The sequence below is a fragment of the Hemicordylus capensis genome, chromosome 4, assembly GCF_027244095.1.
Source record: "Hemicordylus capensis ecotype Gifberg chromosome 4, rHemCap1.1.pri, whole genome shotgun sequence".
Lineage (NCBI taxonomy): Eukaryota > Metazoa > Chordata > Lepidosauria > Squamata > Cordylidae > Hemicordylus > Hemicordylus capensis.
Window position 1 is genome coordinate 182552169 of NC_069660.1, and position 239930 is coordinate 182792098.

A 239930-nucleotide genomic window follows, 5' to 3' on the forward strand; every position below is an offset into this window, starting at 1 on the left:
GAGAATAAAATTTGTGGAATACCTATGGGCAGGCAAGAACAGGGTGGATTTGATTTAAATCAAACTGATTTAAATCACGATTTAAATCACGATTTAAATCACTAGCAGGGTGGATAAAAATAAAAAAAATCCGATTTAAATTTTTAAAAATCAGATTTTTTTTATTTAAATTGGATTTTTTTTATTTTTATCCACCCTGCTAGTGATTTAAATCGTGATTTAAATCAGTTTGATTTAAATCAAATCCATCCTGGGCAAGAACATAAAATAAAATTATATGCAGATAACATAACTCAGCCAAAGGATTCATTAGACTCAATAATGGAACATATATAACATTACAGTATGGTTTCCGGATACAAAATTAATAAAAACAAAAAGCAGATTACATGGAATTTAGCAGAAGCAGACTTATAATACTTGAAAGAAAAGATGGGATTCCATATAAGTACTAATCCAATTAAATACCTGGGAATAAAACTAATGACTTCTAATAAAGATCAGTTTAAAAACAATTATTTGCCGATGTGGAAGAACATACTGGCAGATTTACATCGGTGGAAAAAGTTGAATCTTTCTTGACTAGGAAGAATATTGACAATTAAAATGAACATCCTACCAAGGATAAACTTTTTATTTCAAATGATTCCAATAGGGATAGAAGAAAAGACACTGAATGAGTGGCAAAGGAACATAAACTCTTTTATTTGGGCTTCTAAAAAGCCCAGAATCATGTTTAGGATTATGCAAGATGCAAAAGAACTTGGAGGATTGGGAGTCCCAAATTTGAAATTTTACTATCAAGCTAGTTGTCTCACATGGATCACAGAACAGATTAAAGAACCGTATCAATGGATTATGTCCATGGAGGAGACAGGTCTTTCAGAAGGATTGTATAAATATTTATGGACTGACAAAAAAAGAATGGATGTGGATATTAAAAAATCATTCCATTAGAAGCAGTTTACTAAATATGTGGGACAAATATAAAAAAATTATAAGTCCGGCTTTATCTCCTTTGGCATCAATATTAAACATTTTTTCCCATGAAGAAGAATATACTGAAAAATTTGATCAATGGAGAGAGTTGGTGTATAATTTACAAAGTTTAATTACTGGGAATACAAAAATGAAATCTATTCAGATCCTTTCCTCAGAATGGAAGAGTTAACCTTCATTGTTTCAGTATCTGCAGATAAGTAGCATAGTACAGAAGGAAATACAAAAGCAAGGTGGCAAACTCAGATATTTGAAAGAATTTGAAGTATTAATAACTAAAAATGCCCAACACTTAGTGGGTATATACAAGTTGTTAGTGAAGTATGACTCAGAATCAGAACAGGTCAAAGACTGTATGATTAAATGGATGCAGACTCTGAGCAGAATAGTCAGTATGCAACAATGGGAGCACCAATGGAAAGTGAACATCAAATTTACAACAAACAGCACATTAAGAGAAAATTGGTACAAAATGTACTTTGTTGGTATATCACTCCAAAGATGATTGCAAAGATGGATAGTTAGTATCCCGGAAGTTGCTAGAAATGCATGAATCAGCCAGGAATTTTTTATCATATGTGGTGGACATGCAGCAAAGCTCAGAAATGTTGGAAGACTATCCATCATAGGTTGCAACAAATTTTAAACATAGATTTTTGTTTCCTACCAGACATTTTCATGTTAAATATCACCAAGCCTTATATACCGGTAGAATGTATAGAGCTTTCTGTTAGGATCCTTTATGCTTCTTACTGGAAAACACACTTAGTCCCAGTGTTAGGGGAATGGCAACTTAAACTTTGGGAATATGCATCAATAGAAAGAATTACCTCATACATAAAGAATAAACCAGATGATAAATTTGAACTTACTTGGCAACTATTTATATGTTACAATTTGCTACAAGGTCGGATACCCCATCTGAGATTTGGATTTTCTCTGAAAATAAATTTGTGAGCAAATCTTTTTTTAATTCTAATATTGATCATAGTTATATGATCCCTAATTATATACAGGGGCGTAGCAAGGTTGGAGTGGGCCCAGAGACAAGATTTTAAAATGCCCTCCCCCCCGCTGAAGCTCAGCTCATGAAGTAAAGAAATCTTAAATGAGGATGAACAGTGGTAACAAAAAGCATAGTAAAAAATTTGTGTGTGTGTGTGTGTATCTCCTATGTGCCACAATAGAACATCATCCTAAAAAAAATTTTTTAAGGTTATGTAAATTGTGGACGATGCAAGTCATTTAATGGTACTAGAGAAAGCCATGCTATTCTGGTAGCTCCAAGTCTTAACACTCACATCAGTTTCAGAGGATGAATACAACTGAAGGAAGCCTGGGCAGGTGCATGGCTGGGGGAGTCAGTCATGTGACTTGCTTCAGGGGGGGGCCAAGGCAGTGGGCCCCCAGACAACTATCTCCCCTTGCTCTATTATAGTTATGCCCCTGTTATATATTTAGATATCATATCAAAATATTTTACATAGACATTTCTAATTGGAGGTCAATAGACCAAACTGAAATGAGAGCAGATAGAACAGTGTGTTGATATGACAGAGTTGAAATCCGGGTTGATGTATAAGACGTATGTGAAATGTTGTTTACTGCATTTGTGTAGTTTTCTTTTTATCTTCTTTTCTATATATATTCTTTTCTTAATAATAATAATTAAATAATAATAATAATAATAATACCCCCAGTGAGGCACTACCTTGACGTGGTTGTGGGGCTTGTGTGCTCTGATGAAGGTGAGAGCTATGCCAGAGGTCCAACCATACTGGACAGGTCTCACCAGAGGAGCCAGACAAAGAGTGCCTCTCCCATCAACAATATGGTGAGATGTAACTTTAATAAATCTATACCGGATCGGTCGTCGCCCGGGTCAACAAGGACCGCGCCAGGTGCTATAGTCCCTGGACATCTGGTGGCAAGTGGGCTACAGCACTCAGAATCTTCAGTTGAGCAACCAGGCCTGGAGACAGCAAAGCTACTGGAAGAAACGTCACTTAACTGAAAAAAATATATACAAAAAATGCCAACAAGGAAATAATGATCTGCTATTACAAGTCTAGTCCAACTAGAAGAGGTTATTTTAAAAGAATGTACCAAATTTGTAAAGAGAAGCATCCAGATACAGAAATAACAGAACAAAGGCTAGCAGACCAGAGAAGATTCATAATAAGAAATAAAGTATTCACAGGAGTTGAGCTGGAAGAACTGCAAAGAACAACACAGGCTCAAGATATGGAAGAAGAATTACCACCAACTGAAGCAGTTGCTCAGGCGCAGATGGAGGAGGTGCTGGAAATAGAGGATGCCACTGTTGCTGAACTGTTTCAAAATCAAAACCAGGCAACCTCCCCTTTGCCTTCACCTCAAAAACCCAAATGCCGTTTAACAGAAAAGCAACAAGAACTAAAGCAAAAAATAACTGAGCACATGAACCAAACAATCACCAGGGTTTGACTTCCCACTCTAAAAACAGTTGCCAAAAACCAACTTGCTCAGGCATTAAAAGATGTCAATGCTGCACTTGCAGAAATAACAACCAATCATTTGCAAGAAACAAACCAACTAATGTACAGTGCAGCAACAATAACAACACAAGAGCTCGGATATAAGATCAGTGGACCTGTAAAAAAAGAAAGCAGTACATCACCTAAATGGAAGATTTGATTAGAAAATAAAATCTCCAGGCTTAGATCAGATGCTAGTAAATTGAAAGATATGAAAGACAAGAAGCTGAAGAATGAAAACACCAAACAGTATCTGATCCAAAAATACCACCTAGATTCAAGGAAAATTAGAGAAGTCCTGGAAATAATAAAGCAGCAAATAACAGCAGTGTCAAAGAAGATTAGCAGATATGAAGCCAGAATTACACAACACAGGCAGAATCTCCAATTCCAGTCAAATCGGAGACGTTTCTACCAAAGCATAGAAGGAGAAACTGCAAGAAACATAGAAACACCAAATAAAGAAGAAACAGTGCAATTCTGGGGGAAATTATGGGACAATCCAATAGATTATAATAAAAAAGCAGGCTGGATGAAAGAGGTCAAAAAATGTCACCAACAAATGCAAGATCTAATAATAACGCCAGAATTAATAAGTGAAAGAGCAAAGAAAATTAAAAATTGGACTGCACCAGGTGACGATGAACTGCAATGCTTCTGGCTTAAACACCTAACAAGCCTTCATAAACAACTATCAAAACAGTTCAATCACATGATGAAAGGTGGTGATATTGAACAATGGCTAACAACTGGGAAAACTCATCTCATCATGAAAGACCCAGCAAAAGGTGCAGTTCCAAGTAATTATAGACTGATAACCTGCCTGCCAACCATGTTCAAATTATTAACTGGAATAATAGCAGATGAAGTGATGCAACACTTATTAACTAACAAACAGCTTCCAGTTGAACAGAAAGGAAATTGCCCGAACACCAGAGGCACAAAAGACCAGCTGCTGATTGACAAAATTATTTTAGAAAACTGCAAGAGAAGAAAAACCAATCTAAGTGTTGCATGGATTGACTACAAGAAAGCCTTCGATTCATTGACTCACACATGGATACTTAAATGTTTAGAAACAACTGGTATGAGCAAAAACATTCAGATATTTATTAAAAAAGCAATGAGCATGTGGAGTACACAGTTAACAATCAATGGCGAGGCACTTGGACAGGTTAGCATTACAGGTGAAACTCGGAAAATTAGAATATCGTGCAAAAGTCCATTAATTTCAGTAATGCAAATTTAAAGGTGAAACTGATATATGAGACAGACGCATTATATGCAAAGTGAGATAAGTCAAGCCTTAATTTGTTATAAGTGTGATGAACCAAGAAGACAAGGATTGAAGAATAGAACAATATCGGACCTCTGAAAAGTATAAGCATGCATATGTATTCAGTACTTGGTTTGGGCCCCTTTTGCAGCAATTACTGCCTCAATGCGGCGTGGCATGGATGCTATCAGCCTGTGGCACTGATGAGGTATTATGGAAGACCAGGATGCTTCATTAGCGGCCTTCAGCAATTCTGCATTGTTTGGTCTCATGTCTCTCATCCTTCTCTTGGCAATGCCCCATAGATTCTCTATGGGGTCAGGTCAGGCGGGTTTGCTGGCCAATCAAGCACAGTACACTGTATACTTTTTAGAGGTCCGATATTGTTCTATTCTTCAATCCTTGTCTTATTGGTTCCATGTAATATTCTAATTTTCTGAGACTGTGGATTTGGGGTTTTCATGAGCTGTACACCATGATCATCACAATTATAACAAATTAAAGCTTGACTTATCTCGCTTTGCATGTAATGCGTCTGTCTCATATATCAGTTTCACCTTTTAATTTGCATTACTGAAATTAATGGACTTTTGCACGATATTCTAATTTTCCGAGTTTCACCTGTAGAAGAGGCATTTTCCAAGGGGACTCACTATCCCCTCTATTGTTTGTAATCGCCATGACCCCACTTTCACAAATACTAAACAAAACAGGCCTCGGATACCAAACATCTAAAACATCCAGTAAAATCAACCATCTGCTGTACATGGACGATCTGAAGTTGTATGGAAAGTCCCAGTCAGAAATTGAATCACTGCTAAACACTGTCCGTATATTCAGTTGCAATATAGCAATGGAGTTTGGACTAGACAAGTGTGCTGCATTAATAATGAACAGAGGGAAAATAACAAAAACAGAAGGAATAGAACTGCCCAATGGAAGCAACATCAAGAACCTGGAAGAGAAAGAACATTACAAATACTTGGGCATTCTCCAGGCTGATAACAACGCATACCCTGAAGTTAAAAGAAAAATTGGAAGTGAATACATCAGGAGAGTCAGAAAAATCCTCAAGTCCAAACTCAATGGCGGGAACATCATACCAGCCATAAACACCTGGGCTATACCTATTATTAGATACACTGCAGGAATAATAGACTGGACCCAGGCAGAGCTAGAGACGCTAGATCGTAAGACCAGGAAAATCATGACCATCAATAATGCTCTGCTCTGCACCCCCGCAGTGATGTAGATAGGCTCTACCTCCCTCGCAGCTCAGGTGGAAGAGGAATGCTGCAAGTCCATCAAACAGTAGAGGAGGAGAAAAGAGGCCTTGAAGAATATATAAGGGACAGTGAAGAAGATGCACTTCAAATGGTCAAGAACGCGAAACTATTCAACACCAATGAAACAAAACAGGCCTACAAGAAAGAACAAGTCAAGAACCGAGCAGAAAAATGGAGAAATAAGCCCCTGCATGGTCAATATTTACACAATATAAGTGGAAAATCAGACATCACCAAGACCTGGCAATGGCTTAAGAATGGCAAGTTGAAGAAAGAAACAGAGGGTTTAATACTGGCTGCACAAGAACAGGCACTAAGAACAAATGCAATAAGAGCAAAAGTAGAAAAATCCACAACAAACAGCAAGTGTAAAGAAGCAGATGAAACAGTGGACCACCTGATCAGCTGTTGTAAGAAGATCGCACAGACTGACTACAAACAAAGGCATGACAAGGTAGCAGGGATGATACACTGGAACATCTGCAAAAAATACAAGCTACCTGTAGCCAAGAATTGGTGGGACCATAAAATTGAAAAAGTTGAAGAAAATGAAGATGTAAAAATATTATGGGACTTCCGACTACAAACAGACAAACATCTGCCACACAATACACCAGATATCACTGTAGTCGAGAAGAAAGAAAAACAAGTCAAAATAATCGACATAGCAATACCAGGGGATAGCAGAATAGAAAAAAAAGAAATCAAAAAAATCACCAAATACAAAGATCTACAAATTGAAATTGAAAGGCTGTGGCAGAAGAAGACCAAAATAATCCCAGTGGTAATTGGCGCCCTGGGTGCAGTTCCAAAAGATCTTGAAGAGCACCTCAACACCATAGGGGCCACAGAAATCACCATCAGCCAATTACAAAAAGCAGCTTTACTGGGAACAGCCTATATTCTGCGACGATATCTATAACCATTGACAATAAAATTCTGGCATCCCAGGTCCTTGGGAAGGACTCGATGTCTGGATAAAACAAACCAGTCAATAACACCTGTCTGACTGTATAAACAAGAAATATTAATAATAATAATAATAATAATAATAAATAAAACACTCCCACTTCTAATAAGGCCTTTAGCCCCTCCTCCTTGCAGGATCACATTTCACTACAATCACAGCCTTACTGCTGTGGATTGTGGGGCAGGAGACCATGGTGGCAACATTTGATGTTCCACTTCAGGCATCAGAATATCTTGGGCTGCTACTGTGGGAGCCAGTAGATAAGCACTAGCAAGATATGTTCCTAGCATCCTTTTTCAGTGATCTAATTTTAGTATATCTGGTGGAGTAGGCTGCCTGTTGACTGCACAAGTACACACTGCAACAAAATAGTTTTCATTGAGACTGCAGTCCTATGCACACTGATCTGGGAGTAACAAATTGAATTAAAAGTGACCTTCTGCTTGAACATACACGGGATTAGGCTGCATAGTAGTTGTACTCTTTTCTTTTTGCTCATACAGACTAGGGGCTCTTTCACACATTGCATTTTTAGGCATATACCTAAGACCTTTTTCAATATACACCAAAGTGTGAATGAGACAAATATGTCCGGAAACATGTGCAGGTACATCATACAGGTACACTTATTTGGGAGCCAGGATAGGCTGTAACTCTCTATCAAATGTAAGTACAGTCACAAACCTATTTGTCGCCACATAATATGTGGAATTGCTTATTAGGTTATTCTTCAGAGAGAAGGGATTGAACTCTCATGTTTTGAGTCAGGTAAGAATGGAAGAAAAGGCTTGGAATGGGAATTTTCCATTGGTCATGCTGTTAGCCCTGAAGATCTGGCCATGATCGTTGTACACTTTGCTCTAATGCGTTGGTTTAGAGAGCTGATTTGATAGAGGTATAGAATTACACCAAAATTAATTACTTTCCCCCTAGCCATTATTGTTGTTCGAAATATAAATCTCTGAGCCAGGTTAGATATGAGCATTCTTTAAGCCAGATTTTGGCAAGTTTCCACCTTTGGGAAACTTCTTTCTGGTATTTGAACAACTCATCCTCTGGACTGGCCTGAGGTATTAGCAAAGCAGGTTTGTACAACTCTGCATGAGGGCAACAGGGTGTGTGTGTGTGCAGAATGATGGAGGAGGAATGTTATATTTGGGGGGATGGGAAACCATAACCACGGGAAGGTGAATAAGCAGCCTAGCAACAAAGAGGTCACCTTGTTAGATTATATAAACTTTGCAAACCATTATCAGGCAAGCATGGGAACAATTAGGTAAAACCTGATCATTATCTTTATACAAACACAACCATACACTTCTGCCATAAAACATTATTGAAAGAACAAATTTACAAATATTATATGGCCTTCCCCTTCCTTTCCTCCCCCAAACTAATGGAAAAGAGCAGCTGTTGTGCCAAAGACAGAACTGTTACATTAAAGGAGGGCTGTACTGCAAAAATCAAGCCCCACCCCCACTTTTGTTCAGTTTTTGTACAACACAGTACATTTCTAAAAACAAAAAACACATTTTAAACCGGGGATGGTGAGACGTGGGTTAAAGAAGAGAAATGGTGGATAGGGGGAGGTTTACATGCCACTCCTGCCACCACCACTTCTTCACTGTCGGTTGCATATACTTGAGTAGCTTTTTAAAAGGGAGAATACAGGTTATTGGGTTACAATTACACATGTATGTAGTTGGAATCTATGTTTATCCAGAGGTGCATATAGGTAATTTTGGAGCCTGGACCTAAAGGCTTTTGGAGGCCCCACCCATCCACCTACCCAAGCAGTATTTTAAACATGTTTTTAACACAACTACATCACCAGGGACAGACTACGAAGGATTTGGGCCCACCAGGGGGTGTGGAGGCCCTGGGCTTCGGCTTGGAAGTCCAGGGATAAGAGCGCCTCTGTGTGTATCCAGGGAAGGGATAGGACAGAAGATGTTTAGAGCAGAATCCAAAGAAATGCTGATTCCTAAGACTAGAACAATATCCCTTTTAGTACTTCCCAAGTGAAAATCTTGACATTTTTATGTACTTCTAACAGAAGCAGGTTCTGTTAGCAAACTGATCATAATGCTTTTTTTTCAAAAAAATAAAAACAAAAGCCCTTAAGAATGTTTGATATCATAATGGATCTGGCTGTAGTTATTACAGGATAGCTGCAGCTCAAACATATTCAGTATGCAGTTATGAAAGAGGAGGTGGAAGAGAAGCTGTGCACTGGACATCATGCACATGCATTTATATCCATGTGCACTAGAGTCAAAAAACAGCTGCCCCTGTAGAAATTTTATTTTTAAAGACCTGGGGGAATGGGGATGGAACCTGAAGGACAGCAACTTTGGCAACTCTCACTAAGGCATCCTCACAAGTTCCCCAAAGACAAAAAGGGGACAATGAATGATCTATCAGGTTGTCAAAATAGGGGTGGTCCTCAAGGCTAAAAGATCAGAATAGGAGTGTTCTGAAGATGGATGTGGCAGATATTTTCAAGATTAAAGAAAAGGCTGAAAGTTTGATGTAGTTCTGTGGATATAGGACAGATCTTGGGTAAGTGACCTATGTGGCTCTTCATACCACAGAGTAAATAATCAGACAGGTATCTTGAAGACCTGTCTTATCTCCAGGGTGGATTAAACTTTTTGCTGCCCAAAGGCAAAAAGGCTTTTGCCACCCTTTTAAACAAAAAGGGTTTACCTTTAAAAAAAAAATAAAGTAAAAGCAGGGACTGTCTCCTCACCCACTCCACCCTTGCTGCAGCCGCCGCTGCCCACAGAGAGAGGAGACAAAATTTGAGGAAGGGCAAAATTTGCTGCTCCTCACATTTTGCCGCCGTAGGCAAATGCCTACTCTGCCTCTTCATTCATCCACCACTGCCTATCTCCACAGAACTCCATCCTGTGTGAATTTTCTATGCAGGATTAGGGATTGATGATCAAGTTATACCTGCTGGCTAATAACCCTTTTTAAAGTATGATTGCTTGCTTAACCCCAAATGAAAGCTTCTATTGGTGTCCATGGAAGTTTCTCTCCCAGTGGCTAATAGGAGCTTCCTTCATGGGATTAACAGCAGTTTCAGGGTATAATTTTAGTTGGGAGCCCAGCACAGCTGGAAAAGGTTAAATGTCCCCTTCCAGCATATCATGGTCCCAATCAGACCCTCTGTGCAGTTATTTAAGTAAGAAAACAAAGAAAAAAGAATGTGCGTTTAATGTTAATACATAGTTTGGTCCTTAGGCCTGGTTCAGTAATTTGAGCCTCAAAGGATATTCTGTGGCACTGCTGCCTGGCTTGCAGCCCAGCAAGGCTGATACGAAAGGGCTAGCTATGGGGGTAGACATACAACAGCTCAAAAAGTGTCACTTACCAAATCATGGAAGCCACATATCTACCCATTCCCATAGGGAGCATCAGTCCACACAATTGGTGCTTCCATACAATGCGTCACAACAAATTGGCCAACAGCCCTGCATGCTCCTATGGGCTAATGGATGGTGGCCTGACAACTGTCTGAACCAGACATATGTTTGATAAAATTTTAAAATTTTATGTCCTGCTTTCTGGCAACATACAAAGTGCCGTGCAACAACTGAATAAAATCACAAAATATGATTTAAAAGCAATCAAAAGATAATTGAAGGCAGCATATGAAATACCAAGAGGTGTAATTTTGCACTCTTATATTAATCATAGTTATATGATTCATATAACTATGAATCATCTTTATATATAATTCGCAAAGGCATACCCGTGGCTGATCCCATGCATGGCAGCTCTCACAAGAGTGTGGAGAGCTGCTGGATAGGATATAGATGGGAACGGGCAGGGGGAAGAAAATGGTAGTGGTAGCCGGCCAGCCGGCAGGCCCGGAAGTTAACAGCGGCGGTGGCTGGCCGATGGGCAGCTGGCTTGGAAAACAAATAGACAGGCAGAGAAAACAGGGGTGGCGGGCGGGCAGGCAGGCGGGGAGGAAACTCCAGCGGTGGGAGGGAACAGCGGCAGAGGTGGGGGGGAATGAAGGAAATGGCGGCGGAGGTGGGCGGCCAGGCAGGAAAATGACAGCACTGGTGGGTACTGGCAGGCAGGAGTGGGGAGAAGGCAGGGGAAGAAGGCAGGGCAGGCGGGCAAAAATGGTGACAGCAACAGTGGTGGGCGGAGGAAGGAAATGGGGGGGGGCAGGCGGCCGGGCAGGTGGAGAACTAGAGGTGCAGATGTTCTGTGCCCAGCCCAGCTAGTAGTTATACTAAATAACAGACTGACCCACTGATATTAATTTGCAAGACACAAGGTGAGGAGCTGGATTGCCAGTAGCCCAAAACTTTGCTTTTGTCCCTGCCAGGTGTCAGTTAGATATTTTGAGTCACTCAGCAGAATCTGAGTGCAGATCTTGCTGAATTTACCCAACAATTTTTTTTAATGATGCTCCACATTTTATAACCTGGCCCACAGCTATGGGGAAGGAGGAGACTCTGGGTGCCTGGCACCTTAGGATCAGGACCCCAACATGCCTCTGTGAAGGACTATGTGCTTCTGAGCCTGTGCAGAAAACCTCTCATTAATGAATAAACACTGTCAAGCCTCTGTCATCAGTCCCCCCAAAATATTAGAGCTAAATGACTGAAGAGGACATAATGTTCAGGCAGGTTTAAACCCTGGCACCTCTCATTATAAAAGCTCTGCATTCTACAGGGCTAAAGGACTGACCGAGGTACAATAGCCAGGCAATCTTAAGAAGGTATGAAGGTTTTTCTTCACTGCAGAAAAAGAAGGTATGTGGGTGTCTAATAAATACGAGCCAAAGATAAGCCAAATTTCTGTTTTGAGTCTAGAGGCGAAGTGAGCAGTGTGGGCATGGGCAGAGTGCCTTTCCCTCACAACCCAATCACCACGCATGCTACCCTACTTGGCGTTAGGGGATGAGTTTCTAGCTCAAAGTATATTACTGTACTTGCAACCAAGTGGAACTCTGGCATCTTACATGTCTGTTAATCAGTTCTTTAATAACTGACATCTCCCCCTCACCTTTCCCCACAAACACACTTTTGAATCCTACCTCATGCCTATTTTTGCCCCGCCACCTCCCACAACATCTCTTGATATTAGAATATAGGTACTCAAGCAAAATAGACTAAGGTATAATGGTATGCTTTTAGGCAAATGATGTCTGATAACTGAACTGACATACACTCTCTATTTTAAATTAAATCAGTCACTGCTCACTCTAGAAACTAGGGCTTAGATCAGCACTTGATCACCTGGTACTTAAATTCTAATTCAATTTACATCAATATATTAAGTAACTTGAACCATATCAGGCATATTTAGGTTTTTACTGTTCAACATGGATTTACAATGCCCCACTCCCTGCATACCCTTAGGCCCCCACATCATTAACCCAAGATATTTATAGATAGGATGTGGGTAGATGTGCACACAAAACACATTTGAAGGTTTAGTGTTACCATTAATATGAGCTGGTGGTGAAGGGACATGCTGCTTAATCCCTCAGAAATCTGGGTTGTAGCTGTCGAAGGGAATGTTTGCACCGTTTCAATTATTTCTGGGAGTAGGATGGGCAACTTTTGCTCTTTGTTCCTCTTGGCTGGTATGGAGGTCACACTCACAAAGAACAACAGCAGAATACTCACAAGCAAGCAGACCAGTCTAGCAGAATAACAATGTAGCTATAATAACTGGTAAATAAATAAGCCATCTGGATCATAGTCCACATCATAGGAAATTTGTGAGTCCCATTTTTCCGCATTATAGAAGAGGCAGAAAAAGAAGTGCAAGTTGCAAGCGCTGCTTCTTTGAACATGCAAACGGACTTTAATAAAACACATTGAACAGGTGTCTCACCTACAGAAGTAGTAACAGGTTAGCAAGCTTTTGAAAGAGAAGGTTAAAGTTTCAGCCAATTAAGACTGCAATAAAATTAAGTTTCTTATTGGTGATGTACATAGTTTTGGCACCCACCTGTCAAATTTGTTCCCAGTTAATTGAGGTGCACACACTGTTAGAGTCTCATCATTTTACATAACGAAACAAAAAATCTGGCATATTAAACAAACTATGTGACATTGTAATAATCAGACATCTCATTACCCAGAATGTTGGGGGCAATATGCTAAAAATCATTGTAAACAGCTTAGAGAGCTCCAGCTATAGAGCGGTATATAAATGTAAGTGCTATTGCTATTGCTAAGTGCTATATTAATTGCATGAATTTGGCAAGATATAAATTCCATAGATGCTCTTTTAAAATGGCCAACACCCAGATTGATGAACATAAAAACAGCCCTGCTGAATCAGGGCCTATCTAGTCCAGCTTCCTGTAACACAGTGGTCCACCAGATGCCTGAAACGCTCACAGGCAAGAGGTGAGGGCATGCCCTTTCTCCTGCTGTTGCTCCCCTGCAACTGGTATTGAGAGGCATCTTGCCTCTGAGGCTGGAGTTGGCCTAAAGCCCTCAGAGTAGTAGCCATTGATAGACCTGTCCTCTATGAATTTGTCTAAGTCTCTTTTAAAGCCATCCGAGCTAGTGGACCTCAACACATCCCTTGGCAGAGAATCCCATAAATTAATTATAAGAACACTAGTGACTGTTAAGCCCGTTACATTAACGGGCGCTAGAAGAGTTGTGAACAGGGGAGCCGCCTGCGCGCCTGCGTCGGCTCAGTCCTCTCTCTGACTCGCTGGAGAGAGGACATCCGTAGCAGCTCCTAGGCCGGTCAGGAGCACGTGGCCAGGCCTAATAGGAGCGGCTGCGCTGGGGGCTGTAGCGGCGGCGGAGGGCTCTTAAGCCCCCCCACCGAGAATCAAGGGCGGCCCCCTGTTTAGAGGCCGTGGGTGCGGCCTCCCTCAGCGGCGCCGCGGATGCGGCATAATCGAGCAGCCGCTCCCAGGGTCTGTAGTGGCGGCAGAGGGCTCTTAAGCCCTGCCGCCGGGGATCCAGGATGGCGAGCGGCCTCCCCACCACCGGAGTGGCTGCTCCGGGCGGTGCCACAGTCGTGGCCCAATCCGAGCGGCTGCTTTTGGGGGCTGTAGCGGCGGCGGAGGGCTCTTAAGCCCTGCCGCTGGGGATCCGAGCAGCCTCCTCACCAGCGGAGCGGTGCGCGTGCCACGCATGCGCAGAACACATGCAAGAGACACGGATGCAGGTACCTTAGGGTTTTATTATATAGGATAAAATTAATTAGAAGAGCATGCAATGCTTGTACTCTAATGTAGCACTCATGCTGCTGACACTGTGTTGGTGCTGGTTTTGTGGTTTTTTTAGTTTTCATGGATCTCCTTAGTACTCTGAAGCCCCCAGTTCTGCTGTAAAAGTGTTTCTGAAAGTCACACAGCCCTCAGGAACATATTTTCAACAGGCAAAGTGAGCTGATATGGGGCTTAGATGGATTTTTGGTCTGATTCAGCAGAGTTATTCTTACAGTCTTATAAATACAGATTATACATTGTGATTAATAATTCCTGAAGCAGATGAGAACAACTTTGAGATAGCATTCACCTTTTATTCATATGTGTTAATTACTATTACAGTGTTCAGAAAAGATTATATAACTGGTCATCACAAATTGCTATTTCTCAGAAGTAGCTCAAGACCAGTGTTCTCTCTAAGGCGTGTGCGTGCTCTCACAGGTTTTTTTTATGTCCGCTCAGTTAATTTTAGATCCTGCTCAGGCAGGCTGAATAGAGGAAGGTCCCACTTTGAATGCATGTGTGCACACACTGCCTTGATACTGCCACCCAGAACAAACCCATTCCGCACACAGAAGAAAAAAATTAGAGCGAACGCTGCTCAAGACCCACAAGAGATAAATCCTAGTTCATCAGCCAACCAGCAAAGAGCAGAAGTACAGATAGCTTGTGTGATCAGTGCTAGTTTTCCAGATTCTTCACAGGGATTCTGATCTTCATGGTAACATCTAGATTGGTTCTGAGGGCCAAATAATATGTTAACTAGGAAAAGCACTGATGGAATATACCAACATATTTATTTTTATTTAAAAGCAGTCACGGGGGCTGTACATTTTCTCTGGCAATGATGGTGGGGAGGGATGTTGGATCCTTTTCCACTGTGCCATTTCCCCAAATTCACCTCCTCCTTTGCAACTGTTTGCTCTGCTGAGGAAATTTTTTAAAAAAAAAAAAAACTGGTGCATTTTCCCTCAAGAGTAATTTAGATCAGGATAATGGTGCAGGAGAAAAGGGTTAAGATCTCAAATGGCTGCTGCCTATGCAAATTGCAGCCCCCTGTGATTTATCAAAGAAAAAATAAAAATGTGAAATCTGGTCATCACTCTTCCATGTAAAGTGTAATTTGGATCTGTGTCAATGTATGTGAAAGGCTTTGAGCACTTGAAATGTGCTACACAAATGCTAATTAATTCATTTAGTGGTGCTTTCAGCAAGCTGGAGTTCTGTGGATTCTTCTCTTTGTCATGCCCACAGAGTCCACTGAACAAAATTCCACTTGAAAAGTTGTCATCCACATTGCTGGTATATAAAATACATACTGGGCACATTTGTAGCGTCATCTTTCTCCAAAGAGAATTGTGGTGACACATTTATGACCTACTTAGCCAAGAGAAAAAACAGGTTGCCCACCTGTAATTTATTTATTTATTTATTTGATTTATATACCGCCCTTCCAAAATGGCTCAGGGCGGTTTACAATTAATTGATGATCTGGGAGTGATCCGTTGATATCCATTCGAATGGGTTCTGCGACTGTGCGGAAGCCTGTCAGTGTGGAGTACCACAACTCCTACCACAGAACCCCACCCCCACATGACGACGTGGCTATTTAAGGCGGGAGGCAGCACATTAGCCATGCCCACTGCCTCGGACATCAGACGTGGGGAGCGTGGCTTGGCCAGCAGGGGCCAGGAGTGGGATGGACAGGGGCCGGCAGCATCCTTAACCCACTACTGGTACTGTACCACATTCAGCTAATTTAAGTAGAAGGTTCATGCAAACAGAGGTATCTGTAGGTTATTGGTAAAGGTAAAGTGTGCCGTCGAGTTGGTGTTGACACCTGGTGGCCACAGAGCCCTGTATTTGGTAGAATACAGGAGGGGTTTACCATTGCCATCTCCAGCGCAGTATGAAATGATGCCTTTCAGCATCTTCCTATATCGCTGCTGCCCGATATAGGTACCAGTGAGGATTCGAACTGGCAACCTCTGGCTTGCTAATCAAGTTATTTCCCTGCTGTGCCATTAGATGGCTTCATGTAGGTTAGAGATGTGCACAGAACCGCGGAGGCACAGTCCGGTGCCAGCGGGGGTCTCCCTTTAAGGGCGGAGGGTTTGCACTTACTCCTCCCGCCGCTTTCCCCCTGCCAGTGCTCCCTTTTTCTGAAACCATTTTGGGGTGGCAGTGTTACTCCCGATGCATACAACGTGTGATGTGCATGGTGGGCACGCACGAGCTTGTGACTGCCGGTATTTCCAGCTAACAACGGGGGCAGGGGCAGCAGGGATGAACGCTGCTGCCCTAAAATCATTTAATAAAAAGGGAACGACAGTGGGGGGGAAGTGGCAGGAGGGATAAGTGCAACCCCCCCCGCCTTTAAAGAACCACCCCTTGCCGGTAGGAGTGTGCCTGAACCGGTCCGGGGCCATGCAAGAGGCCTCCGGAACGGTTTGGACTTTGGCTGGTCTGGTGGGGGGGGGAGTGTGGCTTTAAGGGCAGGGGGGTAGTACTTACCCCTCCCACCGCTCTTCCCCCTCCGGCACTCGACTTTGCTGAAAAGTTTTTGGGGCGGCAGAGTTCCTCCCTGCCGCCCCTGCCCCCATCGTTGTCTGCAACAATTAGAAGTTGGCGCTACGCATGCGCCCATCGTGGCGTGCACGTGCCTGTCGCTGCCACTGGCACGCGCGCGCCGCAACAGGCACATGTGTAGCACCAACTTCTACTTGTTGCAGAGGATGCAGACAACAATGGGGGCAGGGGCGGCAGGGAGGAACTCTGCCACCCCAAAAACTTTTCAGCAAAGTCAAGCGCCGGAGGGGGAAGAGCGGCAGGAGCGGTAAGTACTACCCACTGCCCTTAAAGCCACACTCCCCCCAGTGCCGGACCATGCCTCCGTGGTTCCGTGCACATCCAGACCTGCTGGCACTGAAACGCTGGACCGGGCCCCGTTCGAACCAGTTCAGAGGATTCTAACATGACCTCCGGACCAGTACGTGCACACCCCTAATGTAGGTTATTGGGAAGTATGATATTCAGAATTTCTTCTAACAAACTAATACAAAGTATTTAAATTTTCACCAAGCATATTCTGGTGCAAAATGTAGTGCATTCAGCTAATTTCAATGGCTGGATTGTGTATGCAAAACTTGGTATCTGTAGGTCACTGGGAAATACGACTTTTACACAAATTCTTCAAAATATATAACAGGTACAAATGTATTTATTTTATTTCTTCTTACACTGCTTTTAAAATATAAATAGTTCTGTTTCTTGATCCAGTGCAGTGTAATGTCGCATATGGTTCAGCAGCTAATGTTGATGCCCTGGTATGATGAGGCATTGATGTGACATTCCTTCTAGTCTTGACGGTTTTGTTCAAATTTCCTCAGTTTGCTGCCCCAAAGAAGTTGGACTTTAGGGTGGGGGGGAAGGGTTGTGTGCAATCCCCCATACTGTTTCCTCTAGAAAAGATGAGCAGTTATAGTTGTTGTTACATCTCATTGAATTGCAGGGCAATGAACTGTGGGTTGGACTGAGTCCTAAGAGGAGCAGAATATTTGAACTAAAACTTAAATATAACGGAATTACAGGGTAACAATAACTGTAATATAAAAGGGCCAATACAAAAACTCAACACATCCACCACAGTAATGTTTAACTGGGAAGTGCCAGAAAACTAAAATACTAGTTGGAAGTAAATTATAAAGAACACTTCTAAACATCATATTCATGTAAACAGCATGAGATTTTTTTAAACATTATGATATAGGCAAGAATATAAGTTTATTCTTCAAAACAAAAAGCTCAGCCAGCAGCAAGCAGTTTAAATTAATGTTGGCTCAGCAAAGGAAGAGTATTAGAAAGCAAGAAACACTCTAATAATAATTGACTAGACAGATTAATCTGTCTATTTGTAAAGGAGATGTTCATGTGCATACTCGACTTAGGGTGTCAAACAAACTAAGAGAAAGCTGGAGATCCAAATAGTGGGAGGTTAAACGCCCCCCCCCCCACCTATGCTCCTGAACTCTATGGGTATGCATGCACACTTCCCTCAAGTTGCCTGGAATTCCTAGCAGTAAATGCTAACGGACCACTGGAGCAAGGAAGCAACCTCAGGGTGACCAAGAGGAGAGAGGCAGGCAGCCCCCCACTTTACCCCAAAGTATGATAGGAGGGATCTAGTCTTTTCTAAGCCAACCCCTCCATTCCCAAAATTGTAGAAGAAAGGGAATGAAAGAGAATAATCCTTCCCCTTAAAATTCCTCCCTTGTTGGTTTTTACTTGTGAAATATAGAAGAAAACTATTGTAAAGAGAAGACAGTATATCAACACTGAGTTTTTTTAGAGTGTCCAGTGCTGATCTTATACATTGTAAGCACATAAATGAAAAAATTGAACACCTCTTAATTATTATTTTGTTAAATTAGAACAGGTTGGAGAGAGGAAAACACCCTTTACTGGAATTTGCTGCTAGAAATGCCTGCTTCACATTGTTTTCTGATAAGGCTAGCTGCCGTGAGGATACTGTGCACTAATATGTTGATAAACTATTTTGATATCTGCTTCCACTTAAAAATTCTTTGAATATTATTTACTTGTCCCCTCCCCCGCCCCCAAACTCAGTAGTTCTCTGCCTTTTCCAGGTTAGCCCCTCCTCATGCCTGCTTTAGGTATACTTAGAGGGAAGGTGTGACAATAAGATAGGGATGGAAGAGAGCAGAAAGGAGACGTTAAGCTGCAAATCGATTCCTATAGAGGGGGACCTGAGTTTGCCAGAGTAAAGGATATAAAAGACCTGCCCAGCTGGCAACTGGTCACTGTATCGGAGATTTGAGTCCCTTGTTTCACAATCTAAAGCTGGAAAGGCCCCATGGGAAGACCACCTTCCTATGGATCTTATTAAAAGAAACCTGGAGTGGTGGGCCCCAGTCCTGGCCTCATTATTTACCCACATTGACTCTTAGGGCCACATTCCCAGGGACTGGGGGCTGGTGATCATCGTCCTCAGAGGTGCACCTAGGTAATTTTGGAGCCTGGACCTAAAAGCCTTTAGAGGCCCCCCTCTGCTGCAATTTAAGTATTATCATGTTCCACCGGGCGACCACACCACCCGGGATAGAGTAAAGAGGATTTGGGGGCCCCCAGCGGCTGTGGAGGCTCTGGACTTCAGCCCCAAAGTCCAGGGGTAAAAGCGCCTCTGATCATCCCCATATTCAAGAAGGGACAAGGGATGACCCTGCCAATTATAGGCCCATTAGCCTGCTCAACACCATCAGAAATCTGTATGCCAGACACATACATGGGAAATTCAAGGATTGGTTAGAGCAAGAAGACATGCTTGCAGACGAACAAGCGGGTTTTAGGGAGGGCAGATCTATAACTGAGCAGTGTCTGGTGCTCCAACATCTCACTGAAAAGTACTCCTCTAACAACTCTTCCTCCCTTTACACTGCCTTCATAGACCTCAAGGCTGCATTTGATTCTATCTCCAGAGTTAACAGGGCTGGAGCCACCATTGGGCAAACGGGATCAAAGAACCCAGGCCACCGGTGGAAACGGCCGCTGATGCCCCGTGGCTCGGGCTCCAAAGGAGCCCAGAGCGAACTCCTCCCTCCCATGCCCGGGCTGCCGAGAGTGTCATGTGCAAAGGGGGCGTGGCTTTGCCTGCCAAGAGCCCGAACGAGCTCTCAGCTCATCATTTAAAGCAGCGTCGGCTGCCTGAAAGGACGTTTTCCCCTTTCTCTTCCTACAGAGAGGGAGAGGAAGGGAAAAATGTTCTATCGGGCAGTGGCACTGCCTGAATAACTGGCAGCAGAGTTCACACGGGCTCTTGGTGGCCTGGGCGTGGGAGGGGGGAGTTAGCTCTGGTTTCCTCCGAAGCCCGAGCTACGTGCCTGATACAGGTGTACCCGATAGAAGGCGGGAGGTGTATTGGGCACATTGTGTGTGTGCCCAACGAACCCTGTAGGCCTCAGAAGGGCACTGGTGACATTGTCACAGTACTGAAAGAGTGAACAACTTGAAATAATCAACCAAAAAACTAAGGCCATGGCCTTCACCAGAAGACCTAAGACCTGCCACTGGAATATTGACGGACACAGAATTTAGCAGGTCACCTGTTTTACATATCTGGGGGTGGTTCTTCAGGCCTCTGGCTCAAGAAAGGTCCACTGTGACCAAGTAGCCCTAGCAGCACAGAGGCGCTCCACTGCCATCTTGAGGTTCCTTCAGACTAGAGGCAGCCATTACGTACCTGCAGCACTCCAACTATATGAGGCCAACCCTCTGGCACAATTAATATATGGTGCCCACCCAGGATCCCCCTCCAATCTTGTCACACTGGAATGTGTCCAAAATAAATTCCTAAGAGCCTACAAGTGCCTTGTTGTGTCTCCAATGCCGCTCTACATTTGGAAACTGGTACTAAAAAAGTTGAGGCCAAAGGTAGGGATGTGCATGAACCCATTCAGAGGCCCTTTTAAAGGCTTCTGAACTGGTTCAAACAACTGGCTGTTCAGCTGGTTCAAAGGAGGGTGAGTCGTACTATAAGGGTGGGGGGAGGTTGCACTTAGCCTTCCCTCCACTCCCCCCCCCCCACCAGCGCTCCATTATCAAAGGCTCCTTTGGGACTGCAGCATACCTCCCTGCCGCCCCGTCCCCTCTTCGCCCAGAAGTAGCAGGAAGTACCTGCTAATATTTTATACTTAGATGTGTTTACTCCTATAGATAGTTGTATCTCTATCTTATTTCATTAGCCTTCCCACAATTTTTAGAGTTGTATTTTATAAATTATAACTTTATAGTCTATAGCAGGCCTGCTCAACTTAGGCCCCCCAGCTATTTTTGGACTGCAGCTCCCATAATCCCCAGCCACAGTGGCCAATAGCCAGGGATTATGGGAGTTGAGGCCAACATCTGCAGGAGGGCCTAATTTGAGCAGCCCTGGTCTATAGCATATGCATTTTTAGTAATTTAATTGTAACTATTTCATGATTATTCAGATTATAATAATTTTAATAGAATATTATTTTATTGCCACATAATCTTCTCTCTTACTGTATCTGTATTATATCCTGTGCTGGTTTTTGACCATAATAAAGATGACTGATTGAGTGATTGGCTCCTATACTACCTCACAGAAAGAAATTCTTTTGGGCTGCCCTGATTGTTCTGGACAGAGGGGTCAAAGGCGCTCTTACCCCTGGACTTCCGAACCAAAGTTCAGGGCCTCCACTTGCCCTAGGGGCCTCCAATCCTCTTTAGTCTGTCCTGGGTGACGCTGGCCTGCCACTGTGCCGGGCGCCAAGGGTTACCTCTGCTTTAGAAACAGAGGGGTGGGTGGGGAAATAAATATGTAGGATGGGAATATGTTTAGGAACATAGGAAACTGCCATATACTGAATCAGACCATTGGTCTATCTAACTCAGTATTGTCTTCACAGACTGGCAGTGGCTTCTTCAAGGTTGCAGGCAGGAATCTCTCTCAGCCCTGTCTTGGAGAAGCCAGGGAGGGAACTTGAAACCTTCTGCTCTTCCCAGAGCGGCTTCATCCCCTGAGAGTAATATCTTGCAGTGCTCACACATCAAGTCTCCCATTCATATGCAACCAGGGCAGACCCTGCTTAGCTATGGGGACAAGTCATGCTTGCTACCACAAGACCAGCTCTCCTCTCCCTTTATTATTTAGTTGCATGTTGAAATGTTTCTGCTAATGCATATTTGCATAAATATTCCTACTTTGTATTCTTACATTCTTGTGAGTTCAGTTGCTGCCAGGGGCGTATCTAGCGTAGGGCAGGCAGGGCACATGCCTTGGGCGCCACTCAAAGGGGGGGCACCATTTTTTAAAATGAATTTTTTTTAAAGGCTGCCAAAACCAAAATGGCCACCAGACATGCTCAAATGGCCTCTGTAAGGCCCTGGATCATGCCAGGCCTCGCAGAGGCCATTTGAGCATGCATGGTAGCCATTTTGTTTTTGGCGGCCATTTTTTTTTTAAAAAAAATTTTTAATGGCCACTGCACATGCTAAAATGGTCCCTGAGAGGCCCTAGGTCTTGCCAGGCCTCACAGAGGCCATTTGAGCATGCATGGCAGCTTCCAAAATGGCCACAACATCAAACTTTGCAGGCCAAAACAGGCCCGAAAATCAGCCTGGGATGGGCTGTGGTGGTGAATTAAGAGGCCGGTGGGGGGAGGGGGAACCTTGCTGACCCCCCGGCCTTTAGGAAGCCCCCCCAGAGGGGCTATAGGTTGTGTGTGTGTGTGTGTGTGTGTGTGTCACTGTACACATATTCAGTTTGGCACTATGTACATAGAATCAGGGCTTGTGAATACAGAGCTGAAGCTTATGAGTTAGGATTGTATTCATTTTCTCTTACTTTGATTCTTGTGATAAGTGAGTTAAATGTGATGTCTTAATAATATGGCTATTAATTGTGAGTTTTTCTTTAAATCAGTGTGAAATCCTTAGTATTAAGGCCCACTGGGAGTTTTTTGCTCTCTTTCTCTCATTTTAACTGTCTTTCTGAAATACTAGAATATATTCCAAGCAGTGATACAGTTTACTCTGTATACCCTTTAATTGTTTTCAGAGTATCTGGGAAAAGTCAAATTCTCCATTTATTTTTAAAAATTATGTAATAGTGATGCTACAATGCATAGTAGAGAATTCGACATGCACTTCTGTTTTCTGTTTAGTTTTCCAAGTATACCTCCACATAGTATTTGGGTATTTCATGAGCCCCAGCATACTGAAATTTTTAGTTTTCCAGCATTTTTTGGTCTGGCTATGTCCACTGCTAAATAGTTTTTGAAATATTAAAAGATTAACGAGCTTGACTTGTACTTTTCAGCTGATATTATGGTAAAGTTATCTGAAAAATGGGTGTCAGATGTTTGGACAGGGGGCACAATTTCAGTGCTTGCCCTAGGTGCTATTTCCCCTAGATACGCCTCTGGTTGCTGCTTGTGCCCTCAAGAACCGATGTGTCATGTATGTGTCACAGTCTGTGTATATTGGGGGTCCCTCCGAAGGCCTTTAGTTCCAGGCTCCCAAATTACCTAGGTGCATCTCTGAGAGAGGGTTGAAGTGGGAGCTGAGTGTGTTGTCACCTCTTTCCCTGAGATCTTGCCTGTTCCAGGTGAGACAGGCACAGGGAGGAGGCAGTACTCACAGTCCTCTCATTGCTTGCCTGCCTCCCTAGCTCTAAGTTCTGTTCTTCTCTTTTCTCCAACCTAGCTCCCATCTCGCCTGCCTGTTTCAGTCTTCCTACTGCCATTTGTTTTCACATACCTCAGTATTTTGTTTGTTTGTTTGTTTGTTTATCAACTTTGTACACCGCTCCAAAGTTTCATCTCTGGTCGGTTAACAATAGCATAAAACAAGTTAAAAACATATACAAAAACTAAAAACAATTTAAAAATTTAAAAATAAACCAGAAATTAAAAACTAAAAATTTAGGAAGCTGAGAAAGCTTGGGCGAAAAGATGGGTTTTCAAGTGTTTTTTTTTAAATTGCCAGAGATGGGGAGGATTGTATCTCAGCAGGGAGCGCATTCAACAATCTCGGGGCAGCGACCGAGAAGGCCCGTCTCTGTATAGCCACCAAACGAGTTGGCAGTAACTGGAGACGGACCTCCTCAGATGACCTCAGTGGGTGGTGGGGCTCATAATGAAGAAGACACTCTCTTAGATACCCAGGGCCTAAGCCATTTAGGGCTTTGTAATTTATAACTAGCACTTTGTATTTTGCCCACGAACCTATTGGCAGTCAGTGTAACTCCATCAGTAAAGGAGTAACATGGTCTCTCCAAGATGACCCAGAGACCAACCTGGCTGCCGCGTTCTGAACCAACTGAAGTTTCCGGACTATGTACAAAGGCAGCCCCACGTAGAACTCATTACAAAAGTCAAGTCTGGAGGTCACCAACAGATGTACCACTGTTTTGAGGTCATTGTTCTTGAGAAATGGGCGCAGCTGGCGTATCAGCCGAAGCTGATAGAAATTACCCCTGGCCACTGCCTCAACCTGAGAAACCAGGGAGAGGTGTGAATCCAGAAGTACTCCCAGACTGCGAATCTGTTCCTTTTGGGGAAGTGTGACCCCATCTAGAACAGGGCTTTATAAGTTATAACTAGCACTTCATATTTTGTCCGGTAACCTATTGGCAGCCAGTTTTGCTCCATCAGTAAAGGAGTAACGTGGTCTCTTCGAGAGATAGCCCTATTCAGTAGGGCTATCAGTAGCCCTATTCAGACATCATTCTGAATATTCATACAGATGTCTGTACACCTATGCTTATTTTTGCGTGAATAGCTGCGCATGCATTCATTCTAAAAGTGAACCTGGGAACAAACAGGAGCCCCCACAAATGAAGGATACAGATAGGAAGTGTGATGCTGTACACGTCTTCAATGCAAGTGTGAATAATTGTAGGTGTGTACAGTATTCACATATTGAACATATGTTGAACATAACATGTTAAAAAGATTTGTTTCTCCACTGCTTCCAGCTGTCACCCTCTCTTCTCCTTCAAAACTTTCTCTTCATGCTTGAGCGCTGCACTCCCTGCGGGACCACTGATGGGGGTGAGGGTGGGGAACAGAGCCTTCCGTACTGGGCCCAGGGACAACAAGGGAGGAGCAATCCCACCTGCCTGTATAACCCCACCTCCACTGGTCTACTTACCACTGCCCTTCTTCCTCACTGTAGCCACTGCAAGGAGGCCAGTGCAGGCCTAGAGTGTCTCCGCAGAGACGCTCTAGGCCAGTGTTCTACCAGCCTCAATACATTTCCTGCACTAGCCTAGAGTGTCTCCGTGGAGACACTCAAGGCCAGCATTATACTGGTCTGAATCCCCTTATGCTCCACATTTCCTTTTCAAAGGAAGAGCAGGGGAATGGAGCGGAGGAGGAGAACGCTGCCAAATAAGATAGGCCACTGCCTGGAAGGGAGCAGGGATGGAAAGACAGAGGGAGATTCGGACAGAGGGAGAGGCAGGTAGGAAATCTGGTTTGGGAGCGTGAAAAAAGGTGCTTGGCTGTGCACAGTGAGAGGAGGTAGCAGACCACCATATAGTTCCCAGTAAATTGTAGGTGGGGAGGCCCAACCCACATACAGTGAACTGGAAACAGAAAATCTTGTTGATACCCCTGTATCTCTGCCATGGTCCTCTAATCCCCCTGCTAGAGCTGAGATGTGTGGATGTGTATTTGGGAAAGTGTTTTCTGCCACAGAAAAGTATGTATGTAGTGACTCTTGTATGAGGAGTACTAGCCATGGAAGATTATTTTAGGGTGAAAGGCAGGCCGCTGAGTCGTTCTTTATCAGGAAAATAAGAATGGACTACAGAATGCAAGAGGAAGCGGAAACTCTCACAGGAGGTTATTTGGGAGTTAAAAAGATAGTTCATTACCTACTGGAGGGATGTCAAAGATGGTTACTGAATATCTAGCTAGCTCTGTTCCCAACCTGGGAATTTTCCTGCTTAGAACATTGTTATGAGAAAAAACCGTCATAGATTCATGCTAACACTTTTTGGTCTTTGCAGTAAAACCTGAAAAAGATGCCTTTTTACAGGACTACTGTTAGGTTTGCCTTTTATCATTCCTACCATGAAATGCTCCCATAAGCAGGGGACAACTACTAGCACAACAGAAACAATTACCAGCCTCAATATAATATCCTAAATTGTGGCACTGTGCTAATATCAGAACCTTAGTGCCTGATCCCAAGCAGTGTGATGCAGTAGTGCACATGAGTGTTATTCATCTGTGGAAGAACTTGTGGATTAACTAGGAATACCTTGTGAAGTAGCTCTAGGGAATGCCTGCTCCCATATGAACCTCCCTTATGGTTAAGAACTTAACAGGAAATTCTATTGAGAATTCCAAGGTCACATTATAATCAATTTCAATATGTAAATACACTGCCATGGAGGCCTTTCTCCCTGCCTTCAGATGTTACGGTAGGTGTGTGGTGACTGGAGAGAGGGCCTTCTTTGTGGTGGTGCCCAACTATAGGACTCTCACCCCAGAAAGTTTTGCCTGGTGCCATCTTTGCTAATTTGTAGGTGCCAGGCATCAACGTTGGGCTCTTAGGTTGGGCACAAGAGGCACATGCCCCCAATGTTTGCCTGGGTGCCCTGAAACACTTGCCCAACTGCCTGCCCCATGCACCTGCCCCCAACAAACTTGCTTGGATGAAAAAGAAAACAGTGGCAAGGGGGCATGCTCTGGTCTAGATTTAAAAATTTCAGCCCAGCAGATGCTCCCCACCATTGCCTCCTCTGTAATGGGAATGGGGAGAAATGGAGTTGAGCACCTTCTTTCGATTTCCTCTTCTATTCTCTTCCTTCCCTTCCATCTGCACACAAAGGGGAAGGGAAGGCACTTGCACTGGCTCTTTCAGCGTGGGCAGCTTTGGCCTGAACGAGTAGCAGCACCCTAGCTGCCGGGCTCAATGGAAGAGGCAGTGGGCATCCATCATGCCCAGCATCAACCCAGCTGATAATGGAGTCGTCTTGTTTTTGAATGTTTTAGTAAAGGCCTTAGCGTTTTGCCAGGCTTCTTTGGTTTCAGGTCTCTCACTGGCTTTATCTTTTTATCCTTTTATTTTGTAATCTTTAATTATTTTTGATTTGAACTGGTTTTATGCTGTTTGGTGTTGATTTGTCTTTTATTTACTATCAAAGAGTATTTATATTAGAAAAATCTAGCTTTTCTATAAAGTAAAAAAGCAATATAGAAAATATTGAATTAAAAAAATCTAATAGTTAAGATTCCACCTTTTATATATTGCTTTATTTTAATAGACAGTATAGAAATTGTATAAATAAATAACTGTGATAAATAAGCTATGCCATATTTATTAATGTCAAACAAATAGGAACATGCCCATATTCATACAGAGGACTGCTGTGTAACAAGTCCTGAGCAATGTGTGCAGATTACACAGTACAAAGTCGGAATGAAAAAACTGTTGCTAGTATAATCATCTTAACTTGGAGCACTTGAAAATGCTTCACCAGCCAAGCCAGTTTTAGAAGAGATATCTTATGTTTAAAGGTTAGTTCAATGGCTCTCATTTTGTATCTCGAGGCCCACTTTTCTGTGCAATGGAAACTCCAACTCAGTTTGAGATTGTAGCTGCAATCCAATGCACACTAGCTAGACAGGAAGTACCACTGGAAATAGTGGGACTTACATCTGAGTAAATTTATATCAGATTGCACTGTAAATCTCTTTAAAATAAACTAATATAAAGTTAACAATTCTTTTAAAAGTGAAGTAATAGTACTGACGTCCTTCAGTGGCTGTAAAGATTATATTGAGTCTGAACACTTCAACCCCTTGTGCTATTTGCCCATTTCTGGGCATGTTTTAACTCCCCAGCTCCTTTGTAAGGTTATAATTTGACTCCTTATCCAGTTTCTCCCTTGCAATCTTTAAAGTAAAAGTAAAGTGTGTCATCGAGTCGGTGTCAACTCCTGGCAACCAAAGAGCCCTGTGTTTGGTAGAATACAGGAGGGGTTTGCTATTGCCTGTGCAGTACGAGATGATGCCTTTCAGCATCTTTCTATATCGCTGCTGCCTGATATAGGATTTTCCCATAGTCTGGGAAACATACCAGTGGGGATTCAATCTTTAAGTACCCCAAAAATAAGTAATTGGCAGTGTACCCTCTGTTCTGCCTCCAGGTCTCTCTCTCTCCTTCTCTCAGACTATGTGTGTTTACTTATATCACATGGGGAAGCTGGAAAAGGCTTCTGCGTTGTAGCTTTCCCACCCCACTGCCATAATATGCAATGTTTGTCATCACCAGTTTTTCCTGTCCCATCACATAGTGCTTCAAAGTCAGCACCAGCCAATGGCTTCCAGTACATGCCAACTTTTGTCGCCCACATAGAGGAATAATCACATAATGACTGGTGCTACATGTAATGGCAGTGACATGGAAAAGCCGTAAGAGGCTGTTTCCAGATTCCCTGAAGACAACATGAAGGGCTAGTTCAGACATGCAGGCTCATAACTTGGCTTTACAGTGAAGCAGAGTCAAGTGGACCCCTGTAAATTGCAGATTGTGGCCAGTTTTCCAGGGCAGCCAGCATGACAGCCTACCTAGCACCCTCCCCTGTAGAAGAAATGGCACCACACTGCTTTTCCTCTTTCCTTCCTAACGGAAAGGAAAGGAAAGGGGAGAGATCTGAAAGAAGGAAGATGTGTGTGCATGAGAGAGATTTTAATAGAAAGAGAGATAGGAGGGAGGGGCTTCTGCTTCGGGCAGCAAAAGGTAATGGGCCAGCGTGGCATCACTTGATGTAGCTCTAAGAGCGATATGCATGATAAATAATAATATTCCCAACATATCCCCAGACATGTTAGGACTAGTAAAGTGTGGCTTTTATTCGCTAATGAGAGTCATCCACTCTGCAAATGTGCAGAAGCACAGCGCATACTACTTTGCGTGTTCCAGAGCTAAACTGGGCATTCAGAACAAGGTTTGGCTGAACCCGATATCAAATGCTGTCTCAGTAAAGTTCTGAAATGGTTGTGTTTAAAAACAAAAAACCACCGTGTGTGTGTGGGGGGGGGGGCGGGGAGGACTTCCTTCTGCTACTGCCTCCCTAGATTCTGGAGAATTCAAAGAAACCAAATGAGGGGGAGTGACTCATAGCCATTGCCAGCTGCCACGATAGGAGGCAAAAGCGCTGCGCCTCTGTCTGTTCCCGCCTTTCCATTTTGAGGGAAAGGATCTCTCACGTGAGGCGAGGCTATTGCCTGACTGGTAGGGAGGCAGAGCGGCAACAAGCAAAGATTGTCACCCTCGCCGCCGCGCTCGGGGTGCAAGTGGGGGAAGATCGACAAGAGACAGAGAGGAGGAAAAGAAAGAATAAGAAAGAAAGGTCTCGGTGTTCTTCCCGCCGCCCAAAGAAGGGGAGGGTGCTGTGGTGAGTTGAGGGGAAGCGCAGAGGGACAGAGGGGTCCACCTAGCCCGGCCACTGGCTGGCGTTCCACCAAAACAAAGGGGCCACTATCATGCCCACCAACTTCACGGTGGTGCCAGTGGAGACGACTGCCAGCTGCGGCGAGGGCCCAGGCGTCCAGGGGGAGCCGCCGCCACCACCGGAACAAGCTCAGGAGCCGGGCAATGATGATCGTAGTATCCGAGGCGGTTGCGCCCGCCGACAACAACAGCAGCAGCAAACCGACAGTATCCGCGTGGAGCCTGGGAGCTGCGGTGAGTCACAGGGGCTGGGTGCGCCCTCCGGCTGCGGTCCACCTGTGTGGCCGGCCGGCCGCCGTCGTCGGGGAAGTGAGTCGCCCCGAGTTACCCGGAGACAGAGAAAGTCACGGTGGAGCGAGCGAGCCGCGTGTGTGGTTTGGTTTGGGGGAGAGGGTAGCCCCTTCGTCTCCTGGTGTTTGCGGGAGGGCAGCCTTTTGTATGTGCTGTTAACTAGTACAGGGCAAACAATACATTTCAGCGTCAGTTACCCTCCCCCCCGCCGCCCGGCTTGGAGGAACCGGGCTTTGTGAGGTGGCGCCCTGCAAGGGGAAGCACGACTTGGGTCCCTTCCAGTATTGCATGCAAGTAAGCCGGCCGTGCGACCAAGGCCTCCCCCCGCCGCCCCGCCCACCTCGCGGGGGGGGGGGCGGGCTGTGCACAGAGAGCCTGAAGTCCCATTGGTCGACTGGCGGAGGATACAGAAATTGCTGTTGGGTGGTGTTTGGGACTTTGTTCTTGCCCGCGAGTCCCACAGGTGGCCTTTCTCCTGTCGGTGAATGAAAACAAGCAGTCGCTAAGCTTAGGTGGTTCCACTATATCCAACTGCTGGTTTAAAATAGCCCAATTCTATGTGGTTTTTTCCTGGAAAGTAAAGCTGGATTGAGTTCAATGGTGCTTATTCTTAAATATGTGTAAGATTGCATCAAAAGCGAAGGGAAATCAGATTTTTTAAAGGCGTACCTTAAAAAAAGGTACCTTCCTCAACACCAGGGGAAAGTTAGAAATGACAAGGCAGGGTTACCTTTTGGGGAGGGGTTGAAAAGGTATAGGAGTCTACTGCACTTTATACAGAATAAGGTGGAAGAAGATTGTGGACTGTACCACTTCAGGTTGCAGCTGGGATAATGTGTTATATTTTTGAGTGCTCTATTTAAAAAAAATTAAAAGGCCCACCTGAGTTAGTAAATTAATGCATTGGATAGAAATGCTGAATACAGTCCCCTCCATGATGTGTTAGTTTACAACATGCAAGCAGCTTTTTATGTGCGGCTGTATTCAAAATATGCTCCCCACTTGCACTCTGAAGTGATGTAACTCAGAATCTGTATTATTTCAGTTTACCAAATTTTCCATAATGTAAGTGTCTGTGAGATGGAATGTGGTAGTAGAGTTCTTTGAGGAAATTTTTGTAATTTTGAAAAATGTTGGAATTCCTCAACTGTAGTGAACTGGCACGGTCCCTTCCTATCTTCTTTTGCTGCATGTATTAATCCAGCCTAAATGAATGATTTAAGTTCAGTGTGCAGCATGGCAGAAGAGGAACAGGTACCGTGAGTTTAGGTAAAAGTAGTTGAGTGTCAGAGACATGAAGAAAAACTATAAGGGAAGCAGGACAAGAGAGGGACAAATTTGAATGAATCACTGATGTAATTTTAAAGAATGCTTACTTGACTTTCCCCAAAAGATTAAAACTAGAGGACAGGTTTTTGGTGGGTTTTTTTAAGTGGTTGGCATCCTAATGAATCATGTGTGTTTCAAACCCCTGTGGGTACACAGCTCTAGCCCTACAGCTTACTCCCTGGGTTCTTGAGCAAGCACACTGTTTCAAAAGAGGGCTTAGAGTTAAGACTGCTCCCCATGCTCTGGATCTGCTTTGTAAGAGCAGTTCTGGAGCATGGGGACAGTTCTTACAGAGCAGTTCTGAAGCCCAGAGAGCACTCCAAACTCTCCAAACTAAGCTCTCTTCTGCAACAGTGCACATGCTAGAGAAACTGGGCAGTAGTGTGGAGGCTAGCACTGTGTGCCCACAGGAGCTCAAAGCATGTGTGCTTCATTAGGGAGCCAGTTAGTAACAGCAATAGGGGTGGATAAGATTTGTCCACCTAAACTACTGATGGGAAAGAAATAGTGGGGAAACAATATGTGTATTTGTGAAAACATAGGATAGTGGGACGCAGCATGATGTCTTATACAACTATGGTAGCATAACTCTCATCTTATTTTATGAGTGTGTAGCAGCACTTCCTGCACTTAAAGAGAAACATTAACACTGTTGTGGGTGCTAGTTGACTATTATTCCTTTGTTGGGTTAATGACCAGGATGTTTATTGATGGGATCTGATGATAGGAGATGGTCTTCTGATAACTGTTTTGAAGAATTAGCCATCCAGACCTTGGAAATGACATCCGGGAGGGTGTGTGTACTGTGGCAGATAAGACACATTGACAGTTGGGTGGGCAGGACAGAGAAAGAATTGTGAGTTGGGCTGGCTGAGAGCATCTGGTGTCTGGTAGTGGATTTGTTTCCTTGAAGGAATGTCTTTTTTACCTCTGCTTATACTGTACCAACATATTTGTAAATAAAGCAAATATTACAAAGCTTTTCAAAGGCTCCAGTGTTTTCTCACACAAAGGAAATGAAACCTGGCGCTGCTGCCCCCTGGAGCATCTCATTGTTGCAGGAAGTGTAGAGTTTGTAATGTAAGGAAGCTCTATCTATTACTTGTTTTATAAACTTGAAAAATCTTTTTAAAAATAAAACAATACTTAGCTTTTGTATTAAGCATATACATACTGTTGAAAAGAAAGTTAGTCTTACAACACTCCTGTAAAGTAGGTCAGTACTGGAATGTACTGTACAATATAGTACTGTATTGCAGATGGGGTCCAGGGCTGTTAAAGAATGGCTTGCCTCTGGCCATTTATTGAGTTCAAGGAAGGGGTGGCTTTGAATCACGGGCTTTGCAGTTCACAGCTCACTCCCTTAGCCACAACACTGTTGTGTAATTTAGAGTAATTTAAACTCTAAACAATGATAAATGATCCTTCCTGCTACAATATATTAATCAAAATTGGTAAGAGAAATGGGGCCATTGGTGTTGTTGAAGGAAACGTCCAACTAGAGAACAGCCAAAAATTATATTAATGGGAATGGGGTGGGATATTATTTGTCTACATAAACAATTTGGGTGAAAAAATATTAATGAATTGATTCAAAGTACCACAAGTGCAAAGAAGTTCATGGAATCAGACTTCCATTATCCTCCCTATTGTTGCCCCAAGCACCATTCACAAAGCTGCTCCTGAGGATCATGGGACCCTCCAGAAGGATATAGAATGGGAGCTGCAAGGGGAGCATGAAATCCCTGGAAGTCAGGTGGAGGCACCTTGTGTGAGCAGGAGCTCCTCTTACCAAGGGTGCTTCTGATTGATTTCTAGGGAAGCCCCCTGCTCCATATAACATTGTAATGTTGGGAGTCTCCTGTCCCTTGGGAAAAGCTGTTCAGGGGGTGAGGGCTGCAATATAGTGGAGGGGGTGGGAAAATCTACTTCCACGAATGTCCTTGTGCCCACTGTAGTTGGGATGCAACCAAATGGAAAGGCAACATGTAATGTTCACAATAATATGGGATGGTGGTTTACAGCAGAGTGTCTACTAGTGATAGGATCTACAGTTTGATAGCACATCCCATCCAATCCAATTCCACTGAATTTCATTAGCATTTCACTGGCACATCAACTCATCCCTGCCCCCAAGATACATGTTTGCATGGTCATATTTCCTTCTGGTAGCAGAAACCAGAATATGGTGTACATCTTTTGGGGAGAAGCTGGCCTAGGGCGTTTTCACACGGGATCTTCCTGTATTTCTTCCCATATTTTGCTAAGCTAAATGTGGGAAGAATTACTCTTAGTGTGTGGCATTGTACTCGCTGTTCCTACATGGGGAGTGTGCTTAACCACAGTGATTCTATGGTTCCTTTAGTCTGTCATTTGAATTAGTGGGGGCCAGTTTTGTAATCAACACAGTTGATAGTCAAATATTTGACTATATTGGTTCTGGGTACACTGAATTAGTTCATCTGAATTTTGATAAGACATGTATATTAACACAATCACTTCTCCATATCTTTTGTTTTCATTACTAAAAGCTTGGCTAAGTTATTTGGCTTATTTTATAACTTTTAAATGATGTAAGGCAGCCACAGGGCTCTGTGGGCACCAGGAGTCAAAATCGACTTGACGGCACACTTTACTTTTTCCCCGGTGGTAGGAGAGCCTCAGGAACGGGTTATGCAGTGAGCATGCTCGAGACAGAACTGGACATGTGACTCTTTGTGGGCGTATCAGCCTCCCAGTTCCAGTTCTGTCTCGCTCGAGATTAGACTGTTTTTGAGAGAGCTCTGTATTCGGCAAGTTTTTCTCTATATTGTTAGCCTTGTCCTATTCCGTTTCTTACCTTTCTTATCTGTATTCGTGTTGCTATTTTGTCCTGACGGTGTGCAAGGGGGGGAAGAGAGTCGTTTCTCTATTTGACTCCAAATTGGTTCTGGCCGCAAATTGATCTTTTACTTTGGATTTGTTTCTAATTGGAGCACCAAATTGTTATATTTTTTGTTTTCTGCCTTGCTGTTCATTCATTGTCCTTATGGACAGATCGCACGCAGAGGAACTCCTTCAGGGGTCCCTATCGGAGGCTTCCATGCTGCCGCAGCACCTGGGCAGCGAGCGGGAAGATCCCTCCGCGGCCGTTAGCTCCGATCTGATCAGATTGCCCAGTACGAACGCTTCCGTCTCCGCTGCCCCCCAGGAGCTCACAGCAGAGGCATCTAGTTCTAACGTTCATGTTAAGGCGAGCAGAAAGTCTAAGCACTTGGGGGAGCAAAAGTTAAAAAAGAAAAAGAAGCGCAAAGAGTCCCTGCCCAAGGCGGAGGGGCACAAGCGCCTGAGTGAGCGCTTGCTTATTCAAGCGGTTTGCCGCCGCTCCAAAACTAAAATGGCGGCAAACGGCGCGAAACAAAAGGAAGCCCTTAAGAAAAGCGACAAGCAGACATTGGTGGCTCGGAGCCCGGTGGGCACAATACCGATAAGCACCACAGAGAAAAATAATTCTATTGACCGTTGCCCGGTGGGCATTGTAACGGCTGCCAATGGAATACAGACCCCGGTTCTGCAAGGGGAAGCTACTGACATTCCCGCGATTAACGACCCAGTGGGGGAAATCACGACACCTCTCGCCCACGTGAGTACAGATCCATTTTCTCCAGCAGCCACGGAGTGGTTAAGAGAATTTTTTAGAAGAGAAATAGTCTCTTTGCAACCTCAAACACGTGCTGACCAGAATACTTCCATTCCTCCACAGAACTCTGTAGCACCAACACAAAAACAGCTGAATTGCCTACCTGGACCTAGGATAGGTCACAGGCGGCAACCCAACAGGCGAGGTTTATCGAGGTTATCCTCCTCTTCCCCAGATTCAAGCCCCAGACGCAGGGCAATCCCTCAGTCAGAAATAGGCTCTTTTCTGCCCAGATTTCTGACACAAAAACACAGAAAAAGACACAGGCACTCCCCATCCTCCTCATCAGGGTCGGGAAACTCCAAGGCACCAAAGCTCCCAAAACATCCAACCCCAGTGTCTACCGGGGTTACTCAACCCCTCCCACCTCCACCCCCGCTGGGTACTTCAGTTGCCAGTCTCCTACACACACGCCCCGGGGCCCCTCCAGACATTCACTCATCATCGGGGGAACATTCCCCCCAATTGCCAGTCGAACCAGAGTCAGATAAGGAAGAAGGGGAATTGTCAGACGAGGAGATTCCTCCTCCCATACCTAACAATGCAAGACTTTTCTCCTCAGCTGATTTTGAAGTATTATTAGCAAAAGCAAAACGCATAATCAATGATGTGGCTGCACCGGAGCAAGAGAGCACCACGCCCACACTGGACCAGCAAGTCTTCCCAACGTCGGAGGCGGTGAGTCCCACAGTTCCCTTTCCTCCATTATTCAAGAATGTGCTATGTGCTGAGTGGCAACGGCCCATGGCTTCCAAACCCATTGGCAATATCCCCAAAAAACACTATGTTCTAACTAATGACATTTCAAAGCTCCTTGCCATGCCTAAGGTAGAACCTCCGGTGGCACAACTAGTGTCAGGGGCAATTGTTCAAGCTGAGGGACAGGAGCAACTTAGGACACAGGAGGACAGGCGCTGTGAGTCATTACTTAAGAAGGTTCATGAGGCCACGGCGTCTGCCATTAAGATAGGTACCACAAATTCGATTTTCGCCAGAGCATCCCTGCTCTGGGCTAAGGAGTTGGTCAAATTGGTTCCCCCAGAATTGCCCAAGCTCCGTCAGGGAATTAATAAGATGGCCAAAGCGGCAGCCCTGATGGCAGATTCCAGTTTAGACGGAATCCAACAATCATCTAGGGCCATGGTAGCGGGTGTGGCAATCCGCAGGGCCTTGTGGCTCAAATCATGGAATGTAGACTATAAGTCAAAGTTGGCCTTGGTTTCCGCCCCCTTTGCGGGTGAAAACCTTTTTGGCCCGGCCCTCGAACCAGTTCTGGTAGAGTCCTGGGATAAAAAGAAAATATTGCCTACTGCTCGTAGATACCCTCGGGCGTTTTTTCGTGGCGCCCCGCGCAGTTTTCGCCCCTTCAGACAACACGCCAACCAACCTTCGCCAGCTCACAACCAGGGGTTCCAGAATAGAGACTACAGATACTTCCAGAACAGAGGAATGGGACGGTACCAGTGGAGACAACGCTTCAGAGGCAACAGCAGAGGCGCGCACCAGAAATCGCTCTCAGGTGCAACATCTTACAGAAAACAATGACGCTACCCCCGTAGGCGGCCGGCTTTCGGACTTTTGCACCACCTGGATGTCTACAGCCGCCGACGCTTGGGTGCTAGAGGTAGTCACGAACGGCTACAACATCGAATTGTCATCCATTCCTCATCAAAGATTCATTTCCACCGCAAGGTCTTCTGTTCCGGAGAGACATCTTCGAATGCTAAAAGCAATACAACATCTTCTTCAGATCAGGGCCATAGAACCGGTCCCTCCTTCTCAGTTTTTTCGAGGCACTTACTCTATCCTATTTCTTGTACCCAAAAAAGACGGTTCTTGGCGAGCCGTTTTGGATTTGAAGGCCTTCAATCGACACGTGACGAAGAGAAAGTTTCGCATGGAGTCCCTCCAATCAATCAAAGAAACCATACAAGCAGGGGACTTCTTGGCAGCATTCGACCTGTCGGAGGCGTACCTGCACATCCCGATCGCAGTTCAATCGCGACAGTTCCTTCGATTCTCATACAATGGGAGCCATTTCCAATATCGAGCCCTACCATTCGGCCTATCGTCCGCCCCGAGGGTCTTCACCAAGGTGATGGTGTCCCTGATCTCGCTCCTCCGCACCAGGGGCATCCATATCCACCCTTACCTGGACGACTTACTTCTGAGAGCCAGATCCCGGGCTCAGGCAGTCAGGGACATCAGAACCACACTGCAGGCCCTGGGGGACCACGGTTTTGTCGTAAACGTTCAGAAAAGTCACCTGGAACCAACACAACAGCTAGTCCACCTCGGGGCCCTATTCGACACCGCACGGGGCACAATTTCGTTGTCACAGGAGAGAAGAGAAAGATTAAAGCTACAACTGCAGCCTTTATTGACCAAACAGACGTGGGATGTCATGACATTATCCCAGGCACTAGGGAGCATGATAGCATGTTTGACCTGCACCCCCTGGGCCAGATGGCACTCCCGGCCACTACAATGGGTTCTTCTCCCATGGCAGGACCACGTGATGACGGGCAAGAAGACACTTATCAGCCTGCCACGACAAGTCCAGAGGTCAATACATTGGTGGCTTTCCCCAGCCATGACCAAAGGCCATTTACTGGAAGTTCCGCCCAGGATCGTCCTGACAACAGACGCCAGTCTCACCGGCTGGGGGGCACACTGCCAACAACTATTCATTCAAGGAGTATGGACACCAGGGGAAGCACGTCACCCCATCAATTGGCTGGAACTAAGAGCAGTTCGACTGGCTCTTATCCACTTCCAGAGCCTGATTGCGAATCAACATGTCCTTATAAGAACGGACAATGTGACAGTCAAAGCCCACATAAACCGTCAGGGGGGCACCAGATCGCGAAAGCTGATGGAGGAGTCAAACCGCCTGTTCAGATGGGCAGAGTCGAATATCCTGTCCATCTCAGCAGAGCACCTAAAAGGGGAGGAGAACAACCTGGCGGACTGGTTAAGCCGCAAGGCATTGGATCCAGGAGAATGGGCACTACACCCAGAGATCTTTGCCCAGATATCGGATCGACTAGGAAATCCAGCGGTGGACCTCTTCGCGTCCGACCACAACCATCAACTGCAGCGCTACTTCACCAGATACCAATCGCACAGAGCAGAGGGAACGGACGCTCTACTCTCTCCCTGGCCAAGGGGTCTGATGTACGCCTTCCCTCCGATCCCCATAATCATGAAGGTACTCAGGAAAGCAATTCAAGAGCAGGCGGATCTCATCTTAGTCGTACCGCACTGGCCAAGACGGCCCTGGTTCTCCACAATAGTCGAATTGGCGGTCGAAAAGCCATGGTTCCTGCCACAACGACACGACCTCCTGCAACAGGGTCCAGTCCTTCATCCAGACCCCACCTGGTTGCAACTGAGCGCTTGGAGGTTGAACGCTCAGAGTTAGAGGATCGTGGGTATACAGACTCTGTAATACACACCATTTTGGCGTCCAGAAGGGCCTCCACTCAACGCATCTACCAAGTCACCTGGTCAGCTTTCTTCAAATGGGCGTTCCAGAACGGGGTAGATCCCTTGCACGCAGGGGTTCCGGAAGTCTTGAGTTTTCTGCAAGAAGGGCTAAAATTACACCTCCGTCCATCCACATTGCGCAGACAGGTCTCGGCCCTGTCCTCTGTTCTCAATATCACCTTGAAAAACAAACACGACCTACACCCTCACATTACCAGATTCCTTAGAGGAGCCACGAATCTTGCTCCTCCTACGCTTCGGCGTTTTCCAACTTGGGACCTCAACAAGGTGCTTAATGCTCTTACCAAGCCACCCTTCGAGCCCCTCACAACGACTTCTCTTAAAAACCTCTCTTATAAAGTCCTGTTTTTAGTAGCTATCACCTCAGCTAGGAGGGTTTCCGAGTTAGGGGCACTATCCTCCAGAAAGGAATTCTGCACCTTTCAGGATGACGCGGTCATCCTGAGACTTGATGAGACATTTTTACCTAAGGTCAACTCAGTATTTCATAGGTCCCAGGTTATCGTTCTCCCTTCCTTCTGCCCCTCTCCTAGCCATAGGAGGGAGAAATTATGGCACAAATTGGATGCCCGCAGGGCATTGCGTATTTACCTTAAAAGAACCAAGGAATTCCGGAGAACAGACGCCCTATTTGTCTCCTTTCACCCCCACTCCATGGGTAGAAAGGTCTCAAGTTCTACACTGGCTGGGTGGATACGAGCTTGCATAAAAATGGCTTACTCAGCCTTACACCTGAGCCCACCGGGGGGTGTAACCGCTCATTCCACGAGAAGCGCCGCTACTTCTGCGGCTTTCTCGGCACATGTTCCCCTATCCGAGATCTGTAGAGCGGCCACTTGGTCCTCTGTTTCACCATTTATCAAACACTACAAGATATCGGAATATAATGAACGGGAGGCGGCCTTTGGCCGCACGGTATTACAACAGGTGCTTTAGTCGCATCCGTCCCACCCGGGACTATAATATGAAGCTTGGGCAAGTCCCGTTCCTGAGGCTCTCCTACCACCGGGGAAAAAGTAACATTGGTCTTACCGTGAAGGGTTCTTTTTCCTGGTGGTAGGAGAGCCTCAGCCCCGCCCGGATGCTCTTACTTATCCGACTGTGGGTGGTTAAAGAAGGGAGGTGTCGGGCGACTCTCAGGGTAACCAGACTCATACTCCAACCTTCTGCTGTGTTTTTGTCTTTTATTAATTTGTCATGGTGTTGTCTAGTTCTCTACTTGAACAGTTTACAGTTATTTAGGCCTTCGGCTGCCGACGAGCTCTCTCTTTTTACAAGACTCATATCATCTTCGCTCAACATCTCTGGAACTGGGAGGCTGATACGCCCACAAAGAGTCACATGTCCAGTTCTGTCTCGAGCATGCTCACTGCATAACCCGTTCCTGAGGCTCTCCTACCACCAGGAAAAAGAACCCTTCACGGTAAGACCAATGTTACTTTTAATGCGGTGGCAACTATTGATTTACATAATGCAAAGAGAAATACACCTTTAATTCATAATGTTGAAGTAAGAAAATGCTAAAATACTAGAAAAAAGATGTTTAGTTTGACAGAGGTCAGCTTGATCATTCATATTATCAAATGCCTCTTTCTGTTAGTACATTTCTTGTTGACAGGTTTATGTGGCATTTGACATTCTCAAGGCCATACACTGAGTCTGTGGTGATGGAGCTTCAGTCTAAGTCAAAGCACAAGACTGGACCATACTTACAAGACTGATCTGCAGAAAAACCACAGAAACACTCCTGGGACTGTATGACTTAAGAAGGCAAGTAGAGGATTTCATAATCCCCTATGCTCCCCTATGTCATAAACTCAGGGGTGTAGGGAGCTCGCTGGTGGCCAGGGGACAAGATCCTGCTGATGGTTCCACTGTAAATGTTGACCATGTGTGCAAGCATACTACCAAGCCACACTGCCCTGCGTGGTGTAGTGGTTAGAGTGCTGAACTAGGACCAGGGAGACTCGAGTTCAAATCCCTATTCAGCCATAAAACTAGCTGGGTTACTCTGGGCCAGTCACTTCTCTCTCAGCCTAACCTACTTCACAGGGTTGTTGTGAAAGAGAAACTCAAGTATGTAGTACACCTCTCAGGGCTCCTTGAAGGAAGAGTGGGATATAAATGTAGTAGTAGTAATAATAATAATAATTATTATTATTATTATAATTAATGTCAGACACACAGTGTCAGTACTGGGGGACGGGGCCACTCAGCCCCTGAAGAGTTTCCCCAGCCAGCAATTCATTGAATTGCTGACTAGGAGCTCCTTTCTCTGCCTCCTTGCGAAGTGGCAGAGAAAGGAGCTCCCTGCTAGCGATTCAGTGAACTGTTGACTGGGGAAACTCCACAGGGGCTGAGTGGCCCTATCCCCCCGGTACTGACCACAGCCTCTGTGCCTGATGTTGACATGGGGGTGTGGTCACTACCCAGAGAGGGTATGTTCAGACCCTCTCCCAATACTCACCGGTCAGCATTTCATTATGAAGCTGACTGGCTGGGCTTTCCCCCCATTTCTGCCTTGCTAGGAGTGAGGCAGGGAAAGAAGCCCCAGCCAGCGTTTCAATGAAACATCGGCTAGGGAGGAGAAGGGTGTGCCTTGAATTCCCAGTGGGCAAGCACTTCATTCACCAGCTGGGTGGAGGAGGGGGCAAGGGGGTGCCCTTGGCCCAGGGACTCTTGTCCTCCCTTGCTCCATTGTCCCCACACCCCTGCACGTGCTCCCAATTAATGTGTCGGGAAGAATGGTTCTGTTCTAGCCTTCTCCCTAATGTACTATTTTTCTACATACTGTATAGTGTTTTTTATGTGGGGAAGGGAGCATTCAGGATTGCACATCTGTATTCTGAAGTGATAAGTTCCAGGAGGGATTTGTGATTTTTCTGTGTAGATTGGCTCTTGGTTTGCCATGATACCAAACCCAGGTATCTGAAAGGTGAAAAGCAAATTGACACATCATTAATGTTGATGTAACATGCTATAACATATTTTATCCATAGTAAAGATTTTAAGTTTTATTATCTAAATACTGTGTGGAGATGAGTTCCATCTAGATTGGGATTTTCATATTTTACGTAGCAATTTTCTTTATCAAATTAAAAAAATGTTAATTTCAAAATGGAAAAGGGGCAAATTCAGCTTGTAGCATTTCCTCTCAACCCAAGTGACTGAGCAGAGAGATGAAAGGGGATAAGAACATACAAACTCGCACTGTAAGACTCAATGGGTAGGGAAACTCAACATAACAGGGGGTTCCCTACTGGTTCCTAGCACTGTGCCCATACAAAACACAAGGAGGATAGCCAAAAAGTCTGTAATGAGTAGTACTACGGTGTCTAGATCAAAGGTGAAAATCCAGTCTCGAAGATGGCTAAACATAAACTAGGAACTTCGAAATCCAGATTCACTTACAGCTGCTCTTCAAAGCATAAATCTATATGCTATTTCCTTTAGGGTCATGCTCGGCACGATAGTGGCACAACTGTTTGTCCCAGTTGTGTATTAAAAGGGTGGGGCTGGTGTGAAGGAGGTCCTATTTTTAGAACAAAAGGGTATGTAGTAGAGGGGAAACTGAACCCTCCCCGTACCTGCCACTTCTCAGTAGTTTCTTATTGTTTTCTTCTCCCAGACAAGCTTGCTTATATCAGAGTTGAGCTGAGGAGAAAAACATGGGCGCGGGTGGGGGTGGGGGAGAGACAGCTGACTATGGGATCAGACTACCACCACCACCACCTTGTATACAACTGAGGAAGAACAGATTTTAACAAATGGGGATACTGCTGCTGTATCTAGTTTGGCCCTGAATCTACTTTAGAATGCCATCACTTTTAACAGGAAATTGCCGAGATCTGGGATAGAGTCCGATCTTGCAATAACAACAATCAATGGTTGATTGTTTATTCAGTATTTTGACTCGGTATCTGTTTAGGTCAGTGCTACTTGTACCTTTTATTTCTTTTCCTTCCTTATCATATTTTCTCTGTATCTTTTTCCTGTCTTTATATATTTCCTGTCCATGCTCATGTGTTTCCTTCCTGCAGCAGTTTCCAACTCCCTGTAGGATCCAGTTGTCATCCTTTCTTCTTTTCTTCACTTTCAGAATTAGCAGTTAAATAGTTGTCACTGAAATGTTACAGTTGATACTTTTAATTAAAGTACCATGACATGAGGAGACTTGCACGTTTGAACCATTGTTTGAACTATCTTGACATCTGTGGTTTTTGCTTGTTTTATGTTTGGATATTTCCTGCTCAGGAGGACCTAGTTCTAGGTATGGTTTTGTTTTGTTTGGAACTATCCTAACTTTTCCCAATTTGAATATGTTTCCAATATTAATATTAAACAAGCTATATAAAGCAGGAGGATCTGACCTGCAAGTCCACCTTTTTAATAACTTTGCTTTTAAAAAGATATAGAAAGGAGAAGAAAACCCATCAGTAAACCGAAAAAGTTGTCTTTATTCAACTCTTTTGTCTGCCATTTCCCAACCCTACAAATTCTCTTCAAAATTCTAGTCTGATCAGTTTCAGTCTTGCTCAAATATACAAACCAATCTCACCGTGAAAATGTATATCCGATTTTGTGATAGGTTTTAGAAACCATTAGAAGATACTCTGCTGCAGGCAAAATGTTTTAATAATTCCTTTTCAGCAGAATTTACAGATATTTACAATCATCTGTGCTGGAAATGTAAAAGAGAAATAGGAATCTTATTGTTCATTTGTCAGGAAAGATTTGCAGTCTAATTGCATTGTAATTAACAACACTCAAAACATTTGCAATGTTGGGGTTTAACACATAAGTAAAATATTTTTGAGTGTTTGTGGACAACTTTCAAAAAAATCCCACTCTTACTGCATAGTAGTGGGTATGAATTGGCCAGTTTTGAGGGGGAGAGCATGCTTCTGCCTATTGTCTTCAGTCTCCCTGCAGCCTGGGAGTGGTTTTGGGTGGGGCTGACTGTGTGTGTGTGTGTCTCCAAAATTACTTGTTAGTCCTGTGGATCAGTGGGAAAATTTTGAAAGGATAACTGGAAGTAGTTAACTTACTGCTACTGAGTGAATAAACAGAAATGCTCAGGGTTTTTTGTTTTTGAAAGGCTGCTCAAAAACAAAACACTGAAGAGTTGTAATCTGTCCCCAGCTCAGGATGGAGTGGGTTAGTAATCTGCAAAATGACGCATTAAGAAGAGACCTGCTGGATCTTACCAAAGGTCCATCTAGTTCAAGAACCTGTTTCCAGCAATGACCAGCTACATGCTTGTAAGAAGGCCACAAGCACTATAGAAGCAACAGCTCTCCCACAAAACTGGTGTTCAGAGACATACTGCAACTAATTGATGTGTGGGTGGCATTGTGCCCCCTGTTCTAGATGTCTGCTCCCCTGCCTCTGAACATGGAAGTTCTGTTTAGTTATCATGTCTAGTATTCTTTGATAGACCTATCCCCTGGGAATAAGTGTAATCCTCTTTCAAAACGGCAGCATTTTCATAAATTAATTATGTGTCATTAAAAGTACTTCTGGTCTTTGTCTTGAATTTACTACCAGTCAGTTTCATTGAGTGAGTATGGGTTTGGTATTATTGGTAGTATCAGAGAAGCAGCATGCATAATTCCTCCCCACCCCAATACATTTTTTAGATTATCAAGGCCCTAATGCTTTAGCCTGGTCTCATATGGAAAGTGCTCCAGCCTCTTTCTCTGCCTTTCCCAGCTCTATTATATCTTTTGTTTAAATTCCATTGACAATTTGTTCAGCATTCAAGATCCCGCATAGACAATGTAGCTGAAGTGTCCTCAGTCGAACAGTGCCAATAACCTGATAATCTGTCTACAGAACTCTCACAGCTTATTGAAGGGACCTAACACATCATTTGTTAAACAAGAGAAATATATCTGAGGGCTAAAACAGAAAAGCAGAAGCCCCACATGATGTGTTTGTTGCTAACCATTTCAGATTACAGGTTGAAAACTGAAGATTTCATTGCTTCCTGACCCGCCCCCCATCAGATATTCCTCTGATCATATATACTGTACACACTAAATTAGCATATCAGGTGAATGCTCTGATCTAGCCTTTCTCTGCATTCTAATAGGGCAGAACTCGGGAAATCCACTTATCTACTCCATGAGGAGTGAAAAATGATGCCTGACGAGTTTTTAAAAAATCCTGACAAGTAATGTACCAACATAACTCGAACCATCTGACAAGTAAAATATTTTGTCAGACTGGTGAACTGAGCCAACATTTCTTGACCCCTGTAGCAGGAAGTTCAGAGTGCTTTTTATGAATGGGCATTCAGTTATTTCCTTTCCTTTCTGTAATCTGAAATGGTGTAGCCCAGCAACCAGTATCACATGGAATTACTGTTCATCTGTTTCAGTTCCTTACGCAGCAGTATAAATACCTGGTACATTGTACACCTTGAATAAGAAAAATACAAGTGAAGGATAACAAAGTTATCAAGAATAGAATATTTTCCACAGGGGAATTAAAGGGATTGGGAATTAAAGGGATTGGGATTTATGGAAATTTTATAACTGATGAGTGGGTGCCTGCTTCTCTAGTTGTCTGCTCCCTTTTTCATTCCTTGGAACAGATAGGTAGCATGTTGTTGCACCGTGGAAAGACAGTGCAGCACTAATATGTTTTGTTCTTGCAATACTCAGGGACTGCTTTTCCACTGTAGTTTCTTTTGGGCCTGGGTGCTCAAGAGAAGTAAGAAATGGCAGGGATTTGGTTACTGTGCTTCTCTTCTACACAGAGGGTCTCTCCTATCCCCGGTCAGGAAGTTGAATGTGGGGACCAATTTCTTGTGCTTAGCTTGGCAAGTTTGTTGGCAAACCTGAGTTCTTCCTTTTCCCACCAGTCTGATCTTATTTTCAGATTAACTGAAGAACTGTCAAGAATGACAGTTGTTGGCTTCTGTTTTCTGTGGGGGGATGGGGTGTATGTTAGGTCTGAATTTCCTAAACCCTTAAATGTCCAAGAAGGTGAGTGGAGGTATGGGTTTTGGAATGTCAAGGCTACCTGCACCACACCAACAGGACACAAGGTGAGCTAATGTCATCCAATATGCATTATTTTAAGAGTTGTTTAAGGTGCCCAGGATTCTGTGTACTGGGGCAAGTGTATATAGCTTCTGCTAAAAATAGCATGACGGGATTTGTCAAACAGGACTGAGCTAGTTTGCCCTATGGACCTTTAGATACATGCAGAACTGAAACTATTGTTGCGTGAACCAATAGCTATCTTGATTTATTATGGCCTTATAAGGATACATGCTAAGACCTTTCAACAAGCCATTTTTAGTGTACCTTGAAGACAAATAAGTCAAACATGAGTTTCTGAATACTGTTAATTCTAGAAAATACATTCTTGATGTGCACTTACAGTATTCTTTAATCTGTGTACAGTATTTGCACTGTCTGTCTAGGTAATTACTTTGTTTTGGTTTCGTTAGATGAAATGAGAGATATTTTTCACTTAGAAGTGGGAAGGGGAAATTTCCCCTTAGAGTGGGAAAAGTATTTAAAAAAAAATCAGTCGGTCAACAGTCTGAGTCATTATATTTCCTCAGCTTAAAAACAAATCTTGTACAGGTTTATGGGGACAGAATACTTATGGATCGATGGAAATGATTTATTTCAATGAAATTTGGGGGAAATAACTAGTATTGATGGGGATTATTAATCGTGGTTTAAATCAGGGTGGATTTGATTTAAATCAAACTGATTTAAATCACGATTTAAATCACGATTTAAATCACTAGCAGGGTGGATAAAAATCAAAAAAATCCGATTTAAATAAAAAAAATTGATTTTTTTGATTTAAATCGGATTTTTTTGATTTTTATCCACCCTGCTAGTGATTTAAATTGTGATTTAAATCGTGATTTAAATCAGTTTGATTAAAATCAAATCCACCCTGGTTTAAATTAAATCATTTGGAAAAAGAGGTAAACTTAATGGTGTGGAAAGATTTTCTGATCAGTAGTTTGCGATTCATGGAGAAATTGTTTAATCTTGTGTTGGAAGTCTTCTTTGCCTGGCGCACCCTGGCATGAAATACATGTAGAATATTCTTAGGGTGTCTTCCCATGTTACCAATTTTGCTGCAGGGAGATTAACAATGGGATAACATGCAAAACATCCTTTAATCCACCCTAGGGCTGCTCAACTTCGGCTCTCCTGAAGATGTTGGCCTACAACTCCCATAATCCCTGGCTATTGGCCTCTGTGGCTGGGGTTTATGGGAGTTATAGTCCAAAAATAGCTGGGGCGGGGGCAAAGTTGAGCAAGCTTGCTTTAATTGATGCAGTTCGTTGCTCAGTTCCCATGGGAATAAATGGTTACTTATTGTGTAATTTTGGAGACTGGCTGGAAGTTTAAAAAGGAGATGATGTTATAGAACCATGAATGCAACCAGTTTGGTTTTGTTAGAACATAAGAACAGCCCTGCTGGATCAGGCCCAAGGCCCATCTAGTCCAGCATCCTGTTTCACACAGTGGCCCACCAGATGCCGCTGGAAGCCTACAGGCAGGAGCTGAGGGCATGCACTCCCTCCTGCTGTTACTCCCCTGCAACTGATACTCAGTTGCCTACTTTATTGCCTTTTATTACCTTTATGATGATAAGAGCTAGTGTAGTGTACTGCCTAAGAGACTGAACTACAAATCAGGAACTCCCCAGTTTGAATCACACCTTTTCCTTAAACTCACTGCGTAGCCTAAGACAAGCCACTCCCTTTCAGCTTCAACTCCCCAACTGTAATATGGGGATATTGCTCAGCAAGATACTTCCTTACCTTACAGGGTTGTTGGAAGGATTATAACGTGTTAAGTGCTTTGAATACTTGGAAGTTCTGTACAAACTATTATTATTATTATTTATTTACACAGTCAGACAGGTGTTATTGACTGGTTTGTTTTATCCAGACATCGAGTCCTTCCCAAGGACCTGGGATGGCTGAATTTTATTGTCAGTGTTGTTGCTGTGTTATAGATATCATTGCAGAATATAGGCTGTTACCAGTAAAGTTCCTTTTTGTAATTGGCTGATGGTGATTTCTGTGGCCCCTATGGTGTTGAGGTGCTCTTCAAGGTCTTTTGGAACTGCACCCAGGGCGCCAATTACCACTGGGATGATTTTGGTTTTTTTCTGCCACAGCCTTTAAATTTCAATTTGTAGATCTTTGTATTTGGTGATTTTTTCTATTTCTTTTTCTTCTATTCTGCTGTCCCCTGGTATTGCTATGTCGATTAATTTGACTTGTTTTTTCTTCTCAACTACAGTGATATCTGGTGTATTGTGTGGCAGATGTTTGTCTGTTTGTAGTCAGTCCCATAATATTTTTACATCTTAATTTTCTTCAACTTTTTCAGTTTTATGGTCCCACCAATTTTTGGCTACAGGTAGCTTGTATTTTTTGCAGATGTTCCTGCTACCTTGTCATGCCTTTGTTTGTAGTCAGTCTGTGCGATCTTTTTACAACAGCTGATTAGGTGGTCCACTGTTTAATCTGCTTCTTTGCAAAGGCGGCACTTGTGGTTTGTTGTTGATTTTTCTACTTTTGCTCTTATTGCATTTGTTTTAATTTCAAGCTGGTTGTTGACCGAAATAAAGAGATTGATTGATGGTACCTGTTCTTGTGCAGCCATTATTAAACCCTCTGTTTCTTTCTTCAAGTTGCCATTCTTAAGCCATTGCCAGGTCTTGGTGATGTCTGATTTTCTAGTTATATTGTGCAAATATTGACCATGCAGTGGCTTCTTTTTCCATTTTTCTGCTCGGTGCTTGACTTGTTCTTTCTTGTAGGCCTGCTTTGTTTCATTGGTGTTGAATAGTTTCACGTTATTGCATCTTCCTCGCTGTCCTTTATGTATTTTTCAAGGCCTCTTTTCTCCTTCTCTACTGTTTGATGGACTTTTACTAGCATTCCTCTTCCACCTGAGCTGCGAGGGAGGTAGAGCCTATCTACATCACTGCGAGGGTGCAGAGCATGATTGATGGTCATGATTTTCCTGGTCTTATGATCTAGCGTCTCTAGCTCTGCCTGGGTCCAGTCTATTATTCCTGCAGTGTATCTGATAATAAGTATAGCCCAGGTGTTTATGGCTTGTATGGTGCTCCCGCCATTGAGTTTGGACTTGAGGATTTTTCTAACTCTCCTGATGTATTCACTTCCCATTTTTCTTTTAACTTCAGTGTGTGCAGTGTTATCCGCCTGGAGAATGCCCAAGTATTTGTAATGTTCTTTCTCTTCCAGGTTCTTGATCTTGCTTCCATTGGGCAGTTCTATTCCTTCTGTTTTTGTTATTTTCCCTCTGTTCATTATTAATGCAGCACACTTGTCTAGAACAAACTCCATTGCTATATCGCTACTGAATATACGGACAGTGTTTAGCAGTGATTCGATTGCTGACTGGGACTTTCCATACAACTTCAGATCGTCCATGTACAGCAGATGGTTGATTTGACTTGATGTTTTAGATGTTTGGTATCCAAGGCCTGTTTTGTTTAGTATTTGTGAAAGTGGGGTCATGGCGTTTACAAACAACAGAGGGTATAGTGAGTCCCCTTGGAAAATGCCTCTTCTAATGCTAACCTGTCCAAGTGTCTCGCCATTTATCGTTAACTGTGTACTCCACATGCTCATTGCTTTTTTTTATAAAGATCTGAATGTTTTTGCTCATACCAGTTGTTTCTAAACATTTTAGTATCCACGTGTGAGGCAATGTGTCGAAGGCCTTCTTGTAGTCAATCCATGCAGCACTTAGATTTGTTTTTCTTCTCTTGCAATTTTCTAAAATCATTTTGTCAATCAGCAGCTGGTCTTTTGTGCCTCTGGTGTTTGGGCAGTTTCCTTTCTGTTCAGCTGGAAGCTGCTTATTAGTTAATGAGTGTTGCATCACTTCATCCGCTATTATTCCAGTTAATAATTTGAACATGGTTGGCAGGCAGGTGATCGGTCTATAATTACTTGGAACTGCACCTTTTGCTGGGTCTTTCATGATGAGATGAGTTTTCCCAGTTGTTAGCCATTGTTCAATATCACCTCCTTGCAAAATGTGATTGAACCGTTTTGATAGTTGTTTATGAAGGCTTGTTAGGTGTTTAAGACAAAAGCCATGCAGTTCATCGTTGCCTGGCGCAGTCCAATTTTTAATTTTCTTTGCTCTTTCACTTATTAATTCTGGCGTTATTATTAGATCTTGCATTTGTTGGTTACATGTTTTCCGAGGAATGGGGAGGGCATCCTAACTTGACGGGTTGTCAGTCCCTACATGCTTTGAGACAGGACCAATCAGAATTCTTCACTGATACAACTATGCTGCCCCAGCCTCCATTAACCCAGTTCCAGTCCTGTCTCGCTTCTAGACAGTCCACGATGTGCCCAGTCTCTTCAGGCTAGAATTTTCCGTCTTTCTTCCCTTTATCCTTGTTTTCTCTGTGTGCAGGGTGGGAAGGGAGTCGCGTTTCTGTTTTCTCTCTGTCTTCATATTAAAAAAAAAAAAACAACACCCTTGCTTTTGGCTTCCCTCCCTTTTTTCCTTCATTTATGGATCCTTCTCACTGTGGGGACATGTTGAAGGGGGCACTCTCGGAAGGCCCTTTGTCTGAGCCCGTGCCGGGTCCTGCTCCTCCGTGACCCCTGAGGAGATCGAGAAGGGCGTGGCTGCTCAGAGCGGGCCTTGCGCCTAGAGCTGGCTCCGCCGCTTAAAGTGGCGAAGAAAACAAAACATCTCAAGGAGCTGTCAGAAAAGAAAAAGAAGCACAAGCTGGCCTCCGGCGGAGCTCTGCTCAGCAAGAGGCTCCAGCTCCAAGCAGTTCGCACGCAATTGCCTCCTAACAGCGACTGCCGATTCTCCCTCTCAAACCCCGGCGGCCATTTTAGGGGCTTCTCTGCCCTCGCCGGTTGACCATGCTGTGCACGAAAAGGCTTCACCGGGGGCGATTTGCGAGTCACCTGAGGGCATCCAAGGTCCAAATGGTGAACATTTATCAGCGGATGAGTTAAAATGGTTAGGGGAGTTTGTGAGGAAACAATGCATGGCTGTGGTGTCTCCTTTATTAGAGCAAGTTAGCTCTACCAGTCAGGCTGCGGCTGCGACTGCGGCTGTAGCTCCCGTTCTCTCTGAAGGTGAAGGTTCTGTTTCAAGAAGTGGGGAGACTTCTGTATTCCACACTAGACGTGCAAGACACCCCTCCTATTCTTCCTCTCCCGACTCTAGTCCACTGAGAGGGGTCATTCCTCAGGGAGAGCAGTCTCAGTTCTATTTTCCTGCTAGACGGAGGCTCTGTAAGAGAAGGAGACTTTTTCCTAGACCCACGGATGAGGGAGTTGGGACATCTAAACGTCTTCAGGTGGTTCCCCCACCTATTGGCCCTTCAACCACGGTTACTTCTGCTATTCCTCCCCAGCGTCCTCCTGGCACTTCCTCTGACACTGATTCTTCTGATAAAGAGAGGAAGGGGAATTGTCTGATGAGCAAACTCCGCTTTCAGATAAGCCTAGTACTATGCATTTGTTTGTCATTTCCGAGTTTGAAGTTTTGTTGGCCAAAACCAAAAGGGCTATTAAGGATGTGACTCCAGACTCTCGGGCTCCATCTACCTCCAGCTTAGATCAAGAGGTGTTTCCTTCCACTTCGACTGCTGCAGCCACTGTTCCCTTTCCCAACTTGTTTGAGGAGATGCTTGCCAATGGGGGGTTCCTGTTACATCTAAGCTGGTTATTACCTTTCCTAAAAAAATATACTCCTTGCCTGCTGATATCATGTCTCTGTTAGCTATTTCCATTGTAAATGCCCCAGTTGCACAATTGGTGTCTGGTGCCTTGTTGAATAAGGAAGGTGACGAGTTTTTGGGAACAACATGGATCTTAGATTTAACAAGGAAGGCAATTCTTAAGTTTTTCTTAAGGTTGTGAATTCTGACTTTTTCTGGCAGGCTTCCTGGGCCTTTAACATGAAGCTTTTCCTAGCAAAAAGCATCTGAGGCTGGATATATGGTTATCATGCAACTGTTAAAAGCATAGGAATCCTTACATAAATTGAGGTGGCAAGCCTGAAAACTAACACAAGTATTGGCAGTTGCAAATTTATATATCTATGTTTTGTCAGTGAGGAAATTAATTCTGGAGAGCGTCTAACTTTTATTCTGACAAAGGTGGCTGGAAATAACCTGTTCACAACAAAGTTAATTGGATAATGATCTCGTGTAGAAAGGATCCAGCTTTACCAACTTTCCAGGTATTACCTGGAAAGGCTACTTTTAGATCTGGTAATAATTGACATCAGATGTTCTATTAAATACAATTTCCTTCATCTTTTTCAATAAGAAAAGCTATTTGTATATATTAGAAACCCAGCAGTGAAGTTTAAATTTGTGTCAAGTAGGGTTCAGATAAAAATGCAAGCTAGGCTGCACAAGCAATTCCCCTTTTGCTGCTAGGGACTTTGAGTTGACGGTAGCCCACAACGATGAAGAGGCACATAGGGGAATGAAATTGAATACCTAATGTCAGGTAGCCCAAGATATATTTGTCACCTGAGGTGAATAATTCAAATGGTGCCCTCCCACATTTTAAAAAACTGAAAGTAAAAAAATTGTGTGAATGAAATAACTGGCATTTCCCCTCTTATCAGTGCCTTAAATCTGCTGCCTGTTCTGCCTAATAATAAGGCCTCTCCTGAACAAGGAGAGCTTCTTTTTGTTGAAAAGCAATATCAGGCTTTTTGTCACTGCTGTGGCCAAAGTTTAGTTGAAAAGTTAAAATGTGGGATATTTTAAATGAGGCCAATCTAACTTGTGCCTGCCAAGTTGAACACAGCCCATCAGCTGTGTATTATGGCCTGCCAAGTTCTTGACAACTTCTTTCTTTGCAGTCTTGGGCCGTATCAAAACCAGGAGGTTTATCAAGTCCTTGGCAGGTTGCCAGCATCATACATGGCTTATGAGCTGCTTTTGTCTTGGTGCCTCACAAATTGTGTAGGTCTGTCTTCCACAGTGTAGGAGGTCATCCATCAGAATAGGTTGTGGACCTAACAGATAGGACTAGATTCAAACTGAAATGAGGAGGTGCCAAATCCCAGTTTTGGTGCCAAAACCCCAGTTCTATTCCTGACTTGCTCTGAGTTGCAGGACTGCGAAAGAGCTCCGTCTTCTTTCACCATTCAGGCTACCTTCCTTATTTTTTCTCTCCCTCCCCCTATCTAGTTTGTTCCAGGGTGGGAAGGGAGTCAATATTCATTTCCTTTTCTAAAAAGCTAAACAGTTTCTACGTTTTCTAATTTGGTTGATTTGGCATTTGCTTTTCCTTCAGCTTCTTTTTGTTTGTTGTTCTCTTTCCTGATAGAACTGTCCCATACCGGAGACATGCTAGCTGGTACCCTCTCCGAGGCAGGAGAGAGGGAGGGCTTTGCTTAAGCAACCCCTTAAGGGACCAAGTGCCCCCGTTCTGCTTCTCCCTGTAGAGAGAGTACTGCCCCTCCTTCAGCACAGAAAGATCCTGACCGCCCAAGGAAGGTGCACACAAAAAAAGTCTCTAAGAAGGCTAAGCATTTTCAGGAGTGGCTTTCCAACTTACAAGAAAAAGTCAAAGCTGCTTGTGGTTCAGTTTAGTGAATGGCTGCTGCTGAATGCGGTTTGCAGATACTCACTGCTGCCATGCCTGGCTCTGAGGGAGGAGAAACTGGCTTTCCCCTCAAAATCCCAGCCAGCCACTCCAATCACCTTGTCAACGCCAGAGCACGTAGATCGGACCTTAGTTCCAGACCACCTGAACATACCGCCACTACACCAACCTATTCAGCGTGGTGTAGTGGTTGGAGTGCTGGACTAGGACCGGGGAGACCTGAGTCCAAATCTCTATTCAGCCATGATACTTGCTGGGTGACTCTGGGCCAGTCACTTCTCTCTCAGCCTAACCTACTTCACAGGGTTGTTGTGAGGAGAAACCTAAGCATGTAGTACACCACTCTGGGCTCCTTTGAGGAAGAGCGGGATAAAAATGTAATAGTAATAATAACAACAACACTGTTCCACTGGTGGAGGGAGCGCGTTTCATTTTCCCCCTGTACTAGAGCTCATCAGTATGAGATCAATCACTGAGCATGCTCGAGACAGGACAGAAATTGTTCACTAGTTGTTCCTCCCACCAGAGAGCATGATCCCCAGTTCCATCCTGTCTGCTCGAGGCTTTAGATGCTGAGAGTTGAGCTCTGGGCCTTGGGCCCTAAAATTGCTTATTATTTTCTTCCTTTCTGCTTCTACCTTGTGTGCAAGGGCGGGAAGGAGTCTGCCTGTAGTTCTTTGTTGTTTTTCTCTACCCAAAAAATTATCTCAAATTCATTTTTGATTTTGTATTCAGATCATTGGCTTTTTTTACTTTTGTTTTTGCTGTTTGTTCTTTTCTGGTTGGCGTTTTTTGCTCAATAGCGTGTTCTCCATGATGGAGATTGCTCACACAAAGGAATTGCTGGGAGGCTCCCTTTCTGAGGGATCAATTGCTCCCGAGCAGGCTACCAAAGCCTTGCAGCCAGAACCATCCACCTCCGCTGCTCCTGGGACTGCCTTTCCCGCTCCAGCAGCGGCCTACGTCCCAATTTCTCTCCAGTCGCCTCACAAGGTGCACAAATGGATCCGCCATGAAAAAAGGAAGGAGGGGAACGGAAGCAAGCCGAAAAAGGCTAAAATGCTTTCGGAGAGCGTGCGGTTGAGTGAACGGCTCCTGATTCAAGCCGTTTGTAGATGGTCTAAAATGCGCACGAAGGAGCAAAGATCAAAGCGGGGGAGAGATGACCTACACCTGGTGGGTGAGTCTGTGGCATCAATGAGTTCTTCCCTGGTGGTGGTTGGAGGGAAGCCAGCTGGGCCATCTAGCCCCCTTGCAAACCAGCCCAACACGATCACGAGGGGTGGAGAGCCCGTGGGGTTGAAGGAGCAGGGGGAAGTCTGGACTGCGCTAGGCAGGAGCCTCAGCTTGTCCCTCTAAGGGAACCCTTGGATGAAGTTCCCTCCCCCTCTGAAGGTGTTCTGTCTCCATCTTTTCCCTCCTGATGTAGCCTCTTGGCTTAAAGACTTCTTTACAAGGGAGTGCATGTCTTTGATTCAGCCTCAACTGCACCACCATCCAGCTCCTCTGCAGCTCCCTGTTGCTCCGTCTGGGGCCGTGTTCACTTGGGGAGACGTAATAAACCCTCTTCTTCCTCCTCACCAGACTCAAGCCCTGGGAGAGAGGCTATTCCCCTGATAGAGAGGGGACACTTCACGCCTCAGCCACCTAGGCGCAGACATAAGAGGCACCTACCTAGGTCTCTCTCTGACTCTGAGTCAAGCCTCAGACCTTCTAAATGCCCTTGGGAACCCAAGGGTCCCCCGCTGCCTGCGGCTCCTATGGGGCCTGTTTTGCCACCTGCCAGGCCTTCCTTTCCCTTGTCCTTTCAACCCCTCCCTTCCCGCCCCTTCAACTCCTCTCTCTCACCCAACTTCAGAATCAGAGGTTGAGTCTCATATACCTTGCATAAGTACTCAGAAAAGGAAGAGGCCACTCCAGTGGCTCCTATATTAGCGTGGCTTTTCTCTGCCACTGATTTTGATATACATCTGTCCAAAGCTAAGCGGGCTATTAATGATGTTGACCCGGCAGATGTGGCACCACCTACGGAATTAGATCAAAATGTTTTTTCTTCCTCCTTTAGTGCTTTTGCTTCTGTGCCCTTCCCTTCTTTATTTAAACAGGTTATGCTGGCTGAGTGTCAAGTCCCCGCTTCTTGCAAACCTATTGGCTCCAATCCCAGGCAACATTACTCCTTATCTCCGGAGGTAACTTCCCTGCTGGCCGCCCCTAAGGTGGATCTCCCGGTAGTGTAGGTGGTTTGGGGGACCCTCCTGAATATTGAGGGTCAGGAGTAACTGAGGTCTACAGAGGATAAGAAATGTGATCTTTTACTAAAGAAGGCCAATGAGGCCTCTGCCACGGTAATCAGGGAGGCCTCAGCCAACTTGATTTTTGCCAGAGCATCTATCCTATGGGCCAAGCAACTAGCTCCATTGGTCCCCGGGGAAATTCAAAATTACAGCAGGGCATTAATAAAATGGACAAAGCTGCAGCCTTTATGGCTGATTCCAGTCTTGATTGTGCACAGCAGGCTTCCAGGGCCCTAGCATCGGGCATAGTGTTACGTAGGGCCTTCTGGCTCAAGGGGTGGCAAGTAGATTCAAAATTGAAACTTGCACTTACGACATCCCCTTACATGGGCTCCAACCTTTTTTGGCCCTCTCTAGATTCCGTGCTAGTGGAGACCAAGGACAAGAAAAAGGCTATGCCAACCAACAGGAGGGAATACTGCAGGGGGTTTCACAACTCAGGCGGCTCCTTCCATAACAAAAAATCATTCTCCAGCCAACCCTCTTTTTGTTCAGGAGACCACAGACAAGCCAACTTCAAGGGTGCTGGCAGGTCCCAGTGGAGGTTCCACCAGTTCCCTGATTTCCGTAATGGAACCTTAATAAGCTTCTGAATGCGCTGACCGCACCGCCTTTGGAGCCACTGAGTTCCATTCCACTAAAATATAAGACTCTCTTCCTGGTGGCCATCACGTCGGCCCACAGGGCCTCTGAGCTGGGATCTTTATCCATCCGCAAAGAATTGTGCATTTTCCAACCGGAGGAGGCAATTCTGCGCTTGGATCCAACCTTCCTCCCCAAAGTCAATACAGTTTTTCACCGCTCCCAGGATGTCATTCTTATCTCCTTCTGCTCTAATCCCGCACATCCAAGAGAGAGATTCTGGCACAAGCTGGATGTTCGACGGGCATTGCGCTTCTACATCCGGCGCACAAGGGAAATCAGAAAGACGGAGGCTCTTTTTGTCTCGTTTTCTTCACAGTCACTGGGCCTGAAGGCTTTCAAATCCTCCCTGGCAGCTTGGATCAGGGCCTGCATTAGGATAGCTTATGAATCCCAGAACCTGACTCCTCCTCTGGCAATTACGATGCAGCAGTGTCTGCTGCATTTTCTGTGCAAGCCACCTTGGCGGATATTTGCAGGGCAGCGACTTGAAGTTTATCCACTCCCTTTATTCGTCATTATAAAATTCCATCCTTTGCTTCTTCCCAAGCAGCATTCAGCCGTAGGGTGTTGCAGCAGGTGGTCTAACATCCCTCCCTCCCCAGGTTTTTTGGCGTTACAGCTTGGGCATGTCCTATACTGATGAGCTCAAGTACAGGGGGGAAAGGAACATTGGTTCTTACCTGTGAAGCGTCCCCCCGCCCGTAACTGGAGCTCATCAGGCCCACCCGGATGTGTGTGTTTTTGCGTTCAGTTGTACATAGTTCAAGGGATAGGTCATTTTTGAGTGGAGGCAGATGATAGTTGCCTTCCACCCCCCCCCCCGCCTTCTTGGCGTATCTCTCATTTTCCACTTCTTGGTCTGTTTTATTTAGGCCTCCTTGAGAGGTTGCTAGTGCTGCTATGTTTGTGTGAGTAATATCTCTTCGCAGAGCCTCAACATGTATCAGTACTCTTTGCTCCGGTTCCAGAACTAGGGATCATGCCCTCTGGTGGGAGGAACAACTGTTGAACAATTTCCGTCCTGTCTCGAGCATGCTCAGTGATTGATCCCTTACTGATGAGCTCCAGTTACAGGGGAAAAGAACCCTTCACAGGTAAGAACCAATGTCCCTTTCCCAGGCCCACGACTCCCCAGCACAAGCGGAAGGCCATCTCATCCTCAGAAGAGGCTTTGCCTGGCCCAAGGAGGCCCTGGAGCCTCTCTTGACACAGCACCTGCACTGGTCCCAGTCCTGCCAGTGCATCCCCCACCTCATTACTCCCTTACCCTCGGCTCCTCCTGTGCCAGCTAATCCAGTTATTCCCATATTTGACTCAGATTCCAGTCATTCTGACTCTGCAGATCTTGAGCATGCACAAGGGTCAGATAAAGAAGAGGGAGAGTTATCTGACAAGGAAACTCACCTCTTTACTTTGGCGGATTTTGAGGTCCTCCTCTCAAAGACCAAGAGGGCCATTAATGATATCACCCTTGTGGACACCCCTCACTCTGTGTCTGCCCTGGATCGGCATGTGTTTCTCTACTCATCTGCTTCTTTGGCTATGGTTCCTTTCCCTTCTCTATCCTGTAATGTCATGATGGCGTGGTGGAATGCCCCGATCTCTTCCAAACCTTTGAGTTCCTACCCTAAAAAGTTGTACTCTCTTCTGGAGGATGCTATGTTTCTCAAAGCTGTCCCCCTTGTAAATGCTTCAGTGGCCCAACTGCTCTCAGGTGCAGTTATGAACAAAGATGGCAATGAACAATTAAAAATACCAGAGGGCAAGAAATGCAATTTCCTGCTTCAAAAGGCCCAAACATCTTGGCAACCCTGATCAAGGCAGCGGCTACTAGAGTTAGTAGGATTGAGGCCTAGGCTTCAATCCTCTGCACTGTTCCCTCCAAGGCATACGCGTGTGCATGTACTCACATGTTTTTTGATGTCTGCTCAGTTAATTTTAGATCCCGTTCTGGTTGAATCAGGAAGACCCCACTCTGAATGCATGCGTGCGCGCATTGCCTTGGTGCTGCTGCCCAAAACAAAATTCATTCCGCACACAGATGAAAAAAATTAGAGAGAACACTGATCCTCTGGGCAAAGGATTTAGTCCACATATCTCCGGATTTAGTCCAATACATACCTTGGGCTTTAATAAACTGCCCAAAGCCATGGCCCTTATGGCAGATCCCAGTCTGAATTGCATTCATCATGCTTCCAGAGCTATGGTTTCAGGTGCTGCGGTCCGCAGACGTCTCTGACTCAAACACTGGAATGTTGTTTCCAAGTCTAAACTGAATTTGGCCTTTACCCTCTCCAAGGGGTCTAAGCCTTTTGGGGACTCTCTGGAACCAATCCTGATTGAAAACCGATATAAGGTGGGGGGATGCCATCCAGGCACAAAGAGTTTTGTAAGCTGTTCAGATCTAACCCTCCTTCCTTTAGTTGCTCTAGGAACTTTTCAAAACTACCTGGAGCCCAGAACAGGGACAACCATACTTCCAATTACAAGCTCTCTTGGCTTAACCAGTGGCGACAGTGGAACAAGGGACCCACCAGATAACAAGCCTTGCACCAATTCTCCTCCCCCTCCCCTCAGCCTAACCGTAAGCAGTGACTATCCTGGTAGCAGGCAGGCTTCCCCACTTTGCCCCCAAGTGGATCAACACCACTCGTGACCGCAGGGTGCACTCTACAGTCTCCCAGTGCTATTTCTTCAACTTTTCCTCCATCCCTCCCCCGACCACTTTATGGTTTCTCCCAAATCCAAGAATCCAAACAAACATCTTTGAATGAGTCAGGTCATTCTACACCTTTCTCACATCAGAGCTATAGAACCTGCCCCCTTGATTTACATATGTCATGGTGCTTATTCAATCTTATTTTTGGTTCCCAAACAGGACGGCTTATGGAGGGCAGTATTTGATCAGAAGCACTTGAACCACTTCATTGGAAAGAGGAGGTTTAGCATGGAATCACTTCAAACCATCCAAGAGGAGATCAGACTCTGTGATTTCTTGATCTCCGTAGAACTCTCCAAGGCCTATCTTCCTGTCGCTTTCCTCCCTGCCCATCGGAAATTCCTCAGATTCTGTTATGACCATCACTTCCAATACAGGGCCCTTCCATTCAGCCTATCATCAAGGCTTGGGTGTTAATCAAGATCATGGTGGTATTCATTGCACACATGAGGATACTAGGCATCTACATACACCCATTTTTGGACCTGATCCGCTCCTCCTCCCTCCTATGGGCAAATCTTTAATTCTTGTAACAACCTTATGGGATAAGTTAGGACTGTTCTCATAATTCTAATTAGGGTAGTAGATGCATCCTACCCAGGTTCAGGAGCTGTGCACACTCCCACTTTCTGATTGTAAGTAAAACGCAAGGTAGGAAAAGGAGGAAGGGATCATCTGCTAAGCAGCAGCTGGGTTGGAGGGCTTTTTATCCCACCTCATTAAAGAGCTGGGTACAGCTGCTGGGTAGGAGGTAGCCCTCTGACCCAGCTGCTGCTTAGCAGATGATCACTTCCTCTCCCTCCTACCTTGCTTTTTATTCACAGATATTTGGGAAATGGGAGCACAGATAGCTCCTGAACTTGGGTGGGACACATCTCCTTCCCTAATTAGAATTGTGTGAACCAGCCTAATGACCTATTTAAGGCCCACTCTTGCTCCCAGGCCCCTCTGCTGTTGTTGGGGCTGGAAGCTGGCCCTGGTGAGCAGGGGGGCAGGAGTGGTGGCGAGGGGCACAGATGCTGCCACCACATGCCACCCGCTGCCGCTCTCCCTGACTCTCCTGGGAGTTTCCAGGGAGTAAGAGAGTGCATGTACAGTACACAGGGTGCATGTGCACACTCATTCCCAGAAGGCTCCTGGCCCGATCCCACGGACCCTCACCACCCCTCCTGCCACCCCTTACCCCACCCAATCACCAGGGCCAGCTCCCGGCCCCAGCAGCAGAGGGACTCAGAAGCAAGGGTGAGTGGAGGCAGCGCACAGCAGCAGCATCCGTGCCCCCACAACTGGTCCCAAAGCCCCTCACCACCATTCCTGCCATTTTCCCCAGCCAGCTCATCAGGACCAGCTGTTGGGGAGGGGGGTTGCAAACACAGGCCCTCCCCTCAGAAGAAAAAATTTCTCTCATTTATTTATTTATTTATTTATTTCGGTCATAGACCAGTACAATAAAATAAAATAAAATAAAATAAAATAAAAACAGATAAAAATAAAAATAGAAAAACAACAATAGAAAATTTATTACACCATGTGAGTCCGCATTTGACATATTATATAACAAAATTTAGCCACCGTATATACAACATCAGAATTTAGGTTGGTAAGCAAGTAATTTAAATAAAATTCATCTTGATGACCAGGGAAATGATTCAAGAGTGGGGCTATTAAATTACATCTTACTTCTCTATAGTGATCACAGTACAGACATGAGCGGTTGTTTCGATATGGCCAGATCCACACGGGCACACTCTAGATACACTTGATGTGCCTGCAAATCTTCCAAATAAGACCGCTGTAGGTAGAGCGTTTCGTTGGGTGAGAGTAAGAGCTCGCCTGAACTTTGGTATCAAGATACTACTTAAATATGGTGCTGGCTTAATCTCAATGTTCTGACTTCCAAGATATATACCACTCAGTAAATTTGCCTGTTCCATTTGCAGTTCTACATCCTGTATGCGCTGAATAATCAAGCGCTTAGCTCGATCAAATCCTAGTCTGGTTATCTCCACTAGGGAGAATCCATATGATGATAATTTTTCCATGATTCCTAATTCCCAATTAGATTTAAAAGGATCCTCCAGGATAAGATATGCCAACCCAACCTTTGTAAACACAAGCTTTAGCCAGAAAAGTATAATGGCTTTCCAGTAGCAGGATTCAATTGTGTTCAGTCCCACCTCTCTTCTAATGACAGAATTTGAGACACACCTTGGAAATTGGAGTATACTTCTTATAAATTTAGTTTGCAAAGATTCAATCAAAGCTAAATTAGTAAATGTACCTAACTGTGCACCAAACATTATTTGCGGAAGTACTTTGGCAGCAAATAGTTTTAATGCAACTGGTATATACCTAGCTCCATGTGAAAAGTGAAATGACTTGATTAAGTTAATTGAGGTTTGAGCACTTTGGATAATATGTTTTTGGTGTACATTCCGAGTGCCGGCTGCATGGAAAACAACTCCCAGGTATTTATAGGATTTTACTTGTTCAATTTTGTTCCATTCATATGCCAAGTATGGATCTTAGGCCTCTTGGCAAAGACTAATACCTTAGTCTTCTGGCAGTTTACCTCAATCAGCTCTCTGTTGCAGTATAAAGTTAATTGTGCCAGAGCTCTACGTAATCCAGTGGGGGTCAGAGAGAGAAGGATCATGTCATCAGCATGTAGCTCTGTGTGTGTGTGTGTGTGTGTGTGTGTGTGTGCGTGCATATGTATGTGTATTATATATATATATATATAAAAAATTTTATTTATCACATTTCTATACCACTCCACACACAAGTCTCTAGGTGGTTCACAACTAAATGTGGCTAATAAAAAATAAAAAAATTTATTTATTTAAATTATTAAATTATTGATTATTTTAAAATTTTGTTTTAAAATTGACCTTGGGCCCCCCATGCCAAGGCATGGTTGGATTCGGCCTACTGAGGCTTTTGAGTTGTATACCCCTGCTCTAGGTGCTTGATGAATGGTTTGCTTTTGCTGCTTTGCTGGGACTATACAGAACAAGTGGCATATATGTATAAGTTTATCAAGCACCTTGTGGTTCATAATATTTTGTTTGACTTGGTGGGTCACAAATTATACAGGCTGCTTTAGCCACTGCACTGAATGGTCCCAACACAGCAGATTTTTAGATATATGTATAGTTTGATTGATTGATTGATTGATTAAGTGCCGTCAAGTCAGTGTCGACTCTTAGCAACCACATAGATAGATAGATTCTCTCCAGGATGATCTGTCTTCAACTTGGCCTTTAAGGTCTCTCAGTGGTGTATTAATTGCTGTCATAATCTAGTCCATCCCCTTTGCTGCTGATCGTCCTCTTCTTCTCTTTCCTTCAACTTTCCCCAGCATTACGGACTTCTCAAGGGAGCTGGGTTTTTGCATAATGTTTCCGAAATATGATAGTTTGAGCCTGGTCATTTGTTCCTCAAGTGAAAATTCTGGATTGATTTGTTCTGTGAGCTATTTGTTTGTTTTCCTGGCTGTCCATGGTATCCTGGCTGTCCATGGTATACATCATTTATACATGAGTATAAATTGTCGTCATGCTTAAGGAGACTCTTTGGATTTGTTTTCAAGACATTTCCCCTCTCTAGATTGGTAAACTTTCTGCATGGAGATGTGTATTGTAGGATCTGATGCTTTATATAACGGTTTCATAGCTGGCAATAGATGTGACACATGCGGATTAGTTTTCAGAACATGATGCTATTTGCAGACAGCATATCTAATATTTGTAATCTCAGTGATCACAGGCTAACATTTGTACTTCGTTCGTATTGCTCGAATATATACAAACAATATGCTGCTTAGATAGCAGATGGAAAATCAAATCCCAGCTTACATACTAGTTGTGCCATCTGTGGTGTTAACTTTGGGATTTCCTTGCCTTTAAATGTTGTTTTATTTCATTATTTGAAACATATAGATGCAACAGATTATGAATTGGGCATGGAAGTTTTGCATTATTGTGTTTAATATTGTTCATTGGCATTATTCTTCTGTTTCTTTCTTTCTAAAAAAGAAAAAGAGTTGATTTCCTTGCCCTTTTAATTCCCATGCTCATTTGGTAATGGATCCATCACTTCCTTGCTCCACATTTGCTAGTTGTGCATGTGTGATTGGGGAACACTGGCCCACATGCTCCACAGCATTACACAGGCAGTTGTGAGCCACCCACACTGTTCTGGACTCCAAAGGAACTGCCGGCATTCTTGTCCAGGACTGCAAATACTTGAGGTTGCATGCCCACACTTTGAGAGTGCTACTTACATTGGAAATAATGTAAGTAGTGCTCCTGAAGTGTGGGTGTACTACTTTAAGTACTTGCACTCTTGCATAAAGCTAGTGGTGGTTCCATATCAGCTCGTAGCAGCACAGGTAGCTCAGCATATATGTATTTGTGCAGGTGGGAAAGACTGTAGCTCTGTAGAAGAGCATTTGCTTTGTATACCTAAGGTATCTAATTAAGTACCAACAGGAAAAGGGTTAAGTGCTCCCCACTGCTCCTTTGCTCAAAATGGTAGCCATGCAAAGCTACTTTTCAGGTTTGTTTGTTTGTTTTTGTTTTAAAAGACATTTTGGAGCTTTGCACACTCACATCCACACAACTATCAATAATAATAATAATAATAATAATAATAATAATTCAATTTCTATACCGCCCTTCCAATAATGGCTCAGGGGGGTTTACAAAGAGAAATAACAAACAAATAAGGACTCCCTGTCCCCAAAGGGCTCACATTCTAAAAAGAAACATAAGACACACACCAGCAACAGTCACTGGAAGTACTGTGCTGGGGGTGAATAGGGCCACTTACTCTCCCCCTGCTAAATAAAGAGAATCACCATGGTAAAAGGTTGCACTCCCTTTGAAGGAGCAAGTACGCAGCTTGGGGGTACTACTGGACCCGGCTCTGCTTTTGGAAGCTCAGGTGGAGACGGTGGCCAGGGGTGCCTTTGCACGGCTTCGGCTAGTGTGCTAGCTGCGTCCCTTTCTTGAGAAGGCAGATCTGGCCACAATTACCCATGCCTTAGTCACGTCAAGGCTGGATTACTGTAATGCACTCTACGTGGGGCTGCCCTTGAAGAATATCTGGAAACTGCAGCTAGTGCAAAACGCGGCAGCTAGGACTTTTATCTGGAGCTGCCCAATGGGAGCACATCACACCCATTCTGAAAGAGTTGCACTGGCTGCCAGTTCATTTCTGGGTCCAATTCAAGGTACTGTTTTTGACCTTTAAAGCCCTTAACGCTTTGGGCCCGGGGTATCTGAGTGACTGCCTGCTCGACGAGGTCATCTGAGGGGGCTCTGCTCCAGATGCCAACAATGAGGGAGGCTCGGCTGTCGTGCACTCGGGACAGGGCCTTCTCTGTTGCTGCCCCCAGACTCTGGAATGCTCTCCCTGTGGCCATTCGCTCCTCAGACTCCATCACAGGTTTTAGAAAGCTTGTTAAATAAATCTTGGCTTTTTTCCAGGCTTTTACATGATTGTTTTTATTGCTGCTTCTATGTTTTTTTACTTGTGTATAGTTTTTATCCTTGTATTTTATAGATTTTAAATTTGCTTTGTTTTATATTTTTAGCTTAATATTTTATTGTCATTTTATTGTATGTTTTTAACTTTTGTAAACCACCTTGAGATTGTTTTTAATGAAAGGTGGTATATAAATTCAACAATCAATCAATCAATTCAGGTGGCCAAACAAGAACTCTATATCCCGCAATTTGGTGGAACGTGCTGCTAAAGTGATAGCCACGTCAATGGCACTCAGAAGACATGCATGGTTGTTGTCATCGGGACTGCACTATAAAGCCCGATCGAGGACCTGCCTTTCGAGGGCTCTAGCCTATTTTCTGAGCAAATGGAGGATACTCTCAGGAAGGTACAGAAGTTGAGGAGCACTGCATGCTCCATGACTTACACTTTGCCTACTAGTAAACCACAGAGAACGGCCAAATGGTCTCCTTACCAGTCAAGAAAGGCTTCTTTCCAACAACAGTTGCCTTCGGAATGGTCCTTTCTTGGCTCCAAGTTCCAGCTGAGATACAAGTTGGGAGGCCAGCCCAGTAAGCTGGCCTTTCAGAAGCAGCGCCCTGGTGTCCCCCAGAAGAAACAATGACTTGGGGTGCTACAGGACTCGCCTAGTTCCATTCAGTGAGCTGGGACAAAGTGACTATGGACCAATGGTTCCTCACAGTCATACATCTGCGTACGCCCTGGAGTTTTGTGGGTCACGGCCAGTGTCTGGAGTTGTGGTAACTCCCTGTACCCCGGAGTTGGAGCAGGAGGTTGCTGCCCTACTTGAAAAGGACATGATTGAGCAAGTCGTCAACCCCGACAGCCCCCAGTTCTACTCCCGGTACTTTCTGGTGCCAAAGCCAGATGGTGGCCAGCGCCCTATACTAGACCTCAGGGCTCTAAACAGACATTTGGTATACAAACGATTCCTAATGTTGTTGGTACTGACCATTATGTACATCCTGGACAAGGGCATATGGATGGTATCACTGGACTTAAAAGATGCGCACTACCACGTTCCAATCCGCCCGCAGCATCGACGCTTCCTGCATTTTCAGATCGGGGGATCCCCTATCAATTCAAGGCCCTGCCTCACGACTGCACCGAGGGTCTTTAGGAAATGTCTGGCCCTGGTGGTGGTGTTCCTGTAGGAGCAAGGCATGCAGGTACTGCCATTCCTGAATGATTGGCTGATTGTGGCATCCACCAGGTGAGCTGTTCTGGAGGCCCTTGAGATTGTGGTGGACACTCTGCAAGAGCTGGGTTTCCAGATAAACTTCAAAAGGTCTCAACTGGAACCCACTTGTCGAATTCAGTTCATTGGGCTGATATTCAACATGACCTTAGAGAAGGTCCTCCTTCCCATGGGCCGTATAGTTACTCTTCAGAAGTTGGTGGCCTCTTTCCTGGTCGGTGGCCCACAAATCATACGCATGTAGTGCATGTTGGGTCACATGGCATTGAGCACGTACGTTCTGCTTCAAGTGTGTCTTTGGATGCGCATCATTCAAAGATGGGTTTTGGACCTGTTCAATCCCCTTCAGGATCTGGGCCATCTCGAGCGCACGCCCACTCCTTAGGTACAAGTGATGGCAGAGTGGTGGATGGAGTTTCAGCAACTGAGGTTTAGTACTTCCTTTCAGGACCACCTGGGTGGTCACGACAGACGTGTCAGAGCTCAGTTGGGGAGCACACCTGGATGGGCTTCGTCTGAGTGGACATTGGTCCCCTAAGGAGAGGACCAGACACATCAATTATCTGGAGCTGTTGGCCATTTTCAATGCTCTCAAAGGCTTTCTGCCCATGATTGGGGGCCATTCAGTGCTGATACAAACAGACAATACAATGACGAAAGGCTGCATGTTCTTGAGGAGCCTACTGTTTCTGGCCTTGAATCTATGGCATTGGTGTGTGGCACATGTGGTGTCACCGCAGGCAGTCCATATCCAGAGTATGTTGAATGTCCAGGAGGACAATCTGAGCAGGATGATGGTGGTCTCACACGAGTGGGCAGTGCCTCAGGGTGTTCTGAGGGATGTATTCATGACCTGGGATGTCCCAACTCTGGACCTGTTTGCTTCCCCGGACAATGCACAGGGTGCCTTCTACTGTTCCAGGGGCGGGTGGGGCAAGGGGTCTCTGGGCAACACCTTTGTCATGTCCTGGAAGGGCCCTCTCCTATACTTGTTCCTTCTCATTCTGAGGGTCCTGTGCAAACTGAGAGTGGTCCAGGCCAGGGCAATCCTGATAGCCCCCTGGTGGCCCAGAAGGCCTAGGTTTCCAACCCTGCTGCACTTGGCGGTGGACTGGAAACGCCTACCTGCCTTGCCGGCCCTGCTGTCTTAGGAACAGGAATGGTTGCTCCACCCAGACATTCGGTCCCTTCATCTGACTGCCTGGAGTGTCCTGCCGACTTCCTGTTGAGACTTAAGAAAGTTTTGGTTGCTGCTAGAAAGCAGTCCACAAGGAAGTCATATGATCACAAGTGGACTCATTTCACTTCCTTCGCTTCCCAACATGGGTTTGATGCATTCACTCCATCTGTACAAGTTGTATGTAACTATCTATTGTCGCTTAAGGAATCTGGTTTGAAGATTTCATCCCTTAAGGTGTATTTGGCTGCCATTGTGGCACATTCCCCCTCTGACTGGGCTTCCTGATTTAAGGACCCGGTGGTAAAGAATTTCTTGAAGGGTTTGACACATCTGTTCCCAGACGATCCAGTTATGTCAGCGGCTTGGGACCTATCAGTAGTCTTGGCTGGCATCCTACAACCACCATTCAAGCCTTTGGCTTCAATTGATCCTCGTCTCCTGACCTGGAATGTCACCTTTTTGGTGGCCATTACCTCCACCAGGAGTGTGAGTGAGTTACAGGCCCTGAGGGCTGACCATCCGTACCTCCAATTGCATAAAGACAAGGTTGTGCTTAGGACAAATGTTGAATTCCTGCCCAAAGTGGTGTCCTCAGATGCGGAAAGGAGGTTACACCATTTAGATGTCCAAAGGGCATTGTCCTTCTACGTTCAGAGGTCTGCAGAGTGGAGAAAGTCTCCCTCCCTATTTGTTCTGTATGATGGGCCACATAAAGGTCTCCAAGTCTTGGCCCAATCCATGTCCAGGTGGATAGTTTCCACAGTTGAGCTTTGTTATCAGTTGGCTCATAAGCAGTTGCCTGCTCCCGTTAAGGCTCACTCTGTTTGGTCCATGGCAGTCTCTGTAGCCTTTGATTGTGCGGTCCCGTTGGATGCTATTTGTCAGGCAGCTACTTGCACTTCGCCCCATTCATTTATCTGTCATTATGCCATTGATACCAGGGGAAGAAATGATGCTGTATTTGGCAGGAGTGTCCTGCAATCCATTTTCAGTTGATGTACTTGTTTCTGAAATAAAATGTTCTGGCAGTTTATATATTGATTCTGTTTCTTCCCTCCTCCTTGGGTGCTAGCTTGTTATCCGCCCATATGTATAGAAGACAGAGACCACGTCGAAGAACTACAGGTTACTCACCTGTAACATTGGTTCTTCTAGTGGTCATCTACTACATGCCCTCCCTGCGGCGTTCGCTGAAGCTGGACTCTGTTAATGAGGGGATGAGGAGTGGCGCAGCCGCATATAGCGGCTGTGGGCGGGGTTCCTGCCCAAAGCAGGAGAATCGAGCTTGTTAGATTCAACGAGGTCTCTGCGTAGGCGCATAGCCCATATGTATAGAAGTACAGATGACCAACGTTACAGTAACCTGTAGTTTTCTAGCAGGTAAACAATAGAGAACTGTGGCTACAGGGGCTGCCATTCATGAAGTCTGCAAAATGCACTCTATGTTCCTATGCTTGCTGTACCTTCAGAAGAGCTGGGCCCACTTCCTGCCCCTTGGTTGCCAATCAGAGGACAGCTAATGTTTTGATGGTTGCAAGTCTACTGACAGCACAAAGCATACTGGGAAGCCTGCCTTGATCCTTGGAGGACTGCCTGTTGTTCCAGCTCCCAATATCAACAATGGAGCCCTCTGCTGCCTGCCTTGTCAGTGCTCTACATTTAGTGGCCCAAACAGAGGTTCTGATTGCCTGTGGCTACTGGGGCAGAGGTTCTTTACTTCTCTGACCCATCGCTATATGGTTGTGTGAAAGGAATCTACTTTTAATTAGTGGTTTGACTCTGCATGTCTCAGTTAGTTAATAGTGCATGTATGGGAGGCCTGATGTGGATTTTCCTCCATTTCCTGTGCTATTTCATTGACACAAATAGAAGCTTTCCCCTCGAAATAAATAGTATGTGCAGAGGAGCTGCTGTTCGTTGAGTCAGACCATTGATCCTTCTAGACCAGGTGCAGCTCGTGAATGCGCCTCCTGGGGGGGCAGCAGGCGGCTTCTTTAAGGTAAATGGAGCTGGTGCTCCATGCCACCCAGCAGCCTCCATGGCGGGTAATCGCTTCCACCACTCACCTGGCTCCCGTGGAGGCGAGCCCCTGCCAGCGGCCAGGTGAGTGGCAGAGGCGATTCCTTGCTGTGGGGGCTGCTGGGCGGCACGGAGCATCGGCTCCATTTACCTTAAAGAAGCTGCCCACTGCCCCCCCCCCCAGGAGAGTTCACGAGCCGCGCCTGTTCTAGACCAGTATTGCCCACTTAGAAAGCCATCTCCAGTCATAGGAAGTATAATAAACGGAAACCATATTATTTATATTCTCACTCTAAACACCTTTCCTTGGAACTGAGTCCCCTGGTTTTCGTGGCTTATTTTCATGTACTCATAGTGTTTCAGGCAGGCTTATTTTTTTTAAAAAAATTGTTTTTTAAAAAATAAAACAGGTATTGATCAAGCAAGATTTCTCCAGCTGGGTTCCTTGTAGGCGTGTAATCCGATTCTGGGCATGGTTTTTTGTTTTTTTAAAAAATGTAAATTCTATTGAGTTCAGTGGGATTTATTCGCAAGTAACGGAGTTTAGAATTGTAGCCCTGTAGTGTAGTCATAAGCACATTTACTCAGAAACAAGTTCCACTGGATCCAATGTGCCTGTTCTCTTGTAAATATACTTAGGGCTGCAGCCTTAAATGTTTTATTCCAGAGCTGACTTTGACTTTTTAACCCAATTTGGCTAGTTGCTTTCTATGGCAGAAGTAGAAAATACCTGAAGTCTGTAGCTAAGCTGATAAGTAGAAAGGCACTGGTTAATGAGTAGAAGCTTGTGACAGTGGGCAGATATATCTCTCTCTTCCCACTCATACACCCCTGTCATTTGGGGGATAATATAGATATTTTGCAAGTTCCTTTTGGGAACACTTGTTCATTTATTAGGAAATAGAATGTGTGTGGGCTCCGTTGGATCATTTGGATTGGGACAGTATACAGTATTTTCAATATGTAACTGTAACTTGAATAGACTGGATTTTGTTAAGGCTAAATGAGCAGAAATTGGAAGAGCTGATATGTTCACTATATGTATTTAAATTGAAAATACTTATCAGTGGTCCCTCTATTTCCCCCCCACCCATCGCTGTGTGGAATGAGTTTTGTTCTGGGCGGCAGTATCAAGGCAGTGTGTACACATGTGCATTCAGAGTAGGGCCTTCCTGATTCAACCTGAGCAGGATCTAAAATGAACTGAGCAGACATACAAAACCTTGTGAGCGCATGCATGTGTGCATGCTTTAGAGGGAACAGTGATACATATATGTTTAAATGTATACATTTCTGAAGCAGTCATTCCAAGCCGTTGGGTGTAGCCATTGACAATACTTTGTCCTTTCTGTACACAGTTTTTGGCTATAGACTGTGCAAACATGGGTCCTTATCAAAGAACCATTTACTGTACTTATTTATTTAGTACATTTTAAAATGAGATTGCACAGAAAGTCCGACACCTACTTTACTGTAGACTTCTGCAAGGCATTAAACTTACATTCACTCTATTCAAATTAGCACTTTTCAATATCAGTAATGAATTGACTCATAATTGACTGACCATTAGATCTCATTTGTAGCTAAAACTGTAACATAAAATATGCATCGTAGAAGGTTTATAGCAAAAATATTTCAGAGCAGTGAGCTTGCTTGCTTTCATAAAGAATGGACAAAAATGTAGCTTTGAGAAGTCATTTTTAATTATTTTGGTTTTATTTATTTGTGCATGTGTGTTGAGGCTTGTAAGAATACTTCATATTAGATAGTACAGTATTTCCCAAACAAGTACACTGGACGTCTCCAGGTTGTAAAAATATTTTTAAGGCTCCCAAAGTAGCTTTAATGCTCAATATATGTGAAATAGCCTCAGGGTGAAAAAAATAAAGACCCCACTTCCCATGTACACTCACAAGGGCAGCTGCAGGTAGAAGCTGGCCAAAAAGTTCACATATTACAAAGAAGAGTTGAAAGTCCTTCTATCTGACTCAGTAACCTTTCTTCATAAATGATTCTCTCTGTGTGAATATAAGGTCACTTTGTAAGCACTTCAGAACAAGTGTGTGAATTGGTATGAAGAAAAACAAAGACATCTCAATAGGTAGTGTTTGCTTTTTCATATGTACAGGGGGATAGCAAGGCCAGATGAGCCAAGGTAAGCTTTACAGTCTGATTCTATGCATATTTACTTGGAAATAATTTGCTCACAGATAAGACTCCATAAGAGTGTAGCTCTGAGGACCTCTAGAGTCTGCAGAAATTTGAGCTGCCCTAGGATTCTTGACTTCATCTGTCAGATCAGGCACTATAGTGATGCAACACTTCACTATAGAGAGGAGAGCTTGTCTTGTGGCAGCAAGCATGACTTGTCCCCATAGCTAAGCAGGGTCTGCCCTGGTTGCATCTGAATGGGAGACTTGATGTGTTAGCACTGCAAGATATTCCCCTCAGGGGATGAAGCCGCTCTGGGAAGAGCAGAAGGTTCCAAGTTCCCTCCCTGGCTTCTCCAAGATAGGGCTGAGAGAGATTCCTGCCTGCAACCTTGGAGAAGCCGCTGCCAGTCTGTGTAGACAATATTGAGCTAGATAGACCAATGGTCTGACTCAGTATATGGCAGTTTCCTATGTTCCTAATGCTATGCTAGTGACTGTAGAAATGACTAGGGAAGGAGGCAGGAGGGAAAGAAGCAGCTGTGGCCAGAAGCTCTTTATAGCTTCCATGGCTAGTAGAGAAGTTTGGAGGCTGCAATGTTAAGCCTTTTGTGTTGGGAGGAAAAGTGCCTCTGGCTTTCTTTGCTACAGGATCCTCTCCTTCCCAAGAATGTCCTACTCAAATGTTCAAAAGTCTTGTACCTTCCTGGGTGGAAGACCTCCCTACGGTGGGAGCCACTGAGTTAACATAAACTAAATATTTTCTTGCTCTTTAATTCCCATGGATTTAGGATTACATGTTTTAGCTCATGAGCAAAATATTGACTTATGAAGATCTCACTGTATCCATGTGATTTGATATTCATTGCTTTTATATTGCAAGGATAGCTCCTCTGATGGAAATAGTTTTTTAAATGAGACATCTGCTGGTGTAATCAGCATGTCGATTCTAGGTGTAATTTAAGGCTTTCTATCTGGCGACACTTGATGATAGAGATGTAGGCCCTGCCCTTACTGCTTTGTGTGGGGGTTTATCACTGATGAACATCCCTCTCAGCTTAATCTGTTGGAGTGTACTGCTGCTGCACTGCAGATTGGCTTTGTGTCACATGCATACTTTAAACTGCATGAAGCCTTGATGACTTGCTTCAGGATTAATCCACTACTATCGAGAGACAGGATTTGAGGTCTTGTACAAAACGAGAGGGCAACTGTCAGCTTTGTGCTGTTTTACTTTTTAACATTTGAAGAGTTAGACTTATGATTATGAATGAACATGATTATGAGGAAGGCGGCCCAAGCCCAGGTGAGTCTGATTTTTAATAAAGGAAAAAAGAACAGCAAGTGTTTTACAAACTGTTAATTTTGCTTGTTCCTCTGAAGAAGCTAATGTGACTTCTGCTGGCTTTCCACTAAAAGCTAGGAGAAGTCACATAAGCTTCTTCAGAGGATTCTGAGATTTTCTGCTGAGTTTTTAACCACATTGCGTTACTTTGTACAATTCAATCCATTACATTGTATTGGAATTTCATAGCAATGTACTGTAAGTCAGTGCATTCAATTTTGGTGATGCAGTATCAGAATCCTCTGTTACATAAGGCAGATTAAGTACTTCTCATCCTGTTCTTTAGTATAATTTCGGTAAACAAAGTTTGTAGATATTTAGAAGTATTAACAGTGCTTTCAATTCTTATAAAAATGTACACCTGTGATAATTTTTTTTAGTAAATTCAGTCTTTGTGCCCATTTTAGTGTGTGTAAATTATTGCTTGTGCTGAGTACAGAAAAAGTTTAAATCATATTTTGAATTTTTTTGCAGCTCTGTTTTATACAATAATTGAAATGCTATTAATAGTGTTAAATCTAAATTTGTTCTTGGATGTTGGAAAGGAAATTAAAGCACCAGAGTTCAAAGATGAGTCTATCTGAACTTGATTTCTTGTGCTCCAGACCCTCAAGGCTCACTGTTACCCTGGTGATGTCTTTAGAGGGTGTGGGGAGAGGTGGGAAAAGGAAGGTACAGCTAGGACAGTGGTGGAACTTTTGGTGGTAACTTTTGATTTTGGCTTGTTCCTTCTGCGGCATGTTATGTGCATCTTGGTCTTGGGCACATTTAAAGTAAGCTCAAGTGAGAGTAGCAGAGGAGAGAAACATAAGTAATAGTAAAATTAAGAGGACAGTTCCTTGCCACAGCTGCCTTTTCCACGGGTGCTGCTCCCTTCTTCCACCTGTATCCCTTCTGTGCGCAGAAGTCTGCTGTTGTGGAACGGCTGTGCTTCCCTAATGGCATGGAGGAACTGGGTCATGCTAGAAGTTTACAAGCACTTTTTCCAGGGGAAGGTGATAGTTTTGGCTTGCTGAGAAATGGAAAGTGTTTTGAAAGGACCATATGTTAGGTATATATTTGCATGCTCTCTCTCTCCTGATTACAATTTAAATTTTCAAGAAAAGCCTTGTTGTTTCTCAAAACATTGAAGCTTAATACTAAAATTAGTAACTAAAATAAGTCCCTCAATTCTGTTATAGCATTGACTCTGCACAGTTCCTTCCCCCGAGATCTCATTTGTGTGATTTATTAGAGAACTTCTAAATTTCTTACTAACTAAAACTTAGAAATTTGTGTGTGTCGGGGGGTTCCTATTGTGATTCTGATATTGATTTGTGAACCACCACGAGGGTCCCATTGAGAATGTAAAGTGGGATATAACTTTAAAAAATAAGTAAAAGCCTAGAACTGCTGAGCAGATAATTCATCAGAAATCACTAGCCCATAACATTTCTGTCTAGTCCTTCTTTACACACATACTCATGCTTTTGCAGTGTATTGATGGTCAGAAAGTGGTTATGGATGAGGAAGAACAGACTTCTATTTTACATAAGCGTCCATGCCTAGTTGCCTGGTGGTTATTCTTCCTTACTACAGGAGTGTGAAATAGGCAACAAAATTCTGGCACATACAGGAGCCTGAAATAAAACACACCCTTTAATTCTCTCGGAGTCTAGAGCGGTGGGGGCTGCTTAAGTCATAACAATAGGAATCAAAGACACAGACACACTTACTTTCCTATCGCCTTATCCCTTAAGCCTTTGATGTGGCAAATAAGTTCAGGATCGGGCACAGCAGTTGTGCCCTCAGCATAATAGTACGATATGTGATACTGTGGTGTCGTTGCCAGCCGACATGGCAGGATGGGTCAGTGCTAAGTCTTCACAGTTACATGGGGTTTGCATCTGCATTCTGGCAGCATTTCCAGTCTTTTTCAGGAGGAAACGCTGTCAGAGGGAGGCTTGTTGCTTTTTATTATTTATTATTTATTTATTCGATTTCTATACCGCCCTTCCAAAAATGGCTCAGGGCGGTTTACACAGAGAAATAATAAACAAAACACTCAGCTGGATCTTTTAAGCAATTGCTGAAAACTTTTCCACCAAGCTTTTTGTGGCCTTGGGGATAGATATGTTTAACGTGCCGCCGCTGCTGCTGCCGCCTTCAGATATTTTGATTTTTGAACATTGTGCTGTTGTGGTTTATTTTGATTTGGTTTCATGCTACGGTTATGCTTGTCTTGTTGTAAGCCACTTTGAGCACCCATCAGGATGGAAAAGTGGGACATAAATTTAAAACTTCTTCAGCTTAATATAGACACTACTGCAGCTATTGATTTCTACAGGTTGGTATTCTGTTGCTGTCCTTTGTGTTCTGGAGTGTGTTGCAAAACCAGTGCAGATGTTGTGCTTCACACAAGATCTTCTGCTCCCAAAAATGTATACTTGTGGTACATCTTTCATGTGACTTTCAGTGCCCTATAAGAAGAAACTTTGTATATAACCAGAACATAGCTGAGGTCTTCTGTCATTATCTCTTGCACTATTCTATATATGATACTATAAGAAGGAAACCATTGGATCATGTCCTGAGAAAGGTAGCCAATAACAACATTTCTGCTAACATTTTCTTTTGATTGTTGTTAATGTGTGTTTTGACTCTATCTGTATTTCTTACAAGACAATGTTGGTAGAAATTCATTCAGAAGAATTATTTGTTGCAAGGAAAATGAATTGCTTTAAAATACAAATTGGTATGGTTTTGTTGTGATTTGACTATGATATTATTTACTTTCTAGTGTCAGGCTATTGTAAACAGCATGTAACTGGGATGACTTTTGTCATTCTGAACTTTACGGCTTCATCTTCAACACTAACATTTTATGTATCTTAGTATAGAGATGATAAAATAGGCATACAGATTTTGCACAAAACTTTTCCTGTATAGATAAAATGTCATGAATGAAGCAGACCTCAGGTATTAGGGGGGAAGGGAGCAAGCAAGAAAATAATGCAACTTAATCTGACATTCAGATGTAAAACAGAGAGCTAAAATGTTATCTCAGAAAATGTAATATAATAGAATCTAATAGCAGAAGGATCCACCACTTCATCTAGTGTGACCTTAATACATAACTTGGAAGAGACTGGAAACCTTACGCTTGTAGTAAAATGTATCTTATGTTTTCAGTACTTGTTGTTCATTAAAATATTTATGAAATATTGGTGAGAAGGGATGCAAATAATTTATACTTTTGTACACAAATCCCTTGTTTCCTCAGCATTTTAATATTGAATTGTATTTTTATGTGGCTGTAATTTTATTATAGATGGGTTCTTTGGGACCATCTGTGATCTATGGTTCTGCTTATAAAGTGTAGCTCTTTCTCTTTTGCGGTGTGTGTGTGTTTCGTGCACGTATGTGCGTGCGCACACACAAAAACACACACTTATACATATATACATAGAGAGCAGGCCTGACCAATCACAAAGAGCCTGGGCAGGTAAAAAAGCAAAAGAAACCACATCAAAATATTCTTAAATATAGCTGATTAGCAAAACATCTGCACTGGTTTATCAATATGCTTCAGAGCATCAAATGTGTGCCTAGTCCTGCAGAAACCAATAATTGCTTTGGTGTGTAGAGCATCAGTATAAAGAATGTAGAGGATTAAAGAATGGCACTGTTCAACCCTAGCTTTAAAAAGTAGTAAATTGAGAATTTTTTTAGGAATTAGCCTTTAATTTTAAAAAGTATTATTTCTACATTGTGCTTAAAATCTTATTTTTCTGATCTGGTGACAATTTATTGATCTATATGCACTGTGAAATAATTCCCCAACACAATCTAGTGAACAGAACAGGTACGGGCCATAGAGACATTCCGTAAAGTGTGTTTATGTGGCTTTTTTGTTTTCCTCCATGTATCTATATCTAAAGCAGGGAAAGGCAACATGTGCAGGAGTGATACACAATATGATTTTGAGTAGCACTCACACTGTTAGGAAGACTGTCCTCTACAATACTGGTGTTGCTGCTTGCTCTAGTCGGCAGCGGATATCTAGGTGGAGGTCTCTCTGGCTGTGCCAGTTGCCTGGCTTTCTCTCTTGAATGCGTTCTGGAAAATGAACACGTATGTGCAAGAGAGAGCCAGCTGGCACAGCCAGCGAGACCACCATTGCTGATCTTGGATGTACATTGCCTAATGCAGCAAGCAGTGATACACCAGCCAGAAGCAGGGAGCGGGCACCATAATGGCCAATGTGCATACACTCAACCCTCCCCCCCCCCGCAACTAATTTCTGTACTTTGTCTGCTCCCAAAATGGAGGATACAAAGTACAAAAGTTTGCTGAAGAATGTGAATGCCACTGGGAAGAAGAGAGGTGGTGATGAGCATAGGATTTCCAACCTGGTGGTAGGTCTGGTGACTGGGGCTGTGGCCAGGGATGTGGGGGTGGAGAAGTGTCACTGCCCAGCTGATGCAGGGGCGAGGCTAGTGAGGCAGGGATGCCAGCTTCGCTTTGAGTGGCACCCATTCTTGAGTTGCCCCTGAAGACTAGGCACACTTCTTCTGAAAGGCTGGTGAGCCATGATATAAAGGGAGGAGAGTTTGTGGAGGGTGGGGTAGAGTGTGTGTGTGTGTGTGTGTGTGTATGTGTGTATATATCTATCTATCTCAATAAAATATTAATAACAAAAAACTTATTTTTCTCTCTCATAACAATGCAAAAGAGGAAGAGAACATATGTCCTGTAAGTAGTCCAACCAAGTCCCATAGCTGAGTTAGAATTTGGTTTCCCAGATTGGTTTCCCCGATCTGTTGCACTGGTGGTGAGCTGTGGATCTTCCAAATAAAGGATCTTAATGAAATTAACAGAAAACAATGGCATTCTTATTTCTCTTAATAAAATTACCCTGATCCTTGTTCTCTTAGTCTGACTGTGCCAAATAACTACATCATTCTAACTGAATGCAGAGAGTGTGATTGTTCTTTGAAGAATCCAAGACATTTAGAACTGTTTGTATAGCAACTGTTAGTAGAGGCAAGCTGACAGCTGGTCCAGAGTGCAACTTTTGGATGGAATGTATTGTGGTAGCCCACATTGTGAAAGCAGAGGTGATGGCTGCTATGTTTGTAGTTTTAGCATAAGAAGGAAATTGAGACAGAGGGAAGTGGTTATAAACATAGTCATCAGCAATGCCTGTTTTTTTTTTAGTGAGGAAATAATCATGAAATTAGAAGTTACACTTTGCCTAAGCAGCAGATCAAGGATTTAAAGTCCAATGACTAAGCAACATCTGCAGTTTTAAGAGGGTGGAAATTCTAGACTGTTTGGAGAAGGCACAGTATTGCCAAGCTATGTGTAGCACTTCAGAGTTTTCAAAGTGTACCACAATGATCATCTCAATAACCTTCACAATAAGCCTGTGAGGTAAATCAGTAATATTATTCTCCTCAGGGGCATAACAAGGCTGGAGTGGGCCCAGGGACAAAATTTTAAAATGGGCCCCTCGCTGATACACACACACACACACTTTTCACAATATATAGTCATGTGACTTGCCTCTCGGGGGGGCCCTCAAGGCGTGGGTGCCCCCAGGCAGCCGCCTCCCCTTGACTAATTGTAGTTACGCCCCTGATTCTCCTATTACATGTGAAAGCTGGAGGCTGATGAAGAGTGACTTGCATAAGGCCATCTAGCAAATTTATGACTAAGGTGAGTTTGAATTGGAAGTTGCCTTGCTCACAATTTAAACTTTTAGGGCTAAACTAGATATAATGTGGGATGTTGTATCTCCTGGCTTTCCCCGCTTTAGTTCAAAACTGTTGTTAGTTCTTTCTCCATGCACCATTCCTCCCTCCACATGGAAATCAACCTCCCTGATGCTGCTTTTAGTTGCAGGGGTGGATGGGAGACAGACACAGATGGCCCTTGTTTGTGGGGGTTCCATTCCGGCCTACACAAGGAAACCACAAATAATGAGACTTTGAGTCTATGGGAATTGCGGGGGTCTGGATCCCAGGAAAATGATTTTTTTAAAAAAAATCACACAAAAAGCAGAAATACAGATGCAGCACAGCACTGTACCTTGGCCACCTTAACTCTCCCACTCTCCAGGTGCCCCAGCAGTGGCTCCCAGCTCCTCCAGGAATGCATAATATTGACGTTTCTCTGTCTCACAGTTAAAGTCCAGCACTTAGCAGCACAACCCCCGGCCTGACTGCTTGGTAGGTTGGCCAAAGAAGCAGCACGAAATTCAATCCACTTCAAGTAAACACACACGGGGGAGTTCCTTCACTCCACTGCTGAAGTTTGCAGCACCCCATCTCTGTCTTCTGCTTGGAATACGACCAGGTAGCAGAAACAGGCCCTGTTGCCAACATCGTCGTCATCACCTTCCTCCTCGAAGCCATGGAAAGTGCAGGTGGTGTTTTCCAATGGTGACCATGCCGCAGCTGTGGTGGTGGGTGTCGCTACCTTTCTCCCTCAGAGTAGGAGGTCATTGTTTACAAAGGGTTAACTTCCACTTCTTGCTCCTAGTAGACAGGAAATTTCCGGTAATTTTAAGATAGCAGGAAGTCCATCCCTCTCCCAGCATGCTCTGGGAGTCAGATAGGGATGTGCATGAACCAGTTCAATGTTCCCTTCCTGGAGCTCTAAACCATTTCAATCAGCTGGTGCTTGAAGAAGTTTGTAGGGTGGGGGGCATTGCTTTAAGGGAAAGGGAAGATGCTGCCTACCTGTCAGTCCCTGCCCCACCACTTTCCCTCTGCTGACACTCTCCAGAACTATTGACGCACTGGGCTGCAGCGTTCCTGCTTGCACCCTGATCAGCATCACCACGTTCATGGGTGATGCGTATGTGCAGCGTGGTGATGCTGATTGGGGCGCAAGCAGGAACGCTGCAGCCCAGTGCACCAGTAGTTTTGGAGTGCACCGATGGGGGGGGGGAAGCAGCAGGGCAGGGGCGGCTGACAGGTAGGCAGCACCTTCCCTGTCCCTTAAATCACCCCCGCCCTCCCTGGAGTGCATGAACAGTTCTTGCACATCCCTAGAGTTGGATCCCCAGTTCCTTCCTGTCTTTGCTCCTGGTAAGACAGGTTCACTGAGGCTCCTGCCCCACTTCTTGTTTTTTTTAAGAACTATTCCGACTCTTCATATTCAGGTGATCTATTATAATTCCATTTGTTCTTGGTGGGAGTCCTTTTCCCTCCCCCCCCATCTTTTTTAAAAGGTTTTTTTAATTGGAGAGATATAATTGGCATGGATCCCACACTGCCAGGGCAAACTTTAACGGGTTTCCTCTCTGAAGCCCCTGGCATGGAGGAAAGGGGCAGGGCTAAGCACAAGCCCAAGGCCCCTAAGTGGCACCACCATATTACTGCCTCCTCACCACATGTGCCAGAGCAGCGGAAGAGCAAAGAATCTACCATTAAAGGGTGCAAAGGGGCACGAACTAAGCACAAGCCCCTTACGCACTGGCAAAGTGAGATAATTTTCCTGCAGGTAGCCTGCAACGATTTGCTTTCATTGCAGCAGCAAGGGGGGCTGGGGGACCCAGAGAAGCCCAATTGCCTTCCAATACCAGCTGGGGCCCCACTTACCATTCCCTCCACCACACTCACACTTGTGGTCCTAGCAGCAATGGCTTTACTTCTCTTGGCAGCACCCTCCTTGCTACAGGCAATGCCCACCTCACAGCTGACTGCACTCCCCACCCTGCAGCAGGCTGCATCTTCAGGCCTCTTGCCACTCACCCCATCGGGATTTTTAGAGGCCATTCTTTGCAGCCCCTTAATGGCTGCACAGCCTCAGCTTGTGGCAAAAGCGATGCCCAGCCTCTCGGTGGCCACAGTGCTTGACCCCTTGGTGGCCATACCAATGAACCATGCGGCACACAGCCTCACAGCAGCCACACCACCTGGCCTCTCGGTGCCTGCAGCCAGCACAACCCCAGCAGTGCCTCCCACTACAGCAGCTGCAAGGGTGCATCCCAGCATGTCATCTGCCCTGCCAGGCATACAGACGGCCATGCCACTCATGCTTCTGCTAGGCCAGTGCATGTGCTTGCCATCATCCACTGTGCTGCTGCTCAGGCAGTTGGACAGGCTGTCTTTCGCCCAGCAGGGCACAGCCCCTGAGCCACTATCACTGCCAGTGCGCTGCAGCTTGTGCGACGTCTCCGAACCTCTCGCCCTCAATGGCAACCCTCCAGCGTGCACATTCACAAAGGGGTGGAGTATAGAGCAGCTCTGGTCCAGTGTCTACTCACTCAGCAACTGGATGTGCCACCCTGCTCCACCACAGAACCACGTGGTTCATGCCATAGCACTGCCACGTCACACTAGGAACAGCTGGAGCCGTACAATAGGTCAAATGAGGTAAAGACAGAGTGCTGTGACAATGAACCATCTGATCAGTGGCAGCAACTGACAGCAGAAACCTCCAGCCACCACCTGGTGAGTTGCTTGTGCTGGGATCAGGAACTCCCACATGATATTTCAGAGTGGCTTAGGGAAATGGTGGCAAGAGAGCTCAGAGCCCAACCACAGAACCTTTCCTAATCAATTAAGGAGATGATAGCACGGGAAGTGAGGGCACTAGCAAACCCCATCAGTTTTGCCCCAATGGCCCAGGCACACGCCACAGCAAGTGCCCACGAGCCAACCCTTAGAGAACAGGGGCTATCAGGTCATCACCCCCCGTTCAGCAGACTGAACAGAACTGTGGCGCCTAGGCCCAGGTGAGGTGGAAGACGCAGCTGCTCATCTTCTGACTCCGGCTCAGAATCCCTGGAGCCCAGGTGCTTCCACCATCACCGTGGGGGTGATAGTAATTTGACCAGTTCCACATCTAGGGCAGCAGCAGGGGACCCCACAGAGGCTGGGCCCCAGGACTTGGATTCTAGCACTGAGGACCCGAGCCCCTGGTGGCGCAGTGGTAAAACTGCCGCCCTGTAACCAGAAGGTTACAAGTTCGATCCTGACCAGGGGCTCAAGGTTGACTCAGCCTTCCAAGGTCGGTAAAATGAGTACCCAGAATGTTGGGGGTAATATGCTAAAATCATTGTAAACCGCTTAGAGAGCTCCGGCTATAGAGCGGTATATAAATGTAAGTGCTATTGCTATTGCTATTGCTATTGCTAATAACAATACTACAGATAGAGAGGAAGGTGAGATTTCTGAGGAAGAGTCCTCACAGCCCACAAGCTCGATTTAGCAGCTATTTTCACAGGAGGTGATATGAGGTGATTTTGGCTATTTGGCAAGAGGGCCATTAACACTGCCTCCTCGCTGACAGAGGCACCAGTTAGCATGGGACAATCATCCTTGTCACAGGATGTCTTCCCACCCACTAGTCATCAGCAACCAGTGATGCCCTTCCCCCTTCTTTTCTGCAATACTCTGCTTGCTGAATAGGGTAATCCCACATCTACAAAGCAGGGCATTTTGGTCTCCTTCCCCCCCAAATTATATGTTCTATTCTGCAAGGTTATGGCAGAGATTGCCATATCTATGCTAGATGTGCCCGTTGCATTGTTGGTCTCTGGCACAATCATGAATAAGGATGGAGATGAGCAGTTCAGGGCCCCAGAGGATAGGAGGGCTGACACTCTCCTCCATGAGGAGACAGCCATTTCCATTCTGGCCTTGGCATCCTCATATATTTTTACAAAGGCTTCTCTCTTATGGGTCAAGGACCTGCTAGCCAAAATAGACCCAGGCCAAAAGGTAATGCATTAAGGGCTGAATAAGCTGGCCAAGGCAGCCATCTTAGGGTGGGAAGAGAGCTGGTCTTGTGGTAGCAAGTGTGACTTGTCCCCTTGAGCTAAACAGGATCTGCCCTGGTTGATAGACAATAGGATCTGCCCTGCGTAGACAATACTGAGCGAGCTGGACCTATGGTCTGACTCAGTATATGGCAGCTTCCTATGTTCCATCTTCATGGCCAACACAAGTCTGGACTCCATCTAGGCGTCCTCCAGGATGATGGTAGCCAGTGTGGCTTTCTGCAGGGCCTTATGGCTCAAGATGGATGGCAGGTGGATGCTAGGTCCAAAATCAATTTGGCACCCACTGTGTTCAAAGGAGGCAAGCTATTTGAGGAATCGCTGGAACCTATCCCGGTGGAAACACAGGACAAGAAGAAGGCTGTGCCTTTGGTTCTCAGGGATACGTGTAAGTAGTTCTGCAATAACCGTCATTCCTTTTGCTTCTCCAAACAGGGTTCCAGGTTTTGGGACTGCAGAGCATTCCAGCCCCAGGGCTGCCCCCAGTGGGAGACCAGTAATAGGATGTGTTGCCTCATCCAGTAACCAGTGGGGACCCAGAAACAAGATGGGTTTCCGGCAGACACTTCAGCACCACACTTCCCTAGCTGGAGTAAGGCTCAACAGCAAGCAAAATTGACTACTTGCCAGTAGGGGGCAGCTTTCAGCACTTTGTCTGAGGGTGGGCACACTTTGTCTCAAAGTGGGCTCTATCAACACAGGATAAGTGGCTTTTCAACACCTTAAAGGCAGGCTATTGCCCCTTGAGTTTGCTGCCCTTCCACACAACCACTTCATCATCTTCCCTGGTCCAAGAACCCATCCAAACATCACCAGATAAAGCAGGTGATTTATCACCCGATTCAGATCCAGGCCGTAGAACCAGTGCCATCAACAGAATTATGTGGAGGCATTTACTCTATTCTGTTTTTGGTACTCAAGAGAAAGGGAACATGGGATGTGGTTTTGAACCTCAGGCAGCTCAACTGCTTCATTCACAAGGGGTGGTTTTGCATGGTAGCCCTCCTATCCATAATGGAGGCCATCACTCCAGGTGACTGCAGGTAGGATTGGGATGTGGAGAAAAGCCTCCATAAAGTCTATGGAGGCTTTTCTCCACATCCCAATCCTACCTGCCCATAGGAGATTCATGAGATTTTGCTATAACCAGAAACATTTTCAGTACAAAGCCCTGCCATTCAGACTCTTCTCTGTGCCATGGGTATTCACCAAAATATTGACAGCAGTTGTGGCTCACATGAGAGGAAGGGGGGCAGGTCTCCGGGTATGTGTGTACCTTAACAATATCCTGGTCTGCTCGCAGTCCCTAGGCCAGGTGGAGGTGGACATTCGCCAGGCTGTGCTAGTACGGGGACACCCGAGTTCAAATCCCCATTGTAGCCATGAAACTAGCTGGGTGACTCTGGGCCAGCCACTTCTCTCTCAGCCTAACCTACTTCACAGGGTTGTTGTGAAAGAGAAACTCAAGTATGTAGTACACCGCTCTGGGCTCCTTAGAGGACGAGCGGGATATAAATGTAATAATAATAATAATAACAATAATAATAATTTAAAAAAAAATACTCCAGTCACATGGCTTCATGGTGAACAAAACAAAGAGCCAGCTGATCCCACCCCAAATGCTACTGCATCTGGGAGCCTGGTTCAATCCCACCTCGGCGACCATCTCCCTGTCCCTGGACAGGAGAGAGAAAATCCGCCGACAGATCAAGCTGCTGCTGCAGTGATAATAGGCAGATGTCATGGTATTAGCGCAGGACCTGGGTTCCATGATTGTGTGCATAGAATGGATCCTTCTGCCATTCCAGAACAACATCACAAACCACACCAACGGGATGGTTCCTCTTCCCAAGCAGATGTATCAGTCTCTGATCAGGTGGAGTTTCCCAACAGTGATGAAGGGCAACCCCTTAAGAGAGCCCACCAGGATCATTGTTATGGTGGACGCAGTCTGTTGGGATGGGGGGGGTGCATTTCGACAGGCAGATGGCACAAGGCCAATGGTCGTCGGAGGGGAGACACCACAGCATCAAGTACCATATTTTGGAGTTTAAAAAGCAATATAAAGCATTAATAAAAAAGAAAAAGAGAGAGGCACTTAGGGTAATATGGGAAAGATTAAGGGTTGCTGCTAGAAGCAATCATAACAACACCTTTTGGCATATTGTATCGATTCATCCTGAGGGCAGGGGAAAGGGTGTGGGTTGTCCTATTTTTGCAGATGTTTGGACTTCCCATTTTCAGGCCCCTATATGAGAGGCCTTCCTTTGGAGAGACACCTATGTTGCCCCAGCTGGATCCCTTACCATCATGGCCGGCAGTCTCCATTAAGGAGACTAGTAGTTTAATAACTCAACTTAAAGCAGGCAAGGCCTCAGGGTTGGATCAGATCCCTTCTGAATTGCTGAAATCAAGCATCGAATGGTGGGCCCCTGTACTTGCTAGGCTATTGTCTTATATTGATCAGGTTGCTTGTATCCCGGAGGAGTGGAAAACTGTTATAGTCATACCTATTTATAAGAAGGGTTCTCGCTCGAACCCCTCAAATTATCGACCAATTAGTTTGCTAAGTGTTATCAGCAAGCTATATGCTAGGCATTTGTATATTAAGCTTGCTGATTGGATGGACCAGGAGTCCATACTTAGAGAAGAACAGGTGGGGTTCAGGGCTGGTAGATTGACTCTTGACCAGGCCTTGGTGTTGTAACATTTGGCTGAAAAATATTCTCCATTGTATGCTGCCTTTATTGATTTTAAGGCAGCATTTTATTCGATATCCAGAGAGAGATTATGGAATAAACTTCCTAACTCCTCTATTGACCGTAGGCTGCTCCATCATATTCGCATGTTGCATGAAAATACCTCACTGAGGGTGAGATGTAGTGCTCTGGGTCATCTGTCTTGGCCTGTTGCGACACTGAGGGGGGTGAAACAGGGATGCATTTTGGCACCATCCCTTTTCAACTTTTACATAAATTCCTTAGTGGAATGTGATTTTCATCCCCCCCAAATTAGCATGTAAATCTATAGCGGTCTTGCTTTATGCGGACGACGCTGTTATATTAACTAGAACAGTGGTAGGCATGAGAAGATTTTTGTGCAAGCTAGCTCAATATTGCAAGGAGGAGAAACTAACTAAATCTAAGGTCATGGCGTTTGCAAAAAGACCTACGTGGCACGTATGGAGGAGGTTATTGAGCAAGTTTGGCTCTATAAATATTTGGGTATAGTGTTCAGCGAGAATGGGTCTTGGACAGCGCATTTGGACTATGTTACAATTAATGCAAAAAAAAATGCTTCGGCCATTTTAAGGTTTTTCCTCTCCAGAGGTGGTCATCATATCCCTGCGGAAGTCAAGGCATATGAAGCCAAAGTTCTTGTGGAACTGTTGTATGGTATTGTCATTTGTAGTCCACAATCTTTCATTAATGGAGCTGGTTCAATCTAAGTTTGTGTGTTCCTTATTCTCTGTGCTGTGTATCAAATGTAATTTTGTGACTTGAAGCTGGCCTAATAAGAGTAAAGGCCAAGTCCTGGAGGTATGTATTTAATTTCTGGTGTAAAATTGTGTTTTTTCCTAAAGGCCTGGCCTCCCTCGTGCTGGAAGATAGTTTTAAATCTACTTGGGGAAATCGCATTCATGATATGCTAGCCAAGTATGGTCTCTCAGCGCAGCTGTTAAGATCTTTGGGTCCTGATAATGCTAAGAGGTTTATTAAGCAGTGTATAGCAGATGTTGAAAAACAGAGTGATCTTGCATAAATTTCTGCAGGTGACTTCTTAGGCAGTTTTACAAATTATCCAAAACCTGCACAATATTTATTCAATTTAGCTACCAAGTCCCAGAGAAGAGCCTTCTCCCTTGCACGATGTAATGCATTACCATCAGCTGTAATAGAGGGCAGGTATAAGAAAATTCCTATTAACAATTGGATTTGTCCTTGTGGCCAAGGTGTAGAAACAGTGATTCATATTTTGTTATATTGTTTATTCTATAAGGATATTCGTTCTGAACTGATTGCCCCTCTTTTATTGAATATCCCTGGTAGAACTGAAGATGGGTATGTTTCTTTTCTGTTAGCAGACTGTAGTGAATGTGAACATATAACACTGAATGTGGCTAAATTTTGTGCAGCAGCAGTCAAGATTAGATCTAAATTGTTTGAGTAAATGGTATTAGAATGATTGGTTCACTATTTCCCACCCCCCTTTTCTGTATTTTGTGAAATGAGTTGTATTGTCTTGCTTTTGTTATGGGTCATTGACTGTAATAAAGACTCATTCATCCATTCATTCACCACAGCATCAATTGGCTGGAACTATGAGCCTTCAAACTGGCTCTGGTTCACTTCCTACACCTAGTGCACAGGAAGCACATTCTGATTCAGACAACATAACAGCCAGATCCCATGTAAACCGTCCTGGAGGGACCAGGTCCCTATCCCTGATGGATGAATCCAACCTAATATTTCAATAGGCCAAGATGCACCTAGCCTCAATCAGGGCAGAGCACCTCAGTGGGTTCTGCAGACACTCAGGTTGACTGGCTCAGCTACCAGACAGTGATCCAGTCGGTGTGGGCTATCCACCCTGAAGTCTTCTTACAAATTCAACTTTACTTGGGTGTTGGAATTTTAACAGATTCCCCAGGTGGATCTGTTTGCATCTCTGACCAACAACAAATTGCCACATTTTTTCATGTGCTTCTAGCACCCACTGGTGGAGGGCACAGAAGCACTCATGTCCCCTTTGCCCCCAGGCCTCCTGTACACCTTCCTACCCTAAGCGCTAATTCCAAACGTGCTGTCAAAGCTCCGCGGGGAAAGGGCAGGAATAATATTGATTGCCCCTCTCTGGCCAAGGCGATTGTGGTTCACTGACCTGCTAGCACTGTCCACCACAGCCTCATGGCCACTTCTTCAATGGCCGGACCTACTATTTCAGGGACCCCTGCTCCACCTGGACCCAGACTGGCTACAACTCCACACTTGGAGGTTGAGCGCGCAGTCTTGGAGGCGGAAGGGTATTACAGAGCTGTACAAAACACCATTCTGGCCTCCCAGCACCCAAGCACCAATCCAATCTATCAGGCTGCCTGGGCTACCTTCCTTAGACGGGCAAGGAAGAGAACAGAGCCTCTCACAACTATGGTACCACAGGTACTGGCATTCCTCCAGGTGGGTCTGGACCAGGGCCTCCAGCCAAATACTCTTAGACACCAAGCTTCAGCACTGCCTTTGGTACTCAAGCTTAAAAGAGCCGATGGCTCCTCACTACACCCACACATATCTGTGTTTCTGTGGGGTTTCTGTGGGGGCTGTCAATATCGCCCCACTGACAGTCCATCGGTTCCCTTCTTGGAACCTCAGTAAAATCCTGGATGCTTTGATCCAGGCTTCATTTGAGCTGCTCCTCTCAGTACCCCTTAAATACCTTTCATACAAGGTCCTATTCCTAGTTGTGGTCACTTCAGCCCCCAGGGTATAGGAATTGGGAGTTGCTTTTGGTGTGAAAGGAGCTCTGCGTGTTTCAGCCAGATGTGGTGGTCCTGAAGACAGATCCTACCTTCATTCTGAAGGTGAACTCCATCTTCCATTGTGCCCAGGCAATTGTGCTACCTTCATTTTGCTTGAGTCCTAAGCACTTGAAGGAACTCCTGTGGCACAACCAGGGCTCTGCGCATTTACATGAGGAGAACAGAAGAGCTAAGAAGGTCTGAGTCACTCTTTGTCTCCTTCCACACTGCATCCTTGGGATCAATGGTCACCAAGGCAACTCTGGCATCCTGGATTAGGGCACGCATCACCACCGCATATCAGATGCTATCCCTTCCGGTCCCACAGGGTATTATTGCACATTCTACCCACATCACCTCCACCACAGCGGCCTTCACAGCACATGACCCCCTGACGGAGATTTGCCAGATAGTTATGTGGTCCTGTATCTCCCCTTCCCTCAAACACTATAAGAGAAGCTCCTTTGTTGTTCAGCAGGTTCCTTATCTTACAGAGTTGTTGAAATGATTATAACAGATAATAATTAAGTGCTTTGAATACTTGAATGTGCTATACAAATGCTATTAATTATTAATTATTATTATTTGTAATATAGTTTTCTGTGGTTCATTTAAGGCTGGGCACATAGGCACATACAATTTTCAAGGATTAAAGTTTTAATTACAAGAAGCCTTCCACACACACATGTGCCTCTTTAGTCATAAGACAAAGCCAGAAGTTTGGCATCACAAGGTGTCAATGATTTGGCATCATGAGAACAAGTTTTAAGGACCCTTGGGCTTACCTTCTGTCTCCTTCTTCCTCTCCTGCTCTGTAATCCTAGACTTCCAATCCTTGTTTCACAGTAAACCATAGTTTGCCTTTTCTTCTAAATGGACAAACTATGATTTACCCATTTGAACAAAAGAAAATTATAGTTCACTACTAAAGTGGGAGAGGCTCTGCATCACAGCATGTGACAGGAGGAGTGGAAGGAAAGAGACTGCACATGAGCCTATGGTTCCTCAATACTAGTTCTCATAGCACCAGTTTGGTCTTATATCTGAATAGACCCATTGACGAATAGCTTCTTAGAACTGACAGATTTGCAAAGGAAAGATGGAGCTATTTTTTAGCACCTGAGATCATAAGAGTTTCACAGAAATGTTTCTCTTCATGGTTTCATTTGTCTAATATAACTTTTTTTGATATACTGTTTTACTCGCACATGATTATTCATAGTGCTTTGCAAGGAATTAAGTACTCGATTTGATTTAATGACCTCCTCTTTTGTCAGTGTTACAGGGATAATGATAAAGAAAAAGGACAGAAGCAGAGAATAAATGCATACTGGATGATGGACATAATAGAAGACAGTGGTTAATATTCAGACTAATCTTGTGCATGCCGTGGGGGAATTGTGATTTTTGCTGATCCCCTTCTTCCTTCTGCAGTCCTCTCTGCCTCCCAAAAACATGTTCCTTAGGGTCTTGGAAACTTCGTTTTGGAGGCAGGGGGTAGTGGGGCTTGGCAAAAATTGCCCGTCCCTCATTGCATGCATGAAGCATCATTCAGCACAAGCAGTGCTAATCTGGATGTCAGCCAAGATTTTCAAGAACACTTGAGTATGCAAGAAAGATTAGTAGACTGCAGTTGTAAAATGTTCGTTAGAGTATAGTGAAACTTCAGGCCCGATCTTTTTCATTATACACCAAAATGCTCTTCCATCTCATTTTCCATATGCAGCCCATTGCACCCCATATTTCACAGTGCTTTAGAAGCTGTTCTGTATATAAAAAATAGGTTATGATGCAGCAGAGATTAAGGCTGGGTGGTTCGGGAGTTGTTATTGGGATGCTCATAAAAACCTATCAAGGTCCTGAGAATTAGCTGCCTAATCAGTCTTATACAGAAATACTTCTTAGTATTTCCATTATTAGAAATTACTTATTGAATACTTTAGAAACATGTATCTAGTTTATAATTCAGGAATTTTTTTTTTACTCAGAACTATACGTTTTACACAGTGCCTAGATTATTAGACTGTCTTGACTCCAGGAGTGAGACAGCAAGGTTGCAGCTATGGATCCTGAGAGACAATATTTTTATGTGCCATAGATTGTGTAGAAAAAAGTTACACTGAATTGTTTGAAGACCACTGGATTCCTTCCAAAATAACAGTTTAAAGCTACGTGACATGCATCTTTATAATGCCCAAAGGATCTGCATGAATTTGAGCACACTTGTTTTGCCAGCTGTGCATGGAAAACCAGCAAGTGTAGGTCCTGGATTGTTGGAGCTACTGTAGGTTGGAGCCTGAAGTCAGGACGAACAGCCCAGCAGTGGACTAAGAATGAGGCAGGCAACCAGGAACTGTGATTAGAAAGCAAGCCAGTAGTCAGTGTTGAAGCAAGGGTCAAAGCTGAGTGCACACAACAAGAAACAGGAGTGCAAGACAAACTGAAAATTGGAGCCAAAACCAGGGATAAAGTTGAGCAGGATAAGAAAACACAATGGCCTAAGACCAAAGAGACATAGAAACTGAGGCAGAGTCTGAGCTCAGACTGGAAAGCTTTATATTCTTCCTCTCCCGCAAGCATCCAATGAACAACTTGGCTGTGCAGGGTCAGACCAGGGCCCTGAGAACTCAATGCTCTGGCAAGGCTGGTGTAGTTCCGCTGGCTGCTACATGGGGCCAGTTCTCTGATTCCAAACCTTCACACAGGCGGCTCTTGACCACAGGTTATATGTTCAAACCCTTCAAGTGTTACAAAGATATATGTAGTATGTGTTTTGTTCCTTTCTGTATTAATATCTAAACTTAGGACAATGCCTTTTTAATGTTCTGTGTAAACACAGGAGTGACTAAGGATTCAAGTAGACAAGATGCAGGAGAGCCATTGTCCCACAGTGTTTTCTCTTTAATGTTTTAAAAACAGCTATGGAGGTAGATGCTGTCGCCACCCCTCCTCCTTTCCACTGTAACATTGCCTTTCCTACCTCTTCTTTTGCCTCTTTGAGCCCTTTCCGTTTTAGTATTTAGTAGGAGTAGTCTTGCAAGAAGCAGCCAGATTGTGAGAGTGATACCATCGTATTCATATTCGTTGCTGGCTGAGAGGGAGCAAGAAGGCCAGCCACATGAACAGTCAGGCTTGCTGCTGCTGTGTGAAGAAATGGAAAGTTCTGGGCTGCATATTCCTTCCCCACCAGGAAACAGCTGCTACCCCTTTTTCCTCCCCACTTACCCCTCCTGGGGCATGCTCTGACATCCACAATTGCTGCTGTTCCAGGTTTGCCCACTTTGTGATTAATTGGTGCTGCTGCTTGAGCAGCAGCAGCTGCCTTGCTAGCTTGGCTGTTGCCATCGCCATCTCCCCACCACCATACAGGGAAGACAGTGATGGGACTATAGTACAAAAAGCCAGAGCAGCAGCACTGGTGATGGTGGTAGTGGCATCGGGTGTCAGAGTGTGCCCAGGAGGGGAGGTGAAAAGGAAGACGGTGTGTGTGTGTTCTTAAGGCAATTTTTAATCTCCACTTTAAATGATAATTCTTTTGTTGAAGCTGAGACAGACAGATGTGAACACTTTCCCAATAGATAAAATGTGCCTTTCTTTCATCTTTATTATGTTGTAATGTGTTTTAGCTTTTTGAAGGTGGCATGCTTAAAAATGCACTTTCAAAATATGTTATGTATTTATAGAACTTACTGAAGTAGTTAAAAAGGTATGAGGGGTTCTGTCCTCCCCACCCTCTGCCCCTGCTTTCTTCACATGAGTGTGTTGGTTCTAGTCCTCCTGACTGATAAAATTGTTGTTTGTCCTAGGCAGCCCTGTTTCTGTTCTAAGTACAGTGGTCCCTCGACTTACAAACTACTCGACATAAGTATTTTTCGAGTTACAAACAGCAGTTTTAGATCCGGTTTTAGATCCGGTTTTTTCGACTTACAAATTTTTAGATGGGGTTTCCTCGACTTACAAATTTTACATGCGGTTTCCTTGACTTACGAATTTTACATGTGGTTTCCTTGACTTGCCTGCCTGTTTACTGCCTGTTTATTCTTGAAAAGAAATGTTCCTGTGCAGTTTGCAAGCCTTACTGGGGGTCTGGGTCTTTTTTCTAGGCTCCGGAACGCATTAATCCGTTCCCAATGCATTCCTATGGGAAACCGCTTTTCGACTTATGAACTTTTCGACTTACAAATGTGCATTCGGAACGGATTAATTTCGTAAGTAGAGGGACCACTGTATATTACTTGTAAAGGGGTTGAAGAGAAGCACATTTACACTCTCCCTGCCCCTGCCCCTGCTTTCTTCACATGAGTGTGTTGGTTCTAGTCCTCCTGACTAATAAAATCGTTGTTTGTCCTAGGCAGCCCTGTTTCTGTTCTAAGTATATTACTTGTAAAGGGGTTGAAGAGAAGCACATTTACGCTCTCTGCCTCACAGCATCCAACACAAAGTCTGGTAATTTTGCCAAGTGTCCATTGTTTCGCTCCTAAATTTTTGGGCTGGTTTCTAGATCCAAAGAAAATTTGTCATGACTTGTATGTTTAGATTAAGATATTTAGGGATTTGATTGATTAAGTGCCGTCAAGTCGGTGTCAACTCTTAGTGACCACATAGATAGATTCTCTCCAGGAAGAAAAGCAAATAAAAAGTGACTGGCTTATTTTTTTTTTCTTTGAAGAGGTGGCAGTCTGTTAAAAAAAAGAAATTATGCCACAAGGAACCAATTGTGCAAGTACATATTTGCTTATATATTTGCATACTGTAATTCAATGTATATTCCCAGAGCAGTTCACAAGATAAAATAACAAAATGATGGAAATACAATTAAATAACAATCAGTAAAACAGGATGCATTCAGGAATAAAATAGTTAAATATTAAAAGTACATCAAATGTTACAAGCTGAGAAAATAAAAGGTCTCCATCTGGTACCAGAAAGAGGTACCAGGCAATCCTCCCTGGGTAGAGAATTCCATAAATTAGACCAGTCATTGCCTATTTCACTTCAGATGGTGGGAATATCTGCAGAAGGGCTCTAAATTTTATCTCGGTACATGGGCAGGTTGATGTGAGAGCAGATGGTTCCTTCAGGTACCTAAGTCCCAAACTGTGTAGGATTTTCCGGGTAGGCACCAGCAGTTTGAAATGTGCTCAGAAATGGACCGGTAGCCAATGGAGCTGTTGAAACGTAGGCAAGTTCCTGATAACTGGGTGGTCACAGTTAGTACAGAATAAAGCTGCTAGGGTACTAACAGTTTCTGCAGTTTTCAATCAGTGTTCAAAGGCAGCCCCATGTATGGTGTACTTCAGTAAGGCTTCCAGGGCATGGGTAACTGTAGCCAGCCTATCTCTGTCCAGGGGGACCGCAGCACATGCACCAGCTTCAGCTTTCATTTCAAATGAGATACATTCATTTGAACTGACGAGTCTTAAACTTTGTACCTTTTATATCCTGTTTGAACACACAGTCCCTTGTGGGATTGCACTCAGAATTGTTACCTCCAGGCTCTGATCCAGATAGTCTGAGGCTGACTGCATACCTTATGAGGTAAATATGATTGTTGTGTGTACAAGGTACATGGCTGTTTAGACATTTGTGTCATATATCCTGTGTGTGGTGAGGGGTAATGTGGATCTGCCCTTAATAGGAACAAGAGAAGAAAAGTAGGAGGAAAGCCAAGAGTCAGTACTCATTGTCAGATATAATAATGTGTTTCATAGAAGCAGAACAGATAGTTATACACATAACTTGCTCTTTTAATTTTGTGTGAAGGGGGACTTACATATCTCATCCCCAGTGAGATCTCTGAGCCCCAGGTGTCATCTTCTGCTGATTTATCTAATACTTTTATATGATATCTGAACCAGCTGTGAAACCAGAAGTTAAGGCATAATTAGTATTGTGGGACACTTGATGAAGTCATATAGACAAGCCGCAGCTATGAGCTGGGTAAGAAAATAGTGAGGCAAGTGGACAAGAGTTGATATCCTGCGCAGACAAGCCTAGGAGACAAGGCTGAGGGAAAGTCAGACCAGAGTTTCAAGAAATAGTCCGAGTCTTGTATAGATAGAGCTACAATGACCTCTTCCCCTTTTCTGTCTGCCAGCTAGACTCCAGTACCAGAAGTGGAGAAAAGCTCTTAGAGGGACCCCCTGCCTGAGGCACTCTGACCTTTTAAGTCATACATTCCTCCCTAGAGACCTACTACTGAAGCTAGGCACCTGTTGACGTGGGCATTGCTTGGATGGAAAAAAAATCTGGAAGGGATATAAGCTGCTGTGAGCTTACCGGTGGACCAGAGTATACATTTAATATGCTACTGTATCCCAAACCAGATGCAAATGGTGAACCAATCCTTCTTGTGGAAAAGATGTACTTAATGTGCAAAATCTTCAAAGGAGTTGAAACACAGATCAACTGATGTAGCAGAAGTCTATATTGGATAAGGAACAGTGAACAAAAAAACAAAATTGCCAGTGTGGTTCTTATGATAGTAGCAAGATGCCAGAAATGGAAGAACTACTGAAAAATAAAAGCTAGGGGGAGAAGTCTTATAATCATATTTAGTTCATTCACTGAACCAAACAGCTGTGCAGGCTTCAATAAAACATGTCCTTCAGTTTGACCATATCATACAATGTTCCTGAGTTGGATTAATTATACAATTCTACAGGAGTTTGAAAGTCATTTATAGTCAACATAAGGTCATGTTTTCTCATAGAGCTTGGCGCAAAAAGCTTTGACTCTTCAGGCAGTGGTAATGGGCCATCTATTGTCAGAAGCTGAATGGCTTCCAAGCACAAATCAAGTGACTGGCTTGAACCTATGAAGCCCTTTAACTGCCTGGATCCTTCAATTTTAGGGGCTGCTCTTCACAAATAACTCTGCCTGCTCATTGAGATATTTGGAGGAGGTTCTGCTCAAGGTACCATAGTTGTGCTCTGTTAGGTCTGGCAGAGTATGGTGCTAGATTCTTCCAGAGGAAGTCTGCTTAGGCTCCATATTATTTTGTTTTCAGAAGACAGTGGAAGTACTTTTTCCTTAAGGGTGAGGGAGACACTGAGTTGTAAACATTTAAGCAACTTCCATGTGTACTTTGAAACCCATAGCTTAAATTCCACCAGCTTGGGGGAATATCAACTATTTATTTACTCAGGTCCCAACACTAGAGTGAGTGAGTGTGTGTGTGTGTGTTCTGATTCATTATTAATTACATGTTGTTTTAAAATGAGAAGTATGTGACTGTCCACTTCTTATACCATTTTAAACGTTTTTATTATTGTGTTATTTATATAGGTTACATTTAGATATGTTTCCTGTGTTCTCATTAGAAAAGGTATAAATACACTGAGTCTGATACCATTAATGTTCCTTGCTGCTGAACGTCCAAGAAGATGCCAAATATAGTAGCTGCTGACAATTTTTGTCTTTCCTTAGGATTGCTGGCAAGCAGCCAATCAATTAAATTACCTCTTCATACTTCAGGGACCATTACTATATGGGATTATAATGGCTTCTAAAGTGGCTGGTTCAGCTTTGCTATTAAAAAAATGCAGAGGTCATGCTGGAAAAGATAAAACTATGTAATAATAAACCACAGAAAGATTATATCTGGCACAAAATTTCCTTCACCTTCCTCCCTACCTATCAAGGTATTAATGGGCAGGTGGTTTCCACCCAAGTCAGCTCCTTCAATTAATGGTGCTGCTGCTTTGCCCATTCGTGCATTTCTGGGCTGGGCCCTGAAGAAGACTGGAGGCTGCAGTCTGGTTATTCTCTAAAGGGCAGTACTTAAGGTTGACACTAGGGGAGCATAAGGGGCTTTGCTGGTTTTCTGGGACTCCCTCTCAGTCTTTCAGATGGACTTCTCATTTTCTGCCTGCTGCCACTGCTGAGCCTGGGACAGCAACAGCAAATAACCAGCCCAGCAACAGCAACAGCCCAGCATAACCACTACAAATATTTATATACCACTTTTCAACAAAAGTCAAAGCAGTTTACATAGAAAAATAAATAATAAATAACACAACAAAAAATAAACATCTCTTCAGTGACTGTTGCTGGTGCCTCTTGTATCTGTTCCTTCTTTTTTAAGATTGTGAGCCCTTTTGAACAGGGAACTATTTTCTCATACCTTTTTGCTATGTAAATCACTCTGAGAACTTTTTTTTGCTGAAAAGTTATATATACATATTTTAATAAGAAATAAATAATACTATAGACATTGTGGGGGTGAGGAAATGATCATCTCCCTCCTCTTCCTAAGATAATTTCATCCACTCCATTAGTATAATGGTAGCCAACTCAGCCTGATCTCCTCATGCAACCATCTCTTCAACCTGAAGAAGTAACAGCTTTGCTCTTTATTGGGTCCACTGGGTAGGCTTCACTGTTTCTACTTTGTGGTTCTCCAGCATGGCATAGAAGGGAATGTAAAAGGCTGGTTGTGTGAATAAAGGGTTAGGCGGGCAGGGTTCTGCAGAGCAGTAGGATTAGGGGCTGTTAATCCTGGTGTACAATAGAGATGGTGGTGAGAAGGGTTAGGGTTCACTTGAGGTTCTGTTCCTTTCCAGCCTGTCTCCCAGGCTGGGTAGTGCTCCATCTCAATCTTGTTAATTGTGCATGATAAGGCAGGTTGTACACAACATATTTCCAAATCGGATTATTAATTTTGGGTTTTAAAACATTTCCCTCTTTTGAGATTCATCAGAGCTCACAAATTTTAAGCTTTGGCAATTTTGTGATTGAAGGGACAATTCTGTGCCAGTGTGGAAAATTCCTTGAATGGAGAAGGATCACTGATCCTTTTGTGTTTCACACAAGCTGCTGTGTGATGCATATATGTTGAGACATGGGAGCACCTATCCTTGTGCTCTGTTGCATAGAACTTTATTGGTATTACAAAGGCTTGTTGATTTAATAAAACCTTGCCCATCAAACTAAATCACTTTGAACAGCTGGAAATTTTTGCAACCTTCTGGAAAGTTTGCACTGCCTCGTTTCTGTAATGCTCAGTTGAATATGTTCAGCTGCAGCGGATGAGAGTGCACAAAAAGTCACATACAAAATAGTAGTTACAAATATTTGGTGTATCTTGCATACATTTTTAATTTCTCTTTTACCTGCAAGTGTATCTTTTTATTATTATTTGTACTTTTATTTTCCTAGTTCTCAATGTAGCAACCTTTAAACCATTTATCAGCCCCATCCTCTGCTGGTTGATGACCATAATAAAGAATTGCTTGATATCAGTCCCATTGATTTTGATTGTAAATTAATGGAGGTGGGGCAGAATTTTTTATTTTTAAAGTCAAAGCTTTGATTTAATGTATGCATTAGAACAGTGGTTCTTAATCTGGGGCCACGGACTCCCTGGGTATTTGTGGGGTAGGTAAAATGTTTGCTGCACTGAATGTAATTTGCTTCTTGGTGAGCCAGAATAATGTTTCTGAAAATAACTATCATGAATATCCCCCCCCCCCAAGACTGGAGTCTTAAGAAAATTTATAAATTGAATGGGAGTCCATGGGTAATACTTGAGGATCTGGGTGGTCAGTATGTGCAAAACCCTGCATTAGAAGTTGAAGTGAACTGGAAAACAACCAGTGGCAAGATTAAATGTTCCTGAATAACCTTTCTTTTATCCTCTGAATAGTAATCATATAAACAGCAGCTGGTTATTTTCTCTAATGGGTAGAGTTAATGGACAATACAGTAATAGATAAATAACCCAAGATTAAATTAAAAATAAAAATTGAAGTTCAGAGGCTGTTGTAATACTTTGTGTGGACCAGAGTCATTATTTAAGTCTCTATATTTCTTAACATACTTTGATGTAACTTCAAAGGAGCACAAAGGGGAACATATAGAAGAAATAATTTCCTTTGTTGCACGGCAGCCTTTAATAGTTGTTTACTATTCACAGACTCTTAATGGATCAAAGACAGAACAAACATTCTTTTTTGCACTAATTGAAACCTATAGTCAACAAGATGGTACAAGGATTCCTTCTTATAATAGATTTTAATTTGAGACATGGTTTGCTAGAATTCAGGCCAGTTTCTGCCAAGGCTTAGCCAAAGAATGTGTGGATCTTTAGTAAAGTGCCTTTTTTACTCTCTGAGTTGCCATAAGCATCTTGTATTGCCTGAATGCCATAATTTCTATGCTATTTTCTCTTAAAGCAGCTGCAGTTTCTGCAGCAAATGCAAATACCTAATTAGAATTCACTTTACATCTTTTTCTATGACTCAGCCTCAAGGCAAGAAAAAGGTAAATAGAAGGAGCTGAGCTCTTTCCAAAGATAGGGACCACTCTCACAGACAGTGATAATGACTGAGTCATTATCTTAATATTCTGGGTATTCATCAACACAAAAGGATACAAACAGCTTTTCAAAATATAGCAGGACATTTCTGGCAGGAAAGTACAGGTTCAGTAATTCAATCAATACTGGGCTGAGCATACTGTATTCAGTGGATTAAAAAAAAACTTTTTAAACAGACTTGCTGGGGATTGTGTAGCAAATTAATGAATCACCATCTGGTCACCTGGGAGCAATTTCTAGTCACCAATGGCAAGACTGCTTTTCCATTGAGGTATTCTGTTTACTGTGCTGGTGTATAAATTAATCCAATTTACTACAGGGAATTTTGTTCAAATTTCCATTTGCTACTGTTGCACTCACAACAGATGTGTGCACATAATAATCAGTGAGGCATGGACTAGATCAGATAGCTTACATAATTTAAAAAAAACCAAAACCTGTCTCTGGTATAAAGAGCATTGGCCTTCTTATACTTTGCTTGAGGGGCAGAATGGTTCAGATACCAGTAGACAATGTCACTGCCAAATATTATGTGAATCAACAAGGGGTGGTGATGTTCAGAACCCTGTGTGTACAATCAGTACCTCTCTAGGCGTGTTACATAGACCATATTATTGCAGTTACAATCCACATGGCTAATACATAAATCCATTGCCAGGTGTTTATAAGCAGGATCAAGAGAGCACCAGATGAGTTAACAGAATACCTAGATAATCTTTTGGACATCTTGGATATCTCAACAACTCCCCTGAACAAAGAAGGCAAAAAAAAAAAAATTGCTCAAGAATGAGCAGGAGACAAAGATCTTTGGAAAACACATCCATGAAGAAAATAGATGGGGCTTCTTATGCTTGTGTGTATGTGTTCTCTCTCTCTCTCACTCTCTCTCTCTCTCACACACATACTCTCTCTCTCTCTCTCTCACACACACACACTCACACTACCTTTTAGTTCCTTGTGTGGTTCATTGAAGCAACCTGCATTCTGATAGCTCCTTATTAATTTTGAAAATCGTGGTTCAAAAAACAATTTCACCTGTGTAAAGGCTGTTTCTTTTGTCTTCCCTTTGGATCTCAAGATCAGGGAAAGATTATTACTTCCAACAAATTAAACTTTACATTCTGCTCAGTATCTCAGATTCTGGAATAGATGCTGCATCTCCATTTGGAATGCATCTTCTCTCTCATGGAATTTATAATATAAATTTAATTTATATACTCATATATGACTCCTACATAGCAAAGAGACATCTTTTGAAGGGGCACCTCTCTTTTAGGAACAGCATATTAGTAAATATTTTTGTAGCTGAGCAGAAGGAACTGAGCAGAAACACACTTCCAATCCATGAAGCATGCTCAGAGGAGCCAGATCTCTCTGCTTGTGGAATGGGGAGGAGCACTAGTGCCTCAGCTAAAGATGTGGAAGGTTCCAGAGATTATCTGTATAGGTAGGAAACCCAACTATATGTGATTTCTCAAAGAACATTGCTTACAGGTGAGCTTCATTTATTTAGTTTGAGTCCTTCATGCAGATAGCACATTTACTAATCTGATTTTTCTTTCTCACTCCATTTACTGCCTATCCTTCTGTATCTTGTAAGCTCTAATTAAGCGACAGAATCTAAAAATGTGGCAATGTTTGAAGCTAATTAAAATATATAGTCTATAAATGTGTTTTACATAGTAATCAGCTCTTTGCTACAATATCAATATCATGTCAATCAGCAAAATTATCTGATTCTGGTAGATAAAAGGAAAACTGATTGATATGAGAACAGATCATTATCAGCTGTTCTAATCCAGTTCCTGTGATCTCAGCTATTTTTTGCATAGCACTTGCATTACTGTTTCAACAGCATGTGTAAAGGAAGCTCACAATTTTATATTTCCAGTAGACATTGACATAACTTTGTCTTAGTTGCCATCAAGCACACCTTAAGCACCAAATCCGTTGAGTACGGCAAATTACTCCTTTGTGAAGGGATGCTTCAGAAGGCAAAATCTGCTATTTGGTTGTTGAATTGTTTCCCTGCTAATAAAGCTATTGAGACTTTGATTTCATGAAGAAATCCTGTTTCCAGGGTGGCTTCATTTTGCGCATAAAAGTGCTGTGTTTTGAAAATGAGATATCCTATACCTTGTTGCAACACTAATACAAATGGGCTAATGAGGAATAATCCTTCCTTTTCTGAGAGTGTGTAATGCTAAGGATTTTTTAAATAAGATTTATAGGCTTCCTAAGGATAAGATTTATTAGTCTCAGAGGTCAACAGAGCAGCCATGCTCTTTTTGTTTTGGAGCATTTATCCCAGCTGCTAGTAGAGCAGAAGGCTGAGGAAAAGTGGTTCGCAAGGCAGAGGGGTTGCATTTATCTAAAAATGGTTTTCCAGAAATAAATCTGACTGTTACTAATTTGAATTAAACTTTCAAATTTCTCTTCCCGTGTTTCAGTGTACAAAGCTAAATTCATGAAAACTTATTTAGCACCTCTATTGTACGGAGACGCTGACACAATTGAAATTCAGTGATTTGTGGAACTGCAAAATTTTGCCTCACTCAGCTGAGTGTGTTTCTGGAGTCCTTTGGCAAAGTGCTCTCATGGATCCCTCCTACCTGGGTGTGCAGGGAGAAAGTCACAAGAAGATTTTGACCACAGAGGTGGTCTCTCAGAGGTGGACCTTCTGAGAGCCCTGGAACTTTGGTAGTTTCCCTGCAGTCTGCCTCGGTCTGCACTGATTCTTGTGTCCTGGCTCACTTGATAGGCATAGTATTTTCAGGGGGCAGGGTGAGAAGGTGGGAAAGGGGATGAGTTGGCATTATGCCTTCTGAAAGGTATAATGGTAGCAAAATTTGATTAAGGCAAGGGATGGGGGATGCAAAAGTTATCATAGCTGTAAATCAATGTTTTGAGATTGTTTTTGACATAGTCTAGGATGCAAAGAAAGGGTATGCGCACATAGAAGAGATCCTTGCATGCAGCCGAAGTTTATCTTCCTGTTTTTGCCATGGTGGTTCAGGCTGACAAAAGGGACAAAAGGTAAAGTGCCATCGAGTTGGTGTTGACTCCTGGTGACCACAGAGCCCAGTGGTTGTCTTTAGTAGAATACAGGAGGGACAAGCAGTATTTTAAAGTGAATAATAGTGAATTGCCTTTTCTATAATGAGAACTACTATAACAAACTGCTGGCAAGGCTTCAGCTGCATGCACTCTTTCCCCCCCTTGAATGTTCATGTTCCTTCTTTGGGCCCAGCCTTAGCTGTGTTGTACTATTTGGAATTGTGGGCCAATATTGACTGGCATGTCCTGCAGCATAATGAGGGCAGTTCTGAACTGCTTGCACTGCTGCGTGTGTCTAAAACATACACCCACATTAATGTACAACAGGGCTGTTCCACTACTACTTACTATTGTGCGACCATACATGTTATGATGTGGCTTGAAATGGGAATAATGCAAGTCACATCATAATGTGTGATCACACAAAGGTAAGTACAGCTATGTTGTGCATTATCATGGATGTGTGTTTTAGACTCTCACAGCAACATGGATGATTCAGAGCCATATTTGTTAATGCTGTGGGACATGTCAGCCATTGAATTTTGGCCACACTTGTAAATTAATTCACATTGTGATACATTCCAGGTGTTCGACATTGTCATGTACCCCTGCTAACTGAGCAAAGAGATAACTTTTTCTCTTATATTCTGATTCTCTTACATTTAGTGGGGAGAGCAACTGGCCATATTCAACCCCAGCACAGCATCCCTCCAGTGGCTGCTGCTGGTATCTGCCTTATGTTTATTTTTTGATTGTGAGCCCTTTGGGGGCAGGGAACTGTCTTATTGATGTATTTTTCTGTGTAAACTGCTTTGAGAACTTTAGCTGAAGAGCAGTATATAAATATTCTTCGTCGTCATAGTAAACAGTCCTTGACTAACAAGTGACTCATTTTGCTAAAATGTAAATCAAAATGGTTTGGATTATTCTGAGTAAATTCACTTTGGGGGAATAAATTAATATGACCATGTAAAACTGTTTCTACCCAGCTTGTACTTCAAGAAATATTTCTGGATCCCAAGTGTGATTCCATCATATGATTTCACATACTTTGTCCTTTTAGAATTGTAACTGTTCATTATTGATTGATTGATTGATTGATTGATTGAATTTATATGCCACCTAATATAGAAATCTCTAGGCGGTTTACAGAATTAAAACATAATATAAAATATAAAACATTTAAAATTCATAAAAAGATAAAAATCATAATAGATAAAACACATTAATATTTAAAAATTTGGTTTCAGTTGAAGGCCTGGGAAAATAGGTATGTCTTCAGGGTCCTCCTAAAAGCAAATAGAGAAGGAGATGCTCTTATTTCAGCAGGGAGTGCGTTCCAAAGCCCTGGGGCTGCCACAGAGGAGGCCCGGTCCCAAGTTGCCACCAAACGAGTTGGTGGCAATTATAACCTGAACTCTCCAGATGATCTTAATAGGCGACGGGGTTCATGACAGAGAAGGTGCTCTCTTAAGAACCCTGGACCTAAGCCATTAAGGGCTATATAGGTAATAACCAGTACTTTGTATTTCATTCGGAAACATCTTGGCAGCCAGTACAGTTTTTAGAATTGGTGTTATATGTTCGCTATGGTTAAACCCAGAGACCAATCTGGCTGGCGTATTCTGAACCAATTGTAGTTTCTGAACTATGTACAAAAGCAGCCCCATGTAGAATGCATTGCCGTAGTCAAGCCTAGAGGTTACCAGCATATACACCACCGTTTTAAGGCCATTTTCCTCCAGAAATGGATGCAACTGGCATATAAGCTGAAGCTGATAAAAAGCACTCCTGGCCACAGCCTCAACCTGAGAGACCAGGGAGAGTTTGGCATCCAGGAGCACTCCCAGACTACGAACCTGATCCCTTAGGGGGAGTGTAACCCCATCTAGATCTAAATCATCTTTCGGATCTCAACCCCCTACAGACAGTACCTCCGTCTTGTTTGGATTCAACCTCAGCCTGTTATCCCTCATCCAGCTCAGTATCGCCTCCAGGAAGGCATTTGGTGGGGGTCATGCCATTTCCTGATGAAGTTGATATGGAGAAATAGATCTGGGTGTCAGCATATTGATAGCATCCCAGACAAAAATTCCTGATGATCTCTCCCAGTGGTTTCATGTAGATGTTAAAAAGCATTGGAGACAGTATGGAGCCCTGTGGAACACCACACTTTAGGAATGGTAGGAATAGAAATGTGAAGAAAAGCTAAAATAGGCAATTAAAGCCACTGCCCATTTGGTGTAGATCATGGCATTTAAGACCTTTTTATACAGGACTGCTTTTTTCTTTTTCTTTTTTTGAAAAAAATGAAGTTCCATGCTTTGAATGGAACATGGTGAAACAGACTGGTTCCAGATCAGCAAAGGAGTAAGACAAGACTGTATACTGTCTCCTTATTTATTCAACTTATATGCTGAACATATACTGAGAGAAGCTGGACTGGAAGAAGATGAGCGTGGTTTTAAAGTTGGAGGAAGAAACATCAATAACCTGTGCTACGCTGATGACACCACTCTGATAGCTGAGAATGCGGATGATGTGCAAGCTCTAGTAATGAAAATCAAGGAGCACAGTGGAAAAATGGGACTAAATGTAAAGAAGATTAAACTAATGATAATGGTTACAGCAACCAGGCTGAGAATTGATAATGAAGACATTGAAGAGGTGCATAGCTTCTGCCTTTTAGGATTGACCATCAACAGTAAAGGATCCAGCAGTCAAGAAATATACCACAGACTAGGACTTGATAGGGTTGCAATCAAGGCTTTGGAAAGGATATTTAGAAGCCCTCTAAGGCATGTGCGTGTACGCACGCTCACACGTTTTTGTTGTCCCCTCTGTTAATTTTAGATCCCACTCAGGTTTAATCAGGAAAGCTCCATACTGAATATACGTGTATTCACATTGCCTTAATACTGCCACTAAGAACAAAATTCATTCCACACATAGATGCAAAAATCAGAGAGAACACTGCTGTCCACCATGACAGTCAGTCACTTACAGTTCAGACCTCATCAATTTATATGTAAAGTTGGGGCTTTTTACTTACTTAGAGGTAAATAAGTAATCCATAACTTAGTTAACTATGGAGTTCTTATGATGTTACTCCGAAAGGAATCTGAGCCTGAAACCATAACTCTCTGTGAGCCATCCAAAAGGATAGTAATCCAGTTAAGGTCTGGCTGGAGCCCTCTTTTGTTCTCAGAGAAGCCACGTGATAGGCTGGATTCAGGAACTGTAATCTACTTTATTTTTGCTTTTCACACCTATCCCTGATACCATCTTTGCCTGTTCAATGTCAGACGTACAGAGCTGTAATAAGAGGTGAAGTTCTCTGCAGATTTCAGTGCTGCAACGACTAAGATGATGTTTCTGCCTTGTGCCAAAGACTTCTATGTACTGCAGTTTAAGTTAAATGCAATGCTCTGGTTATGCTAGTGCATACATAATGTGCTAGTTAAGTACATACTGTATTCTTTTTAATTAACAAGGCATGATTAACCTAAAGAAGAGAAGGTTGTGATTCTTACAAAATGTTTATGTAGAAGAGTGTCATAAGAAGCATGAAGTCAAATTGTACTGTGTTTGCTGAAGGTCTAACAAGATTTTACAGCCTTAAGTCAAGTTGAGAATGAATATAAACATGGACCGACAACGAGACGAAGCTCTGGTGTAGGAGCCCCCTGGTGGCCAGGGAACAAGGTCCTGCTAGTGGCTCCCCTGTAAATACTGATCGCAGGTGCAAGCGCACGCCCAAGCCACACTCCCTGAGTTGATGTTAAACAGAGTGTGGTCAGTACTGGGGGACGGGGCCACTCAGCCTTTGTGGAGTTTCCCCAGTCAGCAGTTCGTTGAATCACTGACTGGGAACTCCTTTCTCTGCCTGCTTGTGAGGAGGCAGAGAAAGGAGCTCCCTGCCATTGATTCAGTGAACTGCTGACTGGGGAAACTCCACAAGGGCTGAGTGGCCCTGTACACCAGTACTGACCACATCCCCTTTGCCTGATGTTGACACTGGGGTGTGGTCACTACCCAGAGAGGGTGTTTTCGGACCCTCTACCAATCCTCACAAGTCAGCATTTCATTGGCTGGCTTGGCTCCCCCCTCCCACTGCCTTTCTAGGAGTGAAGGAGGGAAAGAAGTCCCAGCCAGTGTTTCGATAAAATACTGGCTGAGGAGAAGAGGGGCACACCTTGAGCTCCCAGCCAGTGGGCACTTCGTTCATTCACCATCTGGGGGCAGGGGGGTCTTGGCCCAGGGACTGTTGTTCTCCCATGCTCCATTGCCCCACGCCCCTGCACTGGTGCTGTTAATGCGTTGATGCTGTGATAGAGGGGTGATTATCACCATCTCTCCTTCACTCTGAAACCCATTGTACCTCCTGAAATATATCTCTGAGGGCTGTGCAACCCTCAGGGACATATTTTGGGGAGGCATGGGGGACTTCAGAGGAAAGGGAACATCAGAGAAATTCTTCTCTCCTCTGTAGCACCATTGCAGCTTTTCTGAATGAGCTCTCGCTTTGTCTGGATGTCAGCCACAATGTTTTGTTTTCCTAGTTTGAAAGATTGTCTTTAAAGAAAAAAATGTGCAGTAAATCCAGAGGGAATTATTTAGATGGACTTATTTGAATGTTAGAAGCAGGATTAGTGATACATCATTCATGCCTCATTCCAGCCATAACATTTTATTATTCTAAATTTAAATAAAAAGTCAACCCAAAGTGCACAAATTATCATGACCAGCTTGTGGTAGGGTAAAGGTCCCTATCACTTTATCACATAAATAAGTACTGCATAAAATTTATTCAGACAAAACACTGAACATTAGGTCAGGGACTGAGAATTGGAGTGAGCTATTTTCTGAGGCTGTTGAACTGCAGTCTTCATGTTGTAAGAGACTTCTTAAATTCTTTCAAGTTTAGAAAACTTCAGTATGATCTGAGTCCTATCAGAACAGGAAAGTCAGAAAGAACAAGTTGTTCTAGCAAGAACTAATCAAACCTACTTTCCTTTCACTGTCTCTACAACTGGACTAAATTTGGTTCAAATCAAGGTCCACAAGTTAGATTTCTTGCACCTAAAATGTTCATGCACCCACCATCTTGGAGCGGGGTGGATGACATCATTACAAACTACACCATTGATGTTTCCCTGTGTGTCACTCACTACAACTATATCAAATTTGGTTCAAATTGGTTAGACAGTCCTCAAGTTAGTGCACTAGCTCCTCAAAAGTTCATACGTCCACCATCTTGGATCAGGGTAGATGACATCACCACAAACTACACCATTGGGACATCTCTATGTATTCATAGAACTGTAGGAAATTTGGTTCAAATCAGTTAGACTGTCCACAGATTAGTGCACTTGTGCCTCAAAAGTTTTCGCATCTGCCATCTTGAATTGGTATGGATGACATCATTACAAACCACGCCGGTGAGGTGTCCCTGTGTGTCACTCACTGAAACTGTACCTAATTTGGTTTAAATTGGTTAGACAGACCACAAATTAGCCCACTTGCACCTCAGATGTTCATGTGGCCACCATCTTGGAGTGGGTGACAACACCATACACCACGCCATTTGGGCATCCCTATGTGTCCCTGCAGCTGTAGCAAGTTTGGTTCAAATCGGTTAAGCGGTTCACAAGTTAGCCCACTTGTGCCTCAAAGGTTTTCGTGTCTGCCATCTTGGTAATGCTTTGAAGCATTACTCATATAACCCGTTTCAGCAAACTTGTCAAAGTCTTGTTTGATTTTATTGCTTCATAAAACTACAAAAATGTATGCAATAGTATTAACTGAGGCTGTTTTCTGTGTTAATAGGAGGCTTAAAACTGCTTTTAATCTACCCCCCCCCCGTCCTTTATCTGCAATCTGGTTGTTGAGATTGGTTCCTCTGAAAATCCTTGTATGATCTTTTATTGATCATACAATGTTTACTTATTTTTACTTTGACTGTTTAACTTGATAGTGGTAAATCTCCTTGAGCTTGTTGAAAAGGTGGGATATACATATTTTAGGTAATTTCTAAAAAATGATTGAAATATATTTATTTCATTCTTTGCCATATCTAAAGTGTTGGAAATTAAATAAAGTCTTTTACACCTTGATCAAACAAAAGCATGTTTCCCTAGGTCTCACCATACATGCTTAGTGGGTCCATTTGGTTAGTTGTGTTGCAAGTCGTGCAGGCCTGTGCTACCACATGGCCTTTTAACAAAAAGTGGGTCAGATGAGAGAGAGACCTTTTCATCACAACTTGTTTTGCGATGCTGAAATAGAAAGATTATGTTTTCCTTTGGCTGCCCTTTTTGTTCTATTCCTCTGAGCAGAATGCTGCTTCTCGCATTACTGCATCATCACAGCCAGACTCCACACAACTGGGATTGCTGGGTGGGTGAGTGCTTCTAGGGCAGAATATGTTTCATATGGACTTGAGCAGTTACATTTCCAATTTTAAAAAACTGCTCATTGCCTGAGTACCACCATATCCCTTGGTTTCTGTGAATGTTCCACTTAGTTATGACTAAGTCTCATTCAGCCATTAAGTCCAAAATATGTTTGGAGGGCCCTTGAAGGATGACCTCATGATGACCCTCAACCCTCTCTCTAAAACTTTGGAAGGGCTCACACCCTTGCTGACATTAAGCCCTAGTCCTATTGAAATTAATGGAATTTACTTGTGACAACGTTCACTTGCCTCATTGATTTCAATAATGCTTCATCATGACTAACTATCTTTGGATACAACCCTTTGAGTCTTTCCACAATTTGGTAAGGGGTCAGTGAAGACCTACAAAGTTTCTGCTGCCTTCAACAGAGGTATTCAAAAGCTAATCAGTGTTGCTGCTCTGTGGAGCATTTTGAATAGGATTGCAGCAATGATGCTGGTGGAAGTAAAGTAGAACTGTAACAGAGCTAATTCTTTCCCATTATTCCAAGGGAAATATGAAAATCTCAGTTTTACAAAGTAGCCTGTGCCTAACGTGAGATAACCAGTCCAAGCTCTGGACTCCATAGACCCTCCCTGACCTTGAACTCCTGATGGTTTATCTCAATGACTTGTAGAGCTTAAATACAGAGCATCTTGTAGAGCTTGAATGCAGAGTAGAATGAGAGTATATTAATCCCAAAAGTACTAGATGTCTATACCATATTCTATATGAACAGTTTCATATTACACACACAGTTGAGGAAAAATGTGCAATTTCTTGTGAACACTGCACTTAAAATGTGTATGAAGTAATTTGCAGAACAGTCTACACTCTTGCAGCTTGTTATTTTTGTGTACACTTAATATCTCCAGTGAACTTGCTGTATATGAATGCTAGTGTTTTTCTGCAGTGGAGTATGAGATAGCATACTGCTGAGTGTCGGAAGCAAAATTGTGGATATGTTTGGCCTTCCATGGAGAATTTTGGGTCATGAGCACAGTTTTTAGCCATCCACTCTAGGGATGTGCACGAACCAGTTTGGAGGCCATTCTAGAGGCCTCCAAACCAGTCCGGGGACGGGCGGTTCGGGTTCGGACAGATTGAGGTGGGGGGTTTACTTGCCCCTCCCGCTGCTTTCCACCTTTGGCGCCGTATTCTCTGTAACAATGGGGCGGCAGGATACCTCCCTGCCGCCCCTTTCCCTGCTTGACTGCGTGCCGGCTGCTCAGCTCCTGTAGCAATCGCAGCGGCAGGATACCTCCCTGCCGCCCCATTCCTTGCTTGGCTTGGATGGGTGCCATTTTATTCCCTCGAACTCTAAGCCTGGTACTATCTTGGGGGATGGGAGACCAGTTATGCAGCTCCCCCCTGCAGCCCAGTCAGCATCTCCAAACTCTCCGGTGCAGACAGAACAGCCAGAAATTGTTCCAGTTCTTCCTCCACCGACAGGCTCTGCACCTGCAACAGCAGTGTCTGTGAGTAATGTGGATCGGGGGAGTAATGACAGAAACAATCGCCCTTTATCAGATGTTACATTCAAGTGGCTCAGGGAGTTTATTGCTAAAGAGTTCCACACCTTCGTCCCTTCCCTTCACTCGGTACCCCTTCCTCCCCGCTCCTAGCAGGAGAGCCATCCTAAAAGACCCAGAGCCCCTTCCAAGCCCTTTTTGTCCTTCTCTCTCAACTGCTCAGCTCCTGTAGCAATCGGGGCGGCAGGATACCTCCCTGCCGCCCCTTTTCTTGCTTGACTGCAAAAGGCTTTTTGCGTGCGCGCGCATTCAAAAGGCTTCTTAAAGCCTTTTGCAGTCCAGCAAGGAAAGGGGCGGCAGGGAGGTATCCTGCCGCCCCATTGTTACAGAGAATACGGCACCAAAGGTGGAAAGCGGCGGGAGGGATAAGTAACCCCCCCCCGCCCTTAATGGAACCCCCCACCCCAGTGCCAGACCGCAGCTCCGCGGTTCCATGCACACCCCTAATCCACTCAACTCCTTCCTTCTCTAGCTGATTGGTCTTCAGGGAAAAGCAGTCAAGTAGAAATGTTGTTTGTTCACACAACTTTTTAATACCCTTCTGAGTGATATTAAAAAGTTAATACCCGTGTATGTGTGTGTGTGTGTGAGCTCGCATACACTTTAAAGTCTTGTAGATTCCCTAAACTTCATCCAGTTACCTAGAGGAGTCAGCAAACTAAGACTAGCACAGACCTATCACATATGGGAAGATGGAAATAATGACCTTTTTAATGTATTTGTAGGCATTATTAAATGCTCTAATATCTCTGCTTATACATGGTTTTGTTTATTGTTCCATGTTAGGTGATGGGATTCCAAGGGAAAGTAGCCCATTTATCAATAATGCTGGGATGGAGAGAGGAAACATCTATGAAGGGAAAAACATGGCTCTTTTTGAGGTAATTTTAATAATTGTTTCCACAAATCCTTTATTACATATAGTATTTGAAGTGGAATATTGATGTACTTTTACAGTTGTTTGCTTGAAATCTATTGTATAAGGCCAGTGGCCCCCCAAATTTTTATTGGACTTGGTAGCCAACTATTATTTTCTGTTAGCCAGCTGTGAAGTCCAATCCACGATGATACTGCAACAGTAATATATGCATGTATCAAAACAGACATCATTTTAATCAGGCTGAATCCATATTAATAACTCAGGCATTATCTAGGGTATTGAACTTATGACATGATTTTTAACTTTAAATCTGTGATTAATTCCATGATTTTTGGCAGGGGTTTTTCTTTCAAACTTTTGTGTGGTTTCCCCCCACTCTCCCTGCAAATGTGCAAGTTTTTATACAATGTTCAATTATTATACACCATTCATATTTTCTGATACAAAGTCCAAAGTGTAAGGGAACTATGGATTTTGATAAGTAAGGAGCCTATTCTATCTATCTATCTATCTATCTATCTATCTATCTATCTATCTATCTATCTATCATATTTGTACACTGCCCCAAACTTTCATCTCTGGGCGGTTAACAATAGCATAAAACAAGTTAAAAACATATACAAAAAACATAAAACAATTTAACAATTTAAAAATAAACCAGAGATTAAAACCTAAAAAAACTAGGAAGCTGAGAAAGCTTGGGCGAAAGTATGGGTTTTCAGGTGTTTTTTGAAAATTCCACAATCTCGGGGCAGCAACCGAGAAGGCCCGTCTCCGTGTAGCCACCAAACGAGTTGGCAGTAACTGGAGATGGACCTCCTCAGATGACCTCAATGGGTGGTGGGGCTCGTAGTGAAGAAGACGCTCTTTTAGATACTGAGGGCCTAAGCTGTTTAGGGCTTTATAAGTTATAACTAGCACTTTGTATTTTGTCCGGAAACCTATTGGCAGCCAGTGTAGCTCCATCAGTAAAGGAGTAACGTGGTGTCTCCGAGATGACCCAGAGACCAACCTGGTTGTTGCATTCTGAACCAACTAAAGTTTCCGGACTATGTACAAAGGCAGCCCCACATAGAGCGCATTACAGAAGTCAAGTCTGGAGGTTACCAACAGATGTACCACTGTTTTGAGGTCCTTGATCTTGAGAAACGGGCGCAGCTGGCGTATCAGCCGAAGCTGATAGAAAGCACCCCTGGCCACCACCTCAACCTGAGAAACCAGGGAGAGGTGTGAATCCAGAAGTACTCCCAGACTGCGAACCTGTTCCTTTTGGGGAAGTGCGACCCCATCTAGAACAGGTAGATCAAAATCGTCTCTAGAGTTCTGACTCTGCACAATAAGTACCTCCGTCTTATCTGGATTCAGCATCAGGAGGTTTCTCCCTCATCCCACCCATTACTGCTTCCAGGCAGGCATTTGGGGAGGATATGCCAGCTCCTGAAGAAGTTGACATGGAGTAGTAAATCTGGGTGTCATCAGTGTACTGGTAACACCCAGCTCCAAATCCCCTGATGATCTCTCCCAGTGGTTTCATGTAGATTTTAAAAAGGCATTGGAGAGAGTATGGAGCCTAGAGGGACACCATACTTAAGCTCCGATTTTGAAGAGCAATGATCTCCAATCGACACCATCTGGAATCTGTCCGAGAGGTAGGAGCAGAACCACTGTAAAACAGTGCCTCCTACCCCCAATACCCTCAGACGTTCCAGGAGGATACTATGGTCGATAGTATCGAAAGCCACCAAGAGATCCAAAAGGACCAACAGAGTCACACTTCCTCTGTCAATTCCCAATTGGAGATTTTAATTCCCTGCCCAAGACATTTTATTACAGAAGTGAAAGAAGAATAGCAGATTTTTCCAAGAACAAGGAGTCCTGTGGCACCTTTAAACAACTTTTTATGTCATTAGTTTTCATATAGAATCTACATCTCAGATGCAGTTTTTCAGGCTTGATTACTTGAAACTCTCTGTCCATTTGGAAATACTTCTCTGGGGTTCATTTTTTAATCAGAATTAATGATGAAGCCAGATTTTTGGCATGCAAGGTCCTTCATTTAGGGCATTCAAAATGGTGAGTATGGATTTGCTTCCTCTTTCAACAGCTTGCATGGCAACTGATATAATACAGCTGATATAATACATTGGCCAGTAAAAGCAGATACCATTTTGCTCTTAATGCCTGGACAGAAAATCCATAATTTGGCAAGAAGATACAGAGCTAATTTATTTGGATTGTTAACTGTTTAACACTTCCATAAATTCAAGTAGTTTTATTTTATAATAATAATGATGATGATGATGATGATGATGATGATGATGATGATGATGATGATGATGATGGTAAAATTCAGCCATCCCAGGTTTTTGGGAAGGACTCGATGTCTGGATAAAACAAACCAGTTAATAACACCTATCTGACTGTGTAAACAACAAAACAAAAACAACAATAATAAAGACCCTGTTCAAAAGAAAGAACATCTGTTGTGTTTCAGTTCTAAAACATCCCAAGTTCCAGCTGTTGTTCTCTACAAACTTTGACTCCTCACCATATTCTTTTAGATACATTGAACATTTTGCTTAACAAAGATTCCTCAGCCAATCTGCATTTATAGTAAAAAGTTAAATGATGTTAAAAGAAACCATTTTACCATTTCAAAATGCTTTCTCTATTTGCTTAAAACTTTACACTGAGCTAGCAGCCAGTTGAGACTCAAAGAAAGGGTAATCCATGATTAAACTAGGGTTTAGCATGACTAGCAGAAACCTCAAGTTTGCTCCCTCCTCCACTACTCATGAGAAAGGGAGAAATGTGCTGCTTCCTATCCTGGTTTAACCAAACCTGGATTTGTCATTATGCATGAACCTGGTAAATTCCAGCTTCTTCTCATCATAGTTTAACATGTCATTGGCTGACACCCTCACTAAATATACTTGGGGAAGTCCCATTGATGTTAGACATGCCAGTATATTAAAATATAATGCCAGCCTGTATATTAAACTGAATCCTGCTTTGGGAAGGGATTGTTTACAATTTGGGGTGGGAGAAGGGTTTCCTTAATGAGTGCATTTTTAGAACTTTGTATAATACTCAAGTAAATATGTTATGGGTCTTTAAATATAATTCAACTTCAGTCACACCAACTCGCACACACGGCCATTAGCTTAAAATAGCTTGGATTTGTTCATTTAGCAATTATTATGTAGTAAAATTGATGCGTGGGGAAATCCTGGTAAAAATAGAAATTAGAATTGAGTTTTATTTTGAAAAAACAATTAAAAAATTTGATTCCCCCCCCCCAAAAAAGGTCAAAAGAATCCTTGTTATTTTATCTAGTTTGTTCTAGCTGATTTTATCTTTAAAATACTATTATTTCTATATGCTTGTTATAAAAATATGCTCTTATGCACTGGTCTCTAATGTTTGTTAATATGTGTTTCAAAACCCCAACAGGAAGAAATGGATAGCAACCCCATGGTATCATCTCTACTTAACAAACTAGCCAACTATACCAATGTTACCCAGGGAGTGGTAGAACATGAAGAAGATGAAGATAGCAAACGCAAAGAAATTAAGGTACAAATGCAAAAACATGTTTGCAAATTAATTATTTTCGTTGTGACATTTAGATATATACCTTTGAAATGGAGAGGTTGACAGTAAACAAAAAGGTGAAAACAGGTGATAAATTTTATTGGCCCTATTTCTCATATTGTAGCATGTTACATCCAGTTCTTTTTAAGGAGAAATTTAAAATGTTGCTGGTTATCAGCACTATAGAAAGCAAGCTTACTCCTAAGAAGAATGAATTTGAAGACCAGAGTACACTCTTGACTTTCTTTTCCTTTCCACCCGCTTCCCACAGGCTGGAAAGAGTGTCACAGTGTATAGGGCTAGAAGCAGCAGCTACATTATTCAATCAGTCAGTCTTTATTATGGTCTTTGATGAGCATAAAACTACATTATTAATTCAATCCTATTTTCACCCGGGGTAAAGCATTGCCGCCAAGAGGGGAAGGAACAGGTGCTGCCGCTTAGTTGTATATCAGGGCTATTGTAGCTTGTGGTTGGCAAGTGGCTAATAGCATCTCTGATATACTCATTTGTCTGAGGGCTTGCTAGTCAAGACCACTTGAGCCACAGATGCTACTACAGACTCTTTAAATTGTTGGTCCCTGTTCAGTAAGTCTTGAAATTACCCCTTAAAGTCATAGGAAATTTAAAAGGGAATTTTTAGGTCAACAACACTTGTATTCAGTGGTATTTCTTTAACACTGGTGGCAACAGAGAAAGGACTAGACAATATCCAAAGTCAATGATCACATCCACTGTCAGAATTTCTCAGCTTTTCTGCTGGAGGATATTTTTTTTGTGGTCTCTTGCCTTTCATATACTTTGATTAGAAAAGTTTATCTTTGCCGACTCTTAAATTTTGTGTGTTTTAGGCTCCACGTATGGGCACTTTCATTGGTGTGTACTTGCCCTGCCTACAGAACATTTTAGGAGTCATCCTGTTCCTGCGATTGACGTGGATTGTGGGAACAGCAGGAGTTCTTGAATCTTTCATCATTGTATTTATGTGCTGTGCTGGTGTAAGTACAATTTACATGTTAATTGATGTTTATCCAAATCCTGTTCTGTGTTCTAGTAACTTTCCATTCCCTCCCCATAACTTTCCTTGAGTAGCTGGGAAGAAGCTATTTTTACCAAGCAAGACCAGTGGCAAGACTGGCAGCGGAACTGTCTTTATGTACCTATCTTTCCTTTGCTGCAGCATTACTGACATCCTAAAGTAACATTAATCAGCATGCAGGAAAGCCATCACCTTACTTCTTAGAGGCAAAATAATAGGATTTTCTGACCACTTTATCGGGGCAAAGGTTTAATAGGTATTTGGAGCCACTTTGTGCTTCCCCCCCCCTTTTTTTTCCTTTTTTTTTTTTGCACCTATACATTTTCTTTAAATTTGGGAGGGTTCAGTGTTCTCCCTAATTTTTTTCATCTGTGTGCAGAATGAGTTTTGTTCTTGGTAGCAGTATCAAGGCAGTGTGTGTGCACGTGCATTCAGAGTGGAATCTTCCTGATCCAACCTGAGCAGGATCTAAAAGTTACTGAGCGGACATCAGTAAATGTGTGAGCGCATACACATGGGCACGCCTTAGAGAGAACACTGGGAGGGTCACCTAATTTCTTTTCCATCCTTCCAATATAGCAAAATAGCTGTTGACCTATTATTTCCTTCATACTATATATCTTGTTTCCTAGAACAACACCTTTTTTTTAATGCTAGGTGCTTTTCTAATGAGCCCTTCCCTGAGTTCAAAAATATTGTTAAACCCAAGTATAAACTACTCTGGTCCAAAATGAAAAACTACTCTGTAGCCATTCATTTTAAAGGAAGGCTTAAAGAATCAAAAAAATGTTTTGCCCAGGGTTTCAATCAATCGTTATTATATTGCATGTCTGCTCAATGTTCTTTGTACCTTTTGTACCCATGTGTTGTTGTTATACTTAAACTGTTTGTTTAGTATTAGATTAGCATTATGTTAGTATTATTTAGTTTTTCTTCCTTTCTCTGGTCTGTGATCGAAATAAAGATTCACTCATTCATATTCTCCAAACTGAAAACATCAAAATGTAGAGCATAACGTTTTCCCAGTTAATTCTTGTTTAATATGTATGAGGCTCCTGTAATAGCCCTGGGTCTACTTGACATTAAATATATTAGGGTATGTAATCCATATTAACCCTGTTAACTGTTGTTATATTAAGATCATTAACTCTTTGATGTTTTCTGTCTTTTCATTTTTGAAGTGACACTGTGAAAGAGAAACTCTAATTCTTAGGGGAGGTAATTAATCTGGGGGTCATAAATAGGATATGAAGTCAAATGGGGCCCTTACCTAACAGCTGATTGGCATGGCCACCAATTTGGACAGTTTCCCTTGCATTTGTTTCCAACTGTTCTCACTTTAAATAGCAGCATCATTTCCTAACAACTCATCAAGTGAGATATTGTTTCCGATGGTCAGAGCCAACAGACGTGAGCTCTATTCTTTGTAGTGATTTTGGCTAAAGACTGCAAATGCTACAGCCTAGTGGCTTTGATCCACACCTGGCTTTCTTCCATCTTCCAGTATGATTCCATAGCAAGCGATACGACTAATACAGCCCACCAGTACTTCCTGACCTTGAAATGTCACCTTGGTAGAGTTGGTCAAGCATTTATGTATTTGAATATATGGGTTTGGCTTTGATTTATTGGTAGTCCAACTATAAACACACATAACCACCCAGAGATGCAACTTTTGGGTGGTACAGAAATGTTTTAAATAAATAAATAATAAATATAACTGCCCCATTTTTTTTGAGTCAGGACATGTAAAATGAAGTAGTTTGTCTTATATTCCTTACATACTGTGAGATTTTTTTTAAAAAAAGAAATACAATTTCCTTCTTACAGGCTGATTACAAAAGTTTGCTATAAGTTTTGTACAACAAACAGTGGTTTGTACTCCTGCAGCTAAATGTTCCTCGCATACGATTAAACAGTTACAGGTAGCTCTTTTATATATAAAGATAGGGGCTAGCATTCACAGCAGGACTCATGCAATGGCGCAGACGTAAGCTATTTTCCCCACCCCTCTTCCTCAGGATAGCCACAACTTCGCAAGGCCTTTAAAACACTTCTGGGAAGCAGCACAGCACTCCTTGCCATTGTTTCCAGTGAAAAGGAGTGCTGCACTGCTGTCCAGACGTAGGTTAAAGGCATTGTGCAGCAGCCCCATTACTACACCATTGGGTTGCCTTGGAAGTTGTGCAGCAATCCCAGAGCATCCTTAGTGTCAACAGGGGACCGTGCATCATGTTGCACAGTGTAAGCAGCACTGTACAAGGGAATGCCCACTGTTTTAAGTAGTTGCACAACTGTGCTCGTATGCAATATCACTGGGGCTGGCTTCCATGTGCACAGCAGTGCCAGCTGATCAGGAAGGCCAGCATTGTCTCGTGCTTCATGTGGGCCAGTGTCTCCATCAAGAACCTTGATTCGGTCCACTTGCAGAAGCATGCTTCTTGACCTATGAAGCAACGTTGAGAAGATGCTGCTGATATCACACTTGGGAGATGTTGTTTTATAGTCCTCTGTGATCTGGCCAGGTACTTTCACATGCATAAGATATCTGCTTGTTGGTAAAAATCAAACATTGGCCTTGTCATAGAATGGGCCTGGATATGTGCCAAGTTCCTTATCCAATTAGAGTGGCTGCCAATTAATCACATGTTCTTACATTTGATAGTAACATTTTTCAATATCACTTGTTTTTGCAGACCATGCTTACTGCAATATCAATGAGCGCAATAGCAACAAATGGCGTCGTTCCAGGTAATTACAAATTTTGCTTATATGCTGTATATTTAAAGCACTTTATAAATGATCACTGAATAATACTGAAATATCTGTCATTATGATGTCATTAGTTATGTATATGGTATTTGAAGGTATTAATGTTTTATGTATTTTATCTATTTTATTGTTGTTGTTTCCCTTCTTTTTCTTGTATTTATGCTGGCCTTGGGCCAAAATAAACAAAAACAAACAAAAACATTATGATGGGGTGGGGGTGAAGTAAATAGGAAGCAAGATGCAGAAATATATTGCCTTCTGCTCTGGGAGGTGACACATGCTGGATCAGACAAAAGGTTCATCTAGTCCAGCATTCTGTTTCTCACAGTGGCTGACCAGATGCTTTGAGAAGCCCAGAAGCAGGGCATGTCTCCTGCTTCTGCTTCCCAGATATTCAGAGGCATATCACCTCTAAACCTGGAGATAGCATACAGCTATTATGACTAGCACCAAGGAAGGGAAATACTATTTCCATTTATGCTGGTATATATCTTTAAGCCTTCATTGCTAAAATAAGTTGAGCATGCTGGGATAGGAAAGGCTACACAAAGGACAAGAGGATGCCACTTTCCTTAGTGCCTATAATGTCGCCCCTGCCAGACAAGTTGGAGGTATGAACATGCAAGTGTGATGGCCTTCCCTCTGCTTTTCTTGTAGTGGTGGCAGAAGCATTATAGTTAACAGAGCCCAGCTGCACCATGGGTTAAGCAAAGAGGGAGGGTTTTTCACCATCTCTTTCCATGCAACAGTGGACAGCCAGTTAGAGATATGCACCCCTTGTGTACACTGTCAGAATTAGTGTTAGCGTGTCTGTTAAAGGGCAGGTGGACTTATTCTAGAAGCCCACCATGTACAAAGAGAAGATATCAGAAAGTTCTGCTCTGTGTTTGTATACGTAATGCTTTTTCTCAAAACCAAAAAGGAAGTGGGGGTTCTATAGCATTCTACTGAAGTTTTAGAATGTTTGGCTATCTGTGAAGATCTTGTATGTATGTGTTATGCAAGAAATAAAATAAAACTGGCTGCAAGCATGTTTGTGCTTAGAAAATATTCTTAAATGTCCTTTAAAAATATATATAATCATGTTAGAATTCTAATATAACAGTTTAAAAATTTTCTGGAAAATGCATTTTTCACTTCAGATAATAAATATTTGATATTTGAGCAGGATATGACTCACATAATATAAATATATAATTATAATCTATATAACAAATACAGAAGCAATTCTAGTCATTTTCCAAGTTAATATCTTTGAAATCAGCTCTTTAAGAAATTTAGCACTATGTACTATTTTTCTTTGTATTGATATATAGCAACCAAATTGGGGACAAGAAGCATTACGAAAGCAATCCTGCCCCACTTACACAAAATCAATTGCACTTGCTTGTGTATATCTGTGAGCAGGCTTGCTGCCTAAGATAGTAAAATCAAACAATCCCATTTAAAACACTAGATAAATTCTAGACTTAAGCACAAAGGCTGACATGTTCCACAGCATAACGCAAGTGGCTCCGATCCACCAGTGCTGCTGTGAGCTCCTAAGGAAACACCAGTGGTCTTGTGCTTTTGAACAAGAGTGGACTTAATGTGGAGTGCCTTGCTTCCAATCTAAGTAGTGCTTTCAGAGTGCAGATACCCTACTTTAAGTAAGTCCATTCTCATTCAAAAGTGCGAGAGCACTGGTGTTTCCTAGGAGCTCATAGCAGCAGCGGTGGATCAGAGCTGCTCGCATTACACTGTGGAACATATCGTCTGTTGAAATTAAGGCTACACATTTTTATTGCAATACGATGTTACATTGCTCATTTCTAGAATTTCCCTCTATTCACAGAGGAGAGAATATATATAATCTTTTAATATAATATATATATATTGGTCTTTCTAATATCATTGTAAAAATTAGTCTCTCAATAATGAATTTAGGGCCAAGTCCTTCACTACACTTCGATTTATTTTCGTTGTTCTTGTGATGCAAATAACATGTAATCAAAACAAATCATCACATCTATCCAGTATTGTCTTACTCTTTTCAAGTTGTGCACTCTCTTTTATTAAGCATTAATTTAAAGATGAAAACACTGGGGAGAAATGTCTTGTCCCTGGTATCATCACAAAAATGCTTTCTACAAAAATGCTTTCTAAAGTCATTATTTTTGCATAGGTTGCATTAGGGAATCTTAGTGCCTTTACTGAATCTTTTTTTAATGATGTCACTACCAATGTATTGATAGAGAAGAGAAGGAGGTTGGACTAGATGTTCTACTGTTTGTTTCTGCCACAGTTCTGGTCGCCCTGCTCTTAGCCTGGCCCTGTCTTTCCCATCCTTCCTCTCTTTTGGAGACAGTGAGAGGGAGGGGGTTTGCGGTCTTCACTCTTCTTCTGTACTTCCTGCACAGTCTTATCTTGGGGATGGCTCCTTACCTCACAGCCGTAGCCATTTGCCCTGCCATCTGACTCCACCTTGTCCTTTCTGTCCTGACCCTTAATAGTTGCCAGCAGTCCCACATACTGTATGCATGTTAATTCCACAGGCAAGGAACTCCACCTCTCATGAGAACTTGTCCCCAAGAGGTTGGGTCACTTCAAGTTTGTTGACTGGTGTTCCTCTTTTGCCACAGTACTGCTTAACTTTGAACCCTACACACAGTCTCTGCTTCCTGTCTCTCTTAGTGCCCCTTCAGATTGCTCCTATCAGTAGAGCTTGGTATGATCCTCACTTCCAAACACCTATCAAGCCCTCTTCATGTGTGTAATTCTGTAATCTATACATAATGGTTCTCACTTTTCTATCTTAATGAATTAGATTGAATCATCTAAATCTTATACCATGAAACTGTCTCTCAATCCTGTAATTACTTCTGGCCTTAAGTTGAACCCTCTTGTTCAATATTTTTCCATCCTCTTTGCCTTATGATGAAATTGTTCCAGGAGATATTGTTGCAGTCTTGCCAATCTCCTCCTCAGTGCTACTTGATACCTATCTTATTATAATCCAAGCAGTGTGTTAGCCAATTAGTGCGAGCATAGCACAGTAGGAGACCTTTTGCTGTTGGTGGATTATCTAGGCTTTTTTAGTCTACTTTCCAGTAGGCTTATGAGATCACCCAGCATTCTGTGTCTGTCTGTGTCCGTCTGTGTTTCCCCTCTATAAACTTGGTAACACCTGAACCAATATGGACCAAACTGTGTACAGTTGTAGAGACACACAGGGACACCTCAATGGTATAGTATGTGATGATGTCATCCACCCCGATCTAAGATGTTGGACACGTTAACTTTTGAGGCGCATGTGGGCTAACTTGTGAACTGCCTAACCCATTTGAACCAAATTTGCTACAGCTGTAGGGACACATAGAGGTGCCCAAATGGTGTTGTGTGTGATGATGCTCCTCCGCTGCCCACTGCTGCACTGTCGGTATTAAATGCGCCATGCAGCTTCAGTGTTGCTTTCAGTGTTGCTCCCATTTACATGCCAACGCCACCTGCGGAGAGTGCATCCAACACTGATTCATTCTTCAACACAGGGCTGCAAACTTCAAAGGAAACCAAAGCAGGCTGTTGTGGAAGGAGTGATAAGTGATAGTCTTGAACATAACCTTGTACTTCATCATTTTGGGATATACTCCATTTTAGAACAAACAGATTATCTGCTTGTCTTCTTTCTCTAACTATTTAGTCGACACCGACTCGACAGCACACTTTACCTTTAAACTCCTAATAACCACTATGTTCCCACTTTGGGAACTTTTTGTTGACAAGCGATATATAAATATTAGTCATATTTGTATTCGTCATATTATTAACTGTATTCAGACATTATGTTGAATTTGCATGGAGTAGTTTGTATATGGATAATTTTGTGCATAATTTGATGGTACATATGTTAGTTTTAGAAGTCAACTTGGGTACAAGCCCCCTCAAATGCGTACTATTGTACATGCATTGATCATAATGTAAAAATTACTTTATGCATTCAGAACAATACAAGCACACACTGTATACAAAATGTACATTGAACATTGAACATAACATGTAAACATACATTGAACATAACATGTAAATAGTTTTTTTTATTTTTTGACTTAATTTTAATTTGGTGTGAATTCTGAAATATGTAATTTTATATTATGAAAAAGTTAAAAGTTTGTAATTTGGATGTGCCACATTTTAAGCTCTTATGTTCTAGTTCTAGAAACATGCATGGATACGTAATTCTTCATAGGCCTGTGCAATTGTTCGGTTTCAAATAACTGAAGTTGAATAATGCAACACAGCCATATTATGTGCACCCTGGCACAGGGCTCAGTGGGGAAAGTGCTGGAAAGGACTATACCTTCCAGGGTTCTCTTTGCTCCTTCCAAGATGGCATAGAAACACAGCAGGGCTTTGTGCTCTTTAAGGGCCCTTGAAACCCGTAAGCAGTTGGCTTGAGAGTCAGGTTCCACGTGGAGGTTTATGCCAGCAGGACTGTGCACATTGTTCAGCTTTGGCTATTCACAGTCGAATAATTGCACAGACCTAGTTCTGGTTGCCTGCTAAACATTTTAAAGGTTAATTTGAATAGAGTGAACAATGATGTGGATGTAATATAATCTAGTTTTCCATTGGTTCAGATCTTGCTTATTTTATTTTATTTCTATACCGCCCTTCCAAAAATGGCTCAGGGTGATTTAAATTAAAACAGAACAATTAAAATCAATCAACAAGTAAAAACAAAGACTATAAAACACCATAAAACAATTAACAATTAAAATATTCTACACAGTTAAAAAACACCTGGAAACCAAGTTACAGCAGATTAAAAGAATTTACAACCATTTAAAAACTCTGGAAGGCCAGGCCAAACAGGGCTCTTCTGAAGCCCAATAATGAATTCAGATTACGGATTTCTGCAGGGGGTGCATTCCATAGCCCAGAATCAGCTGCAGAGAAGGCCCGCCTCTCAGTCGCCACCAGACATACCAGTGGTAACTAGAGACAGACCTCCTCAGATGTTCTTAATGTGTGGTGGGGATCATGCAGAAGAAGGCGCTCTCTAAAGTTACCTGGACCTAAGCTGTCAGGGCTTTAAAAATAATAACCAACACTTTGTATTTTGCTCAGAAACATAGCAGCAGCCAATACAACTGTTTCAAAACAGGCATAATATGATCTCTCTGGGTTGCCCCAGAGACCAATCTGGCTGCTGCATTTTGAACTAACTGAAGTTCCTGAACTACATACAAAGGCAGCCCCATGAAGAGCGCATTGCAATAGTCAAGCCTAGAGATTACCAGCTGATATACCACTGTTCTGAAGTAATCCTCTTCAAGGAACAGACACAGCTGTCAAATCAGCCAAAGCTGATAGCACTCCTGGCCATAGCCTCCACCTGAGATACCAGGGTGAGGCCTGAGTCCAGCAGTACTCCCAAGCTCCATACCTGCTCCTTCCAGGGAGTGTAACCCCATCCAGCACAGAAAGAGCTAACTCATCCCTCAGATTCTGAACCCCTACAATGAGCACCTCCGTCTTGCTTGGATTCAGTTTCAGTTTATTATCCCTCATCCAGCCCATTACTGCCTATGGGTAGGCATTTAGGGAATGAATATCATTTCCTGATTATGCAGATGAAAAAGAAATTTGGGTGTCAACAGCATACTGATAACACCCAGCACAAATCTCCTGATGACCTCACCCAGCGGTTTCATATAGATATTAAAAAGCATTGGTGACAGAATGGAGCCCTGACGAACTCCATATAACAGCTCCCGTTTTGAGGAGCAACTGTCACCAAGCTCCACCTTCTGGAATCTACGTGAGATATAGGAGTGGAACCACTGCAAAGCAGTGCCCCCTATCCCCAACTCCCCCAGGCAATCCAGACGGATACCATGGTCAATGGTGTTGAACGCCACCTAGAGATCCAAAAGAACCAACAGAGTCACACTCCCTCTGGCGATTCCCCGGTAGAGGTCATCCCATCAAGCCGACCAAGGCTGTCTCAACCCCATAGCCACCTCTAAAGCCAGTCTGAAATGGGTCTAGATAATCAGTTTCCTCCAAAACCGCCTGGAGCTGGTCAGCCACAACCCTCTTAATCACCTTGCCCAACCAAGATGTATTGGAGATTGGCCTGTAACTATCCATCACTAAGGGATCCAGGGAAGACTTCTTAAGAAGCGGTCTAACCACTGCTTCTGTTACCGTCCAGGCCTGATTTATATACCAAATATGCTCATTAGCTAGCATACAAAATTAGGCCAGTCCCATAGTGTCACCAAGTGATCAAGTTCTTTTATATAGCGAACATGTAGGATCTGGGCGCAAGGAAGAAAGGAGATCAAGCCACTCCTAAAAGGATTCAATGGGCTTTATTGAGTATAAAAGAGTAACAACATCAATTCTAGCTGAGCAGAAAGCAAAACACTCTATCAATATTACTAACAGTATTTAAACAGAACATCCTAGCCAGTACCAATATTCAACCCGTGTTCCTAACTAACATATGTGTGTGTATTAAATCTTCCTAGATCCTAATACAATTCAGATACAGACGGAAAAGGGGGTGTAAGGAAGGCTGAGGGCTGGCATAGTTCAGGAATTAGTAGAGGAAAAGGGGGTGGAGGAGAAGGAGGGGAAAAGATGGAGGGATCTTGTAGGGGCAGCATATTACCAGGATCAGAGAGACTTGAGAGCGGTGGATCTCTTCAGCTGAAGGAGTGAGGCTCTTTGGCTGGAGACAGGAGCTATTGCAGTTTGCTCAGATCACGGCTGAGAGTCAGAGCACCATGGCTGGGGAAGTCTTGACTTCTCACTGCGCAGTAGAAGTCACAGACAGCTCCTGTCCATGGACAGAGTTCCTGCTTGTTGCCCCGCGGCTTAGCAGCAAACTCTGGGATTGCGTGTGAGCAGATCTTGCATGTAGGCACAAGATGCCCGTAGGCACCAGACTGCTAACTCTCTGTCCAGTAGCCTCATTCTTTATAGTGTATTTTCCTTTGATCTATTCAAATCTCATCTTTTCCTGGGTCCTCAAAAAGGGGTGGCAATGCTGTTACCTTCTGGACAATGTCTTTTAATTATTCAGGATATTGGCCAGTCCAGAGAGATCTGAATCTCATCTTCTGTAAACTTAGGAAGGGGGGGAACATTGCTCAAAGCAAATCTGCATCTCTGAGTTGCAAATGGGTCCCTTCCCAAAAGGTGTTAAAAGTCAGGAGTTAGTGAGAGAATTAGTTCTATTTGTGTGAGACAGCAATTACATTATTTCTTGTGTACCTCTATCTAGTGTGTAATTATAACAAGAGAATATTTAAAGTAACATAAAAAGGGGTACATGTGTGAGACGAGTTAATCAATACATTTGACTAAGGCAGAAGCATCCTGTCAGTGAGGTAAGAATTAAAGTCTACAGGTGTTTTCTTTGTATGCATTTACCTATGTTGAATCTCTATAGAGAGCGATTGAGTTAATCGTTGACAAGGATTAAGGCTGACTTCTTGCAACAGGAGAGGGGAGATCAGCCTCTGGCCTCTTCCACAGACATTATCTGGTAGTGAGTCACATTTTAGCATTTGGCTATAGCATTCAGCATTCAGGCCTGGCTTTTGTACTCCCTTGAGTATCCATTTCACAATACAATGCTGGATTGCTTCCTCCTTCACAGAGCAGTTGACCTGGGTGTCAGTTCACCTTGAGTCCAGGCCTTAATTGAACTCTTAATATAAAATGAAATCAGACATAGGCCTGAATTCCACATACTTCTGATTTGAATTTACTCAATTCAATTGAATTTACTCAAACATGCCATTTTAGGTAGAAATGAAACTCAGAACACGCTTCTCAATAGGATCACACTCCTTCCCGCCTTCCCTCCTTCCCCTCTCTCAGACCAGCTTGAGAAGCATGTGAGTGGCAGTGCTTGAGAGGCAGTAAACAAAAGGCAGATAGCAACGCCTGAGGGGAAGAACTAAAAGGGGAGCTAATGAGCTGAGGAAGCAACAACAGCGAGTTTAGGGGCTGTAAGCGATCGCTCCTGCAAACTGCGCGTCCCTCCCAATTCCGGCCCCAACACTTCCCAGCTGATTACAGAGTCGCCGCAATGTTCTCTCTGTGAGTTGCGGGCTTTTTGCTGCTTTGTTATACAGTACTGTATATACTCTGTTAGCTGCTGAGTTGGGGCCAGGATTGGTTTGGGGGCTGAGGGTTTTTTGTGTGTGAGAGAGGTTGAAGCTACGAGCTCCCCCCCCCCCCCACCGCTCTTGTCGTGGTGTCTGGATTTCGGAGCTCTCTGGATTTCGGGAGTCCATATAAAGGATTCCTGACCTGTAGCTGAAAGTGAATGATACAAACTTTCTACCAAAGACAACCACGGGGCTCTGTGGTCGCCAGGAGCTGACACCGACTTGACGGCACACTTTACCTTTACCGGGGGAATTTGTGGCCCCACATAGTAAAGGTGTTTTCTTTGCTGAAGAGTTGATTTGGCATTACTATGGAGCAAATAGTCGGTGAATGGAAGTGTGTCAGAATTATTTGATTGGTGTTTATTGCTTATAGCCATTTTATGTTTTAGTGAAAGTGCAGTTTGCGGGGGAAGGAGTGAGCAAGAGCAGTTAGCGAGATAAAGGAGAGAACAAGAAATAACCTGTATACCTAATATGACCAACGGGCATCGTACAAAGTATAGCATAAGTTTTGTAAAGAACCAGTGTGAACAATGTTAAGACTTGGTAGGAGTGGCAGAAGCAGTTTTCGCCTGCTAACTGAGCAAAGAGGCACCTTTTAAAAGTGGTGGTTCTCTTTATTTAGCAGGGAAAAAGCAACAGGCCCTATCCAACCCCAGCACAGTATTCCTCCAGTGGCTGTTGCTGGTGTCTGTCATGGCTTTTTTAAAAGATTGTGAACCCATTAGGGACAGGGATCCTTCTCTCTCCCTCTACCTCTCCCTCTCCCTCCCTTTGGGAACTTTTTTTGAAAAATGGTATATAAATATTCGTAATAGTAGTAGTAAATAGCAGAAAATAAAAAGTGAGGCAGCATGTATGGTGAGAGCCTCAGTGCAGGTTCACTCAAGATGAACATTTATAAGTAGAAGTCACTTCCCAGTTTATGTCTCCTTCCACAAAAGCCTACTTTGGTCTCCTTCAAAGTTCACAGCCCTACACTGAAGAATGAACCAGTGTTGGATGCACTCTCACTCTTGAAAAAGGAGAGTAAAGGAAGCCCAACTATCCCTGTGAGTGCACCCTAGGGCTGCTTAAGCAGCAGTATGGAACCCTAGACTAAAGAGGGAAGTGGGGCTGTTTGTGCTTCCTTGCCTGCCTAGATCTGAAAGTTAGAAGGGGGTTGCTTTTTCTGGTCTAACTCTCCTACACTGCTGTACCAAGTAAAGCATGTACTCTTGTTTGATATAGAATTTTCTACCCTAAGCAGAATTAACCATCTCAGCAGAGATTGGTTTGAAGGAAGCAAGCCAGAGTTGTGAATCATGCAATATGCAGCAGGCAGTCTCTTCTGGGAGTGGGTGTTTTGGGCTCATAGTAGATTTTCAGTTAGAAATTAGGATGGGGTGGACATACACTAGCCATTTTCTTAGGCACCCTAATGTGCCCCAGAACACAATTTGGAAATTACTGCTGCTGTACACCACACCTTTTAAGTTAGTATTTACATTTGTATGTTATGATGAGGACACATTAATGAGAGGATTCTTTTCCAGTCCTTTAGCTAATAGTGCATGATATATGGTTAGTTTCAGCCAATAAATGTTTATATTTAAACTGTTATAGTTTAAAAATACATTTTGTCCCCGTTTGACAGTTCTTAAAGATATTCATGTTGAGATTATTTGTTTATGCCTTTTTAATCAAGTTGACTTTCTACCATACGGAACATAATGTAAGGACGAAAATAATTTAGCCGTGTAAATATGTTTGTGTATTTTATAACATCATAACTGGTGTTCTTGTCAATGTTTATTTCACAGCTGGTGGCTCATACTATATGATATCCAGATCCTTAGGACCGGAATTTGGTGGAGCTGTGGGACTCTGTTTTTATTTGGGCACAACATTTGCAGGGGCCATGTATATTCTTGGCACAATTGAAATTCTTCTTGTGAGTGCTTAAGCTTATATCTTATATTTAATGTCAGGATTGTATGTATCAGGTATGCATCCTCTACATTGTAAGGATTTCTGTAAGGATTGACTAGAGAGTCAAGATAAATGTTTTTTTAACAAACTTATCCAGTGTGGATTTTGTTTATAGAACAAAGTGGCTGACATTTTGCACAGGCTTATGAGAATGGAGCAAGAGCATTTGGGGAGGGGGAAGAAATTTACACTTTGCCTTACCTCCCTGCAATAGCCATTTTTGCATCCAGGAATATGTCTATGAGGGCTGCGCAGCCTTCATGGACATATTCTTGGATGCAATACGGGCTTTTGCTGGGTGGGGAGAAAATTGAAAATTGCTTCTCTTTCTGCCTACCCATTGATGTGCAGCAAGCCTCATGCACAGTTCATTTCCTGGCTGCTTGTGAGGACGGAGCTTTTGCTCCACCCTTGTAAGCCTATGTGGCATGTCAGCCTCTGACTGAAATGTAGATAACAGACAGTAAAATGTAAGTAAGCTTACTCTCTGAATAGCTGTTCTCTGTATGTTGTATGTTGTCACCTAAGTCATGCCATCCTAACTGAATGATCCTGGCTTATTCTTAAAGTGTTTGAAATATTCCATTCTCTGAACCCAAAGTTTGAAGTTGGTTCAGATCATGATTTATTCCAAGCACTTTGGTTAGAATAAGCCAGGATTGATTAGTTCAGGTGTCACAACTGATCCTAGATTGTTAAGTAGAATTCTTCTGACTGACGTAGGCAGAGAGCATTCACTCATGAGCTTGGGGGATGGCACGCAAAGGTTTAATCTGAACTGGCCCACTGAAAACTTTGTAAAATGTATTTGATTATTTTGAAAACACAAAAGCTGCCAAAATTATGTGAAAATAGCTCTCAGATTTTTTTTCTTTTAGATATAATAAACTAAGAAGATATCCCAGTTTCCTGTGCCAGTAATCTTCTGATGCTCATCTTTTCCCTTTTATTAGAAAAAAAATTCTAGGTCAATGACTTTCTTCTTCAAATGAGCACTTAATCTAAAAAATCTGTAAGCAATAACCTGTGATATAAAATATAAGTGGCTTGTGATTGTGTGGCTAAAAACATCTCTCTTTTCTTTTATAGAAATACATTTCTCCCAATGCTGCTATTTTTAAAGGAGAGGATGGAGATGAGACAGCCATGTTAAACAATATGAGAGTTTATGGGACGTGCATTGTTGCACTGATGGCCATAGTTGTTTTTGTGGGAGTCAAGTATGTCAATAAGCTTGCACTCGTGTTCCTGGCTTGTGTGATACTCTCAATCATTGCTATTTATGCTGGAGTTATTAAAACTGCATTCGACCCACCTCACTTTCCGTAAGTAAAGGACAGTTTTGAAAGATCTGTGTTGTTGTTGTTGGTGGTGGTGGTGGTGGTGGTGATAGTGTATTTTAAATGTTTTGAATATAGTTGACTCAGACATTATTGAGGGTTAGCAAAAATTAAAAGATGTCCATTGCAAATATCACCAGCTTTGTTCACAATTAGCATCAATAGATAGGGATGAACTATAGACAACATAACATGATGAATTACCACTGTTCTGTTCTAAATGGTCCTTACTGTATGTTAAAGACACCACTTTATAGCATGCACTGAAGGGTTGCAAAAATCCATTCTTTTCCCCACTGTATATGACAAGGTGGTTAAAAGGTAAGGATTTCCCCAAGGAGTCAAATTGAGCCTGAATTCGAAACTGGTTTAGAAAGTTTTTCCCCCATGAACTGGAAATAAATGTGAATCTTGGTTGCCTTGAATCTGAACAGAAACCAAATCCCTAAACGCCCCCCCCCCCAAAAAAAAGGGTAACCAGTTCAAAATCAGTTCATTTATCAGATACTTGGGAAATTCTTTTGAGAATTGGTGGGTTCTCCTCTCTGCTTCAGTGTGTTTGAATAAACTAGATTTTCCAGTGAGCCATCTGAAAAGAATAATTTCAAAGGGGATAACTAGGTAGAGTCTAGGACTGATGGTCCTCATGGAGCTCAAGTAGAGGCTATTGTCCAATAAGAAGACCTCATTGTGAAGGATTCTGAAACTAAGACTTGAAGCTTCTTTTAGCTCCTTGGTGTTGCAGGTCCTCCTTGCTCCCATTCTCCCATTAATCCTAAACAGGGTATTTTTCTTTTTTTCATACTATTGTTTTTTTGGAAAAAATTTCTCTAAAAATCAAAAGTTAATGGTTGACATCCAGACTATTGATCTGGGGCGTGATCTGTTGAGCTCTATTAGAAATGGATTTTGCGCTTGCACGGAAGCCTCTCGGTATGGAGTGCCACAGCTCCTTGTGGCGTTTTTGCCCTGCACCATGTGACAACGTGACTACTATTTAAGGCAGGAAGAATGCTAGCCGATATTGACAGATGTCAATCGAGCCTACAAAGTTGAAGAGAATACTGGAGTTGGCGATCTCGGGGTCGAGATCCTCGATACCGAGGTGATGATCATATCTTGGAGATATGATGGAGATGGAGTCTTTTCTGGTCTCGGAGTCCTATGCCACTTTTTTGCAGGCTCATCGGACTCTTCCTTAGCTGCTCTTTCTCTTGATCTTTTTGTCAGAGGACGAGGGGATTTGAAGGAGGACGCCGAGAATTTGAGCAATTGTGGGTCCTCTCAGTCTTCTTGCTAAACATAGACAACCCGATGAATAAGCTACACATTCTTCCCCAGATCATTCAATCTCTGAACTGGTAGACACACCCAGAGAACCTTCTACAAGGGGTAGCTTTCTAAACACATCAACCCTCAGTATGGGTGACGACAGATGCTTCTATGACAAGCTGGGGAGGCCACTGCAATGGGAAAAAGTCAAGTGACAGTGGAATTCTCACAAAAAGGGACTCCATATCAATTTCCTGGAGCTCCTGGTGGTATTTCAAGTGATGAAGGCACTCCTGCCAATGCTCAAAGGCAGCACAGTTGCAATTCCAACTAGACAACACTACAGCAATTGCCTATCTCAACAGGCAAGGCGGGACTGTATCCAGAACTCTCTGTGCCTTAAGCATCCAGATATGGCACTGGTGCATTCGAAATCACATCCATCCCCAAGCCATACACATCAAGGGGGTGGACAATGTGCTGGTGGATGGCCTGAGTTGATCCTTTACTCAGGTGAATTAGCACAAGTGGGAAATAAACCAGGAACACATAATACCGATCTTCAGAGTCTGGGGACATTTACCCAGGATAAATCTATTTGAAACTTCATTCAACAACAACTGCAAGAAATTCTGCTTGAGAGCGGGGCGCGAGTCATAGTCTCTGGGGGGTGCATTCCAGATGGACTGGACCCAAAAGCTTGTCTACATGTGCCCCCCTCTTCAACTCATAGGGAGGGTGATTGTGAAACTACTGATTTGTCAAGCAGCATGCATTCTGATAACACCATGATGGCCAACACAGTTTGGTTTCCACTGCTTCTCAGACTGTCCAACCACACAGGTTCAAGTGTTACACATCTTCAAAGAGTTTTTGCCCACTTTAAGCATGTGTCAGACAAGTGCTATTATATCTAACTTCTCTGAAATCAGCTGGCTTGTCTAATATATCAATCAAGGTGCATTTGGCAGTATCTAAGTCAAACATCTGGGTTGGGACAGGAAGTCTGTATTCTTTCACCCCAGCTGCAAGAACTTCCTAAAAGGTCTAAACAATTTATATCCACCAATAAGAAAACCGATAGATCAGCTGAGCATTTCTTTAGTGCTCTCTGCCTTGACTAAAAACCCATTTAAACCAATGTTCTCAGAGGATCTAAAATTGGTCTCTTTAAATGTGGCATTCTTAGTGGCAATCACTATTGCTTGTAGAGTCAGTGAGCTGACAGTGTTGTGTGTGGATAAACCATACACAAGATTCTACCCTGACAAAGTATTGCTACATACAGATGAGTCCTTCCTTCCTAAGGTAGTGCTGGATTTTCACCTCAACCAAGATGTTGTGCTACCTACCTTCTTCAAGTCTCCAGCCACTCCTTGTGACAAAGCTCTCCACTTGCTAGACGTCAGAAGAGCATTCCTATTTTATTTAGCTAGGACCAAGTCTGAGGCTGGTTGCTGTACCCATTGTCATTAGTTTAGTCTTCTTTACGTTTAGTTGTAGTCCCATTTTTTCCCACTGTGCTCCTTGATTTTCATTACTAGAGCTTGCAGATCATCTGCATTCTCAGCTATCAGAGTGGTGTCATCAGCATAGCACAGGTTATTGATGTTTCTTTCTCCAACTTTAAAACCATGCTCATCTTCTTCCAGTCCAGCTTCTCTCAGTATATGTTCAGCATATAAATTGAATAAAGAAGGAGAAAGTATACAGTCTTGGCTTACTCCTTTGCCGATCTGGAACCAGTCTGTTTCACCATGTTCCATCTGGACTGTGGCTTCCTGTCCTGTTTATAGGTTTATTATGAGAACAATGAAATGTTCTGGGTTGTCCATTTTCCTAAGGACATTCCACAACTTGACATGATCGACACAATCAAAGGCTTTTCTGTAGTCAATAAAGCACAATAAAGGCTTTTCTGTAGTCAATAAAGCACATACTGACTTCTTTCCGGTATTCTTTGGCTTTCTCAATTATCCAGCGTGCAAATGATGTTTGTTGTTCCTCGGCCTTTTCTGAAACCACTTTGAACATCCGGAATTTCCTGTTCCACGTAGGGCTCTAATCTGCGTTGGATGATCCTGAGCATTATTTTGCTAGCATGTGAAATTAAGGAGATTGTGTGATGGTTTGTGCAATCTGTTAAATCTCTTTTGTTTGGTATGGGTATGTAGACTGACCTCTTCCAGTCTTTTGGCCACTGTGTCATTCTCCAAATTTGCTGGCATAGTTTGGTTAGAGACTTGACTGATTCTTCTTCTGTTGCCTGCCATATTTCTGTAGCTATTCCATCAATTCCTGTAGCCTTCCGACTTGGTAATGACCGGAGTGCTGATCTAACTTCATCTTCCCGTACTAGAGGTTCTTGCAATTAGGGAATATCTTCTAGAGTATCTTGGATGTTGATGTCCCTGCTGTACAGATTTTCGGTATATTCCTTCCATCTCTGTTTGATCTTCTCTGAATCAGTTACTATCTCTCCTTTGGCATCCCTTAACATACCAATTTTGAGGTTGGAACCTCCCTCTAAGTTCAGAGATCTTTTGGAAAGCTTTCCTTGTTTTTGCGTGTCTATTTCCATCCTCAAGGCCTTTACAGATGTCATTGTAGTACTGCTCCTTGTCTCTTCTAACAGCTTTCTGCAATTCCCTATTAAGTTACTTCCTGAGGCCTTTAACTTTCTTGACTTTGGCTTATCTCCTCTTCTTGGCAATTTCCACCATCTGTTCTGACATCCATTTTGCTTTCTTCTGTTTCTTGGTCTTTGGCAGTCTCTTTTCACATTCATCCTTAACAACTTCTTTAATTTTATTCCACAGCTCCTCTGGTTCCCTACCAATGAGGTTCAGAACTTCAAAGTGGTTCCTGATTTTCTTCTTGAAAATGGTGGATACATTCTCAAGATTATATCATAGAAGCTGGATAGCTTTGATTTTCCGCTTTAGCTTGATTTGGAACTTGCACATGAGCAGTTCATGATCTGTTCCACAATTGGCCCCCGGCCATGTCTTTGCTGTTATAACTGAGCTCTTTCACCTCCTTGCACCAGTAATGTAATCAATTTGATTTCTGTGTATGCCATCTGGTGATGTCCATGTGTATAAGTGCTGCTTTAGTTGTTTGAAGAATGTGTTAGCAATGAAGAGATCACTGAATTGGCAGAAACTAATAAGTCGTTCTCCTGCTTCGTTTCTGTTTCCTAGGCCATATAGGCCGATTGTGTTTTCCTCCTTACCTTTTCGAACTTTGGCATTCCAGTCTCCAACCATCAGCATCACATCTTGCTTGCTTGTTCTGTCAATTTCAGTTTGAACTTGAGCATAAAACCCATCAACTTCCTCTTCTGCATCAGTCGTTGGGGCATAGACTTGAAGAACTGCCATGTTAAAGGGTTGTCCACGAAATCTAATTGATATTAGTCAGTCACTGACCGCATTGTACCCAAGTACTGTCATTGCTATATGAGGACATTGAAGTGATGGATAGCTTCTGCCTTTTAGCATTGACCGTCAGCAGTAAAGGATTCAGCAGTCAAAAAATACACCACAGACTAGCACTTGGTAGGGTTGCAATGAAGGCCTTGGAAAGGATATTTAGATGCTGTGGTGTGTCTATACCTACAAAGATTAGAATAGTTCAGACAATGGTTTTCCCCGTGACACTCTTATGGATGTGAAAGCTGAACTTTGAAGAAGCAAGATAGAAAAAGCATTGATGCTTTTGAACTTTGGTGCTGGAGAAGGCTTTTGAGGATACCAGGGACAACCAGGAAAACAAACAAATGGATCATTGAACAAATCAAACCAGAATTTTCACTCGAGGCACAAATGACCAGGCTCAAACTATCATACTTTGGACACGTTATGCGAAGACCCAGCTCCCTTGAGAAGTCCATAACGGTGGGTAAAGTTGAAGGAAAGAGAAGAGGAGGATGACCAGCAGCAAGGTGGATGGACTCAATTACGACAGCAATGAATGCACCACTGAGAGACCTTAAAGGCCAAGTTGAAGACAGATCATCCTGGAGAGAATCTATCTATGTGGTCGCTAAGAGTCGACACCAGCTTTACAGCACTCACTCAATCAATCAATCAGGACCAAGTCGATATGGAAAACAAAGAGGCTGTTCATCTTGTATAAAGGAAAGTCTCGAGGCCACTACATTTCAAGACAACGCTTATCCCACTGGCTGGTGGAGCTTATCCTTCTAACATATAAATATCAAAAGGTGGACCCATCAAGGTCCATTAGGGCTCATTCTACCAGGGCCTATACAACATTGGCTGCCCATCTGTCTGACATATCCTTCAAGGATATCTGCAAGGCTGCAACCTGGTCATTAGAGTTGCCTTTTAGTAGACATTATGCCATTGACTTGCACTCTGCAGTGGAGGCTGATTTTGGGAGGTGTTCTTAAAAGCATATTGTGATAACTTCTTCTCCCTCCACCTGAATGAGCTAACTAAACACCCATTTATAATGGAGCTCAACAGATCCTGCACCAGATAAATAGGTTGCTTACCTGTAACTGATGATCTGGTAGTAATCCGTTGACATCCATTAGAACCTCCCAGACCTCCCCATTGCAGTAGTTCAAGTCTCAATTTATAGAACTCACCTGTCTCTTGTGGCAAGGATGGTCGCCTGGTCTGGCGGTTGTCTAGGAACTGGAACGCTGACATCCTTCCCACCTTCAATAGTAGCCATGTGGTCACATGGGGTGGGGCAGAAACTCCACGAGGAGCTGTGGCACTCCACACTGAGAGGCTTCCGCACAGGCCCATTTCCAATGGATGTCAACGCATCACTACAAGATCATCAGTTACAGGTAAGCAACCCATTTTTCGCTAAGACAATGAGAGAAGTTACATGCACTTAAGAAGTTTGTGGAGCAGTTTGTGCAGTGTTCTGCACTCTTGCACAATCACTAGTGGAGGACCTTCTCTGGGACACATTACAAAGTTTTCTATTTTATTCTGCATGAAACTGGTTTAAAGTGTGATCTGACTACTTAAAATTTAGATGATGGCAGTTCTGAACCATCCATGCTTCTGCAAGCACCTTAAAAAAGCCAGTGGTCTTGCACAAGAGCACCCTTGTGCAAATATTTAAACTGGCATGTTCACATATCTGTGATGCTGCTTACTTTGGAAATAATCATGGATCCTAACCTCTGACAGAATGAAGCAGCACCCTGTCGCTGGAATCTCTCTCTGTGAACACATGGAGAGTTGCACATATATGTAGGATCCTTGTATGAGCACACTCTCCTCTGGAGAAAGGTGAGTTTATAAAGGAGCTTCTAATGATAGACTGCCACTTTGCCAAAGATTAGGATCCAATACATTATTTTCATTAATGCAGAGAACTATATAGATGACTTCTTTTAAGGGTATGAGCCACCAAGAAGCAGCGAAATGTTGGCTTAATATTATCACTTAGTAGATAGACTTCTTTTTTTTAACTTTATTGATCATTAGATAAATATACTGCTAGGCAGGACTGGTACTGGAAGTAGAACTAACTTCTCTCTATTTTTGTAAAATAAATCTTTACTGTTCAGCATTATATACTTGGCTATGTGACAGGAAGACAGATCATCCTGGAGAGAATCTATCTATGTGATCGCTAAGAGTCGACACCGACTTGACAGCACTTAATCAATCAATCAATGTGACAATAACAGTGTTTCTAAACTGATTATTTTTGTTAAAAATCCATAATTATGCATTTTTATTACATTTTATTTTCTAGTATTTGTCTTCTTGGAAACCGTACATTGATAAAAAAAAGCTTTTACACTTGTGCCAAATATAGTGAAAAAAACAATGTAACAGAGACCACTGAGCTGTGGAAGGAATTCTGTGGCAGCCAGTTGCTAAATGCCACATGTAATGAATATTTTACTCTAAACAATGTCACAGAGATTGAGGGAATTCCTGGAGTGGCAAGTGGAGTCCTAATTGGTGAGTATATAACCATAGCAATGCTGTGAGTAGATGGAGGAGACAATAGGACTTATAGCCCCAAGTGTAGGAAGTAGACTTCGTGTGAGGGGATGGCTTTCTAATGATATCAGACTTTCTAATGATATTCGGTAATTAAAAAAACCTTCAGTTTAAGATAAGAGTTAAGATACTTTACATTTTAACCCATGCTCTAAAAAGAATGGAAATTGCAAGTTAAAGTGCCCATCTTAACTTCTGTGCCATTTAAGCTGTAAAGACTTTGTACAGTCTGGTATATGATGATGGCTTTAGAAATGAGGCTTAGTGCACCCATACTTTGCCCTGATCAGAGATACATAAGAGAGAAATTCATCAGGTGCATCTCTAGGAAGTGATTAGGGAAGTGGCACTTGTTAAATGTCTGCCTGGATGCATCCCTCCCCAGTCCAGTGTCCAACTGAAAGATCAAGGCAAAGTGTGTACATGCAAAGTTTAAGGGGTGGGGAAATGATTCTTGTTACTGAGCACTGGTCAAAGCAAACAAAATTAGAGTCTTGTGGTACCTTAAAGGTTAACACATTTACTATAGGATAAGCTTCTGTAGACTAGAGTTCATTTTGCTTCTGCTACAATAAATAAGTATTTGGAGGTGGGGAGCATCTGCATAAGCCAAGACTGCGAAAACTGAAGAGCAGGGCTGGCTCTTATATCTTTAGAATCCCATTGCATAACCAGTTCTCCTTTATTATTACGCCTCCTTTGCAAGATATTATTATATACTTAGATTTCTGTCCTATGGGCTCAGAGCAGGATATATATCAAATGCATAAAGAAATAACTTACTATATTTACATATTTTCTATAAAACTTTATTTTCTATAAAGTTGTAAGCCAATCCGCAGTTGTAAAGGATCGTGGTCTAGGTGCTGCTGAAACAGAGCCCGTGTGCTCAGCAGGGCTGAGTGCACAGAAATGTTTAACTCTTGCTGGGCCTTGGCATGCCTTTTGCTCTCCCTGCCCTTGTTGGGGGCAGCAACAACGGTGCAGACTGACCATCCTGCAAGTCTCCATCAAGGCACCACAGGCAACTCCCCTCCTGGAAACTGGGATACTCTCTGAACATGCTCAGCGACCCTCTCCTCACCCATCTCAAGGCATAGGCCCTGGAGCAGACAGACAGCCCTACCCTCAAGCTCCCGCCAGCCAGGGCTGCTCTTCTGCAGGCAGCCCCTGTGCATTTACAGACAGCCGTGCTGCCTCACCTTGCCCAGCCATGATCCCACTCATAGGCCTGCACCAGGTCTAGGAAGAGTGCCTGTGCTGCAGCTGCTGGACAATGGGCTGCATCAGCAGAAGCTGCCCTCAGCCATGGCGTCCGCTCCAGCTGCTGCCTGCCCATGGGAGGAACACAACCAATTGGTGTTGTCTGGCTGTGGGGAGAAAATGCATGTGGTTGCACTGGACTGGGAAGGGCTTCCCTGGGCGAAGTGCCCTTCCCATACTGGCCCAACTGTGTAAGTCTGCTCCCCGCCTCCAACACAGGTGGGCAGGGGAGAAGAGGGCACAAAAGGAAACAATGGCTGTGCTCCAGGGACTCAGAGTGAGAGTCAGCTGCCATGTTTATTTTGTGCAGCACCATGGTCACTAAAGCCTCAAAATTGCTACTGCACAGACTCTTTTCTATTCTTAGCATTAAAGATGCATTTTTCTGCCTTTAAAATCAAAACTTTGGGGAACAATTATGAAATACCCATCAATTGGGTCCCTGAGGGATATATAAAAGGCACTTCTCTGACATGCAGTCTAAAGGCTGAAACAATCTTAATGGACAACACGTTCTGGTAAGAACTAATCTGCCTGCTTTCCTTTCACTATAATCTTAATTGATAGTTACCACCCTCACAAGTTAGGCCACTTTAGGCTTAAACGTTCACATGTCCACCATCTTGAATTGGGATGGATGACATCATCAAAAACTACACAGTTAAGCTGTCCCTGTGTTTCCCTACACCTGTAGCGAATTTGGTTCAATTTGGTTAGGTGGTTCACAAGTTAGTCCACTTATTTTTATTAATTGTTCATTTATTACATTTCTATACTGCCCTATCTATCCAATGGCTCTGGACAGTGTACAGCAACCAACACTTGTGCCTCAAAAATCCACGCGTCTGCCATCTTGAATTGGGATGCATGACATCATTACAAACTACACCACTGAGGCATCCCTACAGCTGTAGCAAATGTGGTTCAGATTGGTTAGGTGGTTCACAAGTTAGCCACTTGCACCTCAAACATTTATGTGTCTGCCATCTTGAATCAGGGTTGATGACATCATCTTCAAACTAGGTGTCCCTATAACTGGATCCAATTTGGTTCATATTGGTCCTGGCATTGCAAAGTTGATAGCAGAACACACAGAATGCTGGGTGATCTCATAAGCTTACTTTCCTTAAGTAAAGTAGGCTAACAAAATCATTTAAATACTACTTGTTTAGTCCGAAAAAACGTCACCATTTAAAACCCCTGTTCAACAGAGAAAATTTTTAAACTGTTCTTTATAAATCATTTTTCAATGGATCGTCACCAGATTTGCAGGGGAGGTGTCTCTTGTTTCCTAGTATATGTGTCCTGTTAGCCAGGCAGATTGGACAAATGGTTTTGATTTTATAAGCAACAGAATGTTCATGGCTTATAATGGTGGAATGTTGAAAACACTCTCCATCTTAACTATACTGGCACAAATGTGCCAGTATAATCAGGATGAAAGCAAAGATGTCTTTTAGCTCCGTTCTTTCAAGGACCAGTTCACACTTGCTGTAGTCCTAACATGAACATTCTCTTCAGGTTGTCATTATTGTATGGATCAGAGCGGTTGCTTGTGCAGGTGCTGGCTCTCACAAATTACACCTCCCACTGGTCCTTAAAAAAGAAAAAGAAAAAAGTAAAAGTTGTAAATCAAGCTAACTCACCAAAATCATTATTCAAGCAGTTCTGATGTCATTTTACTATGTTACTATGTCGTAAGAGATAACTTGATAACTCTTACTGCAACTTGAGAAAACAGTGGTTGAATTGGGCATTTCTTAGTTCCTCTTTCTATTTTCCATAGAAACATAAAACTTTTAATTTTGAGTTCATCTCTTTTAATGTCATCATTACATTAAAAAATGAAACAAAATACAGTTTTAGAATCTGTAGAAAACTGAACTAATTCTATGTATTTCAGTTATTTTTGTCTTAAAATCAAAAGGCTCAGGTTATGTATAATAACGAATTATCTAAATGAACTAGATCTTTATTCCTTAAGGCTCCGTAGTCTGAGGGTTATCTGGGCAGATATCTGAATATTATGGCAAATGCAGATAATACTAACATGGGGGTGGAGCAGGCATTTGTAGGGGAGAATCAGCAGACAGGTGGAAGAGATTCCACCATTGATTGATTGATTGATTGATTGATTGATTGATTATTATTATTTTTTATACCACCCTTCCAAAATGGCTCAGGGCAGTTTACAATTAAAAACAAAACCATTAAAACCAATAACAATTAAAAGAGAAATATAAAAAAATATAAAACATCAATTAACAATTAAAACATCATAAAAAACAATTAAACAATCAGAACAATTTAAAACCCTGTAAAGCAGGCTACAGCATTAAAACAATTAAAATTAATTAAAAACCCTGGAAGGCCAGGCCAAACAGATAGGTTTTAAGGGCTCTCCTGAAGGTCAATAAAGAATTCAGATTACGGATTTCTGCCGGGAGTGCTTTCCACAGCCCAGGAGCAGCTACAGAGAAGGCCTGCCTCTGAGTCGCCACCAGACAAACCGGTGGTAACTGGAGATGGACCTCCTCAGATGACCTTAATGTGCGGTGGGGAATCATGTAGAAGAAGGCGCTCCCTAAGATAACTCGGACCCAAGCCGTTCAGGGCTTTAAAGGTAATAACCAGTACTTTGTATTTTGCTCGGAAACATATTGGCAGCCAGTGTAACTGTTTGAAAACAGGCAAAATATGGTCTCTCCGGGTTGCCCCAGAGACCAATCTGGCTGCCGCATTCTGAACTAACTGAAGTTTCTGGACTACGTACAAAGGCAGCCCCATTTAGAGCACACTGCAATAGTCAAGCTGGGAGGTTACCAGCTGATGCACCACTGTTTAGAGGTCATCCTCAAGGAATGGGCGCAGCTGTTGAATCAGCCGAAGCTGATAGAAAGCACTCTTGGCCATGGCCTCCACCTGAGATACCAGGGTGAGGCCTGGGTCCAGGAGTACTCCCAAGCTGCACACCTGCTCCTTCTGGGGGAGTGTAACCCCATTTATCCTTTACACATTCCACCACACCTCAGGCTGTTTTCCAGCTTAGTGCCTGGCTGTGGTGGGAATTAAAAGTAGCCTTGGGGTATTTGCAGAAGATTGCCCAGAAGGGGAGGGTTAGACAGCACCCCCCCCCGCTACTTCTCATCTGCCTCCTTGAGAGAGAGCCTTAATGGAGAAGAAAAGAGAAGCCTTATAAAAAGGAAATGTAAAATCTTAGGCTAGTCTTCCCCTCTGCACCACATAGGGTTGTTGGAGGGCAGACTCCCAGCTGTTCCAGGAACTGGCATGACAGTGATGATTTTCATTTGACCCCACTTCTAGGTCATTTTAAAGGAATAAAGTGTGTTTTTAACGGACGTTGAATGTCTGATGCCCAGGTCCATCTATAATTTGCAGATGATTTACAACTAATTTCAACAGCTAAATTCAACAACTTAGACTGTGAACCCTTTTGGGACAGGGAATCCTCCTCCTCTTACCACCTTTTTAATTGAAAAGCAGTGTATAAAAATAAAAATTAATAACAGGATGTGCACTGCATCCATTCTACTCTGTATTTGTCATATACTTGATGCATTTAAGTAATAATCCAGAAATGTCAAGTAATCAATGCCAGGCCTGCCCAACATATGGCCCACAGGCTGCATCTGGCCCGCGAGGCCTTTTTTCTGGGCCCGCAGGGCCATTCCTGCTCGCCTCCCTCTGGCTCCTGAGCCAGAGGCTGCTGTTGGGGCTGGGAGCTTCCTGCAAATGAGGGCAAGCGTGCAGCCTGAAGGAGATATGGAGTGCATGCATGCACTGAATTAAGACACACATGTATCCGGTATCTCTGTCAGGGCTCACATGCACCTTCATTTCCAGGAAGCGCCCTGTCCCCATGTGCAGTCTGTCAAGGGAGTTTGCTGCTAGGTCAGAGGCCTGGCAGTGGCAGCAGCAAACCATCAGCAGCAGGGCTTTGCCCCACCAGTTAGGGGGCGACTTTAGGCCTGCCGGGCTGTATTGGTGCCAAGAGCAGAACATGGGGGGGGGGATTTGGTGCTATTGCAATGGAACTCCCCCCCCCCCCATTCTAGGGTGATGCTTGATCATGCAGGGCCAAGGCAGTGGCTCACAGGGGATTTCAGAGGCACCGCAGTGGGGCTCCTCCCCAGAGTTATTCTTAGCCTGGCAGGGCCTCATCTGTGCCGAGCTCTTTTCCACCCCCTTGTTGACTGCACCATCCTTTCCCTCTTTCTTCCCTCCTCCCTCTCATGAAAGCCTGCACCATCCCCCTGCCCCCCCGTCAAGCCAAGCCTGCCCCATCCTTTCCTTCTTTCTTTCCCCCTCTAACTCTCGTAAAAGCCTGCACCATCTCCACGTCGCCTCTCTTGTCAAGCCAAGCCTACTCCATCCTTTCCCTCTTTCTTTCCCCCTCTCCCCCTCTCTCCCTCGTAAAAGTCTGCACCATCCCCCCACCTCCCTTCTCTCTCGTAAAGCTAAGCCTGTGCATCTTTCTCCTCATTCTTTCCCCCTTTCTCTTCTCTCTCTCCCTCCCTCTCGTAAAATCCTGTGTGGTGAAGGATCAAAGTGTAATTTTTTAAAAACAAAAATTAAGAGAAAAAACTTCTAATTTTTTCCTTGCAAGTGCTCCATGTTACATGGGATGATTTGGCAGAGGTGGAAAGGACGAGCAATGCATTTTATCATTATGTATTTTGTACAGATTGTATTGTATTTATGTGTATTTTATTAAAATGAATTTAAATTAAATTAAATTAATCTTGGCCTGCCAGAACTTCAAAAGTTAAATTTTGATTAAATTCATTTTAATTAATTTCACTTTAGTTTGATTTAATTGATTGATTGATTGATTGATTGATTGATTGATATTAAGTGTAACTTAAATAATCAGCACCCTAAAAATTGATCTCGGCCCTCACAAGCCTATTCAGTCGGTTTTGGTCCACCAGGGCATTTGAGTTGTGCATCCCTGGATCAGACAAATGTGGTTGTCAAGTGATTAGATAAATGAGGTTAATAAAGGGTGAGGTGGGATGAATATTTTAATTACTGTTGAAGGCCTTTTGTAGTGGTTAGTATTTATATTTTTTAAAGTAGTGTTAGTGAACAAATTCTTGTGCTTATTTCCTAACAGATAACTTGTGGAGCGTATATGGAGACAAAGGGGCATTTGTGGAGAAACAGGATCTTCCATCAGTTCCTGTTCTGGAAGAGACAAAGGTCCCAGGACTCCCTTATATTTATACAGATATTATGACCTATTTCACCATGCTAGTAGGAATTTATTTTCCATCCGTGACAGGTAATGTTTGCCCCTTTTCTTCACTGAAGCAATGTTGTATGCACTTGTTATAACTACATTTTGCATTTCATTGCCCAGTTCTAATCCTCCCAATGGTAATTATGTTGCTGCAGATTGCAATTTGCTATCCCAGGTTCTCAGGCCAGTCCCTGCTGTGTTAAGTGCAGAAATCTGTGTTCAAGAAAATTCCATCTGTGGTTCAAGAGTTTAATTTCTTCTGATGAGGAGGAGGAGGAGGAGGATGCTACTTTTACTAGTATTCTGCCCCAGTAGTTTTCAAACGTTTTAGCTTCAGGGTATCTTTTCCACATTTCTCTGAGGATCCACTACATGCTGCAGAATTATGAGAAGTGTTCTGGAGTACACAGTCAATGCATGTGGGGTGCTGCTCAGGTGTTGGGCCTTATCTTGCCCAACTTTAAATGAGAATGAGCTGAAGGTAGCCCACTATGGGCAAGGTGGCAGACAAAACAAAACAAAAGTTTCAGCTCCACTTTTCTTTATATAGAATACAAGTCAAAATGGTGATAAAGATTGTGTTAGGAAATAGATTTCAGCACAAGTGGCAGTGTCCAGCCCATTGCTGAGATAGTGAGATGCTGGGCTCCAGCTCTGGCGGTAGTGAATAGCAAGAGGACAAAGCAGTCTATAATTCTCTCTGTTAAAAGCCTCTTGATTTAAAAGGAAAGGTGAATCCTGTCAATAACCTTATTTCTAGATGAATAATGGAGAGATTATGTAAGAACTTGCTAGGCTGACTTAGGGAAATTTCGTACTGCACCAATGAAAGAAGCTTGCAGCCTAAAGCAGTCATGTTTCACAGCTGCTCTGGACTAGTGTCTCTCTGAGTGGCAGCCCTTGGAGGGAGAAGTCAAAGAAACAAACGATGGTAGTTTGTACTGTAACACAAAATAGTAGTTTAGCTGTAACACAAAAATAAAGTTGAGGTTAACTTAGGTACACAAACCAACTTCTAACCTAGGGCTCAGATCTTGGTTAGGCAGCCATAAACAAACCATGGTTAGTGTCATGATATGGTTTCAGACAATAAAAGCAACTTCAGTTACATGAAATAAACCAAGGTGCCACATGGTATCTGAATCAGCTGTCTTTCAAGGAAGCTTGTCCGACATTACTGCTTTCTTGATTGAAAAATTACAGCTCTTCATTTCTAAGCCCCCCCCCCCCTCTTGTTGAAGAAGCTATTCTTCCTCCAGCGTTCTTTTCTCTTCTCATCTCTGCACTGCGGTGGATACCAGAGACAAGGAACTGAATGCTTGATCACATTACTTGCAGATGCCAACTTATGAATCTTTATACAAAAGGTTATGACAAAGAGAGCCTTCTGCTTTGCTAAGGAGACATGACTCTGAAACTAAAGTATTACATGATTTACTATTTCCACATAGGAAGCTGCCATATACTGCATCAGACCATTGGTCTATCTAGCTCAGTATTGTCTACACAGACTGGCAGTGGCTTCTCCAAGGTTGCAGGCAGGAATCTCTCTCAGCCCTATCTTAGAGAAGCCAGGGAATTGCCAGGTGCCAGTTTGAATACCAAATTTATATAGCATGGGCAGTTAACTTTGGCTCTCCAGCTGTTGTTGAACTACAACTCCCATCATGCAATTTATTGTGGCTGGGGATGATGGGAGTGGGAGCTGTAGTTCAACAACAGCTGGAGAGCCAAAGTTGCCTACCCCTGGTCTGTAGAGAAGGGCTGTTCATTTCCCATAATTTCTCACAATCAATATTTTACATGGAAATTGGCATACATATTGGATTCCTGAAAACCTCAGCATTAGTTTTAAGTTGCCAATCCAGATAGTTCTGGGGGATGGGGGGAGCCTCTGCTAATCACAACATAGAAAACTAGGCCTGCAAGACGATTAGATCTTCATAAGTAAGTCAAGCCATGTTTGACTACTTATATACTAATCTTCTTTCTCCTCCAGTCACAGAGTTCCTCACTCAAAATTCCAGATGCTACAGCATTTCAAATACATTCAGTTTAGCAAGTACAGTACAAAAAAATAAGCAAACTTTTTAGTGTAAAAATCAGAGTGTAATTTACTGAGCATTTGGGTTTTCTTGGCACAGGATACATATTTTTGAGTACACACTATGAATAGTCCTACATATGATACAGTGTATTGTTTAAATATGGCTGCCAAAAAAGACAGTGAATTGGAATTCTGTCAGCATCTTTTTTTCATGCCTGAAAAAAATAGGTCTCTGTCTTGCTTTGTGCTGCATTGATTTCTGTGAGTAATGGAAGAAGCTGTCTAAACTTGTTCTTCCATGTAAAAAAGTACTCTTCAGACTGGATAGATTTGAGCATCCTTGTAATAGCTAATAGGCTGAAAAATATTGATGAATATGGAATCCAGTACAGCACAACTTGAACTTTTGCACTTTCATCGTCTCCTGTCTTCCTGCTCATGTATCCTTCCTCTTGTCATCCTCTCTTTTTCCAAGTATTAGGGGTAGACTTTAGCTTAAGACCTTGGCATATGTGTCTTCTATTCAGGAGTGAATTATTGTTCTGGAATGTTAATGAAATATTCCTTTTATAAAAATATTCACCTTGGCAAGCTGTTAGGGTTGCTAAAAGGATAAAGCCTTGTCGGAATGGGTGGCAAGTTATTGCAAGAGGGCTAAGCAGTTTGTAGTAGGTTTCATCTCATAATGTGAGCAAGATTTACTCCTTTCTCAGTCAAGATCCTTGAAGCTAACTCGAGTATTTTATTCTTTTGGCCACCTAATGGCACAGTAGGGAAGTAACTTGCCTAGGGAGCAAGAGGTTGCTGGTTCCAATCTCCTCTGGTATGTTTCCCAGACTATGGGAAACACCTATATCAGGCAGCAGTGATATAGGAAGATGTTGAAAGGCATCATCTCATACTGCGCTGGAGATGGCAGTGGTAAACCCCTCCTGTGTTCTACCAAAGAAAACCACATGACTCTGTGGTCGCCAGGAGTCAACGCCGACTTGACGACACAACTTTACATTACTTTATATGTGTAAAAGTACACACACACGGCTAAAATTAAGCAGATGTTTCGTGACAGAAACTTTGAATATTTCCAAATGTTTTCCCCAAAACCTTCCCTCCTTGCAAATTTACACTTTAACCTTCTCCAGACGTTATTAAAAAGCCCCGCTGTCACTGTGTGCAGTGGGGGAAACGGGGAGGAAGTCCCGCCTTTGCTGCTCACTGTTTCACTGAGGCTTTTCTGAAGAGGGAAAAGCTCTCCCTGTGATGGCGGGCACATCCTTGATTGCGAGGGTCAGTTGATCCACCCTTGCAATCACAGATGTTCCTGCCATCATGGGGAGAGCTCTTCCTTTTTCGGAAAAGCCCGTTGTAACCATGAGCAGCGGGTATGCGGGTAATTGATGCAACAGGGGCAGGACTAACTCCCCCTTCACCCTGCTGTACATGGCTATAATGGGGCTTTTTAATAACATCTGCTGGAGACTTTTCATAAAAACATATCTTGTGCTCTTCCAATGCTTTTTGGTTGTTGGCTTTAAAAAACAACAGTTTTTTAAAGTAGTTTTTTCTCTTTTTGTTTTGATAATCATAATATATAATCTACAGAAAATGTATTCTAAAATTATGGATTCATAGAAATACAGAAATGGAAAGTAAATTAATGAACAGCTAATCCTCTGCCTCAAGGCAAGAAATCTTTTATTTGTCTGGCCTCTACCCGATAGCCTGTATGGATCCTTCACAGTCTCTGGGCCAGCAGACTTAAGTCTTTAAAGGCTTTTCTCCTAAGATGTAACCTTCTGACCAGTGGGAAAGAACAGAGGCCCCCTTCTGTATACCAACTTAAGAAATTGCCATCCTGTATTATCCTTTCTCTGTGCCAGACATACTAAGGTTGCAACTAATTGGTATCATGTTTTTTTCCCCGTTGTTGCTTGACATAAGTCAATTTATTCAATTTTTCTAAGATGTCTAAATTTTGTTCTTGGTTTTAGGGATTATGGCAGGTTCAAACAGGTCTGGAGATCTTCGGGATGCTCAAAAATCTATTCCTACTGGAACAATTCTTGCCATTTCTACTACATCATTTATCTGTATCCTTTTAATTTTTTAAAGAGATAAGAATTTTATATCTCCGGCTTGTATACCGTATATTGAGGTTCAGTGTTAAGTCTTTGCTTTGATGATACACTGATGACTAAAATATGTAATATAAAACATTCTAAGTAGAAAGAAAGAACCCTATGGGTTCAGACTACACAATGTAACTATTCAGTGAGCCAGCAACCCACTTTGAGATTCACCAGGCAATATACATCTGTCAAATAGATTAATTACAGATAATGTAGGCAGTTACATTCCAACCAGTTCCCCATCTTTAATGAATCCCATGGATTCCAGGTGACCAGCGTGGTTAATTCAACTGGGTTCAAACTGAATCCTGGGCTCACTAATCTGGGTGGATTGATCAGCATGCAGCAGAGAGGACCCTGAACTCTTGTGGGTCTTCACCTTTTGTATGCCACCTGTTCACACTTTCTGGGGCTTTCCAGTCAGGCCCCTCTTCCACTTTTCACTGAAAAGATATTTAGAGCATATTAGAAAAAATCTCCGGGGGGACGCTGTGACATACCTTTTTCTTTTGAAGTTTGAAGCCTACTCTGGGAAGAGGAGACGCAGACTTGAGAGGGTAGCAAACTTTTATTTAAAAAACAACAACCCCAAAAACTTTATTTTTCTTCAAACGGGAGGAGGGGGAGATTTTGAGGGGTGCTATCTCTTTAGGGGAGATGTCCGTGTGTGTGTGTGTGTGTCTGTGTCTGTGTGTCTGTGTGTCTGTATGTGTTTGTTTTTGCCAGGGCTTGTTTTGATGGTTGTGTGGCTTTCAGTTTTAATTTCTCTTTTGCCTGGAGAAAGACAGTGGGAGGAGCCATCTAGGGCTGAGGTGAGTCACAACTGGTTGGAGGGGTCACATTCCTGTCAGGGGCGTAGCAAGGTTGGAGTGGGCCCAGAGACAAGATTTTAAAATGGCCCCCCTCACTGAAGCTCAGCTCATGAAGTAAAGAAATCTTAAATGAGGCTGAAGAGTGGTAACAAAAAGCAGTGTGTGTGTGTGTGTGTGTGTGTGTGTGTGTGTGTGCTATTTTATTTATTTATTTATAGCGTATCTCTCTCTCTCTCTCTCTCTCTCTCTCTCTCTCTCACACACACACACACACACACACACACACACACACACACATATATATATATATATATATATATATATATATATATATATATATAAACACCTATGTGCCACTATAGAACATCATCCTAAATTAAAAAGGTTTTGTCAATTGTGGACGATGCAAGTCATTTAATGGTACTAGAGAAAGACATTCTGTTCTGGTAGTTCCAGGTCTTAACACTCACATCAGTTTTGGAGGATGAATAGAACTGAAGGAAGTCCGGGCAGGTGCACACCTGAGGGAGTCAGTCATGTGGTTTGCCTCTGCCCCCCCACAAGGCAGTGGGCCCCCAGACAACTGTCTCCCCTTGCCCTATTATAGTTACGCCCCTGATTCCTGTTGAATCTGGTTGCCTCAGTTTGAAGCCTACTCTCTAAATAATAGGAGGCAGCCAGGAAAATTAGTGACCAGAGCTTCATGAACAGGAATTAGTTATCATAGGAGTTTTGCATGGAGTTTAGGGGGAAAGTTTTCAGGAGAGCTTGAAAGGAGCCCCTCTTGGTCACACGAAGTCCAGTGGGAAGAGAAGGTAAGTAATACTCCCTCTTTTATAGTCCTGGGAAAGAAAGTTTAAACTGTTGAATAGCTGATGTTAGCTAAGACCTAACTTTCAAACAAGCAATCTCCCGACAGTGACTGAGAGCTGCAGAAGCAAATCAGGAGGCTTCAAAGAGAGACAGAGCTGTTATAATGGGTGACTTCAGTTTACCCACACATAGACTGGGTAAATTCACATTCAAGTAATGACAAAGAGGCCAGATTTCTAGATATGCTGCATGACTGTGCCCTAGAACAGTTGGTCATGGAACCAATCAGAGAGAAGGCGACCTTGGACTTAATCTTGAGTGGTAACCAGGACCTGATACAAGGTGTCAGTGTCGTGGAATCTTTAAGGAACAGTGATCATAGTGTGATCAAATTCAGCATACATGAAAGGAGAGAATCACCAAGGAAGTCTGACATGGACACTTCGAATTTCAGAAGAGGAAACTTCTCTAAAATGAGAAGTTTGGTGAAAAGAAAACTTAAAGAGAAAATCCAGAATGTGTGGAGTTTATTTAAAACCACAATATTAAAAACCCAACTAGAATGTATATCAAAAAGGAGGAAAGGTACCATCAAGTCCAGAGGATGCCAGCATGGCTAACAAAGTCAAGGAAGCTATAAAGGGGCAGGGGAAGACTTATTTCAGAAATTGGAAGGCCTGTTCAAATGAAGACAGCAGAAGGGGACACAAACTTTGACAGAAGAAATGCAAGGAGACAATAAGGGATGTGAAAAGAGAGTTTGAGGAACATTTAGCTAAAAGCATTAAGGGGAATAACAAAAACTTCTTTAAATACTTCAGAAGCAGGAAACCTGCCAGGGAGGTGATTGGACCATTAGATGATGAGGGAGTGAATGAGATTATGAGAGACCGTTAGATGATGATTAAGGAGGATATGGCGATTGCAGAGAAGCGAAACGACTTCTTTGCAACTGTCTTCATGACAGAAGATACTGAGTATATACCTGTGCCTGAACTGAGCTTCTCAGAGAACTGATTCAGATAGAGGTGACAAGAGATTATGTTCTAAACTCTCTGGGAAAATTAAAAATTAAGAAATCGCCTGGGCCAGATGGCATCCACCCAAGAGTCCTTAAAGAACTCAAATGTGAAATTGCAAACCTCCTTGGAAAAAATATGCAATAATAAAAAATAACAAATTGTTTTCTGGGTGGCTCACAACACATGTAACTTATCCCTACAATCAGGCTCTGTACCAAAGGACTGGAAAGTAGCCAATGTAACACTGATTCTCAAAAAGGGATGGAGGGGGTGGGGGAGTGTCTGGGAAATCACAGGCCGGTTAGCTTAATGTCTGTGCCAGGCAAATTAATGCAAAACAATCTCAAAGATAAAATTGTTAAGCATGTAGAAGAATAGGCCTTGCTGAAGGAGCACCAGCATGGCTTCTGCAAAGATAAATCTTGCCTGACCAACCTTTTTGAGTTCTTTGAGATTGTCAACAGATGTATGGATAAAGGTGATCCAGTTGACAATAGTATACTCGGATTTCCAAAATGCTTTTGACAAAGTTCCCTGCCAAAGTATCTTGAGTAAGCCTAGCAGTCATGGGATAAAGGGACAGGTTCTTGTGTGGATTGGTAACTGATTGAAGGACAGGAAATGGAGGGTAGGTATAAATGGACAGTTCTTTAAATGGGGGGAGTAAGAAGTGGGGTCCCCCAGGGATCTGTGCTGAGACCAGTGTTTTTAATATATTCATAAATTAATCTAGAAATTGGAGTAAGCAGCAAAGTAGCCAGATTTGCAGATGACACCAAACTATCCTAAACAGATTGTGAAATCCTAAACAGATTGTGAGGAGAGCTCCAAAAGGGAGGGAGTGGACAACAAAATGGCTGATGCGGTATTAGCAAATGTAAAGTGATGCATATTGGGGTAAAAAAAACCACAACTTCACATAAACGCTGATGAGGTCTGAGATGTCGGTGACTGACCAGGAGAAGGATCTTGGGGTCGTGGTGGACAGCTCGTTGAAAGTGTCAACACAATGTGCAGCAGCTTTGAAAAAGGCTTATTCCATGCTTGGAATAATTAGGAAGGGGACTGAAAACAAAACTGCTAATATCATAATGCCCTTTTACAGAACTGAGATGTGGCCACATCTGGAGTACTGTGTACAGTTTTAGCCACCATACCTCAAAAAAAGACATTATAGAACTGGAGAAGGTGCAGATGAGGTGATCAGGTACAGATGAGGTGATCAGGTGCCTAGAGCACCTTCCTTACGAGGTAAGGCTACAACACCCAGGACTTTTTAGTTTAGCAAAAAGATGTCTTAGGGGCGACATGATAGAGGTCTATAAAATTATGCATGGTGTGGATGGACCCTCTGATTCAGAGAAGGATGATGATGATGTGGGAAGGGAGTTATCTCTTCCACTGTATTCCAGTTTTCCTAACCAAATCCCACTCCTCTGGGAGGCTATTTGTTTTGTAAGGCAAAATATACAAGTATCACAGAAGTCCCTGATGGGGGCAAATAACAGCTCTGAGTTGGATTAGGGCTGGGGGACAATTCAGTAACTTGCATCCTTATTCAGGAGATCCTGTTTTATACCCTGTGAAAAATGCCAGAATCTGCTACTTTACTGGCATTCGGCATCCCTAGTGGGTTACCTCCAGCCTCAGAGGCAAAATGACTCTTAATACCAGTTGTAGGAGAGCGGGGTTCTCAGAGGCATCTGGTGGGCCACTGTGTGAAACAGGGTGCTGGACTAGGTAGGCCTTGGGTCTGATCCAGCAGGGTTTTTCTTAGGTTTTGGTTTTCCATCCCACCCAAATCACTCTGAAGGAGTTTCTCTTTGTTGTAGCGGGGAGGGGTGTCACCCCAGATACAACCATTCTGTCAACTTAGCTGTTTCCTCTTCCTTGTGATTTCTTGATCATATTGCTCTTTTCCGACAGTGGTTCTCATCCTACTCCTTTTTTGCCACCCTCCATGTGCATGTGCAGCTAGCATACTATACAACAATACCTATACCACTCTGCCAGATAAAACTCATCTGGACCTCTATATTTAACTGCTAATTTACTTCTTAGGATTTCTTTATCTTGGACAGGGTTGCACTCCCCCAGAAAGACAAAGTTTGCAGGAACATGACCATAGGAAGCCACCATATATTGAGAGAGATTTCTGCCTGCAGCCTTGGAGAAGCTGCTGTCACTCTGTGTACACAATACTGAGCTAGATGGACCTATGCCAGACCATAGGTCCATCTAGCTCAGTATTGTGTACACAGAGTGACAGCAGCTTCTCCAAGGCTGCAGGCAGAAATCTCTCTCAGCCCTATCTTGGAGATGCCAGGGAGGGAACTTGGAACCTTCTGCTCTTCTCAGAGCGGCTCCATCCCCTAACAGGAATATCTTACAGTGCTCGCACTTCTAGTCTCCCATTCATATGCAACCAGGGCAGACCCTGCTTAACTAAGGGGACAAGTCATACTTGCTACCACAAGACCAGCTCTCCTCCTTAAACATAGGAAGCTGCCATATACCGAGTCAGATCATTGGTACATCTAGCTCAGTATTGTCTACACAGACTGGCAGCAGTTTCTCCAAGGTTGCAGGCAGGAATCTCTCTCAGCCCGAACTTGGAGATGTTGTGGAGGGGACTTGGGACCTTCTGCTCTTCCCAGAACAACTCCACCCCCGATGGGAATATCTTACAGTGCTTACATGTGGTCTCCCTTTCAAATGCAACCTAGGTGGACCCTGCTTAGCAAAGGGGACAAAGTCATGCTTGCTACCACAAGACCAGATCTCCTCCCTTGGCGGTTCTCTTGCACCCTATACTGTCCTTTGAGAATCAGGTGGTGGCAGTACCCAGAGGTTTCTTGTAATCAACCATGACCAGTATGCCAGCTGCAACCCTGTTTGGAGGTCACGTCTGACCCCAGTCACTCATGCATTGGCTATATACAGATTGTATTACTTCCGTGCACAGTTTGTGGTGCTGCACTTGAAGGTGGTTCAGGAGCTTCAGCTGGTCCAGAATGTTGCTGCAAGGATGTTCATGGAGATTAGTTCCTTCACAAGTATTGCGCCCATCCTGCAGCAGCATTACTGGTTGCCAGTTTGCTTCCGGGCTCAATTCAAACTGCTGGTTTTGACCAATAAAGACGTCTATAGCTTGGGGCTGGGGTATATGTCAGACCATATTTATCCACACAAGCCTGCCAAGGGACTCCATTCTGCATCACAGGCCCTGTTCTTTACCCTGATTTGGTTGCTGAAGACCAATGACAGAGCCTTTTGGTTGTGACCCTCTGACTTTGGAATGCCCTCAGAGGAGCTTCACAGGCACCTAATCTTAGGATTTTAAATAAGTTGTTCTAGTAAGAACTAATCTGCCTACTCTTGCTATCCTTACAACTGGACTAAATTTGGTCCAAATCAGTTAGGCAGTTCATGTTAGCCCACTTGTGCTTCATTATTTTATGTTGTTTTATTGTGATTTATTATTATGAGTTGCCCTGAGTATCATTGTGCTTTAGGGTATAAATAAGTAAAAGTAAATAAATAAATAAATATAATATATAAATAATATAAATAAGTAAAGAAGTAAATAAGATATAAATAAGTAAATAAAATGTACTTGTAATGAAATAATATATAAAAGAAATCCAGCATTTTATGATGAAATTCTAGAGGGGAGGATCGCCCCTCTTTTTTCCTACTTAGCTTTTTCTTTTTAGGTACATGTAAGAATTCTAAATCCTGCTGTTTTCAGTTGCAGATTTAAGCACATAATTTAGTTTTCCCCACTGAAATCAATGGAAGTTAATAGTGCTTAACCTTTTTTGGTATGTGCCTTAATGCTATTCTAATTCTCTAACAGAGACTTAGGGACCTTCTCTCCACATTTCCATTTTATGTACCTGTAAGTTCCTTGAACCTTAATTGCAGATCTATCCTGTATAGTTCTTTTTGGCGCCTGTATAGAAGGTGTGGTCTTGAGGGACAAGTAAGCAATATTATTTTTATAATATTTAGATAAATGTTGTGGGATTTTTTTATATTGCTAAGTGCTTTGTCTCACGTCACTTTTAGAGAATGTGGGTGCAAATTAGTCATACCATTTTAAGTTGGGTGAAAATATGATACAGGCAATACAGTCACCCCTCGCCAACCATGAGGGTTCTGTTCCAGGAAAACCTCGTAGTTGGCGAATTCATGGTTGGCAAGTAGTTGAAATATATTGGAAACAGGGATAAGGGAATCATGGTCTCAAAAAGACCGAAAAATAAAGAAAAAAGATTGAAAAATTGCAAAAAATACCCGGAATCCCTTTAAATCAGCAATAGTTAGCAAGAGGAGTGAGGGAGAACCCCCAGAAATCTCACCCCAAAAAAACCCCAAATTACCAAGAAATCTCTCCAAACCATGGATACTTGGGTCATGGTTGGTGAGACCTGTTGCAATTTCCCAGTCGCAGGTATTCAAAACCGTGATTGGGGAAACCGCGGTTGACGAGGGATGACTGTATAATATTCTAGATGCAGGAATAAAGGTTGCAAGATAGTCTCACCTCTGAAACAGATGTATGTTGTCCTTTCCAAGTAGAATTTTTGTTTATCCTAAGACATTAATGTGTGTATCCCTGTTTATACATGTTTGGAAGGGTGGTATAGAAATCAAATAGACAGATAGATAGAAAGATAGATATACACATCTTCTAAAATACCTTGACCCCTAAAGTTTTGTGAACTGAACTAGTAGGCTGATCATTTTGACTAATTCATGAAACTCTTTGTTTAATGTTGTATATGATCTTTCCTCACAAGATTTGGAGAAGCAGTTAATGGAAACCTAGTGATCGGTACATTGGCATGGCCCTCTCCATGGGTTATTGTCATTGGCTCATTCTTTTCCACTTGTGGTGCTGGTCTTCAGAGCCTCACTGGTGCCCCCCGACTGCTGCAGGCTATTGCAAGAGATGGCATTGTACCATTTCTTCACGTGAGTGTCTCTATTTTTCCCCCTTTAACAGTGATATAAGCAGAAGTTTGTCCTACTAATCATTCTGTTGTGATAGATGAGACTTGATAACTGATAAGGTTCCTTTCATGTATTCAATTCTGAGTCTGGGTGGTTATAACCTGTTAGAGCAAGAGCTATTTCAGCTTTATTATGCAAGAGGAAATCTAGTGGTGTGGTAGCTTCTTGAAAAATGAACATATGAATACTATTTCATGTTTTAAAAACAACAACAACCCTGTGTGAAGTAACCCCAAAAAGGAGAGTTGTGAAGGGTTGAAATTTGCTGAATTACATGGAGAAAGATAATGGTGGGCTGTTGACTTCAGAATATTGGCACATGATGTGACAGAAATGCTCCATTCTGTGTTTGTTCCATGTATACTGATAGTTTGCGTTGTAAAATGGGGCCATGGCCTTTGGAATGGAAACAGCATCTCAGCATTCCATCATCTAATGAACATAAGGTTGTAATGCAAATTTCTTTTTCATGCTTTCATTGACATATTAGTTTTCAAGCTAATATGGTAGCCTGTGGATGGGGAAAGTACCCTCACACTAAAATACTAAGAGCTTGCTGGATATGATACACCTTGACTTGGAGGTATGCCCCAGACCTCCAAGGTTCTTTCTCGGGGGAGATTAGACGTACTGTTGGTCTTTTGCTTGCATGCTCTTCCTCCCAACCTTACCAACCTATCTCCTTCACTCTTTACTGGGAAGAGGCTGGAAAGAGCATGAGACTCTGACTTCAAATTATTTTAGGATATGCCATTTCTGGCACTCTTCTCCTGTTTTCCTTACCATGGAGAAAGAAGGAAGCAAATGAACCAAGGCCTGCTTCCTTCATTTCCCTAAGAGAAAGTAAAGGACAAACTGTGCCTTGACTGGTCTAAAACAAGTGTTAGTTTGTGGGCAAGCCCTCTTAAATGTGTTTTATTTTTATTGTGCAAAACAGCAGAAATGAACTCTTTAAAATTGGAACTTGGCCGGGCCGGGGGGGGGGAGGCCCTGGCATCTGATATAATGCAAGAGCATGCTGGCCCCACAAATGCTGACACCACATGAGGGATGCTGGGAGCAGCATCCTGTCACTGTGGTGGTCACCTTAAAGGAGACAGCAGCACAGGCTGCTGCTTTCACAGTGGACCTTTTGTGGCCAGTTATTGAGGGGATCACCCTTAATTAGGAGTACTACTTCGGATAGGCTAGTACAAGTCTCCAAAATAAAACAGATCCCGGACACCAGCTGGATTTAATTCATCAGTTTATTGTTACACCCTAAGTACTAGTTAAACCATAGTTCATTTACTCACACATACATACTTACCAGCCCCACTTAAAGGTGATCAGTCTTTAATGGGGAGTTGGAAGAAGCTGGAGGCCCCACAATCTTCTGTGCTTCTTAGAGAAAACCTCTGTTGATGCCTGACTTAAAAAGGGTTGCCTGTCTTTGAAGCTGTTTGCTGTTCCGTGTTTGCATCCATCCTTATCTCAGGATCAACCATAGTCCTTGTTTTCCGAGCAACTCCTTTTCTGCTGTCTTTGGCATGTTTTCCGGTTTTCCCTGGTCCTTTTGGGGCATTTCCTTCCCAACGTTTATCATGGTTTGGGGCTGGTATATACTTTGCTTAATCATACATTCTTTCAGACACACACACAGTTCCTTTTATCATTTGTTTATACAGAAGTAAGTCATTCTATTACATTTGCAGACAATCCTTGAAGTGGGAGCAGTTCCCCTTATCAACATTAATACTTCATTCAGTTATACACGTAGGCTATAGAACTGTGATATAAACAGTCACTTTTAATCAAATAATTATACTAGCTGTATTAGATGTCACTTTACAGAGTAAAGCACCACAGTGGGGCGGCAGAGGCTCACAAGAAGGGCAGGTAGGACCTGCCTGCCTCCTCTTAAGGGAACCCTGCGCCAAGACATTTTGGCTGTAGGGAGCTGAATCATTTTGGCTCCTCTTCAAAGATTCAGGCACATCCCTCTTTCTCCTCCCTGGAACATCACTAATCACTGCCAGGAATATGTCCCTGAGGGCTGCAGAGGGGACAAAAGTGAAAATCCCTCCCTGATCCCCCCTCCCTGTATGCTGGGCTGCAGAGTAATGCTGCAATACACTAGTGTCTCTGGCTCCACCCTCATAAAGTTGCAGAGAAAGTGGGCCAATATTTTTAAGATGGTCTACCAGTATATGCAACATTTGGACAACTGGGGAAATGCACTAAAATGGAACCATTGTGCCAAAGTGCAGTTGGAACATTGTGCCAAAGTGCAGTTGGAACAATGCTGCATGTTGTGTTATGCTGAATTTTATGTAACATATAATAGTTGGAATCTTTACAGGAAATAACTTAGACAGGATGTCACATCAAATTAATGCAGTTCTGAGATGTATTTGAAAGAATAAAAGGATTTGTTCTTTTAAACTAGATATTTGGTCATGGAAAATCAAATGGAGAACCAACATGGGCCTTGCTCCTCACTGCATTTATTTGTGAGATAGGTATTATCATAGCTTCTCTGGACAGTGTGGCTCCAATCCTTTCTATGTAAGTATGCACAGAAGATATTTTTATCATTTTAAAATAATTTAATATATTATTATTATTTATAAAGTGCCTATGAAGGGTAGGCACTTTATATAAAGCAGAAATAAAATACCAGCCCTGGTCTCTGTCCTACAGTCTAAGTAAGACCTAAGGGAAGGGAAGAAGAGGGGAAAGGTTGATGTGCCAGATGGCATGGCAACTGCCGGTATGAAGAGACAAGTGTTAATCAAGCATTCAAGGGTCCCATTGGGAGGAGTGAGGTGGATGTCAGGAGGTAGGTCGCTCCAGTGAGGGGGACCTGCAAGAGAGAGTGGGCCAACAGAAAACTGAGGATGGAATCTTTTAAAAGGGTTACAAGACTCATGAAGAGGACATGTGTAGGACAGTTCAGATAATAGGGTGCCCTAGGCATAAAGGACAAGGGTAATGTAAGCCAGGCGCGGCTCGTGAACGCGCCTCCAGGGGAGCGGCGGGTGGCTCCTTTAACTGTAAACAGAGCCGGTGCTCCGTGCCGCCCAGCAGCCCCCTCAGCGGGGAATCGCCTCCGCCACTCACCTGGCTCCCACGGAGGCGAGCCCCCACCAGCGGCCAGGTGAGTGGCGGAGGCGATTCCCCGCCGCGGGGGCTGCTGGGTGGCACGGAGCACCAGCTCCGTTTACAGTTAAAGGAGCCGCCCGCCGCCCCCGCCGGAGGTGAGTTCACAAGCCGCCCCTGATGTAAGCATGAAGAGAGTGCAAAGAGGCATAGATGCAGAGAAGTGCAGATAATTAAGTAAGAGCAGGTGGATGAACACAGTTAAGAGCGAACTGAAGAAATATAAACTGAATATAAGATGAAAGAGTCAATGCAGTAAGCAGACAAGAACATAACAATCATAGTAATGAGCTCAACAGGTTAGGCAAGTTGAAGAATTCAAGTTGGAGGAGAAGAAGCTTGGGAGAAGAGACAGGAAGACTGAACAAAAGAATATTGCAATAGACAATGTGAGAGATAATGAGGCTATTCACACAAACATGCAAAACGGGGCTAAGGGAGCCCACCTCAGTTTTGCATGCTCGTGTGAACTGCCGGGATTGGGCTCGATTCCAGTGGCTACGCTGTGGCAAACCCACCTAAGTAGCCCCCAAGTTAAACGAGGTTAAGGGAGCAAGCTCTCCCTTACCCTCGTTCTTTAAATCATGTGTCAGCAGCTGCAGCTGGCATACGGGGGGGGGATTCCAGTAATTGTGCGGTGCATTGTTGGGGCTCCAGGGGGGCGGGGTGACGTGCAGCGGCACATCCCAGCACCGCAAACCCGGGAGCTGCAGCGGGAGCAGCTGCTCATCTGGGCAGGCTATCTGCTCACCCAGGGTCCTGAAGGAGATCATCTGTGGGGGAAATTAGTTAAACCCTCCCCGGAGCTCTTCTCACGGATCGTGAGAAGAGCTCTACTGAGTGAACACAATTTTGAGTTGCATCAAAAAGAAACGTGTGAATATTATAGATACTACAAAGATAGAATTGACAGGGCTTAGCTCTTCAGTAGATAAATGAGGAGGAACAAAGAGAAGAATCAGTGATGGCTCAAGACATCCTTTTACAGATGGAATGCTGTCCAGATCTTACCCTTGCATTTTTCATCATACTGCAATTGGGTGCAGTGTACATCATTGGAAATTAACATACTAGATTCCCAGTTCTGTGTTGTGGGGGCAGAATAGGAGTGTACATGGTTCAGTCCGGCACGATTCAAAAGACCGACGGACCGGTCCGGATGGGCGGGGGACTGTTGCTTTAAGCAGGGGGCGTGGTAGTACTCCCCCCCCCCGCCGCTCTTCCCCCTCCGGCACTGTGTCATTTGAAAAATCTTCTTGGGGCGGCAGAGTTCCTCTGCCGCCCCTACCCCCGTTGTTGTTTGTAAAGCCTTCAAAGAGACAAGCGCTAGCGGCGCGCGCGCTCGTCTCTGACGCCGTGACGTATGTGGTGCGTGCGCGGCAGCATCAGAGACGAGCGTGCACCGCGCATGGCGCATCCACGCCGCTAGCGCTCGTCTCTTTGAAGGCTTTACGAACAACAACGGGGGCGGGGGCAGCAGAGGAACTCTGCCGCCCCAAGAAGATTTTTCAAATGACACAGCATCGGAGGGGGAAGAGCGGGGGTGTGTGTTAAGTACTACCACTCCCCCCCCCCACTTAAAGCAACAGTCCCCCCGTGCCGGACTGGGGGTGCACCAGACCATGCACACCCCTAGGGCAGAAGTACACACATTGCTCTTGGTATAGGACAGCTGCCAAAAAGAGCATCACCATGTCATCCTCCTACCATAACTCCCGCTCCCTAAATGTAGAATTTTTTAACCTGTATCCTGATATGAATGGGTCATGCATTCCCCCAAGCAGCAGCTGCAGCCAATAATATGATGCACAATAGGGAATTGCATGACATAAGGACGCTGTCAAGTGATTCTACATATTACAGAGGGGAATCTCAGCATTGTTGTGTCCAGACCATGGGCAGAAACCTACAAATTGTAGAGGGGCATCAGTGAGAGCATAGCAAGACTGTAGAACTTCAGATAGCTCCAGGATAAGGCCAGAGGGAAACTGTAGCCTTCAGTCCCTCCAGTCTCAGGCAGTTGTGTGTATTTTATGCTCCAGCCCTTTACTGTAGAGAGTTGTCAGGCTGGCTCTTTGTATCTTTGTTGGAAACCTTAAAGATTGGCATTGGACTATGTAACTCTTTTTCCCCCTTTTCCTTTGACTTGACTATTCCTGAGACTAAGAGTATTCATTTAAATTGTAAATGTGTTCTTGTTTGCAGGTTTTTCCTAATGTGCTATCTCTTTGTGAACTTGGCGTGTGCAGTTCAGACTCTTCTACGTACCCCAAACTGGAGACCTCGTTTCAGATATTATCACTGGTACAACATATTCTTTATTTCTTTGAAAGACAAACAAGCATTTGACTTATATTCTTAGGCCTTTTGTAAGCATTTTTGTTGAAAATGTATATATCAGTTTTTCAGAATTAAAGCTATAAAAAGTACAACATTCTCATTAAAAACAATGGTGAGGGAGGTAATTGGATTTCGCTGTTGGTTATTCAGTTATCATCAGTCTTTAGAAGAAGGATAATAAATAATTACAAACAAGAACACAACAGGTTACATGTTCTGCAATGGCACATGCAGGTCTAGCACTGCCCACCTTATGCTGTGGGACATATAAGCCAATGATAGCTGCTGTTAAGCAGAATATCAGGGACAGGCAATATATTTCATTTGTCAAACTATAGCTTAAAGGAAATGTGAAGGTTTTTTCCTTAATCACACAGTCACTCATATGTGATCAATCAAATACTGTATTATGTTTCATTGTAATGTTTGATTTTCTTCTGAGTTCTTACATACTATTCTAGTATGCTGTTAACACAGTAGTGGATTGAATTTGAATTTTATCTTTTATTTTTTATTTATTTGCAATTGAGGCAGGAGTGAGGGAGAAGGGGAAATGGGAATATGCCCCCTGTGAATGCAATTCACTCTTAGTAGGTTTGTTTTGTTCTCCCCATTCCCAAGGAAGGTGGATTTGAGCAATTTGAAACTTGGAAAATTAAACTCAACTTCCAAGGACATGAGAACAAGTGCATACCCACAGATTGATTTTGAGCATTAAAGAACAAAGTTCAGGGCTGCTTGTTTGTTACTTTTAAAAATTTAAAAGGCATGGCTGTAGATTAGAGAGTAAACAACTGTGATTGAAAAAGGATGAAAAACTACTGTCAGAATCAGAATTGCGAAATCAAGAACCTATCTGTGTGCTTTAGATTTTGCTATCATCCTCCAGAAATAAATATGTGTATTACAATTGTTGAAGTTCTCAAGCTCTCATGAAGCTTACTTTGTTACATTTTGCTCCTTCATTCTTTTATTACTTTGGTAGTCAAACACTTTACTGCACTGTGGTGTTATTATGAATATGTGTTTGAGGAAATTATCTGCAAACCCTGTAACTTGCAAAATGTGCCCCTCCCCCCAAAAAATGCCCCCCAAAAAGGCATCAGCTGAGGAATTGCCCACAGTTAATATATTTGGTAATTTAGAAAAGTCTAAATATAAGTCTGCAGATGTTCAGACACCTAGAGAATGAAGATCCATACTTGTTTGCATCTGAAGTTGGCTATGAAAGCTCGTGTCACAAGAAAATTACTTTTAACATACTACAACATTTTAAGTCTTTTTGCTATTTTGTAATTACTGTGCATATCCATGCCCTTCCTATGACTTTGCATCTGTTTCCCAGGGAAGTCACCTATTCATCCATACTTCAGACTGGATAATATATCTCTTCCCTAGAAAATAGTTTCCTATATTAATCAATCTAGATTAGTTTTGTATCACTGGGTTCATACACTAATCTTTTAAAAGGAGTCAGAAGTGTCACTGGAGATGAATGTTGGTCACACTACCTGAAGTGAAACGTTTTGTCTACTTAAGCTTTCTTGTATTGTAAATTAAATTATAAAATACCTGTTAGCTGAGAGATTCACTTTACAGGAGAACCAAGTAATTTGCAGAAATGCTATTTGTGGTTCCATGTATTTGTGGGTTGTCTCATTGACACCTGTTTGCAGTATCTGCAGTTCCTAGAGGGCTGGGTCTCTGGGGAGCCATTTTGTGGCTCCTTTCCTTACAAAAACTATCTCTATTGACTTTTCCCCATGGTTTGGGCAGGGGGGCATTTTGTGGCATTCCTGGACACATGAAAGGATTCCTGGCCACATATGGACCCTGTGGAGCATGCCACAGTAATTTTTTTTTTTAAGTTATTTTTCTGCTTTGGGGCCATTTTTCATGTTTTCCCTCCACTTCAGAACCTACCCTGCTTTCCCCATAGCAATAATAACTCGTTACTCGTGGGTCTGTTACTCACTGCCGTAGGCGGGAAACTGAAACCCCACCAGTCACGAGGTTCTCCTGTATTATTATACTAAGCTTAGTAATATATACATGAAATGTATGAACTCAAAACATATATTTCTTTTAGGACTCTTTCATTCCTGGGGATGAGTTTGTGTCTTGCCTTGATGTTCATATGCTCTTGGTACTATGCCTTGGTTGCCATGCTGATAGCAGGATGTATTTACAAATACATTGAATATAGAGGGTAAGGCTGCACATTTATTTGATCCCCAAATTATTTGTTCAGATATAAAACTTAATAGGAAAATTCTTCCTGCACAGGCTTATAAACTAACAAAGTACTTTTCAGTATCTCCTGTTGACTTCTGTGGGAGAATGTAAAATTCCTGCAGATTTAATTAAAGATATTACTGTTTCCATGACCACATTTATATACCATTAAACTTTTATTGAGCAGGGGTGTAACTACTATTAGGCAAGGGGAGGCGGCTGCCTGGGGGCCCCCATGCCTCGAGGGGCCCCCCAGAGGGAAGTCACATGACTATATATTGTGAAGTGTGTGTGTTTATATCAGTGAGGGGCCCATTTTAAAATTTTGTCTCTGGGCCCACTCCAGCCTTGTTACGCCCCTATTATTGAGTGTTGCTTTTTGGCAAAGACACATATGCACATTTCTTGTCCACTTTTATTTTACAGTAAGGATACTAGAGAAAATAGAACTGTGTGAAAAGTTATGTGACCCATCCATTTTTATCTACTTTATCTTGACACACATTGTGTGACTGAGGGTAAATAAAGGGTAAATTTTATGTAGGTGAAGATATTCTTATGCACTCTAACTTCTCCTATCCCATGGGCTCATACATGACATGGATAAATGAATTCCAGAACAGCTGATAACAACATGGCATGAGGCCCACCTAGAATATATTATATTCAGGTCTGGGAGATAGCATCTGGAAAGAGAAACTGGTTTTTATAAAAGTATAGATGCTTTCCCCCACACTTATCAGAATAGAATCAAACAAATCATGCAGGATTCAGTGCCATCAAGAACTTCTATTTCAGGCATCTTGAAATTTACATGCAGCTGGGCTCTAATGCAATTCCCCATTTGTTTAAATGAATGTGATGACCCGGGAAAATTTCCGACAAATCATTTTAATTTGCCCCTCAGATTGCAAAGGTCCGCTTCCTCCATTCTAGTTACTCAGTCATCCACTAAAGACTAAATCACATCTTTTTGAAAGGATTTCAGTTGTTTGCAAAGTGATAGAAAATTACTTCTCTTCCTTGTGACCTTGACCAGTAAACATGGGTCCCAAACCCAAAATATTGTTTAATTTTTCAAGCATTTCCCCAGAGTCCTTGAATTTGCAGACTTTCATTTATGTGACTTGACCTTTACTGTGCTTCAAAGTGCCTTAACATAACTATGATCTGAAAGTGTTCTCTTGCAGATTCTGAGTCAAGGAGAGTAGTTGTCTAAAACAAAATGTGAGATATAAAGTTTTGTCACTTCGATCCCAAGATGATTTTGTGCATTGTCTTCTGTATAACAAGGGAATGATGGTGTTATCATCAACATATAGTTTATGTGTTCTTTTTAAGAGCTGAAAAAGAGTGGGGAGATGGAATCCGGGGGCTGTCCTTGAATGCTGCACGCTATGCTTTGCTTCGGGTTGAACACGGGCCTCCTCATACCAAAAATTGGAGGTAAGTGTCCTAATAAATTCACTAGTTAATAAATTCAAATCCACTAAGAAATTTCAGAAGAGCAACCTGGTACTGGTATATACAAGCCACAACAACAAAAATTTTGATCTAGGAGCCAGCCTCAAAATGTAGGAGCCAGGCAATGGACACCTGACAGAAATATTGGGCGTAGTGGCAGACACTGTAGAAGGAGAGGGTAAATGGGCTTCTCTTTGTCTCCTTGACAAGTAACATGCTTAGAACAGGAAAAAGGACTGCCTTAGACAAATAAATACGTTATAAAATAACTCTGTCTCTGAATATCCTTGTCTAGATGCCATGGCTCCCTGGTGCCTGGGCTTTGTCAAACCCTAGGTGTATAGTGGGTTCATATTTGGAAGTTTTCCTAATTTCTTTTAGTTTTGAAAACACAAAAAACTGCATTTCATAAGGGTTGGTAAGTTGCTATGTAGGGACATAAAACATATAGTATATCTGATGGCAGGCAGATTGTCTCCTGTGTCCATTTTTCTTCTTGCACTCTGCTTGTCTTTTGACTCTTTAGCTCATCATCGCAGCTGTGTATTTTCCACATTTCATTTAATCTTAAAGCTTCATCCTTCTCTGCCTCGCCTCTCCCTTATTGCTAAAAATCTCTTGTTTTTATAACTTTATTTCACCCTCTCTCATTTCCTTTCATTCTTTCCTATCTAATCTCTCTCAGCCTTCTGGCTCTTTTGATTCTGTATTTAACCTCACCCAGATCTCTCTATCCTTAAGAAGTCCTTCTTGAACTTTTCATCTCCCTCCAGCAACACAAGATCTTTCTCTTTCTTTCTCTTTGCTTCCTGCATGTGAGGTCTGTATTCTCCACCGTGTTTGTCCTCCAGCTCTCTTTTTGATACTCTGTAATCAGATCATTATGATTTTAACTAGCAAAATTATTTTAATTAGCAAACACATTTTAATGCTTTAATTGTTTTAATGTGTGTTGTTTTATTGTATACTGCTCAGACATGAGTTTGGACATTAAATAAATATGTTAAATAAACAAATAAATAAAATGCCCATTCTTGCACAATACAAACCCTCATTTCTCCCATTACAAGGATTTCTGGAGATGTTTCTGTCCACAAACACTTGCTTTATCTCTGTGGAATAAGAGCCAAGTCATGTCACTGCCACATTATTCCTAAATAAAACATTTTACTTTTTTCATAAGAGGAATGAAGATGGGGGCCAAACCATCAGGTCCGCGGCTAAATCTGCTCCTGATGACGTAAGAATAAAATGTGCTACTTTCTGCAAAGTTGCATCTTGTGTTTGTTTCTTGGTTACTCTAGAGCAGTGGTTCCCAAACTGGGAGCCTCCAGATGTTGCTGAACTATAACTACCATCAGCCCCATCTACAATGCTAGGGCTGATGGGAGTTGTAGTTCAGCAACATCTGGAGGCTCCCAGTTTGGGAACCACTGCTCTAGAGTATAACATTACGTTGTTAACTGGCTTTTATATATATATATAGAAATGGTCGTTATAATCTTCCATCCAGGCCTCAAGTCTTGGTTCTGTTGAATTTGGATTTGGAACAGTTGGTAAAACACCCTCGACTGCTTTCTTTCGCATCTCAATTGAAAGCTGGAAAAGGACTGACCATTGTGGGATCTGTACTCTCAGGAATATACTTGGATAAATACACAGAAGCTCAAAAGGCTGAGGAGGTATGCATTTTAAAAAGCAACAGCAGCACATGAAAATAGAAATAGCAATAGCCAATCTTCAAGATAGTCCTGAGAATGGGAATTCACTATTTTTTAAAAAAAATCCTTGCTAATTGCTGTAAACATTAAGCAAAGTTTAAGCCATTGGCTTTAGAATTTGCCAATTTTATCACTTTAGTGTATTTAGTAGTGACTATTTTTGAGGAAGAACAAGTACTCAGAATGGTTTTGATGACTATAAGTGTTGACTCTAATGGCTGCATATTTGCAGTTGTCACTTTATTTAGTTATTTAATGTTTTGATAAGAAAAAGTTATTGCATTAGTTATATAACAATCTAAAAATATTGTAGTAAATATAACTTTTTAAAGATTATGGCTGAATGCAGAGATAACATTCTCAGTTATCCATTTCTGATTATAGTTAAGTGACTGAGAATATTCTTCCTTGCCCTTTGGGCTCTCATATGCCTTTTCTTTTCCTTCCTCCTCTTTCTCACTTGACTTTGCCCTTAATACTAAACTGGATAGTTATGTCAGAATTTGGAAACTGTTTGAAGCTGGTTTGCAAACCATGTTTAAAGTTAAGTCCAATAGGGTGATCCCTGGTACAAATATGGTAATCATGGTTAGTGTTGGAAAGGGAAGGAAAGAGGGATTTGAGTAGAAGGGAGGAGAAGAGAAGATGATGCAGCTAAGCTGTTAACCACTGGAAAACATTCTGCGCTGAGCCTGTGGAGTAAATACTGCAAGGGCGTTTCTAGGGTTGGGCAGGCAGGGCACGTGCCCTGGGTGCCACTTGAAGTGGGGTGCCATTTTTTTAAAGTATTTTTTAAAATGGCCACCGAAAACAAAATGGCCACCGTGCATGCTCAAATGGCCTCTGTGAGGCCCTAGACCATGCCAGGCCTCACAGAGGCCATTTGAGCATGCACGGCAGCCATTTTGTTTTCAGTGGCCATTTTTTTTTAAAAAAAATTATGTTTAAAAATGGCCACTACACATGCTCAAATGGTCCCTGCAAGGCCCTAGAGGCAAGTGGGGGAGGGGAAACCTTTTCAGACCTCCCCCACGGCCATTAGGAAGCCCCCCAAGGGGCTACAGGTAATTTTTTTAAAAAAAAATTAATATAAGTCATTGTACAGATATTCAGTTTGGCACTATGTACAGAGAATCAGGGCTTGTAAATACTGAGCTGACGCTTATGAGTTAGGATTGTATTCATTTTCTCTTACTTTGCCTCTTGTGATAAGTGAGTTAAATGTGATGTCTTAATAATATGGCTATTAATGGCGAGTTTGTCTTTGAATCAGTGTGAAATCCTTAGTATTAAGGCCCACTGGGAGTTTCTTGCTCTCTTTCTCTCATTTTAACTGTCTTTCTGAAATACTAGAATATATTCCAAGCAGTGACACAGTTGACTCTGCATATCCTTTAATTATTTTCAGAGTATCTGGGAAAAGTCAAATTCTCCATTTATTTTTAAAACTTATGTAATAGTGATGCTACAATACACAGTAGAGAATTAGACAGGCACTTCTGTTTAGTTTTCCAAGTACACCTTCACATAGTATTTGGGTATTTCATGAGCCCCAGCATACTGAAATGTGTTGTTTTCCAGCATTTTTTGGTCTGGCTACGTCCATTGCTAAATAGTTTTTGAAATATTAAAAGATTAACGAGCCTGGCTTGTATTTTTCAGCTGATATTATGGTAAAATTATCTGAAAGATGGGTGTCAGATGTTTGGACAGGAGGCGCAATTTCAGTGCTTGCCCTAGGCGCTATTTTCCTTAGATACTCCTCTGAATTACTGAAATGTTAAAGTGATTTTTACAAAGATTACTATTAGTGTTTCCTGTATCTTGGAATCCATTTCAAGCAAGGCCATAAACTTACCTTGGCCCTCTCTGTGTGAGAGTGATACAAATGCATTTACTTATATAACTGATTTTTCGGTTTTAGAGCAGAAAAGAGTGGCTGATTTCCAGACCAAGTTACTCAGTAGTACTGCTCTGGAGTTACTGTAAATGCCTACTTAATTTCAGGACTTCCATTGAGTAATTTAGCCAGGATGTCAGCCAGTGTACTTAAAAAATAATAATTCACAATATCACTATTGCCATTTTATTTCCGGTGGTGAATATGAAACACTATGCAGAGGTGGAAAAAAGCCATACATTACAACACCATTTAGGCATACTTAACGGATAAATGATCAATGCTAGGGATGTGCCCGAACCGTTTGGGTGCCTCCTTAGGGAAGTGCCGGATCAGCTTGCGCACCCGCATCAGAACTGGTTTGGCAGGGCGGGGATCAATTCCTTTAAAAATAGGTAAACAGGTTGCTGCTACTTCTCCGCCCCACCTCTTTTCCAGGCATGGCTCTCACTTTCCAAAAGGCCGCGTGCAGCTGCAAAGCTGTAGGCATGTGCAGCCTTTTGGAAAGCGAGCACCTGCTTATCTGGTTTTAAAATGAACCGATCACTGCCTCATCTGTGGCTGCCCGAGCCGGTTAGGGCACATCCCTAATCTGTGCTGTTGGTTGATCAGGAAAAAAGTAAATGCCAGATTACTGAGATTATTACCATTTAGAAAGCTTGAACTCCATTGGAATTTGAGAACAAGGTTCCATCAAAATATTGGTTGACAGATGACTACAACATACAGTCCTGAAGTTCAGAAACTCTGAAAATTTTGGCTCTGAAATTAACAAAATACAAGAGCAACTAACAAATTGTCAGACCAGAAATAGGGATGTGCACAAATCACAATCCATGCACTGATTCAAAGGGTCAGTTGGGGAACCTTAAAACATATTTGTTTGGCCTGGCTTTCCAGGGTTTTTAAATCGGTTTTAATATTTAACCCAGCTTTGGGGTTTTAATTACTGCGATTGTTTAATTGTTGTTTTAAAATGTTTTAAAATTGTTCATTGTTGTTATATTGTTTTTAATTTTTGTTATAGCTTTATACTGTTTTAGTGGTTTGTTTTAATTGTAAACCGCCCTGAGCCTTTTTGGAAGGGCAGTATACAAATCAAATCAAATAAATAAATAAATAAATAAACCTTTAAGAGCAAGGAGAGCAAGTCTGTACCTGCCGCTCGCTGTAGCTTCCTGCTGTGGCGCCATGCTCCCCAGCACCTCTTGTGTGGCAGTGACTTGGCAGCAGCATGCACATGGCCTCCACGCATGCCTGGCAGCCATATGTGTGCCACTGTGTGAGGGGTGCTGGGGAGTGTATCGCCGCAGCAGAGGAGCAGGTACAGACCTGCTCTCCTTGCTCTTAAAGGTTCCCAAACTGACCCTTTGAATCACAATTCTTGCACATCCCTAACCAGAAGCCCATACATATCCTGTAAATAACCTGTTAATCTTTACTCTGTGTTGCATGGAGACACCAGGGTTCTTCAAAGAATAGGTGAGGAGCAAATAATTTGGCAGACCTACTTCTTTCTTCATTACTTTCATTTTCTGAACAGTTTAAGTCTTCCCTATACAAAAAATAATGCTGGCACTTAAGAGCTCAGATGGAACTCTTTAACCTGAAATAAGATTATCTTTGGAAGAGTTCTACATTAATGGAATTATTATTATTATGATAACACAAATCTTGAATAGTCAGACTATTGTATTGCTGCTGACTCCATCTATATTTTAATGGGACATTGGAGGATGACTTTTGTTTGTTGACATGCCACTCTTCAATTAATTAATAATCAAGAACCTCAATTATTAAATAATGCAGTTAAAATACCAAATTACAATAAAATCCAACTAAATAGATAGGTAAGAACAAATGTTACCAATGCATCATCTGGTCTTGTTCAATTGGATACTTTTTGGATTGTGTTGCCTTAGGAGGTGAACAGGCTGATTGGAAGTCCTCCACTTGCATGTTTGACCCCTGCCCTTCATGGTTGAGGAGGGTGACCAGAGAGGAATTGGGTCAGTGGGTGGCAGGGATGTTAAATGTATCCCTGACTCGGGGGGTGGGAGGTGCTACCCTGCTGAAGGAGGCAGTCATTAGGCCCCTCCTAAAAACCTTGTCTTAGACCCAACCATTTTACACAACTTCCAGATGGTTTCTAACCTCCCATTTGTGGGCAGAGTATAGGTATGTATAGTGGTGTGTCAGTTCCAGGTGGTACTAGCTGAAACTGATTACTTAGATTCTTTCCAGTCCAGCTTCTGGTGTGAAAAGTATGAGAATACAGCTGCCTTGGTCTTCCTGTTAGATTATCTACTCTGGGAGATAAACAGGAGAGTATGACTGTTGATTCTCCAAAATCTGTGGCTTTTGATACCATCGACCATGGTATCCTTCTGGGTAACCTCTCTGGGTTGGGGTTTGGTGACACAGTTATACAGAGACTCCAGTCCTACTTGAAGAGTCGTACTCAGAAGGTGGAACTGGGGAATTCCTACTCTACCCCTTGGCTACTGGCCTATAGGGTACTGCGGGTCCATTTTGTCCACAATGCTATTTAATGTATACATGAAACCACTGGGCGAGGGAATCTGTAGGCATGGGCTGCAGTGTCAACAGTATGCTGGTGACACCCAGCTTGCTCTATCATTTCAGTCAGCAGATACCAGGGAAGCAGTGGATGTCCTGAACTGGTGTTTGCAGATTAGGTTAGAAAGGGCAAACAAATTGAAACTTAATCAAGACAAGATGGAAGTGCTCTGGGTTGGTAAAACCAATCATCCAGGTGCTAAGGTAAACCCGGTCTTGAATGGGATCACACTCTCCTTGAAAGATAAAGTTTGCAACTTGAGAGTACTGCTGAACCTGACCTTTAAAGTCCTAAATGGTGTGGGATTGGAGTATCTGTCGTACAACCTTCTCCCATACACATCAGGGTCCTTCATTCAGTATTACAGACCCTGCTTGTGGCCCTGCCACTGACCAAGATTCATTTGGTGAGAACCAGAGACAGAGCCTTTATAGTTGTGGCCCCTCAATTCCGGAATGTTCTCCCTGGAGAGTTTCACTATGCTCCCTCTCTCAAGGTTTTAAAAAAGTATCTTAAACCCCATTTGTTTGGAGAGGCTTTTTAGTTGCCTTTTATTGCAGTCTGTATCTGGTGAGTTATCAATTTTTATTAATATTTAGTTTTAACTGGTTTCTATTTTGATTAATTTTACTAATTTTATACTGGATTATTTGTTTTATTGCTTTTGTGAGTCACCCTGAGCAATATTGTACCAGAGGGCCAGGAGGTGCATATTTTAAATGAAATAAACAGGCAGCTCAGATACCATGCTGGAAGGTATGGGCAAGTAAAAAGGTGTTTGCCTGGCACTGGAACAACATCAGATTCAGTGCCAGGCAAGTTTCCAGGAAGATCTTGCATACTTGATGGAAATGTAAGGTTTTGCTTAATTAGCAAAATCAAAAACAAAACAAAAAACATGGAGCTGAACAGATTTTCCCCATTCTGTATGTTCTTGTTCAACGGTGAACTCTCTCAGTTCAGTCTTGTGCCAATTAGCACATGCAGTTTGCCACATTTTTCAATTCAGTTATCTTGGCCTGTGTGGAGTGTCCCCTTTGCTCCCTCTCCTCCCGCACACAATGTTCATGCGTTGTCCTTTTTTTAAAAAAGAAAGCACAGTATGAATTAAACATTTGAGTTGCTTTAAATCTACCATCTCCCCTGCCCCCCCCAGCACCTTTTCGTGCAGATCGCATGACTGTGTGGTTATAGACCTTTCTTCTGTGAATTAAATTGAGCCCTAAAAGTCACAACGCTGTTTAATTTGGGTGTATCCAGGAAGGTTCAAATAATTCCATCATCATCATCATCATAATTCATGAATCTGAGGTAATTGTGACACAGTGTTTAAAGCAAAATGCTTTATTCCTAGTCTCTAGCCTTTATTCCTAGTCAGCATTTACTAAAGTAAAGGTAAAGTTGTGCTGTCAAGTCAGTGTTGACTCCTGGAGACCACAGAGCCAAGTGGTTTTCTTTGGTAGAATACAGGAGGGGTTTACCATTGCCATTACCCACGCAGTATGAGATGATGCCTTTCAGCATCTTCCTATATCGCTGCTGCCCTATATAGGTGTATCCCATAGTCTGGGAAACAGACCAGCGGGGATTCGAACTGGCAAGCTCTTGCTCCCTAGGCAAGTTACTTTCCTGCTGCACCATTAGGTGGCTCAGCATTTACTGGTATCCCCTTCATATTTAACAAGATAGTGCAGCTTAGAGGTCTGCCTGGATTACTTCTGGGGGGGTGGGGGGGAGACATGGCTTGGCAGTTTGTAAATGGTTGCTGAGATGAATTTTTAATCACAGTTCTTTGATTATTTAAAAACCAATATAGAGATTGCTTTACTATATTTTGAATCATATTTTGAAAAGTGCATCTTTCTGCTAGAAACTTGATAGTAAAACAGACAGCATGCGTTAGAGTGGTGTATTGTGTTGTCATTGCAAAGTATCTATGAAGGAATCTACTCCACCCTTCTCCCAGTCCTGGAGTAGGATGGGAGAATCTCACTGACTCATGCTGAGTTTGAGAAAGCTCAGAAAGCAAGCAGTGAGATCTCTTGCTCCTTTCAGTGATATGCCCAAAGGAGATCCCATTTTCCTAAGCCTACTGAATGTGCCCAAATAATCAGAGCCCCGTTTTGATCAAGCTACAATACTTTAATCACTGAACAGAGGGCAGTTGTGTGTGTGTGTGTGTGTGTGTGTGTGTGTGTGTGTGTGTGTGTGTTAAAGAAAAGTAGAAGTAGTTTAAACACTGAAATACTGAATAGAAATGCCATCTCATGATACTAAATATGAAGAAGAGACTTTCATGCGTTGCTCAACTTTGATTTCCTGTTATATAGTAAAAGTGCCTATAATCAACACTCCAGGTGTAGTCTGACATTTCTGTATTTCAGGCAGAAGATTCTTAAGAGTTATACTTAAGAGCAGAAATATTGAACTCTCTAATATGGCAGAAGCATTAAGCCCAATATTTAATTCTCCATAGGGTGGCTTCACATGTCATGGCTGTAGGTAGGGTTCTGCCAACCGCTGGTTCCTGTTGAGCACGTGCTCCTGGCATGAACTACAGGTTCTGTTATTGGCATGTCATCTAAACCAGCCAACATCTAGTTCCCCAGCCACACTTCCTTCCAGGAACGCAATATCTGTAACCTACTTCAAATGTAGGTTACAGATATTGGGTTCCCGAAGGGAAGTGCAGTTGGGGGACCCAAGACTGGTGGTTTGGACAACACAGTGGAGTGTACCTGCAGCTCATGCCAGGAGCACATGCACACTGGGAACCAGCGGTTGATGGAACCTTAACCTTACTTGCCACCATGATGTGTGAAGCAACTCATAGAGCAAGTAGCATATCAGTGGATGATAGGCAAGCCCTATCATCCCAACAGATAGTCTACATTATGCAACACATAAAAACATAGGTGAAAAGCAAATATGGTTGTCTGGTCTGTGGCTCACTTTTCAGATACAAAGGTTGCAGTCCAAGAATAAGTTCTCCTGTGAATTTCCACTGAAGTGAATGCAGGTGTGCAGATGCACAACTCCAATTTCATCAGGGCTTGCATAGGAGAACTTCTTGATGGACTGTGTCCACATTTCAGTATCAGCAATGTGAATGAACATCATGCCAGTTTGAGGGAAGGAAAACTGCAATATGAAGTTGCTCTATGTTGCGCTCATAATATTTTAATGTGGTGATCAGATCTGTCTTCTTATTATGGCTGATTTTCTTATTGTATAGTGAGTTACCTACACGACATATTTTGTTTAAATAAAATAGGATATGAATTGAACCAAGAATAGTTTTCATACCCGGAGTAGCTTTAGCCTGCACAGATTATACTGTCTTTAGAAGCAATGACCTATTGTAAATGTATCGGTTTGTATGTACATAGCAGTACCTATCACAGCAGGAGATTGCACATCAAATTTTTACTCTCTTTTTTTTTGTGGGGTGGCTTCTTTTTTCTCTTATTTGTACAAATTGATAAATTTACACCCTAGTTTTAGCCAGGAAATCTAATTTCCAGATAACAAAGGTGATAATTAGTTCAGTAATTCATTTCCTCATTTTAAACCCTTAAATATTTTCATTTAACACATTGCCTCTTTCCCTCTAATTCGGTCTTATTACTTCATAATTTTAAATATTAAACTGGTGTTTCTGGAAGTATTTAGGATAGTCTCTATAATGTGCTATAATTAGTTGACATCTTCCTGGTTGATAGAATTGTGAAGACCTGAAATATAATTAACAGGAAATATTGACTTCACAAAAGAATCCTGATTTGATTGCCCCAAATGGCTCAGGCACTAATTAATATATGATTTCACCAGAACAACTGCAAAAAATCAAGATATTAAGAAAAGAGTTTAAGGTATTTGTTCATGTTAGTTTGATATGAATATCAGTGCCATATTTGTCTCAGGGGTTAAGAAATGCAATAAATACACATTTTGGCTGACATCCCAGTGAATGAAGCATGAATACTATGTGAGAAGCACCAGTGCTGCTGCTGAGTTCCAAACTTACATAGCACCAGCAAGCATATGTGTGGGGAATTTCAGCAGCCTCTCTTTCCCCCAGAAACCCTCTGTGCCACCCAAAAATATGTCCCATGTTTCCTATGGAAGAGATGGTTGTCAAAACTCATCCCGCTGCAAGTGTGAGGACTGGTTCTGTGTTAATATGAACTCAGCAGCAGCACTGGCACTTATCACATTGCACTTGTGATCACTCGTCATTATGATGTCCTTTATCCTTTATTTGACCAAAGTTTTGAGATATACAGAAATCTGAAGGTCAGTGACTTATTTCTGCTCTCACAGGGTGCTTCTGGAGCACCAGAAGCACTCTGAAGTATTAGTGCCCTTGCTCAATAGTGCAAGTGCAAGAGGACTGGGGGGAGTTGCACAAGGGCTCCTACTACATCTCAGCAGAGTACATGGACACTTCATTAGTCACGATGTCAGCCATGGGGTCAGAGGAGGGCAACAACGATGGTGAGGGATCTGAAAACCAAGTCCTGTGAGGAACAGTTGAAGGAGCTCAGTATGTTTAGGACTAGAATCAATGGGATGGAATTTCAAGGAGGCAAGATGTTAAGAAGAATTTCCAAATTGTAAGAACTGCACCATAGTGAAAAAAATCTGCTTCACACAGGTGGGCTCTCCTTCACTAGAGGTTTTCAGATTGAGAATGGATGGCCACCAGTGTTCTCTCTAATTCTTTTCATCTCTGTGCCGAATGAGTTTTGTTCTGGGTGGCAGTATCAAGGCAGTGTGTGTGCACATGCATTCAGAGTGGGGCCTTCCTGATTTAATCTGATTGGGATCTAAAATTGACTGGGCAGACATTAAAAAATGTGTGAGCACACACACGTGCGCACGCCATAGAGGGAACACTGATGACCACCTGTCAGGGATGCTGTATCAGTTTCCTGTACTGAGCAGGGGATTCTGCTAGAAGGCCTCCAGGATACCTTCCAACTCTAACATTCTATGATTCAGTAATGCAAAAGGCTTTTCAAAACAACGTACATACGATTAAGACAGAATGTCTGGATTTAAACTGATTCAAATACTGTTACTAAAAAACTCTACAAAATGTTGTAGCAATGCTAGAACTTGATGCCTTAATTAGAGATGTGCAGGAACTGAGGTTCATGCCCCAGTTCAAAGCTGGACTGGTTCATGCTGCCGCCAAACTGGTTCAAGTGCAGCTGGGGGGTGGGCAGCAAGCGGGACCTTTAAAAGTGAGTATAGCAGGTCCTTACCTGCTTGCCCACTGCTCCACGCAGCTTCCTGTGGCGGTGGCATTCTCTGTAACAGCCTGCACACAACGCCAGCACACACATGACCTCTGATTATGTGCAGCCATCATTTGTGTGGTCAGCATGGTGTTGCTGACCATGCAAATGACCTCTGCGGAGGCCATGTGCATATTGGTGCAGCACGAGGCCTGTTACAAAGAGTGGCGCCTCAGCAGGAAGCTGCATGGAGCTCCAGGCAAGCAAGTAAGGACCTGCTTTACTCACTATTAAAGGTCCCATTTACCGCGCCTCCCACTTGCCACATTCGAACCGTCAAACTGGTTTGGGGGCAACACAAACTGCTTCGGCTTCAAATTGGAGCACGGACCTCGGTTCATCCACCTCTCTAGCTTTAATAGTCTGTAATGAGAATTTAATAGTCTGTAATGAGAATACAATACTTATGCATGTACTACCTTTTCTCCCTACAGAGTATTAGATCCTTAATGGGAGCAGAAAAAACCAAAGGATTTTGCCAGATTGTGGTATCTTCCACTGTCAGAGATGGAATTTCCCATTTGATACAGTCTGCTGGCCTTGGAGGGATGAAGCATAACACTGTCCTGATAGCATGGCCTCAGTCCTGGAAACAGACTGATAATCCCTTCTCCTGGAAGAATTTTGTTGGTGTGTATTGTTGTAGAATTTAAACAATTATAGAGAAAACATTTAAAATTTTCATCTAATTGACCTCTGAACACTCAATTTCAGAATGCAACAATGCCCTGAAATTGAAGTTTTGAAAACAGCAAGCTGAAGAGAATTTCACAGATATCCTGAAGACAGTTGGGGCCTAATCCAGTCAAATTATGCAGTCAAGTTCCATTTCATGGACTCGCGGATTTCAAGTTCCATTTTATGCACTCAAGTTCCATTGATTTCAGTGAGAAAGTTAAACATATACTTAATTCTATCATTGATATCAGTGGAACTGAAAAAGTACTTTACTTTGGTTGGATTTTGCCCTTGAAAGGTTTTAAACAAACAAACAAAAATGGGCCCTTTTTTGCTTACTTTCCAGTAGGCTTATGAGATCACCCAGCATTTCATGTGTCTGTGTGTCCCCCATCAACTTCACAATGCCTGTACCAATATGAACCAAATCGGATACAGTTGTAGGGACACATAGTGATGCATCAATGGTGTAGTTTGTGATGATGTCATCCACCCCAGTTCAAGATGACGGACATGTAGACATTTGAGGCACAAGTGGGCTAACCTGTGAACCACCTAACCAATTTGAACCAAGTTTGCTACAGCTGTAGGGACACATATGGATGCCCCAATGGCATAGTTTGTCATAATCCACCCCAATTCAAGATGGCAGATGCTTGAACATTTGAGGCACAAGTGGGCTAACTTGTGGAACATCTTAACTGATTTGAACCAAATTAGGTACAGTTGGAGTGAGTGACACACAGGGACACTTCAGTGGCATAGTTCGTGTTGATGTCATCCACCCTGATTCAAGATGGTGGATGTGTAAACATTTGAGACGCAAATGGGCTAATTTGTGAACCAACTAACCAATTTGAACCAAGGTTGCTACAGCTGTAGGGGCACATAGGGACAGCTCAGTGGTGTAGTTTGTGATGATATCATCTACCCCAATTCAAGATGGCAGTCACATAAACATTTGAGGCACATGTGTCTTAACTTGTGAAGCGTCTAACTGATTTGAACCAAATTACGTACAGATGTAGTGAGTGACACATAGGGACACCTCAGTGGCAGAATTTGTGATGATGTCTAGGGATGTGCGGACCAGTCCGGCAGTTTGGTTCGCGGGTTTGGTGTCAAACCGAACCACACACACACACCTGTTCCGTCGGACCGGAACCGGACCACCAGGTCTGGTCTGGCAGGTCTGCAAACTTTTTTTTTTTTTTTAAAGTTAATGCACGGGTTCCCTCTCCCCCCGCCGGCCTTCCTCATCACCGCTGCGGCCGGGTAAGCAAAGCCTTTTCAGCCCTTTCGGGCCACTGTAAGAGCGAACATTCGCCATTTGGGCGGCTGCCACGCATGCGCAAATGCCCTCTGTGAGGCAAAAAAAAAAGTTTGCAGACCTGACCGGGGGGGTTTGATGGGGGGCCGGACCGAACTGACCCATCCGGCCTTGAACCAAACCAGGCCAGACGGTTCCGTGCACACCCCTAATGATGTCATCCACCCCAGTTCAGGAGGACGGATGCGTAAGCTTTTGAGGCGCAATTAGGCTAATTTGTGAACTGCCTAACCAATTTGAATCAAATTTGCTAAAGCTATAGGGATGCATAGGGATGCCCCAATGGTGTAGTTTGTGATGATGTCATCCACCCTGATCCAAGATGGTGGATTCGTGAACATTAGAGGCGCAAGTGCGCTAACTTGTGGACTGTCTAACTGATTTGAACCAATTTTGGTACAGTTGTGAGTGACACTTAGGGATACCTCAGTGGCATAGTTTGTGATGATGTCATCCTCCCCAATCCAAGATTGTGAACACGTGAACATTTGAGGTGCGAGGTCTAACTTGTGGACCTTGATTTAAACCCCATTTAGTCTAGTTGTAGGGACAGTGAAAGGAAAGTAGGCAGATTAGTTCTTATGCTGCCCAGAGACATAAGTTTGGGCAGGGTATAAACTTGATAGACAAACAAACAAACAAACAAACAAACAAACAAACTTGTCTAAGACTGGCCTATTCGTACAGCAAAATGAGGGGGTAGTATTGTGAGCGAACAGTATCAATTCAAACTGCAGGTCAGGGATGCTATTTATGAAGGTTCTCCTATGTTCAAAACTTTCTGCAAATAAAAAATTAGTACATTAGGGAGTGAGATTGTATCCTAGTCCACTTCCTGCTTTGATAAGTAGGGTTTGGTTTTGTTTTAAAAGCAAGCGAACATCAGAAAATATGTTTCCCAACCTATATTTATTTATTATTTAAAAATATTTTTTTAATTTAAAATATTTCTAGACAGCCCCAAGCTTGTGTCTCTGGGCGGTTTACAATTAAAATAATTTAAAACATTAAATCAATTAACAGTTAAAATCATTTAACAGATTAAAAACATTTAAAACCCAGTATTAAAATTATTTAAAACTATAAATCTAATTAAAAGCCTGGGTGAATAAATGTGTTTTCAGTGCCTTTTTAAAAGTTGCCAGAGATGGGGAGGCTCTTATTTCAACAGGGAGTGCATTCTAAAGTCCAGGGGCTGCAACGGAGAAGGCCCGTTCCCGAGTAGCGCCAGATGAGTTGGCGGCAGCCGCAGGCGAACTATAGTTTAAATAGTTTATCCCATTTTTCCACCTTGGGACTCCATCACATCATTCCCACTTCATTCTACTGCACATTTAAACCAAACCTCAAATACCTAAACACCATTTGTGAGAGACTATGGATCCCACCCCTATCCACGATTATGGAAGGCAGGGGTGGCCAACTAGTGGGCTGGATATCATTTTCTGTGGCCGGTGTGACCTGATCAAAAATATTTTCTAGTTTTAAGAAATAAATATTCCACACTTGTAATACTTAATATTCCACACCTCTCCTCTGGATTTTATATTACAGTATCATATGTACATTCATTTAATAGTTGTATGCAATGCTATATCTGAGCACACCACAACTGTGAAGAAACCCGTGTTGCTCATAGTATCAACTTTACGGAGCTGACCATTTCTGACCCAATTATGTCTTGAGAATATAGTTGCCACTTTAGAATACAGAACACTGGCTATCCCTGGCTTAAGTAATGCAGGGGGAAAAGTTATGTTCATAAGAACTTTTCTTTATGATATGCAAATTATGCATTGTCTAATGTTGCAACAGAGTACAGAATACCAGGCGTTCATTATTTTTCTGCACTAGTCTGACACTGATACAGCTCATATCTTGTAAACCGCTTTGGGTGCCTTTGTCAAGGCAGAAAGGCGGTATTAAAATGTAGTAAGTAAAGAAATAAAATATTTATGTTAAACTTTTGAAATGCTCTCCCATGACTTAAGGAGAAAAAATTAAAGGATCTATTCAGTTTTATTAGACAGTAGCATTCTGATGGTTTTGGATGGTCCTATTTCTTTTTTCAGACACTGTACGAGAAACAACAGCTGCACAACAAGCTCTTCTAGTTGCTAAAAACATAGATTTATTCCCAACAAATCAAGAGCGCTTTAGTGAGGGTAACATAGATGTGTGGTGGATTGTTCATGATGGCGGGATGTTGATGTTGCTTCCTTTCCTCCTGCGACAACACAAGGTACTAGCATTTCAGTCAGAAAATGTGGCTTTACAATTATTGTTGTTGTTAATTATTATATACTCGTACATCTTTTCAGCAAAGAGTTCTCAAAGTGGTTTACATAGCAAAAATAATGAGACTGTAGATTTGGGTTGTCAGTTCAATAGGCAGTATCCAGAGCTTCAGTGGCGCAGTGCTCTGTTGTTGGAAGCTCCTACTGAGAATAGAAGGGGAGTTGTGCTCGTGCAAGGGGTCCTTGCACACATGAAAAGGGTCTTTGCATTAGTACAACTCTCCTTCCATTCACAGAAGGAGTGTTACTCGGCTGAAGCTCTGAATGTTATCCACTGGGGCACAGAACCTGAAACCCTTTAAAGCACCAGATACATTGATATAGTAACATTAATATTAAAATAATAACAAGTTGCTGAGACCTGAAATATTGTCAGTACAGGATCTGCCTGTGCAATCACTTTTGAAGGATGATGAAGAAGCTGTTGCATAGAGGCAGTTGTTTTGGTTAATGATATAATTGGAAACGCATGGAAATCTGCAGCTACCTGCGCACAAGGAAGTCCCAGGGCCTGGAGATTGCATGCAACAATTACATTCTTTCTCGCTTACCTCTTGTCCACCTAACTTGGAACTTTGTATTGGTAGTGTAGCCACCTAATGGTGCAGTGGGGAAGCAACCTGCCTAGAGAGCTGGAGGCTGTTGGTTCGAATCCCTGCTGGTGTGTTTCCCAGAATATGGGAAACTCCTGTATCAGGCAGCAGCGATATAGGAAGGTGCTGAAAGGTATCATCCCATACTGTGCGGGAGATGGCAATGGTCCTGTACTCTATCAAGAAAACCACATGGCTCTGTGGTCCCCAGGAATTGACACCTACTCAATGGCACAACCTTTCCTGTCCAACTAGTAGTGTAAAGCCTAGGAGGGATGGGCTTTCTTGGCATTCCCACCATTGTGCATGCATTGTTGCATTCATCTCAAGCACAGCAGGGGAAAAACAGCAAAGAACAACCCATCAGCACCAATAAATGGGCTTCCTATGCTAACAATGCTGCTTTAAGGTTAGCAGAAATTACATGCATATTTTTTTCATAAAATATTCTTCTGTACTAACAGGTGTGGAGAAAATGTAAAATGCGCATCTTCACTGTTGCTCAAATGGATGATAATAGTATTCAAATGAAAAAGGATCTTCAGATGTTTCTGTACCATCTTCGACTTAATGCTGAAGTAGAGGTTGTTGAAATGGTAAGGGGTCAGACGTTACCATTTTCTTTAAAAGAAAAAAAAGACTTGCAGTAAATACATAGGCTAAAATCTATGGAAGGTGGATGTCAAAACGTATGTCTATTTATACATATTTACCCTGCTTTCCACACCATTATGGGAGTCCAAACAGCTTACAAAACCATAAAAACGATATAACACAATCACATTAAATATTGTCCATAAAAACCTGTATGCCACCCAGAGCTCCACAAAGGAAGGCTGGGATAAGATATCATCAATAGGAACATAGGAAGCTGCCCTATATTGAGTCCGACCATTTTCCCATTTAGCTCAGTATTGTCTGTACTGACTGGCAGCAGCTTCTCCAAGGTTTCAGGCAGGAGTCTTTCCCAGCCCTACCTGGAGATGCCAGGGATTGAACCTGGCACCTTCTGTGTGCAAAGCAGATGCTCTTCCACTGAGCTACAGCCCCATCCCCAAGGCTGGCGTACATGGGTCTGCCACCCAGGGACTGACCACAGCAAGTCCTGCTTAGCTTCCGCAAGCTGCTTGTAACATGTCCTTAGATCATGCTCAAATAAATACATATGCCATTGTCTCCTTTGACCTTTTGTTGGCTACAGGCAGAGAGGGGTGCAGCCCGAACTTCTCATGGGTATTTCCAGTGAACTTCTCATGGGTGTCTCCAGTCTAACCCCTTGCCAGCATGGTGTAGTGATTAGAGTGCTGGACTAGGACCGGGGAGACCCGCGTTCAAATCCCCATTCAGCCATGATACTAGCTGGGTGACTCTGGGCCATTCACTTCTCTCTCAGCCTAACCTTCCTCACAGGATTGTTGTGAGGAGAAACTTAAGTATGTAGTGCACCGCTCTGGGCTCCTTGGAGGAAGAGCGAGATATAAAATGTGAAATAAATAAATAAATAAATAAATAAATAAATATTTTTGTCATGCTGCCCATGCACAATTACAGACAGCCCTGATGCTGCATTTCTCCCAAGTATAGCAGTCCTTATACACACATGGAGTTTTCCTATCTAAAACTATTGCTTCATATATTTTATTGGCAGAATCAAGTTTGCGTTTGCCTTTCTTTGCAATTATCTAGGGTAGGGCAAAGTTAATTTGCACTTGCCCTCAATGGGTACCATGCAATTACCATGAATTACTTGCTATGAACAAAGCAAATTGGCAAAAAAATTGAACTGGCTGGTGGAAGCCAACAAGAGACAAATGAATCACCATTAGATTTGTCTCTTCAAGAAATGATCAAGGGTTATGTGCAAAACTCCCAACAGTGGGAGAAATATACGCTGAATTCAAAACTGTTCATTTTGATTCAAAGTAAGACCCATTAAACATTTGGTTTAAGGAATACAAAATAGGTGAGATGAAATCTTTTATTGAATTTGTGTCTATCAAAGAGCACACACTGTTAAATTCCTTCGTTTGAAACACATATTTGGATAAATATGTTAATTAGAAGCAGTGATTAGAACCAGAAGATACACAAATGGACAAATGTGTTGGTACCCCTCCACGAAAAAAGAACCACCCACAATTGTCTCTGAAATAACTTTAAACTGACAAACGTGATTGACACCCATCATTGTTTATTCTGCATTTAACAAAAATCAGACTTTGCTTTAGAGTTCTGATGCAACAGAATATGTCAAATAATAACACAAATGAAAATGGCATGGACAAAAATGATGGGACCCTTAACCTAAGATTTTGTTGCACAACCTTTAGAGGCAATCACTGCAAACAAGCAATTCCTATAGCTCTCAATGAGACTTCTGCACCTGTCAACAGGTAGTTTGTCCCACTCTTCCTGAGCAAATTGCTCCAGCTGTGTCAGGTTTGAAGGGTGCCTTCTCCAGTATGCTTGTTTCAGTTCTTTCCATAGATATTCAATAGGATTCAAATCAGGGCTCATAGAAGGCCACTTCAGAACAGTCCAGTGTTTTGTCCTTAGCCATTCTTGGGTTCTTTTAGCTGTGTGTTTTGGGTCATTATCCTGTTGGAGGATCCATGACCTGCGACTGAGACAGAGTTTTCTGACACTGGGAAGTATGTTTCGCTCCAGAATGTCTTGATAGTCTTGAGATGTCATTGTTCCCTGCACAGGCTCAAGGCACCCCGTGACTTGCCAAAATGCTCCAGTTTTGTCTCATCTGTCAAAAGGACATTCTCCCAGAAGCATTGTGGCTTGTCAATATGCATTTTAGCAGATTCCAGTCTGGCTTTTTTATGAGAAAACTGGAGCTTTTTCGCAAGTCACATCAGCTCTATGTCCACAGACGAAAAAATGAAGCTTTCAAAGAAAAGAACACCATACCTACTGTGAAACATTAGCGAGCCAGCATGGTGTGGTGGTTAGAGTGCTGGACTAGGACCGGGGAGACCCGAGTTCAAATCCCCATTCAGCCATGAGACTTGCTGGGTGACTCTAGGCCAGTCACTTCTCTCTCAGCCTAACCTACTTCACAGGGTTGTTGTGAAAGAGAAACTTAAGTATGTAGTACACCGCTCTGGGCTCCTTGGAGGAAGAGCAGGATATAAATGTAATAATAATAATGACAACAACAACAACATGGAGAAGGCTCGATTATGTTTTGGGGCTGCTTTGCTGCGTTTGGCATTGGGCGCCTTGAGTCTGCAGGGAACTAAACAGAGTCTTTGTACTCTCTCAGAATATAATCCCAAATCCTAGGCCATGCAGCCCACATGTCGTTTGCATTGTACAATTGTATCTGCTTAGAAATGTAGGATGATTTTGCATTTGGCTCCCTTTATATACATGAAAAGATACAAGCAACATAGCTTATTTAAAGGTATGGCTACAATCTTATACAGTATACACATTTGGAAGCAAGTCCCGTTGAACAGAATAGAATTTATGTCTAAGAAAACAGACATGGGTTTGGCTATAGATGTCCAAAACTTTCCTGAAGCAAGAGTAGCTACTGGGCAACTTCTCTGTGAGCTGAAAAGTAGAAGTATAGGTTGTTTGGTAGAGGGAGTCATAAATAGTCATAATTTGAAAAGTGAACACACAACAGACCTCATGTAGTTGAAGAACATAAAACAGGAGTACAAGATCAACCACAAGGGCTTCATGGTGACATAAAAGATGACATCTTGGATTCTAATGCCTCTTATGACCACAGGCAGATTACTGCATAGGCAGTAGCCTACGGCAGCAAATCCTGGGGGAGTGGCAAATCTTGAGGTGGGGGAAAGTTGAATCTTAAAAAAAAAAAGATTTTGCTACTGCTGCATGGTGGCAGCAACGAGAGATTAAGCCATTTGCCGCCCCACCACCACAACGAGGAGGGTAGGGGTGGCATCGAGGAGGAAGTCCTCCCCTTTTTTTTCTTCTGAAAGCCCGCCTCAGTGGCGGAATGAGGGGCTGCTGCGCAGAATGAGGGGAAAGTCCCCCCTTTTACATTAAAATGCCACTGCCTGCACAGCGTTATGAGGCGGCAGTGTTGGGGGGTGGGTTCCCCCGTTTACCTTAAAGCAGTGTCCGCTGCCTGCTGCTGCATGTAAGAACAAAGAGGGAGAGCTCCTTCCAGGTTCCCTCCTCCCTCCCAAATGAGTGCACACCCCCAACGCAGCCCATTTTGGTCCAAAACCACCTCCCCACTACCAGAAAATGTAGCAGAACAAAGCTGGTATATATATCTGTCCAACAGGGGAATGTCTGAGTGTGTGTCTCCCTGTGGGCAAGAATATTTGGACAAGAATCTATAATATTCACAGGGCAGCATGCAGACAAAGGCCTGTGTGTGTGGATTTAGAAGGGAGGGTGATTTTTGGAGATCTTTTTGCCTGTGAAGGCTGGGGGACCCTGTGGGACAAATTTTCAGTGGATATAAAAGTTTGGAGAGAAATGTGGGCAGGGGGGCTGACAAAAATCACTTCTCTCTACCATGCATGTGGAAGCATTTCACTTGCACAAGTCTTAGTCTGGATGCTGCCTGTAGCATAATGGAGCACTACAGTTTTGATAAAGGAATGTACAATTTTTAAGTTCTGAGCACTTAGCCTTCAGTATATTTATATGCATTGGCAAGATATTAAATGTGGGAAAGCAGTCCAAAAGCCAATTTTTAATTCATTAAGAGATAATTAAACCTTTAGGGTTTGCATAGGCATTTTTGCATCTGATTATAGTAGTTACAAAATAGCAGTTTTAAATTAATACTTTAATAGTGCCAAGTGTATCTGACCTGATTAGGGGTGTTTACAATGGCAACCATTGAATCAATACCAGTGTAAAACATTATTGCAAACATAGGCTCAGAGTATTGGCTAGGGGTTACAGCATATGTTTTTTCTTTTCTTCTGGTACAAATAATGCTTATTTATTTTTCTAGTTTGAAAATGATATTTCAGCCTTTACATATGAGAAGACACTTGTGATGGAACAGAGATCTCAGATGCTAAAACAGATGCAGCTCTCTAAGAATGAAAGGGAGAGAGAGGTAATCAATTTTGTTTTTCTCCTTTTTTTCTTTTTAATAAAAAAAATAATGTATGAGCAGATAGAACTACCAATCAAATCAATGAGAAAATTGCCCTTGTCCAGGACATTCCTATAGGCAGATAATACAATGAAGCATGGTGTAGGAGCCATCCAAAGAAGCGGATTTTGGGCAGCAGTTTTGACTTAAGAAGCAACCACCCTTTAAGAAGTTATCTTGAGTGAGCCTATTTGAAATGATCAAGATCATTCATTTCAATGATACTTGCTTAGGGAGAACACTGGTAGATTTGTGTCTCATATTACGTAATTGGAGCGGGGTAAAAAAAATTGTTTTTTAAATAAGCTGGTATCATGTTTTATGAGCTAACATAAATAATGATATCCTTTTTCTGTATGCTGGTTTCACCCGGTGACCTTCCTGTCCCAGATTCAGAGCATCACTGACGAGTCTCGCAGCTCAATCAGAAGAAAAAGCCACTCTAGCCCACAGTGTATTGGTCAAGATATAGACAATCTGCTACCTAATAACACTCAAGAGGAAGAGGTAGACATTGTGTCACCTGGTTGTTCCCTCCCTACTACAACACTTACAGTGCCACTTTAAACCATAACTGTACTAATTACTGCCATTGACTTGTTCTAATTCTTACTTACTTACTTGTAAGGAGGGAGTATCAGCCCTAATCTAAAAAAAGAAAAAAGATTTTTAGAAATTGTTACATATGTGCATAGTTTTAGATAGTGCTTTTCAAACAATTTATCCAGATATAGTTTATTGCCAATTCTAACTTGATTTTTTGTAGAACTAAACAAAATACTGTAGACAATTGCTTCTGAATAGTAACAGTTGATTTTTATTTACGCTGGTGTTTTTGTTGCATCAGTGGATCTGTGGTGACATGCAAAATATTTTTTTAGAAATCACCTGATCCACTTGGTGAAGACATGAATCTAGCTTCATATATACCAGGTGTATGATTTGACTTCATATTACCTCACTTTGCTTTTTATTCCAACTTTTAGAAGTTGGCACATCTCCTTTGGCTCAGTTCAGATATTCTGTGTCCCCCTGCCTGCCACTTCCCCTCCTGATTGAATTGCCTCCTTCCTTCTATGGTTTGCATGAGTCATTTCTGCTTAGGCCTTGGGATTGAAAACTAGGATCTGGAGTGGATTTGCAAATTTTGATTGTAAGGGAATCTCATTAGTCCTAGTTATCATCAGGGCAAACTAACACTACTCCATGCAAAAAAGGGAGGATAGAGGAGTAGCACATCTTATCGCATGGGGGAGGGAGGGGAGTAGCAATGGGGGAGGGAGTATCACATAGCACGCTCCCAGTAATCTAACTATGTAACATCTAATGTTACATCTGTATTGAGTACTAACATCCCAGTAAGATCTAATATTACATCTGTATTGAGCACTAATAACTGTTTGGAAAATTAAGAATACAGTAGCTCACATATTGTGCAACATTAAAAGGGCGGAACAGGAGCTACATCCTCACAAGAGGCTGCTTTGGAATTCAGCCAGAATGTTGTCAATCAGCCACACGGAGGGAAATGAGGAGAGATGTTCACTGATCTCCCCTCCCTCTAAAAGTACTATTTGGCTGCCAGGAATACATCCTTCAAGACTGCCTCAGGGACATATTCCCAGCAGACAAATAGCACTTTTAGAGAGAGAGGAGTTCAGCAAAAATTGCTTCGCCATCCCCCTCTGCTAACTTACCCCAGGATCCTATGGGGGGGTTGGTGAACGGTTTAAAAAAAATTAAGACTTGCCCGCTTGCCCATTTCTTTTGTGGGCCAAGTGGTAGGTAGTACCCATCATGCCCTACCACACAAGCCACTTTGGTGTCCCTAGGAGCTACCCATGGGGAACAATGGGGTATTTTGAGTACCCCATTGTTCCCTATCGCTGGAACAAGCTGCACTCACAGAATGCACTGCACACAAGTTTTGCATTGCAATATGCAATGCATTTTCAATGCAATGCATTTTTTCAGTGCCTTGAAAAACACTGCAGAAGCACAGAGTTAAAGGGAATCTGTCCCTCCCATCACAGAACACACATTTCAATCACAGTCCAAAAATGGCCAAAAAAAATCACGGATACAGAATCCACTGCCTGCCACAGTGCCTACATTGCAATAACATTATTGGCACAAGTTTTTCACTCACAGACAATTATAACTCCTTACATTACTTTCTAGAATTGCAACAGCTGCCACAGCAGCACCCTTACTTACTAGCAAGCATAGCGATAAACTCAACGAGAGCAACTTCAGCCACATTTTGGCTGAACGCACCTTGCAATGCAGATTGCAGAGCAGACACACAAGTTAGTCTCAAGGCCGGACATGGAGCTCATCTCTGCAATCACCCAGAAATATTACACATACAGAGAGAGAGAAAGCTGCCACTGTCCATTTCTCACCATAGTGCTATCTCACAAACAAATCAAATCACAACTCAAGGTTCAAGGCAGGCACCCAAATTCTGCATTTGTCAATCTGAGATAGTTATAGCAGCAATAGCACAGCATATTATACTCAGTGCTGAGAAAAGAAAACCACCAAATCAAACCTTCCTTCCTCCTTTCCTGATGTATCCTCTTCAAGAGGCACACTATGAGGGGTCTCTCTGCCTCCTGGTCCCTTTTGAATACATTTTGAAATTCCCTCCAAAAGTGTTCCCTGCTCCTCCCGCCCCCCAGCCGATGGGGGCACAGTTGCCCATCACAGCACTTGATTTCTATGATAACAGGCAAACCAACAAGCAAGGAGATCAGAAGGCAGTGCCAGAAAACCAATCAGCAAAGGAAAAACAGACCTCCAAAATGGTGCTCAGAATGTTGAAACATTTCAATTGAAATAGGGGTGGTTCTGCCCCAAGCACGGAAAAGTCCTTTTATTTAAAGTGTGTTCTGTTTCGAGTTCAAAACTAGGGATGTGCTGAACTTTTTAAACTTGGAATGGGCTGGTTCGAGTGTTCCGAGCTCAGAACAGAACACCCTTCAAATGAAGGGCCTGTTCCAAGTTCAGAACGGAACGACTCTGTTCTGAGTCAGAACATTTCGCGTGTTCCAAGCGCCATTTTGGCCTCTGTGGACATGCAGCAGCCATTTACATGGTCAGCACAACCACACGTGCAGAGGCCAGAAGGCACTTTTATCTTCTGTGTGGAGGACACAAAAATGCTTTTGGACTCCATGTTTTGAGTATTATGAGCTTATTCTGTCAGAACAGCTGGCTCGACCGATTGTTCTGATGGAACATTTCGGACATTTGTGTTCCATTCCATGCTCGGAATGGAATACAAATATTTTTTGTGCACATCCCTACTCAAAACACTTGAAACTCAAGTTGAAATACTTTTTCAACAAATTGTTCTGCACATCCCTAATCTGGAAGCCCCCAGGTTGGGAACCACTGCCCTAGACCAAACCATTGGTTATAATCCAGATTCGCTCAAGTCTCATTTGAAATCAGCACTTGAGCCCATTCAACTATGTGAAAGACTTTGTCCTTTCTCTCATTTTATTTCTCCCTTACTCTTGACAGTGGCTGACATCCTGCCTAACAAAGTACCAGTACAATGGGAGAAACACTGGTACTTTTGAAAAGTTCAACTGGCTCCACAGTGGAGGCAAATTTCAGTGACCTTACCTTCCCCAGGAAGTCCTCTGTGCCAACTGAAAATATGTCCCTGTGGGATCATGCAGCCCTCCAGGATATATTTTCAGATGCCAAAGAGGACTTCTGGTGGAAAAGGAGGTAATTAGAATTCACACACTGGTAGAGCATTAGACTGGAATGCTTCTGAAGCACTGGTGCTAGACTGGTGCTTCTCCTGTTGTACTTGTGCTTCGTTAGGGCATTAGCCAGTGGCAATAGTTTGTTATTTCTGAATCTTTATTTTTCAAATAGTAATAAAGTTTGCCTTTAATGTAATATAGAAGCCTGTGGTACAGTTAATTCATTTTAAGCCCATTTACAATGAAAAAAGTGGCACTTCAAGTGTGAGTCCTGTCCCGACCTAAATGTCCTAGTTTTAGTTCATAGAAATGTGGTGTGTTGTTTTTATTGTTCACCTTCCATCGGTTCTATATGGCTGTTTAAACCCAGAACAAAAACAGAATCAAAATTAGTATATGTCATTCCTTTTCCGTCCTTTTAAAATAGTGTTGTAGTTTAAGTGCTGTGATTTGCTAGATTTTTAATATTCTGTCCAGCATAATGAATATCAGTAATTACCATGTCTGTTCTAAACACTGAGGTGTCGGGGGATTAACCTACATTATAAAACAAGTAGTTGGCATGATTGGGCTTATATGCCTCTGATATGTCTCTTTATTACAACAAATTTGCATAGTTGTGTATACAATTTGTATAAAAGAATGCTTTTCTCATAATTTCATCTGCTATGTGTATGTGTGTGAATTGCTTGCCATGATATATTAAGATATATCATATACTTAAAAGAATTTGGTTTATATGAGAGAGAACATAATTTTAAAATACAACATGTAACTCAATTTAACTCTAATCCTGAGTCATGGGATAAATTCCTACCAAGATGCATAAATGTAATGTAAACATGCAAATCACTGCACTTATCAATTATATTATTTATCAATCATATTTATATACCACCTGATATGTGCCTAGAGCGGTATACACAATTTAAAATGCAGAAAATATAAAACAAAGTAAAAACAATTAAAACAATTTCCTGAAATAAGAAGTTAAATCACTCTCATAGGATAAATAAAATTAGTTTAAAATTCTCTGTTAAAAGCCTGAGAAAACAGGTGTGTCTTCAGGGTCTTCCTAAAAGCAAACAGAGAAGGAGATGCTCTTATTTTTAATAGGGAGCCTATTCCAAAGCCCCGGGGCAGCCGAGTCCCAAGTTGCCACCAAATGAGCTGGTGGCAACCATAACTGGACCTCTCCATATTATTTTTAGGCTGGAGGGTTCATGACAGAGAAGACACTCTCTTAAGTACTCTGGACTCAAGCATTTGAGGGCTTTATAGGTAATAACCAGCACTTTGTATTTTGCTGGGAAACATATCGGCAGCCAGAACGGTTCTTTTAAAATCAGTGTTATATTATCCCTTCAGGTTGTCGCAGAGACCAGTCTGGTTATGACCAGTCTTTGACCTTCTTGTTACCTGCACTTGGTACATGATATATCCAAATGTATGCCCACTCACCAGTTACGATATTTCTGTTATTAATAAAAATATGAATTAGGGTAGAATATATCGCTCCAAATACATAGACTCCCTACAATGTGGTGGTTCCCAGCTCAGCCCTATGTTGAATCAATGCAGCCCTAGTTTGTATGGACAGTCTTCATTGGGGTAGTTTCTATCTTAGCCCTATGTTAAGTCATTTGATACAAGAGTAAGTCCTGTTTCTCTTTGAAAAGTTTTGTTTCCCCTTGCAAGCTGAATTTACCTGGAAGGATGATAGTGTCTGACCAACAGTCTGAAGCATTGCATAGTTCTGTGCTCCCTAGTTTGGATAGATGAAACCCGCCCCTCCCAAAATGTCAAATCTAGTGTTTGAAATGAGTAAACCATTCAGAAGCATCTGATCTCGCAGAAGAGAGATTTTCACACCAGAACAAAGGCAAAAGAATCACAACAAGCAGCACCCACATCTCGACCTTCATTAAACCTGGCATCAGTGGATCAACCATCAACAGTATGCATCTGGTCTTTTCCCATTTCTCCTAGTGGGATATAGCTCAACAAAGGGGAGTTTGGTTCCAGGTGGAGAGAACAAGCAGATGTAGTGTGGGTTGTGTGGCACTGGACAGTCGTCTGAACCTTCCCTGCCTGCCAGTGAAGATACTGAGATCATGGGTTACATGACAAGCAGGAATGGTAGAAGATATCTACAACATCATAACCAGTCTATCTCCGACCCGATACTGACACTATACATGAATATGCAGGAAGCAGTGAGAGACACAATAGAGGAAACCTTTATGCTTGCGGTCACAGAAGATATTTGTACACCATTCTCATGGAAACCAATCAAGAGACTGAATTCGCATTCACACAGTGAAATGAGAGCCATCCCAAGAAAACATCAGTGTGGAAGCCCTGGACCTAACAGAACTGAAAGCATGCGTTGGCTTGCTAATCCTGACTGTGACATATTTCATGCCAGTCATGAAGCTCTGCAGGGACTGTGGGCAGCATATTTGGGGCAGCCTTCCTTCCATGCAACAGTGCAGCTGAGATGGTTTGAGCTAAGGGCATCACAAGTTATTTAAGGTTGATGACAAAGCTACATGACAGAGAGAGGAGTGATCGACAAGCTGGCACTCATAAGAGGTATCTGGACCTTATTTGTGCAGCAGCTGCAGCAGTGCTACATTCCTGAGTCTGACCTAATAGTTGATCCTCAGTTGTTAGTTTTCTGAGGGCACTCTCCTTTTTGGCAACACATGCCAAGCAAACCAAAATAGCATGGTTTGAAAATATGGTGATGTGTGATATAGGAGCACCCTATCTACTAACAGGAGATATTTACTTTGGGAAGAAAGTGGAGGACCACAGCAAAGACCAGTAGGCCTGCATACTGTGCAGCAACTTGTACAGCCATGAAACAACACTTGAAGGATAGTGATGAGGAATAACCTTTCAGTGTAGAGCTGGTGGAAACTCTCCTCAGCAAGGACTTGACCTGTGTATGAGACGCAACAAGTCAGACAGACCCCCAGAGATGCAGCCACATTCACAATGGGCACCACTATCATCTCTTTGGCTTGGATGGACAAAAGATGTTGGTACTGTAGGTAGCCAAGAAGTGTGTGCCCAAGTAAACAGGGAACAACAGAGTTGTGACAGTTGTGGGAGACTGGTTTGTAGAATGCACTTGACCAGCTGCCAGACCTGTAATAATTGCTTTTGGGTCAGTCATGGTGTGTCATTTCAGCTGAAATGCTAAGAACTGAGATGTTGAGGTTTAGTATTAGGTTTGCAATGTTCATTTTTCTTAACTCACATTCTCAGTGAGTTGTGCAGTCACACAGGGCACAATGCCTGAAGTGGAGCAGTCACCTGGTGAAATATACAATTATTTTAGGTTCCGTGGTCTGGAAGTGTGTGTGTGTGTGTGTGTGTGTGTGTGTGTGTGTGTGTGTGTGTGTGTGTTGGGATATTATAATGTAACCAGTGGGACTACTTGGGAGTAAGGAGTCTTACTCAGGAGTAAAATTTCATGACACAGGATGTGGGGTAAATAAGAGATAACAGAATGAAGGGATGAATGTTAACTTGTTTTGTAATGTATATTTCAGGAATCTATCTATCTATATAATTCACTAAGGTGTACTCGTGGTTAATCCCATGTGTGGCAGCTCTTGCAAGAGTTTGCAAGCAGAAGCGCCATGGTGATAGGGCAGTGGGGATTCCATATGCAGATAGGGAGGAGGAGCCTTTGGGAGCAGAAGCACCATAGTGATTGGGCAGTGGGGATACCATATGCAGATGGGGGAAGGAGCCTGTGGCACCGTGGTGATTCCATATGCAGATAGGGAGGAGGAGCTTGTGATGGTTAAGGTCAATTGGAATGCAACTGTTACTGATCAGAAGATGTTATTGATTGTAGAGGAGAGGAAGCTATCTATATATAAAAGGATAGTGGGCAGGTGTCTGCAAAGAGGGGTTGTGAAGGAGGAAAAAGCACCTTCAGGAAAAGGAGGCTGCCGTTGTATGAATTACATGAGGTAATAAGATGAACAAGATCTGTTGACTCAGGAAGGGAGAGAGAGAGAGGAGATGGGAGGGGAAGAAAGACAGAGGGGAAGAGTGAGTGGAGGAGAGAAAAAGAGAGAAGAGGAGAGGAGAGAAAGAAGGAAGGGTGAGGGATGGGCCTGAGCCTGTCAGTGGCCTGAAGGGAACAAGCAGCCATGGCGGCACCTATTGGCAGCAAGGAAAAGCCCAGTCAACCATGGTGGGGCTACCAAGGCCATTGGCAGAGGCAGGCAGGCAGGCAGGCAAGGGACGGGCTCGGGCCTGTCAGCGGCCTGAGGGGAACAGTCGGTTATTGCGGTGGCGGCAGCAAAGAAGGGCCCATTCAGCTCATGCTGCTGCTGCTCCTGTGGGGAGGAGCAGGAGTGGGGCTCGAGTGAGGGTGGGTAGGTCTCTGAGGATAGGGGGCTGCAGCTTGGCCACCAGCCGCCAGTAACGCTGCAGCCATGACCAAGTGGGGTGAGGGGGTGGAGTAAAGGGATGGAGGAGTGACCAAGAGGTTGAGGGGGATGGAAGCAATGGGATGGAGGAGGAAGAGCAGGAGTGTGGCTTAGGTGAGGGTGGAGAGATCTCTGAGGTCAGGGGGGCTGTGGCAGGGGGTGAGAGGAGCAATCAAGCTCTGTGTGGGTTAAGAGCATCTTCAGATTATCTTCAGTTCAGATTATTCTCTTTGAATGATGGAACCAGAATTTCTTAAAGGTGGTCATATGTTGTAGATCAGGTGTGCACAACGCAAATGCACTGGTGGGCCAAAACCAACTATGTCTTAATGTGTGGGGGCCGAGGTCAATCTTAAAATTAATTATTTAATTAAAACCAAATTGACATTATTAGAAAACTTAATTAATATAAAATAAAATAAATTTCAAAATTTATTTTTACAATTTAGTTTAAATTTTTGGAGGGTGGGCCTGTGATCGCCATCCCCCACCCCAGCAGGGACCCCTTTACCAGTGGTGGGCCTCCTGCACCTCAGCCAACACCATTTGGGCAGCTTCCCTGGGTGTTGGGATTGCTGCTGTGCTGTATACCCCCAGTCCTCAGCTCTCCCCCCACCACCATCTCTCACTGCGCCACTCCACTCTCTCACTGAGTCAGCACTCCATACCTGCCCACTCGCCCATCCAGAGCTTGCTCTCCAAGTGCCACAGCCAGAAGCAAGTAGGCAATAAGTGAGTCTTGCCCTTGCTGCACTCCCCATAACTGCCCGCCTGCCTGGAGCTTGCTCTCCGAGCGCCTCAGCCTGGCCCAGAAGTGAGCAGGCAGTGACAGAAATTTGCCCTTGCAACTGCCCATGTGGCTGCCAAAGATCCACTTAACTGTGGAGCGGTGTGGTGGCTCCTGGGCAGCAGAATGGAGGAAAGGCTGCATGGCAGCTTCGTCCTTCCACCCAGCTGGAAATGGCTACAAATGAAGGACGTGCGTGCACCTCCTCTTCTCATATTCTTCCTTGTGAAGCCCTGGGATTGTCCTAGGTTCTCTGCTATACTCCCCCACACACCTTTGGCCTCAGAGATCAGCTTTAGGAGAGGGGAGGTTAACACCAGCTCATCTCCCTTCTTTTGTGGACATTTGATGTCTTCCCAGAATCACAGGGCAGCCCTGCTGCAGCCAGCCCTCATCTGTTTCTGGTCCTCATCATCAGCTGGCTCCCACATGTGACGCACTCCCCATGGGAGATGCAGGGTATATTGGCTTGCTGGTTCCCTCTCCTTAATGAGAGGGCTGGGCTAGTGTCTGGTTGGCCACCAAGGTCGGCTGGCATTCTGTCCACATCATCAGACAGGATGCATGTGCGTGGGCACACTCAGCCGGATCATGGGGTAAGTTTGATCACCTCTACCCCCCCCCCCCCGTCACTCCCAGACATCATCATCATCATTAATTAAGAATATTTATATACCACTTTCCAACACAAGTTCTCAAAGTGGTTTACATAGAAAAATAAATAGTAAATAAATAAAATACTTCCCTGACCAAAAAAGGCTCACAGTCTAAAAGGTGCCTCTTTGTTCAGTTAGCAGGGGACTAACTGTTAACTGAATTGTCCTTTAAACAAACAACTGTCATTCCACAAATTCCAGTATTAAAGTTCATACACGTATGTATTGGCTGGGTTGAATACATTATTTGAGGGACACTTGAGGGCTATTGACGGATAGATTCCACTCTCTATTTTCCCATTTTACAAATATTTAATAATATATGATTAACTTTGAACTGGTAAGTAACCACCTTGCATAAGAACATAAGAAAAGCCTTCCTGGATCAAGCTCAAGGCCGACTGGCCTGCCTATCTATCTATCTATCTATCTATCTAACGTATTTTTAATGCCGCCCAAAACATGCGTCTCTGGACGGTTTACAAAAAAACAAAATAAATGACGACAGAAAAAATTTAAACATTAGTTAAAATAAATGACAGCAGAAAAAGTTAAAACATTACAACAATTTAAAATTTTAGAACAATGGTTTAAAACAATGTTAAAACTATTAAAACAGTATTTAATTAAAAGCCTGGGTGAACAGATGGGTCTTTAAAGATTTTTTTAACATGGTCAGAGATGGGGAGACTCTTATTTCAGCAGGAAGCGCATTCCAAAAGTTTGGGGCAGCAGTGGAGAAGGCCCATCCCCAAGTAGCCACCAGACAAGCTGGTGGCAACTGCAGATGGACCCAGGGCGCAAGATGTTTATTATTTATTCATTCATTCATTCGATTTCTATACCGCCTTTCCAAAAATGGCTCAGGGCGGTTAACACAGAGAAATAATAAATAAATAAGATGGATAAATAAAGTTTAGGGCTTTATAGGTAATAACCAGCACTGTTTTGCCCAGAAACTTATCGGCAGCCAGTGTAGCTTTTTCAGTACAGGAGTAATATGGTCTCTCCAAGATGACCCAGAGACCAACCTGGCTGCCGCATTCTGGACCAGCTATAGTTTCCGGACTACATATAAAGACAGCTGCACATAGAGCGCATTGCCTGAGCCTGTCAGTGGCCTGAAGGGAACAAGCAGCCATGGCGGCGCCTATTGGCAGCAAGGAAAAGCCCAGTCAACCACGCATTGCAGTAATCCAGTCTGGAGGTTACCAGCATATGTACCACTGTTCTGAGGTTGTTTATCTCATGAAATAGATGCATCTGGCGTATCAGTCAAAGCTGATAGAAGGCACCTCTGGTCACTGCCTCAAACTAGGACACCAGGGAGAGGTTTGGATCCAGAAGCATCCCCAGACTGTGTACCTGTTCCTTCCAGGGAAGTGTTACCCCATCCAGAACAGGCAGATCAAACTCGTCTCCCGAGTTTCGTCGCCACACAAATGAATACCTCCATCTTATCTGGATTCAATCTCAGTTTGTTATCCCTAACCCTTTTTGAAAATCGGTGTTACATTTGCTACTCTCCAGTCCTCTGGTACAGAGCCCGATTTCAGGGATAAGTTGAAAATTTTAGCAAGGAGGCCGGCAATTTCACATTTGAGTTCTTTGAGGACTCTTGGATGGATGCCATCTGGCCCTGGTGATTTGTTAGCTTTCAGTTTTTCTAGACAGTTTAGTACATCATCTCTTGTCACTACTATCTGACTCAGCTCTCTAGCCTCCATCCCTAAAAAGCCTGGTTCAGGAACAGGTTATCCTCTGCTGTGAAGACAGATGCAAAGAACTCATTCAGCTTCTCTGCAACCTCCATATCCTCCTTAATAATCCCTTTCACTCCATCATTGTCTAATGGCCCAACCGCCTCCCTGGCAGGTTTCCTGCTTCTGATGTACTTAAAGAAGTTTTTGTTATTCCTCTTGATAATTTTGGCTAAATGTTCCTCAAACTCTCTTTTTGCCTCCCTTATTGTCACCTTGCATTTCTTTTGCCAGAGTTTGTGTTCCTTTCTGTTCTCTTCATTTGGACAGGCCTTCCAATTTCGGAAGGAAGTCTTCTTCCTTTTTATGGCTTCTTTGATGGTACACGTGAGCCATGCTGGCATCCTCCTGGACTTAGTGGTATCTTTCCTCCTTTTGGGTATACAATCTAACTGGGCTTCTAGTATTGTGGTTTTGAGTAAACTCCATGCACTCTGGAGCGAAGTGACTCTCCTGGATTTCCCTTTCAGCTTTCTTTTCACTATACTCCTCATTTTGGAGAAGTTTCCTCTTCTGAAATTCAAAATGTCCGTGTTAGACATCCTTCATGATTCTCTACCTGCATGTATGCTGAATTTGATGGCACTGTGGTCACTGTTCCCTAAAAGGTTGATGACACTGACGTCACGCACCAGGTCCTGGGTATCACTCAGAATTAGGTCCAAGGTCGCCTACTCTCTGTTCGGTTCCATGACCAACTGTTCTAGGGCACAGTCATTTAGTGTAACTAGAAATTTGACCTCTTTGTCCTGACCTGACTGTGAATTTACCCAGTCTATGTGTGGGTAATTGAAGTCACCCATAATTACAGCCCTGCCTCTCCTTGACGCCTCCCTGATTTCTTCCTGCATCTCCCAGTCATTGTCGGCATTTTGATCTGGAGGGCGATAGCACATCCCCAGTAGCACGTTCCCTTTCCGGCCTTGTATAGTCACCCACAGGGTTTCTGTGGAGGACTCCGGTCCACCTAGGTTTTCAAGCTTGTTAGATTCTATCCCTTCTTTAACATACAGTGCTACTCCACCTCCAATGCGCCCCTCCCTGCCCTTTCTGTAGAGTTTATACCCAGGGATGACTGTGTCCCTCTGGTTCTCACTGTTCCACCATGTTTCTGTTATGCCCACTATATCTATTTCTGCGTTAGCAACCAAGCACTCCAGCTCACCCATCTTGGCTCGGAGGCTTCTGGCATTGGCATATAAGCACCTATACTCTGAATCTCTCCCCTGAAGTATGCGAGTCTTATGACTCTTTGACCTGCTGGCACAGGCTCCTGTCTGCTCTTTATGCGGTTTTTCACTGTCCCCTTCTGTTTTATCTGAATTCATTGCACCCTAGCACTATAAGGGATGGCTTTTGCCAAACGGGATACTGCCCAGCTCCCGTCGGCTGTTCCCCAGGTGTCATTTTAAAAGCTGCTCTGCAACCTTTTTGATTTTAAGCACCAGCAGTCTGGTTCCATTGATTCAAGTGCAGCCCGTCCCTTTTGTACAGGCCTTGCTTGCCCCAAAATGTGTCCCAGTGCCTAACAAATCTAAACCCCTCCTCCCGGCACCAACGTCTCATCCACGCATTGAGACCCCTCAGCTCTGCCTGTCTCACTGTACCTGCACGTGGAACAGGTAGCATTTCTGAGAATGCTACCTTGTGGGTCCTGGACTTCAATACACTACCTATCAGCCTAAATTTGGCTTCCAGGACCTCCTGGCTACATTTCCCCACATCGTTGGTGCCGACATGCACCACGACAACTGTCATCTCCCCAGCACTGCCAAGGAGCCTGTCTAGACGCTGCATGATGTCCGCAACCTTCTCACCAGGCAGGCAAGTCACCGTGCGGTCAACACGCGCGTCACAAACCCATCTCTCTATACCTCTAATGATCAAATCACCCACTACAAGGAGGCCCCCACCCCCCAGAGGAGTATCCCCCGTGCGAGGATATGGGCTCATCATCCACAGAAGGGGTCCCTTCTAAAGGAGCATTTCCCTCTTCCTCAGACTGATGTCCTCCTTGCCCAAGACCTTCATTCTCCCTGACAGCAGAAGAGCTACCAGCCCTGGAGTGGGATGCCTCTATCACATCCCTGAAGGTCTCGTCCACATGCCTCTCTGTCTCTCTGAGCTTCTCCAGATCCGCCACCTTGGTCTCAAGGGAATGGATTTGTTCCCTGAGGGCCAGGAGCTCCTTGCACCGAGCACACACCCATGACTTCTGCCCATGGGGCAAATAGTCATACATGTGGCATTTGGTGCAATACACTGGGAAGTGCCCCTTCCCCTGCTGACTTTCTATCTTCATACTGTCTTGTTGGCTGTTTACAGTATTTAGAGATAGTTTATTGTAAGTAGTTTATTATCTGTTTATTAGAAGGATAGGTTTCAGCTGTAATGGTCAGCTATTTAACTGTCCAAACAGCCTTTCCCAAGAATATGAGGGATACGAGGGAGGAATATGTACTTAGGTTCTCTTCTCCATCAGGCTCCTTGTGATCCAAACTCCCCCGCACACTTCCCGCTAAACTCTTGCAAAACTCCGATGTCCTGTTTGCTATCCCTGTTCGCTATGCTCTCAGGCCTTCACCTATTTTGTAGAGTAGCCTTCCAACTGACACACAGGATGTGAGTCAAAGGAAAGGAATGTGGGGCCTCTCCCAGCCCTAGCTGACTCTACCCTCTCCAGGCAGGCACTAAGTAAACACTGGAATTTGGAACCCTATCAACTCCTGGCCCTGGGAAATCCTGGGAAATCCTAACCTTAACCCTAACCCACACCCACACTCAGACAGAGAGAGAGAGACTAAGGCCTACCGCTTAAAGAGAAACGGCCCCTGCAAATCTCCCCTCTTTCTGTTAGTTTGTTTGAAGGGGGAAAGGCTAGATGTTTAGAAAAGCTTGCTCACCTTCTCAGCTGTGTCTGCTCTTCACAGAGTAGCCTTCCAACTATCTGCTTTGCACACAGAAATTCCCAGATTCACTCTCTGGCAGCATCTCTAGGTAGAGCCTGGAAAGACTTCTCCCCGAAACCTTGGAGAGCTGCTGCCAGTCGGTGTTGACAATACAGAGCTAGTTTAACCAGCATCCTGTTTCTCACAGTGGCCCACAGATGCCTCTGAGAAATACACAAGCAGGAGATGAAAGCAGATCCTCTCTGTTGCTCCCCTGCAGCTATTGTTCAGAGGCATCCAGCCTCTGAACCTGGTGGTAGCCTATAGCCATCAAGACTAGCATCCATTGATAGATAGATGTATCCTCCACGATTTGTCTAAGCCCCTAAAAGCCATCCATGCTGGTGGTCATTACCACATCATGTGGCAGAGAATTTCATAAATTAATTAAGTGCTGTTTGGAAAAGTACTTCCTTTTGTTTGTCCTCAATTGCCTAGCGATCAGTTTCATGGGATGACCCGTGTTGTTCCAGTGTTGTGAGAAAGGGAGAAAAACTTCACTCTTTCCACACCATTCATAATTTTATAGACTTCTAACATGTCTCTCCTTAGTCACCTTTTTTCTAAACTAAAAAAGCCCCAAATGTTGTAGCCATGCCTTATAAGGAAGGTGCTCTAGCCTCCTTATCATTTTGGATGTCCTCTTCTGCACCTTTTCCAATTCTAAAATATCCTTTTTGAAAGATGATGACAGGTTCTGTACACAATGCCTGCATCATAGATTCACACTTGAATGTAATGGATCTTCTCAGAAGTTTAAAATGCTGCCTTTATTTTCAAGACAACGTATAAGAACAAACCTCTGCCAATTTTTATTTACTTGATTTGCCAAAAATGCTGAGTTTTGCTTTGCTTGTTTGTGCTTGGCCAGGCTCAGCTGATCCATGACAGAAACACTGCATCCCATTCAACAACAATGGTTAAATCTCACACTGCTGTCGCTACACCAGAAAAAATACAAATGACCTGGACAAAAGAAAAACTTATATCTGAGAAGCATAAAAATAAGGAAACGTGTTTGACAGGCTACAAGGATATCTTCAATATGAAACCGTAAGTATATACATGACCGGTTCATTGCTGAGGATATAAAACTGTGTCAGATGAACATGATGTGTAAATTATAGTTAATATATCTGACTGCTTTATGCCATTTTAGAAGTGGAAAGTGATAAGAGTACATTAACCAATTGGATTCTGGTGATGTAGATACCTTTAAATCACAAGATTTGATGTTTAAATCAGACATTATTCTACTTCTTGTGCACACACTTATCAGTTCTCCTATTCCTAACTCTTCATTTTGATGTAACCAGCATTCTGATTTCTAGTTGTTCTGGGTTCCATGTTCATGTTCTCTAGAGTGTGTGTGTGTGTGTGTGTGTGTGTGTGTGTGTGTGTGTGTGTTGTGTGTGCATGCACGTGTGCACACACTGAAATATGCATTCTTTCACTTTCATATTTGCATGCACAAAAATTGATTAACTTCTCATTCTCTTTTCAGAAGTTCTTATACAAATATATTTAAAATAAAATATAGAAAGGAATGGGTGTGGGGTTTTTTAAAAAAATGTCAGTCTTTCACAGTAGTTTGACAATCACACCCTTTTTCTTTGTCAGAATTGGTCACCATCTCAATCAACTCACTGACTAACTGATGTTAGTTGAACACTTACCTCCCATTTCATCAGAGCTTTCATTACCTTAGTTAACTTCAGAATGATTGGCCGGATATCTATTTCAGTGCTCATGCATTCAGGGGGGGAAACCCAAAATGGATCTCTTCTGTTTAGAGGATGTTTTTGCACTGTAATAGCCCTATATCTGGTTGTCATGAAGAAGAGTCTGCTGACGTTTCTTAAGACCCAGCTTTAGTCAGGATTAAAGATAGAAAATTTCTGGAAATTTTGAAGCCATTGGGGGAAAACTGTATTTTTCTAGGGGTGGAGTTTGAGTGGGAGAAGGAAATATATGCAATACTTTTTTTAAAAAAAGCACCCTTTACAGATCTAAAGTCACTTTTTGTTTCTTTGGAAATATAAAATGTATTGCAGGTGGACCTCATTATCCTCATGGTCAGGTGCACATGGCCCAACTACAGATACAGGAAACCTCAGATGACAAGGTCCACCTGTATATTTAACCTGCTGAACTCCAAGGAATCTGGCATCTCCTAGTTTTTGCCAATTTATGAGTATCAGGCAAAAAGTTAAAATTGAAAACAGAAGGAACTGATACAGCGCAGCTCTCCACCGATCCAAGAACAGGGAGCATGTGCTCATTCTGTGTATTCCCAAACCACATCCTCATTTCTACTGAGCTCAGACTCCATCACTACTAATGATTGTGTTATCACTGCAGCAACAAGTCTCCCATTGTTCTCAATAGGAGGCTTGTCACTGAAGCGATGATGCAATTCTTAGCAGCCATAAAGCTCAGTAGGTGAGAAGATGACTTAGGGACCCATAGAATGAGTGCACATGCCCTGCTGTCAGATTTCTTGATCTAGTGTATTTCCAAACATGACCAATTTCTTTCATAGGCTGCAGAAAATGGAAGACACTGAAACAAGCAAGAAGCTTGGGAGAGTAAAGCCCAGAAAACCTTTTCTTATATGAATATATTTGAAAATCTTTTCTTAAATAATCTATTCATAACTACCTGATCCGACGCAGAGTATCCATGCCCCTAGTTGTCCCTGTCTCTCCTGCCCATCTTCATTTCCACACTCGCTTCAGCCCCAATACATTCTCTTCCCCACTCCACTTCAACTCCAGTCTGTTCTTCCCCTCCCAGTCCACTTTCCTTTGCTGGCTGGCCTGGCCGGTGCTTTCCCTCTCCGCCCACCGGCGGTGCTTTCCCTCACTGGCCAGCCTGGCTGACGCTTTCCTTCCCCACCCGCCACCGGCGCTTTCGCTCTCTGCCTGCCGGCCAGCCTTCACCACCATTTTCTCCCCCGTCCCCATCGCTATCCAGGCAGCTGCTCGCAAACTCTCACGAGAGCTGCCACACGTAGGATTAGCAACAGGTATGCTTTGGAGAAATATATATAAAGATTCCAAATGAAAATATTTCATAATACATGTTATTAAATTATTCAGGAAAAAACAAAAAAGTCCTTGCCCAGCGAGGCGGAGGACCAAGGAAAAACTGTTTTGGGTCCCGTCCCCCCCTGGATTTTTCCAGATTTTTCCCCATGGCATCACATCTCTAGTCAGGATGTTGACCATCATTACTATTACCATTATTTTCATCCATTGTCTAACACCTTGCAGAGTGCCATAATCAAAATAAAAGAAATATGCAGGTCCCTTTCCCATGGAGCATACAGTCTTAATTTTGTCAGTAGGGAAAATCATAAAGAGGGAGAAGAAGAGCCAATATAGGTAATAATGGATGAATGTGTGCAAGTTAACTCTACAGATTTCTTATTGATGCAGAACATGCAAAAATCTAGCAATTTCTTCCTACAACCTAACTACCCCTTATCCAATACCTTCAGCACAGCTGCATTAAAGTACAGAAGGAGCTAAATTGCACTTAGAAACTTTTCATGTGGTTTACCACATGGAAGCCATTAAAAGAGAAATTGGGGGGTTGTAAGAAAGGACAGAATCACTTCTCAGTATAAAAAGAGTGCTTCTGGTTTAAGAATAAAAACTTCTGCATAAGCCTACTTCAGTAGAAGTGTTTTCACGTGGATAGGGCATAGTAGCTCTGGCACATTTTATATTTCAGTGGCAATAAGTCTTGAGACAAATATTTCTGTGGCCACTAGAGGGTGATGTAAACCTAATAATCATTTTCTTGTCAGCACCCAGCAGATGAAGCTCATTGAATAGCTGAAAAAAGCTGTTCACATACAGCAACCTCAGCACTATGAAGTAGAGATGGACAAATTTATTCGAGCTCAGAATGATTCGAGCTCGAAACAAATTGTTCGTAAAAGGGCCTGTTTCGAGCTCGAAACAAAAATACCCTGATCTGGATAGTGATTCCAGCGACATACATAATCATGGGTTCTGCACCTGCGCAGGTAGTAGTCGTTAGCTCCTCGAGATGCCTTTAACCGCCACTGCACAAGCCTGCAGTACTCTATATTGGCGGTTAGGCGTCCCTCTCTTCAGTTTCTATCTGACTGCCTACACCTTCAGATGCTTTGGAAAGCTCTAAGCTCCTCAGCGAAAGTTATTAGTGATCTGACGGTTTTAACAACTTTGGACTGACTGACATTTCTTCTGGAACTCCTTTTACTTAAAGCTTATAACTGATTAAAAAAACAAACGGACGGAAATCGGCAACAGACAAATGGAACGGTAATCGGCTTCGCCTAGTGTTTTCTGCCCTGACTTCCCCTTCCCCACCTTCATGAGCAAAAGAGCCGTGCCTGGCACCACCTCTCCGAGAGGTGAAAACTCCAAGGGTGGCACCCGTGAAAAGATGACCTTTAAAAGGTGCCTGGATTGCCGCGGCAAACTTCCATCGACTGACAGCCATCAGTTCTGCCTCCTTTGCCTAGGGGAGGGACATACTGCTATGACCTGCAATATCTGTGCAGGGTTCTCGAAGCAGACTTGAAAGAATAGATTGGCACGTCTTAAGGTGGCCCTGATGGAAGATGCTCTACGCCCTCCTTCAGGGGACTCTCTACCTGCTACCCTACTCTCACAGTCTAAACTCCCGGAAAAAGGAAAATCGCGCTCGGCATCGATGCCTAGCATGTCCTTTAAGCAGCCGGCAAGCCGCTCCTCTAGCCCTCACCACCGTAATGGCTGGGTGTCAACCGACGCTCCGCCGTCGAAGCGGAAGAAACGTCACCATGAGGAGGCTGTGGAGACAACCCCATCTCCATCGGGGTTGCAGCAGGTTCGACTTCGGCATCAGGCAGTGTCACTTTCTCCCGCCCCGACACCGCAACTGTCTCCAACGCTCCTGTGTACGATACTGAGCGCCCAGGCAGAAAGGGGAGGAGACCGTTCATCTACAGGAAAGCGCCCTTCGAAATCAAAGGACCACTTGACAAAATCAAAGGAATGTACCTCGACATCGAGGGAATGCGCCTCGACATCGAAGGGACGAGCTTCTGCAAATTCGAAGAAACATGCCTCGACATCGAGGGAATGCGCCTCTACATAGAGGAAACGCACCTCTACATCGAGGGGAAGCGCCCTCAGCCTCAGCTTCCAGACAGCAGGAGGAGGATTCCTTTACACTCGAGGTTGAGGTTGCGCCCACAGAAGATGATGCTACTATCAGTACAGAGCCAGTTCTCGATACCGAGGGTGCACCTTGGAATCTAACAGAAGATCCTGTGATGGCTCATCTTCTTCGTTCAGGGGAAGCTACTCCCTCCACATCAACCTTTCGTGGGTTCTTGCACCATAGTCTGGATGGTGATCACGACGATCCAGGGGAGGATGGGGAAGATTTTGTGGCGGAGGAGCATTGCCTGACTGAGGTTCCTAAAACTTCCGATAATGTTGGCTTATTACCCCGAGGTGGGTGGGGCCCAGCCACTATCACTCTATCACCGGAAGAATATTCCCTATCTAAGGACTGGCAGGTTCAAAGATTACAACACAACGATGCGGTAACCCAAGTCACACCACTGAGGGATCATCCAGCAATGCACTCCCGTGAATCTCAAACCCTGCACCACCCTGCAAGGACAGTGGCTGTACAGGTAGCCGTACACCTAGCGGCAAGGACTGTGTCCCTACAGGTGTGCTGCTCTCCTCGCCCTGCTTTACCGGTCACAAAATCTACTCCACAAAGGTTTGCTGCTCCAGGAAAATCCAGCTCAACATCCCAACCTCCCATTTCATCACCGCATGCAACAGACTCATCAGATGAGGAGAGCTATGAGTTGTATTCCACAAAAGGAGATTCAGAACCTTCCTTACCAGATTTGCCACTGGAGGTTCCTCCTCGTTTGTCAGTGTCTCCAAATGAACAATTGAAGACCTATCACCAGCAGCTGACTGAGATGGCGGAACTTCTAGGACTAGAGTGGCGTCCAAAATCCACAGACTTAGATGACTCCGTCTATAACTTTATGGGGGGAAAACGGGTCTTCAGCTGGTGTATCTACCTATGCTGCTGGTCATCACGAATGCGGCACAATCAGCATGGAATGTGTTACAGACCTCTACTCCGACATCCAAAAAATTAGAGACTTTATATAGAATCCAAGAAGCTGACAATGTCTACCTGCATAAGCATCCAGTCCTGAATTCCCTGGTGATAGACTGCACCTCTACTACAAAATCGGGGAGACACCATACCACACCAGCAGACAAAGAAGGGAGAAAATTGGACGTCCTCGGAAGGTGCACATATTCTACTGCGTGCCTTTCCATTAAGATCACCAACTATGTGGCATGCCTGGCAAAGTACACACACTGCCTATGGGAAAAGCTATATGATGAGCGGGCAACTCTCACCTGAGGAATTCAAACAAAGGTTTGAAGCCACCTTCTTGCAAACCACTACAACTACACGCCAGCAATTGGCCAATGCGAAACACCTAGCAGAGTCTGAGTCAAGAATTCTGTCTTCGGCCATTATGTTGCCAAGACATGCCTGGTTCCGCTCAACATCCTTGCAGCAGGACATGCGTGATCGAATCGAGTCGGCCTTTGATGGCAAAGGCTTTTTTGCAGAAACCACAGATGAGACAATGGAACAGTAGAGGAAGTCGAAGAAAACAGCAAGGACCTTTATGGTTCAAACCCAAAGGTATAATTCCAACAAATAGCCTTTCCATAGGCATCAAGGCAATTTCCAGTGCAGTGACCGAAGAGATTACCATAGGCCCTGGAATCGCTATTACAAGAGATCCTATTTGGGCAAAAGTAGGGCTGACCAGCAACTTAAGAATAAAGCAGGCCAGCAGAATAAAACAACACTTGTGAGCCGAACAACCACTTGAATCCGTGGCACACTTGAATGAATCTTGGATTCTGCCATCAGTCTCCACAAGGCCGTAGCCATCCAACTGGCAAGTCATGCCTTAGCATGGCGCAACATAACATCAGACCGTTGGGTGTTGCGCATAGTCCAGACAGAATATGCCATTGAATTCAGCACTCAGCCAAGCTACTCAGGCATAAAGTATACCCCTGAGACTGAAACCCTCAGAGAGAAAGTCAAATCCTTATTGGAGAAACGAGCAATATCTCCTGTGCCTTGGTCTAGATGCCACTCTGGTTTTTATTCCAGATATTTTCAAATACCCAAAAGGGATGGAGGCATACGGCCTATCATGGACCTCAGGGATTTGAACCAGTATGTTGATGTGAGAAAATTTCGTATGATAACGTTGCAAGCAATCCTCCCTCTTCTTCATGGAGAGGGTTGGATTGCAACGTCGGATTTGAAGGATGCCTATTTCCACATAGGCATACAGGCAAATCACAGAAAGTACTTGTGATTTACCCTAGGCACACAAGAGTATGAATACAACGTCTTGCCCTTTGGACTGGTGACAGCCCCAAGAGTGTTTACTAAGTGCATGGCAGTGATTATTGCGTATATCAGAATACAAGGAATTTCTATTTTTCCTTATTTAGATGACTGGCTCGTGACAGCGAAGATGAGGAACGAACTGGAGTCGCATATCGTGGCAATAACGTCGCTTTTGGAGCAACTGGGAGTGAGGATCAACTGGAAGAAGTCTCACCTTACTCCTGCCAAGCGGCTCCCTTACATAGGCACAATCTTGGACATGACAGCTCAGAGAGAATTCCTGCCCAAGGACAGATACCAACACATTTGCAACATGGTTCAACGGTTTCGAGAGGCCCCACGGCAGAAGGCCAGGGCAGTTCAGGTGCTGCTAGGCCTGATGGCATTGTGCACCTCGTCGGTGCGATACGCAAAGCTGCGGATGTGAAAGCTTCAGACTTGGTTCCTACGCTCATTCCTCCGAAATGCGGACCCCCAGGAAAAATTCCAAAACAGGTCTTGGCTTCTTTGCTGTCGTGGATGAGGACCAAGAACTTGTTGACGGGGATGCCCTTTCAAGTGGCAGCACCGTCCTTAACGTAACCACAGATGCCTCACAGCAGGGCTGGGGAGCCCACTTAGGAGGACAGAAGCAAAGCGGTCGGTGGAGTCAGCGTGAAGCTCACTTACATATAAATTTCCTGGAACTTCTAGCTGCTTTCAGAGCATTACAGGTGTTCCAACAGGACACTCGCAACAGCACGGTTCTGTTGCAGATGGACAATACTTCAGCGATCGCATACGTAAACAACCAGAGCAGCACTGTGTCTGCACCTCTGTGTCAGCTGAGCCTTCAGGTTTGGAACTGGTGCATCGCCAGAAACATTCATCTTCAGGCCATCCATATAAAAGGCAAGGAAAATGTTCTAGCAGATGCGTTAAGCAGGGCCGGGACACTGTACCAGCATGAATGGGAACTGCACCAACTACTGGTGGAAGAATTGTTCCGTGCTTGGGCCACCCCAATGGTGGACCTGTTTGCAATGGCCGACAACAAGAAATGTGCAGAGTATTGTTCAAGGATGGGACTGGGAGAAGATTCCAAGGGAGATGCCTTCCAGTACCTCTGGACTCACAGTGTCTTCTACTTATTCCCACCCTATCCACTGCTGAACAGGGTGGTAGCCAAGTTACTTCAAGACAAGACCAAGGCCATAGTCATCGCCCCTTGGTGGCCCAGACAGCCGTGGTTTCCAAGGCTCCTCAGCCTAGCAGGTAGCAATTACAGACGACTACCGCGGAGACCAGATCAGATCTTTCAAGACGGTGGAAGGCTCCTGCATGCCAACCTAGCCACCCTTAATCTAAGAGCATGGAGGGTAGGCTTCTAAGGCACATCCTATTAAACAACAGAAAGAGTCCACAAGACGGAATTACGAGGCTAAATGGAAGAGGTTTGCATCCTATGCTAGGACCAAGGGGTTCCAGCCAAAGGATGCCATGTTGAGAGAGATCCTTTTATACCTCACATCCCTGAAGACACAGGGCTTGGCCAATGTTTCTTATCAAGGTGCACATGGCCGCCATTTCATCCCGCCACCAGGGATGGGATGGTAAGACAGTCTTCACGCATCCACGAAAAAAGGACTTCATAAAGGGCATAAATAATTTATACCCCCCAGTTAGGGCGCCAATAGAAAAATGGAGTTTGTCCCTGGTGCTATCTGCATTGACGGAGCAACCTTTTGAACCTTTGTCTAGTACAACTTTGAGACTGCTTACGTTGAAGACCCTTTTCCTGGTCGCCATCACCTCTGCAAGATATGTGAGTGAACTCCTCGCTCTTCGTATGGATGAACCATACATGAAGATCCATCTGGAGAAGGTGGTGATGCGCCTAGACCCAGAATTCAGGCCAAAGATTGTGTCTGACTTCCATGTCAACTGTGACATTGTCTTGCCTACCTTTTTCAGAAACCCAGAAACACCATTGGAGAGAGCCATGCACTCCTTAGATGTAAGGAGGGCAATCCTCTTTTATTTGAAGAGAACGAAACCCTTTAGAAGGTCTAATCATCTGTTCTTAGCATTCAAGGGGCAAAACAGAGGCCAACAACCATCACGCCAATGCATTTCCGCCTGGAGGGTGGAGACGATTAGGTATGCTTATGAGTGCCAAGGAAAGGCTGCCCCTAAGTCCATTAAGTCCCATTCGACAAGAGCTTACTCTACTTCAGCAGCTCATTTGGCGGGACTGCGAATGACAGATGTTTGCTAGACGGCTTCTTGGGCAACAGACCGCTCGTTTATGAAACATTACACCTTAGACCTTCGGACTGCAGCGGAGGTGAAATTTGGCAGAGAGGTTTTGAAACTGGTGTTACAGTAGTATGCAGCACCCACCACCGGGGGAGCTAGCTCGTTAAACACCCATGATTATGTATGTCGCTGGAATCACTATCCAGATAAACAGGTTGCTTACCTGTAACAGATGATCTGGTAGTGATTCCATGACATTCATAATACCCACCCAACCGGCCCCGCTGCAGGCTGCATACTATGAGACGAACTGTGAGACAAACATGAAGTCTATGAGACGATGGCTTGATTACAGCATGCTTCGTCGGTCAGCCAGAAACTGAAGAGAGGGATGCCTAAGCGCCAATATAGAGTACTGCAGGTTCGTGCAGTGGCGGTTAAAGGCGTCTCGAGGAGCTGACTACTACCCGAAGCAGGTCTGTGCAGGCGCAGTCTCGCAGAAACCATGATTATGAATGTTGCGGAATCACTACCAGATCCTCTGTTACAGGTAAGCAACTTGTTTTTTTGAGCTTGAATCACCATTTTTCCGGGGACAACTGGCCTACCAATTGGGGTTGGCAGGTAACCCAGTCCTCCAAAATGGGCTGACACGCTGATTCCAGAGCGGAGACCTGGTCTACCTACCTCCTCGATGGGTAGACCAGGCCTCTGCCTCGGACTTTGCATATTGGCCCACTTCGGAGGACTGATCTACCATTTCAGGTATTTCATCAAAACACTGGTTTGTCCTCTGTTTCAATGAAATGTTTCAAGCATTTTGCGTTTCATTTCAAGCTCAAAAGAAAACTAATTTTCCATTTCGTGCACACCTTTACTATGAAGAGTTTTCCTTACACTGGAAAAAATAAGGAAATAAAAGCTATCATTGTTTATGCAAAAATAATGCTAAAATGTGGCTTAATAGGTTTGTTATCTGCTGCATTAGGAAAATATGAAGTGTTATCCCATTACAATTATCAGAATTTCCCTATCAAAACCATTTAATTTGCTATCCAAACCATTGGGCCAGTTCAGACATAACATGAAGCCAGGATTATGTTCTGGTTTCGTGTGTCCCCTTCTCTTGCCCATGTGAGAATCAAAAACATTCTTCTTTCGATTCTGGTTAGGAACATGCCATGATCACTCATTACCAAAATTCTGAAATAAACCAGGATTTGAACCTTAAATTCAATGGATTCAGATCCTAGTTTATTTTAGAACATTTGAACCAACCTTTGTTTGGACCTTTGGGAAGATTTCTACTAAGATTTCTACCTCTCCTAGAGAGAAAATCTGTACATTTGTACATACAAATATAAATCTGTACATATGTATATACAAATATGTAAATCTGGAAAGAAAGGAAAGATTGTGCCATTGAGTCAGTGTCGACTCCTGGCGTCCACAGAGCCATATGGTATTCTTGGTAGAATACAGGAATGGTTTACCGTTGCCTTCTCCCACACAGTATGAGATGATGCCTTTCTGCATTTTCCTATATCGCTGCTGACCGATATAGGAGTTTCCCATTTTCTGGGAAACACACCAGCAGGGATTCGAACTGACAGCCTCCTGTTCCCTAGGCAGGTTGCTTCCCTGCTGCGCCATTAGGTGGCCTAGATGTAAATCTGAATATATACAAATTTTAAATTACCTGTTGATTAACATTGAGGCAGTGTTTTAATGCACAATATACATGGAAAAGACAAATATGCTAGTTTTAAGCAGGCCAGAAGCTACTAAAATTATAATACACATATATGTAATTATATCTGAAACTTTATTGTTTGACCCAAAGACTGTTCTTGTGTTTTTTAAATGTTGCTTGGATGTCAAGTACTTCTTTCTGAACCCAGTCTGAGAGGGAACAAACTACAAGTCCACATCCTACACACACCTCTCCCCTTTTCCCTGGGTAGAAAGTGGTATCTGACTAAGCAGAATGCAGTGTTCATCTGTACCCAGGAATCAGGCAGAACTACAGCTACCATTTGAAGTTTCACTGCAGGCAGAAAGAATTATGGAAGCAGTATTTATGGCACCGTTTTGCAGGGAGGCAAATTCACAAGGATCAAAGGCTTGCTCCTAAATATGTTCGGTTTGAATTGCATTTTAAAAGCACTGACTGTGCTTACTTTTTATACTACATAATAACAAGAACTATAGGTGTGTCTGAAGAATAGTCATATGCTGTCTGAAACTTAGGAGTTGTCACCCCACATAAAGAGTAGGGAGATCCTAGGTATGGATGAACATGGTATTCTGCTAGGTCAGACATTATTCTTTACCAGGCAAGAAAAGAGTGTAATGGAGCAGGAAGATGGAAGTCCGAGACCCACTTATTTCCATACTGGATTTGCTAATGTAGCTCCTTCTGTCCTGATACCAAAGTTGCTCTATGCCTCCTTCTCTCAAAGCTGTTAAAAGTGCAGGAAAACATTTCAAGGCTGGATGGATAACCTTAGTGGTGCCTGAACATCAAGAGCACCTTGTTGTAAAAGAGGACAGGGAAGCAATAAATGTATTAGTTCATTTAGAAATGCAAGCATGGTATAGGTTTTGTTTTGGATTTTTTTTAAAAAAAATTGCAAGTGATGACAACGTTATGGAGTGAATGACATTGTGTGTTTAAGTTGCTACATTAGAAAAATAAGTCACACCACTATGTGTTCATAAAGTAATATATTTATGCGTTTGTTTCTTTTCCATGTAGAGAATGGGGAAATCTGTAAGTCAAATTTGATTTAATTTAGGTTGTTTTTTGTGCTTTCCTGTGCTTTATTGTTTAACTGTTGTTGCATGTCTCTTTCAAATTAGCTGCTTTTACATTTTCAGTGTGTCTGTATATAATGTTTTAGCATGTTGATGTGATGGCTTAGCATTCCTGTCATATTTTCCTTTTATATCTTTCTCTTCTAAGCTTGGTCTATCTCTCTCCCTTTTTTTCTTCTTCAGAGTAAATCATATTATATGTCTCATAAAATGAAGGTCACCATTTGCCAGTATAAAACATTTGACATTTCTTTCACCAAAATCCCAGGGGTGCACCTTTTTTCTTCCTAATTATCTCAATAACCAGATGCACAATCGTTTCTGAATAAGCTAACATTGACATAATTGCAAAGATTATGGCAATGACACTAAGGGTGCTTTAAAAAGAATACATTTTTTAGCCTGATGGGTTTGTTAAGTTATAACATTGTTCATTTTTCGGTTGCTAGATTTGTGAGAATAGTGCTGCAGTATTACAAATCTTCAAGCTCCCCTGCCACATTAAAACAACAACAACTGACAATAGTAATAAATAATCTTACCAAAAAAAGGTTAATGTGGCTAGAAGTGTCATTGTTCTGGTATTCAACCTCACCAAAGCAGCAGTGGCTCATAATTTTCTTTTCCTGTAACTTCTTCCATTTCCCCTTTGAAACAACTAAAAGACCTCTCCTGCCTTTGATGAATATCTGGTTTTGAGCTGTTAGTATTTTGGTTTTTCCCCCCCTTCTTTATACCAAAATTCTTTCTACAGAGCACTGATGTTTCTTCATGGGTTGGTTTTGGTTTTTTTAAAGTCTTTATACATATTCATTCTCAATAATAATTTGTGTGGCACCTAATCACTATTTCAGCAAACACAGTCACCGTATTCAGACATTGGGGCTATTCACACACACAGGCAAAACCAGGCTAAGGAAGCTCAGCCTGATTTTGCTGGCATGTGTGAACCTCCTGGAACCTCCTGGAGCAAACTCATTTAGGGAGCCTGCCGTTTAGCCCAGGTTTGGGGCACAAGGGCACGCTTAACCCGGGCTAACTGCTTGTGTGCCGGTGCTGCACAGTTCTGCGCAGCAATTACATGCGAGTAGCCTCGCGGCCAGTGCCAAGAGAATCCCTATAATGTGCCGCCCTCTTGCACGATGCATTATAGGAGTTCCGGGGGCTGGGAAGATGCATCCCAGCCCCGTCTCTCCGCACTGCCAGCAGTAGCCAGCAATCGTCTGGGTGGGCAATCTGCCCGCCCAGGAAAGAGCCCACGATCATTTGCCAGGAAAGTAAGCAGTAAACGGTTTCCTCCCCTGCAGATTGCAGCGCTTTCTCACTGATCATGTACATACGTTTGTGTGAATTACTGTGCTTGTGTTTAAAAATGAACCTGGGTACAGGCCCCTCAAATGCATGGTACAGATAGAAAAGGTATTGCTGTACCTGCATTCAACATAACATGAATAACTATACCTTTGTATACTTGTATAAGTGCTGAACATAACATGTGAATGGGGCTAATTGCATGCAGAAATAGTTTTTCCGTTCATGGATCTGGTTTACAGATTGCACAAAATCCAGTGATCCATAATGCACATGTAAACATCTATATATATAATTCTCCTGGATGTGCCCAGGAGAAATGCGTCCCGGCAGCCCAGCTGATTGGCTGGGCTGCAGGGGGCGCCTGATTGGCTGGCAGCACACCCAGGAGAATTCGCTTGCTGGGCGGCTGCGGAGGCAAGGCGGCGGGCCCAGGGCCGCCGCGGCGGAGCCCAGCGAGGCGGTGGGCCCAACAAGGTGGCGGCGGCCCCGGCTATGAGGCGGGGCGAGGCGGCGGGCCCAGCGCGATGGCGGCGGGGCCCAGTGAGCGGCGGGCCCAGCGAGGCGGGGCAAGGTGGCGGGGCCCCGCGGAGGCAAGGTGGCGGGCCTGATGGCGGCACTCTGGGGCCGGCCGCGGCATCGGCGGCGGCACTCTGGGGCCGGCCAGGCCCGCCTGCGGCGGCGGCCACACTCTGCCCCGCCGGAGACGGGGGGCGGGAGGAGAGAGAGAGGTTGCCTGGCCCGGCCGGGCCCGGCCGCGGAAGCGAGGCGGTGGGACTGGCCGGGCCGCGGAGGCGAGGCGGCGGCGGCTGCACTCGGCCCCCGCAGGGCGGCGGCGTCCGCACGGGTCAGCTAGTAAGAGTTATTATGTGAATCCCCATGACTAGGTTTGTGCAATGGATCCCTTGCAGTGAGGAAAGGATTCCTCTCGTGATAGAGAAGACTCTGTCTAAATGGAAGACCTAACAGAGATAAGCAGAGTGACAGTGGTGCTGCCTGGAAGCACACTCCAGGATTGGCAGCACATTCTGAATCTTTCCTCGGCTCCTGCAGCCAGCAGCAGCAGGAACACCAGAGAGTAGGGGAACATTTAACCAGGAGCCCCTGGTGGCGCAGTGGTAAAACTGCCACCCTGTAACCAGAAGGTTACAAGTTCGATCCTGACCAGGGGCTCAAGGTTGACTCAGCCTTCCATCCTTCCGAGGTCGGTAAAATGAGTACCCAGAATGTTGGGGGCAATATGCTAAATCATTGTAAACCGCTTAGAGAACTCTGGCTATAGAGCGGTATATAAATGTAAGTGCTATTGCTATTGCTATGTCTCCCCCCCCCCCCGCCCCCATCAGCATCTATCACCAACATGCCAGAAGACACATTCTGTCTTGGCTTGTGTGAGGTGAGGCCTCAGCCCAGAGTATCACTTATATTAGCTGGCGCTGCCGGCTAGCACACCTCTGGAGGGGGCTCCTTCCTGGGCTTGCCACAGACCCCCAATGACAACAGCCCGCAGTTTTAATGACACTGACTTACACACTGCACAGCACACCACTGATCCAAGCAAGAGGCACACACGCTGCTCCCAAGCCACTCTACAGCCCGCTGGCACTGTTTGTTACTAAGGAGTGTGTGTCACTGCAGTTGCGACAGTACTCCCATCATTCCTGATGGGAGTCATCACACATGCGATAGCACAGTAGTCATGGAGCAGCCCTGCCATCACAAACAGCACCGTCAGGCTGTATAGTGGGTCAGAAGCAGTGTGCACACCTTTCGCTTGGATCACTGGTGTGCTGCATAGTATATAATAATAATAATAATAGGCTGTGGCAGAAAAAGACCAAAATAATCCCAGTGGTAATTGGCGCCCTGGGTGCAGTTCCAAAAGACCTTGAAGAGCACCTCAGCACCATAGGGGCCACAGAAATCACCACCAGCCAATTACAAAAAGCAGCTTTACAGGGAACAGCCTATATTCTGCGACGATATCTATAACAATTGACAATAAAATTCAGCCATCCCAGGTCCTTGGGAAGGACTCGATGTCTGGATAAAACAAACCAGTCAATAACACCTGTCTGACTGTGCCTTGGCGTGGTTGTGGGGCTTGTGTGCTCTGAGGAAGGTGAGAGCTATGCCAGAGGTCCAACCATACTGGACAGGTCTCACCGGAGGAGCCAGACAAAGAGTGCCTCTCCCATCAACAATATGGTGAGACGTAACTTTAATAAATCTATACCGGATCAGTCGTTGCCCGGGTCAACAAGGACCGCGCCAGGTGCTATAGTCCCTGGACATCTGGTGGCAATTGGGCAACAGGACTCAGGATCTTCAGTTGAGCAACCAGGGCTGAAGACAGCAAAGTTACTGGAAGAAACGTCACTTAACCGAAAAAAATATACAAAAAATGCCAACAAGGAAATAATGATCTGCTATTACAAGTCTAGTCCAACTAGAAGAGGTTATGTAAAAAGAATGCACCAAATTTGGAAAGAGAAGCATCCAGATACAGAAATAACAGAACAAAGGCTAGCAGACCAGAGAAGATACATAATAAGAAATAAAGTATTCACAGGAGTTGAGCTGGAAGAACTGCAAAGAGCAACACAGGCTCAAGATATGGAAGAAGAATTACCACCAATTGAAGAAGTTGCTCAGGGGCAGGTGGAGGAGGTGTTGGAAATCGAGGATGCCACTGTTGCTGAACTGTTTCAAAATCAAAACCAGGCAACCACCCCTTTGCCTTCACCTCAAAAACCCCAATGCCATTTAACAGAAAAGCAACAAGAACTAAAGCAAAAAATAACTGAGCACATGAACCAAACAACCACCAGGGTTCGACTTCCCGCTCTAAAAACAGTTGCCAAAAAACAACTCGCTCAGGCATTAAAAGATGTCAATGCTGCACTTGCAGAAATAACAACCAATAATTTGCAAGAAACAAACCAACTAATGTACAGTGCAGCAACAATAACAACACAAGAGCGCGGATATAAGATCAGTGGACCTGTAAAAAAAGAAAGCAGTACATCACCTAACTGGAAGATTAGATTAGAAAATAAAATCTCCAGGCTTAGATCAGATGCTAGTAAACTGAAAGATATGAAAGACAAGAAGCTGAAGAATGAAAACACCAAAGAGTATCTGATCCAAAAATGCCACCTCGATTCAAGGAAAATTAGAGAAGTCCTGGAAATAATAAAGCAGCAAATAACAGCAGTGTCAAAGAAGATTAGTAGGTATGAAGCCAGAATTACACAACACAGGCAGAATCTCCAATTCCAGTCGAATCAGAGACGTTTCTACCAAAGCATAGAAGGAGAAACTGCAAGAAATGTAGAAACACCAAATAAAGAAGAAACAGTGCAATTCTGGGGGAAATTATGGGACAATCCAATAGATTATAATAAAAAAGCAGGCTGGATGAAAGAGGTCAAAAAATGTCACCAACAAATGCAAGATCTAATAATAACACCAGAATTAATAAGTGAAAGAGCAAAGAAAATTAAAAATTGGACTGCTCCAGGCGACGATGAACTGCATGGCTTTTGGCTTAAACACCTAACAAGCCTTCATAAACAACTATCAAAACAGTTCGATCACATTTTGCAAGGAGGTCATATTGAACAATGGCTAACAACTGGGAAAACTCATCTCATCATGAAAGACCCAGCAAAAGGTGCAGTTCCAAGTAATTATAGACCGATAACCTGCCTGCCAACCATGTTCAAATTATTAACTAGAATAATAGCAGATGAAGTGATGCAACACTTATTAACTAACAAACAGCTTCCAGTTGAACAGAAAGGAAATTGCCCAAACACCAGAGGCACAAAAGACCAGCTGCTGATTGACAAAATGATTTTAGAAAATTGCAAGAGAAGAAAAACAAATCTAAGTATTGCATGGATTGACTACAAGAAAGCCTTCGATTCATTGCCTCACACATGGATACTAAAATGTTTAGAAACAACTGGTGTCAGCAAAAACATTCAGATATTTATTTTAAAAAGCGATGAGCATGTGGAGTACACAGTTAACAATCAATGGCGAGACACTTGGACAGGTTAGCATTAGAAGAGGTATTTTCCAAGGGGACTCACTATCCCCTCTGTTGTTTGTAATCGCCATGACCCCACTTTCACAAATACTAAACAAAACAAGCCTCGGATACCAAACATCTAAAACATCAAGTAAAATCAACCATCTGCTGTACATGGACGATCCGAAGTTGTATGGAAAGTCCCATTCAGAAATCGAATCACTGCTAAACACTGTCCGTATATTCAGTAGCGATATAGCAATGGAGTTTGGACTAGACAAGTGTGCTGCATTAATAATGAAAAGAGGAAAAATAACAAAAACAGAAGGAATAGAACTGCCCAATGGAAGCAACATCAAGAACCTGGAAGAGAAAGAACATTACAAATACTTGGGCATTCTCCAGGCTGATAACATCGCACACACTGAAGTTAAAAGAAAAATTGGAAGTGAATACATCAGGAGAGTTAGAAAAATCCTCAAATCCAAACTCAATGGCGGGAACACCATACAAGCCATAAACACCTGGGCTATACCTGTTATCAGATACACTGCAGGGATAATAGACTGGACCCAGGCAGAGCTAGAGACGCTGGATCGTAAGACCAGGAAAATCATGACGATCAATCATGCTCTGCACCCCCACAGTGATGTTGATAGGCTATACCTCCCTCGCAGCTCAGGTGGAAGAGGAATGCTGCAAGTCCATCAAACAGTAGAGGAGGAGAAAAGAGCCCTTGAAGGATATATCAAGGACAGTGAAGAAGATGCACTTCAAATGGTCAGTAACGCAAAACTATTCCACACCAATGAAACAAAGCAGGCCTACAAGAAAGAACAAGTCAAGAACTGAGCCAAAAAATGGAGAAATAAGCCCCTGCATGGTCAATATTTGCACAATATAAGTGGAAAATCAGACATCACCAAGACCTGTCAATGGCTTAAGAATGGCAACTTGAAGAAAGAAACAGAGCGTTTAATAATGGCTGCACAAGAACAGGCACTAAGAACAAATGCAATAAGAGCAAAAGTAGAAAAGTCAACAACAAACAGCAAGTGCCGCCTTTGTAAAAAAGCAGATGAAACCGTGGACCACCTAATCAGCTGTTGTAAAAAGATCGCACAGACTGACTACAAACAAAGGCATGACAAGGTAGCAGGGATGATACACTGGAACATCTGCAAAAAATACAAGCTACCTGTAGCCAAAAATTGGAGGGACCATAACATTGAAAAAGTGGTAGAAAACGAAGATGTAAAAATATTATGGGACTTCTGACTACAAACAGACAAACATCTGCCACACAATACACCAGATATAACTGTAGTCGAGAAAAAAGAAAAACAAGTCAAAATAATCGACACAGCAATACCAGGGGATAGCAGAATAGAAGAAAAAGAAATAGAAAAAATCACCAAATACAAAGATCTACAAATTGAAATTGAAAGGCTGTGGCAGAAAAAGACCAAAATAATCCCAGTGGTAATTGGCACCCTGAGTGCAGTTCCAAAAGACCTTGAAGAGCACCTCAACACCATAGGGGCCACAGAAATCACCATCAGCCAATTACAAAAAGCAGCTTTACTGGGAACAGCCTATATTCTGCGACGATATCTATAACAACTGACAATAAAATTCAGCCATCTCAGGTCCTTGGGAAGGACTCAATGTCTGGATAAAACAAACGGTCAATAACACATGTCTGACTGTGTAAACAAGAAATAATAATGATTTGATTTCTATACTGCCCTTCCAAAAATGGCTCAGGGTGGTTTACATAGAGAAATAATAAATAAATAAGATGGATCCCTTTCCCTAAAAGGCTCACAATCTAAAAGAAGCATAAGATAGACACCAGCAACAGTCACTGGAAGTACTGTGCTGGGGGTGGATAGGGCCAGTTACTCTCCCCCTGCTAAATAAAGAGAATCACTATGGTAAAATGTGCCTCTTTGCCAAGTTAGCAGGGGGTAAGCCACCATCTCTTTTAGCGATCCCACTATCACCGCAGTATCACATTTACTATATTGTGTAACCTACTGTAAGCCATCCTGGAATCGTTTCAATTGAAAGGTAGGATATGAATCTTTTAAATAAATAAATAAATGTGACAACTGCTTACATGTAAGGGGAATAGTTTGGAGTATATTGCTAATTGACCAAAGAGGCACCTTTCTAAGTGGTGATGCTCTTACATTTAGCGGGGGAGAGCCACTGACCCTATCCAACCCCAGCGCAGCATGGCTGCAAGTGGTTGTTGCTGATGTCTACCTTATGTTTGTTTGTTTTTGAATTGTGAGTCCTTTGGGGACAGAGAACCATCTTATTTATCTTATATTTACATATAAAAATAAATTTTTATATGTAAACCGTTTTGAAAACTTCTGTTGAAAAGTGGTATATAAATATTAGTAGTAATAATAGTGCCGTAGTAGTAGTATATTAATTTATATGACCTTGTATTTCTCTACCTTTGTCGTAATTAACTGCAAAGAGGCAAGATATCCTGGAATTGCTTATGAATTATGAGTCCAGCTTATGAGTCCAACTTAGCTTTCTTTGCCAAATTTATTTTTAATATCCCTGTTCAATTTTTCTGATCTGAAGTTCAAGCGGAGGAGTTCCACTTCAGCTGTTTTTCATAGGGCTTTTAAATGAAGGAAAATAATGGTTTGGGACCTAAATTGGAAGTAAAGTCTAAAACAATCAAGCATTTGGAACTGTATGTTGAGATGTGAACGTGTAGTTTTGGCCTTATGGAGGTGGAGTTTACTTTAAGGACAGAGTTACATGTTATGGACCATCTTGTATTGCCACATGCTTGGTTTCTACTTCTTCTTGGCTGTATATAGCACTTGAGGGCGAGGGGGAGCAATATGCAGGGGGGAAATGGCAAAAAAGAGTGTTTGCTTAACATGTTCCCCACCCACTGCTTTCCCCTCAGTTGGGTTCAACCCATGTTTGTCATTTCAAACCTGCTTGGAGCCACACTGACAATGTTATATCAGAATAGTACTGTGGTGAACAAAATGATGTTTATAAACATATTAGCTGATCCCGCACAGAGCATCTGTGCAGTAGTACACTCCCTTTCCCCCCAAGCCCTCCCCCCACCTTCTAACACAGTCTCCGTTCCTCGATGCCCACCCACTTCTGCCCACCCACTCCTCACCAGGCCGCTCCCCCCCCACTCCCCGCCAGGCTGCTTTCCCACCCACTTTCTGGCCATGATTCACGGTTTCTGCCACCGCTTCCTCACTGCGGCTGCCTGCCCCCTCCACAGCCTCCACCGGGCCCGCTGCTGCCTCGCCATGGCTGGGCCCGCCACCCCCCTCCACCGGGCCCGCTGCCGCCGCCTCGCCATGGCCGGGCCTGCCACCCCCTCCGCAGCCTCCTCAGCTTGGTGGGGCTAGGCCTGCTGCTGCCGCTGCCTCCTCCTCCTCACAGCAGCCATGGGCCCGCCACTGGTGGGCCTGCCACCCCCCTCCGCTGCCTCCTTGCTGCGGCTGTGCTATGTCTGCCGCTGTCTTCTGCCCCAGTCGCCGCTCTCCCCCCACCCCCTTCTGCCCCAGTTGTCTCTCTCCCCTGCCCCCTTCTGCCCCAGTCACTTCTCTCCCCCGCCCGCTTCTGCCCCAGTCACCTCTGCTTTCTTGCCGCCACCATTATTTATCTCCCGCCTGCCCAGTCACCATTATTTCTCACCCGCCCGCTCCTCTCCCCCCACCCCTTCTGCCCCATTCGCCTCTGCTTTCTTGCTGCCGCCATTATTTATCTCCTGCCCGGCCACCATTATTTCTCACCTGCCCGCTCCTCTCCCCCCGCTTCTTTCTGCCCCAGTCTCTTCGGCCCCCCGCCTTCTGGCCCATTCTACTCTGCTTTCTTGCCACCGCCATTATCTCCTGCCCGTGCTGCTCCCAAAGCAGCCATACTTCCTGTCAGGGCTTGAGAGCGGATGCCTGGTGTCTCGCCGCCTTCGATGCCGTTCCCTCCTAAGGCAATGGATCTGGTTTCCTCCTTTCTTCCTGCTTTCCCCTGACTCTGCCAATTCCCCTTAAATTCTGCTTCTTCCTCCTCTCTCCCAGGCCTGCCTCCTGGCTGCCGTTCCCTCCCAAGGCAATGGTTGGAACTCTTGCAGGACCTTGCAAGAGTTCCAGCAGGCATCCAGACGCATCCCCACACAGTTCCCTACTCAGTTGGCTGTAAGAGAATTAAATATATAGATTGTGTTAGTCTTACTGGAGTGTGTTTATGGTAAAGGAAAAATATGATATTTGCTAAGCTGTACAGTCACCCTTGTTCCAGTTCTGTGAAGTGCCCAGGTAAAACCACAAGGACTAATCAGGAATAAGCCCGATCTATTCAGCCCTAAAATGGCAGAACTTTCGAAGATCCCAAGTAATTGGCCAGGGGCTTAAGAGCCCTCCTAAGACCTACTAGGGTATGAGAGAACATCACAGAAGCATTTGTGTACAGCAAAATTGGGATTTTTACCCCTGTGATATTTGGCAGATGTAACCCTGGGTCTGAGAGCTTTTGGGCTAAGGTGTTTATATGTAGGTTGAATAGAGAGGGTGCCAAAATGCACCCTTGTTTGATTCCTTTGCTGGAAGTTATTGGGTGTGATAATGAGCTTTGGGGGTTACATCTCACCCTGATGCTGGTGCTCTCATAAAGTTTTTGAATGAGCAGAAGTAATCGCCTATCAATGTTGGTATCCCCGAGATTTCCCACAACCTTAGCCTCGAAATTGAATCAAATGCTCATTTAAAATCTACAAAGGCCACATACACAGAGCACTTGGGATTGCTGCTATACTTCTCAATAAGACGGTGTAGAACTAAGACACGATACATAGTTGAGCACCCGCCCTGAAGCCAACCTATTCATCCCCCAAGATATTGTCTTTCTCCATCCAGTCTTGGAGCTTCCAATCTAAGTGCCTCGAGTAAAGCTTACTCACAATACTCAACAGGCTGATCAGACGATAATTAGCAGGATCACATCTGTCCCTTTTTTAAAATATGGGGACTATTATAGCTATGCCCGAGTCTTTAGGTATGTTTCCAGTGCAGACTATGCATGTGAAGAGAGCTGCCAGCACAGGAGCCCACCAATCCATGTTGAGTTTAACTACAGGTGAAACTCAGAAAATTAGAATATCATGCAAAAGTCCATTAATTTCAGTAATGCAAATTAAAAGGTGAAACTGATATATGAGACAGACGCATTACATGCAAAGCGAGATAAGTCAAGCCTTAATTTGTTATAATTGTGATGATCATGGCGTACAGCTCATGAAAACCCCAAATCCACAATCTCAAAAAATTAGAATGTTACATGGAACCAATAAGACAAGGATTGAAGAATAGAACAATATCGGACCTACTAGGATGGAGGAGGAGGATCGGGATGGAGGAGGAGGATCAGGAGTGTGACTCAAGTGAGGGTGGAGAGATCTCTGAGGTCAGGGGGGCTGTGGCAGGGGGTGAAGGGAGCAATCAAGTACTAGCGTCCAGATGCTAGTTATGACTATTTCTTTCCCATGCAAGATTTTCCTGTATCATTTGAATGAGGTTCCTATAATGATCATATGTCAAGGCTCCTATCTCTCTATTTGTAACCTCATCATGAATTCCCATCATGACCTCTGAGTTTAGCAGATCAGCCATAAACTGGGCCCACTTCTTGTCCCATCTAATCCGCACTTCCCTGGCAACCACCTCCAGCACCAGGCAGAATTTATCCTTAGAATATGGTGTCCTAACTGGCAAGTTAATCCTTAAGGTCAAAGGGTCAAGGATCAACCTCCAGCCGCACAGCGCAACTGGCAAGATTGCGGGAGGCAAGCCGATTCTGCTGGACAGTCACCACTTACTGCTCCATTTAAAATACACAGATCAAGCTGTTTGGCCAATTGGGCCAAGCAAAAACCTTCAAAGTTATGTTTCCCATCCTTGGCCAACTGGTGAGGGAGGGGGGAATCTCCCATATCTTCTGGTATGGGCTAGGTAGTAAGTATATAAGGATGTGATATCCTGCCCCATCATTGCATTAAGAACTCCTCCTACTACTATATAGTCCAGGGGATTGGATTCAATACATTCATCTATGTATTTGTCTACATTTTGCCATGGTTACCCTATCAAAGAGTGCCTGGAAAGGAGAGTTAGATATATGTTAGTCAAGACAATTTGAACATTTTCAAATTGCAGTAGAGCTGCTGTCACCCAGTGGACACGGAAGGGCATCGAGCTGATCTTCACTTGCAAGCCTGTCGCAGTTACTAGGGACAATCATCCTTTGGATCTACCCCTTTTCTCACTGGGCAAAGCATTAACACATTGCACATAGAAACCATCCACATCAATCTTGTCCATGGCCCAAGTCTCCTGCAGGAAAAGAATGCTAAAAATTAGAAAGATAATTTACAAAAGTTAAATCTGTGCATTTGGACAGCCAGCCATGTACATTTCATGTGCAGATGTTGAGTTCACTTTGATCTGGTGATTATCATTTGGGTAATTCAGGAATAACCAAAACGGGCTAGTTATTCAGATAGATTGACTGGCTGGGCCAGGTCAGAAGAGCTCAGGGCATCATCTGGCAACACTGGCCACAAGTCCAAGGCAGGGTTCTCCGGTAGTTGGAGTGGTGAAGGGGATGACAAAAGGCCATGTACATATTTCAACACCAACTCTCCCTCCTTTCAGTGCTGTCATCAGCAACAGCACTTTAGCAAGCAGGATCTTCTAACTTTCAGAGCCCGTGTGAAATAGAAGTCAGGATCCCGGTATCCCTGGAGCCAACTCTCTCAGTTCCAACTTTCTTTACACATCAGTTTGTATGCCCTTTCTGTATGCCTCTTTTCTCCAAGCAAGTTAGACATATTTCTTGGCTTGGGGTTTTTGAAACAAAGCCATTTCATTTCAAAAGTAAAACATAATCATTATCATATTTATTATATAATGGCAACTGACAGCACTTCAGTGTAACGAGAACCAAGTGCTCTGGATTTCACAGACTCAAATGCTGGGCATCTACTAGGAAACTAGCCCCCTTAGCAAACTGTTTGCCTATGCTCAGTCCTCGCTTCCTAAGGACCCAGGAGATGAGTCTTGGAAACAACAATATATATTACCTCTCTCTGCTTTTTCTCATTTAGAAAGATGTGAGTTCTCCCTTCTTCATTAATGAGAGAGTGATAGTATTGATGAGGACAGTTATTGACATATAGTGTGGTGAAACATGGTCGGTTGAGCACCTTCCCACGCTGCTGAGTGTCTAACCCCTGCCTGCACTGTTACAGAACAGCCCTGTTCCTCAACAGCCATTATTTACAATGGACATTGCATCACGCAACTGGGCTTGCACAACTTTAAGTCACAGAGCTGTTACGCAACAGTGTGGGTGGGCTTTAGACACACATAGCATCATTTCACTGCACTTTATGGAGAGATGTGAAGTCCTGGGGGGAAACATTGGGGGTGGGAAACATGCCCCCCCGCCCGCCACCCTGTGGTGGTTTTTTGTGGGTTTTTCCTGGAGGGGAAAAACCCCTTGTGTTTTTCCTGGGGGAAAGAAGGGGGACAGTTTTTTGCCCCAGGCCTTCACATCTTTAGCTGTATGTCAGCTAGTATCTGTCTTTTTGTATGAAAAATAGAATGATGGGCTGGACCAGGTGCAGTATGGATATAGTCCACTGGCACATTGAGGGAAATTAGATTATTGAAAATTGACTGAACTTAAAAGTTAATTTTAAATCTGTGATGGCAAGGTTTGGTATTCTTAGAGACCACTGAAGATAAGAGATTGGGACCTGGAACAGTCTAGATGGGCCGGCTCAGTAGTGGGCTCTGTAATGCCCACTACTGGCGGCAGGCAGCAGCCAGTAGTGGGCGCTTCAGGTATGGAGCACATATGCTCCAGTGGTTAGGAGGTAATCACAGAGTGGGAGTAGAGGCTGGCAAACAAATGGGTGTTGTGGAAGAGCCTTTTCAAAGGCAAATTAGCATTAGTCTTTTGCCTTTCCAAAAAGCACATGAGAAAACAATACAAAAATATTTCTGTGAAATACAGGTGGGAACTCAGTACTTCTTTTTTTAAAAAAAATCTGTGGAACTGTGAGCAAAATCACTCCTTGATTAAAATTTGGTAGGACTACAGGAGGCCAAGTAAAATTGCTCTAAGGGCTAGATCAAGTCTGCAGGCCACCAGATGATGATTGGTGTAGTGGTTAGAGTGCTGGACTAGGACCGGGGAGACCCGAGGTCAAATCCCCATTCAGCCATGAAACTAGCTGGGTGACTCTGGGCCAGTCCCTTCTCTCTCAGCCTAACCTACTTCACAGGGTTGTTGTGAAAGAGAAAATCAAGTATGTAGTACACCGCTCTGGGCTCCTTGGAGGAAGAGCGGGATATAAATGTAAAATAAAATAAAAAATAAATAAAAAATCAATAGACATTGCACCACAGTTCTGACTACATTTCCGCCCTTTACAAAATGCCGTGAGAATAGCTGCTATTTACTAAGCATTCTGTATGTTGTATGGCTTAAGAAATTTTGGCTGCAGCAGTAACTTTTTCTTTTACAATAAATAAAATGATGCTTGCTGATCCATACCTAATTGTTGCTGTGTCGTAGGAATCAGTCTAATGTGAGAAGGATGCACACTGCTGTCAAGCTCAATGGAGTTGTGCTAAACAAGTCACAACATGCCCAGCTGGTATTACTTAACATGCCTGGACCTCCCAAAAACAGGCAAGGGGATGAAAACTGTATCCTTTCTGTTGTCTTTTTCAAGCGCACTATAAAAATAAAGTTATTGAATGTTAAAAAGATGTTAAAAACATGTATCTTAATAATTTTTGATTGATTCACAGACAACATAGCTTTTAGCTTTTCTTTAGCTTTTTATAATTTTCAGTTTTAATTTGAACCTAATAATGATTGTGGTTTTTAATCTGACTTTTTTTTTGTTAATTTAGTTAATTTTATTACTTTTATTGTATCTTGTACAGTATCTTGTATCTTGTGCAGTAGTGCACTGAAGGGGCAGGGTATAAATATTTTAAATAAATAATAAACATTTTTCCTATAAGAGTGTTCGAGGAGGAAACCCACATACAACATCCAGCACAAATCCCACTCATTTTTATTTTGTTGCTTGTAAGTGTGTTTGGAAGTCACAAGTGGCTTCTGTTGCTTATGCTGATTTAGTAGTTCCCCCAATTAGCAAAGGAGTGATGGTCTGCTCTACAGAAACTAATGAGTCTAGTATCTATTCCCTTCTTGGTGCAAATTTGGCCTGTTGCAGGTGGAAGGCTGCTGATTTCTGAATCTTAATGAAGTGATTGAGAGTGAGCCATAGGTTCATGTTTCTTCTTCCCTTCTCCCCAACAAATTAGCCCTCCCTCCCTTTCCCTTATCAGTGTTAACCATGTTGCATTATGCCTGTGTTGAGGTTAACCAGCTTTGCAAACCATTTTGAAACTGGTTTTCCAATGTATTAAAAACCAACTCTGGTTAGCATCAGTACAGACATAATGCTATACAAAGGTTAATGCTAACAAGGGAAGGAGCAGTCCCCATGGGGCAGGGTGGGAGAAGCTAGAGCAAGTGAGCTACTTGCAATCTCCTAAACTTGACTAAAAGATCAGCAGTATTACCGTACATCTGCCCTGGGCTTTTTAAAAAATGCCGTATTTTAGTTTTCCTAGTGGTTTACCATTCATATTCATTCACCATCACACCATCCCTGTGAAATTAGGTAGTAGAAATGCTGACTTTTTAAAAGTTCCAGAAACCCAAAATCTGATCCATTGAGTAGTATCAACATTTTTCCTCTTCAATTTCTCATATGGATCAGCTAAGTACATTTCAAACATGTTAACACTGACCACCACTTTATTTCTCATAGAGCTTTTGTAGGTACCTCCACTTTTTCCAATAGTGTACAAATGATAGATAATCTCAGTTTCCTTCAGTTGACCCAGGTGTTCCATATATCCAACACAACTGTTTTGTTAATGCATCTACCAGGGTGCAGCCTATGTCTTTCTTCTGAGAGCGATGGTATATAATATTAAATATTTCACCATAATGATTTTAGGCAATTTTATTTCATGTCTTAAGACCTTGACTTCATTGACATCCAGACATGGAGTTCTTGGAAGTTTTGACAGAAGGCTTGAACAGAGTGCTCTTGGTGCGAGGAGGAGGCCGTGAAGTCATCACCATTTACTCCTAATAATTTTATTGAACGCACAGATATTACTAGTAGAAACACCCATTTCTGGATTTGAATGCAGGGACTTGGCAAACCTTGGTCTTGGACTATTGACTTTGGGTTGGCCCTGTGTTTCTTGCATACAAAATAGAATCAACAGTTGAATCCTATAGGTTTTTTTCTTTTCCAAAGTTGTGTAAGCAAAATTGTTTCCTACATAGATCTCTAACGTTTGGCTTTACTGAAATGTATAATATACCTGTATATTTTTTTTAATGTAGAAAACTGAGAGACTTCCTCCACCCTCTTCGGGGTGAGGGTAGGTTACAGGGAATGTTCTTTTTGCATATAGGTCCTGAATATGGCGAATGGGGAAAATTGTTTTTTTGGCATAGGAACAGACATCTAAGTTTCTAATACTTTTTATAATGATGGTTTTAAAAAACAAAGAAAGAGAGTGTCCATGAACTATTTTATAATAGTCATCATATTTTGTATTGTTGAGCCTAGGAATGTGCTGAAACGCAACTTGGAAGCCGAATCACAGGGCACCTCACCTTAAAAACAAAGGCTTCCCCAGCCCCTTTAAAGCGGAAGAGAGCAGGTCCACCTGCTCCCCCTCTGATCAGCACCATCGTCATACTCCAACACTCCTCCCAGAATTAACTGTGCACCACTGACCTTGCAAATGGCCGGCGCACATGCGCAGACACCATATACATGGTGTCATCGGGCACAGGGGCAGCCGGGAGACACCTCACCAGTGCACAGTTAATCCTGGGGGGAGCACCGGGAGTGCGATGATGGCACCAATCAGAGGAGCAGCAGGTATGGACCTGCTCTCCTCTGCTTTAAAGGAGCTGGGGAAGCCCTCATTTTTAAAGGGAAGTGCTCCACGATTCGGCTTCCGAATCACATTTTGGCAATCCCAAGTTGAGCCTCCTGAGAGGCAGCAGTTTCTGTTTCTGTATCAAATCTCCCTGGTTCTGTATTCATACTCATCTCCAAATATGTGACTCCTTTAGCATTGTGTTTTAATTAATGATTGCCACTGAATAAAAATTCTTTAATTTAGCCAGAATAATTTCATTTACTTGAGTAGCACTTGTGAGGTTTTTGTTGTTGTTTTTAAATCCAGTCCTGAGCCATTGGTGCACAACACCACCAAGATGCTGGAGACTGCCTTACAAGATCATTCTGCTACTTATCAATAGATCAAATCGAGATTATTTTTTAAAGCATAGTTTTTGTCTTTGGTTTTGAAGTTTTAAAAACCCAGTCCGAGGAGAGAAGAAAAGCACTAAAATAAATCTGACGTTTTAAGATTTCGATTTAGTTGGTTCAAACCCAACTAGGAAATGCAAAGTGAGCAAAGATGGAGGGCAAGGCTGATGTGAAATAGCACTGAGTTAAGTGGGGAAAAGAGAAATATATTTTCAGATATTTTGAAGAGTAAATAGATCAAACTGTGTTGATCCAGAAAATGTTTCCTAAAAGGAGCAGGGTTTGATGAAGATTACATGTATGTGAAGGAAATTAGCTGGCAGAGCAAGATGGGTAAACTGTTCCAGGCACAGGACAAGGCACAAAGGTAAGAAATGCCGAGAGAGAGAAAATGGAGAAGTAGCTAAAGAGCTTATGCAAATCAGAGATAAAGAAGAATCAGCTGGGAATTAGGGGAATTCGTTTCAGCTGCACTGTTTGTTTCTGAGTATAATTCAAAATGCTGATTTTGACCTTTAATGCCCTACATTGTTTGGGGCCAGAGTACTTGAAAGACCACCTTCTCCTATTTGAATCTGCCCATCTCTTGAGAAATTGTAGAGAGTCCCTCTTGCAGGTCCCCCCTCCTTTAGAGGCGTGGAGTTCCACATGAGGGAGGAGCTTCTTAGTGGTAGCTTCTGCCTTGTGGAACTCTCTCCCACAAGAGATCTTGCTGGCTCCATCTTTGCCAGTGTTTCATCAGCTTGTTCAGACCTTTTTGTTTCAGCTAACCCTTCCCCTCGGTTGCTGTTCATCTATTGTGGTTTTTGGTTTTATTGCTGTTTTGTAATTTAACTTTTTTGTAAGCTATCCTGAATTCTATAAGACAATCAGGATATATATGTTTAAATAAATAAATAAAATAAAGAGGCATTCAGAAGATGGTACAGAGCAGGTGAAGAGATGTTTTTAAAAAAGACTGCTGGCATTATTGTAGCACTGGGATTTCCTTCTTGACTGCTGGAAGGAAACAACCTATTTGTCAGAATGCTAACATTAGCTTGCATATCGCATCGTATACTACCTCAGTGACAGGTGTGTGCGCTGCTTCTGCAGCACTTTAGACATAGCTTGCAAAGGCGCAGAGGCTCTATAACTGCTAAGGAGTGTCCCCTTGCACTCCTTTGCAATGGGATTAGCAGGAAGAGTGAAAGGACATGCTCTTAGGGCGTAGCGCTTTCACAAACCATACCAGTGGGGTTTAAAGTGCTGTGGAAGCTGCAAGCACACCTGTCACATAGATAGGCAGTTCACGGTGCAGTACATGACCCACTGACAACAAAAGGAACATGCCACTCTTAGTCAACATCGGCTGCCACTTACAAACGACAAAATAAAAATATACGAGTTGCACAGGGCATAGCATTCATTGGACAAGAAGGAACAAATGTCCCGAGGCCCATAGGGCCTGGGTGTCACCCAAGGCCCCTTGGCCAGCCCCCTTGCCTGCTTGCCCTCCTGCTCACTGGCCAGGCCTAAGCAGCCTGCAAACTGCTGCAGCCCCTTCAGTCTCCACCTCTCAGCATTTTGGTGGGTGGGCAGGGCTTCCAGAGAGGCTTCTGTGCAGGCCTCACTGAAGCCTGAACTCTAGTGCAAGCTGGCAGGCAGCAAAGGAAGGAGGTACCCACCACAGCTCTGCCCAGCCTTTGACTCCTCAGGCTTAGTAATGGAGGTATGATGTGATTTCCTTTTTGTGGTTATCCCCCCCTTGGATATTCAGGGATTGGCTTGCCGTAGGGCTTTGATATTGGGCGGGGGGTGGGGTAGAGCAGATTGAGAAGACTCTGAATATTTAATCTGAAATAGATTGAGGAATTTGATGGTTTTTTAATATATATATATTTAATTTTTTAAAAACCATTTTTAAAAAGTCCTATAAGTGGCTTGTTTCATGGCAGAACATTCCAAAATTGTCTGGAACTGAAGCTCCCTTTTAGACCATCTTTCCACCCCCATATGGAAGAATCTGCCCTTTGCCTTCATAAAAAAACAACCCCCTTTCTGCACCAGCCTTTAGAGCCCCTGGAATGACTTGGCATGGTATTGAGCAGAGATGTAGGGAAGGGTAGGAGGAGTGTGTATATTTAAATTGAAGTGGATTGGACAAATTGTTGGGTTTTAATTTTTTAAAAAAATATTTAAAAGAAAACCGTCAAAAAAGTCCTGTAAGTGGCTTGTTTCATGGCAGAAAACTACAAAGTCCTTTAGGTTTCAGTGAAACATACTTCCAGCTAAATGTGGTTAGATTTGCTGCCTGAAGCTGCAGTTCTCCATACACTTTACTGAATTTGTTAGGATTTCTGAGAAAACATACATAGGATCACACTGCATGGTTGAAAGTCTCCTTTGTTAATCAGCAGTGAGGGGCTCATTTTAAAATCTTGTCCCCAGGCCCACTCCAACCTTGCTACGCCCCTGGAGTTGCCTCTAACACACTTAGCTAAACTGCATGCCATTTATTTCCTTAAATAGGCCCTTAAGAGAGAGCATGGTTGGTTTTCATTTGCTCCTATCATTTCTATATCTGGGAGTCACCAGGGCGGTGCGACCCTCAGGGACATATTCCTGGCAACCAAATAGCACTTTTAGAGGAAGGGAAGATCAGCTAAAATAGCTCTCCCCTACCCCTCTGCATGCATTTGGCTGCTTAGCCATGATCAAGGAAGCCCAGCCCAGTTTTCAGTGTGTGTGTGTGTGTCTACCGCCTGGATTGGGCCTGATCCTGGCAGCAACTCGGCAGCAAACCTGCCTAGGCAGCCACTCTCCAAAAGCAGGATAGCGAAGTGAGCACTCTCCTAACCCCATGATCATCTGCCACCCGGGGCTGCTTGCAGCCCTGGCTGGCAAACGGGAGATTCTGGGCAGCTTCGGGCCTTCGGGGAGGGGAAGGGGAGATCCCTATAATGAACCACACACTCACACCATGCATTATTGGAGCTCCGGGGGGTGCGTCCCAGCACCCTGGCCCACTGAGCTAGCAGCAGTAGCTAGTAGTCTGGACAGGTGATCTGCCCACCCAAGAGGACACCGTCGATAGTCTGCGGGGAGGTAAGCTCTTTAGGGTTTCCTCCCCGCTAACCCTCTTGCCTTTTCTCACTGTGCTCTTGGGACATTCCTTGCAATCTGGTAGGCGTTTCTCCATCGCAGCTCGTGGAATCTTTGAACATCGAGGCCACGAGGGCATTAGATGAAATTGCTCCCAAGCGTCCTCTTACAGTTCGTGGATCCCGGCTCCCTTGGTTCTCTGAGGAGCTTAGGGAGATCAAACAGACCAAAAGACGCTTGGAACGCCGTTGGAGGAAAACTGGTGCCAAAGTTGACCGAATACAACTACTTGCTTATATTCAGGAATATTCTAGGACAATAAGAGTGGCGATAAGACAATGAGTGGTGAAATCTCACTATTTCTCCGCTGTTATCGTCCAGCAGCCTTATTTCGGATTACCCGCTCCCTTCTTAGGAGAGAGGAGCCGGTAGATGTTCAATCAGGCCGCTGTGATCAATTTTCTCAATTCTTTGCTGATAAAGTCACCCACCTTCAGCTAGAGTTGGACTCTACTTCTGTAGGATCTGATCAGATAGAGGAGATTCTGCCCTGTAATGTTATATGGGACACCTTTGAGTTGGTCGAGGATATGGACACGATTCTCTCGGGTATGGGTGCGGCAACATGTTGCTTGGACCCTTGTCCCTCCTGGCTGGTTAGAGCAGCTGGTGGGAATGTTAATTCTTGGCTACAGGAGTTCGTTAACTCCTCATTAAGTGAGGGCTTTGTACCAGCAGCCCTTAAAGAGGCAATAGTTCGCCCTCACTTGAAGAAACCCTCCCTGGACTCTGAGGTCCTTGACAACTATAGGCCGATCTCCAACCTCCCTTTTGTAGCGAAGGCGTTAGAGAGGGTTGTATGTGCCCAGCTTGAGAGGGTCTTAGAGGAAACTGGCTATCTTAATTCTTATCAGTCAAGTTTCAGGCCCCGGCATAGCACAGAGACAGCATTGCTCGCTCTGGTAGATGACCTTCTTCGGTACCTTGATGAGGGTAGTGTCCCTCTTCTGGTTTTTCTAGATCTCTCAGCGGCTTTTGACACTATCGATCATGCTATCCTCCTTGACTGCCTGTGTGGGTTGGGTATCGGGGGCACTGTCTTACAGTGGTTCCGTTCTTACCTTAGCAGGCGTGTCCAGTGAGGACAGATGCACTCCTTTATGGAGTTCCCCAGGGTTCAGTTCTTGCCCCTGTCCTCTTTAACATCTATATATGGAGCCGCTGGGTCAGGTCATTTCCCAGTTTGGGGTGAGATTTCACCAATACGCTGATGATACTCAGCTGTATATTGCCATCCCAGACCATTCTGGAGACGCTGTTTCTGTGCTTACTCAATGCCTGAAAGCTGTTAAGGTCTGGATGAATCAAAATAAGTTCAGACTGAATCCCACCAAGACTGAACTACTCTTACTCAGCCCTCATACCGGGCAACAGCTGGATGTGAACCTTGTTTTAGATGGGGTGGTGCTGCCCCCGAAGGAACTTGTACGTGACTTGGGGGTCCTTTTGGATTCGCACCTCCTGCTTGAACAGCAGGTGGAGGCTGCAGCCAGAAGTGCCTTTGCCCAGCTCCATCTGATTAGTCAATTACGCCCTTACCTTGGCCGGCAAGCATTAATGACAGTGACCCATGCCCTTGTTATCTCCCGCCTAGATTATTGTAATGCCCTCTATCTAGGGTTACCTTTGAGGACGATCAGAAAGCTACAACGGGTCCAGAATGCAGCGGCTCGTTTACTTATGGGTGCCAGAAAATATGACAGGGTAACACCTCTCCTGCAGTCATTGCACTGGTTGCCTATTCGCTACCGAGTTCAATTTAAGGTCCTGGTTTTGACCTTCAAAGCCTTGCAGGGTTTGGCACCTGTTTACCTACAGACCCGCCTCTCCCGTCCAGTCACATCCCGTCCAGTCAGATCTGGTCAGATGGCCCTTTTGTTGATCCCTGATTTCCGAGAGGTTCGGGGAGCTAGAACTCGTGAAAGGGCTTTCTCGGTTGCCGCCCCACTGCTCTGGAATTCCCTTCCCCTGCAGATTCATTTAGCTCCTTTGTCAATTTTTAAATCTTTATTGAAGACTTTTCTTTTTCACCAGGCTTTGAACCTGTAGTTTATCTATCCCCCGCCCCCCGCTGTTAGTTACTTTAGTTTTATTTAGAATGATTTTAATGCTGTTTTGTTTTGCATGTTTTTGTACCCCGCCCAGAGTCTTCGGAGTGGGTGGTATATCAAATGTTTCAAATAAATAAATAAGAAAGGGCTCATTGAAGCAATAGAATAAATCTGGGGATTTCCCCCCAGATAAAATTGAGATTTTGGGGGAAATTCAATATAACTATTATTGTTTATCAAATCTAAAGTTCATTTACCAATTTAAGAAATGCATTATTTATAACTTTGTTGGCAGTGCATAAAATAGGATTGTTTGATATAATGATGTGTTTTAAGGTATGAATGATGTCATATTCAGATAATAATTACCAGTGAGCTGTAAGCTGTTGCACCATGAAGCATCTATCCACAGCTGTTTGCCAATTGGCAATTGGGGGTGGGGGCTTAAAATAGAATGCACATGCACTCAGTAGACATACGGGTACTCAAGTACAGTCCAAGATTGTCCCAGAACTGCTTGATGATCAAATCAATGCTGCCTGATGTTTGAATGATGTGCAAAAGGAGGGGGGTGCATATTGCATCAATACACACTGATTGATTGATTGTTAGATTTGTTATACTGCCTTTCATTAAAGTTTACAGAATATTTAAAACAAAAACAAAAAATAAAATAAAAATATTACATTGGAATATAAAAATACAAATCTAATTAAAAGTTTCAAAAACATATGCAACGAGACCATAAAATACACAGCAGCAGCAAGAAAAACACTAATTTAAAAGCCTGGTTAAAAAGCCTTGCTCTCTAAAAGCTGTGATGGAGACTGAGGAGCAGATGCCCACCAGGAGAGCATTCCAAAGTCTGGGGGCAATAACTGAGAAGGCCCTGTCCCACGTGCACAAAAGCTGAGCCTCCATCATTGACAGCATGCAGAGCAATGCCTCCTCCGAAGACTTTGTCAAGCAGGCAGAAACCCTTGGGAGCAGGCAGTCCCTCAGATATCCAGGGCCCAAACCATTAACGGCTTCACAGGTCAAAACCAGCACCTTGAATTGGACACGGAAACAAATTGGCAGTTAATGTAGCTATTTCAAAATAGATGTAATGTGACCCCAGCATGCAACTACGGATAAAATCCTAGCTGTTGCATTTTGTACTAGTTGCAGTTTCCAAATATTCTTCAAGGGCAGTCCCACATAGAGCATGTTACAGTAATCCAGCCGTGATGTGGCTAAGCTGTGGGTAATTGTGGCCCCATTTTAGCATGTTTTCTAATGCAATGAACATCCTGCTGTTCTAGGGATGGAGTGGGAGCCCCAGAGAGTCTGGCTGGGTGATGCAGTGCTAATTTCTCACTACACATGGATTCTACGTGCATAGAACTACATGTGTGTGGAGCTAGACAATATTTTGAAATATTTTCCTCCAAAATGTTTCCATTTTTGCAAAAAAACAAAACCCTCAACAATAGCTCTAATCTTGAGTTTGTGTCAATGCATTCCTGAGATCAGTGAACTCGGCTTAGTGCAAGTCTTTTATTCCAAGGCTGCACTGACAGCATAGCAATTTTTATGTGGAAGTTTAATGAAATCTTAACTATGGAATCTACATATTTATTATTTATTTGTTTGTTTGTTTGATTTTTATACTGTCCTTCCGAAATGGCTCAGGGCGGTTTACAATTAAAAACAGAAACCATTAAAACCAATAACAATTAAAACAGAGATATAAATATTAACACCAATTTAAAAACATCTTAAAAAACAATTAAACTAGCATAACAATTAAAACCCTGAAAATCAGGTTGGCATGGAAACTAATTAAAAACCCTAAAAGGCCAGGCCAAACAGATAGGTTTTTAGGGCTCTCTTGAAGGTCAGTAAGGAATTAAGATTACGAATTTCTGATGGGAGTGCATTCCACAGCCCGGGAGCAGCCACAGAGAAGGCCCACCTCTGAGTCGCCACCAAACAAACCGGTGGTAACTGAAGACGGACCTCCTAAGATGATCTTAACGTGCGGTGGGGATCATGTAAAAGAAGGCGCTCTCTAAGATATCTCGGACCCAAGCCGTTCAGGGCTTTAAAGGTAATAACCAGCACTTTGTATTTTGCCCGGAAACATATCGGCAGCCAGTGTAACTGTTTCAAAACAGGCATCATATGGTCTCTCCAGGTTGCCCCAGAGACCAATCTGGCTGCCACATTCTGAACTAACTGAAGTTTCCAGACTACGAACCAAGGCAGCCCCACGTAGAGTGCATTGCAATAGTCAAGCTGAGAGGTTACCAGCTGATACACCAGTGTTTTGAGGTCATCCTCTTCAAGGAATGGGCGCAGCTGTTGAATCAAGCAAAGCTGATAGAAAGCATTCCTGGCTATGGTCTCCACCTGAGATACCAGGGTGAGGCCTGGGTCCATGAGTACTCCCACGCTGCGCACCTGCTCCTTCTAGGGGAGTGTAAACCCATCCAGTACAGGAAGATCTAACTCACCCCTCAGATTCTGAGCCCCCACAATGAGCACCTCCATCTTGCTCGGATTCAGCTTCAATTTGTTATCCCTCATCCAGCCCATTACTGCCTGTAGGCAGGCATTTAGAGAATGAGTGCCATTTCCTGAAGATGAAAAGGAGAAGTAGGTTTGGGTGTCATCAGCATACTGATAACACCCAGCACCAAACCTCCTGATGACTTCACCCAGCGGTTTCATGTAGATGTTAAAAAGCATTGGTGACAGAATGGAGCCCTGAGGGACTCCATACAACAGCTCCTGTTTTGAGGAGCAACTGTCACCAAGCTCCACCATCTGGAATCTACCCGAGAGATAGGAAGGGAACCACTGCAAAGCAGTGCCCCCTATCTCCAACTCCCCCAGGAGATCCAGAAGGATACCATGATCAATGGTATCGAACGCCACCGAGAGATCCAGAATAACCAGCAGAGTCACACGCCCTCTGTCGATTCCCCGGTAAAGGTCATTTATCAGGCCGACCAAGGCTGTCTCAACTCCATAGCCAGCTCTAAAGCCAGTTTGAAATTTATTTATTTATTGTTAAATTTATATACTGCCTTTCATTAAAGCAATCCCAAGGCAGTTTACAGCAAAAAAAAATTAACACAAGATGGTAAAAAAGACACAATTAAAATATTAAGGGGGGATATTAAACAAATCTGATTAAAAATTTTAAAACAAAAAGCATAAAAGCAATAAAGATCATAAAGAGCAGCAGCAGAGAATCAAATAAATGCCTGGGCAAAAGGCCAAGATTTTACATTTTTTTCTAAAAGCTGTGATGGAAACTGAGGAGCGAATAGCCACCGGGAGAGCATTCCAGAGTCTGGGGGCAGCAACAGAGAAGGCCCTGTCCCACGTGCACGACAACCGAGCCTCCTTCATTGTCAGCACCCGGAGCAGAGTGCCCTCAGATGATCTTGTCAAGTGGGCAGAAACCCTTGGGAGAAGGCAGTCCCTCAGGTATCCCGGGCCCAAACCATTTAGGGCTTTAAAGGTCAAAACAAGTACCTTGAATTGGACCTCGAAACAAACTGGTAGCCAGTGCAGCTCTTTCAAAATGGGTGTGATGTGCTCCCACCATGCAGCTCTGGATAAAACCCTAGCTGCCGCATTTTGCACTGCCTGCAGTTTCCGGATGTTCTTCAAGGGCAGCCCCACGTAGAGCATGTTACAGTTATCCAGCCTTGACATGACTAAGGCATGGGTAACTGTAGCCAGATCTGCCTTCTCAAGAAAGGGACGCAGCTGGCGCACTACCGTGCAAAGGCACCCCTGGCCACCGCCTCCATCTGAGCTTCCAAAAGCAGAGCCGGGTCCAGTAATACCCCCAAGCTGCGTACTTGTTCCTTCAAGGGGAGTGCAACCCCATCCAGAACTGGTAAAATCTCCTCATCCCTCTTGGCTCTCCTACTGACCAACATTACCTCTGTCTTGTCTGGATTCAATTTCAGTTTATTAGCCCACATCCAGCCCATCACAGCCTCCAGCCCCCGATTCAGGACATCCACCACCTCCCTAGCATCAGGTGACAAAGAGAGATAGAGCTGAGTGTCATCCGCATATTGCCGACAACTCAATCCAAGTCCCCGGATGACCTCTCCCAGCGGTTTCATGTAGATGTTAAACAGCATGGTGTCAAGGTCTGGCCAGCTGCTAGGGAAGTCCACGAAGTAAGCGGAGCTGCTGATATCGGATATGGCTTGGCTGAACGCTGTCGGCAAGGAATGTTTGACGAACGTTGATTCTCAGCAACGAGTAGGAGGTTAGAGTTCTGATTTATAGGGCAAGCCGAGAGCTCCCAGCTGGTAGGAATTCACGGCTTGTCAGCCCTCAGCAAGAGGCGTTTGCTCCTCCTAACAGCCTCTAATTGCATCCTACGTCTCGTGATTCTGTGCTGTTGTGGAGTCATTGGTGTTCCATTAGGTAGCTCTTCTCCGCATTGGTCCCCCATGCCTTCTGTTGACTCAGGTTGCCGTGCCTGCTCTAAATCATTAGTTGGATCTACCACAGCCATTTCATGAATGCTGACAGCCAGGCTCTGCCCCCAGACACTCCTGAATCGGCTGGAAAGTTGACAGCTTCCCCTTCCTCCTCGCTGTCGGAGCTCGAGGGCATGACACATGGGGGATAAGACCGAACCCTGCGGGACCCCACAGGCCAATGGCCAAGCAGTAGTCCCCCAGCACCACCTTCTGGACCCTCCCTCCAAGAAAGGACCGGAACCACTACAACACAGTACCTCCGATTCCCATATTCAAGAGGCGGCCCAGAAGGATACCATGGCCGAGAGGTCCAGCAGAACCAACAGGGATGCACTCCCCCTGTCTAGTTCCCAGCATAGGTAATCCACTATAGCGACCAAGGCAGTCTCAGTCCCATATCCGGGGCAGAAGCCAGATTGAAAAGGGTCCAAATAATCCGTATCATCCAAGTCTCTCTGTAGCTGGGACGCCACCACACGCTCTATCACCTTGCCCAAAAAGGGCAGGTTAGAGACCGGTCTATAGTTCAGGTTGGAGGAATCAAGGGAGGGCTTTTTAAATAATGGTCTCACCATCGCCTCCTTGAGGCACGATGGCATCTTGCCCTCCCTTAATGAGGCATTGATAATCACCTCCTACCATCTGCCTGTCCCTTCCCTGGCAGCTTTTATTAGCCATGAAGGACAAGGGTCAAGAGCACATGATGTCGCCCGCACCTCAGGCTGAACCAACTGAAAAGAATCCAATACAATAGGACCAGATGGTACCAGAGGCACGTCGGCCAGAACTGCCAAAACTCTGGAGTCCAAATCAGCATGGATGCAAGCGACTTTGTCTGCAAAGTGACACGCAAACTGATCACAGCGGGCTGTGGATGGTTCCTCCCCCATTACCTGGGAGGATGTGTGCAGCAATGTCTTAGCTACACAAAGCAGCTCCGCCGGTCTGCACTGAGCAGATGCAATGGAGGCGGAGAAAAAGCATTTCTTCGCCGCCCCCACCGCCACGGAGTAGTCCCTAAAATGGGCTCTAGCCCGTGTTCGGTTGGATTCGTGACGACTCTTCCTCCAGCGTCGTTCCAGCCGTCACCCGAGTTGTTTCATCGCCCTAAGCTCCGAGGAAAACCAAGGAGCTGAACGGGCTCCACCAAGCCGGAGAGAGAGTTTAGGAGCAACCGTGTCAACAGCCCAGGCCATCTCTCCGTTCCAGAGGTCAACCAGGGCCTCGACAGGGTCACCAGCTCTGGACACTGGAAACTCCCCGAGGGCCTTCTGGAATCCAAGCGGATCCATAAGCCTCCGGGGGCGGACCATTCTAATTGGTCCACCACCCCTGCAGAGGGCAGATGGAGCAGTCAAACTAAACCCCACCAGGTGATGATCTGTCCATGACAAGGGAGTGGTCTCAAACTCCCCCACCTCCAGATCATTTATTCCCCGGTCGGCAAAAACCAGATCCAGAGTATGTCCCGCCATGTGGGTAGGGCCCGATACCAATTGAGACAGGCCCATGGTTGCCATGGAGGCCATGAAATCCTGAGCCACACCCACTAGGGGGGCCTCAGCGTGGACATTGAAATCCCCCAAGACAATAAGCTTGGGGGAACCCAAGGCCACCTGCGAGACCACCCCCGCCAGCTCAGGGAGGGAGATTGAAGTGCAGTGGGGTGGTCGGTACACCAACAGAATCCCCAGCCTATCTTGGAGGCCCACCCTCAAGGACAAACACTCGAAATTCTGAGATTGCCTGACCGGGCACCAGGAAATGAGGAGGGTCTCTCGATAGATGACCTCAATGCCCCCTCCCCAACCCTCCAGGTGGGACTGCTGCACAATCAGGAAACCTGGAGGACAGAGCTGAGAGAGACCAACCCCACCCAGCTCATCCAACCAGGTCTCCGTCACACATACCAGGTCAGCATGCTCATCCACAATCAAATCGTAGATGAGAGATGTTTTAGCATTAACTGACCTGGCATTCAGCAGCAGCACCCTAATCCTCGAGGGAGTGTTCTCAGAGCTCCCAGGGGTCTCAGG

At 43.4% G+C, this 239930-nt stretch overlaps 1 protein-coding gene and 1 long non-coding RNA gene across 7 annotated transcripts; one reads left to right on the forward strand and one right to left on the reverse strand.

The window, feature by feature from the left end:
• Positions 1-17465: 17465 nt before the first annotated feature.
• On the reverse strand, positions 17466-29952 carry LOC128322945 (uncharacterized). The gene is made up of 2 exons (XR_008306097.1): positions 29313-29952; positions 17466-17724 (listed from the first exon to the last, which is right to left on the reverse strand). It is a non-coding gene; the product is annotated as an uncharacterized LOC128322945 (long non-coding RNA).
• SLC12A7 (solute carrier family 12 member 7) lies at positions 25079-229123 on the forward strand. Of its 6 annotated transcripts, none has more exons than XM_053245259.1 (25): positions 25079-25267; positions 109222-109316; positions 112769-112891; positions 113761-113907; positions 116645-116699; positions 126694-126824; positions 127952-128187; positions 135229-135440; positions 141883-142050; positions 146047-146145; positions 152759-152816; positions 153637-153811; positions 156279-156397; positions 159197-159295; positions 161421-161540; positions 162908-163012; positions 164544-164712; positions 174970-175165; positions 178616-178785; positions 179898-180029; positions 184397-184504; positions 184934-185050; positions 199748-199929; positions 225389-225522; positions 226903-229123. In XM_053245259.1, the coding sequence occupies exons 1-25, from the start codon at positions 25228-25230 to the stop codon at positions 226992-226994; spliced, it is 3282 nt and encodes a 1093-aa protein (XP_053101234.1). In that variant the 5' UTR covers positions 25079-25227; the 3' UTR covers positions 226995-229123. The 6 variants fall into 6 exon arrangements, with proteins under 6 accessions (XP_053101234.1, XP_053101230.1, XP_053101231.1 ...); XM_053245255.1 differs by lacking the exon at positions 25079-25267 and adding an exon at positions 28929-29506; XM_053245260.1 differs by lacking the exon at positions 25079-25267 and adding an exon at positions 39833-39851.
• Positions 229124-239930: the final 10807 nt, after the last annotated feature.

What these genes read in the sequence shown, in the direction of transcription:
- SLC12A7 (XM_053245255.1), top strand. Translation starts at nt 29,305, where the DNA reads ATGCCCACCAACTTCACGGTGGTGCCAGTGGAGACGACTGCCAGCTGC. An exon ending in TTCGACCCACCTCACTTTCC is followed by an intron (nt 128,188 to 135,228) that starts GTAAGTAAAGGA and finishes TTTATTTTCTAG; the next exon opens with TATTTGTCTTCTTGGAAACC. An exon ending in GATATCTTCAATATGAAACC is followed by an intron (nt 199,930 to 225,388) that starts GTAAGTATATAC and finishes GCTGTGTCGTAG; the next exon opens with GAATCAGTCTAATGTGAGAA.